This window comes from Mirounga leonina, unplaced genomic scaffold (genome assembly GCF_011800145.1).
Source record: "Mirounga leonina isolate KUSES-001 unplaced genomic scaffold, KU_Mleo_1.0 Mir_115, whole genome shotgun sequence".
NCBI classification, from domain to species: domain Eukaryota; kingdom Metazoa; phylum Chordata; class Mammalia; order Carnivora; family Phocidae; genus Mirounga; species Mirounga leonina.
The window spans coordinates 88,755,436-89,043,793 of record NW_023270268.1 but is presented as its reverse complement, the minus strand read 5'-3'; the positions used below and the strand labels follow the sequence as shown (position 1 = coordinate 89,043,793).

The 288,358-nt window shown below is 43.4% G+C and overlaps 5 protein-coding genes, 1 long non-coding RNA gene and 1 pseudogene across 8 annotated transcripts in view; 3 read left to right on the top strand and 4 right to left on the bottom strand.

Annotated features, from left to right (window-relative positions):
* The first annotated feature begins 910 nt into the window (after nucleotides 1–910).
* Nucleotides 911–41,710, top strand: PARP14 (poly(ADP-ribose) polymerase family member 14). Of its 2 annotated transcripts, XM_035000021.1 has the most exons (17): nucleotides 911–1,153; nucleotides 6,133–6,266; nucleotides 7,015–7,048; nucleotides 11,385–11,627; nucleotides 14,593–14,829; nucleotides 18,972–21,277; nucleotides 22,401–22,637; nucleotides 23,161–23,382; nucleotides 25,643–25,721; nucleotides 28,036–28,185; nucleotides 28,488–28,550; nucleotides 28,886–29,053; nucleotides 32,538–32,744; nucleotides 35,174–35,773; nucleotides 37,049–37,182; nucleotides 40,778–40,952; nucleotides 41,300–41,710. In XM_035000021.1, exons 1-17 carry the CDS (start codon nucleotides 967–969, stop codon nucleotides 41,587–41,589), a joined length of 5,466 nt encoding a protein of 1,821 aa, XP_034855912.1. In that variant the 5' UTR covers nucleotides 911–966; the 3' UTR covers nucleotides 41,590–41,710. The 2 variants fall into 2 exon arrangements, with proteins under 2 accessions (XP_034855912.1, XP_034855913.1); XM_035000022.1 differs by lacking the exons at nucleotides 37,049–37,182; nucleotides 41,300–41,710 and having other exon boundaries at nucleotides 912–1,153.
* A 5,221-nt stretch (nucleotides 41,711–46,931) lies between these two features.
* Nucleotides 46,932–107,668, bottom strand: HSPBAP1 (HSPB1 associated protein 1). 2 transcript variants are annotated; one of them, XM_035000019.1, is made up of 8 exons: nucleotides 105,977–107,668; nucleotides 93,008–93,193; nucleotides 82,617–82,798; nucleotides 64,895–65,031; nucleotides 60,562–60,733; nucleotides 57,552–57,635; nucleotides 47,678–47,788; nucleotides 46,932–47,550 (listed from the first exon to the last, which is right to left on the bottom strand). In XM_035000019.1, the coding sequence occupies exons 2-8, from the start codon at nucleotides 93,144–93,146 to the stop codon at nucleotides 47,011–47,013; spliced, it is 1,365 nt and encodes a 454-aa protein (XP_034855910.1). In that variant the 5' UTR covers nucleotides 93,147–93,193; nucleotides 105,977–107,668; the 3' UTR covers nucleotides 46,932–47,010. The 2 variants fall into 2 exon arrangements, with proteins under 2 accessions (XP_034855910.1, XP_034855909.1); XM_035000018.1 differs by having other exon boundaries at nucleotides 106,268–107,668.
* Nucleotides 83,840–83,910, bottom strand: LOC118007175 (annotated as a pseudogene).
* A 39-nt stretch (nucleotides 107,669–107,707) lies between the features above and the next one.
* SLC49A4 (solute carrier family 49 member 4) lies at nucleotides 107,708–184,405 on the top strand. Its single transcript, XM_035000020.1, has 9 exons — nucleotides 107,708–108,203; nucleotides 115,444–115,537; nucleotides 132,344–132,609; nucleotides 138,759–138,888; nucleotides 143,993–144,101; nucleotides 150,614–150,681; nucleotides 154,221–154,348; nucleotides 170,917–171,099; nucleotides 178,726–184,405. Exons 1-9 carry the CDS (start codon nucleotides 107,861–107,863, stop codon nucleotides 178,839–178,841), a joined length of 1,437 nt encoding a protein of 478 aa, XP_034855911.1. The 5' UTR covers nucleotides 107,708–107,860; the 3' UTR covers nucleotides 178,842–184,405.
* Nucleotides 159,015–161,330, bottom strand: LOC118007023 (HIV Tat-specific factor 1-like). The gene has a single exon (XM_035000017.1). It carries the CDS (start codon nucleotides 161,313–161,315, stop codon nucleotides 159,015–159,017), a length of 2,301 nt encoding a protein of 766 aa, XP_034855908.1. The 5' UTR covers nucleotides 161,316–161,330.
* Nucleotides 184,406–209,893: 25,488 nt separating the features above from the next.
* SEMA5B (semaphorin 5B) overlaps nucleotides 209,894–288,358 on the bottom strand; it is a 118,672-nt gene continuing 40,207 nt past the window's right edge. The window contains exons 2-22 of the mRNA XM_035000016.1: nucleotides 250,071–250,260; nucleotides 244,811–244,910; nucleotides 240,909–240,954; nucleotides 230,516–230,578; nucleotides 230,032–230,130; nucleotides 229,268–229,481; nucleotides 228,325–228,610; nucleotides 225,862–225,997; nucleotides 224,556–224,763; nucleotides 224,250–224,457; nucleotides 215,882–215,999; nucleotides 215,561–215,742; nucleotides 214,214–214,357; nucleotides 213,858–214,005; nucleotides 213,526–213,751; nucleotides 213,103–213,321; nucleotides 212,495–212,665; nucleotides 212,242–212,391; nucleotides 211,869–211,913; nucleotides 211,218–211,423; nucleotides 209,894–210,987 (exon numbers count right to left, since the gene is read on the bottom strand). Coding sequence (XP_034855907.1) covers nucleotides 210,829–210,987; nucleotides 211,218–211,423; nucleotides 211,869–211,913; nucleotides 212,242–212,391; nucleotides 212,495–212,665; nucleotides 213,103–213,321; nucleotides 213,526–213,751; nucleotides 213,858–214,005; nucleotides 214,214–214,357; nucleotides 215,561–215,742; nucleotides 215,882–215,999; nucleotides 224,250–224,457; nucleotides 224,556–224,763; nucleotides 225,862–225,997; nucleotides 228,325–228,610; nucleotides 229,268–229,481; nucleotides 230,032–230,130; nucleotides 230,516–230,578; nucleotides 240,909–240,954; nucleotides 244,811–244,910; nucleotides 250,071–250,212 — 3,270 coding nt within the window. The 5' untranslated portion in view covers nucleotides 250,213–250,260 and the 3' untranslated portion in view covers nucleotides 209,894–210,828. The remainder of the gene's footprint in view (nucleotides 210,988–211,217; nucleotides 211,424–211,868; nucleotides 211,914–212,241; nucleotides 212,392–212,494; nucleotides 212,666–213,102; nucleotides 213,322–213,525; nucleotides 213,752–213,857; nucleotides 214,006–214,213; nucleotides 214,358–215,560; nucleotides 215,743–215,881; nucleotides 216,000–224,249; nucleotides 224,458–224,555; nucleotides 224,764–225,861; nucleotides 225,998–228,324; nucleotides 228,611–229,267; nucleotides 229,482–230,031; nucleotides 230,131–230,515; nucleotides 230,579–240,908; nucleotides 240,955–244,810; nucleotides 244,911–250,070; nucleotides 250,261–288,358) is intronic.
* Nucleotides 286,635–288,358, top strand: part of LOC118007022 — a 16,406-nt gene continuing 14,682 nt past the window's right edge. The window contains exon 1 of the long non-coding RNA XR_004678251.1: nucleotides 286,635–287,071. This is a non-coding gene — a long non-coding RNA (uncharacterized LOC118007022). The remainder of the gene's footprint in view (nucleotides 287,072–288,358) is intronic.

The following is a 288,358-nucleotide window of genomic DNA, read 5'->3' as shown; positions in this document are numbered from 1 at the left end:
ACTGCCATCACCCTGAACTTTTGCCTTTCCCCAATAGACTTTCGTTCAAAACAACCCCTCCTAACTTCCTCCTTCTTGTCCTCAGCTTTGTTGGACTAGCTGATAATTTTTGCAGTAGTTTGCTTGTCCGAAATTGCAATTCTCTGCTATTCCCATTTTGCTGGTAAAATAACTGACTTTTACTTTTAGCGTCAACATCCCCATCATCTTTAGGCCTCAGGTTACGTGTCACCTCCCCATAAATTCTCCCTGAGTTCCCACACCTGGGCTAGGAGGCCCTCCTAATTTGTTCCAGATATTCCCTCCAAGAGCACTTACTCCACCATATCCCCACAGCTTTGTTGAGCTCAATGAGGGCAGGAACTGTGTTTGTTGAATCCATCCCAGGCGCATGGCACATAGTAAATATTCCATAAAGAACTGGGAATGTACCATCCCCCCTTTCTATATTTCTGGACATATAATATTAACAGATCAGGGAACAAAATGCAAAAGAAAAAAAAGCCAGATACAATTCTGATCATTGTTTGGGGCTTATCTGGGGACTTCTCTCTACATTGTAAAGAATCACAGTTTGCCAAGCCATCTTATTTTCTTGTAAAACGGTGCCCTGCAGCAAAAATGAAGTTGTCTTTGTGTTTGTGCGTGGTCAAAGATGTGACTTGAGGGGGCGAGTGGCACACAGTACCCGAGCTTAGGGACCCAAGTTTACAAAGGGCGCAGGACCAGTTGCTTGGAGTGGCGATGACCAATCAGCCTTCGCTGTGGGCCAGAGCTGAAGGTGAAGGACTGCGCGGGTCGACACACGGACTAGTTCGATCCTGGCACAGCTATTTACAGCCACAGGCAGAAACTAATGTCAGGGGAGGAGTTTTCTGGGAAATGAAACCGAAACCTAAAGGGACAAAGTTTGCCACACTCAGTCGGGATGGGTCGAACAGCGGGAACAGATGAGCAGAGCTAAGAATGGCTGCGCTCGGCTCCTTCCCACTGCTGGTCGAAGGGTCCTGGGGCCCCGACCCCCCGGAGAACTTGAGCACCAAGTTGCAGATGTACTTCCAGAGCGCGAGGAGATCCGGAGGCGGGGATTGTGAGGTCCTCCAGGAACCCGGCACCCCGTCCCGCTTCCTGGTGTTCTTCCATCTAAAGGACGGTGAGGGGTGTAAGGGTGGGCGTGAGAGGGGACAACCGGGGTCTTCCCGCAGGGTAACTAGGAACCGGGGCGCACAGCGGGAGACCCCGCCCGGCTCCGGCAGCAGCCTTAAGGGAGGGAGGGCGCGGGGCTGCAGACCCGAAGAAGAGTGCGCGAGGGGCCCTAAGCACTCCCAGCTGCTGCCTGGAGGTGGCGGCAGAACCGCGCAAGTGAGTTCTAAGGCTAAACTTGCAGCGCGATGAAACGGAAAAGAGTAGTGATAGGCTGCTTCACTCACCTCCTTTTACAAGGCGACCTACTGTGTTAGGGGCGGAGTTGCTATTCCATTGCAGTTTTTTTCCTTCCTATTAAAGCAGCTGTTCTAGAACTCCAAAGATTGATGGGAGCACGATTTGAAGGGAAGAGAAAATTTCCAGGGAGAGTCACACATCTAAACTGATTCCTGAGGGCCAATTCCGTTCCTGCAGGCAGGATATTGGGGAGGACTATTCCAATGGGAGCACACTGCATGGACAGGTGCTGGGGGCAGGGAAGCACGGGGCATCCTCAGGCGACATGCAGAGCGCCCTCAGGGAGGTTTGGGTTGAGTGGTGACTCTATTAATCTCCGTGTACAAGCAAGATCTGCAGATGGGGGCTGAGAAATTTCAGAAGGCTAAGCCGGGGCGGGGGTGGGGGGGGTGTACCTATATTTTAAAAATCTTAGGCCTTCTGTCATTAAACCTCCTTCTTGTGAAGTGGTGGAGAGGAAATTAAGGCTAAGAGAAAGTTGGGTTGAGATGGTAGAGGACCTTGAATTACACCATAAAGACTATGAACTTTCCCCTAGGTAGGCAGAGGAGAGACATGTCCAAATATACTTTAACGAGATAAATTTGGTTGAAAATAAGTACCTTGACTTCTGTTGGGAGAGACCCTGGGAATCACTTTTAGGAGATCCATGCAATGTTCTAGGTTGAGGACAACTGAGTCCTTGAAACATGAAAATCAGCGTGCACATGGAAGATATGTATTCGTGTACTATTCTGGATTTGGTAACTGAGGTCAATGCTCTGAGAGAGAGGGACGGAGAGGGAGAGCCCCCCTTTTCTTCAGTTATTTTTTAGGTGGGGAAAAAAAGGTGTTAAAGGAATGTGAGGAGTCAGTGGGATTTTCCTATAGGTCGTGAGATTCCCAGTGTTTCTGGGGTCACTTGGAGGAGGTATGAAAGTGTTGTCTAAAAGCACATTGGGTGTAAATATAGAAAGTTATTGGAGGGCTGCTTGCTGTTGATCTACACACAGAATCTTCATTGAGGGTGCGCTGGTACCTCTTCCCTCAGTTTCAGGGTGGTCCTTGGACTGGGAGCAGGGGTGACATTCTGAGTTTATGTGGGTTGGGAGTTTTGAGATCCCCTCAACCCTCACCCCAGGCAGTTGAGCGGCTGAGTTCTCCCCCCCACCCTTGCTGTTAGCTTTAGGAAAGAGAGGATAAGCACCCACCCAGTTATTATCTGCTGGGTCAAGACCAGGTCTGTAGTGAGAGGCCTGTGAGCTGCTGGTCCCGGAGCGTGCGCTTTTTCCTTTGGAATCTCATAGGGGGAAGTGGACAAGCACTGATTCTACCTTCCCGTCGCTGGATCTGGAGAAGCATTTGAGCCAGAGGAGAGGCAATGAGGCTTACCGGAGAGAAACTGGCATGCTCTAAGCAGAGATCCGGAAAGGAAGAAATGAAACCCAGAGAGTAGAGGGGTTCCCCAGCGAAGTGTGTGTAGGGGGAGGCAGGTGGGGGACAGGAGACCTACTAGGCTCAGAGCCCTTAGGAAAACCAAGTACCGAGTTTTCCAAGGCCTCATTTCACTGAGGAATGCTCGGAAGAGCAGCTGTGCGATGTAAGCCATTTCCCCTGGACTTCATTTTCCTCAAGGAGTTTTACCACTTTGATTGCAACTGTCAACATCATAAGGGCCTGGCCCTTAGGGACACTTACCTCTTTAGAATCCTCTTAACCTCCCGAGTGGTTCTCAATTTGGGGCCACTGGCCTCTGCGTCTGACTCGCAACAGACTAAACAGACCCAGTGCCTGGTGCCTCTTAGAGATTTAGGAACCCCGCGGGTGGGTGAGCGGGACTCTGTGTGCTTGACCAGCACTCCGGGGGGCCCTGGTGTGCTAAACTTTGGGAAGCCCCGTTGTTTGTTGCCAACCCTGAATGAACAAAAAAGGGAGATGATTAGTAGAAAATACCAACAGCATAAAAATACCAACAGCGCAAAATACACTTTTGTGTCAATAACATCATTCTGTTCTAGCCCTGAACGCAGAAATGGTGGCAGTCTCCCCCACAGGCTTCCTTCCTCTCACCACCCAGCCCACCTCCCCTACCTCCGTCCCCAGGCTGCTCCAGCGGCCCCTCTTGTGGTACCCCCAGCACAGACAGCTCCAACTTAGTACAAATCGAAACCTTTTATGGGCAAAGGCCCTGGGGGCGGGGAAGAGGGGTGTGTGTGGCAGGAAGTGCCTATTCAGTTTCAGTTTCCTACCTGAGGAGCTATTGCCCCAGTAACAGGTTTCCAGAAATTTGCTAACCATGGTTGACCGCATGATCCTGGAGTCCCAGGATCGAGTCCCGCATCGGGCTCCCTGCTCGGCGGGGAGTCTGCTTCTCCCTCTGACCCTCCTCCCTCTCATGCTCTCTGTCTCTCATTCTCTCTCTCTCAAATAAATAAATAAAATCTTAAAAAAAAAAATTAAAAATTAAAAAAAAAAAAAACAATGGTTGACCGCGCCCTCCCTCCCAGCGGTCCTGGTCCTCGGGCACTGGTTCTTCTGCAGGGATTCCCCCCCACCCCCCACCCCAGGAAGTGGCCTCATCGGGTGCGAGGCACCGTGTAGCACTACTTTCTTCACATGATTCATATAGCAAGAATGAGCCCAACAGCACAGCTCTGTAGAAATTAGTGTATTGCTGGGACGCCTGGGTGGTTCAGTCGTTAAGCTTCTGCCTTTGGCTCAGGTCATGATCTCAGGGTCCTGGGATCGAGCCCCGCATCAGGCTCCCTGCTCAGTGGGGAGCTTTCTTCTCCCTCTCTCTCTGCCCCTCCCCCTGCTCATGCTTTCTCTCTCTCTTTCTCAAATAAATAAATAAAATCTAAAAAAAAAAAAAAGAAGAAATTCGTGTATAGCAAACAGAAGTATTTGGAAGCTGTATCTTACTTTTAAATAGCTCACTCAATTTCTGAGAAGTCCAGTGTAAATTAACTTATTAAGCCCTGTTTCAGATGTGTGCATTTATCATCCTTTCAGGTCATAATTTGTCTTCTGATAATTTTCAGTCTGTTCGGGGTAGGGGAACCCATTTCCTCTTTAAGTAAAATTAAATGTCAGTGGTCTGAGGTTGGTGCAGAAGGGAGACTGTCCACATGGGGAAGGGTGGCTGGACATCAGGGTTTCAGCTCTTTTTCCTCCCAGATTCCCCTTGTCCTTGTGGCGGGTCACTTACTCCTATTGCTACTGTCTGCTCTCTCGAAATCCTCGTGCCCTGCATATTGTGCACAATCTCAGAACAGCTTTTGCATTTAGATGCCTGGATAAGATTCTCCCAAAGTCTAGGGGATTGTAAAAGGAATGCATCACAGAAGCCCACGACTCTAGACAACTTGGCTTACAAAAATTGACTTGTTCTCAGGCTTCAGGCTTCAGGGGTCATATGGGGTCCTCAGCCCTCCCGCTAGCTTAGGACAGCCCCTCAGGAGTCCACGTGAAAACATCTGCTATCTCATGAAGAGTGAAAGTAGAGTCTGGCGTTCTTTCTCATATTGTTTCTGGGGCCCGTTTCTGAGTTGGCATCCAGTGAAGGCCTCACACCTCCTGCCCTTTCGTGGATGATTGAGGTGGGAAAGCTATTCCAGCTCCTTCTTATGAAAGATTCCCTATATCCTTGGTCTTTCCACCCATCCACACCGGCATGCAAGATAGTGGCCCAACATGCACGTCAGAGCCACGTCTGGGAGGAGTAGGGCACTCTCAGAGGTTCCCCTTCACCCTGACCTCTTTGCACCAGCTGACTATGTTGAGCACGCCTCCTCCTCTAAACTGGCTCCTTGCTGGTTCTCCATGGCCTGAGATGCACTGATTTTCCTTTTCTCTCTCTGGCTGCTCCGGCTTATAATTATAAACTTACACTTGCATAGCTCTTGTGGGTGTTACAAAATTCATTCACAACACTGTTTCAAGGGAGGAAACAGACTCAAGAAGTTAAGATATTTTCTCAATGTCACTCATCTCGTTTTTGGCAGAGTTGGAATTTAAATCCAAGTCTTCGGACTCTTCTGTTCACTGTTCAGTTTTTTCACTACAACCCAGCTGTCTGCTGTGCTAATTCTTTTTTTCTTTTTAATTTCTCCCATCCCTTCTTTTCTACTCCTTTTACTATTGGATGTGAGGCTCTTATCATCACAGGTTAAGGAACTGAATGAAACAGCTTTTTCACTAGGCTCCTGGCCATTGTGCTCTTGGTCACTCAAATTGCCTTCCTAAAACACAGCTTTCATCGGGCCACGTCCCAGCACCCAGTCTTCTCTGGGTTCACCATGAGGCATACTTCGATTATTTCCCTTCACTTGTGGAATAAATATTGTTACCTTTCTTAGTGCCTCCTGAGCATTATGGACTGTACTAAGTCCTTTATAATGTTTTTTAATTTAATACATGTAACACCTATATAAGACAGTCTTCATTAATTACTTATTAATAGACAAGAAGACTGAGGCTTTGCAAGTAAGACTTATTAAGGAACATGCCCAGGGGTTAAAAAAAAATAAGGGTAAAGATGGGATTGAAACCCAGGTGTACTTGCTAAACTTTTCTTCTTTTCACCATACAAGGACTTGCTTGGGAAACTGACCAAGCCATTGATTGCAAATGATGAAGCCCTATGGAAATCATGAAATAATTTGATGAATAAAGATTGCTTGACAGTTTCTTCTTTTTTTTTTTTTTCAGTTCGGCAAAGAGTTCTGGAGACAAAGAACCATGAGTTGCTATGGCCAGGAATAGGAGCATTCCAGTTAACTGTCCAGTTGCCCACAGCCCCAGATGAAGTCCAGGATGTCTTTGAGGGGGAAATTCCAACAAAGGTAAGTCAAGGCGTGAGTAAAGGGAAGTAGGGTGTTCTGCCAAGCTGTGTGGGAAGAAAATCACAATATGGAGAATATAGTGGGATGAGAAGTATAAATCAAATTGGAATAGAAGGCACCTTACAGATGTGGAGGGAGTGAAAGCAGTCATGGGGAAGGTATGGAATAATGAAGGAGGGGGCGCTTTTTGTTTGATTTTAAAACACTTTCTGAAAAGTCAGAATTTGCAGATTATAATAAGGCTGCTTTGAGATGTAAATTTTTGAGTTTGTTTGGGTGCTTTTAACCTGGAACTTGCTCAGTTTGTTTTATTTTTACATCATTTTGAGGGGACAGAGATCCATACTACCTGTGCTATCTCCTTGACTGTAAAATGGGACAGTAATCCATTGGGTTGGTGGGTTGGTGGATCGTTGTGAGGATTAAATGAGACAATCTCTGTAAAGCACAAGGCACGGTGCTTGTTAATAGTAAACACTCAATAAACATTAAATGGGGAAAAGATTTAGGTGTTACCCCACACCGCAAGCACTTGGTGTTAATTGGGTTTTAGTAATTTGTGACTCATTTTTAGCAGTGATTCTTGTGCTAAGTGGATATGAGGTGCATTCAACAGCGTAAGTGCCAGAGCTTTTTATTATTGTTTCTAATGGCCCGATGTCTCCGGTCCAGTCCCAGGGACAGTTTCTCAATGTAAAGAAATTATTAGTCATTTCTTGATGCTACTCTATCGTTTGTTGGATTTCAGGAATTGGAGACCAAAGAACATGTCAAAGAACCAGGTAAGGGCAAAGAACTGAGATGGCTGACCTTCGCCAGTGGGTTTGCTTTCATTAAGGATGGCACTTGCGGGGCTCATCCTTCTCTTCTTGACTTCACAAAGCAGGGTGTGCTTAGCTTAGAGATGCCATCTGCTTACTCGCAGCCAGCTGTGCTGAGGGTGAGCACGGGGGGAGCCCCCTGAGATCTTAGGGCTCAGGTCAGAAGGATGGGAACAGATCTCTCTGTGGGGACTGGGAGACACCTTGCAATTGAAAGGAGGCGAAGAGGTGCCTGGGAGATGGTGATAAACTGACCTGTAGAGCCCGCCTGTGCCCAACTGCCATCGAGAAGCAAGGACACGATGTGTCAGCGTGTGTCCTGTGTGGCTAAGTCAGTTTCCGAGCACTGGGTCTGGAGGGCGCTGTCCTCTGGGGCCACAACAGGACGGTGGACAAAAGCTTCTACGTGCTGGGTGCGGGATGTGGGTGCAGCACCCCCAGAGCTCTTCTTATCCCTTCTGCTGTAGGAAACAGCCGCCACCTCATAACCCTTGTGGACTCTGCAGCTTTCCTAGTGTCTGGGTGTTGGCCTGCCATACCAGCTGCCACTTACTGAAGAGGCAGCTCGTTTTCCTGGCCAAGCATGCTCTTATAAAGGGGAGAGATGTCGACCTGTGCTGAATGGCTGGACAAGAGAGATAAAGTGATACGTTTATCCAGATCTTAGGGAAAAGGAATTCCGAAAAAATGTGTAAATTATTATCCTCTAAAACTGACACTGTTTTGAGAACATGTTTCCATTTTTGCAACTTTCTCTTTTGAAAATGGCAGTAGGCTGAGAGCTGCCTTTACTTGGCAAACCGACTGGAGAGGGATGTATGGATTGTTTTTACCTAACATGGAGGCACTATTCAGCCGTAGAATCTAGGATTCAAGGTTTTCTTAAGAAGCTCATGATTAGGGACGCCTGGGTGTCTCAGTCGGTTAAGCGTCTGCCTTCAGCTCAGGTCATGATCCCAGCATCCTGGGGTCGAGTCCTGTATCTGGCTCCTTGCTCAGAGGGGAGCCTGCTTCTCCCTCTGCCTGCAGCTCCCCTTGCTTGTGCTCTCTCTCTCTCCCTCTCTGACAAATAAATACATCTAGGGAAAAAAAAAAAAAGCTCATGATTGTTATGTGATAGGAATCTTTTGTCTGTTTAGAGTAATTACTGCTTTCTATTCTTCAGATATGAAACAGGCTCAAGTAACTTCCAGTGTTCATTGGGACTCCCTAAATCCTTATCTATTTTTGGAAAACGCCTTATGTGCTGTACCCTCAAACTCAATTTTAGACCGGGAAGTGGTTTTATATTGGTACATTTATATCTGTACCATTTCCTGGGTCTAGACTTTAATCAAGTCTGTGTTTCTTATGATTTCATAGATTTTACCCTACTCTGTCTTAACTGATTTGTCAGCACTGTTTCAGATTTGCTTACAACACCAAGGGTATTCTCAGGAAGAGCCGTCCAGTCCCACTCCACCAATGGACTTTTCATTGTCCTGGAGACTTTAGACTCGTTTGCTGACCTGTTTTTACATGACCCAGACTCTAATGATAGTAAGCAGCCAGGAGTTGGGCCGTCTTTAACGAAGTACTTAATTGACCCCTTTAAGAGACATAAGAGGAGGTCCCTTGTCGAGTGGTTGCTCCACACTGAATCCTGACAGTGACCCCAAGGCTAGTACTTTTGAAATTAATTAGAATGATGTAGACAGTCTTCAGAACCGAGCAAAATCAGGGTGGAGGGTAGTTCCCTAATAGGTTCCACATTTCAGGGATGAGGAGAACAGAGAATACTGCACGCTGAGCGCACTGGGCATGCGCCAAACCCTGGGCATGAAGTTGAAGACGGATAAGCAGTTGACAGAGGAAGAATAGGTCAGTCAAGCCACACACCAACACCAGAGGATGTGGGCACTGAGCTAATGTCCTGTTCCAGGCTAAGCTGAATTGGGCTGGGTCTGCAAGGTGGAAACCAGCAATTGGAAGAACCTGTACAAGAGAGACATGCAAGAGCAGAGAGATACTGGTCACTTGTGCTCAGGAAATTCTGGCTTTTTCAACTCTATACTTCCAGCCTGGACTCTCTTCTAAATTCCAGACCTCGTGTCCGACCTTCCCGTTGGAAAATATGTTAAAGCCACCATGTCAAAGCCACCTGTGTCTTCTTCCTCACACCAGTACCCTTTCTGTCTTCCTTATTTCTCTTGAAGTACTCAACCAGTCTGCCCATCACCTACTGGAAACTTCAGTCATCTCTTTTCTTTAAGCCTTCGTGTATGTTAGTCACAGAGACTTAATACTTTTTTTTTTTTTTTAAGATTTCCTCATCTGTCCCTCCCTCATACCAGGCTGCCATTATTACCTCACAAATCCAGCATGGCAGGAGCACCCTGCTTGGTCTCTCTGTATCTGATGTCCTTTTCCTTAAATCTGACCGGCCCTTTTACTATTGCTAAATGTCCTGTCCTCCTTATCACAGAAACCTTCCACAACTCACCCTTCCTACCGACTGCAGGATAAAGTCCACACCACGTTCCTGATGAAGCCAACTTTTCTGGCCTAATTTCTTACATCTACACCTAAGTGCTCCTTGAGCTTCATCAGTCAGACCACCATTTCCTAAGTAGTTTGGCGCAGTCTTGGCACTCTGCCTGTACTTCTGTGGGCCCCAATCCCCAATATCCCACTTCTCTCTATCTAAACTCTAGAGAGCTTTCAAGATCCACTCAGCTTCCCCTTTTCCTGAAGCCTTTCCGAAGCAGCCCAGTCGCCTCTGTGTCTCTCGGACTCCTGGCTGGATTATTGATGCTCTTTATTTGGCAGTCAACAAAGCCTCTCTTGTGATGAAGCTTCTAATAGTCATACGGTTATAAAACCATGTAGCTGGAAAGGCTCTTACCATTCAGTTCATCCAGGACTCCTTTGTAAAGAGACTTGCCTGAGGTCACATGGCTAAAGAGTGGCAGAGTCAAGGGTTGAACTCAGACAACCTCACCCCCAGCTCAGCGGTCCTTCTGCTTTGTCACACCTCTCTCATTGAATGCTCTGGTATTATTGAATACTTAAGCTATTTTTAATTTGGTGTGAGTGTGTGGTGTTACATTCCACACGTAACAGGAGTATGTGTCAGGATCACCTAACTGCTGTAACAAACAACCCCCCAAATCATAGGTCAGTGTCGTCAGCAGCTGGGGAAGGGGGCAGGCTAGACTGCTTCAGGAATCCCAGGTTCCTTCCACCTTTTGACAAGATTACTTTTGATACGTGGCCTTCAAAGTCACTGCAAAGGAGAATGGAAATTCACATAAAGAAGATTTGTACTTGCCAGGCGTGGAAGTGCAATTCACACTTTCACCCCTATTCCATTAGCCACATGAACTTGGCTGTGGGAAGTCTGGGAAATGTTGCCCAGAAAGAAAACAAAATGGATTTGTTGAGCACGTAGCATTTTACTCTGCCGTGATAAACATTTACAAATGTCAGTTCCTTTTGTCATTTGTCTTGTATACCTCCATTAGAAAACCTGTAAGTTCCTTATCTGATGTTTTCTGTATGCACCCCTCTCCACACCTCCAGTGCCTTGAACATAATAAGGGCCCCAGTTGAACAGTCACTCACAGAATGTCTAAAGATTATATCATATGCATCATGCTGCACTGGGCAAGTATAGAGTGGGACTGACCTGATGCATAGATGGAACTCACGTAGGGCCAAAAATGGAGAGGAACAAGCTGGCTGGGAGGATTGCTGTTCGGTGAGCTTGATGTATACATACAGCTCTCTAGGCCATTTTACTTTCTATGTGTGTTCCTTAGTCATTCAACGAGTATCCTTTTTTATCTTCAGTGATGAAAACGTATTACTTTTCAGAGCATCATATGTTACATGTCATCAGATATTCTTGCTTTCCTCCAGTGGCCCAAACAGTAAATCTCTGATTCAGCACTCTTGAGCCTCAAGTATATACTAGGTACCAGCAATACAAGGATGAATAAACATGTCCCTTGCTTTTGAGAAGCTGAATTCAGTAACTGTATAAGGTGCTTGATGGAAGCATATGTCAAAGGCTATGAAAGACAGGTTCCTCAAAGAGACAAGGCAGAAAAGGGCATACTAAAAATCAAACTTAACAATAATAGTTAAATGTTACATTTTATTTTTAACTAAATTAAGCAAAAAGCCTTCTCAGATCTTTTTTATTTGACTTAGCCAAGAGATTGAAAAGGAAAGAGGACAGTGTCTTATGATAATTTGCTAAGACCATGATAGACAAATGTAACATCTTGTACCTATTTTGTCCTTCTAAAATCAGATGTGTCAGAAGAACTGGATATAAAACTTACTCCCAGTAGAAGATCGGAGAAAATGGAAGATACCTCAGAAGAGTGTGAAAATACAGCCTCTTCGGTTGCATTTGAAAATCTCAAGACAAATGTAACTGATATAATGTTAATCTTGATAGTGGAGAATGTAACTGGCCTGTCCAATGATGCTTTTCAAGTGGAAGTATTACGAGATTTTGACGTTGCTGTAGTTACCTTTCTAACACATGTGGGTAAGATCAAATGATACTGCATTTGCCAATCTTCTTTGCGCCCCACTTTGGGATTTGAGACATCCAGGTAATGGAATGACTCTGAAAGCTTGACTTTTTCTCGTAGCTAGTAAGAAAGGACTTCAGGATAATATAGATGCTTTTTTATTTTGAAAGAGAAGCAAATTTGTTTTAAAACGAAATTCTGGTATGTTCAGTAAATCAGACTTCATTGTATGAGGGTGTGTGTGTGTGTGAGAGAGAGAGAGAGAAACAGAGAGACAGAGAGAGAGAGATAACACACCCAAACAGAAATCTAAAGTCTAAGGTTATAAAAGTGATTCCAAGCAGAAGATTCAGCATCTTTACATGCGTTATCTCACTGGGAGAAGTAAATACTGATCTGTGTTACCAAACTGGACTTATTGGAATGTAGTAATGTTGATAATAGCAGACACTCATATAGAGATACTGTAAGTCAGGTACTATGCTAAGCTCATTACATGTGTTAATTCATTTGTTCCTTTTAACAACCTTTTGAGATCATTGTTTTTCCTCCTCATTTTACAGTTGAGGAGACAAAGAGGTGCAGAGATGCTAATAAATTCTTAGATTTGAACCCCATGGCCCACCTCTACACAGCCTCTTCTCTTATGTCCTTTACCATGTATTTCCTTAGTACTTTCATGGTCATCCCACATGCAGGAGAGGAAGTGCATGGGATGCAGGAAATGAGTGCTCTTCAAGGTCCGTGTGAGGAGTCATGTCCAGAAGGACCAGGCAGTTTTCCAATCCGAGCCCTCACTGTTCCATGGCCATGGCAGGAGGATGGTCATGAAGTCAAAATTCTAGCTCCACCATTTGACTAATTATCAGAGCTTGTCCAGGTTACTCCCCTCTGTACTTGACTTCTCTCCTCCATAGACTAGAGGAAAAAATACCTACCTGATACAGCTTTTAAGAGGATTAAATGAGACAATGTGTGCAAAGCTGCTCTTAATATAGTCCCTGATGCATAGTAAGGACTCAATGAAGGGAGCTATTCTCATGTCAGTTTTATAATTATTTCTTAAAAAAGAAGAACTGAGTGGACTTGCTTTTGTTCATTAATCAAAAATCTTAAATACCTACTATGTGCCAGGCACTTGTTTAGGTGCTGTGGGTACAGAGATGAATAATTCTTGGTTCCTGATCTTGAGGAACTCCTATGGAGTTGGAGACCCATATGTAAATGAAAAATGAAGATGCTAGAGAAGCTGCCTCCCTCCGCTGTGAACGGCAGGCTCTGGGGAATGGGAGGAAAGGGGATCCAAACAAGGTGGCTTGGTTTTGCCTTGCTTACTCCCTTCTATGAAGTTTATACTCCACTGGTCCCAGTCTCCCAGGTCCCCAGTACACTGTTATTTCCTGCCACTGCTCTTCTCTCTGCGGGAAACGTTTCCTCCCCTAATCTATAAGCTAAACTCTGCTCTGTCCTTCAAAACTCAGATCAGCAACCACTTACCCTGACAATCCTTGTGGGATTCCCAGTATTTGTCTTCCTGCGTCATCTGATCCCACAATAGGCCATTTGTGTGCTTTCAAGACCCGCCTCCCCACTCCTGGATGGTGAATTTTCTTTTTTCTATTTTTTTTAAAGATTTTATTTATGTATTTGACAGAGAGAGAGACAGCGAGAGAGGGAACACAAGCAGGGGGAGCGGGAGAGGGAGAAGCCGGCTTCCCGCTGAGCAGGGAGCCCAAAGCAAAGTGGGGCTCCATCCCAGGACCCCGGGATCCAGACCTGAGCCGAAGGCAGGCGCTTAACGACTGAGCGACCCAGGCACCCCGAATATTCGTATTTTCTTTTTTTTTTTTTAAAGATTTTATTTTTATTTATTTGACAGAGAGAGACACAGCGAGAGAGGGGACACAAGCAGGGGGAGTGGGAGAGGGAGAAGCAGGCTTCCCGCAGAGCAGGGAGCCCGATGCGGGGCTCGATCCCAGGACCCTGAGATCATGACCTGAGCCGAAGGCAGACGCTTAACCGACTGAGCCACCCAGGCGCCCCTAGATGGTGAATTTTCAAGGACTTATATTCATCTCTCTATCTCCAGATCCTAGCACAGTGCCTGGCACATCATGAGCCCACCGTCGATATTTATTAATTTGAATGGGATAATCAGGCTGAGTCTTGAAGGAGGAATAGGACAGGATTAAAAAAAAATCGGAGAAGGGCATTTCAGGTACAGGTAACTATATATAGTGAGGCAAAAGAGAATAGGGTTTTCAAAATAATGACTAGTTTTTGTGGCAACAAGGAAAATAAAATGAATGGCAGAGAATAACCAGAGGTGATGTTTGGAAATTAGTTTGGAGTCAAATAGCCAACCAAGGGCATTTTAAGCCTAGCTAAGGAGCGTGAACTGATGTCTGCGGGTAATGGGGAGCCATTGTAGGACTTGAGAAAGGAGGGGAGTGAGGAGATTTGTACTGTAGACAGAGCACTCGGGTAGGACGTCAAGGGGGGTTGGAGAGAGCTGTGCCTGCAATCAGGAACACAGCTCCGTGGCAGTATGCCAGGTAAAACGTTCACATGTATGTTTGTTACTGCTCAGAGACCGGGAGTTGTAAGAACGTAAATTCTCATATAGAAATGAAAATCTTGGGGTGCCTGGGTGGCTCAGTGGGTTAAGTGTCTGCCTTCGGCTTGGGTCGTGGTCCCAGGGTCCTGGGATGGAGCCCCACGTCGGGCTCCCTGCTCGGCGGAGCCTGCTTCTCCCGTTCCTCCCTGCTTATGCTCTCTCTGTCCATATCTGTCTCTCTCTCTCAAATAAATAAAATCTTTAAAAAAAAAAAAAAAGAAATGAAAATCTTGCCTCTAAAAATTGAGTGCTTAGCTATCTCCTTTATCTCAATTAATATCCAGTTTCTTTTGTATAACATAAAGGTATGATCATAATTTTCTAATGGATGGATGGATTAATTGATTGATTTTGATTTGTAGATGCTGTGACATTTGTTAATGATTGTCCCAGGCACCACTTAGTGAAACAACTCCAGCTTTCTCCAAGACTTCTAGAAGTGACGAAAACAATCAGGGTTGAAAACCTGCCACCTGGTGTTGATGACTATAATCTGAAATGCTTATTTGAAAATCCTCAAAATGGAGGAGGAAGAATTGCCAGTATTGAGTGTTTGCCTGAAGAGAATTCGGCTCTGATTGAGTTTTTTGACAAAAAAGGTAATATCTATGAGCCTGATTTTGTGAACCTACCTCACATGATCTAAGCCCTTTTAGCAGATCTTATCAGTTATCAGTTGAGTTCTGATGCATTTTATTTTTTATTCATAAATTTCACTGGAAATCCATTAGTAATCCTGCTCATCTGGGATATGATCATTAATGAGTCCAGTGATTTAAACTTTAGAGAAGCAGGGCCGAGTTTTGAAAGATATAAGGAGATTCTCTCATGAGTCTCTACCTATAGTGAAAAATCCATAATTCTTAGACTCTTTGAAATACTGTATTAAAAAAAAAGATGATCTGTGTTTTAGCTGTCTACTTGGTAGAAATTCTCAAGTTCATCCCAACAAGGCTAGGTAAAGAAATACTCAGAAACACATACACTTCCTGTGAAGTATCACTACTTCCCCCTTTCACGTGTCAGTCTCATCATTCAGAAATTCATAGGGGTGGTTAATGGCATCCAGCGGATGCCTGCTGGATTGTTCTTTGCAGCAACCCCGTGAAAACCATGTTCAGCTGAACCTCAGGGAAACACCTCTAAGGGTTTTGTAGATATTAGATTGCCAGTTCTCGGAGGCATGTACAGTCAGCTTGGAGATTCCACTTGATGTTCAGAGGTGAAGGCAGAGGCGTGGGAATTAGGGGGCCAGCCTTCTTAGGGAGAGAAGGAACAGTGGGTTTGGGACTAACAGGGGGAGCATGAGACACGATCACATGGTATTCCACCCATTGAAGATAAACTGCTCTGTGGGGGATCCGTGGAGGAAACTCCCTTTGGCTTTGAGGAGCTGCGGAAACTGGGGTGAAGATACGCTTTGGATTAAAATGGAATGAAAGTCCTAGTGTTCCTTGAGCAGGGGGACAAAAGAGGAGCTTCTGTCACAATTTCTTTCAATCTCCCCGAGCCTGGGCCTGGGCCCAGGGAGAGAGCTCCATAAAGCTGCCTACTCTAGAAGTGAGCCTCCCGTTTATGGTGGGGCTTCGAACCTCTTGAAGGCCTGGGGCAGTTGGGTGTGTCCTCAGAGTGTCTACATTACATTTGTATGACTATTTAATTAGGGTTGTTTTATGCAGAGCCATGTCTGGGAGCAGTAGGGCACTCTCAAAGCTCCCCTGCATCCTGACCTCTTTGTACCATCTGACTATGTTGACCATGCCTCCTCGTCTAAACTCACGAACTCTCTGTTTTCCGTGGTCTGAGATATACCGATTTTCCCTTTCTTTCTGTGGCCGCTCCTTCTTATAATCATGACTTACATTTGCATAGCTCTGCAGGGTGCTGCAAAGTGCATTCGCAGACACTGCTTTGTGGGCATTGTTATTACTGTAATCCCTGTTTTACAAATGAGAAACAGGCACTGAAAGGTCAAATAACTGGACTAAGTTTACACAGCTAGTGTAGTGACAGAGCCAGGATTTGAACCTGGCTAGTCTGGCCCTTAATCTGTGCTCTTAAGGTCTCCATTCTTTGCCAATCACCTGCTCACCTATAACATTAATTTTTCTTGGGGCACCTGGGTGGCTCAGTCGGTTAGGCGTCTGCCTTCAGCTCAGGTCATGATCTCAGGGTCCTGGGATCGAGCCCCGCATTGGGCTCCCTGCTCGGCAGGGAGTCTGCCGCTCCCTCTCCCTCTGCTACTCTCTCTCTCTGTCAAGTAAATAAATAAAATCTTTTAAAAAAAACCCAAAACATTAATTTTTCTTAGGGGCTATTATTAGTAAGGAGGCCAACTGTAGTTAAAGCTGGATTAAAAACATAATTTATTTAGCAGTCTAAATTTATGTAGATGATTTGAGAGGAATAAGTTAGGCACTTACTCTGGAATTATTTTGTTCAATTTATAAAATCTGATTCACAAAATCTTAAGGAAAAGAACTCTTATCTAATACCTACTCTAGGTAAGATCTTTTGCTGTGTTTTCTGCCACAGTAGCTCACTGAATCCTAGTAATGCTGTGCATATAGTTACTTTTTCTTGAAGAGGAGGAAACAGGAAGGTGACATCTGTGATGGTTCTTCAGTCAGACAGATCAGAGTTCAAATCCTGGCTTTGGTGCTTACTAGCTTTGTGATCTTGGGCAAATTACTTTATTACTTTACTTATTTATTATTATATATATTTTAAGATTGATTTATTTATTTATTTTAGAGAAAGAGAGCACAAGTGGAGGGGCAGAGGGAGCGGGAGAGAGAGAGAGAACCTCAAGCAGATTCCACACTGAGCACAGAGCCTGAGGTGGGGCTTGATCTCACAACCCCAAGGAAATGACCTAAGCCAAAACCAAGAACTGGACGCTTAATGGACTGTGCCACCCAGGCGCCCCTATATATATTTTTACTGAAGTATAGTTGACACACAATGTTACAATAGTCTCAGGTGTACAACATAGCGATTCAACAACTCTGTATGCTCTGCTCCCAAGTGTAGCTACCATCTGTCACCATACAGCGCTATCACAATATCATTGATTCTGTTCCCTCTGCTGTACCTTTCCTCCCTGTAACTTACTCATTCCATAACTGGAAGCTTATATCTCCCAATCCCCTTTATCCATTTATCACAGTGGCTGCACCAGTTTGCATTCTCACCAACAGTGCATGAGGGTTCCTTTTTCTCCATATCCTCACCAGCACTTGTTATTTCTTGTCTTTTTGATACTGGCCATTCTCACTGGTGTGAGGTGGTATCTCATCGTAGTTTTGATCTGTGTTTCCCTAATGATTAGTGATGTTGAGCATCTTTTCATGCGTGTCTATTGGCTATCTGTATGTCTTCTTCGGAGAAATGCTTATTCAGGTCCACTGTTGGGCAAGTTACTTTAACCCACCAAAGCCTGTTTTCTCATCTGTAAAATAGGGTCCACATCACTACTTGCCTCAGAGGAATTTGTCAGGATCAAATGAAATTATACCAGCAACATGCTTGGCACATTGTGTGGCCTCAGTTACACGTTAGTGGTCACTGGTCCTGCCTAGGCTTGGAGCTTGTACAAAGCCATTTTGGGAAATTCAAGCTATGGGTTTTGGCCTCTGAAGGCCATGTTCTTTTCAGGATGTCTGGTTCCAGGGCTAGGAGACAATCATGCACAAGGTGAAGTTATTTTTAACCTCTTTCTACAAGGGTGCTATTTTAATCCAAGTTGTTATTGGAGTTCAGTCTAATTCTCGTCCTTCTTAGACCCTCTGTACCTGTTTAATAACTAATACAAGGGGAAGAAGAGTACCCCCCCCCATATACACACACACACACACACATATTCCACCCTAGGGACCGCCCCAGTAGAAGTGGCAGGAGGGGATTATAGCAGGGACAAGGGGAGGTGCAGGACTTACTGAATCCGAGGCCCCAGGGGCTGGGCTCTCCAATGACCATGAAGTGATCTTGTTTGGAACCCCTGGTAAAGGGGCAAGAGCGGGGCTTTGGGGTTAGACAGACACTGACTCAAATCTTAGCTCGGGTATTTGTCCTTTACATCACCCTACTTGAGTTACCTAACCTTCCCTAGCCTCAGTTTTATCATTTGTAAATAAGGATGATAATAATCATGTCTCTATCTCAAAGGGTTGCTGAGAAGCTTAAATAAATAAATATACGGAAAGCACTTAGAAAGGTGTCTGACACATGGTCAGCTCTGGTAATTACTATGATGCTCCTCCTCTTAGAGGTATTAATGGAATCTAAATCAGCTATGAAGCCTAAAACTGTGAGACTGTACAAGAAGCAGCAAATAGCATGATTCTTACATGAGCTTTGCTTTGAGCACGAGTATTCTTTACACTGGGGCAAACACTACCCCCATATTTGTGAACAAATTCTTATCTATTTGTTAACCTGATGGTGATATATAAATGTTACCAGGAAACAGAAAATAGAATTTACTTAACAGAATTTCAACATAGAGTGATCTTGGTTGGAAAGTATTCCATTAAGCAAGGGATAACTATGTAGGAGTAATAAAAATCAATTTGTATCTGAGCACTTTGAGAGTAGTGCTACTTTTTCATAGCATGTTATAACATCCAAGTTCTACAATCATTAGGATTTTTTTTCCCTAATAGAATAGTGTTTTTGTTTTTGTTTTTCACTTGAAACATACCACACTGGGGTTACTTTATTTTATGTCTTTCCTTTTAAGTGTTACACACCATCATGACCAAGAAACTAGACCTCAATAATATGCCGCTCTCTGTGTTTCCTTATTATACCTCTTTGGGCACGGCCTTGTATGGAAAGGAGAAACCTCTGATCAAACTTCCAGCACCATTCAGAGAATCATTAGATCTTCCCTTATGGAAGTTCTTACAGAAAAAGAAGCATCTGATTGATGAGATAAATGACGAAGCGAGACATTGTCACTGTGATCTAATATGGTCCAAACTCAGTAGTGAAGTTACCATCAGACCTGCGACCACATTAATCTGTCTCGGTAGACTGAGAATCAGGAGATGGAAGGAAGATGTTTCCACAGCATTCTCTAGCATCAGGTCTAAATATAAAGTTACCCCCTTTAAAGTGGATCCCATAGTGTGGGACACCATAAAAAAGAGTGTAGAAGACGACGACAGGATTTTGATTGAATTTGATACACTTACGGGGATTGTAACCTTAGTGGGGAAATCAGAGGATGTACAGAACATTGAGCCACAAATCAAGGAATTAATAGAAAGTACCACGCAAAAAATTAGAAGAGAAGAGCAAAGTCTAAAGCAAAAAGTGGTCATTTCTCCAGGAAGGTATTCTCTTTTGTGTCACAGCGATGTCCTGGAGCGTCTCCGCACTGAGTACCCAGAGATGGAGATTTGTTATGATGAAGCTTCTCAACACATGTGCCTCAAAGGCCTCTACACGGATGTGTATAAAGCAAAGTATGAAATACAGAAAAAGATGCACACCATGGTTCAAAAAAGCATCCAGCTTCCCCCTGAGATTTTCCAGTTTTTGCAAAAAAGAGACTGTATAGAATTCTCTAAGTCTCTTTTGATGGCACAGGAAATTCTTGCAGTTTATGAGCTGGAGGGTAAAACTGTTCTCTTAATCGGCTATTCCTCTGAAGTCCTATTAGATGCTGAAAAGCAAATGGTCAGTGCCTTAAGTTATAAGCGCATCCACATCGAGGACAGGGAAGTTCTCAATGGCAAGAAATGGAAAGGGCTCACTCACGGTTTGCATAAGAGACATAATTCCTCCTCAAAGACTGTAATAATCGATGAGTTAACTTCAAAAACCAAAGCTGAGGTCATCATCGCGGGCTGTGTGAGAGAAGTGAATGAATCCTATAACTTGCTTTTTGACTTTGTGGAAAAACACACAAAAATAGAGAGATTGATTGAAATAGAGCCTCCCGTAATCATTGATTATTTAAGGATAGAAAAAAAGCCATTCTGGCAAAAGATAAAGACGACAAATGTTCAGGTAACTTTCAATCTTGAGAATAAACAAAAAGGCATTTTACTAACTGGGCCAAGGGCCAAAGTCCTGGAGGGCGTGAGCATCGTCAAGCAAGCCTTGGATTCTGTCTGCATTGAAAGCGTCCATATTGATAAGCCATTGGTCAGCCAGTTCTTCCAGGAGAAAGCACAGTATTATAAAAGAGAGGTCAAACGGTTATTTGGATGTTCCATTGACCTCCAGGAGAATGGAGGGGAGAAGGAGGGAGGCAGCACGGATGGGCAGAAGTGCTTGGCTCAGGTAGAGCTGGCCCCTGGAGTCTCGCTTAAGGGGCCGCAGAGCAACTTGTCGCAGGTAGAGCTGGCCCCTGGAGTCTCGCTGATGGTGCAGCAGGGCGACTTGACCCAGTTTCCTGTCGAGGTGGTGGTGAGCAGCGCCAGTGAGGACCTGCAGCTCTGCAGCAGCCTGGCGGCGGCTCTTTCCAAAGCAGCCGGCCCTGAGCTCCAAGAGGACTGTGACCAGATAGTGAAGAAAATGGGCAAGATCCTCCCCGGCAGCGCCATCATCTCGAAAGCAGGAAAGCTCCCATACCGCCACGTGGTCCTTGCAGTGGGGCCCCGGTGGAAGGACGACGAGGACCTGAAGTGCATGCTCCAGTTAAAGAGGGCTGTAGAAGAAAGTCTCCATTTGGCTGAAACACACAGGTGCCGGTCCATAGCCATCCCGGCCATCAGTTCCGGAGCCGGTGGCTTTCCCTTAGCCCAGTGTGTGAAGACGATTGTTTTGGCTATCAAGAAAAACTTCCAGTTTAAGCAGGATGGACACACCTTGAAAGAGATTTACCTTGTGGATACAGATGAGAAGACTGTCCAGGCCTTCGCGGAAACTGTGAAAACTGTATTTGAGGACCCCCGGCCTCCTACGGCTTCCAGGCCCAGTGTACCGCAGACGGTCCAGCCCGGCTTGACCAACGTTCGTGGACACAGACAAATTCTGTTGTCCCAGGGAAGCCTAAGGATCCTGCTGGTGAAAGGAGATGTGCAAAGCGCCACGGTGAGTGTCCCTTCTGTCCCTGCCTGCCGAACACCCGCCGCGGTGCTGCGATTCTCTAGCCAGCCTGTTGCCCAAGGCAGACTAGGACCCAGGGGAAGAATCCCATGCCCTCCCTCCCAGCCTCAGAAGTGGTTTTCTCAGAACACTGGGCGGCTTCACTGAGGCATTTACCCACAGAGATTGGCCACTCAATTGTGGGAACTGCAAGTGTACTCAGATCGCGAGGCTTCCAGTAAATGCAAAAACCCACAATACTATCTTATGTTTATACATGTATACTTTTTCAGTGCCTTTATACCTGTCACATTTTGGCAAATCTAAGGTTAATTTCCTGTCAAATTTGCTGAGGGCAGATAAAGACAAATTAGAGCATTTGATGTGGGCAGAGGATGGGAATCTTGTCAATGGTGCTGAACCAGGGTGAACTACACTCCTTCTCGGTGACCCAGGCAGGGCAGCCTTGAATATCACTTGGTCACATTCCTTCTCCTCTCTTCTCTTGGTGTCTTAATTGAGCCCGATTTAGAAAATCTCTGTCAGATCAAAGCAGTGTGCTCACAGCTCAAACCTACCTGGTTTAGGGGCACCTGGGTGGCTAGGTTGTTAAGCATCTGCCTTTGGCTCAGGTCATGATCCCAGGGTCCTGGGATCGAGCCCCACATCGGGCTTCCTGCTCAGCGGGAGCCTGCTTCTCCCTCTCCCTCTCCCCCTGCTTGTGTTCGCTCTCTCGCTATGTCTCTCTCTCTGTCAAATAAATAAATAAAAAATCTTTAAGAAAAAAACCAAAACCCTACCCGGTGTATGTTCCCACTGGTCCCCTCCCAAATGACTGCCCCGCCTCCCTCTCCCTGCTGCCCTGATTCCTGTTTCCCAGACCCCACAAGCCATGCCTCTGCACTCCTTCAGAGACCCTATACTATCTATATCTCGCTTTATATCTCCATTGTCCTGGAGTGTTATTTAAATAAGTATCTGGTAACCCTTTGCCTCGGGTGGCATTTCAATCTCTGAAATTAATCATCATCGTTTCCCCCCTATAGTGCCAAACCCAGGGGCTCAAATACAGTGATCCTTGATGAATGCTCTTTGTTAGTATCTGAAACAAATTGGTTTTGTCTTCAAGGCTGATGTTCTTGTCAACTCCATTCCCGTGAATCTCCAGCTTAATAAAGGGCTCCTTTCTCAGGCCCTCTTGGCGAAAGCTGGGCCAAAGCTCCAGGAGGAATTGGACAGAGTCGGCCAAGCGAAGGCTGTTGGCATGGGTACAGTTCTCCGAACCAGTGGACACGGTCTACGCTGCCAGCATGTGCTTCACGTAGTGGCTCCAGACTGGAGAGATGGGTGCACATCTTCATACAAGGTGGGGCCAAGTTTTAGGTTCTCTGGGAAATTGGGTCGCCTTTGGGACTCTCCTCTCCGTATAGTGTAGATTGGCCTCTGTCTGTCACATTATCAGCAGGTTCTATCACGATGGCCATTTCTTTCAGTTGTAGCTGACTTTGCCCCAAGACTAGTTAATAATATAAATTGATTACAGCGCTCAATCATTATTGGGGCTCGGGGAAGAGTTATTGAAGACAACACATCTTTAGTGAGGATAGCAAGGTGAGGGCATGAGGAATGGAGGAGAATGAAGGATTAGAACAGTAGTTGCTTTGCTTCTTTCCTTCCTTGCCGAGTGAGTTTGAATCTTTTTAGAGGGTCTCTGATGTTCCCTTTTCCTTGTCTGTTCCTGTTCTTTCCCTTCCTTTTTTGACTGCCCTTAACCTCTTTTGAAAGGAGAGTAGACAGAGATCACAGTCAAAGTTGCTAAATTCTTGTCCTTTTTGTTCTAACTCCCATTTCTAGGAAAGATGCATAAAGATGTGCTTTGTGCTTTTCAGATCATGAGAGACATTATCAGAAAATGTCTGGAAATCACCGAGAACTTGTTTTTAAGATCAATTGCATTTCCAGCAATAGGAACAGGAAATTTGGGGTTTCCTAAAACCATGTTTGCTAAATTAATAACTTCAGAAGTGTTAAACTTCAGTAGCAAGATTCAACTGACAGCTTTACAAGAGGTTCAATTTCTGCTGCACCCGAGTGATCATGAAAATATTCAGGTACAGTCTCACTCATTTCTGGTTATTTTGGCAGCTGAGCCCTAATGTTTTCAGATGTCGTCTTGGTTGGTCTGTTAGATTGTTTTTTCCATGTATTTCCTGTACAGCAAAGTAAAGGAGTGGTATAGACCACTTGTAGCACAGCAAATGTCAAGCAAATTTATGGATATAGAAAAAAATTTAACTTCTTATTAAGGAGAATTCCAAACATAAATAAAAGTACACAAAATGGGGGCACCTGGGTGGCTCAGTTGGTTAAGCGACTGCCTTCGGCTCAGGTCATGATCGTGGAGTCCCGGGATCGAGTCCCGCATCGGGCTCCCTGCTCGGCAGGGAGTCTGCTTCTCCCTCTGACCCTCCCCCCTCTCATGTACTCGCTCTCTCTCATTCTCTCTCTCTCAAATAAATAAATAAAATCTTTTAAAAAATAAATAAATAAAAATACACAAAATGGTATAATGAACTCCCTTGTACCCATCACTCATCTTCACAATTATCAACCCATGGCCAGTATGTTTCATCTCTATCTCCATTTATTTCCCTCCTTCCTATATTATTTCCAAGCAAATCCTAGACATACTTTATCCATAAAAAATTCAGTATTTATTTTAAGCAATAGGATTCTTTTTAAAAAGTAACATTACCACAATACTATTTCACACTTAAAATAAATTGAAAATCATTCCCTTATTTCCTCAATTATCAATGTTCAAATTTCCAGTTGAATCATAAATGCCTTATTTTGTTTTGTCTCTTGGGTTTTTTTTTTTTTTTAGATTTATTTATTTATTTGAGAGAGAGAGAGAGAGAGAGAGAAACAGCATGAGAGGGGAGAGGGTCAGAGGGAAAGGGAGAAAGAGAATCTCAGGTAGACTCCCCAACCCCATGGGCCGGGCCCGATCCCATGACTCTGAGGTCACGACCCAAACGGAAACCAAGAGCCCGACACTCAACTGACCAAGCCACCCAGGTGTCCCTGCCTTATTTTGTGGTTAGAATGAACTCAGCACATCCCCATGGGAGTAGGAGAGTTGGGACTAGAAATACCAGAACCATCTTCGGTTGTAGAGAGTCCATCAACCAGCTGTCCACCTTTACACACGGAGCCTGCCTGCCTGCCTGCCCGCCCCTGGAGTCCTGTGAGCCTGGGATTCTGGCTCTGTAGTCTCCCCATGTCCCCTTCCCATTACTGGATCAATCTTTTAGCACAAAAGTTACTTATTTTTTTCCCCCCAAAAATCTCTCTTGCTTGTTTAAAAGGAGAAAGAAAGTGATGATTTGAGGGTGTCACTACGAGGCAAAGAAAGGGAATTCACAGGTTCATTAACCCTAGAATACATACATCAACCTCTGGCTCCAGAGAGGGCTACTCCCCTAGCGATTCCTCTCCTGGGACAAATAAGAAGTTAAAAAATGTAAGTGGGTTGGGGCGCCTGGGTGGCTCAGTTGTTAAGCGTCTGCCTTCAGCTCAGGTCGTGATCACAGGGTCCTGGGATCGAGCCTCGCATCGGGCTCCTTGCTCCGCGGGAGCCTGCTTCTCCCTCTCCCACTCCCCCTGCTTATGTTCCCTCTCTCACTGTGTCTCTCTCTGTCAAATAAATAAATAAAATTAAAAAAAAAAAGGAAGTGGTTGCTGTCTATGTGATTATCTTTCTCTTACTACTGTGTTTTTTTAACAACCGGCAAGAAACTTGCTCTTACTGATTATGGAAATAATACATATTCATTGTAGAAACTTAGAACCATAAAAAATGCATACATTCTTTTAGTTGTATTTCATTGTAGTCTTCTTTTATACGTGTGTACCTTTAGAAGTGGGATTATATATTGCAATTTAATATCATTATTTTTTCATTTAATAGTATAAAAAAGAGAATTTCCCTATTCCACAAACTATTTTTTGAAAATGAGATTTTTAATGGCTGTTAAATAAGCCAACACATGGATATACCAAAATTTATCTAACCATTTCCCTGTTGGATTTTTAAACTGTTTTATTTCTTCTCTGTTATAAATAGCGTGTAATGAATATGCTTGTACTTATAACTTCCTTCACATATTTAATAGTTTTCCTAGAATGCATTTGCAAAAACGGAATTATATGTATTATTTTCATAATTTAAAAAAATCTATAATGAAAATAACACTTTGAAAGTTGTTCTCTCCTAAGTATGTGTGCATGAAGATCAAAAGCCCTGATGAATCAAATTTATTCATCTATGGAGGATTGTAGTAGTCAAAACTGTCTTTGTATTTCCAGGCATTTTCAGATGAATTTGCCAGAAGGACTAATGGAAGTTTCGTCAGTGACAAAATTCTCAAGGCTGAAGATGCACAAGGTTCAGTAAAGCTATGAGATGAGAAATTATTTCTAGTTGCTAAATAACTATTCAGTGAAAGACGGTAGTGATGATTTTTATGAAAGAATCAGTTAGTGATAAAGAAGATATTAAATTATATCCCATACCCCTGAGCATGTAAGACATTGGCTGTGCTTATGTGGTCTGATGTGAAAGAGTAGGCAGGCTAAATTATATAATCTATACAGTGGGTTTGTGGGTAGTGATTGGCTACTAATTTCTGAGGATGATGTGACATGTGTTTTCAGAAACAGATACATTTAAAGAGACAATATCAACCAAATGCTTCTCCTGTGTCAAATCTGCTGTTGCTATACTTGAGTTTATCCAAACTCCTGTTTATAGAGTTTGCTGAGACTTCTTGAATCTGAATGTGTATGTTTCCCATCAAAGTTGGGGATTTTCCAGTCATTCTTTAATTAGTTTACCTCACTGGTCTCTCTCTAGTGCCCCAATAACATGAATGTGAAGTGTTTTGATAGCATGCCATGGGTCCCTGGGATCTCTTTTTCTTTTTTAAATCTCTTTTCTCTCTGTTCATCACATTGGATAATTTCTATTGACCCACCTCCAAGTTCATGGACTCTTTTCTCTGTCCACTGCCCATCCAGTGAATTTTTTTTACTTCAGATACTATATTTTTAAACTCTAAAATGTCCATTTGTTTTGTTTTGTTTTTTTTTTTAGAGTTTATAAACTATAAACTGCAGGGCCTCCTATTTTTCCATTCACTCCAAATCATTTTCAGGCACTCAGCTGTGTTTACTTTGACCTCAGGGAGCATAGTTATAGCAGATGCTTTAAAGTCTTTGTCAGGTAATTCCAACATCTGGATCATCTTGAGATTAGTATCTGTAATTGATTGTCTTGATCCTTGAGAACTGGTCACATTTTCCTGGTTCTTTACAGGACAAACCATTTGGGATTATAGACTGGGCATTTTAAATACTATGTTGTGAAACTTGGGTCCTATTAAAATCTTCTGGAAAATGGTGATTGTTTTGTTTGTTTTAGCAAGTAGTCAGTCAGTTAAGTTCATTCTAAGCACTCTGTCTCACCTTCTGTGTGGGCAGCAGTTCCAATGTTAATTTAGTTCTCAAGGCCTTTCCTATGCAGCTTGGGTCTGTCCCCACACATGCAGCTCCAGCTCTGTATTCATACACAGAATAGGGGTACCTTCTCCAGCTCTCACCTGTCTGGGACTCCTATACTCTCTGGCTCAAGGGAGCCCATTTTCTAGGTCCTCTGGCCAGGAAGACAGGTTCTCCGGGAGCTTAAGACGCCTGTTCAGCTGCCTCATACTTTTGCATGGTAAGGGTTACCCTTGTGGGCAAAGTGGAGAGACAAAGAGGGAGAGAAAGAGAGAGCCACACGTATTGCCCAGACACACACATACAGCTCTTTTTTTTTAAGATTTTTTTTTTTTTTAACTCTGAGAAAGAGAGAGGGAGAGAGAAAATCTCAAGCAGACTGCCCGCTGAGCGTGAAGCCCCACGTGGGGCTCGATCTGGCCACCCGGAGATCATCACCTGAGCCAAAATCAAGAGTCAGACACCCAACCGACTGAGCCACCCAGGCGCCCCCACATACATGCTTTTCAGACCACAAGGGCCCCTTCTCTTCATTCTTCCGGACAGGAAGGCAGAATGTCTCTCAGGGTTTTGGCTCCCTCTGGGGCCACTGTGGAGCTCTGCAACTGGGCTCATCTTGAGGCAAGGCCTGAATTAGAAAAAGGAAAAATATGGACAGTCGTGAGGATTCCTTCCAATACTCTTCAGTTCACAGGGACCCTTTTTTCTAATCCTCTGGCTGCAAAGATAGGAATTCTCATTACACAGTTCTGCAACGGGGGCCACCTTGGGCCAGTGCTGAGAGAGAAAGAGGGAAAATTTTAAGACAAAATAAAATGGGAAACTCTCCCTCCCCCTTACAGGTGACTTCTTCAAGTTTTGACTCCCTCCCCCAGCCTGCCTGCTGTTTACTTTTCAGGTCTCAGTTAGTTGGCTTTTTGTATTTATCCTGCATTTTTAGTTGTGATTTGTGAGTGAGATAGGTGTGTGGGGGCCTGACATCGCTGTGGCCAGCAGCAGAAGTCCACGCTTGATATATATTATATTTTGTAATCCTTTCTCAGAAACTGACCATCACTGGGGCTCAGAGTCAGGGCTGGTTAAGGGCTGGAGATCACAGGGCTGGGGAAGAAGTATGAGAGGAATGCATCTGGGGAGTGTGAGATCTAAGTCGTTCTTGCTGTGGCCGACTTGGTTAGGGACTCCGTTTCTTTTCTTCTCAGATTTCCATGGGACTGCATCTAGCCCTAATGTAGACGTGCATGAAATGAAGATCGGTCCCATCATCTTCCAGGTGGCCTTTGGAGATATCACCAAAGAAAAGGCTGATGTGATTGTAAATTCAACATCAAAAGCATTTAATCTCAAAGCAGGTACTTTACTTGTAGGATTTGAGTCGTGTAATAGTCAACTGTCCTATAGTTGCTGTAGCCAAACTGGTTTCTACAACTTTGGCTTCTTGATATTACTAATTTTAAAATTATTTTGACATGGTTTCTAATAATTGGTAACAGATAATTTATACATTTTTCTTCTTTCTTATCAGAAATACTCAGGTTCTAGGATTCCTTTGATGATTAGGAAAGCTTTTTAGATAATGAGGCAATCATTCTGATCCAGATGTACTGTTCTGGTTTTTTTCAATTCATGTAACCCTCTTGCTTTTCTCCTGTAGGGGTGTCCAAAGCAATTCTAGAATGTGCTGGACAAAATGTGGAAATGGCATGTTCTCACCTAGGTAAGACACAATACTATTTTTTTGGTTCAAAATTATAAGTAGAAGGCTGAATATGGGAGGTTTTGGAGAGGCTGGGGAGAGTCTTGGGATTGGAGAGACAACATATTAATCTGAAAATCATACATTTGACCAAAGAATTCTAATCAGAGACAATTAGAAGTGAAAAGTAATCTCACTTAAAAAGAGAAGATAAGAAAGATTCCTCAAAAAGCATATTTTAGGAGTCTCTTTTCACATAAAATGCTTTATATGCCAAAGCAAACATTTTGCTTTCTAAACAATCAAAGAATGGGTTCAGTATCTAATTTTGCATCTCTCTGTCTTGTGTTTCCCAGCTCAAAAGGGCAACAGTGATTATATAGTTACTGAAGGTGGATTATTGAGGTGCAAGAATATTGTTCACATCATTGGCGGAAATGATGTTAAGAAATCAGTCTCCCTTGTTTTGCAAGAGTGTGAAAAACGGAATTACTCGTCAATTTGCCTCCCAGCCATTGGGACAGGTTTGTAACCTCTGGCTGTCAAGGCGTCCCCCTTTCCTTCGCTCTGGTGCTGACTGTTAATATAATCAATGCAGAGTCTGAGTCAAGGTGGCTCCTCATCCCAAGGCAGCCCCAAAGGGAGTAAGCAAAGACTGTGGGGTGGTTTAAGTAAGAGGAAAAAATGAAGAAAACTGAAGATAGTGTTGAATATTAGAGTGACATCTGCTCTGTACTATGGGAGGGAAGAGAGAGGAAGGGCAGGAAGAGAAAGAAAGCCCATCATCTCTCCTTCTCTCCTCGTTCCTCTGTTTCTTTTTTTTCCTGTCCCCTGCATTATTTAGTCTTGAACTCCCTCCCCCATCCCTTCTGCATGGAGAACCTCAGAGCATGGGCTTGTACCTCCCAGGAGCTGACTCGGATGGAGAGGAGTATTCCTGGCCTTGTCACACCTCTTGTACAGCTGGCCCTATGAGTTGGCCTTAGGACATGTCTGCACAGAAGGCTCCCAGTCACCAGAGCCTAATGGGTTCTGGTTCTAATGGGTCAGAAATTCAACTCCAACCTTCCTCTTTTCAGCCTACTTGCCTTTTTTGTTTCCCTCAAACTATGTAATAGTTGTGTAAGTCTTCATATATAAGGATGGTGCTTTGGGTTTATCATTAGTAAGGTGATGCTCTTTCAGCTCTTTTCCCAGGAATCTGAGTCTTGGGTGGTGATGAGGAATTTCTGCTTGGTTTCCCTTCAGAGAGCTGGTCAGGGAAGCAAATACTCTCAGACTTGAAGTGGAACGTAGCTGGCTGGTCCCAGAGAGAGAGCCCTCAGCACTGGATTGGTGATTCCATTGCGCAGGAATCTGAGTGTCTCACACTTGCATTCCAGGCCCTCCAAAAGTACACTTAACCGGCCTTGTCACTTCCTGAGCCCTCTTCTAGTCCTCTGTTATTTTAATTTCTGTAATACTCTACCATTCCTCTTAATGTTCCCACATGGAATGCTACCTCTACTTTATTACTTTTCTATTTCTGAAAGATTAATTTATAGTCCCTTTATGTTTTCATTCGCCTTGTGGTATTATCCAATTTGGCAGTTTAGCCAACATGTCTGTCTGCCAGTTTGTCTGTCTGTCTGTCTCTTTCTCTATCTCTATCTTTAATGGACACCCACTAATGACTCACCAGTCTCTGTCTCCATTGATTTTTTTCTGAGCTCTGGTCTTGTGTTTCTACATCAACTTTATCTGGGCCAAGAAATTAGACAACCCAAGGGTGACACAGACCTTCCCAAGAAAAAATAAGGAAATGAGGCAGTTTTTGTTTTGCATGAATATATACACATAATTATTTCTGGGTTACTGCAAACCTGTTGTTTCTTCCACTGACTTGGTTGCATTGCTGGTCTGCACAAATAAATCAGGATTACAGATTCTCCTTGCTTGTCATCTTTACTAATCTGTATCACCACTTGAGCTGGTCCTTGGACTAACGGACAGGGGAGCTTTCTCCTTTAGTGGTGTTTATGAGTTGACTTGGCACTGCAACTGAGACGGCTTCTGGCAGTCAAAGAAGCCCTCTCCCTGGCTCCTTGCAGACACCTGCCTAGGGGGAGAGAGTGGGTGGTCAGCGATACTTGCAAGCACTTCAAGTTCAAAGCAGACTATAAATTCCAATTCATTGTCTTCTCCCCCAGACTTGCCCTTCCTCTTATATCCTTGAGCATGTTAAAAGCATCACTTTCTACCTAGAATCCTTGACTCTACCCCCTTGATCACTCCTATGTTCATTAGCTTATTAACTAATTTGATTAAATATTTCCCACATGCCTGCCATGTGCCAGGCACTGTGCTTAGGCACTGGGGACAGAAAGATGACTGAGAAAAGGGTCTAGTCACCAGGTAGCACCTAGCCTCTAGTGTGAGAGACAGACATGTAAACCACGACTCAGGGTTGCACAGCAAGGTGTGTGGGTGGCAAAAAAGGGGGAACAAAGGGTCAAAGATAAACCCAGTTGGCCACTGACTTCAGGTCCTGCTGACTTCACTTCCCAACTATCTTCTCAGTCCCTGTACCTGACTCTTCATTCTGGCCTCTTCTCTTTGTTCGGCTCTTGTCTTTTGCCTAAACTTTTATTATAGCTTCCTATCTAGGCTCCCTGTCCCAGTGCCTCCTCCACATACCCCACCCCCTGAATTTATCTCAAAAAAAAAAAAATCTCAAAAACAGATCTTTTCCCCAAACACTACCAGGCTGAACATATCACGCCCCTGTTACATAGTTCTGTCTGGCATAGCCTTTTCCACGGTTTCTCATACTTCGCCTGTTGACATACCTCTTCATGCCCATATATCACATCCTTTGTGTTCTAAGTGACTAGATGAGAGCTAGCTCATGATGGGACATAGTAAGTGTTGAGAGTGAATGAATGTATCTGAATTCTCCGATTTAAATTCTTCCAAAAATCATGAGATAATCATAGCTTTGCAAAGGAGACTTTCTCTCTTTTCCTGATCATCTAATTCAGAAAACTGAAGAAACCCTCTTGTTCAGTTTTGTATGGGGTTTGTCTACATTCTCACAAGTGTCTACATAGCCAGGCCAAAGTGGTCTACTCTCATTTCTGCAGTAATGGTGGACACCATCAACAGGGAAAATCCAAGTGGGCTGTTAGTCTATCACACCAGGTTGGCCAGGGGACTTTTACATTGCTTCTCATTGTGATTTGCTAGCTGCCATTTATTTGTATGTGATTGCTTCCATGACTTTTCATGGGACTTTTCAAGGGACTTTTCATGATCTTACCTAGGCAGTAGGCTTGAGAAACAAGATATGGAACATGATGGGAAAAGAAAAAGACTTGCTCTGGTGGCCACCTTGAACCCAGCAAATCAGCTAAAATCTCACTGAGTGTGCTAGAAAAGACTTCCGAGAAGCTTAGGGATAACTGGTGTGCAAAGAATTATAGATTATAATGGATAACTTAAAGCTCCAGGTGTCTTACAAAATCAGCTTAGCTTGAATCAGGTCCCCAAAGACATCTGGAAGAATAAAGATACATGCATCTAGTTGGGTGACTATGAACAAAAAAGAAAAATTATTATTCTTTTTAAAGAGCTTGAGATTTCAACATATATTAGCATCTTTTGCTTTTTATGGACCTTTTGAGGACATGAATGAGCCAAAAAAGGTTAATTGTGCTTTGTAACACAGAGGAACACAGTTAGCTAGGGTCAACTTGACAGAGGAGACACGAACATCAGATATCAAAAGTTAGATTTCTTGGGTCCTTTGTTCATTGTTGGGTTATTGACTTCCTGACATCTTGGAATAGCAGCTCCCTGGTGCATCTAGGACCTCAAAAGTGTTTGCTCGTGCATTGCTAGAAAAGCCCATGATGATGAAAGAGTGGGCAGTGGGCATTTGTTCTGTGAGGACTGGAATCCCCAAATTATTTCTCAGCCTTCCCAGTTGGGTCTCCTCCCACCCCCGGTTTTTATTATCTGCCTTTCCAGGAAATGCCCAAAAAGACCCAGGTACAGTTGCTGATGCCATAATTGAGGCCCTCGAAGACTTTATCCAGAAAGGAATGCTCCAGTCTGTGAAAAAAGTTAAAGTTGTTATCTTTCTGCCTCACCTACTGGAAGTGTTTTGTGACAGCATGAAAAAAAGAGAAGCATCTCTGGCTTCTCCCCAGCTGTCTCTGAAGTCTAAATTGACACGTGAGTTGACCATTTTTATGAAATGCATGTTCCTAATATTGATGTCACGTGAGAAATAGCTAATCTTTAACAAACTGTCAGAAAGAGAAATTAAGAAAACAATCCCATTTACAATTATATCAAAAAGAATGGAATACCTAGGAATAAATTTAATCAAGAAGGTAAAAGACCTGTACTCTGAAAACTATGTACACTCATAAAAGAAATTGAATCCCTATCAAAATTCCGATGGCATTTTTCACAGAAATAGAACAAACAATCTTAAATTTGTATGGACCCACAAAAGACACCTGATAACCAAAGCAATCTTGAGAAAGAAGAACAAAGCTAGAGGCATCACATTCCTGATTTCAAACTACATTACAAAGCTATAGTAATCAAAACAGTATGATATTTGCATAAAAACAATAGATTATTGGGACAGAATAGAGAGCCTAGAAATAAATCCATGAATATACAGATCTTTCTTCACTTACAATGGGGTTACATCCTGGTAAACCTACTGTAAGTTGAAAATTTCACAAGTCAGAAATGCATTTAACATATCTAACCTACTGAACATCCTAGTTTAGCCTAGCCTACCTTAAACATGCTCAAAACACATTAGCCTACAGTTGGATGAACTCATCTAACACAAAGCTATTTTATAATAAAGTGTTGAATATCTCATGTACTTTATTGAATACTGTAATGAAAGTAAAAACAGAATGGCTTTGTGGGTACAGAATAGTCATAAGCATATTGGTTGTTTATCCTCATGATTGCCTGGCTGACTGGGATCTGCAGCTTGCTGCCGCTGTCCAGCATCACGGGAGAGTATGGCAGCATATTTACTAGCTCAGGAAAAGATCTAAATTCAAAATTCAAAGTATTCTACTGAATGTGTATCATTTTCATACTATCATAAAGCCGAAAAATCATAAGTTGAACCATTGTAAGTTAGGGACCATCTGTGTGATCAATTAATTTACAACAAAGGAGCCAAGAATATACAATGGGGAAAGGATAGTCTCTTCAATAAATAGTGTTTGGATGCTTGCTTCAGCAGCACATATACTGAAATAAATAGGGCTGGAAAAACTGGACAGCCACATGCAAAAGAATGAAACAGGATTACTATCCTACACCATACGCAAAAATCCACTCAAAATAGATTAAAGATCTGAAACCATAACACTTCTAGAAGAAAACATGGGGAATAAGCTCCTAGACATCAGTCGTGGCAATGATTTTTGTTTGTTTGTTTTGACACCAAAGCACAAGTAGCAAAAGCAAAAATAAACACGTGGGACTACCTCAAACTAAAAAAGCTCTTGCATGGCAAAGAAAACCATCAACGAAATGAAAAAGCAACCTATGGGATGGGAGAAAATATTTGTAACTAATATATCTGATGGGGGTAATCAACAAAGGGGTTAATATATGAAGATCTCATACAACTCAATAGGAGAAAAGAAATAATCTGATTTAAAAATGGGCAGAGAATCTGAACAGACATTTTTCTAAGGAAGACATTTACAGATGGCCAACAGGCACATAAAAAGGTACTCAACATCACTAATCATCGGGGAAATACAAATCAAAACCATAAAGAGATATCACCTCACCTGACAGAATGGCTATTATCAAAAAGACAAGAAATAACAAGTGTTGGTGAGGATGTGTAGAAAAGGAACCCTTGTGCACTGTTGGTGGGAACATAAACTGGTGCAGCCACTGTTGAAAACAGTATGGAGGCTCCTCAAAAAATTAGAAATAGAACTACCATACGATCCAGAAATTCCATTTCTGGGTATTTATCTTAAGGTAACAATAAAAGAAACTATCTCAAAAAAGATATCTGCACCCCCATATTCATTGCAGTAGTATTTACAAAACCAAGGCATGGAAAAACCTAAGTGTCCACCAACAAATGAATGGATAAAGAAAATATATATATATGTGTGTATATATATGTATGTGTAATATATATACATATTATACATACATATATATACACACACACCACACACAGATATGTAACATGTATGTGTGTATTACACACACACACACACACACATGATGGAGTATCACTCAGCCATAAAAAAGAAGGAAATCCAGCCATTTGTGATAACATGGATGGACCTAAAGGGTATTATGCTAAGTGAAACAAGACAGAGAAAGACAAATACTGTATGATCTCACTTATATGTGGAATCTTAAAAAACAAACTCAGAGACACAGAGAACAGATTGGTGGTTGCCAGAGGCAGCAGAGGGTGGGGTGGGAGATGAGGATGGGTGAAATGTGTCAAGGGGGTCAAAAGGTACAAACTTCCAGTTATAAGATAAATAAGTCCTAGAGATGTAATGTATAGCATGGTGACAAAAAGAGAGAGAGAGGGAGGGAGAGAAAGAAATAGTTAATCTTCCTTTCTTTTCTTTTTTTAGCATTGGTGGGCTCCCCGAGTCAATCTCCAGAAAAGCAGAATCCTTTGGTTTTGAAAAAGAAAACAGAATCAGCAAGTTTTCAGGTGTGTGGTGAAAGTGTAAGATGTATAGAAAACGTTGTCTCCTGGATTCAGGATCTGATTACAAAGGAACTGTGTCCTTACATCAATGAAGATGAGTGTATCAAAGATTTTAATGAAAAAGAATATCAGAAGTTGAATGAGCTGCAGGAGAACTTAAATATTGCCATTTGCTTGGACTGTAAAAGACCTTTGATTGAGGTTTTTGGAATTGGCAAAGATTTGGCACAGGCTAGAAATGCAATTGAGGAAATGATCAAGGGAATGAGATTGGCCAAAGAACAGAAATCCCAGGCAGAGTTTATCAGTGAATTTATAGAATGGCAATATAACAAAAACAGCACTTTTCATAGTTTTGACAAAATAACCAATCTGCAATTGGAGAATGCAAGGAAGGCAAAGAAAAGGGTAACTGTTGTCAAAATTAATCATCAGAGCTACACAGTGGATCTGACCACACGCACTGCTACAGATGCAAAAGGACAGAGTTTACCTGTTCAGCGCCTCATGAAATCTGAAGGTGAGTCAGATTGTGTGCTTTTATCCATTATTTTACACCTCCTGTGGACTTAACACTATTTTGTACATACATCAAAATTGTATTCATGTAGATAAAATTGAAGCAACTCTTAATGGGATGAAATACAACACTTGGTCTCTAAGCTTAAGGAGCTTACGTTATGGCTGGGGAAATGTAGCATGGATGCACTCAGCAGCCTGAGGATGACCTTCTTAATGGCGACCAGACCCAAACCTTGCATTTGTTCCCATCTCTACAGTTTACATGCTTCCCAGAGCCAGTTCTGCTGTGGAGTTAACGGCTGCTTCCGTCAGGAGAGGGAAAGCCATGGGCTTTAAAGAAAAGTGGCCCGAGGTTTTTTAGAACAAAAGAAGACAGCCTGGTCAGAGTAGGCACTCTCTGTGTCCGTGACTGATGAACCCAGGGAGGACTGGGAGCCTGTAGGATCTCCTCCCAGAATTTACTTCCTCTCCTGCCCTGAACATAAGGTTTCCTTAATGCACGCATCAGGAAGCAGCCTTCAAATTCTCTGACTGGATCTATTCCCCACGAAGGGAATGCCTGTGCTGTGTAGATAGCTATTCCTGCCTTTGAACCACACAGGTCCTCCATGGAGACTGGTAAGTTGGCTTCCGGTACAGTATGTTCATCTCTTGTGAGAGCGTGTGAGTGAGCTCTTCAGACTCTGAGCAACCCCAGGGAAATGACAAATCAAGTCTAATACTCTGTTTAGCAGAAGGGAAGACAGAGCTGCCACCACTACCTGCCAAAGAGCCAAACCTGCCGTCCCCCCCACTCTGAAGGATGCGGGGAAGAATAATGAAAGAATAGATGTGGAGGGCCCTGTGATGGTGAGGAGTTCTGGCAAAAATTCACACTGTTGTAACAAGACCATCATAGGGAAATAATCAACTATTAAATTATTGAATTATGACAGCTTAGAGACTGAACAGAATATGCAGCTGAGTTATGCTACACCAACAATTCTCAACTCTGAGCATGATCAAAACTTGTTAAGATGCAGGCACCCAGGTTCCACCCCTCAGAGAGTTTGATTCGTAGATCTTTGGGTTTTTTTCTTCACAAGCATTATGGTTGGTTCTGATGTAGGTTGTCTGTGGGCCACACTTTGAAAAACAAGGAACTTCTTGAACACATTGAGTTAGGAGATTGTAAAGTAAGAACGCAGATGATACTCAGTTCTTCAAAGCATACCAGGAATGTGCAGATGGGCCTTCCCAGGTGTGTGGGAGTCCTCAAATGTCCTCTTTGCAGTTAAGATCCCTGAGCACTGGAGTGATATGAGGCAGCAGAAGGTCTGTGTGGTTGAGCTACAGCCTGGTCATGCAGAATATAACACAGTGGCAAGCAAGTTTAATCAGACCTGCTCACACTTCTGCATAAAGAAGGTAAGCTTTCTGCTGACATGGAGTTTCTTAATGGTGGAAATAAGTGGTATCGTGGTCCTGATAAATACATAATACATTTGCATAATACATAATACATTCATTTTCCATCTGCCCCCCCTTTTTTTTGGCCAGAATTAGAATATTCTACGGTAATCAAATTTTAGATTATAGGTTCTATTCCTGTCACTATCATTACAGACACGTTGAGATTGAGATCGTGTCAGTTATTACAACACAATATTAGATTGCAGTATGATATTAGAATACTAAAACCAGGTATTAACTCAGGGAGGAGCTGGTTAGTAGTAATCTTGAAGAGACAGCTGGTAGAAGTCTTCCCAAGAGGAGGAACTCTTTCCCCAAAGAGGAACCAGTAAGTGGCCCCAAAGAGGAAGGAAAGAGGAACATCCCCAGGATAAAAGGAAGTTCTCTTCCAAGGAGAAGCCACTCAGGAACACACCTGTGGAGGCTGCTGGCAACAAGAGCAACAGCTCCAAGAAAAAGGAAAAGTTCCAAAAGCCAGCCCGGCAGGATTAAAATGGACATTGCCCCACGCAGCCCTAGAAAACTTAACATGAATTCACAAGAATCCCTGAAGCAAAGTCACAAAAATACAAAGATAGAGCCTCAAGGTTCGTTTGACAACTAGCAAACACCACAAGGAAACACGCAGAGGCCCTCAGATCAGGACTGTGTGCTTCTGCCCCGTCATTCACAGATCAACAGTGCTTGCTTCCGGCATAAATCCAATAGTCCTTTCCTTGTTCATCTCCCTTATTTTGGCACCTTCCACCAAAAAAAAAAAAAAAGAGATTTATTTATTTATTTGAGCGAGACAGGGCTCGGTTCCACGACCCTGAGATCACGACCTGACCCGAAATCAAGAGTCGGACGCTCAACCGACTGAGCCACACAGGTGCCCCTGGCACCTTCCACTTTTAAACGTCACTATTGCTCTTTGAAATTATGTTCCCATTTGACCTCTGTGGCAGTATTATATTAATGCTTTCTTCTTTAATTTTCCTCTCATTATCCCAGTTATCTATTTCTCCTCCAAACACCTAATCCTAGCTTTACCCGTAGGATTTATATTTTGGTCTTCTCTCTCTGCACTTCACTGGGAAAAGTTTTTACCCTTCTTGGCTTCAGCTGTTATTTCAATGTTGATAGCTCCCAAATCAACATCACCAACCTGGACCTTTGATCAAGCTTTACAACATATTCCAGTGACCTAAAAAAATCTCTGCTTGGGGACGCCTGGGTGGCTCAGTCGGTTAAGCGGCTGCCTTCGGCCCAGGTCATGATCCCAGGGTCCTGGGATCGAGTCCCACATCAGGCTCCTTGCTCAGCAGGGAACCTGCTTCTCCCTCTCTCTCCCTCTGCTTGTGCTCTCTCTGTCAAATAAATAAAATCTTGAAAAAAAAAAAAATCTCTGCTTGCATATCTAGCTGCTAAATCAATTTCCCTAAACCTAACCCATCATCTCACCATTTCCTTTTCCTTCCCCACTTCTGTCCTTGGTCCACCACTTTCCGAGTAAAGGTAGAGATCTTTGGATGCCTTCCCTTCATCCATAATAACGAATTTGCCAATAAGGCCTGCATTTTCTTTTTTTGCAAACGTTTTTTTATTCCCTATTTCTGCCACCACTCTGCTTATTCATGTAGTTAAGCACATAGTAACTCAAAAAGATTTGAAGTGTCTTACAAAGATATGTATCATACCTTCAGATAAAATAAATAGATGAAGAAAAATGGACAAAAAAAAAGAGGGGAGGAAAAATAAGGTAATAGAGATATTGTCTGTTTACAAAAATATATAACATGAGTTTCTGGATAGTTACTAGAGGACCACAGGTTTGTTTCTGAGCTTCCTAGTAGACAAAGCAAAGAAGTGAACACCCAGCCTCAAGATTCATTGCTTCCGTAAATCAGAAAGAAAACCATGTGATCAGGAGACTCTCAGCTTTTCACAGTGCTGAGACTACTGAGAGGTTTATCCTGTGAATCAAGTGCTGGAAAATATCTTCAAAGTCATCCTCACAATAAATTCAACATCAGATTTTATACCACTGCTTTTATTTTTAATCCCTCAGTGTAAACCATTCGAGCAAACCAATTCTGAGGTACCAAGACAAAGTGATTCAAGTATGCAGCACTCTCGTGGGGGCTGGTTCTGAGATTTCAAATACCAGACACAGTCATCCAGTAGTGACTGACTGGCCCATTTTGATGAGATGCCAAGTCCAGACTGAGCAGGACTGTCCAGTGGACCAGCGATGTCTGCAGGGGGCCCTGGAGGCTTGCCATGTGTTGGCAAATGGCCGGAGAAACGATTTCACTATTTTTTTGTAGTGGACCCCTTTTTCAAATAAAATCCTATGTGAAAGTCCAGTGTGTGAAACAGATAGAAGTAAAGCTACTTACGGCACTTCTGTGGAAATCCCTAACAGTGTGAAAATGCTAACAGGAAAAATAGGCGGTTATTATCCTCCATGACTGGTAGGACCTGTGACTAAGATTTTTAACATCCATAAACTTCCACATAGATTCAATAATTTTGCCACATTTGCCTTTTCTCTCTTACTCTCTGGGTTTTTGCTGAAGCATTTGAAAGTAAGTTGCAGATATCATGACACTCCTGAATATTTTTGTGCGTATCTCCTAAGAATAAAGACAGTCTCCTAAATAATAACACTGCTATCCCATATAAGAAAATTTACAGTAATTCGGTAATAGAATCCATATTTAAATTTCCCCAACTGCTTACTTATAACTCTCCCCTCTCCAATATGCATTTGGTCATTTTGTCTCCTCTGTCTCTTCCAATCTAGAATAGTACTCCTGCATTTTAAAAACTCATTTTTCATGATACTGAATTTTTAAGAGTTTAAGTCAGTTGTGTTATAGAATGTCCTACATTCTGACTCTGTCTTGTCTAGATTTTCTTTTCTTTTCCTTTTTTAAGAACTCAAGCAAGTTTGCTTACAGATTCTATATTTGTCTGATTCCTCCTGGGTCCTGCTATCCAGGACTCAAGGAAATTTCCACCACAGCCCTGGAGGCCACTTCCCAAAGAGGATGGTCAAAGCATGGACACTATGATCTGCAACCAGACCCCACCCCACCAGGATTCATGCCCCACTCTTCCAACTGGACCAGAGATTCATTATCATTAATTAATTCCCTTCTGGACTAGACCCTCTAGTGCTTCTCCCACCAGTAGAACATGGCTAACCAGGTGAACCAGTGCCCCAGAAGGACTTAGGAGGAGAGAGGCAAAGGGACCAAGTGAGGTAGACAGCAACCAGAATAGCCATTGAACTGAAGATAAAAAGCAGGCATTGGGGAGGCTTGGTTAGATCCTAAACACTGTTTGCTCTCATGTGGTGCATTAAAAGATGAAATTAACATTCTTCCCAAGGTCTGTTTTTTGTAAAACACTGGATCTAAAAAGATTTCTGAATCAGACAGGTGCCATCTGGCATTGAATTTGTTGTTTATTTTAATTTTTATTTATGAAAAATAATGGTCATATCTGTATCTTGCTAAAGGCTCTTGGCACCGACAGAATATTCCTCCTTGTTGATTTGCAGATTGAGAGGATCCAGAATCTAAATCTCTGGAATTGCTACCAAACAAAGAAGGAAACCATGGATGCCAAGAACGGGCATAAAGACAATGAGAAGCAGCTCTTCCATGGGACAGATGCTGACTCAGTGCCACATGTCAACCAAAATGGCTTTAACCGCAGTTATGCTGGGAAGAACGGTAAGGAAGCAAGTAATCTGGCTGCTCCGAATGGGGTGTCAGCTGCAAGAACCCAAACTGGTGAGGGACAGTGTGGACTGACTGCTTTGTATTCATTCCTTCATGGTTGGTGGCCATGCTGCGGCCAGAGTTTCGAGGTTGGGCTCATTATGTTTCATCCCAGAAGGACTGACTGGCCCTCTAGGATGGTGAAATGACTTTTAAAAATTAAAAACACATGAAAAAAATTTGAGGCTTTGGAGAGAAGAACTGAACATTATTTTAACATTATTTGACATATTGGGTCAACACATCAGATTATAGACTAAATTGAACTTCTTAAAAATGTTTTGTTTTTCTCTTCACAGCTGTGGCATATGGAAAGGGAACCTATTTTGCTGTCAATGCCTGTTATTCTGCCAATGATACATACTCCAGACCAGACAGATATGGGAGAAAGCATATGTATTATGTGCGTGTACTTACTGGAACCTACACACATGGAAATTCCTCACTAATTGTGCCTCCCCCAAAGAGCCCTGAAAACCCTACAGACCTGTATGACACTGTCACGGATTCTGTGCAGAATCCCCATTTATTTGTGGTATTTTATGACTACCAGGCTTACCCAGAGTACCTCATTACTTTCACCAATTAACATTTTGGTATCCTTCCCAGAAGACATTGCTCGCCTATACATGCCGAGTTGTAAAACAAGTTTTAGGTGTTTTTTCCTCTTAACAGCATTTTCTAAGATTAAAGGATCTTTGTCACTGAAATCAGACTTTCTTCAACTTCTTCATAACTGGAATGAACCTATCTTAAGAGCAATACATTTGAGAATTTACATCAGATAACTTAGTTACAACTGTGTGTCCACAACCGTGGACATCCAATCTGTAGAAGGAAAGAACAGGTTTGTGTTTTCGGAAAGGAGAGAATATGTTCATCTTAAAGGCAGAGGGCACAGCTATGCCATTTCAGCTGCTGCTGAAGGAGACAGCTGGTGTACCACATCAGGACGCCATACTCCCATAAGGAACACAGTATTACTGAGTGGGTAGGACTGCCGATTTCCCTGCAGCCGGGGATGGTGTCTAATTCCTTTTTTTTTTAGTCCCTGGGCTAAGGTCTATGCCTAATGTAAATAGATGCTCCAGAAACATTCTATAAACCAACTAAGAAAGAAAAAGCCTAGTCAGACTCTGACTCAAAGTAGGAGCCATCTCTTTAATATTCTTGACTTGTCACTTTGCCTTAAATTGAACAGATTCCGTCACAGGGAATTCTGTTCTTCATGAACTGAACCGTGACATGTGGGACAGCTCCAGTCAGGGTTCTGTGCCCTGCACAGTTCAGGGGCTGTGGTCTAGCTTGTGGCCCATGGGAATTGCACAGCAGTCCTGGCTCCACTGGTCCTTTTCTATGTTGACCCCGAATCTGCCTTCATCTAACTTCCGTTGGTCTTAGTTCTGCCCAGTGACAACAGTGGGATACTTCCAGGGTGAAACCCTTTACTATGTTAAGTGAATTCTCATGTTATTAAATAGCATTATTTTCCTTGGCAGTCTAGCTTTTGATGATTTTAAAGACTTGTGCATAAATAAACCAAAGGAATTAAGCAGCCATATTGCTAATTTGCTAGCTCAGTGTCTGTTAGATAGGAAAGTGTTGGTTTTTTAAAAAATTTTCCCCAGATAAATTTCAGATTCAGACACAATTTATTGAGTGCCTAGATTGTACCAGGTAATATAATAGGTGCTTTCACATATTTATTTTATTCCTCCAAACAACCCTGTCAGGTAAGAATCATATCCCCATTTTAAAGGTGAGGAAACTTGGGCACCTGGGTGGCTCAGTCTGTTAAGCGTCTGCCTTCAGCTCAGGTCATGATCCCAGGGTCCTGGAATTGAGCCCTGTGTCAGGCTCCCTGCTCAGTGGAGCCTGCTTCTCCTCCCTCTGCTGCTTGTACGCACTCTCTGTCAAATAAATAAAATCTTTTTAAAAAATAAGATAAAGTTGAGGAAACTGACACTCAGAGTGCAAGAAGCTTCCTTGCCTGGGGTCACCTGGGTAGTAGCCCTCAGAGACCGAAACCCAATCCTGATTCCTGTGTCACCAAGTCCTTTGCTCTTCCCACTACAGAGCATGGCCTCTAGATTAATGTTACCATTTCAGGAACATCCCAGGTAGTCTATGAATGACCCTCGTATTTCCTTGGCTTTTTCCTTCTGGCTTTGGTTTCCATTAGAGTGTCTTCATTTGAAGCTCTGTAGGCCGAGGCTGGAGCTGATGCCCAGTGCAGATGGTGCACTTGAACACTAGGGGGTGTCGAGAGGTTAAAGGTGTTCTTCCTTGGCTGCTGTGAACTACTTGCTTCAAGTACAGGAGGTTGAGGGGGCCACAGTTCCGCTTCGTTAATAGACAGACATCTTGAAATTTTTCTTGCTGTTGCTGTTTTTTTTTTAAGATTTATTCTTTTGAGAGAGAGAAGGGGGAGGGGTGGAGGGAGAGAATCTCAAGCTGACTCCCTGCTGAGTGTGGAGCCTGTCGCAGGGCTCCATCCCAAGATCGGAAGATCATGACCTGAGCTGAAATCAAGAGTCGGATGCTTACCTGACTGAGCCACCCAGGCGCCACTGTTGCTGTTTTTTTTAATTTTTTTATTGTTATGTTAATCACCATACATTACATCATTAGTTTTAGATGAAGTGTTCCATGATTCATTGTTTGTGCATAACACCCAGTGCTCCATGCAGAATGTGCCCTCTTTAATACCCATCACCAGGCTACCCCATCCTCCCACCCCCCTCCCCTCTAGAACCCTCAGTTTGTTTTTCAGAGTCCATCGTCTCATGGTTCGTCTCCCCCTCCGATTTCCCGCTGTTTGTTTTTATTTTTTTTATTTATTTATTCATTTGAGACAGAGAGATATATATAGAGAGAGAGCATGAGCAGGGGGAGGTACAGAGGGAGAGGGAGAAACAGGCTCTCCGCTGAGCAGGAAGCCCGATGTGGGACTCGATCCCAGGACCCTGGGATCCTGACCTGAGCCGAAGGCAGACGCTTAACCCTCTGAGCCACCCAGGCACCCTCCCACTGTTTGTTTTTTAAATGGATTGGCAAAGACTCCTTATTGCTTAGGAGTGGCTTCCCAGCCACTGGCCTCAGACTTGACAATGAATGTAAGAAATAAAAGGGAGAGACCTGCTCTCTGATTTGCTCTTGTTCTCCAGTGGTTTGGTTAACTCAGGGCAAAGCTGAATATCAGGGTATATTGCACCAAAGTGTAATGATCCAGTCAGTAAATGTTATAGTTATCCTCAGTCTAAAGAAATAGATGTCATTTACCTCCTTTCTGAATAAAACACTTGGAAAATACATTTGGTGGTAAACCTCTTTATCCTTAAGGGCATCTACATACAGGAGAGCTTGATGATAAAAACAGGCCACTGCTGATAAGACTACCACTAAACATGAGAGCATCAGGGGTCCCCAGAGTGTTAATAGTATTCAGCTGAAAATTACAGTAAGGGCACAGTACAGGTTTAGTTTAGTAAATTTGAAGGGCAAATTGACTCCAACAGGAAGCCCCTGCTAAACCAAGCCCACTTCAAGACTGTGATGGGTCTTGGGGGTTTCCTCTAGGGTCAGAGATTCTTAAACATTTTTGTTATTTGAATCACTTTAGGTGTTTGCTGAGCTAGCAAGTTCTGGCCCATCCTAAAGGAGTCAGGTTCTGTAGCTCTAGAGGGGTGCCTAGAAATGTGCATTTTCAGCAAGCACCTCAAATGATTCTGATATCTTGATACTCAGAACCGCGTAGGACTTTCATGGCTCCAGAGACTTTTGCCTTCACGGGTCCCTTACTCCATAAAAAGTAAAAAAGTATTAACAATTACATTTTGCAACTGCATTGATACAAACATGAATGCAATCAAAGCTGGATTATATGTTTCTTTTTATTATTATTTCAAAAGAAACTAAAACATTTTGGGGCCCCCAAAAAGCTCATGGGCCCCAGCCACTGTGCCAACTGGATAGGTCAGCCTTGCTGATACCTGGATATGTTAGGTGCAATGCTGAGCCATATTCTTAATAGAAATTTTGTTTGTAGTTCTTACATTCTCAGTGTGAGCTGAGCTGGAACCCATTGCCCCACCCAGAAGTGGCCCAGTCCTGGAAGCGGGGGAGAATGAGCCTGTATTCTTTAATGCCTCTGGCTTCTGCAGGGTCAGTGTATTTATCTAATAATTTCACTCACACAGGCACGCTTATCTGAGAAATGCATAATGAAATGGGACCCAGCTCCCTGAGTGCCTGATGGTCTCCCCCTTTTACTATCTTTCCTCACTGCCATAATCCCCTTCACAGATAGCCAAGGTCTCCCTCTTGATAAAATCAGGAAATTATCTCCCATCACCCATTTACACTTAGAAATCCCTTCATACCAATGTCTGAACTCTCTTCCCAGGTCTCTGCATGTCAAAGACCGTTGCCTCCAACTGAATTAAATTCTTTGTTTCAGAATGTCCTTCAAACTTTTGTCACCCCAACCTACATGAGGACATGAAATACATTTTATATCAGGCCCAGTACACACACAAATATAACTGAAAAGTTCTATGAAATATACTTACCCTAAAAAAAATACTTTTCCTGGAAAATTTCATGAAATAATACTTACACTTACTAATAAATTCACTGAAATCACCTATTCTATTTCAGTTTTTAAAAATGCTGGTCTTACCCACTATATTGATTTTATGACTTACTAACGGGTCACAACCTACAATTTGAAAAACATTAGTCAAAGGAGTAGCATATGTAAAAAATATCTGAAGAAAAAGATATGTCTATTTCTGCAATAAAGACCTACCTACTAAGGGGACCAGGCACCTTACCCTTGGCCACAACATCCTCTACCCCAATCTATTTGATGGAGTATTGCGAACAAGTTCTTCCTTTTATAATCCACTCAACCAAATATTTAACAAGCCCCTACCATATGCTGGAACTCTGATCAAGGCTCTGCGAACACAATAAAGATCAAAGCAAAGTCCACACCCCCATGGAGTGACATTCTGGTTGGGGTAGACAAACAATAATCAAATAAATAGGTATACTGTGGTCAACTGGCAGTAAGTGCTACAGACAGATTTCTTCCAGACCCTTCTTTTCCTGAGCATGTTCATATAACATCTCTCTCGCTGCTAGAAGGCATATATTTTCTTTGGATGTACTGATACCCTGAGTCTGAAGACTGACAAGGATTGAGTCAGTAGTCAATTCATCTTAAAAGATTACTTTTCTTACCTTTTGTTATGTATTTGTTTCACAAATGGTTACTCAGAGATCCATATGCTTTTCTAATTTCTAAATTCTTACTTAGACAGTAATGGTAATAATTATCCCCAGATCTTCTTGCAAATGTAATGAGAGTAGGCTCAATTTCACTAGACCAAACCTTTAGTCCGTTGCAAGAGCCTGTAACATCCGGTGCTTTTTCTTCCCAGGACTAGTGTTCCTAGATGTCCCAGTTCCTTCCATAAGGAGACCTTATATTGGACCCCCACCTACTTTTTTCCTGATTGGTATCCCGCTCTGGATGACAGAGAATTCTGCAGGTGTCACAAATGTAATCAGTCACTTCAGCTCAAGGCTAGAATCCACCCAATGGATGCATTAGGCCAAGGGTTGGCAAACTTTCTCTATAAGGGGATAGATAGTATTTCCAGCTTTGCAGGCCACACTGTCAGGCCGACCTCTGCCTGAGACTGCTGAAGAGATTACTTTCTGTTGAGAACACCTGGGGCTTACATTTGAGATAGGCTGAAAGGATCAGATGGGAGAGGAAAGGCAAAGTCACTGAAGAAAGAAGGCCTAACAACTAAGAAAGAGCCAGTTTGGCCAAAGAGTAATGTTCATGAATGAAGGTAGCAAGAAACTGAAACACATTTAGGTAAGAACAAGTGCATTTACAAGCATGTGCAAATTAACTTTTTGCTCTGCCATCTTTTATTTAACAATCATACTACTCAAAAAATATTTTTAAAGTATTATTTTAAAAGTAATTTCCTTAGAACCACAAACTTCTTCCTTGTATCAGAAGTTGTGCCACTATCCTAGTTACTTGTGGATTCACCAAGCAGTCTAGCAAGTCATCTGTAGAAATGAATGTTTGAGAAGGAGCCATACTACTATTTGAAGAGATTTGTTCCACAACTGCATCCTCACTTTTACTCATCATTCGTTGCCTCTTGGTACAATGCAATTTTCCAGAGTGTTCTCCACCTTCGCCAACAAAGTCTTTACCATCACCTTCAAATATGCCTCCTCTCTCTGAGGGTAGTTCTTCAGAACCCAGTATTACAGGAATCAGATCAGGGCCAAAGGGACTTGCTGCCTCCTGTTTTCCCGTTCCCAAGAGTAAGTCCTGGCCACCTGTTTGTCCCACCTCCATGTGATTGTGCACATCTGATCCCTCCTTTTTCATGTCCTCTCTATTTGTTCTCAGTGCTTGGATTTCTACTACCTTAGATGTTCTGTAATGATCAAAAAGGGCAGAAACGGCTCTATTTAAGTAGCGACAATTGACTTCATGGGATGTTTCCTCAACCTAAGGAGAAAGAAAAACTCTTTAGAATGGATATATGCACTTATATAAGTTAGAAAACGAATGTTCCAGCCAGGGTTGATTGATCACAGGAAACTAACTGCCATGATGAACACCAGAAGTGGCCTACCTCGGTTGGGTTTAACCAAGCTCTGGTATTGTGTGGATCCTCTGCAGTCTTCAGGGCACACACAAGCATGCGTGTGATTGCCTCTTCTACCCGGGCTTGGTGGTCCTCTTCCTGAGTCAAGATTAAAAAAGCACATTGTTTTCATTTGTCGCTATGTCTCATGGCTTAAAACAGAGTAGAGTCTCTATTGTGTGTCCTGTTCTCTTATTAATACAAGCTTTGTTAGAGAAGGAATGAATATATTATTGGAAGACCACAACTTTTACATATTCACTATCACCTCTCAACTAGAAGAGATGAATATTTCACCAACCACATTTAAATTTTATCCTGTCTGTAAGACATAGGCCTTAAGTATGAGCTACCTTGTGGTGTTTCTTCCAATCTTTTCCATTTGTTGACATGTTTAAAATTTTTTTTAAAAAGCACAACATACAGAGGAGTAATACCTATAGAATTTGATAAGCTAATTTAGGAATGGAAGAAAAATTATAATAAACATGCTTGGCCAAAAGAATGAAATGGCTAAAAATCCAAACATGTTTTTTTAAAGATACAATAAGTATAAACTAGAGCATTAATAATAAATTACATGAAAATCAACTTCTGTTCATCAAAAGGCAACAAAAGGAAAAAACCAAACCAGATGTTTGTAACACATAAAACTGATACAAGGTTAATGTCCAGGATATATAAAGAATCTACACACATCAATAAGACAAACAACCCAATTTTTAAAAATGGGCAAAAGACATGAAGACATGCATTTCAAAAAAAGAGCAATCACATGACTAATAAATATGAAATTATGCTTAACCTCATGAATAATCAGAGAACTGCAAATCGAGAAACTGATGAAATTGGCAAAAGAGAGTCTGATAATTCCAAGTGGTAGAGAAATGTGCATTGACAGACTCACTGATGGTCGGAGTGCAAACTGGTACAGCCATTTGGAAAACATGTTGGCGTTATCTTGTAAACTTGAGTACTGTACATCCTACAGACCAGCAATTCTACTCCCAGAGAAATACATATTCTTTAGAGAAACTCTTGCACATGTGTATAAGAATATTCTATTTATAAAAGCAAAAAACTGGAAACAACTCAATCATCCATCAACAAAGAACCAATAAATTGGGGTACATTATACATTAATACAAGAGAATATCATACCACAGTGAAAATGAATGAAATCCCCATGATCAGACACCACTTCACACCAGTATGGCTATCATAAAAAAGACAGATAATAAAAGTGTTCGTGAGGATGTGGAGAAGTCAGAATATTCACACATTGCTGGTGAGAATGTAAATGGCTTTGGAAACAGCCTGGCAATTCTTCAAAAGGCTAAACACAGAGTTGCCATATGTGATGGTTAATTTTATTAGTTAACTTGGTTAGGTTAGTTGTTTGGTCAAACCCTAGTCTAAATGTTGCTGTGAAAACACTTTGTAGATGTGATTAACCTTTACAATCAGTTGACTTTAAGTAAAGGAGATTATCCTCCATAATGTAGGTGGACCTCAGGTGAAGGCCTTAAAAGCAAAAATGAAGGTTTCCTACAGAAGAAGGGATTCTACCTAAAGATTCTAATAGAAGTCCTGAGTGAGTGAGTTTCTAGTCTGCCAGCCATCCTACAGATTTCAGACTCCACACTGCAACTTCAACTCTTGTCTGAGTTTCCAGCCTACTGGCCTGTCTTTATGATCCATTATTATACCATAGGATCCAGAAATTCCACTCCTAGATGAACACGTGAGAAAATGAAAACATATGTTCACATAAAAACTTGTACATGAATGTTAATAATAGCATTATTCATAATTGCAAAAAGTAGACACAACCCACATGTCCAGCTGATGAGTAGATAAACAAAATGTGGTATAGCCATTCAATGGAATATTATTCAGCCATAAAAAGGAATCAAGTACTGATATATGCTATAATAGCTGAATCCTGAAAACATATAATGCTGAGTGAAGGATGCTGGCCACATAGTCTATGATTCCAGAACTGGCAAATCTACAGAGACAGAAAATAGGTTGGTGATTGCCTATGGCTACAGAGGAAAATGGGGGAGCAACTACTCATATATAAGGGGTTTTTTTTTTAGGTTGATGAAAGTGTTCTAAAATTGATTATAGTATGATTGCATAATTCCTGGATATACATATAATTTCTGAACTGTACACTTTATTGTTTTTCCACAGAGTATTCAAATGCATTTATTTGGGATCTTAAAATAGTTCTGTTCTAGTCCATTTTCTTCTTAACAGGCTTTTAAAAAGCTGCATCTGTTTAAAGCTAGTAAAATTTTAAAGAAGTAAAATTCCTAGAAGCTCTCAAAACCTCTAAGAAATTTTTTTTAATTGAAGTATAATCAATGCACAATGTCACATTTGTTTCAGGTGTACGACATCAGGATTCAACAGCTCTATACACTATGCTGTGCTCACAAGCTTAGCTCCCATCTGTCACCACACAACATTCCTGCAATACCACTGACTATATTCCCTATGCTGTACCTTTCATCCCTGTGACTTATTCATTCCATAACCGGAAGGCTGTACCTCCCACTCCCCTTCATCCAGAAAGGAGTGGGGGGGGGGGATGAGCAAAATTATACTACTACAAATATGTTACATATACATTATTTTATAGGTATAAATAAAATGAAAGACGTAATAATGGAAAAATTACTAGAGCAAGAGGAAAGCCTTTAAAAATTAACAAAAAAAATTTCTTAAGTTTGGAAAAAATACCAATAAAATAAACATATTTCAGTACTAAAAGAATAAGGAGGAATACTAAAAGAAAAAGATTTAAAAAGGCACAATTGAGAAGAATTGAGAATATACTTTATCCTCTGGAACAGAGAAACAGAGAAGAGATGAATATTGTCACCTGAACAGGAACTAGAATTTCTACTTTTTCCCCAAATCCATGTGACTTGTGACAAGAATACCAGAGTCAGGATTTACATTGAGTTATTGTATTGAATATGGTAGGTTTTATTTTTATTTTTATTTTTTAAGATTTTATTTATCTGACAGAGAGAGACACAGCAAGAGAGGGAACACAAGCAGGGGGAGTGGGAGAGGGAGAAGCAGGCTTCCCGCTGAGCAGGGAGCCTGACACAGGGCTCAATCCCAGGACTCTGGGACCATGACCTGACCCGAAGGCAGACGCTTAATGACTGAGCCATCCAGGTGCCCCAAATATGGTAGGTTTTAAAACCTAAGGGGTTTTGGAGTTAAATTTGGCAACAAGAAAAAATTATGGTTCAGTGCTTGAAGAGACAAGGATAAAAGCAACACATGACAGAGGAAGATATAATTACTCAGCTCCTAGTCCGCATTCCAGTTTTCCAAGGAAGAATGAATGGTCTTTAAACTGTGACGTATGCAGAAGTTAAAGAAGGAACGAGAGTCCTGATTTGGCGATCATCCACTTTAAGTCAGCATCAAGTCCTTAGGTACCAAATTTGTAAGTACTACCTCATAGCTTGTTTTTACTCAATGACACCAATCCTTTGGAAAATTCTGTGAGAGACAGCTGAAAAAAATGGCATAAAACAAGCTTCTAAAAAGACCATAGTGAAGGCTTTCAGACTCTTGAGGCCAGGTAAATTAAAATCTAAATAAAGTATGAACAAGTGGTATTCTATAGTACATTAAGAAATAATACATCACAACCAAGTGGGATTTGTTCCAGAAATTAAGGATGGTTCAATCAATTCTAGGAAATCCATTGATTTAATTTACTCAAATCCCAGATATTTACTAAAGAGGAATATTATATATGATCATCTCCATCAATGCTTAAAAGGTATTCAATAAAATTTAACACCTTTTCTGGATAAAAAACAAAAAAAGTAATGAATTGACAGATACTTAACATGATAAAATATATATACAGTTCACTCACAAATCCAGCATTTCACTTAAAGAAAAATCACTAGAGGGCGCCTGGGTGGCTCAGTCAGTTAAGCGGCTGCCTTTGCCTCAGGTCATGATCCCAGGGTCCTGGGATAGAGCCCCATGTCGGGCTCCCTGCTCAGCGGAGAGCCTGCTTCTCCTTCTCTCCCTCTGCCTGCCACTCTGCCTACTTGTGCTCTCTATCTCTCTGTCAAATAAATAAATAAAATCTTAAAAAAAAAAAGAAAAATCACTAGAGATTTCTCTCTAAAATCAGAAAAAGACAAGGATGCCCACTATCTCCATTATTATTTATTATTGATCTAGACGTATTAGCCAATGTAATTAGACAAAGGAAAATAAGACAGAGGAAAACAAATTGGAAAGGAAGAGGTAAAAGTATCTTAATTTTCAGATAATCTGAGAGAAATCTGAAAACCCAAGAAAAGTCAATAAAAAAATCACAACACTCAAAAAAATAATTCAAATTAACACAAAAATCAATAGCCTTCATATATACAAACAATATCCACTCAGATGATATAATGGAAGAGAAGACCCACCTCACTTAACCACAGCAGCCAAAAAAGATGAAATGCCCAGGAATAAACGTTTAAAAGAAATGTGCAAATCCAATGTGAGGAAAACTTTAAAACACTCCTGAAACAAAGACAACTAGACTTGGATGAAAAGAAAGGTATCTCATTGCTGGATAGGACAATTCAACACCATACAGCTCATATAAAATTTAATATAAATGGAATAAAAAATATCAATCTTTTTTTCCCTGAAGCTAGACGAATTGATTCTAAAGCTCATACAAAAAAAACCCAACAACAACAAAACCAATTCAAGAAGAGCCAGGAAAAGAAAAGGTTTCTGGCCCTACAGATACTAAAAACATTCTATAAGACCTCTCTAAATAAAACAGGGTGGAAGTATTGAAAGAATGTGAAGAAAGGCCAGTGGAAGAAACAGACCCCAAGTACACATAGATATCTAGTATATGATTAAGGTAGTATTTCAAATCACCACAGAAAAGACAGACTTTAAAATAAATGATGTCCCTGACAATTCTATTGTCATTTGGTAAAAATAAAAATAGATCTCAACCTTACACCATACACTAGTAAAAACCTCTAAATGGATGAGAGACCCAAATGTAAAAAAATGAAACAATCCAAACTAAAAGAAAACATTGGTGAATTCCTTTATGACCTGGAAGAGGGAAAGGTTTTTCTAGCTATGATTCAAAAATCAGAAGCTAAAAAGTTCAACAATACATCCTGGTGATGAGGCTATGGAGGAAAGAAGCACACTCATATGCTACTGATGGAAATGCAAAATGGCACAATCACTGTGAAGTGGAATTTGGCAAAGCCTAACAAAATTAAAGCGAACTCACTTTTAAGACCTTCCCCAAAGACACTCTTCCAGCAAATACAGAACAACATATGCACAACATTATTCACTGGCATTATTTCTAATTACAAAAGATTAGAAATAACGCAATATCCATCCACATGGGAACCAGGGAATAAAGGATGGAGTACCCATATAGTGGGATACTACACAGCTGTTGGAAAGAAAGTGAAAATTTCTCTGTACTATTATTTGTCAAATTCAGAATAGTATTGTAATGTGAAGAAAGGGTGCAGAACAGTAGTTTATTACTTTCTGTGTAAGAAAGGAGAGGAAATATGAATGACTATGTATGAATAAGCATATGAAACAAATACATAAAAGTTTATACTTATTCACATATAAGGTCATACACAAATATCTTTATTTATTTACTTAATTATTTACATATATGTTTACAAAGAAGACACACTAGAGTGACAAACTAAATGAATAAAAACAGAGCCCTGTGGTGGGGTGGTAGGGGGTCGGGGGGGGGGGGTTGGGGGGGAGAGGGATGGAGTGGAGGAGACAGAGATGAAAAGGAGACTTCTCTATATAAAGGAGACTTTTAATATCATTTTAACAAGTTAAATGTTTTACATGTTCAAAATATTAAATGAAGTCAAAATAGGAAAAAAAGTAAATCCTAATGCTGAAAACAAACTAAAACAAACAAACCTACCTAAAATTAGTAACATAACCACAAGTGAAAAGAATCCCTTCACAATGATTTCTGAACACAGTACTTTGTAGCCCCTCAGTGGGATATAGTCTAATGATAAAAAGGATCACAAAGAAATCTTAAACTTTATTTGCAAGTTTTATGATTAGTAATAATAATATTGGAATTCTGGAATTGTAAATTTGACATCTTAAAAAATATATGGGTGGGGCACATGGGTGGCTCAGTCAGTTAAGTGTCCAACTCTTGATTTCGGCTCAGGTCATTATCTCAGGGTTGTGAGATTGAGCCCCGTGTCAGGCTCTGCCCTGGGCATGGAGCCTGCTTAAGATTCTCTCTCTCTGCCCTCCCCTCCAAAAAATATATACATATTTATTTATAATATTTAATATTAATTACTAATTAATATTAATAATTAAATAATTAATTTTTACAAATAGATAAATTTTATTTATTTAAAGAAAATGAATTTTTAAAAAAATAATTAATATTAAATATTTAAATATTTATATATTGCTATATTCTCCTATATACATACATATATATATAGGAGAATATAGCAAATAAGTAGATGTTACTGTTAGGATTGATCCTGATTTTCAGTGTAAGAGAAGAGATAAAAATAAAAATAATAAGGGGTGCCTGGGTGGTTCAGTCGTTAAGCATCTGCCTTCGGTTCAGGTCATGATCCCAGGGTCCTGGGATCGAGCCCCGCATTGGGCTCCCTGCTTCTCTCTCTCCCACTCCCCTTGCTTGTGTTCCCTCTCTCACTGTGTCTCTCTCTGTCAAGTAAATAAATAAAATCTTTAAAAATAATAATAATAATAATAAAATAAAAATAAAAATACAGAAACAAATAAGGAAAAAACCTATAATATTAACCTTGAATTAGAATTATAAATATATCCATGTCTATCTATCTATCTATCTATCTATCTATCTATCTATCTATATCACATTCTAGCTTTATCATTTATAGATCTGGAAACAGCAACACGCCAATAGCAATGAACAACAGCCTTAGAGCCCCAATCTCAGTTTCTAAATACCCTTCCCCACTAAAAGGAACCATGACCACCTGCAGAAATTATCAACCTCCAAGTTGGAAGCAGGGAAAGTCCAAGGCAATCCTGGGGTATCATCTTGTATTAGAAAGCAAGGATACATTCCAAGACAAATGAGGACATATCAAAAGGGCACAGGCCCGCTTGAAGGAGTTTACTAAAAACACAGAAGAGAATCAAATTCAAAATGACCTTGGCAAGCTGGAATGCTCACCCCAATGAACATGATGAAAGCCAAGAGAGGGGACTGTGAAGTGTGGGATGTGGGTTTCAAGGACCAGCTTTACAGCTTCACAATGGAGGGCAACCTGACGCGGCAGCTGACCATGTGGAAAAAAGCAGGGATATTCTCAAGCTGAGTATAAACCAAAGCAAGATAAGGTTCCTAAAAAAGCTAATGCAATATTCTAAGCAGCACTGAAGAAATTGAGGACCTAAATCATGTCAGGTAGAAACCTTATATTCCATGAACTGAGGCCTCCTGGTATTTATACATTAAGAGGGCTACTCTTTTTTTTTTTAATTTTTTTTTTTGATGGAGTGTTCCATGATTCATTGTTTGAGTATAACACCCAGTGCTCCATGCAGAACGTGCCCTCTTTAATACCCATCACCAGGCTAACCCATCCCCCCACCCCCCTCCCCTCTAGAACCCTCAGTTTGTTTCTCAGAGTCCACAGTCTTTCATGGTTTGTCTCCCCCTCCGAGCTCCCCCCCTTCATTTTTCCCTGCCTACTATCTTCTTCTTCTTCTTCTTCTTTTTTTTTAACATATAATGTATTATTTGTTTCAGAGGTACAGGTCTGCAATTCATCAGTCTTACACAATTCACTGCGCTCACCATAGCACATACCCTCCCCAATGTCTATCACCCAGACACCCCATCCCTCCCACCCACCACCACTCCAGCAACCCTCAGTTTGTTTCCTGAGATTAAGAATTCCTCATATCGGGCGCCTGGGTGGCTCAGTCGTTGAGCGTCTGCCTTCGGCTCAGGTCATGATCCCAGAGTCCTGGGATCGAGCCCCGCATCGGGCTCCCTGCTCTGTGGGAAGCCTGCTTCTCCCTCTCCCACTCCCCCTGCTTGTGTTCCCTCTCTCGCTGTCTCTCTCTGTCAAATAAAATCTTTAAAAAAAAAAAAAAAAAGAATTCCTCATATCAGTGAGATCATATGATACAAGAGGGCTACTCTTGACATAATAGTTCTTCCTCCTCATTAGCAGTTTCTGCCTTTAAACATTTCTTATGTGCCAGGCACTAGATGATATACCACTGGAGTGGGTGCAGTTATAATCCCTATTCTGCAAGCAAGGAGACTTAGGCTTGATGAGATGAACTGACCATCCAGGTTTGACAGCTAACAAAGGCACAGACCTATAACTTAAACCTACATAGTTCCAAAGTTTATGATCAAGATGGTGAAGAGTCTGAAAAAAAAAGTCATATAAAAAAACATCATTAAAGAAACCAGAGGTGGGGCGCCTGGGTGGCTCAGGCATTAAGCGTCTGCCTTCGGCTCAGGTCATGATCCCAGGGTCCTGGGATCGAGCCCCGCATCGGGCTCCCTGCTCGGCGGGAAGCCTGCTTCTCCCTCTCCCACTCCCCCTGCTTATGTTCCCTCTCTCACTGTGTCTCTCTCTGTCAAATAAATAAAATCTTAAAAAAAAAAAAAAAAGAAAGAAACCAGAAGTTTTGAGCCCGGGAAAGAAAAGTTTAAAGGGACACATGGAAGGTATCGTCAAATATTTAAAAAAAAAAAAAAAATTGGGTATAGTTTCAGAAATAATGGGTACAGTTACAAGCAGGCAGGTGATAGCTCCGCTGTGTAACAATGAGAAGAGCTACCTTGAGAAGCGAAGCACCATCAGGACTACTGTAGAACTGACTTTGGACTGGGACTGGACTGTATCTTGACATTTGCTCCAACTACAATTCAGCATGCTACCAGTAGCTAAGTAACTAACTGAGTAACTGAGTCCACTGATCTCCCGCCATACCGCTCACCTAATCCCCAAGGGCGACACGTCTTCTTGAAGCCCAGATAGTGCAGCTTCCTGTTACAGTCTCCCTGATGGTCCACCCATGCCAAAGCCCTCCCCGTTACCAAAGGGTAAGGAAAGCCCGAGGGGAGGAAGCAGCAGCCAAAGGGAGAGGAGAGATGCAATCAGGCTTTGTGTACAGGACAGCAGAGATGCCATCAAAACCTCTGCCATCAAAGCCTCTGGTTGAAGAGGCACAGGTGCCATGAAAGCCCGGGTTGAACCTCACTGGGCAGCCATGTTAGTTGTCAAGTAGAGCAGGCAACCGGGATTAAACAGCATATTGCAGGGAAAAGGCCTCCTTCATTTCCTGGCAGAAATGAAATGATAAAATTCTAGCAAAGACTCTACTTTGAGAAGAGGTAGAAGGCAGGACTGAGAATTGTGCAATTAGTAATAAGGGCCCTGAACCAAGAAGCAGTTAATCTCCAGCCTATCTGGGCGTGGACAGGACTGGCAACGTGGGACATACACAGCAGATCCAGACAGGCCCGACACCGTTCTCTTAACAATACCAGCTAAGGGAGAAGACCCTGCACACCAACATCAGGGCCCATGGTGTGCCCTTAAAGGAAAGAGAATGGTGCATCACTGAAAATCCTAATTCCAACCTAAACACCCATTAACAGAGTACTGAATACATAAATTATAACATATCAAACCAAAGTAGTACTGGAGTATTGGTTAAAATTAATCACAAGTTTTATAGACAGGCTATATGTATCTTAAAAGCAGGGATTACATTTATTAAAAAAAAAAAAAAGTACCAGCTCAATCCATGAGTTTATACTGACAGTGACAGGATCAATGGATTCTACGTAATGCCACCAGTGTCTGGGAACAAGAAGAACCTGAAAAGCAAACAAGAAGTAAGTTAGCACAAGAATAGCACGTTGGACTCTAATCGAAAATGCTAGGAATACATATGAATTTATAGCAATATTGCCGTTGGAAACAGAAACAAGAAAAAAAAAACAAACAAACTCATAATCCCTTTCTTTTTATCCAACAAGTTCACATGTTCCACAAAGGATATCACCAGCTTCTCCAACTTCTACTCTCCTTAATCCTGGACCTGCTCTGCCTGCATCTAAATCTTAGTAAAGGACTCTGAGATTCTAATTTTTCCTCCTTTCCACTGAAAAACAGTTGTATGCATTCTGAGAAAGGGCACAGGTAAAACCAGAGGAAGTAGTTTGTCTTCTCATGGTGTAAAATCGAGCCAATGAAGAAACAGTACATAGAGAGGGGGCACTGGGTAAGTGGTGACTCAAAGGAGCAGACACTGGTGCTAGGGAACCTCAGAAGTGGGAGACACAGGCATGAACCAGGGAGGGCAGGGGAAGCCTGGTATGGATGAAGTGTGGTCTGACCCAGGGTTAGGAGAGAATGTAGACAGAGCAAAGAATGAGGACATGCCAGGAGGGAGACGTAGTGCCAGCAAGGGCGGTGGGACTGCTGAGGGACAGCAAGTAGGTAGGTCTTACTGTTGCAGATGGGGCAATGGGAGATAAGGTGGGAGAGTTGGTTAGGGCCAGTGGAGGGCCCTGAATTCAGAATAAAGAATCTGCATTTTATTCTGTAAGCATTAAGGAGTTGCTAAGAATTTTTTTTTTTTTTTTGAGAGGGAGTGGGGGGGGGCAGAGGGAGAGGGAGAGAGAGACTCTTAAGCAGGCTCCATGCTCAGCGTGAAGCCTGATGCAGGGCTCAATCTCACAACCCTGAGCTCACGACCTGAGCTGAAATCAAGAGTCAGATGCTTAACTGACTGAATGACCCAGGTGCCCCACTAAGAAATTTTTAGTAAGGGGATGGTTAAAATAGCAACATTATGGGAGAGTCTGGGAAGGATAGGAGATCCTTATAGTGGTCCAACTATTAAATGTTAAGATCTAAACAGGAAGGTATAATAAACAAAAGCCAACAGCCAGAGTCAAGAAGGATTGCAATTGTCCAGACTCAGTATGAGATTAGTACCTATGGAAGTTTGAGCAGAGCAGATGGGATGATCCAAAGCTTTGGGGCCTCAGATTTAGAAAATGGGTGGCACTTGCTATGAGCAAGGGGGAGCTAGGAGTTGGGAATAGAGCACCTTTTAGGAGAACTGAGCCCTAAGAAGGGCTACTGCATTTAGTCATTAGGAGTTCATATATGTTCCATCAGATTATACTTTTAGTACAGTGGTAAGAGAGGGAGCCAGTTGTTGGTAGATTAAAGAACGAGCAGGATGTAAGGAACAGTGATACAACAGACAGAACCACATATTCAAATCTGGCTATTAAAATAGAAGAAAAAATGAATTACCAAGCATGTCACACCCACTAGAATGGCTATGATAATAGTAGGAATAATGGAAAATAACAAGTGTTGGTGAGGAGGTAAAGAAATCAGAACCTTCACACATTCCTTCGTGGGAATGTAAAATGGCATAGCTGCTATGGAAAGCAGCTGGACAATTCCTCAAAAAGTTAAACAGAGAGTTACCACAGGACCCAGCAATTTCACTCCTAGGTATATAACCAAGGGAACTGAAAAACTACCTTCACTCAAAAACTGGTACCCCACCATCTATGGCAACATTCTTCATAATAGCCAAAAAGTGGAAACAACCCAAATGCCTATCAACTGATGAATGGATAAGCAAAATGTATATGCGTAACAATGAAATACATTCAGCCATAAAAAGGAATGGAGTCCTGATAACATTCTGCAGCATTACGGTATGTGAAAGAAGGCAGACACAGAAGGCCACTTGTACGACTGATCGTGAGTGAAATGTTCGAATTAGGTAAATCTATAGAGATATAAAATAGATGAGGGCTTGTCAGAGGCTGGGGGACAGGTGCCTGGGGAGTGACAGCTAACAGGTTGAAGCAAGTTGCTCAAGTTAAATTATTTGAGTTGGAGCACTCACATGTGAAGGAAGCAAGAAAAGGGCCAGTAAAAGGGAAGGAAAACAGGCAGGGGGAGAGGAATGATTGAGGGAATAAAATCTCCTTAAGAGACTAAGAAAAACTTTCATATCGTTAATAAAATATCAGACAGCAAATGCCAATGTTGTAGAGGTGATTTTCTCCACTGGACAGCTGGAAATGTTTCAGAGACAATCCTTTATAAAAGGAACATCCACGCTTGCTTAACGCAAAACATTCTCAGTTCATTCTGCCTTTGTTGTCCCACCACCTAGATGCATTCCCACCTGCATTTACGTGTCTGGGTTCTAGTATAGTTGAAAAGATACTAATTGCAAACAGATGTTCCAGAGGTGCTCAAATACCCATGCCTTGACACTTTCTCTTAACCTTACTAAAAATTGACTGTGTGGGGCACCTGGGTGGCTTAGTCAGTTAAATGTCTGTCTTTGGCTCAGGTCATGATTTCAGGGTCCTGGGATCTGGCCATGTCTGGGCTCCCTGCTCAGTGGGGAGTCTGCTTGTCTCCCTCCCCCTGCCGCTCCCCCACACCGGCTCATGCTCTCTAGCACTCTCTCTCAAATAAATAAGTAAAATCTTTAAAAAAAAAAATGACTGTGAGTTCTTGTTTTCCTCCAAAGTCATTCTCCTCTTCACCAGTAGAAAGAGCTATATTCCCTCTTCCCATAGTTCCATGACCTGTGAAGCTGAGAAGTTTGCGTCTGAAGCCTTCTAATAGCAGAGAGCAGCAGGGAAGAAAATCACTCTCATTTGTATTCGTGGGGAGGCGTGTGGTATAAGGACATGAAAATTTATAGCTGGGGCACGCACTGACAGGTCATCAATGTTTTAAGGCGCCCATTACCTGTCCTGGGTTTAGTGTAACCATATGTCTTCGAGCTTTGCAGAACTGAGGAAAACGTTTTAAATCAGGATTGACAACATTGATTTTACTGAACACACTAGATTCTTCATAAGGGATTCTTGTTGGATAAAGGAAAGGAGTGTCTTCGGGAGGAAAGAGATGCCATCTTTTCCTAATTAAAAAAATAAGATACAAGTTAGTACTCTGAACTTGAGATAAAACATCTAAGAAGGCAGCAGCTAAGTCTTCATTTTCATTCAACCCATAAAGGAATATAGGAGCAATCTCAGTGGTCACCTGGCTCATCTCTCAGTAGTGGAATCTCCTATGCAGACACCTGGTGGAGATAAGGCAGCAGCCAGTGGATATCTCCTGATGCCCTGAAGCTGGGACAGGATCTAGTTTCTAAGATCATTCTTTCTTTTTTTTTTTTTTTAACTTACTTTATTTAAATTCAATTAGTTAACATATAGTGTATCATTAGTTTCTAATGTAGAGTACAGTTCTTCATCTGTTGCATATAACATCCAGTGCTCATTAACATCACATGCCCTCCTTAATGCCCATCACCCAGTTACCCCAACCCCCCACCCACCTCCCCTCCAGAAACCCTGTTTGTTTCCTATGGTTAAGAGTCTCTTACAGTTTGTCTCCCTCTCTAATTTAGTTTTATTTTATTTTTCCCTTCTTCCCCTATGATCCTCTGTTTTGTTTCTTAAATTCCACATATCAGAGAGATCATATGATAACTGTCTTTCTCTGATTGACTTATTTCGCTTACCATAATATCCTCTAGTTTCATCCACATCATTGCAAATGGCAAGATTTCATTTTCTTTGATGGCTAAGTAGTATTCCATTGTATATATATACCACATCTTTATCCATTCAACTGTCGATGGACATCTGGGCTCCTTCCATAGTTTGGCTATTGTAGACACTGCTGCTATAAACACTGGGGTGCAGGTGCCCCTTCAGATCATTCTTTCTTATCTCAAATCAAAGTCTACCTCCTCCTAAGTCGATGCTGTCCCTGATTCTAGAGATACCTGAATAATCCCTCCCTTTCAAATATCTGGATTCTTATCTTCTGCAGAGAAGCCACCCATACTGCTATCCACCAAATAGTTTCCAGACTTCTCCCAGTTTGGGTTGTAAATTCCTTAAGTCAAACCTGTGTTAAGTCAATCCATAAGCAAGAGAAATGCACAAATGATGCCACCCAACTAAAAAGTGGTATAATCGAATTTTCAAAAAGAGAAAACTATAAAATGTTTCAGTCACTTAAAACTTTGAAAAATGGAGATGATAAATCTTAAATCACAAGACACCAGAACACACCCAAACTTCAAGTCAATAGAGGGGGGACATCTGAGGCAAAGAAGGGAGAAGTGTTTGAAAAAGGAAGACACATAGACAAAAATACACAATGGGGAAGCAGAGAGAGAGAGAGAGGGACAGGGGCAGGGGCAGGGAGAGGGAGAGAACTAGTTCTGAGGAAAGCTTAAAGCTCTCTAGTGACCCCTTGCAGTTACAGTGGGACCACTATGTGCCTTTCAGCTGGCTGCTATTTTCAAACTAAGAAGTAGATACTAAAGTCTTATTTTGCCTTAGAGATAGAGCTGCTCCATTCCACCGTAGCTATGACAAGTTTGGGAGAATTCTTGGCATTTACTATGTTTAGAATGTCAGAGCTGGAAGAACTCTTAAGAGATCATCAGTCTAATTTTACTTTCAAAGTAGGGGAAAAGGGACCCAGTGCTGGTTCAGTGTCATTCACTGGACTAGTTAGTGATTAGTGGTAGACCCAGAACTAGGTCACAGAGCGCCTGACCTCTTCAGGTGCCAGCTCCTACCTCTGCCTCATGGCTGCATTCCTACAGGAATAGCCATTAAGATAACAATCCCATACAATTTGTTTTGCTCCACTTAAAATGTAACATACAGTCGACCCTTCAACAACATGGGGTTTGAACGGCACGGGTCCACGTATGTGCAGATGTTTTTTCCAATACGGTACAGTACTGTCAATGTATTTTCTCTTCCTTATGATTTTCTTAATAACATTTTCTTTTCTCTAGCTTACTTTATTTTTTTAGGATTTTATTTATTTATTTGAGAGAGTGAGTGAGTGGGCATGTGAGCAGGGGGAGGGGCAAAAGGAGAGGGAGAGGGAAAGAATCTCAAGCAGACTCCAGGCTGAGCACTGAGTCTGATGCAGGGCTGGATTCCACGACCCTGAGACCATGACCCAAGCCAAAACTAAGAGTCAGACGCTCAACCGACTACGCTACCTAGGAATCTCTTGCTTACTTTACTGTAAGAATATAGTATATAATACATATAACATACAAAATATGTGTTAATCAACTATTTATGTTCTTGGTAAGGCTTCCAGTCAACAGTAGGCTATTAGTGGTTAAGTTTTTACAGAGCCAAACGTTATATGCAGACTTTCAACTGTGCGGGGGTCAGTACCCCTAATCCCCTCATTACTCAAGGGTCAACTGCATATGCATCCTTCTTTTATTAATCAGAAAAGGTGGTCAATCACCATGTCATCCCCTAATCAAAAAACATTTCACTGTCCTGCATGCTGAAAGAGAGTAAGAGGTTATTTGCCTGAAAGTAAACTTCTGGCTCCAACCTCTCTTTCCTGCCTAATGCCTTTGTTTGCAATGCACAACTTACACTGGACCATTCACAGGGTTCCTTCTCTATACACCACATGCTTTCCTAGGGCTCTGCTCATGCTGGTCCCTCTGCTCCTCCCACCCATGTCTTGGGACCCATCCTTCACCCATCCTTCAAAGCCCATCACAAATGGCAGCTCCTCTCTGTAATCTTTCTTAATCTTTCTAGCAGAAATGGTATCTCTCCTACTTTTCAGTTCCACAGCTCTATGAAACCTTCCTCAAGAGCATGCTCATTCTGCCTTCTATCACACTGCCTGTGGGCTTGCCTGGACTCTAACTATAAACTCTCTCAGGGCAGAGACATGTCCTACTCATTCACCTCCATTCCTACTCTAACACATGGTACCTACTCCATGAGTATTTACTGAATAGGTATTTTACTATTCCAGAGCTTTATGAGACCAGAAAATATGCTCTATTACAAAGTTAAAATAAAGCTATATTAATTTTATGTCACAGAAAGAACCCAGGTATTTTTTGGTAATGTTTTCCCAACTGAATTTCTTGCCCAATTCAGAACACATGGAAAACAGCTGCTTACAAGGATACCTCTCTTACCAAGTTTAAGATTCAGACTATTAACTCCCTAAGGGCAAGGACCATGGACACTTGATTCACTGTGGCATCCACAACACGTAATAATGCACCTGAAACGTCCTAGACCCTTTAATAAGGACTTAATGAATCCAGAAGTGGACTGTCTTATACCATTTTATAGTTTTCAAAATACTTCACATGTGAAATCTATTCACATGCTTACTCACTGTTTCTTTTGGATCCACTCATAATCCTTGTCATGTCTAAAGGGTCTGAGAACTAGGAAATGGCCATTTCTGCTTTTCCCTCTGTACTGTCCTATAAATGTTCCAAAAGGCCAGGAAAGGAGACTCAAGCATCACTAACTGGAAGAAAAGAAGGCTATACATATAACATTCTGAGTACATCCTCCAACTAAAAGAAACATGTAAACTCTCATGGAAATCCTGGAACCAGGGACTATCAAAGTATTTCCTGACCTACCCTTATATATCTTAGGGTCCACAGACAGATGGAGAAGAACTTACCTAAAGTAATAAAATACTGCATTGTGTCTACATGTAGACACAGACTGAAATTTAGACTTGAAAGGGGCCATAAATACCATCTCATTCAGTGGTTCCCAAACCAGACCCCTGGCATCTCCTCAGGGGCCTGAAGGTAGCAGCAAAGCCTCTTTCTTCCAACAAACTGCTCCACTCTTGTTTATTTAGATTTGAAGAAAGGGTCTTCCTGCTTTTAAACAGAATTTTGAAAACTACAAATGCAGACTCTTACATAACACAGCTAAGCAGACAACTGTCTAGCTGAACTGGGAGTGGAATCCTGGAGCTCTACGATCAAGTTTCTGAAGGTAATCCTGATCATGAGTGAGAGACACATGTGGAAACCATCATTTGAACTATTCCCCTTACTTCAAAAAGGAGGAAATCGAACCAGAGGTTAACAGATTGGTCTTGGTCATGAGGCAGGCTGACAGGGTAGAGCTGGGACTAAACCTTGGGGGCCACCTGCCTGATCCTCATTGCTCTTCCTGTGCAACACACACACACACACACACACTTTCTCTCTCTCTCTCTCATGCATGCACCTGTGCATTACCTTCCTTGTACCTGGAATACTAAGTTGCAACCATAGGAGTCCAGATGACAGGGCGTATGGGCCCCCATGGAGCCGATCCACAATGTACTTTCCCGTCCATTTCTTCCAGGAAACCCGAAGTCAGACCATATCACATCCTGTTTTGAAAATAAAGTTACAGTCTGTCAAGAACCAACCAAATATGCTGTATGGTAAGGTTACACATTTTCATTTGCACATCTGCTTTTCGGTAGTTGGAATACTCTTTTATAGAAAATGCTATAGATGGAGGAAGTTAGGCTTCCAGAGCAATCCAAGAAATCTTTTAAACCAATAACATACCTGACGTACCTCACTATTAGTAGTTATTCAACAAATATTTACTGACTGGTTCTAGAAGCTTGTGATGAATCAGTGAATAAGAAAGACAAATATGTCCACCCAAGCGAAGCTTACATTTTAGAGGTTGGAGGGAGAAAATAAACAACAGACGTAATTATGCATATATCTAGAGGAAGAGTGTTTCACTCAGGTAGCAGGAACCATAGTGAAATGGAAACAGAAGTTTTTTAAAACGTCTCCAATGAGAGGAGTAGAATGTTATGTCATGTATTCTAAAAGTTAAAATGTAACTCATTAAGGAATGCACTTGCATGAGCATCCATGATATATGGTATTACTGAACCACTATATTGTACACTTGAAACTAATATTATACTGTATGTCAACTAACTAGAATTAAAATAAAAACCTAAAAAGCTATAAGAAAATATAAAAATAAAAATGTCTCTGAAGCTCAACTCAGGAAGCCAGAAAGCCATATTTTCTCTAAGCAGTGCAGATATTTCTAGGTATAACTAGTGCATTAACTTTTTACACTCTAGTGACATTAAAAAAGCCTTCTCCTAAGTTAATGGAGTCATTTAAAACTACAGATGCTGGAGTCTTATTTCACACCTACTAAATCAGAGCCTCCAGGTAGGGACTGCATACATACAGTACTGAAATACATATCCATACGTGACTTTTGCTATGCTCCCCAAAGTCATGAACTCCTTAAGTGAAATGAACTTTAAAACAGAGACAGCACAGCGCTCTTGACTTGGCTCTCCTTATGCCTGGTTCTGTGGACAAATCATGCCCTAGTCAACTACTGACCCATAAATACCATCTAGTCCAGCAGTTCTCAAACCAGGATCCCTGGCATCCCCTTAGGGACCAGGGGGTAGCAGCAAAGCCTCTTGCTTTTTCAACAAACTGTTCTGCTCTTGTTTAGTTTAGAATAAGGGGCTTCCTGTTTTTCTTTTTTAAGATTTTATTTATTCATTTGAGAGAGAGAAAGAAAGTGAGTGAGCATGAGCAGGGGGAGGGGGAGGGGCAGTGGGAGAGGGAGAAGCAGACTCCATGCTGAACAAGGAGCCCAATATAGGGCTCGATCCCAGGACCCTGGGATCATGACCTGAGCTGAAGGCAGATGCTTAACCGACAGAGCCACCCAGGTGCCCAGGCTTCCTGCTTTTAAATAAAAATTGGAAAACTATAAATGTAGTGTGACATAAACTCAAATCCATAAATTATAGTATGTATAAGCTAGAAAAGAAAAAGAACATACTAGTGAACCAGACACAGAGGTTTGCCTCTATTTCTGTTTTTTTTCTTTAAGTTTTCTTTCTTTTTTTTTTTTTTTTTAAGATTTTATTTATTTATTCATGAGAGACACAGAGAGAGAGGCAGAGGGAGAAGCAGGCTCCCAAGGAGCAGAGAGCCCGATGCGGGACTCGATCCCAGGACCCTGGGATCATGACCCGAGCCAAAGGCAGACGCTCAACCATCTGAGCCACCCAGGCGCCCCTTTAAGTTTTATTTCTTTAAGTAATATCTACAACACCCAATGTGGGGCTTGAACTCATGACCCCGAGATCAAGAGTCATTGCTCCTCTGACTAAGCCAGCCACGGGCCCCTCTATTTCTTTTCTTTTTTTTTTTTTTTTAAAGGATTTTATTCATTTGAGAGAGAGAGAACATGAGTGGGGGGGGGTGGGGAGGGGTAGAGGGAGAAGCTGACTCCGTGCTGATGCGGGGCTCCATCCCAGGACCCTGGGATCATGACCTGAGCAGAAGGCAGACACTTAACCAACTGAGCCACCCAGGCACCCCTATTTGTTTTTTTAAATCATGAATTTTTCCTATTGAGTTTTAAGAAATAAAACAAAACAAAAAACACTTCTATGTGCAGAACCTGGGCATAAATGCTGACCCTTCTTTTATCAGTATCTTCCATCTACATTCTCTATTTTTAGAGACAAACCATTCACAGCTGTAGTCAAAGAGAAAGGATTTTGGAGAGACATTTAATGGGTGGTTTTGAGGAAGACTAGAAAAAGCATTTTCATTTTTGTTTTGAGTATTGAAAGTCGTGGACTATGTGCATAAAACTAATGTCTGTTACAAAGGGGGACTTTTTGTAAGGTCAGTGCTATTGTAAATGCATCTGCACATGGCTCACACACAGCTGCTCCAAGGAGCGGCAAAGATCATGTCCCTCTGGGTATGTCCGTAAGCTCCATGGAGGGAGCTTACCTCTGTATTCCCAATGCCTAACATAATACCTGGCTCAGAGTAAGTGCTTCAAACATTTGTTGCTTGGGACAGAAAGAAGAATGTTGGCTTATTATGGGTAAATGGTTCTGGTCTTGGTATGATGCTCCGTGTTCGGAATACAAAAACTAACACAACACAGGGCTACCCTTCAAATCTAATAACAGAAGATGGTCCCATAAATCAACTCACATCATGTGGCAAGTGCTCTGACAGAAGTGAGCAGAAGGTGCTCTACAATCACTAATGAAAGGCTCTTGGTCCAAGCAGGGAACCTAGAAGAGGCTTCCAATTAATTCTGGCCCTTGTTGAACAATCTACCACACCTCAGTTTGGAATTTAACTAAAGGCAGCTGAATGAAATGTAGAAGCAAAAGAGATTTGCCTTACCAAAGAAGAGGCTTGTGTAAGTGATTCTTATACTCCTTTAGGAATCTAATGAGTGCCAACACCCCTCTCCTCAGAGAAATGCACACATATACACAATTTCACATAAACTGAGGGAGTCAATGGACTGACCCCTGTGAGAAACTCTGTTCTAGAGCACTGCTTTTGAAAGAATCACAGAAGGAAGATTTTCCTATGGGGGATAGGGTTATATGAGAAACTGGCAAGAAGCTTTCCTGACAGTAAAGACAAAAAAGGAAAAATTATTTTGGAATGATTAGATCAGGGTGACCTAAACCACCTAAATTCAGCTGCAAATTGGTTAGGAAAACCAAAGGCTGAAAAAAAGGAAATTTGTCAGAAAATAGCATTTAGTGTACATATTTTGTGCCCCTACTCACCCCACGCCCAGACTCTTGAGAGTTGAGGCTTTCTTGCCAATTGTGTTTAGCTACCTATAGACAGTCAAATGTCTGAAATCAAAGTGGGCGCAGAAGGAATCTACCTTGAGTCTTGCTGGGAACAGTGAAATTAATAAAGGTGATTGGTGGGGTGATCTACCCTAGAGTCTATTCCCACACCCACCTCAACAGTTGGAAAAGTCTAGAAATCATCTATATCCATAAAATTCTATTTGACACCATCGCTGAAAAGAACAATCAAGTGTCTGGCTGACTGTGTTAAAAAGAAAACTGCAGAGCAAGGATGGAGTCACTTATGCTAGGCCATGTCACCAAACTAGGGCTTAATATTTAACTTAATTGCAGTTCAACCTCTCCCAGAAACAGTCTTAATTAGTGGGTCAGGAATTTTCTGGTCAGCACCAATGAGGTAATCTGTCACATGGGCCATCTCCTTCTCCATCCCCACCCCCACACCCAAAGGAAGCTGAGGTAATATGCTTGATAAAACCCCATGCCCTTTCCACCAAGGGAAGGTGATCTTACCTGAATCAATCCTTTCTTTACCTTTGCTAATAACTTCTTGCCCCAGCCTTCTCCCTATAAAAACCTTCCATTTTGTAGCTCTCCTCTACTTGCTAGATGGGACGCTGCCTGATTTGTTTAATAAAGCCAATCAGAGGTGCCTCCTTAGCGCAGTAGGCAGCGCGTCAGTCTCATAATAAAGCCAATCAGGTCTTCGAATTTATTTGGTTGAATTTTTTTAACTGCTTACTACAAAATATTTGCTTTCGTGTAACTCACAGAAGAAGGTTGTAGATTTGCTTTCTACAGACAAGTTTACTTTCTCTTCTGCCAAAAATTGCTGTCTTTAAATTATCTGAAAAACTGTCATGCCTTTTCTTTTTTTTACACCTAAACTCAGTAGCATTAACTTTTCCCTCCAGTTGCTGTCTTCTCAACTACCTTTGTCAACAGCTCTCTTAAGCCTGACTCCCCAACCCTAGGCACAGCCTACATGAAACCCTGTCTATGGGACTGCAGCATTCCATGACCCGGACATTATACCATTCATGTACCATCAGACAGTTTAAGCAACTGAATTATACCATGGCTAATCTTGGCTTGCCTGCCTTTTTCTTATGAACTGTGGTCTAGCCATACTAGCCATTATCTCTTCAGCCTTGACTTATTAATAGATTGTAGGAAAAAGCCATGGGATCCTACATTTATCCCTCTTAAACTGAATCTTATTTCGTTTCTGTCTGGCATTTTACAATGTTTAAATCAACTTGTCTACATGACTCCCAAGCCTTATCTTGAGTCCTAACAGAGTCTCTCCCCTTTATGACTAGACCCATATTTTCAATTGCTAACAAGTTACCACCATCTGGTTACTGGATTCTTATAGTAGACCAGACCCCAATACTAACATTTTATGTGTATTATCTCCTTTAATCCTTATGAGATTGACGGTAGATATATCCATTTTACCCATTTTTATATGTGGAAACTAAGGGATATAACTGTCCTTTTGACAGTACTGTTACAAAACACGCACAGATTCCTGTCTGTCATAACAAGTGGAAGGAGGGTGCTACTGGTACTCAGTGGATAGAGGTCAGGGATGAGCTCAACACAACGAAGAAAGGTTCTGTATCTTGCACAGTTTTCATACCACTAAAAAATTTGATTTTAATTCTCTGAGAGTAGGACTCCAACTCCATTTCAAATATCATCAAAGGATCTTTGGCATGTTTTTAATACATACTGAGTTTTCCCGAAACATAATTACTAAATAAGTCAAGGGAGGATTGTACTTGTGTTTTTGCAGCTTTACCAGGAGTTGTTACCCATTTTGAAAACCAGACCACCAACAGCACTGAAACTCACTGCGTTTGGGTCAGCAGTATATACACCAGTATCAGTCTGTGCTTCTATTATCTCATAGTGGTGACTCTACACCTATAGATACAAATATACTCACTTAGCCTCATTTCAAAATGTGAAATATACAATTTTGGAAATATTCTATGGAATTTTATCTTAATTCTTCAAAATTGAACCTTTTCCTTGTAAGTACAAGCATCTGATTAGTTCGTTATGACTTCCAGTATAGTCACGCTTGATTAATTACACATTAAATCACATATTTCTGCTTAACTTCCCCTGTATTTTATAGCAGGGCAGTTTAATTGTTTTTAAAAATTATGTGTGAAGGTAATTACCCACAGAACAGTGAAGGGGACGCAGGGTCTGGAGGGAGACCCCTACCACACCACCTCTACAGCTTTCCTGGTATGGACCACACACACCTCCCCCTGCCTTTACTCCTGCTGTTCCCTCTGCCCGACTGGTCTTCTTGCAGCTCTCCCACACCCCAGTTCATATTTCTCTTTGAAGACCCAATGTAAATGTCACTTCTTTAAATGCTTCTATTCCCCCTTATGCAACTCATCATTCTCTCTTGGTCTCTCCCTCCCAAAGAACTTTGACTCTTTTTGCCTCTGACCCATTCTCCTTACCACAACAAAAGCAATCTTTTTAAAATGTTAAGACCTGTCACTCCCTTGCTTTGAACTTAGAATTAGGTCCAAATGCCCTCAACTGTGGGCCTGTATGACCAGGCCCCTCTCACCTTTCTGACACCTTCTAACCCTCTGCATCTCATCGGCCAGGCTTCAGTCATAATGGCCTTCTTCTTCTCCCCCCCCGCCCCCACCAAAAAGGCACATTTTCCCTTCTTCAAAGGCTTTGCATATGCTATTCACTCTGCTTAGAAAGCTCCTGACCCTCCTTTCACATAGCTAGCTTCTCATTTCTTAGGAATCAGCTTAAATATCATCTCCTTAGAGAAAGCTTCCCAACTTACCCTATGTAAAGTAAGTCCCTCTCCTGTTGTTCTTGATTTGGGCCCATTTTTGTTTACTTCATAACACTTAGGACAACTGGCCATTACTGGTTAGATGCATTTGTCTGTCTTCTCCATTAGAATATGAGCTCCCTGAGGAAAGGGGGCCAGGGCTGTCTGCGACTCTCTAGCCTAGCACAGTACCTGGAAAACAGGCGTTTGTAGAATGAATAACCACTCACATTTTATAGTCATCTTCTGTCTTTTCACTACTTACATACCTCACTAGCTCCAGCAACTGGCTGGGTCCACAGCACATACCAGAGCTTAAATCTAGTTTCCGCTTTTATCTATCCTGACCTTTGGTATTTTTTTGTTTTCTTTCTGGCTGGCACACTTATTACTCTGTTTTACTCTGGAATTTTTTTTTCTTGGGCAAATATAGATCTGGTAGGTATGGTCCTGGGATTCCTTGGTCATCCCAAGCCAGTCCCAAGTCTAAACAATTCTAACACACAGCACTGACAACAGTCATTTGGTACAGCCTCACCTAGAACTTACCAGGCTCCCTCACAGTCTGCAATATCAGAAAAGGAGCATCGCAGACCACAGGGTGCATCAGGGTTGGCCCTGGTTTCTGGAGTAAATGGAATGTGGTATCTGTTCGAAAAGATGGCATATGGTTTTAGAGGTGGTCTACTTAATCACATACCTGATTTGACTACTTCATTATGTCTTCTAGTGTAGTCAATAAGCATTAACACACCAAAATATATGTTGTTTTATTTTAAATTACTTCCTTTAAAATGTTCCTTTATGTCATAGGTAAGGCATTTTTAAGCAATTTTTAAAAATTACATGTGTAGGTAACTATACCATCTACAAGTTGTATTTCAGAATCATAAAGGGAATGCAAGAGCTGAGAGAGTTGAGAATCATGACCACACCACATGTACTTGAATCAACAAATACTGACTGGTAACATGGGATATGCTAATCAAGGATGGAGACTCAAAGAGCTATAAGACATAAACATCTCTATTATCTGTATTGGAAAACTTTACAGTCTAGTTGGAGATATCAACCTGAAACAACAACATAAATAACAACAACAACAAAAACGCCACAGGCAGTTTCTATCACTATCACACGATGGTACAATAAATTAAGAGGTCAAGAATGGTTGAAATTTGGCTTTTACCCTTCTCAGTCTTGACCCCTCAACAAGGAACTAATAATGCATTAGGACTTGAGAGAGAGATCTGAACTTTGCTCCTTTCCCTTCCTCTGCTCCAGTGAGAAGTATGGCAGATTGCTAACCTATGGATTTAACCATGAAATAAAATGACCATCAATCATCTTGCCCCAGGCATCTGGCCATAGGACCTTCCCTTGAAACTGCCAGACCTATGGCTGCCTGAGAACTGCTCTTCCATTAACTTCAAAAGCCTCTTTCCCCTGCTGCACAGGCATTAGCCCTATGCATCTTAAGCAATGCACAAAGGATGATGGTGCAGAGGGCCAGGACTCATTCTTGGAACCCTCCCTTCAATGGTGCAATTTTCCCAGACCCTATACTTGTTCTACACAGACACCCTGTAATAACTATCTTTTTAAAATGTTGCTTTAATTTTTCATGTCTTTTCATGAGCAGGGTGTGGCACAAACTGCCTATCTTTCTTAATATCTCCCAATTGTATTCAGGGAGATGCCCACTAAGAAATACCCATTTTCCAGCCTCCCCTGCAGTTAAGTGGAGCTAAGAGATTAAATTCTAACCATTAAAGAGAAGTTGTTAGGTGGGCCCTCTGGGAAAGTTCCCTAAAAGTGAGACAGAGAGCTGGGAGTAGACTTTTGTCCTTCCCTCTCCCTTTTCAGCGATACAGTTGTAATGGCTATCGTGGAATACAAGATGGCCTTGAGGATGGAAGCCATATGCTTAGAAGGACAAAGCAGAAAGACAGTAAAACTTGGGTTCTTTGTTATGACAAAGCCTCCATTACAGCCCAGGCTAGTGCAGCTCTGAACTCTCCCTATATGAGGGAAAAAAAATCACCCATATGCATTTAGTTAGGCATGGTTATCTGTTAACAAGCAACTAAGTCTGTTAAAAACAACAACAACAACAAGAAAAAAACAAAAACAACCATAGCCTCAAAATGGCCATCACTTAGGTTAAGGCCCTAAATCAGTAAAACAAGACTTACTACCTAACCTAACTGCATTTCACTCCCCTCCCCACAAGTGTAATCTTTAACCAGTCAACATGGAATTTCCTGGTTAATAGTAGGAAATTTACTAATAGACCTCTTGTACTCCCCTTAGGAGGGCAACCTTGCCTAAACAATGCATTCCTTGCTAATAAATTTCTTTCTTCTTCTTCTTTTTTTTTTAATGCCCTCTCTCTGCCTTTAAAAACTTTTCTTTTGTTTAGCTCAGTGGAGTTTTCTTCTGCTCGCGAGATGGGATGCTGCCCAATTCATGAATCGTTTAATAAATCCCAATTAGATCTTCAAATTCACTGGGTTGAATTTCGTTTTTTAACAGGTCTAATTCAAACTGATTCAGGAGGTTAGTCCAGGGAACCTGTCTTTCCCCAATAATCCCATTCTGTTGGGCACTTTTTCCCAGGTTTGCAGTTGGCTAGTCCTAAACCCCATATCGGAGAAATGCATCCCTGAGGACATACTCTTATAGACACTTTGGGGTGGGAGTAGGGAGAGTTCTATGTACTTCTTTGAGTAGTTATATATTTAGTAGGCTTCCCCAGGCTGGCCTGGAGAACAAGATCAGCATTATTTCTCCAGGAAAAAAAAAAAAATGTTCTCAGTCCAAATAATTGATATACAAGTAAAATGTGTAGATCATAAACAATGAAAATGACAAAAGACAATAAAACAGTCAAAAGGTCTAGATCATCAACTCTTTAATTAAAGAGGAAGGCTAGATTTATTATGGAAGTGCTAACATAGGGCTGTTATAATTTGGTAGTTCGTTAAATACCCTAGTGGGAAGGGGAAGTTCTAGAAGAAAATCATATCAGATTTTACCCCAGTACTTAAAGACGTTAACCAGGAATCCAGTCTTGCTTTTTTATCCTCCTCCAACCGCAGGTAATCAGCCCTGATTCCTAGTTGCTTCTCAGAATCTATCTGGGAAGTCTACTGGCAGTTTAAGGATGCCTTAAGAAAAAGAGGTGGAAATAACACATTACAGTGTTTCAGGATAAGAATAAATATAGTACAGCTTCTGTGCAGAATGAGCATTATAAGCAAAATTCATTGTTCACTCACAGTTGAAAACTGGCTGACCAATGAAAATGAACTTTGTTTATAACACAAAAGTAGGGCAGGTACTTTATTCTCCTCTTTCCTTCAGGTGGCCCTGCCCTTGTGATGGTGTTCTGAACATATAACTTATAAATAATGATGGCTTTATTTCTTGTGTACATAGAGTGATCATTCTCCCAAATAAAAAATCAGGGCACAAGAGATGACAATGCATTTTTGTGCCACTTGTGAAGATACAAGTTAGGGAGATACTGCTTGAATATCAACATAATGAAATATTTAGAAACAATATTTTTCCATTGCCTAGTTTTCTTTTTAAGTTAATTTTGGGCGCATGGCTCAGTCCGTTAAGCATCTGACTTCAGGTCATGATCTCTGGGTCCAGGGATTGAGTCCTACATCTGGCTCCCTGCTCAGCGGGGAGTCTGCTTCTCTCTCTCCCTCCCCCACTTGCTCTCTCTCTCTCTCTCAAATAAATAAAATCTTTTAAAAAACAAAATCAATTAATTTATTGAGAGAGCATATTTATTTATTTGAGAGAGAGAGAGAGAGCACACACATGCACACAAGAGCGAGGAAAGGAAAGGGGTAGAGGGAGAGACTCTCAAGCAGACTCTGCACTGAGCGTGGAGCCAGATGCAAGGCTTGATCTCACCACCCTGGGACCATGACCTGAGCCAAAACCAAGAGTCATATGCTTAACCGATTGAGCACCCAAGTGCCCCTAAATTAATTTTATTGAGATAAAATTTAAATACAATAAAATGCAGTCATTTTACAGTATAGTTCAACAAGTTTTGACAAATGTATACACTAGAGTAACCAACACCCATGATCAAGATATAGAATAGTTCCATTACCCCAAATAGTTCCTCTTACTCCTGTGCAGTTAATCTGCCTGCCTTTACCCTTAGCCCCAAACCAACCACCAATCTACTGTTATCACAATAATTAAATACTGGGTTCCTTTAGGTAAACATAACAGTAATGAGGATCAGTTTTGAAAATCGTTTAATTAGGGGGGGCCTGGGTGGCTCAGCCGGTTAAGCAGCTGCCCTCGGCTCAGGTCATGGTCCCTGGGTCCTGGGACCAAGCCCCACGTCGGGCTCCCTGCTCCGCAGAGAGCCTGCTTCTCCCTCTGCCTCAGCCTGCTGCTCTGCCTGTCTGTACTTTCTCTCTGTCAAATAAATAAAATCTTAAAAAAAAAAAAAAAGAAAACTGTTTAAGGAGACTTCAAAACTCGGATTGAATTAAAAAAAAAAAATTCAAGGGACGCCTGGGTGGCTCAGTCGGTTAAGTGGCTGCCTTCGGCTCAGGTCACGATCCCAGCTTCCTGGGATCGAGTCCCGCATCGGGCTCCTTGCTCAGCAGGGAGCCTGCTTCTCCCTCTGCCTGCAGCTCCCCCTGCCTGTACTCTCACTCACTCTCTCTCGCCCACGCTCGCTAACAAATAAATAAAAATAAAATCTTAAAAAAAAAAAAAATTCAAAATGTGTACACTTCAATATTCTAGATTATGCATAATATTCTAAAACTATTACTACTGTTTAAGTGATAAAATAATATCAGGAACAATACTGAACTCTAATAGGACATTTTATACTCTTCTATCTTAAGGTTTCTGCATTCTACTATAAAGTCCTATGGGAAGCCAATCTTTTATTTTATTCAGGTTACCATCTCCAGTGCCTAACACAGTGAGTACAACAAATGCTCAAAAATTGCTGACTTACTGATCTAGGTAACTAGATCTATTTTTATGCTGAACCTGAGTAACTCCTAAATCTGTTTCAATTAACAAGTTAAATAATTATTCCAGGATCAAACACCATCTTAAAAACGTTGTACAAGTAACCAAATCTTCCATAATTTTAGTTTTAACCAAAGAACTAAAGAAAACTGGTAAGATGCTTATAATACAGAATAGTGGCTTTTTTTAGCTTACTATGTAAACCATTCACCAAAAAATAATCCATTCTTAAGTTGTTTTGTTCTAAAAGATGGTATATTTTGAGTTGGGGTATTCTCAGAGCCCAGATTCAGTATGAGTTAGTTGATGTAAGCTCTAGGCTCTGAGAACACCCCAACTCAAAACTATTTGTTCTTTTACCTATACAATGCTGTTTGGGTGACTCATGGCCCTGGTTAATTTGATTCTATTTGTCACATAAAAAGTCTCATTCTATTAATTCTCCATGCCTAGATTAAAAAATATAGAAAAACTGATTACACCTAATTCCATAATGAGTTTTATTCCTGAAAAAAAAAAAAAGAAAGCACAATATTGGTCAAAACAACAAAAATGAAACTTTAAAACAATACAATTAATTATAATTACATATAAAACTTATAAAGGATAAATACTTCAATTTAAGTTTTAAATAGCCCCTTAAATGGACATTATAAATTAGCAAGTGCTTAAGGCTCTTTTTTCCTTAGGAAAACTACCTTAGGTAACATAAACAGAAAAGAGGTATTTAGCTTTCTACCCACAGCTAGGCTTGGATAAACACCCAAATTCTTACACTCCAATCTGCCTCATCAGAAAGCATCACTGGCCACCAAACTCTCTTAATCATTACTAAACCACCTGGCTCAATTTCAAGATACTCTCATCACTACGTTACAAAGTCCAAGACAGGTCAGAACTAATCTTCGATGTATTGCATTTTGTGCAATTCTGTGTCCTGGTGACTTAACATGGCTCCTGGATCACAGCAGCCAATGTGAATCACAACATAAAATGGAATCTACCTGGGACACATTCTTAGGGCAAAATCCTTTTTGCTATATGTTGATTCTAAATAGCTTCAATTATGATGATTCTTACTGATAATTACAAAAGGTAAGACCTGTCATTCTTACCTAATGAGTGAGAGATAAAGAAATTTTATGTGGGACTGTCACAAATACCCTACCTTTCTTGGGAAGTAGAGAACAAAATGTTCTAAATTAAGTTTTATTTAGATTAGTCAATGATATGATGGACAACTAAAAAATAATGAGACTAATTTCACTTGCCATACATGAAAGTCAGTCAAGTGTCAGAATCACAACTGTTGGCCACCTCTAAGGCTATAGATATTTTTCAATCATATCAGTGTATTTACCAGTGTATTTATCAGTATATATAAATATTATATATTTATCGGTGGATAATTTTAATTTGTGGAAGAAAAGGGTTCATAGATGGAAATTTTAGAGCTTATAAGTAAAAACTTAAAAAACTAGTAGAAGCCTGAAGAGAGCTAAGAAATTCTTACCAAGATTGACAAATGCTATGATTAACTAGAAGCCACAGAAAATTTGACAAAGGTGAAACTAAGGGTATAAATTAAAACATTCCTTGAAAGATAGTTCCAAAGAACTATCAAAACAAGAAATGGTAAGAGTAGGACAAAAATTCCCTTCTGTAATCATTCAAGTATCTATTATGTATTCAGCATTATGTTAGCAATTTGGGGGAATAAAAAGTTATAAAACATAGTCCCTGTTCCCAAAGAGCTAATACTGTTAGAGAAACAAGACACAGACATGTCATGCACCATTTAAATAACAATCCAAATAAAACATATAGGAACAAAGGCAAGGGATGGATAGCTGTGGGTACAGTGGTTGAGAAGGCTTCATAGCCAAGACTGAACATGAGCTGGGCCCTAAGAAGTAGAATTTTAACAGACAGAAGTTGAGAAGAGCATGAGCAAAGGTCAGAAGATGAGAGAGGACAGAGTGGTCCAGCATTCATCAAGGAGACAAAAGGGACATACACGTGGGGGACAGGTCATATCAGTCATGTCAGGGAGAGTTTTAAATGCTATTCTTATACAATTTTAAGTCATGAAATTTTAGTGAACATGATTAATATATTTCAATATTTAATCTGTAGCATGACCTGGAATGTATCTTCATGAGAAACTGTTTTAGAATTGATTGGAGGAGGAGTCAGAGCTGGAGGAATAAAGAGTAATATCAGAAGTGATGTTGTAAAACCAGAAGTTCTCAAGGTGGTCCGTGGACCCCTTGGGAGTCACTGGGACCCTTTTAAAGGACCTGTGAGGTTGAAATTATGTTCATAATACTATTAAGATGGTATTTGCCTATTTCACTGTGTTGACGTTTGCACAGATGGCACAAAAAACAATGGTGAATAAAACTGCTGGTGTCAAGACAGTGAACCAAAATATACCAGGCAGCATTGTATTCTTTTGTTTTTTAAAACAGCTTTATTGAGGTATAACTGATGTATAATAAACAGCATATATTTAAAGTGTACTATTTGGTGAATTTTTACATATATGGACATGCAAGAAACCATCGCTATAATTAAGATGGCAAACATTTTTATCATGTCCAAGTTTCCCTGTGATCCTTAGTAACCCATTTCTCTCTAGCCCCTTGTTCTTGATCTTTTTTGGTCACTATAAATTTATTTGCAAGTTCTACAATTTTATATAAATGGAATTATATAGAAAGTATTCCTTTTTCATGCTAACGCTAACCAAAGGCAAACTAAACAAAGACTTCAGAACAAGGAAAAACCCAGGAGAAAGAGGATCATTTCATCATGATATAAGATTAATCGATTAAGAGGACATAATAATCCTAAATGTATATGAACCTAGTAACAGTTTCAAAATACATGACACAAAAATTGACCAACCTAAACTGAAAAAGAAACATATATACAATTATAGTTGGGAAATTTCCATACCTTTCTCTATATAATGGGCAGAACAAGTGTACAGAAAATCAGTAAGGTTACAGGAGACTTAAAACAATTGACTTGAATGACATTTATAAAACACAACAATAGGAGAATACATATTACTTTCAAGTGTACCTGGAACATTAATCAAGAATGACTATATTCTGGGCAGTAAACAATTAATTTCAAAGGACTGAAATCATATAAAATATGTTCTCTGACCACAATGGACTGAAATTAGAAACCAACAACAGAAAGACAGCTGGAAAATCCCCAAATATTTGGAAACTAAACATTATACTTCTAAATAATCCATAAGTCAAACAATACATCACAAGGGGAATTCGAAAATATTTGAACAGAATGAAAATGATTTTGGAAACTGGTATCATGAAACACATGAGCTTGAAAGCTTAATACTTAAAGACTTCTCTGATGAGAACGGTGATATTAACAAATGTCACTTTTTTTTAATGAAGTATATGGAAATGTGTCAACATTTGGAAGATCTATATAACTCAGTAAACCAGTATTTTCCAAATGGCCAATGAAAGGCATTACAAAAGAGCCATTCCATGCAAGATGGACCAATGGATTTTATTGTAAAAGTACAAAGAGTTCATTGACTATGCGTTCAGATTCTGTACTGCAACAAACCAACCTTTCAGAAACTACCTCTTGTCAAGTTTGGTGGAGTATAAAAAAAAAATTCACAATTATCTAAAAAAGTTTCTAAAATAGTCCTATTTTTTTCAGCCGCATATGTGTGTGAGGCAACATATCCTTCATATACTTCAAACAAACCAACAAATTTTAACAGACTGAATAAGGAAGCAGATAGAATACAGCTATCTTCTATGAAGCCAGACATTAACAAGACTTGCAAAAATGTAAAACAATGCCACTCCTCTTATAACATTTAAAAAATTTTTGAATATACTTATTTTCTTTTTTTAATATTACTACCAATCTCATTATAATATAGTTATTTTCATAAAAATGTTATTATGTTCACATACAATGATTTTATTTTAAATGAATTAATAAAAATTTTAAAAATTTATCTTTTTTAATGTTTAACTACCCACCATTTTTAACAGATAGAAGAAAGCTTAAAACAGTTAAGTAGTAAGACTTGGTGAATGAATGAATTATATTGGTAAAAGGAAAACAACTTAGGTACCTATGATGTAAGACTTGGTGCTCAGAAATCTCTGAGATTAAAAAATGATATAATCATAATGAATTTTTTGTTCATAAAAGATTTCCCTGTTCTAATCCAGAGGATAAATCACCATAATTGAGCTGACCAAAAACTCATTCAACTGAAAACATGAGGTTGTATAAGGGCTCAATTAGAATTCCGGCACACTACCAAAAGGCCTTTTATATCCACACTTAATGGACAGGACACGTGTCTGTCCAGTGCTGTCATGCCTGGGCTGAGAAAGAACGACTGATGGAGTCAGATGGGAGATTCATGCAAGGTAGAGCGAGCCCAGACTCAGCAGACATGGAAGTCCTTACCCCAGCTGTGGGGCCCCTAAAGAACTAGATGTATTCGGACCCTGTGTATGCATACCCTGCAGCAGTTAAAGCTCGCAGGACAGACTGCTTGGGTTACTCTTTTCTTAGCTGTAGAATTTCAGAAAAGGTTTACGTCTTTGTGCCTCTTTTTTCTTAAAAGAGGGATTTTTTTTTTTTTTTAAAGATTTTATTTATTTATTTGACAGAGAAAGAGACAGCGAGAGAGGGAACACAAGCAGGGGGAGTGGGACAGGGAGAAGCAGGCTTCTGCCAAGCAGGGAGCCCGATGCTGGGCTCCATCCCAGGACCCTGGGATCATGACCTGAGTCGAAGGCAGATGCTTAACCGACTGAGCCACCCAGGCGCCCCAAAACAGGGATAATTATTATATCATAGGGTTACTTGATGATTATAAATGTAAAGCACTTAGAAGAGCACCAAGTATAAGAAGTACTTGATAAATATTACTATTACACAATGTTTTACCTGAAATATGGAGTACAAAAGTACTAGTCTAATCTACAGGATGGGTGACAGTGCAAGAAATATAATAAAAGACTCTAAAAGTTAACTATGATATCTAAAAGTTCCAGGGTTAAAGATTCATAAAGTGATCACAGATAAAGTTACAAGAAAAAAATTACCTCAAAATTATCATTTGAAAATGAGTAAATAGATTTGGTATAGACTTTCGATTCAGAAAGCATCTACTGAATATTTTCAAAACTGATGCATTCTTTCATGTTATGAGAAAAATATATACTCAACTAACAATTCTGAGACAAGTGATACATTTTTCCTTTTTTTTATAAAAAGCAAAATTTAAGTAAGCATTCAAAAAAATTCTTTAAAGCTACAAAGTATTGATCATTGTGTTACATAACTATGTAAATGTCAGCATCTACACCTTGACTTGAAGTGAAAAAAAGAAAAATATAGGCTGAATGGAAAAGGAAACAGGTGATGTGGATTAAGGAGTGCACTTGTTGTGATGAGCACTGGGTGATCTATGGGATGCTGAATCACTATGTTGTACACCTGAAACTAACATTACACTGTATGTTAACTAACTGGAATTTAAATAAAAACTTAAAAAAAAAAAGTCTAAGGACTATCAGCCTATGTGAAAGGAAAATCCAGAGAGGGGGTAATGGTGACAGGCAGGAGGAGAGCAGTCCAGGGGGCCGGAGAGTAGGAGCATGACAGCCTGCAGTGATGGCCAAATACTTCTCTGGACAAAGGATCAGGGGCAGGATAAAGGACTCTGGAGCCCTGACCTGATTGTGGGTAATGCAGAGTCATCCAAATGGCTTCCTGGAACTACTCCCATTCCTGCCTCATGGCTGAGACACACACAGAAACCAGAACAGGGAGTTTGCGAAATCACCCCACAAATAAGCTGGCAGTTGGAGGCAGAAAACACTTAAAAGAGGATATGGTAGTCTGCAAACTCTTCTGTCAGTTATGTCAACACATGACAAAGAATTTCCACATTCTACCCTTCTGCAAGCACTCCCATACTTCTGCAGGTCTGCAATCAACCAGGAGCCCAGCACTCTCTGCCTCAGGCCATTAACCCGTCTGTACTAATCCCTCAGAGCAGGGAGGGACGGGCAGCAGTAGCCTGGAATGCCTCCAGGCTTTCGTGAACGCTTCTTCAAGTAATAATCAGGAAATAAAGTTCTATACACAATCTATGCTTCCCATACATGCCAAACCAGCCCTGGGACTGTTTAAAGGCGAATGAGAGAGTGTGTAAGAAGTTTGCTGAGTAGGAAGAGTGACAAGCCTGCTCATCTGAGTGAGACGACCATTACACTTCACCTGAGCAAAACTTTTAGCTTGAATGGATAAAATAAGACTCACAGTGACTACTTTTGAGAGAAGATGATAGTGAAGGAATAAGGTACCAGAGAAGTTCTAATTTGTGATCTTTTCTCAAGAATAAATTATTACCAAGATTAAAAGGAATGTATTGACTTACCTGGAAAATATCTGCCTTGTCGTCAAATAGGCTGACAAAATATTTATAGTCAGCATAAGCCCAGAATTTGGAATGATCATAATCTCTAAATGGTCCATATATAGTAGGCTGGTCACAGTTCCAGCTCAGGAACTCTTCAAGTGTAGCTTCTACATAACCACATGTCGTTTCAAACTGAGGAACTGCAATGGAAAAGAACTCAATTTTAAATGTACACTGAACACAATTTCCAAATATTGTTTTTTTAAATGATGAAAATTTCAACCAAAAAAAGTTATCGTTTAACATTAATTAAAAATTAATTTTGTGCTTGCTATATAATTAGAACCATCTACAACACTCACAATACTCATGATTTAACACAAAGGTAAAAAGGTTTTAACCTTAAGATTAAAGACTACGCTTAGGATAGCCTGATTCAGTAGTCCAGTGGTATACTTTATTTTTTTTTTTAAGATTTTATTTATTTGACAGAGAGAGAGAGAGTGCACAAGCAGGGGGGAGGGGCGGAGGGAGAGGGAGAAGCAAACTCCCCACTGAGCAGAGAGCCTGATACCGGATTCAATTCTAGGACCCCGAGATCATGACCTGAGCTGAAGGCAGACGCTTAACTGTCTGAGCCACCCAGGTGCCCCAGTGGTATACTTTAGATTATTAATTTTCCAAGATGATGTTTTCAGGGGTCTATGAGGTCTAAACTATTTTCACAATAATACTCTGATGTTTTTCATTCTCATTCTCTCACGAGTGTACAGTGGAGTTCACCAGAAGCTACATGACATTAGTTGATGTCACTGCTCTCACAACTAGTGGAATACATACTTATGTTCTTGTATTTTAATAATGTCTCAGTTTTAATTTATAATACGGTAAGCATCACTAGATATAATCCTCACTGACAAAAACTCATTGGGGAACTCAATTTTTTTTAAAGGTACAGCATTTATTTATTTTTTTAAAGATTTTTTTTTTTTGTGCTCGCTTCGGCAGCACATATACTAAAGATTTTTTTTTTTTTTTGGACAGACAGAGAGACAGCGAGAGAGGGAACACAAGCAGGGGGAGTGGGAAAGGGAGAAGCAGGCTTCCTGCCGAGCAGGGAGCCCGATGCAGGACTCGATCCCAGGACCCTGGGATCATTACCTGAGCCGGAGGCAGACGCTTAACGACTGAGCCACCCACGCGCCCCAGGTACAGCATTTATTGAGTTTCCAAATATCACAGAAAATATGGAATGCTTCATGAAGTTGCATGTCATCCTTGTGAAGGGGTCATGCTAATCTTCTCTGTACTGGGGAACTCAATAATTTTTAAGTGCAAAGGGATCCTGAGACCAAAAATTTGAGAGCTACTTCTTCAGATTAAAAAGGAAAAAAAGCAATGACATCTTTTGAAAATTTTCTGACTTTATATTGCACATATATCATACATAGCTCCTCAGAATCATTAAGTGGCCAATGGCAACTTAAAGTCTGTTCATTTATTCATTAACTCATTTATTTCAGAATTGTTTATTAAGTACCTAATTTGTAACTAACACTGTACTCAGGCTTGTGGGAACATAAAAGAGAGAAGTAATACTCTTGAATTGAGAACATACTTAGACAAAGACAAAGCTTTAGCCAGAATAATAGGAAATCTGAGGCATTACCTAATTAAATGCAAAATTTTGTGCCACAGACACATAGGAAAAGGCAAAGACCCAGAGAAGAGGGTTGATCAGGAAAGCTTAGAGAGAAGTCTATTGTCTGTCCAGAAGGGTTTGTTATTATGGGGATGACTCATTCATATAAGAACTGTTCTTCCAAATAGTGATAAAATGAAATTTTTCTGGTAACAAGCAGAATATTTTCAATGCACACTGGGAAGTTAATATTCAAGAAATCTGATTATGATCAGCATGAAATCCTTTTAAGTGATACAGATCTCCTGCATGTAAATCAGTTGGCACAATACCTGAAACATAGCAGATGCTCAGTAACAGGCACTAATTCAGATTCTTATATTAACTTCAAAAGTTAGCCAGATTAGTAGTAAGAGGAGAAGTGTATTCAAACTCTTCTTTCAACAGCTTTTATCTTTTCCCTCCATTTCTGCCTGAACTGCCTAGGATTATCTTGACCTTCCTTCCCCCCTCCTCTCTTTTTCCTATAACTTCAGAATGGTGGAGAAGTAACAGAGGGGAGGGTGTATGTCAAAGAGTCATCCTAATTCATCTACTTCATCAACCTGTCATCTGACCTTGAGAAGCAGGAAGACTTATAGGAGTGCATTTATCTAAAAGGTAAAAATCTGCAATATTAAGAACTATTTAAATTCGACAATTTTTGAGAAGCACTCAGAACAGTGCCTGCCACTGTAACCCATCAATATATATATATGTTCCTAATATTAACAACATCATCATTAAGAATTTACCCCAACAACAGGGGCACCTGGGTGGCTCAGTTGGTTCAGCGTCTGCCTTCGGCTCAGGTCATGATCCCAGGGTCCTGGGACCGAGCCCCGAGTCCAGCTCTCTGCCTGGCAGGGAGCCTGCTTCTCCCTCTCCCTCTGCTTGTTCTCTCTCAAATAAATAAAATCTTAAAAAAAAAAAAAAAAAGAATGTACCCCAACAACATAGGAATACACAGAGTTTTTTAACAAACAAAAACCCATGTGGCAAGAAAGCTGCATGGTTGTGGGAAATAGGAGTCATTTTATAGTCATTTCAGTAAGCTCCAATGGAAGCCTGAAGTCATTACACTGTCTTAGGAGTTTTCACTTCATAAAATTCAGTCCAACTGATCGAACTGAATACTAAAGCCATTACTTGAGATACTTGTCCCTGAGGGGTACAATAGTAGGCCGGTTTTCACAGGCATGTCTGCACTGCAGCCTTATCAAGGGACTTTGTTCTCTGTCACAGCAAGTTCTGTACTTTAAAAAAATTAAAATCTAAAAGGGCAAAAATTACACGTGACAACTGTTACTGTCAGGAGAAAATTACAATGAATAGAATGAATGGAAATGACAGACTTTTTTACATTTACATAGTGATTTCAAAATAGAATCTTTTGAATTTTTCCTTCCTGGAAGTAGCAGCACCAAAGGTACTGTTTTCATTCTGTTATCATGACAAGTTCTTTCTGGGTAGTACAGTTGTTTTTCTTAGTTTATTTCCTGCAATGCAATTATTCCTTTCTAACTTTATTATTATTGTTCTTTCATTTAACATTGAAGTAGCCTAGGCAGCTGCAATTTTCATCCCACTTACTGTCAAAGTGTTAGGTAAGAAGAAGCTCAACTGAGCTCAGGATTTGGAAGTAGTGTGTCAGTTGAGTTTGCCTCAACCCTCATAAAAGGGAGTCCTAAAATATGTTTTGCAGAGTAGGGAAACAAATATTTCTCCATTTTGTTAGATTTCCTCATTTCTTTTTAAAGCTTTTATTTATTTATTTAACAGAGAGCGAGAGGGAGAGCGAGCACAAGCAGGGGGAGGGGCAGAGAGAGAGGGAGAAACAGGCTCCCAGCTGAGCAGGGAGCCCAACACTGCGGCTCCATCCCAGGGATCCAGGATCATGACCTGAGCCAAAGACAGCCAGTTAACCGAATGAGCCACCCAAGCACCCCTAGACTTCATCATTTTACAAGCAAAAACACTGCATGGAATGTGGGTACTTTTGACCATCATTGCACCTCCATCTACAAATGCTTAGGGTTATTTCTACAACTGTTTTTCCCAGATTACTGCCAGTTGAGGTATCGTATTGCCACTGGACCCATATGATCCACATGAATTTGATCCAGAATCGTTTCAAAGAGCTATGAGATGTTACTATCTGCTTCCGAAAATAAACTAAGAGATACATATAATTCAGATAGTATAATTACTAATACTGTTGTCTCAAGCATTCTAGAAAAACTCAAACCAAGACCTAAAACAAAAATAAGAAATACATTCAATAGGAAGGAAACAAAGTTATCACTGATTATAAGATCAGGTGCCTGTCTTCCTAGAAAACCCACAAGAATAAACTAAAAAACTACATACACTAATAAATAGCTGGATAAAAAAATAAACATACAAAAATAAATGGCTTTTAAAAATCTACTCATCACAACTAGCTAGAAAAATATAATGGGTAAAAATATTTTCCTTCATACCAGCTATAAAAAGTTTATATTTATAATATTTTTAAAAATTTGTAGACCTGTATGAAAACCCCAATCTTTTCACTGAGAGATGAAATGGACTTGCTAAGTGATAATGACATGTTCTTGCGTAGTAAGATAACAGTATTATCACAAGGTAGATTCTTTCTGAATTAACTTACAACACTTAATGAATTTTCACTTAAAATCCCAACAGGATTTGTTTAATATGAGTACATTATTTAACTCTAAAATTCACTTAGAGGAATAAAATTCAATAACATCTAAGAAAATACTGAGAAAGAAGAGTAATTAGGGAGGATGAATTGTTCTTTCAAATATTATAATATATATCAGTTGCTAAAATAGCATTTAAGAAATGTTTTACTGGCTTCAAAACTGATAGCGCAATACATGGTCCAAAAACAGATGCTGGAATTTATAAGAATACAGTAATATAATAAAGATGATTTTAAAGTCAGTAGGGGTAAAAAGGATTATTCAGTAAATGGTACTGAAATAAAAGGTACTGTTATTTCCAACTTAACTAAAAAAGTCAGCAAACACCATACATCAAAATAAATAAGGAAAGGATGAAGAGTAAAATGTAATAGGGAAATAAGCTATTAGGAGAAAATATTAGAATATTTACCTATTTTTAAGATACAGAAAGAATTTCTAAGTAAATAAAATAAGGATAAAATGTTAATGAGATTGGACTATATAAAAATATCAGTCCAATTTTTTTTTTTTAAGATAAATCTCAGTTTGGGCAAAGGAGTGGCAAAACAGGCACCCTCGCATGTTTTGACAGGAGAGTAAATGGAAACCACCTTTCTGTGAAGCACTTTGCCTTATGTACCAAAGGCCTTTCATTCTTTTACTCCACAAATACCTGAGTGTCCACTTGGTGTTCAGCCCATGGTGAGGCCTGACCCAGGCCCTCGCGAAGGAGGCCTTCTTGAGGGGAGGAGAGACTTTAAAGAGTTAATTACTTACAGACTAACCACGTGATTCTAACTGAGCTAAGTGCTACTGGGAAATACAAGGTGACGAGTAGCTGCCCCTGATTTGGGAGGCAGAGGCGCTGTGATCAGGAAAGACTTCAATGAGAAAATGATATTTGAGCTAAGATCTGAAGGAAGAAGAGGAGTTAACCAGGGAAAGCTGCAGTAAGGGAAAATGGGAAAGGAGAAAAGAAAGGCTGGACTCTGTATGCAAAGGCCTTGAAGAAAGGAGAAGCAAACCTCTGGAAATACAAAAGCTGGAAAAAAAAATGTTTGTTTGGCCCAAGCTCAGGGAGAGGGATTAAGCTGATGAGGCAAACAGGGATTTCTACACCACACAAAAATTTTGGCCTAAGCTTAGCGTAAGGGTTATGGAAGACACTTAAGGGTTTTAAAAATAAAAACAGGATTGAGATTTGTTTTTTTTTAAAAACTGTCTCTGGTTTCAATATGACAAATGGCCTGGATGGGGAGGGCAGGGGGTGCAGAGGGACCAGGGACGAGACTACTACAACTATGTTGGTGAGAGAGAGTAGGGTAACCCCGCCTAGAAGATGGCCATGGGGAATGAGAGAAGCAGGTAGATATGCTACATATTTAGGGTGTAAGTCACAGGGTCACCAGACACCACTTAGAGGGGAAATCAGATGACTCAGGTTTCTGGTGTAAGAAGGTTAATGCACAGTGCTGCAACTCGTGATAACATTCACACCCTTTGACCCAGTCATTCTCCTTCTAGGAATCTATCCTAGGGAAATAATCAGAAACTTGAGCAAGATTTGTTTTCAAAGATGCTCACTATAGTCTTTTTTTTTTTTTTTTTTTTTTTTATTCATGAGAGACAGAGCAAGAGAGAAAGGCAGAGGGAGAAGCAGGCTCCCAAGGAGCAGGGAGCCTGATGCGGGACTCGATCCCAGGACCCTGAGATCATGACCTGAGCCGAAGGCAGACGCTTAACCATCTGAGCCACTCAGGCGCCCCGCACTATAGTCTTATTTATAAATTTGAAGCTTCTAAGCAATCTAAATAATCAAAAGGAAAAAATTTTAAATTCATCATGATACTAGCATACAACACAGTGTTAGCCATTTAAAAGTCACATTTAGCATCAAGAGAAACTGCTCAGGACATGTGATGTGAAAAAAAAAAAGCAGGCCGTGAAAATTAATACAACTTTATTTTTAAAATACAAAAAGTCCTGCATAAACAGTTATCGGAGTGTAACTAGTGGTTCTCTCTTGGACAAAGTGTTTTTAAATTTCTTTGGATCTTCCCCTTTTTTCAATGTCCTCTACAATGAGGAAGTCATACTTTTATTTTTTAATTATTTCTATTTTTAAATAACATTTGTTGAGCATTTACTATGTGCTAGGCACTGCTCTACATGTTTTATGCATACAAACACACTTAATCTTTTTTTTTTTTAAGATTTTATTTATTTATTTGAGAGAGAGAGAGAATGAGAGAGAGCACATGAGAGGGGGGAGGGTCAGAGGGAGAAGCAGACTCCCTGCCAAGCAGGGAGCCCGATGCGGGACTCGATCCAGGGACTCCAGGATCATGACCTGAGCCGAAGGCAGTTGCTTAACCAACTGAGCCACCCAGGCGCCCAAACACACTTAATCTTGAAAACATTTGTAAGATACAGAGAAGTTAAGTAACTTGCCTAAAGTCACATGGTAAACCAGAATCTGAACCCATGCAAGCTGATTCCAGAGTTAGCCCCGCATCAGGCTCCCTCCTCAACGGGAAGCCTGCTTCTCCCTCTCCCACTCCCCCTGCTTGTGTTCCCTCTCTCACTATCTCCCTCTCTGTCAAATAAATAAATAAAATCTTAAAAAAAAAAAAAAAAAAGGCTTTGTGTTAGATGATTTTGCTCATCTGTAAGCTAGTAAGTGTTCTGAGCATATGTAAGGTAAGCTAGGCTAAGCTATGATGTTTGGTAAGTTAGGTGTATTTTTTTTTTTTTTTTTTTTTTAGATTTTATTTATTTATTAGAGAGAGAAAGAGAGACAGCATGAGCAGGAGGAGGGGCAGAAGGAGAAGGAGACTCCCCGCTGCGTAAGGAGCCCAATGCTGGCTCGATCCCAGGACTCTGGGATCATGACCTGAGCCCAAGACAGACACTTAACCAACTGAGCCACCCATGTGTTCAGTTAGGTGTATTAAATGCAGTTTTGACTTGAGATATTTTCAATTTATGATGGGTTTATCAGGACTTAATCTCATCATAAGTTGAGGAAGACCTGTAAAGATCTCTTTTAAACTCAACAACAGAAAGACCAAACCTCCCAGCCCCAAACCAAAAAACACTTCAATTAGAAAATGGGAGGGACGCCTGGGTGGCTCAGTTGGTTAAGCTTCTGCTTTCGGCTCAGGTCATGATCCCAGGGTCCTGGGATGGAGTCCTGCATGGGGCTCTCTGCTCAGTGGGGTGTCTGCTTCTCCCTCTGCTCCTTCCCCACCCCCCCCCAGCCCCCACTTGTGCGTGCGTGCATGCGCTCTCGCTCTCTCTCTCTCTCTCTCTCTCTCGTGCGCAAAAATAAGTAAAATCTTAGAAAATGGGCAAAGGACTTGAATAGACATTTTTCCAAAAAGATATACAAATGGTCAATAAACATGTGAAAAGATGCTCAACATCATTAGTCATTAGGGAAATGCATACCAAAACCATAATGAGATAACACTTCACACCCACTAGGATGGCTGGAATAAAAAATAGGGTAAGTATTGACAAAGATGTAGAGAAATTAAAACCCTCATACAGTGGGGTGGGAACGTAAAATGTTTCAGCTACTTTAGAAAACCTTTTGGCAGTTCTTCAAAAGGTTAAACACAGAGTTACCATGACTCAGCAATTCCCCTTCTAGGTATAAGCCCAAGAGCAATGAAAACATATATCCACATAAAAACCTGTACATAAATGTTCATTGTAGCATTATTCATAATAGCCAAAAAGTGGAAACAACCCAAATGTCCATCAACTGATGAATGGATAAACAAAATGTGGTATATATTACAACCTGGATGAATCTTGAAAACATGCTCATGAAAGAAGCTAGACACAAAAGGCCATGTATTGAATGATTCCATTTATATGAAATGTCCCAAATAGGCAAATCTATAAAAAGAGAAAGCAGACTAGTGGTTGCCAGGGGCTGGGGGTAAAGTGGAATGGAGAGTGATTGCTTAAAGGGTACTGGGCTTCCTTATTGAGTGATGAAATGTTCTGGAATTAGACAGTGATGATGGTTGCACAACATCGTGCATATGCTAAAACCACTTAATTGTATACTTTAAAATGATAAATTTTAGGGCGCCTGGGTGGCTCAGTTGGTTAAGCAACTGCCTTCGGCTCAGGTCATGATCCTGGAGTCCCGGGATCGAGTCCCACATCGGGCTCCCTGCTTGGCAGGGAGTCTGCTTCTCCCTCTGACCCTCCCCCTTCTCATGCTCTCTCTCTCTCATTCTCTCTCTCAAATAAATAAATAAAATCTTTAAAAAAATAAAAAATAAAAAATGAAATAAAATAAAATGATAAATTTTATGTGAATTGTATCTAAATTTTTTAAAAAATTATCTTTAGTAAAAACAGAGCAGTTGCTCACAACTGCAGAGACCTTCTACTTTCTTTTTCATTTATGCTTTCATTAAGAGGGTCCCTCTGACCCTCCCCCCTCTCAGTGTTAATCCTTGACTTCAATTGCATCCATAGCTTGAAAATGTCAAATCACTGTGCCTCATCTACAAAATAGGCTTATAATAGTACCATTCTAAGAGGGTTTGAAGAAGATTAAGAGAATTAAAATGTATAAAGCACTCAGAAGAGTGCCTGACACAATAGCTCTCAATAACTGTTAGCAATTAGTGGTCATATTGTATTTGGAGCCTAATCAGGTATGAGAAAAAAGTTACAGTTCCTATTTATCTCCAAATTACTGTCTAACAGACACCTCAGTGGATGGGAGATTTATTTGACTAAAATCAAGAAAGAAAAAGCACAAGCTAAATTTTTATGTGCCTTTTGCTGGTCTAGCATTTAATTTTAAAATAAAGTAAACATTTTGGTCTGGGATTAGAATGAGATGCCAAAGAGTTTTAGGTATTAATCCTGCTCTACCTGCCATGAGTACAAGGGGGTTCTAGACACCAAAAACCAAGTAATTCTTGAGAGATGTACGAGAAGGTCAACACAAGAAAACGAAGTTTAGAGAAGCTAGAAGGGAAACTGGGTAATTTTCTAGTTCCTTCTGAGTTATTAATAGATATTCATAGAGCCACTTCACAGCAATGCTGCAAACATTAGACTACCAAACTCTAGACACCAAACTACAAAATAGAAGTTATACACATTCTAAAGCCAGACAATCGTTATGGACTCCTTTAGATTAAAAACAGCGCTGTATCTTTCCTTTAAATTAACTATTTTTAGAGTTAACAGTAACTGTGTTATCTGACTATAAGGCAAAATATCAAAATGTTACAAGTCTCCAGGGAAGAAGAAGAAGCTGGCAAAATCTAATTGCTTAAGAGGATGAAAAAAAGACAGCTTTACATACTTTTCATATTTATGCAGTACTGTAGAGGTCAGGCAGCTGAATAGAAGAGAGAGAGAAAATTACAACCAAGAGTAAGCACTATAAATATAGTGCCTGAAGCCACAAATAAAAGGACACATTCTACATGAGTCAAAAGTAAAAGGGACCATAAGCTTAGTAATCATCTTCTCAGTCACAGGGGAACATAAATAATAACACATTAACAAATATTAAGTATCTGTGGTCCATGATACATGAACAAATACAACTTATAAGGTTATCAACTGTATAATGTTATCAACTATAGGTTTACTCTAAAAAAAAAATTTTTTTTTTTTGAAGATTTTTATTTTATTTATTTGACAGAGAGAGACACAGCGAGAGAGGGAACACAAGCAGGGGGAGTGGGAGAGGGAGAAGCGGGCTTCCCACCGAGCAGGGAGCCCGATGCGGGGCTCGATCCCAGGACCCTGGGATCACGACCTGAGCCGAAGGCAGATGCTTAACGACTGAGCCACCCAGGCGCCCCTAAAAAAAAAAAAAAATCTTAACACAAATTGTCCTTCTAAAACTTCCAATAAAACTTTCCTATCTGCAAATGGTCAAAAACAGGATTAGAAATAAAGGATTCTCTAGAGATAAAGAAACCACTGCTAAGAATGTGAGAATGCTACTAAAGAGACATTATTATGATGATTACTTGTAGTCCTACCTGTATCTGTTCTTTTTATTCCCATCCTGAATCGTATCTGCTTGCCATGAAGGACCTCAGAAAGGTGTTTAACAGTCCAGTGTTGTGCTGGCCAATCAAAAGCCATGTTACAGAAGATTGCAGGTTGTTGTAAAGACATTATAATTTCTTTTGCTTTCTCTGGTGTAAAAGGTTTGACGTGTTCACCTAAGAAGAGAAATAGATAACTATAAAGTTATTTCACATAATATGAAAGAAAAATAGCTAACATCATTTCTATTATGATAAATCTTTCTATGCAATTATACTACATTTTACACTTCATTTATTACTATTTACATAAATATTTGACCTCAAAAACTGTAATTCTTAAATGATTTTTTCATATGAAATTTTAAATGTTGGAAAATATTTACAATTTTCATGTCAAAAAATGTTTTTAAAAAAGGCTTTCCAACTATATTTAAATTTTAAAAGACACAATTTTCTGAAAATTGTATTTCCTAAATAGAGGGTTGTATACGAAATGCTGATGGGAACTACTCTAGAACTAGAGTTGCTGGAGTCAGGTGTAATTCTACTTGCTATATCATGTGTTTACCCAAAAAGACTACTGAATTCATACATCAGTCAAAGGGGTGAGGGGGGGATTATTTTCATTCACGATTTAAAAAGGTAAAAGATGTACTAGGATGGATATCAGTGTTAATCCTTGACTTCAATTGCATCCATAAACAGTATAAGGGATATGGGATATTGTACAAACAAATACTGTGACTTACTGAGTACTTCAATAAATTTCACAGAATCATAGACTATAAGTAAATCTTGGATAGGATGTAATGATAAGTATTTGCTAAATAAAAGAACAAGTAAGTTTCCCCTTAAAGACATCTTAAAAGGAAAGTTTTTTGGGAAAGTCAAAAATACTTCATACTCTCACTCCTGATATATAGATACATATATATATCATCAGCATATATTTATGATTCTCTAGATTTGATTCTCTAGAATAGTCAGCTAAACCCTCTAATTCATTATCCATTCTGTAATTACACTTAATTCAAAAAAATTAAGAAAAGCTCATATAATAATCCAAATTCTTCCATCATCCAACTTTCTTCTAAACTTTCTGCTTTGGGGCACCTGGGTGGCTCAGTTGGTTAAGTGGCTGCCTTCTGCTCAGGTCATGATCCCAGGGTCTTGGGATCGAGCCCCATGTCGGGCTCCCTGCTCAGTGTAGAGTCTGCTTCTCTTTCTCCCTCTGCTCCTCCCCACTGCTCGCTCGCTCTCTCTCTCAAATAAATATTTTTAAAAAAATAAAAATAAAATAAACTTTCTGATAAAAGGAAGAGGGATGGGGAAGGAGTCATCAAGGAATTTGAGTAATTTGCACTTGTCTGAATGCAAGGCTTGTTTTTAAAGAAAATGAAAATTTAAGTCAATTTGGCCCCTTTGCTCAGACAAGGGGCAAATACTCAGAATCCTTCCCTAAGCCCTTGATGAAAGGAAGCAAGACATGTGAGGACAGTCTGTCATTGTCTACACAGTCAGGGCTCCCAAGTGAGGAGATAAGGGTGGACACTCAGAGGGAAAAGGCAGTAGAAGAGCTGGGGGCTGGGTGGGGGGAGGAAGAGAGAAGATACCCTTGGGTATCTCGAAGTAAATGAAGCCCCAGGCTTATCTTTAAGTGCTAAGGAGCCTATGAGGGAAACAGGATGTGACCAGGAATAAAATTTTCTATCCTTCCTTGAGGTTCTTGTTTTCCACTTTTGACATGTTTGATAAATTCACATTAGGGGACTTGAACCATATTCGCCTATAAATGTTAAGTACAAGGTTACCTGGATCGCGACCCACCAAACTTTCCTGGACTTGGAGTGCCTGGAATCCGTGTACATGAAAAAGGGACAAGCCGCATTTTTTATTATATATTTTTTAAGTTTTGCTAGGCTGTGAGAAGCTGTAATACATTCATGGTAATACTTTGTTGTTTGTGGCACATAAATTAGTACTATCCTTTGGCAAACAACTGTAAAAATGAAGCAGAAGTCTCAAATAACCACCCATTAACCTAGTAACTCATGTTATAGGAATTTGCTTTTAACAAAGTAATCATCAGCTATATGAATATTTATATATATTATATATGTATACATATACACATAAAATATCTACTACCATAATACAAAAACTGAAAATATAAACAGCCTAATGTCTAAAAGTAGAAAAATATTTACTGAATATTACTAAATGTTATGCAAATTTTTTCCCATGGTACATTATATTCATTAGCAATAAAAATGAGGGCTATGGAGAAATGTGTGGAGATGCAGAGACTGGAATTGACTCAGAGAGCTACTGTACTAGCCAAGTAAAAAGTGTTACAGTAAGGCCCTGAACAACGTGGGGGGGGGCAGTAAGGAGGGTAGAGATGGTAGATATATAGAAATACTAAGATAATAGTATCAAAGACTATTACAACCAAAGATGTGGGGTGGGAGGCAGATGCAGCCATAAGGGATATTGAGGTTTCCAGACTTTGTGACGTGACATAAAAAAAAGTTAGGAGCAGCAGCTCATTCTGGTGGGAAGATGAAGAGTTTGGTTTTGAACATCATCATCATCATAATAATGCATTTCTTCATATGATGCTTTACTATTTGCCATGTACGTTTATATACATTAAAACTGCTCATCTGACCATCTAAGAAGCCTACAAAACAGGCAGAGAAGACATTTTATCTCCATTATCCAAAAGAAGAATAAATAGGAAGCTCAGATGTCAAAGCTCAACACACCAGTGACGAACTGGAACTACAGGTCAAGTTCCCTGATTCCAAGTGCAGTGCTCTTTCCACTGCACCATCCTGCTTCCAGAGAATTCAAACTGTGGGACCTACACGAACACTACAAACTCAGGAGAGACAGTATAATCCGAAAAGAAAGGTAAGTTTTGGAAAGCTGTAGACCAATTAATGGATAATAAATCCAGGTGTGCTGTCGGGGAAAGAGGCATGTTTTGGTTTGTGCCTATGTGGACAGGGGTTGGTGGGATAATACCTGTAGTAGAGACTTCTAGTTGCCTACCTTATCCCATTCCCACTTTCTTCTTCCTTACTAATAGAACTCTGTGCAACGAGTGTGGCTGAAAAATTACAATTCCCAGACTCCTACACAGATACAAGCGGCCAGAGATGTATCTGGAAGTTGCCTAGTCAGTCTTTTTGCCCTTAGCCTTCTCTCCTACATTTTGCCTGGAAAACAGACATAATGGTTAGCCACCTTGAGAGATCAAAGGCCCAGGGGGCGCCTGGCTGGCTCAGGTGGTAGAGCATTTAACTCTTGATCTTGGAGTCATGAGTTCAAGCCCCACATTGGGCTTAAACAAACAAACAAACAAACAAACAAACAAAAGCCCAGGAAATTGCAAACCTCAGCTGAAAGAATGCAAAAACATCCATCTTTGTGCCACTAAATCAATACCAGCAAAATTCTACCTCCTAAATCCCTTTACATATAAAAAGTAATTCTTATAGTCAAGATTGTTACTAGTTCATAACTGGTTTAACACCTTGCCTTCTGAGGCTATTGTTTTCAAGGACAACCATATTCTCTCTATAAAATACTCTGTGACTTACACTGAATGAATCATGGCTGGTCTGACCTGTAGCACTCTTTCAGTTCTATAGTTACAAAATATTCAAGCTTTGAACACTTTTTTTCTAGAACTTTAAAGGGCAGATAAAAAGAGAAGCACCAGTCCTTTTGGGGTAGGGAATCATTTATTCTGCTTATTTTATTTTATTTTATTTAAAGGTTTATTTATTTGTCAGAGAGAATGAGAGAGAGAGAGAGCACACAAGCAGAGGAGTGGCAGGCAGAGGGAGAAGCAGGCTCCTCCCTTAACAAGGAGCCCAATGCGGGCCTCGATCCCTGGACCCTGGGATCATGACCTGAGCCGAAGGCAGACGCTTGACCGACTGAGCCACCCAGGCGTCCCTATTCTGCTTATTTTAATCAGAGCCAATAGATCTGGCTTTGAACATTCCCCAAAGAGTTCTCATATTTGGGTAAGATATATCTTGCCACCCTTCCACAAATAAATACATGGTCATTAGTAACACATGAGTAGTGTTTCGGCACTACTTTTTGAATAGCTTCAAAGAAATACTTTTTCCTCTAACATAATGCCTTTTAAAAAAGTAGTTAATGATCTGATTTAAAAATCCCAGACATCCCAGAAGTTATTTAACAAGAGACCTTAAAAACTAAAATTTGCTGAGAAAGCACCTGGCCCAGTGACTGGGATATATTAAATGCTCAAACGTTTGCTAAATGAATAAAAAGTGCAATAAAGTGTGTACAGAACAGGCAGCAGGATGCTCACCATAACAAGAAATTGGCATATTTACAGAATCTCAGGCCTATCAATGAAATAAAACAATCAGTTGGTTGTGACATAAAAGTAATTTGGTTCTGATAGTTTAATCAACAATGAACTGGGCCATTAAAATAACAAATTAAAGTGTTACAACTTCCTTTAAAGAAGAATGCAATCTACATTGTATTAATTAAATAGCCTAGGGATGCACTCAGTCACTCCAAGCCAGGAATATCTGCAAAGAGCATAAAAATTTTGAAGCAACCCTGACAGCCTTTAAAGGATAAGTGTATTTAGGTCTAAACTTGCAGCAAGCAACAATTTCTAATGAAATGACTTAGAAACTGCTGGAAAAAAGATTAGTGATCTAGGTGTTGCACATAGTTTTTTCTCCCTCTAAATGTAGCATGTTATTCTTACAATTTATTAAAGCTTTGGTTTCAACTAATTCTTTGGAGATAGTGAAACATGATTAAAAAGCAAATTGCCTCTTTCTCAGCAATTTTTTCTTTAATTAATGCAAGCTACATGATAATTTGAAACCTAATTTCTCTGAATTTGTTAGCAATCTGCCTTCCTCCATCAATTAATACCTGGCTTGGATTTGTATCTGAGATTTAGAATTCAAGATGAGAATAAGGAAAACTTACCAAGTTTCCAGAATTCGTTCCTAATATTGATAGAATACAACAAAGACAAAGATCCTGAAACTGAAATTAACTCATCTCTCATGTCAGGTATAATTTTAATAGAAATGTTAATAACTATAAAATTTCAATTAAATTTTATTAGATTTTATTAAAATCTTATTTAAAAGTTTTTAGAATGTGACAGAAGAGCAGGTCACAAAACTGGGTCCTGGCATAGTAATCTAAATTATTTCTAAATATATACATGTAAGCCTATGATGGTTTCATCAATCTAACAACTCTGTATATACAAGAAATTTAAAAATTTCTGGAATGGTAGATATTAGGGTAAAAAATAATGAACATCTAGGCCACATCAGAAAAACACTTATGGAACTATGCAAGTACTACTTAACAAAATGACTATATTCATACCAAAGACCAAATGGTAAAACTTACACCAATGATAATTTTTCATTTTATAGTCACTATTTTAAAAATGTCAATATAAACCAAGAAAATTCTCCTAAAAGTTAATATAAGTTGTTAACTTATATGCTTAAGTAAAATGATGATCAGTCATAAACCCTTTGAATTTCAAGGTCTAGAAGGTGGTGCCACTGACGAAACCATAAACAGAAGTGTTGAGGCTGTTATGACATAATCTTTCCAATACCAATGCTTGGTGCGATAGTGAACACCCAAGCAGGTTCAGGCTGGGAACAGGAGACAGTTATGTGCTGGACACTTCACATCCTCACACACATTTGTAACTCTTGCCCAGTCAAGCCAGAAAATCATCTTCTCCTCCTCACTTTAATCCATTTATGCCAGAACTCATAAATAGTACTTGTAAGTTCAAAACAAATACTGGTCCTACACTTAAAGTAAGGAAAAGTACATCTATATTTTAAATGAAATTAATAGTAGAAAGAATAGGGGTGCTAAGGTGGCTCAGTTGGTTGGGCGTCTGCCTTCAGTTCAGGTCATGATCCCAGAGTCCCAGGATAGAGCCCTGCATCAGGCTTCCTGCTTAGCAGGGAGTCTGCTTCTCCTTTTGCCCCTCAACCCTCTTGTGCTCGCTCTATCTCTCAAATAAATAAACAAAATCTTTACCAAAAAAAATACTGGAAAGAAGACTGTCTCAAAGACTAAAATTCTTTAAAAGGCTCCAAAGTATCTTCAAAATTTCTACCAAAATGTTTCCATCTAGCTCTTCAGAATTCCACTAGGAAAATTTTCTGTATTTCAAAATAAAATGGCTATTTATCTTAACTATTCATCAAAAAAATTCAACAGCAGTCTTAAAAAGATATCTGCACACTCATATTCATAGCCACACATTTATAATAGCCAAAAGATGGAAGCAACCCAAACGTCCATTGACATCATACAATGGAATATCATTCAGCCTTAAAAAGGAAGGAAATCTTGTCATATGCTACAACATTAATGAATCTTGAAGACATTATGCTAAGTGAAAAAAGCCAGTCACAAAAAGACATATACTGTATTATTCCACCTGCATGAGGTATCTAAAATAGTTGAATTCATGGAAACAAAGCAGGATGGCAGTTACCAGGGGCTGAGGGGAGAGAGGAAAGAAGAGTTGTTTACTGAGTACAGAGTTTCAGATTTGCAAGATGAAAAAGTTCTAGAAATCTGTTTCACAAAAATGTGAATATACTTAACACTACTGAGTTGTCCACTTAAAAATGGTTAAGATGATAAATTTTCGTCGTTTGGTTTTTACCACGGTTAAAAAAATTCAACAGTATAGTTTTTCTGTTATTTGTCCTTATCAAATATAAAGTACTTAGCTACACATGAATTATATATATATGCTCTAGCATGGAAAATTGTTTACATAGGCTTTTGCTTTTCTTTAAACTCCCCTGCATCCTCCTGCCATTTTTTTTTTTTTAATGAAAAAAGAAATGACAGAGTATGGCATCTCCAACTGAGGAGGAGTAAATCCAGTCATATAGGAATGTCAGCTCTCTAAGAAACTCAAGTCCCTACAACTCTGGAATGAAATTTTTCCTTGGGAATGTCAACCTTAAAACAGCCAGTTATTTTACCACCAAAACGTGCTTATTTGGGAATAGCAGGGGAATTACAATTCAGGAGAAGCAAATTGACTTTCGGAGGGAATTGGGAAGTTTTGAACAAAAGTTCATTGGCAAAAAACAAGAGTTGGAGGTTGTGGCGGTTTCTCATTGGCTGCAAGGGATGGTTAGTCCGTTGTTGCTGGGGCAGGGAGGGATCTTCCTTCTTTAAAAGCATGAGATAAATTCTTACATTAAGTGTCCTCCCTTATCAAGTTACTTCTTATCTGCCTTCTTCCTGCTGATGATATGTTTACTCATTTCAAGAAAGACTGGAATAAGAGTTAACTAAGAATACATTCTTCTCTTCATCAAGACATAAACCTGGCTACAATTAAAGCTACCAGAGCCCAAGAGAAAAACAACCTCAGTCTGAAAGGTGGAATCAGATTCAAAGAATTGCAACTTTTAATTTCACTGAAAAGCTTCAAACAATGTGTGATCCTCTAACATCTCACACTCAGAATTTAAGTTGATTCTTAACATTAAGTAGTTTCATGTTTGTTGGTTGGTTTTTTAAGAATTTATTTTAGAGTAATTCTAGGTTTATAACAAAATTGAGAAGGTACAGATTTCCCATATATCCCCTTCCCACATATGCATAGGCTCCCCCGTTATCAACATCATTCACCAAAATGGTACATTTTTTTTTTAACCAGGATAACTTTTTTTTTTGACACATCATAATCACTCAAAGTCCATAGTTTATCTTAGCGTTCAGTGTTAGTGTTGTACATTCTACGGATCTGGACTAAAATATAAAGACATATAACCATCATTATATCATATAGGGTATTTTCATTGCTCTAAAAATCCTCTGTGCTCTGGCTATTGATCATAACCTGAGTCAGACACTCAACTGACTGAGTCACCCAGGTGCCAAGGAAACAGATCATCTTTATTAAATAAAATATTATGAACTATAAGCTATAATAGCAGTAACATGGTTATTTTGCATTTTTAAGGTCCCCTTTATTTTCTTTTTTTTTATAAGTACATTTTTTTTAAAGATTTTATTTGAGGGGTGCCTGGGTGGCTCAGTCGTTAAGCATCTGCCTTCGGCTCAGGTCATGATCCTGGGGTCCTGGGATCGAGCCCCGCATTGGGCTCCCTGCTCAGCAGGAAGCCTGCTTCTCCCTCTTCCACTCCCCCTGCTTGTGTTCCCTCTCTCACTGTGTCTCTGTCAAATAAATAAATGAAATCTTAAAAAAAAAAAAAGATTTTATTTGAGAGAGAGAGGGAGTGAGAGAGCAGGGGGAGGAGCAGAGAGAGAGGGAGAAGTAGATTCCCTGCTGAGCAGGAGCCCCAACAAGGGGCTCAATCCCAGGATCCTGGGATCATGACCTGAGCCAAAGGCAGACGTTTAACCCACTGAGCCACCCAGGGGCCCCTAGGTCCACTTTATTTTCAAATTAAGGATTCTAATATATTTGATTATCAATATGATCATGTTTTGCTTTTAATAACTTTCAAGCTGTTACTTCAAGAGAAAATATCACATCCTTGAAGGCAAGACGATTACTTTTCTATCCCTAGAGCTTAGCACAATGTTTGGCATAAACTGATGCTAAATAAATGTTTTCTGAATTCACACCTCATTTTTAGCAATGTATATAAAATATTGAAGTTTTATTAAAACTAACGACTTGTTTTCTCTACTTCTCCAAAATGAGCTCTTGAGCACAATCAAAAACAGTCTCAAAACAAAGGGATCCACAATGTGTGGAACAAAGGTCCACAATTCCATGCTCACCTCCACCAGGTTCCTTGCCTGTTCCCAGCATGGTAGTTATCACTAGCAGATTCCTAATCACCCTCGCCCCTACAGCAACCATTCTAAAGCTTCTTCACTTTCAAATTCCCAATACCTCTCTCCACTTCCTCACTCTTTGAGGTGCCTTGCTCTATTTTTTTTCTTGTAACACTGAAACCCATGATTTCCCTCTTCTTCACATCAACATTTCTGGTTGACCCTGCTCTTGTTTGGTTTTTCAAAGGACACAATCTTCCTTCTTTTCATCTGCATTCTCTGCTACCAATTCTACTCTAGTAGAACCAGTCTGTCTCCTCACCTTCCTCCCTGCCCTCTGGGCCTTATGTGACTCAGGCTTTTCTCCACTCACTCCTATTCCCAGCCTTGACTGCCAGAAATGGCCTCTTCCATTCGTTTCCATATTCAAACTATACCAAACTCAAATTACTCTAGGAAGTACAGACCAATCCAGTTTGCATTAGTTCTTTCTTCTCTCAGCCCCAAAGCACTGAAGATGTGTAATATTTACTTCCCAATTAATTCCTTCCTGCTTGTGGATATGTCTTATACTACAACTCTTTTTATCTGCATCTTTTCCCCCCAAACTATATTTACAAGCTATTTTAAGGCAAGGTCTGTCTTCTACCTCACTGTACGAGTCTTCTGTTTACAATATACATTCCAATATTTTTTGATAATGGACTGGTAGTAAGTTTGCTCAAAAATTAACTTTCTTATGACTCCCACAATATTCATCATTATCCTGAATATACTGACCCTTTCACATTGTGTATTTAATGTATGCACTTTTTTTTTTACCCTTTGTTCACATAAGCCTTATGTAATTTAAAGCAAAGCCTTCTCTTCCGGTAGGATTTTCTCTATTTAACTTACTTTGTAATGGTAATAAGCAGTCATCCCAAACTGGTGATTCTGGGGAGGATGACAGTTTAAAATGTGATTGAAAGTTCCACAGATAGGATACTGAGAATCTAATACAAAAATACGAAGTCACCTGCAAAAATGTGTATTTATGCTGCATTTTTCAGGGGAGCAAATCCGTATTTTCATCAGATTTTTTTCCCTCCTTAGGACTTCAAAATTAAGAATCACCAGTTTCTTCTGGGGCACCTGGGTGGCTCAGTCAAGTTAGATGTCCAAGTGTCTTAATTTCAGATCCGGTCATGATCTCAGGGTCGTGCGCTGGAGCCCTGCATGGGGCTCTGTGCTGGGCATGGAGCCTGCTTAAGATTCTCTCTCTCCCTCTTCCTCTGCCCCCCACCCATGCTTGTGCTCTCTCTCAAAAAAAAAAGATTCACCAGCTTCTTCAAAAAGTTAAACATGGAATTATCTTATAACCTAGCAATTCCAATTTTATATATATGCCCAAGAAAACTGAAAACACATGTTAACACAAAAACATGTACATGAATGCTCACAGCAGCATTACTCATAATAGCCAAAAAGTGCAAACAACTCAAATGCCATCAACTGATAAATGGATAAACAATGTGGTATTACCATACCATGGGATATCACTAGGCCTTAAGAAGGAATGAAGTATTGATAAATGCTAAAACACAGATGAACCTTGAAAATATTATGCAATGTGAAAGAAGCCAGACCCAAAAAGCCCCATATTACATGATTCCATTTGTATGGAACATCCAGAGTAGGCAAATATCCACAGAGACAGAGTAGATTAGTGACTGCCAGAGGCTGGGGAGAGGGTCTAATTGGGAGTGACTACTAATAGATAACAGGTTTCTCAGTGTGATGGAAATGCTCTGGAATTACAGTGGTAATGGCTGCACAACTTTGTGAACATACTAAAAACCAATGAACTGTATACGTTAAAAGGGTGAATTTATGGAAAGTGAATACTAAATCTAAAAAAACCTCTCCTTTTACCCAGCTGCATGCTTGATATCTTTTGCATCATCTTTCCAAATCTAAACTCTATGCATTCACTCATTACTCCCAACCACCTCCTTTTCTTCAGGTTTCTAATTTACATGTAGTTTCTCAGGTTGGAAAATTACAGAGCTCTCTAAGTTCTTTTCTCTCAGTTCAACATCCATCAGTCACCAATGCCAGGCCTTTCTTTAATAATAAAAATGGTTGCCACTAATGAATATGTAATTCCTGCCAAACACTATGCTAGATGATCCCCAATTATCTTTAACTCTTACACTAATCATGCATTTTACAGAAGACAAAATTGAGGCTTAAAGGGTAAGTACCTGTTCTTTAGTCTTTCTCCCTCCCATCTATCCTCCTGATCCTCCTAAAATCAAACCTGATCATGTTACTCCCTTACCTAAAGCTCTTTAAAGGCCTCCTACTGTCATAAAGTCCAGACTCCTTAACTTGGTATAAGGTGCCCTTCACGATCCCACTTCCCTCACCACTTCTAATACCCGCTTCTTTCGGTTCCTGGACCATGCCATGCTCTTTCTCCTCCTGCCTTTGGACTTGGCACAGAGTTCCCTTATTCATTCACTCAACAAATATGTACTAAGTGTCCACTATGTGCCTGGGCTTGGGCCATATGGTGAATAAAACAGATATAGGTCCTGCCCTTAAGGCACTTAAGGTCAAATGGAGGAAACAATAATAAACAAGTAATTTCAGATTGTAATAAGTGAAATGAAGGAAGCAGGAACAATAGATGTTAGGAGTCAGGGGAAAACTAAAACGACTGTTTTAGATAGGTTGCACTTAGAATAAAATTTTTTTGCTGAATGGAGAAGGGATTGGAGGGGCACAAGATAAAAAACAGGATCCCGTGGCCTTAAGATATAGCAGTGGTTTAGGTGAGAAATGTGGATCATCTGGACAAGGGTCTGATAGTGAAGGTGGGGAAAAGTAGACAAATTAGATGCAGAATTAACCTGACTTGCAGTCACCCATTGAAAGTGAGAAAGAGATGAAGAGAGGATATATAGAGTCTGCAGAATTGTCATGGGGGGTAGTAAGCTTACCACAGAAATAGAATCAGAGGATCTCAGGCCCATGCTGAATGAATATTCAAGAGGTTGATCATTTTCATTTTATACTGTCATCAGTTTGCCCAGGACTTTTTCCAGAAAAATTCAGCCATGTAAGTGCAGGTGTAAAGAGAACAAAAGGTTGAGTTCATCAAGAGTATGAGTTCTGCCAGAAGAATAAAAGGAAGGGAAGGACAAGGGAATGGTGCATCTTCAGGGGAGAGATCATGACAAAATAGAGCATGCATTATAAACTGGATAAGGGGGTACAGATGTACAGAAAATGTAAGAATCAATGGATGGGAAGTATAGATGAAGTTCAAGAATTGTATCCTAGAGGTGCCTGGGTGGCTCAGTTGTTAAGTGTCTGCCTTTGGTCCTGGGATGGAGTCCCACATCAGGATCCCTGCTCAGTGGGAAGCCTGCTTCTCCCTCTCCCACTCCCCCTGCTTGTATTCCCTCTCTCGCTGTGTCTCTCTCTGTCAAATAAATAAATAAAATCTTAAAAAAAAAAAAAAAAAGAATTGTATCCTTGGGGTACATAAGGGAGTTTATAAGGACAAGAGACTGGTCAGACAGGACAAAATTATAATTGTTTCCTCTGCTTGGATTGGTCATTTCCTGCTCTAGGTAAACATGAGTATTTGATCTCCAATCACAGCCATCCTGTTTTTCTGCTCCCTGTCTTCCCACAACTCCCCCGCACTACCACCTAAGTCTGTCACGATCTCATTCAATCTTAAAGACCCACCTCCAACTACTCCTTCCTCGAAGCATTTATGTTTTCCCCACAGGGATCTCTCCTCCTGGTGACAGCCTTCACCCAGTGTGTACTGCTAGTATTATTCATGTTATCAGGTATTAATCATTCTTTTCCTTTCTAGGCCCCTTTACTCAACTGGAAAAAAAGCATTATTATAAACAATCAGAAGTCTCTAGATTCTCCAGTAGCAGTACCCAGAACTGTGCCAGGCACGGAGCAATCACTCAATAAAGGCTAACAGAGATCTCTGGCACAAGGGCCCCCCCAACCTCACTGGTTACCTAAGGCAGGGTTCCACCAAAATCTAACAAAAGCTCATAATCTCTGTTCATAGAAGTCCCAGTCCCAGATATTTCCATTTACCTCAAGAGTGGGCTCCACTTTCACAGATTTAATTTTAATCCATTCAAACCACCCTCATGCGTGAATCAGCCCTGGCAGGATGTGGGGATACAGGGCCTGCACGATGACTGGAAATCTGGATGCCTCAATTTGAGAAAAGCCACGTTCACTAAAAAATAATAATTTCTTCACAGTTTAATGCAGTGCCGGAGAGACGTGAAATAAGAGCTAGACCAACAGGCCACAGGAGAAGTGCCAAGAATGAGCTGGCACAGGGTTGTACTCATGATCTGACTTCAGCCTGGCGCCTACCTTCCACCTGTCCAGCTCCAGCTTCGGGGGCCGTTTCAGGGGTCGTCCCCGGGGTTGCTGCCATGGCTAGCTCCGCCCCAACCCAAAAGTGGAGTGGAGTGGGAGTGGGTTCAGAGGACCGCCAAAAACCGGGCTCTGGAGTCGCAGGACAGGAAGGAGCCGCGCTAGCAACTCCAAGGCTCCCCCGGAAGCACCGCTCACGCGGCAGTCACGTGACGGGCGCTGGGCGGGGCCACGCAGGTTTGTTTTGATTCCCAGGTTGTTGAAATGTCAGCACGTGGTCTCGGCTGTAGCGCTTTGTATCTCCCCCAGAGTTTAGCCTTCTTTCTTTGTAGTCTTTTCTTGGATTAGTTTCTGCTCCCCGTCTTTTTTAGTCACGTCCTTCCTATCTGCCTTGCCGCTTTCCTACACCCAACAGTATTGGAGTTTTAGGGGATGGTTTGCAGTTCTGTGGGGCTCGGAGCAGTGGAATGGGGGCTCCGCCTCCGCCTTACTCTGCAGACGCTCTTACCAGGAGAGCTAACGCTTCTCTTCCACCTTTCTTGCCCTTCTGGCAGCAACATGACTCCATCTGTTTTTTGTGGCTTCTGGGGAATACGAACTTCAGGCAAACGTCCTTTAATTGCTCTCTCCGTGACTCATTTCCCGACCCACACAAGCCAAATCGCTTGACTTAGGGTTTCAAGGACACTAATCGACAACTGTCAGGCTTCTGGATTTGTATAATGAAATAAACAACCGGCTGCTTGATCAAGAGATCAACCCCCACCCTTCTCACTTTTCGTCTGGTCAAAATTGTAATAACTGGAGATGAATCTAAGTCATGAGGGGCAGAAATCTCTTAAGTCTTAATCAACATATCTTTATTGCTAGCCTATTAGTGACAGGCAACGAGTAGAAAGATATTTATATCTTTTTAAATTACATATGAATGTAATTGGCTAGTTTATAATCTCATTGGGTATGTAAGACAAAGGGTAACTGAAAAAACTAGGCAGTACTTACTGTCTGTAAAAAAGAAATTATTTTCAAAGGGCAAATCCAACAGCTCAATCTTACCCTATCTCCCCCTTTAATTTCTAAAGTTAGAAATCCAACAAAAATAATAAATCCAATATAGAAGCAAGCAATAGCTTAAGTGACCGGAGGTATCCGAGTTGTTTATCCGACACGTGATGTAAACTTAGGCACTTCCTCCAGCAATCCCAGGTTCCTTGCCCAACCTCCTCTTAACACAGCCTTTCTGGGAGTTTCCTTTTCCCCGGCTCAGCCGCGCTCCTCCCGCCTTTTGGTTTCTCCTTGTCCTCCCTCAGGGACGGGGGTCTTCACGCCCTCTACCGCCTCAGTTTATGCTCCAGTGCCCGCGAGGGGACTGCCCCAGAGCGGTACCCCGGCCTCCTCCCCGCCCGCGGCACCTGCCCCGCCTTCCAGCCCCTGGCCGGCTCGCGCGGCGCAGGCGCACCGGGCGCGGCTCAGAGGCCGAGGGCGAACGCAGCCTCTTCTGCCTCCGCCTCCTGCGGCCGCATCCGCGCGGGGCAGGTCGGCGGCCCCCCGGACCGCGCTGGGCAGAGGCCCCGCGGGCCGCGCGTCGCCATGGGCGCGGGCTGGAGCAGCGAGGAGGAGCGGCAGCCACTGCTGGGGCCCGGGCTCGGGCCTGCGCCGGGGGCTGTCTGGAGAAGCCGGGAAGCGGCGGCGGCGGCGCTGCCCGCGGCGGCCCCGGGTCCCGGGCGGGTGTACGGGCGCCGCTGGCTGGTGCTGCTGCTCTTCTCGCTGCTGGGCTTCGCGCAGGGCCTGGTCTGGAACACCTGGGGCCCCATCCAGAACTCGGCGCGCCAGGCCTATGGCTTCTCCAGCTGGGACATCGCGCTGCTCGTGCTGTGGGGACCCATCGGCTTCCTGCCCTGCTTCGCGTTCATGTGGCTCCTGGACAAGAGAGGTGAGGAGGTCCGGGCAGCGCCGGCCGGCGCGGTCGCTCCGGGGAGAGCCAGAGCCCGCCAGCCGCCGCCCTCGGCTTCGTCTTAAGGGTTATGTGAGGTGACCGAGTGTTGCTGGTATCCCATTCCTGACCAGGAACCCTCCGTCCCTAAAGCGACAAATATGGGGAGGCTTCTTTGCAGATACTGTATTTATGTTTACATCAAGGCCCATTACGCAACAGCAGAGATTAAGTGATCTCTAAATGTTCATGTTTTTGCACAGTGTGGACATCAGAGCATTCCTGTGCACGTGCTATACGTTTTTTCACACCTGACCAAAATGACTGATGCTTTGACTTCAAAGGGATTTGAGAATGTTGAGGGTGAAAGGTCAGAAAATAGACTGATGATGCCCAGATACAAGGAAGTATTTGGCTTTGCATAATAGATGACTCCAGCCCAGGGCTTTTGGGAAACTCCGATCTGAGTGCTTTGATTTCTCTAAAATGGTGCAGGGCAGCTTTAAAGTGTGTGTTTGTGACTAGGTGGTTGTGTCAGTTGAGATTTATGACTCTCAGATAAAGCGTGGCGGATGAATGAAGACTCTCTAAGGGATACTCTGAAGAGACGTCTCACTTTACCACTTGCCAGTGTGATTCTGTGAGGAGAAAAAAGAGGTCATACAACTGAATGAAAAGGCACTGAGTTATACCACATAGGTATGGGTAAATGATTCATGATCACCGTGATGTAGCTGCTGACAAAGGAGGGCCGTTTTAGACATAGAAGTATAGCATCAAACAGAAGGAAGACCATTGACAAACTGGAGCACTTTTTAAAAGTGGCGTGACAAGAATAATGATGTAAAAATCATGTGTAAGATTAAGGGAACTGGGTGTGTCAACATTTACAAAGAAACTTGAGGCAAAATACAAAATATGTGAAGGTCATGTAAAAGAGGAATTAGACTTTGTGTAGTTCTAGAAGGAAGAACTAAATTGAGTGAAGCTACAAAAGGATATAACTCAAAACAGTAAAGGGAGAGAGAACCTTCTAAGAACAAAAAGGTGTCCAGCCCTGGAAGATGTGTCTTGACTGGCATAGAACTTACAGATTGAGTAGGTACTTTTGCAGAGGATGTGTGCTAGATGCTGAGGAAAGGTTTCTCGTACTGAATGGAGGTTTTCTTTCCTTTTTTTTTTTTAATTTTTTAAAAGATTTTTTATTTATTTGCTTGAGACAGAGTGAGACAGAGAACAAGTGAGAGAGCATGAGCAGGGGGAGAGGGAGAGGGAGAAGCAGACTCCATCCCAGAACCCTGGGATCATGACCTGAGCCCAAGGCAGCCGGCTAACTGAGCCACCCAGGCGCCCCCTCAGTGGGGGTTTTCTTTGTTTTTTTTTGTTTGTTTGCTTTTAAACTGAATTATAGATTGGATTTCATCAGTTTTTCCACTAATGTCTTTTTTTTTTTCCATTCCGGGATTTCCATTCCTTGAAGACGGCAAGGATTCAGTCTAGGGTTCCAAATTGCACTTAGTTATGATTTCTCCTTAATTTCCTCCAATCTGTGACAATTCTTCTGTCATTCCTAACAAGGTTGGCTAAATTTAGGGGAAAATGTTATTTTGTTGTTTGTTTTTATTTATATTTTTGTCAGGAGCATTTTTCAATATTATTTTCTAAATTTAACCAACCTTGTTTTTATGGTAGAAGAATGTTAATTTTTACCTTTTTTATTATAATTGTATGAACTATCTGTGGCTAGATAAATTAGGGAATACCTGTTCACTTTATAAAATAAGTTACTTCAGGAATTCTTTCAATAGTTCCTGTAACCACATGGGGAATTCAATTTTATATTCGCCATTGGTTGAAGCAATAAAAAATAAATGTAAAAATTCTCTTTTAGTATGTGGTTTTCCTTTTTAGTAGGAGAAAGCTAATACACTTTCATATGTTGGCTGTCCTGCTGCAGAAGTCCTCTCTACATACATAGAAAGTAAGTACCGGCATTATTGGGTACTAAAATATCTTGCTCCCTAAAGGGTAGATAGTTGTCTGGCCTTGCTGCTGCCTCAGCCGGCTTATCATAGAAGACCGGTTATCTCCCTAAGATGGGTTTTGTACCCTCTTACCCCTTTTCATTTTTCAGAAGAGACAAAAAAGGACTAGCTAGTGAGATAATAGGAGAGCCAAGAGCAAGTGAACCCTAGAAGCCAAGTGAAGAAAGTTTCAAGGAGATAGTACCTAAATGTGTGCTAAGTACTGGGAAGATAGACTTCACAGAGCCTATATTCTAATGAGATCTAGGCAACAAACAAAATTAAATATTTAGTATGTCAGATGGTGATAAATGCTATGGAAGAATATAAAACAAGGCAAGAGAGAAAGAGGAGGTCATGGTTGAAGAATGGAATGCTTGAAATTGAGTTATATTATGGATGCAATCATAGTAAAAGTTAGATCAGAGTATATACAAGAGAAAAGACTACTGAGGTGTAGGGTAGAGGACATGATCATGGAATAAGAAGTTGGGACTGAGAGGCAGGGATATTGAAATGATCATCTAGTGAATCTCGAAATCACCAGATTTATGAAAAAGTATTGTCATAAGGAGGAATAATGAGCCAAGATATTTGTAAACAGTGAGGGTGAATGCCCTGGCGACAGGTGTGTGGTAGTTTCTAGACAACTGCAGCAAGGAGTTTTGAGTATTAGAATTAAATATAATTAGATCAAAAGCTGTTCTGGCCATGATGGAATAGTAGGAACTGGATTTATCCTTCAATTTTCAACCAAAAACAAAAAATTAAAGTATATGAAACAGTTTTCAGACATTGGACAACAGGCAGGGCAGGGTGGTGATCCCTATGAACACCATGAAAGAATTTCCAGGTATCAGTGTAGAGATGGGGAGCCCAGACTGAGTGCTGCAGTTTCCCTAGGTTGAGGAGACAGTTGAGAATTGCAAGAGACCAACTTAGCTAGAATTCTTAGGGTGGAGTACCAGAAAGGAAAAGAGCTTTACAGAAAGTTCTAGATCTACAGGGAGTTTCTACAGATCAGTCTTCAGCTGATAACCAATCAGCAGATACATGTGAGGAAACTACCAAATGCTGGAAAAAGGAGCAGCAAAAAAAGAATAGGCAGAACAATTCCCAAAGTTCACACAAAGCTAGGAATAGTTCACATTCCCAAGGTCAGAAAGGGAAAACCTCAAAATACAGAAGAGATTGGGTTGAAAACTCATAGGGGCATTGCCTCAGTAGTAAAGACAAAAGAACCCTAGGCTGAAGAATGCTCTGGTTTCACCTAATAAAGCTTAAAAGTATGCCTCAGAAAGATCAAAAGTAACTCAGCTGTATCTCACAATATTGTTCACAAACATTTAAAGAAATGCAAAAAAAAAAAAAACCCATCATCCAACAAGGAATTCCTGACATCAAAATAAAAATTTGCTAAGCATGCAAAGAAGCAGGAAAATACAACCGATAAAGAGGAGAAAAACAATGAATAGAAACAGATCCCCAGATGGCGCAAATGATAAATTAGTAGACAGGAACATCAAAACAACTACTTTATATATTCTATATATGTTCAAGAAGATAGAAGAAAGCATGAACATGTTAGGGCGAGACACAGGAAACATAAAAAGACCGATATTAAATTTCTGTAGATGGAAATGCAATCTGACCAAAAAAAAAAAGGTGTATAGGACAGGATTTAATAGCAGAGTAGACATTGCAGAAGAAAAGATTAGTGAACTTGAAGACGGCAATAAATACTATCCAAAATGGAAGAGAGGGGGGCAAAAAAGACTAAAAAGAAACAAGCAAAAACTCCACCAGCATCAGTGAGTTGTGGGACAGTTTTAAGTGACCTAATATACATGTAATTAGGGATCCAGAAGCAGAAGAGAAAAGTAAGGGAAAGGCATAGAGTGAGATGAGAGAGGGCCCCCCAAATTGAAGAAATAATGGCAGAAAAATTCCGTATCTATAAACCCACAACTCTAAGACAAGAATCCTAGCAGAAGAAACATGAAGAAAACTACACTGAAGCACATCATAACCATATTGCTTAAAACCAGAGAGAATCTTAAAAGCATCGAGAAAAGAGACTGAGGAACTTTAGGGAGGAGGAAGTGACAGTGATCTGGAAGTATTGGGGGAGCAGTGTCATGGGGGGAGAGGTTTTGGTGGGATTAGGAAGGTAAAGAGAACATTTGGAGAAGGGCTTCAGAATGTAGGGATTCCACGGATTCCCTGATTGTGAGCCCTCCAGCAGGCACAGTGGAAAGGTTTCAGGAGTTGGGGAAGCTGTAGAGATGAGTTCAGATTAGGGGATATATGAAGCCAGATTTGTATAGGGATGACCTGTGAATCTTGGATCTCCCAAGCCTGATGTAGACAGAAAAAAAAACAGGCACAATATGATTGTTCCTGGTGGTCTCCAAAGCAGTTTGGGGTGGCAAGACTGTGGCTTTTGGGGATAGGGAGACTGGAGGTCTCCTCACCAAGAACAGAGCTCATCTTCTCTCCAGTTGATGGAAGTATGGAGCCTGAGAACAGTCTTACCAGATGAACTTTATGACTATAATTAATTTCCCATGCATCCACTATGAATGTGTGTGTGTGTGTTCCAATTAACTTTGCATCCTGATTTTTTAAGCACACCTGTTGTAGAGATGCCATTCCTGTACCAAATATGTTCCCAGCAAAGGAGTGATTTCATCCATGGGAAGGAAGCTTCCTGCAGTGTCTGTGCCATGTTTGAATAGAATTTATTTTTATTTTCAATCATGTTTGGTTTTCTGAAATTGTTCTAATACGTTTCATCAGATGGTTTTTGCACTCAACATCCTAGTACTGTAATCACTTGGGATCTGTTTATTTACATAAAAGTACTAGATGTCTCATAGGCTTATTTTCCTGGAGTCCTCATACCTTTTCTTCCCGAAGTCAGTTGATGTTATTTTGATTACATGAAATTATAGAGTCCTGCCTTGTTGAGATTCAAATGAGATAAAGAAAACATTTTATTCAGAATTGAGCATCATCTGGGGTGGATTAAGTAATACTTGGCAACAATTAAAAATAAGCAAGAAAGCCACAAGCTGTACCTGTGAGGTTGCTTTAATAATCAGCTTTTCACAACTTCTTTATTATGAAATGTATATATTTAGCTGTTATATTATCATTTATTTGATAAAAGCTATAATTGAGTAGAAAAGCGTGCCAGCCTTTAGCAGTAATAATAGGAAACTGGGTTATTTGGACTATATGGTCATAAACAACGCCTCACTGCTTAGTTGGTGGCTGCTTACCTTAATTACAAACCAAATACTTAGGAAAAAAATAAATATGTAGAAGGTAAAGCCTTATAGTCCCAAATCTGTAACATTTTAATCAGTATCTCATAAGACACCCCATATGTAAACCTTGTAAGAACAACACTTTGCAAGTTTAGCATATTTATGACCGAGTGTAATTTATTAATTACACTCTATTTCCCATGGCTATAATATGGGTTTAAAATTTGCATTCTTTTAGTAGAAGCAGTAAATGAGCAGTATGTATGCATTACTTCTTACTGGGAAGCACAATTTTCTATGATATTCCTTCTGCCAAATTGTATTAATCATATTCAAATCATTTAAGAATATTATAAAGCTAACTCAGTTCATATCACAAATTATCTTCAATGTGGCATGTGTGTGCCTGATCCAGATCTCAAGTTTATTTTCCTTGCTAAGTTTAATCTGCATAATTATAGTTTTGTTGACTTTCAATTTCCTTGGTTAAGAAGCAAAATTCAGCTGAGTAAATTTAAAGATCTTACTGGCTCTATTCAACGATTCATGAATCAGGCAGGATCTCATCTAGCATATAGAAAGGAGTTCCAAGGGCTGTGCAAAATGAAAGACTTTTACAGGCAGAACGGAGTGGGAACAAGGAAGTTTTACTAGCAAAAGTGGATTGCTTGTGGCAAGGTCATTTTCCTTCAGGGGACAGGAGGGGGTCTGTCAGGCAGATTACCTCACTAGCACTGATTGATTAGATTAGTGTTCCATTTCTGGGAGAACCAAAACTGAAATTAAGTCAAGGCAGTTTGGTGACATGAGACTTAGCATGAGCAACTCCATTTTGGGCCTGTTGTCTTGTTTTTAACACCTTCAAGCAGAAAAGCCCTTTGAAAACCAAAATACTTAACTATTCCCTGCTGTCAAAAAAAAGAAAGCCCTGGGAAAAAAAGAAAAACTTAGATTTAAAAATTTGCATTCAGTCTATTCACTATGAAATGGTTTCCATGAGGCTTTGAATTTGGGAGAAATTGGAAGAAATGTTGCCACTTCTGCCACACGCTCAGTATGAGCCACCTGTGTGATGTGGCTGCCACAAACAGGTGGTATTAGTTTAGTAGTAACAGAAGTGCAGCATTCCAGCAGTAGGAATTTATAATCCCATTAAACTACTCTGCCATACCTAGAATATTGTGTCTATTTTTGATTGCCTTATTTTAATATTTTTATATTCTCTTTTACCTTGTTATCCATGTGACTGACTATTGGCACACATTTTTAAAATAATTGATTATATTTGAGATAGAAAGGGAAAAGCTATTTGATCCATATTAGAAAGTCCTAAGCCATGCCTTTTTTTTTAATGGTATCATTCTATAAATTGAAAGCCATCTGATAAGTCAAGAAAAATAAAAAGACCATTGTTGTATTCATAGTCAAAGGGTTCTAAAGGACCACCTCATATAACAAGCATTAGTTTGTCCTGCTAATTATATAAAATACATAATTGGCCAGTTGTCATTTTTCAAGAAAATTTAAAGCCATGATATATCTACATTAAAAAACTTTTTAGGGGCAGTTTAGAGTTTCTGCAGCTTGCATTTGAAAACTGGAAATTTTATAATGGAAGTATAAAACAAAAGTAGCTAGTCCTTTAAAATTATCTTCTATATTTTTTACTGTTATATATGAATAAAACATTGTAGCCATTCATTTTGAAAAACTGGACCTAATGGATCTTCTTTGATGTGATCATTCAAGTTTTCTATTAAAGTTAGAATCCTTTCATTTTTAGCATGGAGAGGTTTTTTTCCCCCATGTATGGAGTTTTAGCAAAAAGCTAAAATACTGGAATATAATATCACTGTGATTGAGTAAAACAATCTTTGCTCTTAACACTGGACTTACATGAAAAGAATGTAAAAAATAACCCAGATTTTTTTTGTTTCCTCCTAGGTCTTCGGGTAACAGTGCTTCTGACATCCTTCCTTATGGTTTTGGGAACTGGTCTAAGATGCATACCTGTATCAGACTTAATGCTTAAAAGAAGGTAAATTCTATAAATAACTTAAAATTTTTTCCCACATTTTTCTTCATTACGAATATATTAAATATGTTTGGTTATAAGCTTTTAGTAAATGGTTCCATTTTTTTAAATAATTTTTTTTAAAGATTTTATTTATTTGAGAGAGAGAGAGAGAGCGCACACAAACAGGGGAGAGGGAGGAGCAGGTAGCCTGATGTGGGGCTCGATCCGAGGACCCTGGGATCATGACCTGAGCTGAAGACAGATGCTCAACTGACTGAGCCACCCAGGCGCCCCTAAACGGTTCCATTTTTAAGAGGATCAATAGAGGGTCATAGTTAAATTAGCATTTATTTTTTTTCCCTACATAATGATTAATTCAGTAGACATTTATTAATTGTCATATGGAAAATGACTATACTAATTTTTGTGTAAATAGAAAAAGAACAAGTTAATCTTCATGCTATCTAGGAGCGATAATAACCACGGGAAAATAATGGTATAACGTAAGGAAGAATAATGTAGCTAATGCAACAGAAGGGGTATAAAACTGTCCTGAGACACTGAGAGAAGTTTCAGCTGAGGGTATCAAAAAGAGTTGATGAAGGAGGTGATAATTAAAGTAGGCATTGAAGGATGAGTAGAACTGGGATTATATAACTGCAGTTACCAAAGAATATTCCAGAGAAGAGGAATAACAGGAACAAAGGCATAGAGGCAGGTAGGCATAGACCTCGTCTGGGATGGTTAGGTAATTTCATTTGTGTACAGCAGCATTTCTGCACCTGGGTCTGTGGATTTATTCTCAGAGGGTACAAGGTATATGAAGATTTTAAAGTTTTGTTTTCCTTTTGGTTAGAATATTACTAAAATTATTTTACCAGTAATAATCTGTAATTAAAAGACATTTTTATTGACTAGAATGTCATTTTCTTAAATTAGTGTTTCTCAAACTGGGGTCCTTGGATGTGATCCTGAAGGTCATTGAAAAATTTTTCCTCTTTAAAAAGGATCCATGGGGGTGCCTAGGTGGCTCAGTCAGTTAAGGGTCTGCCTTCGGCTCAGGTCATGCCTGGCAGGGAGCCTGCTTCTCCCTCTCCCTCTCCTGCTCTACCTGCTTGTTCTCTCTCTGTCTCTCTCTCTGTCAAATAAATAAAATCTTAAAAAAAAAAAAAAGGACCCATAAATTATTCAAATTTGGGAGATACTCGTCTACAGGTTAAGGTATAAAAATGGGATATAAATAGATGAGTTTAGAAAAGGTTATCCAGATTATGGATAGATTTAGAAAAGATTATCCAGAGGGATCTTGATGCCATCCTGTAAAATTGTGTTTTCTTCACTGGGCAGTTGTGAGCCACTTAGTTCTTGTGGCTTAGAGCAGCAATAAGATCTGACCTGTGTTGGGTAAACTACTGATTTGAGGTATATAGGATTGATTACAGAAGGTAGAGATAGGGGCGCCTGGGTGGCTCAGTCGTTAAGCGTCTGCCTTCGGCTCAGGTCATGATCCCAGGGTCCTGGGATCGAGCCCCGCATGGGGCTCCTTGCTCAGCGGGAAGCCTGCTTCTCCTTCTCCCACTCCCCCTGCTTGTGTTCCCTCTCTCACTGTGTCTCTCTCTGTCAAATAAATAAATAAGTAAATCTTTAAAAAAAAAAAAAAAAAAAAAGGTAGAGATAGCTGGGAGGAGACCAGGAAAGAAGTGAGAGCCCAAACTGGAATCATTTTTTATTTGTTTATTCATTTATCAGTTCACTTACTCAGCAAAATTCACTGAGCTCCTACTGAGTGCCAAGCTCTCTTCTGGACATGGGGAACACAGCAGAGAACACCAAAGACAAATCCTTGCCTCTTGGAGTTTACATTCTGGTTGGGGAGACTTGCAATAAACCAGATAAATAAATAAAATATGTAGTATGTGTTATAGAGAAAAAATAAAATAGGAAAGAAAGATCTGAAATGTCAGGGGAAGGATGGTGAAATTTCAGAAAGAATGCCCCAAGAAAACAAAAAACAAACCAAAAAAACCTTACTGGGAAGATAACTTTTTGGGGTAAGAACCCAAAGGAATGGACCATGCATTATCTGGGGGCCAAGCATTCCAGGCAGAACAGCAAATGTAAAGTGCTGGAAGGGAAGAGCTCTCCTGGCAGGGAGGTTAATGTGCCTGGAGCCAAGTGAGACAGGAGAGGCTTCGTGGGAAGAGTGATAGGAAATGAGATCAGTACGGTTATGGGGTGGTGGTGGGAGTGTGAGACAAGATCCTTTAAGACCTTAGCTTTTTCTGAGCTGGGAAACCATTGGTGATTTTGAACTGAGGAGAACCCTGGTCACAAGCTGCTTTGTTGAGAATAGACTGAAGCTGGAGGTCAAGGGCAGGAGTAAGAAGACCAGTTGGGGAGCCAGTGCAATAAACCAAGTGAGAGATGATGGGTCTCTGTGGAAAGCTAGTCTTCATTTCCTATCCTTTTGAGTGAAGTCTTAACAGATGAGTTTCATTATTGTGTTTGAGATGTTCTTAATTTTTCAAACACGGCATCCACAGTTTTTAAATACAAATTTCAGTAAGCTTAACTTTAATAATGCATTCTTTTAAAATGCCCATTAATATTTTTATTAGCTTTTCTTCTGCTTTGAGCCATCCATACTATTCTCTCTAGTCTTATTTCCCTTTATATCTTTTCCAGATATAAAGCTCTAACAGTAATAAAGAATTGACTCTCTGTCTTGGTGAAGAAGGTGATATGGAAAAAAAATAGAGCTCGTAAAGAAATGTAAACAAAGATAGGAGGAGATGAAAGAGAATTACTGAAAGAGTTCAGAGAGATTGAATCTTTGATAAAAAGAGGGCATAAATTGAATTTTCAATCCTCGTGCATTCATCTATAAAGAATGTGGGAATATTATCCCCTTAAAATGAGACTTTGTTTTATGTCCATACAGTATTTCCTTTAAGCAGTATTATTAACAATGCTTATGCAGCTATTAAAATGAAAATGCTACAATTAGAATATGTGTTTTTGACTAGTAAGTTTAATAGATCACCACTTTTAAGCTTCCATCACCATCTGATACTCAGCAGGAAGGGGTAAAGACCTGTAACATCCATTTGGCCAGCGTTGAAACAAGTATTTGGCAATCTGTGTTTTTGTGCCCGTTTTACTTGGAGCTTTTTGAACCTCAGACCCAGCCTTCTGGAATAGTGTCCCTGCACCCTTGGCGTCCTGTATCTTAGCTTCCTTAAGTCTCCAGACATGATAAAAGCAGCTTCTGACAAGCTCTTTCATCAACCAAGACTCTTCTCACCACCTTCCTAATGGTGTTCTATCACTGCATGGTATCAGTATTTCTTTTACCTGCATAGTACCAGTAAAAATCCAGGAAAATTATTTTTCTACTTCTATTTTTCTACATCATAGATAAATGAGGAACTTAGAATAATGAACTTAATTTTTTTTCTTTAATTTTTTTTTTTAAGATTTTATTTATTTATTTGACAGAGAGAGACACAGCGAGAGAGGGAACACAGGCAGGGGGAGTGGGAGAAGGAGAAGCAGGCTTCCCGCCCAGCAGGGAGCCCAACGCAGGGCTCGATCCCAGGACCCTGGGATCATGACCTGAGCCGAAGGCAGACGCTTAACAACTGAGCCACCCAGGCGCCCCAAAATAATGAACTTTAAAGCATTTCTTCTGTGATCGGGAAGCAAATCATACCAAAAAAATTATAAATGTCATTGCTGTATAGCACTGGATGATGTTACTTTGTAGCATGAAATATGATACTGCATGCCCAGTAAACAATTTAAAGATTTCCAGAGGGTGAACTTACAGTAAGATATATGTGCTTTTAACTGTAGGTATATCCAGGGATTCCTGTAACACATGCCATGTTATCTTCTAATTCAGTGTAGTTTCCATTAATATAAATTATAGATAACATTTACTAATGTGTGTTAGTTAAATAGGATGGTTCTAGTAAACATAGATTTTTTTTTTTTTTTTAAGAAATATATTCTATTGTGAAATGCTTGCAGCTGGCAAAATTACATTTAAAATGACCATACCAGGGGCGCCTGGCTGGCGCAGTCAGTGGAGCGTGCAACTCTTCATCTTGGTTGTGGGTTTGAGCCCCACGTTGGGTGTAGAGATTACTAAAATAAAACCTTTTTAATTAATTAAAAAAATAAATAAAATGACCATACCGGAAAAGATTGTTTAATACATGGTTTTATGATAATTGCTTAACTATCTGGGGACAAAAAAATGAAGAAAAACCTTAAATCTCTGTCTTACCATTTAAGTAAATTCCAGTTGGGTCAAAAATTTTAATGTAAAAAATGAACCATAAAAGTGTTAGATAATGAGGCTATTTTTCAATAATCTGACAATGAGGAAGACCTTTCTACTAAAACGCAAGTCCGAGAAGCCATAGAAGAAAGGCTTCATACATTTGACTACATAAAAAATTTAGAATATCGGGTGGCTCAGTCAGTTAAGCATCTGCCTTTGGCTCAGCTCACAATCCCGGGGTCGTGGGATCGAGCCCCGCATCAGGCTCCCTGCTCAGCAAGGAGCCTGCTTCTCTCTCTCCCTCTGCTGCTCCCCCTACTTGTGATCTCTCTCTCTGTCAAATAAATAAATAAAATCTTAAAAAAAAAATTTAGAATATCTGCATGATTAAATGTACTATAAAACAAAGTCAAAAGACAAGTTAAAAGCTGGGAAATACGTGCAGCAATAAAACATGGGTAATTTCCTTTTTTTTTTTTTTTAAAGATTTTATTTATTTATTTGAGACAGAGAGAATGAGAGAGAGCACATGAGGGGGGGAGGGTCAGAGGGAGAAGCAGGCTCCCTGCTGAGCAGGGAGCCCGATGCGGGACTCGATCCAGGGACTCCAGGATCATGACCTGAGCCGAAAGCAGTCGCTTAACCAACTGAGCCACCCAGGCGCCCCCAAATGGGTAATTTCCATAGTTGAAAAGAATTTCTTCAAATCAATAAAAGATAGCAACTTGGTAGGAAAATGAGTGACAGATATGGGCAACTAATTACAGAAATTAAAATACATATGACATAAACTTAAGGAAAGATGCTCAACTTTCTGTCATAATTAAAGAAATGAAAATTTAAACAGCATGTAGATGTGTAGATGTCTGTTTATTGGCAAAGATGAAAAAGTGTGATAACATTATATGTTGGTTGGGGTAGAAAAAAATGGGCCCTGCTGATGTGTGAGTAGTTTGGGGCATTCCTATTTGGAGGGCATTTTGGCAGTATTTATTAGATTCAAAATGCGGTGTCCTTTAACCCAGTATTTGCACTTCCAGAAAATTAGCCCACATATGAAGTTCTACCAGTTTGCAGGGGTAACCATGTTTGTGCAGCTTTGCTTGTAATGGTCGAAGGCTACTGTCAGAAGGCCAGTGTCTTTGGGACGCCTGGGTGGCTCAGTTGGTTGAGCATTTGACTTTTTTTTTTTTAAGATTTTATTTATTTGAGAGAGAGAGAGTGAGCGAGACGGCACACAGCAGGGGGAGCGGCAGGGAGAGGGAGAAGCAGACTCCCCGCTGAGCAGGGAGCCCAACGTGGGGCCCGTTCCCAGGACCCTGGGATCACGACATGAGCCAAAGGCAGACGTTTAACCGACTGAACCACCCAGGCACCCCAAGCATCCGACTCTTGATTTTGGCTCAGGTCATGATCTCAGGGTCATGAGACAGAGCCCTGTGGCAGGCTCTGTGCTCAGCGGGGAATTGGCTTGAATATTCTCTCTCCCTTCCCCCTACTCACATTCTCTCTTTCTCTCTCTCTTTCTTTCTCTCTCAAATAAATAAATAAATCTTAAAAAAAAGAAGGCGGCGGCCAGTATCTTCAACAGAGGACTGGTTATGGTAAAGTATATTGTGAAATAGTATGCAGCTGTGAAAAGGAAGTAAAAGTTCTGTATGTGCTGAATGGAAATATCTCCAAGATATATTGTCCAGTTTTATAAAAAGGCAGTTTACATGTTATGTAACATGTTATATTTAGGAAAAAAGTAGGAGGGATATATGTATGTGTGATTATATGGCAAGGACTGTTTCTGAAAGAAACCATTACCATTAGTTGTTTTAAGGAGGAGGTCTGGGGAACTAGAAGTCTGGGGTGGAAAGGAGATTTACTTTTTATTTTGTACTCTTTCCTACTCTTGGGAATATTTTTACCATGTGCATATATTACCTTCTTGACAAGACACAAGTTAAGTGAAACTAAAATGATCATGTTAGAGTTTCAATGATGAGAACAAGAAAAAGAAAGGCAAGGAAGGGTTATATGCAGATTTCCCCAATATAGAAATATAAAGATTTTGATGTAAAAGTGAACAGTTGGTAGATTTCAACACTAAGACTCTTCTTTGTAAAATACGTTAAGATTCAGATTTTCCTAGATCAGTGTTTTTTAAAAGTATGATCTGCACAGTACCTACTTATTAAAAATATGAAACCCAGGGGCCCCACTGCAGTACCACTCATGTAGTCTCTGGAATGAGTCCCCAGAATCAACAATTTTAACAAGCTCCTTTAGTTAATTTTATGCTCATTTAAGTTGGAGAACTATTGCCCTGAGTACTAGCATCCTCACTTTAAATGGGAACCGATTAAGCAAATTGCATTGTGCTTGCCCATCCTGCAGTATAATCACATGATATATTTAATGTCTTAAAGCAGATTAAGATTTAGCCTTGGGGCGCCTGGGTGGCTCAGTCGGTTGGGCGACTGCCTTCGGCTCAGGTCATGATCCTGGAGTCCCGGGATCGAGTCCCGCATCGGGCTCTCTGCTTGGCAGGGGGTCTGCTTCTCCCTCTGACCCTCCTCCCTCTCGTGCTCTCTGTCTCTCATTCTCTCTCAAATAAATAAATAAAATCTTTAAAAAAAATAAAAAATAAATTAAAAAAAAAAGATTTAGCCTTTATTCAGTCATTTTATTTGGCCTAATTTGACTCTTAAATGTCCAGGGGTCAAGTTTCACAACTGTTTCTACATGGTGGTAATATGGGAAAGAGAAAAATTGGTAAGGGAAGATAACTCATCTTGATTAGTATTTAACAGGGTGAAAAAAGAGAGTAGAAAGGTGTAGAAAATACTTTTTCCCCCTTTTGGTTGTCTTTAGGATATAGTTATTTCTGAGACATTTCTTCCAAGGGCCCATACAGTAGCTTATATGAATGTTTTTATTTACTTTATTTAGATTAAATATAATACACATAAAAGTACATAAAAACATATGTACACTTTAGGGAAATAATCATAAAACAGACAGTCATGTACTCATTACCCAATTTAGAATTCTAGAACTCCCCATGGGCCCCTCCGTGATCATACCTCTCTCCTTCCCTACTGTACATAATCACAATCACACATGTTGATAGGATTTTCGGAACAGGCTGAGTTGAAAGTTATGAAGAGTACATTCAAAGTCCATTGCACATCTCTATTTTTTTCTTCTGAGTAAAGATTTGCTCTAGATGTTTTTTCTCTTAATACTTTCAAAAAGAACAATTAAAACATTTTATGTATAATAATATCATTATAGGAACAAAATAGACTAGAAGTAGACATTGATAATTTAATGTAATTAAAAACCTGTAAATTAGGATTGGATTGGTAAATAAATCGTATTTTATTAAGTTTAGGTTTATCTAATATATGTTTGGGAAAATCAGTTACCTATTTGGTTACTTTACATGCATCAAAATATATTCCAGATGGAGTGATGAGCTATGTATTTAAAACTGAGACTGTGTAAGGGAAAATTAATCTTATCACTAAAGAGATTGCTTTTTTCCAAGCATAAAAACAATGAAAGACATCACAAAGGGAAAGGTCAATAGGTTTGACTACATAAACATTTGAACATTTAGGGGTGCCTGGGTGGCTCAGTCGTTAAGCGTCTGCCTTCAGCTCGGGTCATGATCCCAGGGTCCTGGGATCGAGCCCCACATCGGGCCCCCTGCTCTGTGGGAAGCCTGCTTCTCCCTCCCCCACTCCCCCTACTTGTGTTCCCTCTCTCGCTGTGTCTCTCTCTGTCAAATAAATAAAATCTTTAAAAAAAACAAAAACAAAAAAAAACATTTGAACGTTTAGGCTCAAATCGAAGTTAAAACTCAAACTGGGAAAAATATTTGTTGCAAGTATGATAGATAACAGATAAAATAATATAAAAATATATAAGCAATTTAGGAAAGTGAATGGAAAATTGGGTATAGTAGACATAAGAAATGTTGGCTCCCAGATTTCATCCTTTAAATTCATAATTCAACAGTCCACATTTATTGACAGACCATGTATTAGTAAGGTATAGGCTAAGCTATGTAATAAAGATACCAAAGATACACAGGCTCAATGAGAAAGAAGTTTATTTTTCTCTGAAGAAAGCCTAGGAGATAGTGGGTTGCTTGTAGGCAGCTCTGTTCCACAAGGCCCTCGAAGGACCCACATTTCTTTTCTGTTGTTGCTCTAACATCCCCTAGGGTGGTGCCCTTGTCCGAGTGGTCAAAGCTGGCTCATAATCCTACTCTCATTCTAGCCCCCAAGAAGGGGAAGTAGGACATTCAGGGCAATGACTACATCACTCAGTGATGTCTAAGAGGTTGTATATGTCATCTGTCCTCACATCCACTTGTACAGACTTAGTCCATGGCCATGCCGTCTGTAAGAGAGGCTGGATGTGTAGCTCAGCAGCCATGTGCCCAATTAAAACTCAGGTAGATAGGGCGCCTGGGTGGCTGAGTTGTTAAGCGTCTGCCTTCAGCTCAGGTCATGTCCCAGAGTCCCGGGATCGAGCCCCGCATCGGGCTCCTGCTTGGCGGGAAACCTGCTTCTCCCTCTCCCACTCCCCCTGCTTGTGTTCCCTCTCTCACTGCGTCTCTGTCAAATAAATAAATAAAATCTTAAAAAAAAAAAAAAAACTCAGGTAGATAAATATATAAAGAGAAAAAAGAGAAAAATTGTAGTACACCAATAGGAGAAAAGACCAGTAATCAAAAGAGAAATGCAAATTAAAACAAGGAGATGCCTTTTGGCCTTCTCAAGTGTGGTAGGCAGAAGAATGCTCCCATCCCCAAAGGATAGCCATGTCCTAATCTGTGGAACCTGTGAATATGTTACATTACGTGGTGAGGGAAAGCTTTGGTTGCAGGTGGAATTAAGCTTGCTAATCAGCTGACCTTAGGGAGATTATCCTGGCTTATCCAGATGGTCCCAGTGTAATCACAAAAGTCCTTAAAAGAGAAACAGAAGGGGCGCCTGGGTGGCTCAGTCGTTAAGCATCTGCCTTCGGCTCAGGTCATTATCCTGGAGTCCTGGGATCGAGCCCCATATCGGGCTCTCTGCTCGGCGGGAAGCCTGTTTCTCCCTCTCCCACTCCCCCTGCTGTGTTCCCTCTCTAGCTGTGTCTCTGTCAAATAAATAAATAAAATCTTTAAAAAAAAAAAAAAGAAACAGAAGAGGAAGTCAGAGAGATGCAGCATGCTGGGACTCAAATCTCTCTTGCCAGCTTTGAAGACAGGAAGGGAGCCATGAACCAGGCTTGCAGGTGGCCACTAGAAACCAGGAAAAGGCAAGGACATGGATTCTTCTAGAGCCTCTAAAAAGGAGCACAGCCATGCTGACGCTTTGTGGCTCCATGAGACCCGGGGGCTTCTGATTTACGGAACTGTAAGATAATACATTTGTGTTGTTTTAAAGCCTTTGGTTTTGTGATAATTTTTTATAAGAGCAATAGAAAACTAAACACCAAGGTATATGAGTGCACGTGTGTGTGTGTATTTTTTAAATAATGACAGTGCTGGTGAGACAGGCACTGTCAATCACTACTGATGGGAATATAAATTACTACAAATCCTTCTGAAAACAATGTGGGAGTAGGTTTCATAAGGCCTAAAATATTCATATCCTTTGACCCTAAAGAAGTAATCTGGAAAGTAGCAAATATTTACATACAAGGACTATCAGAGCATTATTAATATTAGCAAATAAGCAGCAAACATTAGGAAATGGTTAAATGAGTTTTTGTGTATCTGTATAGTAGACTTTCACAGAGCCGTAACAATTATGATTATAAAGAATCTTTAATGAGAAAATGCTTATGATAGGCTATGAAGTTAAAATAATTTAGTGGATAAGACTGTATATACAATATGGTATCTACTTACCCATGTTTAGGTATTGAGAGATGCATTGGGAAAAAAACTGAAAGAAAAAAATACATTAGTAGGGGTTGTCTGGGCTGCTTAATTGAGTTATTGAATTTATGGATATTTTCTGTATGTATTTTTCTACTATAAGTATATATACTTTTAAACTAAGAGGACAAAATAAAAGTTACAAGAAAGAAAAAAGTTATGAGACAAAATGGGGGGAGGTAGACATCTATTTTTCCCCCTTCCTTGCCAAGAGATGATTGTGTTTGGCCTTAATAAAAACCCTGTGAGATAAAGTACCTTCGGAGAAATTGAAACGGCAAGAGAATAAGCGATTCACCAAAGATTACACGATTAATAAATTTAGCTCAGACTAGAAACTGAGTTTTCTGATACCTAATCTAGTACTCTTCACTGTGTTTTTCTATGTGCTCTCTGTAACTGGTACTTGATGTTATTATAAGTTTATTTAGGGCCAGGACTATAATAGTCATCTTCAGTGATATCATCTTCCTTGGCCATAGTAGATATTCAACAGATATTTCTAGTCGAATCATAATTAGCCCCAATTATTAAAGGATACAGAAGAAACCGAGTTTCTAAAAACAGACTATAGCAACAGTCCCTAAAAAGCTTCTTCCTTTCTACTATCATCGGTTTCTTCCTTCCTAACTTCCTTTTTCCTCTAATTAGTTCATAACATCCCTTTTTTGCCCTATATTTTCTTGGACTAAATAAAGGAAAACTATTCCTAGCACTCTGCCATTTTAAATATCCAGGAAATGGTGTAACATACCAGTTTATTCTGCTGCAGGATAATTAGGAATTGTGAGAAAGTTTGTGAACCATTGGCATATTGAATCTTAGAGGTGAGTATTTTTGTGGATTCTAAATTACTTCATATTAAAAATACGTAGAATTTAAGTTAAGAATGCTGGACTTACAGTGAGGAAGTATCTGCTAAGTTTCTAAACCAATTTTCTAATGTTATCACCAATGCTAGTCATAATAAACTAAAGGTTTCTAAAGTAGGTCTGTGCACAGAATCAAAATATGCCAGATACTTGCGTGCCTTTGGATCTCAGAGCCTTGAGCTATCTTAACAGTCAATGATTTTTATTTATACTATTAACAGAGAACCTTCAGAATGAGACCATGTTGGAAGAGTAGAGAGATTTGTAGACCAATTAAATCAGCTTTGATTTTGATTTCCAGTCCTGGCTTAGCCATTAGCTAGTTATATGACTTTGGAGCTCCCCCCATCCCCCATATTTTTTGGAGAAAAGAAAGTTATAAAATTATAATTGTGATTTTAAATGTCATATTAGCCTCTCTGGAACTCAGTTTTTATATCTATAAAATGCAGAGGTGGGTTATCTAGGTGAGGTTTGAAGTCTCTTCCAGCTACAAAAATTCTAATTCTAAAACATATATTCCAAGTAGAAAATAGTTGAGGAATCATAGGTATTTGTTCCAGGATGTCAGAAAGCAAAAGGGTAGGATACCGGAATATCATTAAATACAAACTAAAATGTCAAGTACATTAGAAAACCATGAACTGTAGGTCTTCGGTTTGAACTTTAGCTATTGGCATTTGTTTGAAAAGCTATAGTATATTGAATGATATGGAATGGAATGCAGCTGTGCTCAAATGCCAAGCCACGTGCCACTGAGGCCTCAGCCGTGGGGGCAAGGGGGGGCTACCAAGCGAGGGCTGAAGGTGAAGGGGCACAGGGCAAGGGCAGGACTTGGTGCAGTTTCCGTAGGTCCGTCGTGTCCAGTCCCTTCCTCCTCTCCCCTCCTCCTGCCAGGCCTCGGGAAGGCTGCAAACCCCCGGAAGTACTGACGCTAGTGAGCCACACCTGCTCCTCCTGCTCTACCATCTAGTTCTGCCGCTGCTGCTTCAGGAGAAACTCCAGGTCTTTCATATCCTCTCGGCCTGCTCAGGAAATTACCCCCTCGCCCATTTTCCCACCTGGCCTGTGAGGATGGGACAAACACAGATGTAGGCAGCAGCTAGGTAGGAGGAAAAAAGGAAACGGGGAAAAGACCGGAGGGAGACGGGGAGAGGGAGTAAATCAAGGACGCCGCGAGAGGAGACTGGGATGAAGAAAGAGGGCAGCACACCGGCCCCCTGGCAGATCTGTCACAGCTTGGCCTGCCAAGTTCGAGATTTGAAGTCCCCTAACTGTGAATGTGTACTGGCCATCATCAGGTGTGAAGCAGGAGTTAAAGCCCTTGAGTTGGCGAGTCCACTTTCTGCTGCAGGGCTTACTGCCCAGGGGCTGCCTCCATTCCTAACTGCTGCCCACCCTTCCAGGGTCCAGTGCGCCCGACACGGTAATAAAGCGCTGGCCATGCTTGGACCACCCTCAATGTTTGCTTGATTGCTTGTGTTTTTTTTTTTTAAAGCTTTATTTCCAGAATATTTATTAATCACCTTGGTTTTTGTATCACTGAATTTAGACTTTTTAAAATTTATAAATGGGGGCACCTGGGTGGCTCAGTCGGTTAAGCGGCTGCCTTCGGCTCGGGTCATGATCCCAGGGTCCTGGGATCGAGCCCCATGTCGGGCTCCCTGCTCAGCGGGGAGTCTGCTTCTCCCTCTGCCTCTGCTCCTCCCCGCTAGCCACATCTGTTGCATGCCTAAGAACAGTCTTCCAAACCATCCCCTGTTCCATATCCCCACTGTTGCTGTTGCCCGTACTGCCAAGGGGTCCTTGTCCTGGACTCAGGGCTGAGGGTATCCCACTCTGTCTTTCCTTCAGCTTTACTGTTCCGTATGTGCTGAGGAGTCTCTAGGGCCAAGGAGATGTGCCCACCCTGCTCATCATGTTCTAGCTACACAGGACCCCAGATATCCCTGCAACAGGCCTTTTTCTCAGGTTTGTTCTTGTAAGAGTGGACCGCATCCCTGGTGTGTACTCGCCAGGCTCAAGGGGTTGCCAAGGGGCAGATGTTTGGAAAGCAGGAAAGCTTGGAGTCAGACCTTCAGGTCCCCGTGCATACATGTGATGATTTTGTAGACCAGAGCCAGAGGTCAGAAGAGAAGGAGGATATGCAAGGTCTTCCATTCGTACTCTTATCACCAGCCCCACAGGCATTAGGGTGGGACTAATTATTGCCTTATTTTTCTTTATATTCCTGGTACATGCTGATAGGTGATGCTTCAACTACCCCTAAGGACTCTAAGGGCAAGGACTTTAGCTTTTTAATTTTATATTCCCATATACTTATGCCTATCACAATGCCTACCCAATACATGTACTTAGTACATGTTTGTTGAATAAGTTAAACAACACAGCTTGTATTGAACAATTTATAATTATTTCCTCTCCTTTACTGTCATTGTAAAGAGTTTATTGTAATATTAGTATGATTTTAGTTTTATGACTGCCCTTTTTTTCCCCAGAAAAAAACATATCCCTAATTTTGTATTATCATTAAATGGGAAAACTAGATTTTAGATATAAAACTGAATTTTATTTTTAAATATATTTTTACAAATTAATTTCATAAAATAGGATTAGTTAATGGTAGGTAACAGAAAACAGGGTCAGGCAAACATGAAAATCTTGATTTTGCAGGACAGTAGTTCTTATAACAAGTTATATTGGTAACTGCCACACCCTGAGGGATTCTAGAATACAAGTTATGAGAAAGAGTAAGACCATGTTCTGGAAAACGTAAAGATGCTGGTAAGAGCAGGGACTGGGTTTCCCTGCCAGGTTTCCCATGAATTCAGGGGGGAACCCCAAGATCCTGTGGGTCCAGTTCCCCTACTGAGTTCATTTGTGAGGAATGTGTTTGTGCATGATGACTTTTAATGCAAAATGCACATAATCATTAGAATAATTTTAAATACCAAATCAGCATGTTTTATTTTATTTTTTTAAAGATTTTACTTATTTGATAGAGACACAGCGAGAGAGGGAACACAAGCAGGGGGAGTGGGGGAGGGAGAAGCAGGCTTCCCACTGAACAGGGAGCCCAATGTGGGGCTGGATCCCAGGACCCTGGGACCGTGACCTGAGCTGAAGGCAGACACTTAATGACTGAGTCACCCAAGTGCCCCAAATCAGCATGTTTTAATTCACAAACTGATTTTTCACTATGGTAATTCATGTTTTAGGTTGGCCGCCCAAATTCAGTGACCTTGTGGACTTAGAACCTATCTGAAATGTCCTTAGTGCTGATATACCTGCTTTGGATACTATTTTTATCACAAGCTCACACATTCTGTGACTCATGTTTGCTGCTTAAAAAAATAGTCTATTCGGGATGCCTGGGTGGCTCAGTCGGTTGATCGTCTGCCTTCAGCTCAGGTCATGATCCCAGGGTGCTGGGATTGAGTCCCACATGGGGCTCCTTGCTCAGTGGGGAGCCTGCTTCTCCCTCTGCCTGCCTCTCCCCCTGCTTGTGTGCACTCTCTCTGACGAATAAATAAATAAAATCTTTAAAAAAAAATCTATTCATGATTCCACTGAGAGTTAACACATAGTTAAGCCATGGCAATGATTTGAGTTTTGTGCCTTAATTCTCTTAGGATTCATAATGTTTTATCATGTTTTGTTTTGTTGATAGTTTGTTTATTCTGTGTTCGCTTTCTACTCTTAACATTTTTAGGCATAATAAAATTTACTCATTCCAGCCCTTCTCCTCCTAGATGAGATGAGTCTTTCAGGAACACCTCATTAAAGGTATTAAATATCAAAGCAGTTACTCTGTGCGCCATCATGCACTGTCTGTTGTGCCATCATGAATCATGAGTAAAACCACTCAATGATAATTGTTGGAAGAGTATTTCTGTGATGAAATTGCTCTGTTATAGCTTGGGATCCACTGGTGTTTGGAGTAGGAATTTGGTTTCATAAAGAGTTTGAATTGTTTTTGTCATCTAGAAAATAGTTCCCCTTTCACAAGAAGATTTTGAAATGTCTTCAGTCTTAATTTAGTAGTAGTAATGATTCTGGGAGCTCTTTTTGCCTTCACAATAAGTTTTCCAACATTTACAAAGATTTGAGCAGACCTAATTCACATATTTCACTTCCCACACACTTACGCCTCTAAGGTAGGGCCCTACCTCTTTCCCATATGCCTGTTTAAAAAACTTTTTCTAAGTCTCTTAAGTGGCAATTATTTTAAAAAAGGGGGGGGGAGACTTGATATCGTGGTGATTGAATAGCGAAATGGGGGAAAAAGTAGTATCACATATATGTCACACATACTGTTCCTTCCCTTTTGTCTACCTCCAAGGCAGGAGAGGTTGACTTGCCTCTTGGGTATGCTTTTTGGACTTCCGGTTTCTCTTTTCCTTCAAGGCTACTCTTGAATGAGAATATGTATGTTGGGGGTGGAGGGAGCAATGGGAGAAGAGGGTTTGGTTGGCAAGGAACAGGATAGAGCACTAAATAGAATACTGAGAAGAGATGAGCAAGAGAACAAATGGAATAGAAGCAAGAAACTACTCTTTACTAACCCTTGCAATTAAAGCCCCAGAGTACTGGGACTGGAAGGAACACAGTGCTCCTGTAATTACGGTAGTTTAACCTAACAGATACTCAATAGATAGATATTGAATTTAGAGGAATCTCATTTTGCAGGAGAAGAAATGGAATCCCACAAAGATACATTGCCCAGAACCATTCAACTAGTTAGTTGCAGAGCTGGACCAGAACCCAAGCCCTCCAATTCCTCAACCACTTCCTTTTCTATTAGAAGATACTATAATGATGGTTTTCGTTTTTTTTATTCTTTTTTTAATTCCTGTCACCTGACACAGAGTAGGCATGAAATGTTTTATATCATTTTATTATTATTTCTTTCATCATGACAAGTGCACTCCTTAACCCCCATCACATATTTCCCCCACCCCCGACCCCCTACCCACCTCCCCTCTGGTAACCATCAGTTTGTTCTCTATAGCTAAGAGTCTGTTTCTTGGTTTGTCTCCCCTTTTTATTTTTGCCCTTTGCTCATTTGTTTCTTAAATTCCACATATGAGTGAAATCATATGGTATTGTCTTTGACTTACTTCACTTAGCATAATACTCTTTAGCTCCATCCATATCATTGCAAATGGCAAGATTTCATTCTTTTTATGGCTGAATACTATTCCATTGTGCTTTTTAAAATACCACATTATTTTAAGACATGTTGAGCTCAACCATATTATTTGTTTGAATGGCTGGTGGCACTTACTAGGTCTGTTTATGAGTGGCAATCTACTAGAAAGAATAGGAATTTTGGAGTCAACCTGGGTCCAAATCTCTGTTTTGCCCATTAGCACTTGGGCAAGTACCTTAATCTTTCTAAACAGAGGCTTTAACATCTCAACAAATAAAGATAATAGTAGCTACCACATAGGGTTGTTGTAACGAATGAAACAAGGTTATTTGGAGTATTTAGTGTGGCATGTGGCATAAATCAGAGGCTTCAGTAAATATTTGCGAAATGAATAAGGGTAACTATTACTGTGTTTGGTCTCCCTCATGGGGAGTCGCATGCTTTACCTTGCAGACGTGTCCTGTTTTTTACAGACATGTATCCTTAATGCCAGAGTTAAACTGCAGTTTGGCTAACTTCTTCTTACATAGAAATGTCTGCTTCAGCTGCCTCACAGCCTTTTAATTTTTTTTAATTCCAGACTAATCCATGGAGGACAGTTGTTAAATGGATTGGCAGGTCCAACGGTAATGAACGCAGCCCCGTTCCTCTCTACGACGTGGTTTTCTGCAGATGAACGGGCCACCGCCACAGCCATTGCATCAATGCTCAGTTACCTTGGTGGAGCATGCGCATTTTTAGTTGGGCCACTGGTCGTTCCAGCCCCCAATGGGACATCGCCTCTTCTTGCTTCAGAGACGAGCAGGACCCACATTAAAGATCTCATAGAGACTGTATTGTATGCAGGTATTTTGCAGTTTATTTTCTTCCTGCTCTACTTCGTCTTTATCCCAGTCCTCTTTACTCCACCCTGTATACCAGATCACTTCTTATGAAACACTTAAGAGGACCAAAATATACATATGCACATGTGTGCTTTTCTTGTCATGGAATATGGAGATGCCTATGTAAAACTTATCCTTTCTAGGAAGTTATTAAGTTTAAAATGTATTATTGCTGCATAGAAGTTTATTTCTTAATTTTATTCTTCCCATACATTTACAACTAGGCACTGTAGAACACATTGTCTAGTGTCTTTTCTAGATACCTTATCAGAATAGAAAACTAAACATCATGATCCACAATAAATATTTGTTAACCATCTATTGGTAGCTGTTAAGCCCATTTTCTCCCTTGCAGTTTCCCCACTCCTCTCTGACCTGGTAAACCCAGGTCACCCACAGTTTATTCTTCTCTTCGTATCGTATCCTCTCTATGTTTAGTCTATTAAAAAGGGATATTGACCTTTCCAAAACATTTTCTTGGTCCTTTCTCTTTATTTCTAGGGTTAAGCCCTACTCCACACTTACATTACAGTCTCCTACAGACTCCTCCACCCTGTATGCCTGTTTGTTATTTCCTTCTGCGTTCAGAAAACTCTTTGTAAGTTTTTATATGTACTAAGCACTGTGCTAAGTACTGGGAGTTGGTAAGATCACTGAGAAGACCGTTGCTATACAAATAGATATACAGAGCTTGAGAGACCTAACTTGCCTGAGTTTGGAGAGACGTTGAGGAGTTGGGGAAGACTTCACCAAGAATATGATAATTGAAGTTAAGAATTTCATAGGAGTTCTCCAAGTGTTCAAGTGAGGTAGGGCATTCTGTATAGAAGGAATAGCCACTGCAAGGGCAGATATGGTATGAGAGAGCTCCATATGTCCAAAGAACTGCACATAATTTCATATGGCTGAAGTAGTGTAAGTATGTGTGTTTGGGTGTCGGTAACAAGTGGCAGAAGATGAGGCTGGAGAGATACGGGACCATATTATGATGAACTTTGTATTTATTCACTTATTAATTGAACACATCTATTTGGGCCTCCTATGTATCTGTCCTTGTGCTAGACACTGAGGTAGACATGGTTCCTGCTTTCATAGAACTTAGAGTGTCCCAAAGGAACAGACAGGTAAACGGTTGTAAAACAGGGTGGTAAGTGCTATAACCAAAGGCTGACAGTTGCTCTGAGACCTCAGGAGGAGCACCTAACCTAGATTTTGGAGGTCAAGTAAAGCTTCCTGGAGATGCAGCATCTAAGGTGGAGCCTGAGGGATGAGAGGAAGTTAACCAAATACAGTGGGCAGGAGGAAGAACATACTAGAAAGAGAGGGAGCCATGGAGGAGAAGGTTTGTAAGGGATGAGAGCTTGGTATATTCAAGCAACGCAGAGCCCAGAGTGGCTTAAACTTGGTGAGAGTAGTGACAGATAAAGTTAGAGAGCTAAGCCAGGCCATACAAGCCTTCTAAGCAGGGCTAATGGGCTTGAAATTCACTACCTTGTAGGCAAAGGCCACACTCTGAAGCATTTTACACGAGAGAATTATGCAATGAGATTTACATTTCAAAATGTGTTTTAGAGGGAGTAAAGCAAAAGCAGAGGCTGTGGCATAAATAAAGCATTTAAACCCCCCCACCCTTATACAACTCCTTTTAAAGGAAAAAAATTGAGGGGCATCTGGTTGACTCAGTTGGTGGAGCATGTGACTCTTGATCTCGGTGTTGTGAGTTCAAGCCCCATGTTGGATGTAGAGATTACTTAAAAATAAAATCTTGAAAAAATAAAATAAGTTTTTCTTTGTTTAAAAAAAATGAAGTTTAAAAGTAAATAAATAAAACTGAAAGCAGTGTCACATAAATTTTAAACTTTATTTTGGTCATATCATTCTTCTTGCTGAAAACTTACACGATAATTGTGTCTTTTAAATGACTGGATTTTAAGCACTTTGGGGCACGTATTAGTGCTCTACATCCTTCTGGTTCATGGTTCCAGTGAAGCCGAAGCCTCCCAGTTATTGCTTCAGTGCTTTCATATTTGTCAGTCTTCTTTCCTGAAATATTGTCCCATGACCCTTCATTCCTTTAAAAATATTTTGCTAGAATTGCCACATTAAAAGATTAATGACTCTTAAATTATTTAAAAGGTATCAGAAGAAAAGTAAACTACAGACCCAAAAATCCTGAGCAAAATGCTGGCAAACCAATTCTAACAACATATAAAAAAGGATTATATACTGTGGCCAAATGAGATTTATTCCTAGGATGCAAGGTTGGTTTAACATCTAAGACTCAGCTAACGTATATATCAATAGAATAAAGGAGAAAAAACATGTGATCATCTTAATAGGGGGAGGGGCATTTGACAAATCCAACACCCTATCAAGATAAAAACACTCAACATATTAGTCCATAGGAGCTCCCTCGGCCTAACAAAAGGCATCTATGAAAAACCCACAGAAAAGATCATATTTAATGGTCAAAGACTAAAGGCATTCCCACTGAGATCAGGCATAAGACGAGGATGTCTACTCCTGCCCTGTCTAGTTAATATTGTGCCAGAGGTTCTAATCAGGATCACTAAATAAGAAAAAGAAAGAAAAGGCCTGTAGACTGCAAAAGAAAAAATAGAACTATTTCTATTGAAAACAGCTTGATCCTGATAGAAAATCCTCTGAAATCCACTACAGAACTACCAGATCTAACAAGTTCATCCTAAAAACACAGATTTCAGGTGCAAGAAAATGTGTTGTATTTCTATACATTAACAATGAACAATCCAAACATGAAATTAGGAAGATAATTCAATTTACAATAGCCTCAAAAAGAATAAAATATTTAGGAATAAATTTAACAAAATAAATATAAAACTTGCATTCTGAAAATTATAAAACACTGTTGAAAGAAATTAAAGAAGACCTAAAGAAATGGAGACATCCCATATTTGTGAGTTGGAAAGTTTAATATTGTGAATATGGTAATATTCCCCAAATTGATCGACATATTCAGTACAATCCACCTACCTTTGTTGCAGAAATTGAAAAGCTGATCCCCCCCAAATAAAATTAAATAAATAAAAAAGATATTGACAAGCTGATCCCAAAATTTATGTGGAAATGCAGGGGACTCAGAATAGCCAAAACAGTCTTGAAAAAGAACAAAGCTGGAGAACTCACACTTCCCAATTTTAAAACTTACTACAAACTCAGCTTCACTAATTAAGACAGTAGGGTATTGGCATAAGGATTGACATAAATCAATGGAACAGAAGTGAGATTCCAAAAAATGAACCATTACATTTACAGTCAATTGACTCTTCATGAGAGTACCAAGACAGTTTGGGGCACCTGGCTGGCTCAGTTAGAAGAGCATGCAACTCTTGATCTTGGGGTCATGAGTTCGAGCCCCATGTGGGGTGTAGAGATTACTTAAATAAAACTTTAAAAAAAAGGTACCAAGACAATTCAATAGGGAAAGAATAGTATTTTCAACAAATGTTGCTGGAATAACTAGATGTCCATATGCAAAAGAATACATTTGAACCCCTTCCTTACATCATACATAAAAATTAACTCAAAATGGATTATAAACCTAACATAATAGCTAAAAACTCATAGAAGAAAACATAGGAGTAAATCTTTGTGACCTTGGATTAGGTGTGAAATCGTAAAAGCACAAATGACAAAAGAAAAAATAGATAAATTGGATTTCATCAAAATTAAAAACTTGTGTTTCACAGGACACCCATCAACAAAGTAAAAAGACAACCACTTTGAGGATGGGAGAAAATAGTTGTAAATCATATATCTGATAAAGGACTTATATCCAGAATATATAAAGAACTCTTACAACTCAGCAACAAAAAGACAACCAAATTAGAAAATGGGCAAAGGACTCGAATTTCTCCATAGAAGATATACACATGGCCAACAAGCCCGTGAAAGATGCTTGTCATCATTAGTCATTAGGGAAATACAAATTAAAACCATAAGGAGATATACTTCACATCCAGTAGGATGGCTATGATCAATAAAATGGGATGAGGTGCCGGGCTGGCTCAGTTGGTAGAGCATTTGACTCTTGGACTCAGGGTCGTGAGTTCAAGTCCCACATTGGGTGTAGAGATTCCTTAAGAAAATAAAATCTTTCAGGGGGCACCTGGGTGGCTCAGTCAGTTAAGCATCTAACTCTTGGTTTCAGCTCAGGTCACGATCCCAGGGTTGTAAGGTTGAGCCCCACATTGGGCTCCGCACAGGAGCAGAGTCTGCTGGAGATTCTCTCTCCCTTTCCATCTCCCTCTTCCCCTACCCCTAATCGTGCTCTCACACACACTGTCTCTCTCAAATAAATAAATCTTTAAAAAATAAAAATCTTTTTTTAAAAATGGGAGATGTTGGTGAACAAGTGGAGAACTTGGAATCATCATATATTGCTAGTAGGAAAATAAAATGGCATAACCACTTTGGTCCTTCATAGTGTTAAACATATATTATCATATGACCCAGCAATTGCATCTCTAGGTATATACCCAAGTGAAGTAAAAACACATCCATGCAAAAATTTATACACAAATGTCCATAGTAGCATCATTCATAATGGCCAAAAAATGGAAAGACTCCAAATATTTATCAACTTAAGTGGATAAAAAATGTGCTTTATCCATTCAATGGAATATTATTTGACAATAGAAAAGAATGAAAGTACTGATACATGATCCAACATAGTTGAACCTTGAAAACATTATGCTAAATGAAAGCTGCAGGTCACAAAGACCAGATAGGATTCCATTTATATGAGATGTCCATTATACTCAAATCCAGGGAGACTGAAAGATTAGGGAGTGGTTGCCTGGGGCTGGGAGATTTGGGGGTGGGGGGCTGGGTAATGGGTACAGAGTTTCTTTGGGGGATGCTGAAAAAGTCCTAAAATTGATTGTGGTGATGGTTGCACAATTCTGTGAATATACTAAAATCATTGACTTGTGCACTTTAAATGTGTGAATTGTGTATTGTGCAAATTATCTCTCTGAAGCTGTTTACAAAAATGCCCATAGAGAGAATATGAACAAGGCAATCCCAGAAGAAGAAATACAAATGGCCAATAAGTATATGGAAGATGCTCATTCACTGTTGTTAATTAGAAGATCTGTAAATTAAAACAGTTCGTTAACTTCTTATTGCTCCTCAAACTGACAAAGAACAATGACATTATCTGTGGTTAAATGTCTTATAGGAATATTTTACCTTTTGCTAAGAATATAGCCCTAGAATTGTAATTAAAATTATCCAACTGAGTGGACTCTAGAAATCACTTAGTCCAGTCCCTTTATTGACAACAAAAAATAAAGGATTCATTCAAATTAAAAGTTAATTAATGGCACAGGCAGGTCTCTACTCCAAGTTTCCTAACTTTTCTTTTGGGAGTCATGCTTTTCTACTAAATTGGACACAACAAAAGTTGGGACTTACAAGTGCCAGAACTCTGGAGGGAATGATCAGGACTCCTAGGATCTTTTTCTTATTAATGGTTCCAAATTAAAATTGTTTGGATGTTCATTTTACTTCTAATTGTTTAGTATTTTACAGTAGCTAATCTTTTTATTCATTAAATTTTGCTTTCTGTTTCTTGGTTTCTTATTTTTGGATGGTTTCCTGTTTTGTTCAAATTCCCCATACAGCCTATAAATTGAGTCTGTCCTACACTGTGCTTTGGAATATCCAATCTTTGATCAAATAAACCTTCTCCTATCCTGTTAGTATCATATACTTTCTTTCTGAGTACCATACTTATTATACAGTCAGATCTATTTCAAAATCTTACACTATAATACTGTTGGTTTTTAATGTTCTCCATAGAGTAAATTTGTTTCTGCCTCAGTCTTTTCATCTATGTAGTGTACCATAGTATGACCTCTTACCTATGACCTGCTGAAATTTATATCTTTACATACCTATTTTTTTTTCACAAGACTGAACTAATTTTGCTAGGTATTATATTTTGCTTATCTTTTTATGCCTAGAGCTTAGTTAATGATTTGTTAGATAAATAAATACTTGAAACGTTGAACTTTTTATGCTGTCTGATTAACATTTTATTCTTTTTTTTTTCTCCCCTGCCCTCAGAATTTGGAGTTGTCTGCTTACTGTTTTCTGCAACATTAGTTTATTTCCCACCCCGGCCTCCACTTCCTCCCAGTGTTGCTGCAGCTAGCCAGCGGCTGAGTTATCGGCGGAGCTTTTGTAGGTTATTAAGGTAAATACACTTTGAATCACTGAGTGGTTTTGACTAGCACCTTCAAGATAATTTCACATTTATTTAAGGTAATTTAGGATGGTAATTTTTCAGCAACCCATTAATCAGGTTGCAAATAATTGATAAAGTAATTAAATATTTTAGAGCAGTTTCCTATCAGAAATCTGTTTTTAAGATTTACTTGTTAGAGAACACATGCACACGCACGCAGTGCAGAAGGGTGGAGGGAGAGGGAGAGGGAGAGAGAGAATCCCAAGCAGACTCCGCCCAGAGTGTGGAGCCCACTGTGGGGCTAGATCTCCAGACCCATGAGATGATGACCTGAGCCGAAACCAAGAGTCAGACGCTTAACTGACGAACCACTCAGGCGCCCCCATCAGAAATCTATTTTTAAAAATCACCAAAAACAGGGGCATCTGGGTGGCTCAGTCAGTTAAGCATCTGCCTTTGGCTCAGGTTATGATCCCAGAGTCCTAGAATCAAGCCCCACCTTGCTTTGGGCTCCCTGCTCAGTGGGGAATCTGCTTGTCCCTCTCCCTCTGCCCCCCACCCTGCTCATGCTCATGCTCTCTCTCAAATAAATAAATAAAATCTTAAAAAAAATTTAAAAAATAAAAATGGTTTTCTTTTTGTACACAAATCGAAACCATTTTATAGCTGGCCAAAGTGATAGCTCAGATCTGTGAAAAAAAAATTTTTAATGTTTATTGGACATTTAATTCTGATTTTAGGTAACTAATTTTTTTTTTATTCCTTTTTGACTGATGAGAAGAAACCTCCTATAAAATTTACTGTGTATTTGCTGAACATGTCCCTTAATATTATCCACTTAATTGACTTAAATTTTTTTTTACACAACATTCATTTTGCTCTGCTGCAACAAATTGCAGTTGCCATTCATTGTGAAATTTCCAACATATTTTCTTCTACTCTCTTTCTTCATAAAATACTCAGATAAGCAAATTACAAAGTTATATCTGTGTCAAAAAAACAATGAGAACTGAGTCAGTTCACTGACACCAAGATCAGTGACAGAAACAACACATGCTACACCCAGCACATTACAATAATATCTTACCCAATACCGCAGTTAAAGGGAAATATAGTCCTATCAAAAAAATAAAGTTGTGGTTAATGGGAAAGTATTTTTCACTGCTTCTGTTTAGAATTTTCTTTAAATTAATTACAATGAAATAAAATGAAAAATTCATTTCCTCAGCTGGACTAGCCACATTTCAAATATTCAAAAGCCGTACCTGGCTGGTGGCTAGCAAGTTAGCATAGCTGTGTAACATTTTTTTTCAAGCTTTGGTTCACAGCCAACTAATTTAGTAGGTAGACCACCTTTAAGAAAAAAAGTAGAATGAAATAAGCTAGAATGGAAATATTATTTATCGCATGTAGTAAGGGTACGTATTTTTTTGTGAGACTTATTTCAGAATATATGTATGGACGTGTGGGGAGGTCACAAAGTAAAAATATACTTCTTACTTTGGAGTACAACAAAAAGTTTTTAAAAATCACATCTCTGTAGCACGTAGAATATTGCCTTCCACATAATAGGCAAATAAAAATATTCGTCAAATTGAATGGTGACCAGTGGCGCATATGTGTAAGATGATGGTTTAAAATGATATGTTTTTTTAAATGCTGTTTAAGTTTTTCCCTATGCAGCACCAGAGTTTCAACAGCAATCAGGAGAGATAGGTTAGGTCATATTATGCCAGACAAATAATTTGGACTAGTCTGTGGGAAATGAGGAGTCCTCCGAAGGATTTTAAGCTAAGGAGCTGTGTAAAAAATTGTTCTGACAAGGAACAGTGCCTAACATTACTTCATTTCTTCCATTATTTGTTAAGTCTGCAGCATTGCCTCTGCGGGGTGCTCTCTAGGAGAGTTCTTTGGACCTGCCATGCCCCATCCCTCTAGCCTATCAATGTAATTTTCTCTGGTCCTTCAAAGGATGCCTGAACTCATTACTTTATATTTACTTTATATTTACTTTATATTTATGTTAATCAGACAACATAAAATATTGACTAGGGAAGTGGATTAATCAGAATAACTGCTTCTCTGGATTCTAATTCCATTTTCTGGGGAAACAGAAAAATCACTGGTTATGCTCCAAAGTTTTTACCACCATTATTTATTTATTATCTCTCTAAAATAAATAAATCTTTAGGGGCTCCTGGGTGGGTGGTTCAGTGGGTTAAGCGGCTGCCTTGGCTCCTGGGATTGAGCCCAGCATCGGGCTCCCTGCTCAGTGGAGAGTCTGCTTCTCCCTCTCTCTCTGCCACTGCCCCGCTTGTTCTCTCTCTCTCTCAAATAAATCAAAATCTTAAAAATAAAGTTTTAAAAATAAATCTTTAAAAATAATAATAATAAATAAAAAATTTCAAATATCTATCCCATTCTGTCATCTGCCTACAAATTTTGTCTGTGGATTCCTTAATTATTAACTTTCTGGTTTTATCTTTTACATTGAGGTATTCAACCCACCTAGAATCTACCTTAGGTATGTGATATTAACTAATGATGCAGGAGTTTTGTGGGATTTTTTCCGTAAAAGAAACTAGCATATTTACTGAACAGTCGTTAGCAGTTTGTTAGCCCTCTGTTCTCCTCCATTGTGCTTGTTCTTGAGCCATTTGCAAACCATTTTTTATTACAGCCATGCAGTTTGTCTTGATATGTGATAGGATAAGGGCCTCCTTTTTCATATTTGTTTAAAGATAAGTTAGCCCTCCAGGGACTTTTATTCTTCCATATAAGCTTTAGAGCATATTTCTTAAGTTTCTAAAAATTCAACTTGAACTTTAATAGTGATTATATTGAAATTTTTGATTAATTTGGAGCGAATTGACTATATAGACTGTCTCTCCATCTATTTAGATCATTTTCTATGCCCTTAATTAGATTAAAGATTGCTTTTTCTTTCCTCCCATAGAGATCTTGGGCTTTCCTAGCTATTGTTAATGGTATGTAATTTTTATTACATTTTTTAAATTAAACTTATTTGTGAAGTAATTGTAGATTCACATGCAGTTATAGGAAATAATACAGAAGGATAACATGAGCTCTTTCCCAGTTTCCTCCAGTGATAACATCTTACAAAACTGTTGTACAATATCACAACCAGAAAATTAACATTGATAGTCAAGATACAGAACATTTCCATCATCACCAGGATCACGTTTTTTGTCCTTTTGTAGCCACATCTACTTCCCTCCCACTCTACTGGCAAACACTGATCTGTTCTCCATTATATAGTGTCACTTCAAGAATGTTATATATATGGAATCATATAGTACATAAATTTTAGGATTGGCTTAAAAAAGAGAGAGAGAGAGGGAAGGAAACCAGAAAACAGACTCTTAACTATAGAGAAGAAACTGAGGGTTGCTAGAGGGGAGGTGGGTAGGGGATGGGTGAAATGGGTGATGGGTTAAGGAGGGCACTTTTAATGATGAGCACTGGGTGTTGTGTATAAGTGATGAATCACTAAATTCTACACCTAAAACTAATAATACACTGTTAACTAACTGGAATTTAAATAAAAACTTGAAAAAAAGCATAATTCTCTGGAGAATCAACCAGGTTGTTTTGTGTTTCAGTAGTTACTCCTTTTTATTGCTGAATAGTATTCCATGGTGTGGATGTACAGTTTGTTTAACTCTTCACCTGTTGAAGGTAGGGTTTTTTTGGCCATTACAAATAAACATTTATATGCAGGTTTTTGTAGGAACATAAGTTTTCATTTCTCTAGGATAAATGCCCATTTATATGGTAGTTGCCATTATATGGTAGATGCATATTTAGTTTAAAAAAAAAAAAAAAACCTGCCAGGCTATTTTCCAGAATTGCTGTACCATTTTTCATCACCACAAGCAATATACAAGTCATCTGGTTTCTGGGCATCTTCACCAGACTTTGGTGTTATCACTATGTTTTTGTTTTAGCCGTTTTGATAGGTATGTAGAAAAGTACAATCTCTGTAGAGGGCAATTGGCATTGTCTATTGAAGTTACAAATACACATACTCTTTTGACATAGCAGTTGCACTTCTAGAAGTCAGTTCTCCAAATGTACTAGTGTACATATGAAATGACTGTAAGAGCAAAGGAATAAATTTATATATATATTATAATGCCTTTATATATCATATATACAATAAATACAAATCTCTCAGTGAGGGCTGGTTAAATTATGATATAGCAACATAATGGAGTACTACACAGCTCTAAGAAAGAATGAGGAAGCTCTTTATTGACTAGGGAAGAGTTCTAAGACTTAACTGTTAAAAAAAGTAAAATTCAGCAAATGGTTTTAATATACTACCATTTATGTAAAAAAATTGGGGAAAGAATATATATATATACACACACACAGTTGAGAATATATATATTAATATGCACATATCTATAATATATATACAAATATGTAATAAGAATATATATATTCTTATGTGTGTGTGTGTATATATATTTACACACACACATTTGTATATATACATAGGCTTGTATATTTTCAACTGTTTCTGGGAAGTGCCCAAGAAAGCGCTAACACTGGTAATTGTGGGAAGAGGGGAATGGGATAGGGACATGTTTTCTCATATTTTTATATATTTTTTGGTTTTGAGCCATTTGCATTGTATTGCCTATTAAAATCTTTGACTAATACAGACTTTAATAGCAATAAAACAAAAGTTAAAACTGCTCTCTGAAAATAATAAAACTAGCAACATGTATTTCTTTTTAAGCTTTGATTTTTCTTTCCCCTCCACCTCATTCATAAGGAGAAATGGTAATTTATCCTTTCAAATAAGAGCTTTTTTTTAACTGAAACTTCCTGTTCATTCTATGAAATAATGTTGGTAATTCACCTATATAGTAAACATTGACAACTTTAACCAATATGAACAAGAAGGGTTTTCATAAAAACAAAAAATTTAAAGAACTTTGAATTTATTACAAAACTGACAGTTATTTTCTCTTTCTGATTCTGGTGTTCCAGTTTCCAAAGGACTTACATTTTTCATGAGTAAGAATTTAAAATCAAGATTTTGGAATCTGTAGTAATACTTTCTTTTACTTTTCTTTTACAGCAACATGAGATTTTTGATGATTGCTTTAGCATATGCCATACCACTTGGTGTATTTGCTGGTTGGTCTGGAGTTCTGGACTTAATTTTAACACCAGTGCATGTCAGCCAAGTAAGCATTTTATTTCTTTATAAGTTATAGGTATTTTTAGTTCATTTAAATTATAAATATTGTCTTCATGTTCTTGGTTTAAACTTGAAGGCCTGGGTAAAACATTATCCGATATCATTGTTGCAAAAGCAAGATCCTTAGGAAATAAAAATAATATTGATTTTCTTCCTGGATTTTGTTGACAGCCATGAATTTTACATTTATTTGGCTGCTATTAATGATGCTAATAAACAGAAATATAGAGAAGGAAAATCTTCATTTTGTTCACTCCATCCTAGTCTTGCTTTATACTTTATAAAGAAGTTTAAGATCCCATCATCAACTATATGACTACTTTGTCATCTAATTTCTCACTTTCTCTCTGGTCTCAGAATCTCATTTCTTTAAAAATAACCATTTCACCTATATGCTTCAGGCCATGTATTCCTTTTCCGCACTTCCAGGTAGCATGGTAGAAAGGAGTAGAGGGCTTTGAAGGGGCAAATGGAAGAAATCCAGCACACTGGTGTGCCATTCCATTGCATGAGTGAGCAACAATTTGTCCATTCTACTTTTGATGAACATTTGGATTGTTTACAGTTTTTGACTGTCACAAACAATGTGTAGGAATGTTCTCATAAACTCTTGAAGTACCTCTATACACATTTCTGTTTGGATATATGGCTAGGAATAGTATATGCCTGATTTGATAGATGATGCCAAACTCCCCCAAAGCAGTTGTATCACTTTATAGTCCTACCAGCAGGACGTGAAATTTCTCATTGCTTCACATCTTTACCAACACTTGGCAATGTTAGTCTTTTTAAAGTTAGAAATACTAACGGCTGTGCAGTTAAATGCCATTATAGTGATATCTTTTTAAGTGTTTGTTGGATATTTGAATATACTTTCTTGTGACACACCTGTTCAAGTCTTTTGCCCACTATTGGGCTGCCTTTTTCTTACTGATTGTAAAGAAGAGAGCTGTGCAGAAGGGGGCTCCCCAGAAGACTACGTGGGGTACTCAGCAAGTCTTGACTGAGAGATGGACTGTACATGTAAAGGGCAAAGCTACCAGAGGCTTAACAGAAAGACTGCTAGGAGGTATAAAGCAGAACGAATACAGTAGAGGGCAAGCAGTGCTGGGGTCTTAGAGTTCTGGCTCAGCCAGAATGGTAAGACCTCATTAAAACCTTGTTAATACCTTGGGCTTCTTCTGAGACACAAGAATCTAAGCCAAAATTTAGAATCAAGGACCATGCTCTAGGTAAAATAAGGCCTATTCTACTTAGACCCACAGTACACAAGCCCTGACCAAAATCGGCAGAGGAGACAATTTGGAGATTGAGTCCTACCAAGTGAGGGGGGCTTGGGAAACACTTTGGTTTCTACTTACTACCTTAATAAAACACAAAATTAAGCCTATACAAGTTCAAAGTGATCAGTTATTAACTGAACTGCCTACTACACAAAATGCAAAAATCAGCCATTGTAGAGAAAGATAAAGAGGATCCAGAATCTTTATATTGTGTCATCCACAGCATGTACCATACTGTTAAAAAAAAAATTAGACAAACAGGAAAATGTGACCCGTATTTACAAAGAGGAAGTATTGAATAGAAACCAACTCAGAGATAGTCTGGATGTAGCAGAGACCATAATGCAGAAGAGAGAGAGAGAAATCTTTGCTTGCTTGAAGTTTATTAATATGTATATAACAAATATACCATATATACCATATTGGACAGTGCAGATACAGAACATTTCTGTCATCATAGAAAGCACTGTTGGATAATGCTATTCTAGAAGCTTTATCATTATTCCTGTCACATTTAAACCTAGAATTGAATTCTGTGCTTTTTATAAGGTAGGAGTTCAGTTTCTTTTTTCCCATGTAGGTATCCATTAACCTGGTATTAATTTTTGAAAAGATCATGCTTTTCTCATTGCACTCTAGTGTCATCTTCATCAAAATGAAGTGCCCTTATGTGCACAGATGTGTTTCTAAACTACTTTTTTCCCTCTAGTCTATTTGCCTATCTTTTATCACTTTTATCTACCAAAGTGTCTCAAGTATTTTAGTGTTATAATAAATTTTGGTATTTTGTAGAATAAATATGTCCCTTTATTGGGATTTTGGCTAGAATTTTTTGAATCTATAAGATCAGTTTAAGAATTAACTTTTATAATTAACTTCCTTGTAAACCATATATTACATTTATTAATATATTCCCTTATGTTATCCTGTAGAAGTACATTGTCTGGTACAGTAGCTACTAGCCACTTGTGGCTATTTAATTTGAAATTTAAATTAGTTGACGGGCGCCTGGGTGGCTCAGTCCATTAAGCATCTGCCTTCCGCTCAGGTCATGATTGAGTCCCACATCCAGTTCCTTGCTCGGCGGGGAGTCTGCTTCTCCCTCTGCCCTTCCCCCTGCTCGTGCTCTCTCTCTCAAATAAATAAATAAAATCTTCTTTGAGAAAAAGAAATTTAAATTAGTTGAAATGAAATAAAATAAAAATTAGCTTCCTTAGGTTCTATTTTCTCTAATTTCCTTTGGAGACCATATGTTATACTTTCACACTATATTCCCTATGTCTCTTAATCTCATTTCTGAATTTTCTATCCTTTTGCCTTTCCCTGCTTCAGACTGGATGTTTCATCTAGCCTTTCTTTCAACTCACTATTTCAGTTTTCAGCTCTAATATTTTGTTAAACTCATCTCTGAGTTGTTAATTTCAGTTATATTCTTAAGTTATAAAATTTTTATTTCTTTTTCATAGTTTCCAAATTTCTGTAGAAGTGCTCAATCTTTTACTTTTTTGAATTATCAAAAATAGTTGCTTAAAGTCTCATAATTCTTTGATCTAGATCCCCTGTGGGTCTTTTTATGTTTGTGGTATTCATTTTTGTTTTCTTATCTTTGGTGGTTTCTTATCTCCTTATGAGGTGTGCCTTTATTTTTGACTGAGTGCCAGACATAGTATATAAAAAGTTGTAGAGCTCATTTAAGCGTCAAGAAGATGTTATTTAACCCCAGAAAGAACTGTGTTTTTTCTTATAGGAATCTAGGAATCCAGTTTCAGGAATTGAGATTATTTAAAGCTGTGTTTCAGTCCCACAGAATATTATTCTCTTTCCAGTGTACAGTACTCTTAGGTATAGCCCTTCAAAGTCACCATCTAAAGGCTGAGGTTTTGGGGCGCCTGGGTGGCTCAGTCAATTAAGTGTCTGCCTTTGGCTTAGGTCATGATTCCGGGGTCCTGAGATGGAGTCCCACATCCACATCCCACATCTCTCAGCAGGGAGCCTGCTTCCCCCTCTCCCTTTGCTACTCCCCCTGCTTGTGTTCTCATGCTCTCTGTCAAATCAATCAATCAATCTTTTAAAAAAATAAAGGCTGTTTTTTTTTTTTTTTACAAGGCCACACACCCTACAATAGGCCCTGAACTCAAATTTTTTTCTTTCTTAGGGCAGCAAGGCTATTGATAACCCTCAGCACCTTAGCTACCTTTTCTGAAATCAGACACCCCAAAGGGAAAAGTGTCCCCAAATACCAGGCTTATCTTTTTGGATTTCCTTCCCATTCTGCATCACGGTTCCATAATTCTGGAATTACCTTCTTGGCCTTCTGATGCCATCAGATGGATTTTTCACCTGTATTTTCTAGTTCTCAACCAGAATATGAATCCAAATGTCCTAGTGTACCTTCACCATAAGAAGAAAGCCTTCCTTTAGTTTTCTAACTGATTTTTCTGGATGGCAGGTATTCCAAGCATGCTCAATTCCAAGAAAGAAAAGTGTAGCACCCATTTAAATGATTCTGATTTTGCAGATCTTATGCTTCACATTATAAATCCTGAGATGCCCTTTCAAGTATCTCTCTCTGTATAAACTCTGAGAGATAGACCAGAAATCACACCAGATATTAAATAAAGTGAAATTTAAAATTAAATGAGGAAAATGGGGTGCCTGGATAGATCACTTGATTAAGCAACCGACTTTCAATTTCATCTGAGGGTCATGTTCTTGGGGTCATGGGATCAAGCCCTGAGTTGGTCTCTGCACTCAGCAGGAAGGCTGCTTAGATTCTCTCTCTATCCCTCTCCCTCTGCGCCCCCCCCTTCGCATGCACATGCGCTCTCTCTCTCCCTCTCTCTAAAATAAATCTTTTTTTAAAATTAGAGTTTTAATAAATTAGTGGGTAGATATTATTAACTAAAGCAGATGTCATGAACGAAGGAAGCAGAAAAGCACAATGGGCCTGAAAGGACCAGGATCAGTACAGTCAGATGCACAGTGGTTCTTAGCCTGACACAGGGCCCCACTCACCCAGGGGATAGATGGAAATGTTTGGGAGGGCCTGATAGCATTAAGTGAGCCTTAGACAATGGATGCTAAATGCTCTGCAATGAGAGGGGCAGTTCTGCAGAACAGAGAATTCTCTGGCCCCAAATGCCAGTGATATGAAGAAGAAAAAAAAAAAAGAGATAAATTAAACTTCAGGCTGTTCTCTTTCTCCAGAGAGTACTTATCTTTGTTCTGGCACCAAATCCTGTTAAGTAATTGTATTACTTAGAGTAGGCTAAGCTGCTATGAGAAGTAGAATCTCAAAATTCTGAGGCTTAAGGAATTTATTTCTCATTTACATAGCAATCTAGGACAGTTTGCATAACAATCTAGGACATTTGTCCAGAGTTTGGATAGCTCTTTTCCTCACACTGATTTAGAGACCTAGGCTGCTTCCACTTTGCCTCAGTCCTGTCCCCTAGCACCTTGTCATTGTATGTGCGGTTTAGGCTGGTGATTACATCCTAATTCTAGTGGTCAGAAAGGGAAAGGAAGCGTGGAGGAGGCATACAGACGTCTTCCAGGTTCTCGCCTAGAGAGCACCTTCATTCTGCCCGCTTCCATTGAGAACTTAGGCGCATAGTCACATGTGTTTGACTGGCAGCTGGGACATATAATCCAGCTGAGTGCCCAGGTAGAAGATAACATTTCAGTGTATAGGTATAATGAGAAATAGGACTAGGAAAATAATAAACGGTAGAAGTTAGTTTGGCAGCTCTCAAGTGGCAGGTCAGGTTTGGACTTGGCCCTGTAACCACAGGAAAAGCCAGTAACTGTTTCTGAGCAGGAAAGTGGAATGATTGGTATAATTATTCTAGCAATAGTGGGCAGAATAGATTGTGGAGACCATTTAAGAAGCTATTACAGGAATCCAGAAGTAAGAAATAAGGTAATAAGCAAGTATGGCGGCCATGGGAAGGGAAAGAGGAGACAAAATGCACTGATATTGTTAGGGACACATGGAATTCCAATGATAACCACTAACATGTATTGAACATTTTACATGTATTAGCTTATTTAAGTCTGAAAAAAAAACCCTTTGTTATCCTCATCATATTAATGAGGAAACTGAGACTTAAGAGTATGAATTGGGACAGAAACCAAGTCATAGGAGGAGTTAAAGATACATGAGTGATGGGTAAATCTAGGCAGCATTTATAGATTGCTCTGAAAAAGTTTGACCATGGGGCGCCTGGGTGGCTCAGTTGGTTAAGCGACTGCCTTCGGCTCAGGTCATGATCCTGGAGTCCCGGGATCGAGTCCCGCATCGGGCTCCCTGCTCAGCAGGGAGTCTGCTTCTCCCTCTGACCCTCCTCCCTCTCCTGCTCTCTGTCTCTCATTCACTCTCTCTCAAATAAATAAATAAAATCTTTAAAAAAAAAAAAAAAGTTTGACCATGAGGGGAGGAGAGACATAAGACATTAGATAGATGGAGAATTATCAGGTAGTAATAACAGTCTTTATTGAGCATTTTCTGTGTGCTGACCACTGATCCAAGTGCTGTACACAAATTATCTCATTTAGCCATTTTATGGGTGAGAAGACAAAATTTGTCCAGGGTCACAAAGCTGCTAAATGGCAGGGTTGGAAATGTTTTCCCATGCGTGGAATGAGCTATATATTTGAAACCCAGCTCAAATTGTCTTTCAGCAGTCTCCCTAGGTGCTCAACCCGCATTTCTCTTGCTCTCACTTGCTCTCTCTTCTGTGACTCTTGATACATCTTTAATTGTTGCCACATGTTTGAGCGCCTGATTATTTGTTAGTAGTTTTCCTGTATGTTGGTTATATTTAAACTTCTTGAGGTCAGTAACCATCTTCTGTCCTTTTCCTATTTTCTTAAGAGTTCTAGTACAATGTAGTACATACTTGAAAACATTTGTTTGTGAAACTGATTATTTTGTTGATTTAAATATTCCAACAAAAAGTTAATCAAGGATGTACTTACTTAGAGCAGTTGTATTAGTCACACATGAATCCTTTCAATTTTATTCATTTTCTTAAATAATATTTTCTAGATTTGTTGCCATTTAGCTGTTGATTATATATTGAATTATACATGTACATAGAAATTCATACATATATACTGAATAATATACTGATTAGAGAGGATCTTTTTTTCATGCCTTCTTAATTGCAACCTCATAGTCTTATATTAAATGTGTCTGCCACTTTCCCCACAGGTAGATGCTGGCTGGATTGGATTTTGGTCCATAGTTGGAGGCTGTGTTGTTGGAATAGCTATGGCAAGGTGAGACTATTTTATGTCAAACATGTGAGTGGACCAAACCAAAACCAAAAAAACAAAAAAATGGCTGCTTTCAATAAATGCTAAAATTCAGGGAAAAATAAAACAGGCAAAGGTCAGAGAAGGGCACTTGTTCAGACTACAGGAAAATTCACATGCATTAAGAATTTCCTGCTACAAGAAACCTTTCTCAGGAGCAGTCTGCCCTAAAATGTTTTTGGAGGATGGAGATGTATTTCCAGCGTAATTAAGCTGCCTGTCTCCATATTATTGGAGAACAGCATCTACAAATGGAACCCAGAGAAAGATGATACAGTAATAAAGGCAAATTGAATACTTACCGAGAATTGAAAAGAATCGTTTGTAAGAGCATCTCTAGAACTTTCCATGAAAAGGAAGGATCTGATTAGCAGATATTTATTTTCGGTCTTTTTTGGCAGGTACATCCCTGTGTTGTTGTTTTTTTTTTTAAGATTTTATTTATTTATTTGACAGAGAGAGACACAGCGAGAGAGGGAACATGAGCCGGGGGAGTGGGAGAGGGAGAAGCAGGCTACCGCCAAGCAGGGAGCCCAATGTGGGGCTCGATCCCAAGATCCTGGGATCATGACCTGAGCTGAAGGCAGATGCTTAACGACTGAGCCACCCAGGCGCCCCCCATCCCTGTGTTTATCCCATTTTGATGAAAAATGTACATAAAGACTTCCAGTTTCACCAAACTCCCTTTGATCTTAACCCATTATGACAACACATTTTTAGAATGAGTCAGAAGAAGTAAAAAGTCTCATTTTTTTTCTGGGAAAAAAAAAAAAGAATGGAAATACCCCTCATCCAGGTGACTGCCTGTAAAACTATTCTTAGTGTTTCCAAGGAGATAATACTCATTCACTTCTCAAATCATTTACCTTGTTTCATGAAAAACAAAATTAAGCAATCAACTTTACCAGAAAGAGAAGAATCTAATTACATATTTGGAGAGATCAAATAAGATATGTAAATCACCTCAGTATCTGAATACTTAAACATAATTGACAGAGGATAATATTATATCTAGACCTTACAGTTTACATAGCATTTCTGGGATAATGAAAGAATAAATTGACACTGTAATTTCTAAATCACTCTGAGGTTTTTATAAGTTCGGGAAATATAAGAATAAAATCTAAAAGCTAAAGAAGAAGAATAGGCAGAGAGCATTTGTAGGAAATCACTACATGGAAAATGAAATACATTGACCTGTCATATTTGACAGAATCCCTATCTAACTTTTCTAATTAAATCTCCAAGCCTATTATAGTGAGTCATCATTAACCAAATCCTATTCTGAGCACCAGATAGGTCAAAGAGGGAACTATCGTGTATCAGAAATGACATCTCACATGTACCTTTTGCTTTATTTTCTTTCTGTAAACCCTTAATTTTATCTATATAGAAATAGAGCTAGAGGAAAAAATGAGAGTGAGGACATTTCTGTTTTTAATTCATTGAAATGGAAGTTCTAAAAAATACTACCCTTACTTTGGGATCTGAAATCAATTGTAGCTATCTGCTAGGCCTAGAATCCGTTTTAAAGTTATGTTCATAACACCATTTGGGGGATCCCTAGAACAGAATCTCCTTATAGACATTAGTGCTTAGGTGATTTTTTTTTTTTGGTAATTATGTCACTAAAGGCCACTACAAAATGTCCTAACAGTGTAGTTTGATGGTATTAACCCATTTGAAAGGAGTAGGTCTACAAAAATAGCAGATCACATTGGTTAGCTTATTCTTGTGTGATCTTGCCCTGTCAACGTCCTCACTGTTCAACTTTTTTCAGTTTTGATTGTACCAGAAAACTATTTTATTCCCTCATACCTCGCCATCTGCCAGTCAGACAAGTACATTCTTGCAGCATACCAAAACATAAATCAAAAAAGTGTTTGGTGGGCGTGAAATTATAACAGTTTTTGGATTTTCTTGAGGGAAATTTCTATCAAGCTGTGGAACCTTTTTCAGAGTACATAAGAATTTTCTGCTCATGAACTTTCATAGTTGAGAGCAAACTTAAGTCCCTGGACAAAAGATGCATCCATTTTTTTCCACCAAAAGATGGCATCAGCTGTCATAGGAAAGCTATTTTAGTCTCGATAACGCTTACAAACATGATTAACCTTATCACGTCAAATAAGCACAAAAGATAGCATTTGAAAGTATTAAGAAGGACAGTAATCACAGTAGAAATTAAGATCAATTTTCAAGGTAGAAAAAACACGGTAGATGTTATATTTGGGAAGGGATTGGTTTTTCAACGATAGGAACAATTCTCAAGGACAGAGTAAGTTGTAGGCACAACCAGAGAACTGTGCCCTGTACAGCCATCAGTTAGCAGACGAGGAAAAGTGACGGGCAAATAGAAAAGTTGCGGTTCATAACAATAAGCATCTCTGCCATTTGCCTTTCAATTTCTTGTTAATTCAGAAAAAAGCAGGAATTTTGAGAACTTAAAATGCTATGAAACATAAGTCACAACCTTTAGAGGATAGTATTCATTATTCCAGAGCTACACTCTTGCTCTCACGGAGCTTACAGTCTAATGGGGAAGACAAAAAATAAACACCTGCAAGAGCAAGAGAAATGCCAGTAGAGATCAGTGCTGTGAAGAAATGGGGTATGGAGACGGGATAGATGGTGAGGACTTCTTCCGTGAGCACAGAGAGTCTTAGTGAAGACTTACTGAGACCTGAACGACCTATGGGGAAAGCAGGAGAAAGGTCAGGAATGGGAGTAACCAGTGTTCCAGGCAAACGGGACAAATGCAAAAGCAACCATCGCTTGTAGGAGAAACAGAAGCAGGGCTGCCCAACGGGAGACTAGTAAGGCAGAGAGCAGATCATAAAGGAACCCGGGGGCTCCGGGGTAAGCGTTTGTACTCTCCAAGTTTGAATTTTGGGAGAGTCACCTTTGCCAGTTTATGTCAACCAGTTAGCCTGTTTTCTAAAACTAGAATAATATGGGGGTGCCTGGGTGACTCAGTCGTTAAGCATCTGCCTTCGGCTCGGGTCATGATCCCAGGGTCCTGGGACCGAGCCCCGCATCGGGCTCTCTGCTCCGCGGGAAGCCTGCTTCTCCCTCTCCCACTCCCCCTGCTTGTGTTCCCTCTCTCGCTGTGTCTCTCTCTGTCAAATAAATAAATAAATAAAATCTTAAAAAAAAAAAAACTAGAATAATATGTGTTCATTATAGAATGTTTGGAAAGTATAGAAGAATACTTAACAAAAGTAAAAGTAGCGTTTAAAAACACAGAATCCATCCTGTAAGTTACAGATCTTGAATAGAGATCACATTTTGTGTGTTTTGCAAGAGGAAAAAAAAGATTTCCCACAAAGTAACGTTTATCATACACACAAAATGTACCAGTTAAAAAAAGTTTTGTCACTTGCTTTAGAAAGAACTCGTGGAAATGTCTTTAAGAAATTATTGTTTAATGGAAGTGTGTCATTAATTTAAATAGTATCTTAAAAATCCAGGAAGGATTATAATAGAACCTTGTTTCTTTTCAGGTTTGCAGATTTTATCAGGGGTATGCTGAAACTAATTCTTCTCCTCCTGTTTTCTGGGGCTACCCTGTCGTCCACGTGGTTCACCCTGACCTGTTTGAATAGCATCACACACCTGCCTTTAACCACAGGTAAACACAGACAGTTTTGAGCTTTGAATAGATATTTTCAGTTCACAAAAATATATATACCCCAAAAGTAGGAATTTTTCTTGTTTTCCATAACTAATGGAAATAGAATAAGTAATTATACTTATAAAACTATAAAAATTATAAAACTAATAAATGTACAAAAATGTCTCCCACGTCCAGACATCAAACTATCTTCCCATTAAAAAGTTCAAGAAATAATTTAAAATATTTTCATTGGTATTTTACATACGGAAAAGAAGTATAATCTTTAGCCTAAACTTATATAGCATAGAAAAGCCTATATTCTTTTAAAATTCATATCAGAGCATTGATACAAAGATTTTTATCTTCTTCATAGTCATTACATCATTGTTAGCTGTAAGGAAAATGAACAAAGGCATAAAGCTATGTTTGAAGTATACACCAGTAAAATTCTTTCAACCAGCAACTATAGGTTATTCAGTCTTCTTACATCATTAATACAAAACAAAACTTACTGACAAATACCTATTGGAAGTATATCATAGGCAGCTTACTTAGCTCATCTAATTGACCTGAAATATTTATAGTTGCTATTGCATTGTTACTTAATAGTATCATTGGGGGGGGGGTCTTTATTAGTTTTCTATGGCTGCTGTAACAAGTTTCCACAAATATAGTGGCTTAAAATGACTCAAATTTATTGTCTTACATTTTTGCCAGCTAGAAGTCCAACCTGGGTCTCACTAGGCAAGAGTCCAACTCTAGGGAAGAACCCACCTCCTTGCCTTTTCTAACTTCCAGAGGCTGCCCACATTCCTGGGTTCGTGGCTCCCTTCCTCCATCTGTAAAGCCAGCAATGGGTCAAGTCCTTCTCATACAACATCACCTGCACCTTTCTTCCAAGTCACATCTTCCTCTGAGCTCTCATCTTCTGCCCCGCCTTCCACTTGGATCCATGTGATTACATTGAGTCCACCCAGATAATCCAGGATAATCTCCCAATTTTAAGGTCGACTGATTAGCAACCTTAATTCCATCTGCAGCCGTACTTATAGGTAGGCTAAAGGAACCTTTCTCTCATGGAGTCCCCATAAAACATACATTCCACTGGGCAGTAGGACCCTGGAGAGCCACTTTTAGACTCTGGTGTGCTCTTACCCATGCAAGTACTTGTTAAAATAAATAATCCTACATAATCCTCCAGTCTACCTTTATAATAAATAATCCCATAATTAAACACATAATCCAGTAGGTGGCTATTACTTGCAAACGGATTAAAAAATCTGCAACTTTAGCAGTCTTTTGTTAAAGGAAAAGAAGGAGCAATAACAGAGCTCTCTTGGTCTATAAAATGATCTGTCATAGTATCCCAATTTGTACATATGTGCTCTGTAATAAAATGACCAGCAATTTATATATCAGAGGCATCAGATTTTTCAGACAGCCTTTATTTTAGAGTTCCTACCAAGCCAGCTTCTCTGGAGTGCCACGGCAAATTCACAAGGGCATCATGGGTTATTTTAAATTTCTGAAGGAAACACAGAGATATTCCACATCTGTCAGACACTTTGTGAACCTCTAGTTCGAGAGAGTTCCCAGTTTCATCATTAGATCCCTGTGGCTTTCTTTTTTGATAACATCATATCTTTGCAAAGTTTGGTTTCCTGCAGTGGCTGTGATAAAAAGTAAATACTGCACAAAAATCAGGTCTGATTCTCGGATTTGATTCCAAGATTTGAGAAGTCATGCAGTTCCCATCAGATTGCACGTATCTCATTAGTCAGTGGTTGTGGTTATTTGAGACTGAAATAAAAATACATTTCTTTCAATATATGGGTATTATTTTTTAAATGGCCACTAAATTGTTAGGACATATATATTTATTAAATGGTTTGGCCCCGACTATGTAATTAACAGAACTGTTAGTTACTTCTTTTGGCCTTGGGCACCATGAAAAAATTACTAAGGCACTCAGTGTGCTGTGAAGACAGGTTTGGAAATTTCTGCCCTGTACCATCCTGCCAGGAATCCCTTTCTTTAATTTTTATTGCTTTGCCTATAAAGCCCAGTTGTCCAGAGTAATGGTTTTTGGATACTGTGCACTTTTTATATACTAACATTCCTGTATTAGGGTTTTTGAACAATTTTGGCAAGTATTCTGAACCAGAATTTTTTGTTTTATTTTATTTGGGTATAATTTCATAATTTAGCAGTTGCACAACATTCTGATAGAATAGTTCTGGTTTACAACTCTTCTTATTCATGGCATTACACTCAGATTTGTCTGTGTGTGTGTGTGTGTGTGTGTGTGTGTGTGGTACTGTATGTCAAGTATGTATCTGTTAGATTCTATAAGAACAAAGTTGTAAGTATATAATGAACACATTTTTGCCCTTGAATTGAGTGTAGAATATTCATTATAAGATATTCCATTCATTAAATTTTATGTGTTTTCTATTTGATATGATAAAATTAACAGTTTTATCTCTGGGTGGAGGTAATAAGAAAATTTCTTTTTTACCTCCTTTTTTGTCTAGATTTGTAATAATGAGCATGTTTTACTTTCATAATCAGAAAAAAGGTATGTATTGAAAACTATGCATCTTTATAAATCTTAAAGGAAAATTGATATAATTGACCCTGGTCAGGACTATGTTTTTCCAGTCTGTCCTTGAAAATAATTATGTTGGACAGAAAGGAAAGCAGAATTCTAAATTAAATCAAGGCCAGAACTGAAAGGTTAAGTTTGATGTGGCCATCTTCACAACTGAATTTATAAATTCTACTGTTACTTCCAATTGCAAGTCAGTTTTTAAATGTCACTTAGAAACTCCTGAAAGAAAGAAGAAAAAAAGAAACTCCTGGTAGATACTTTTTTAACTTATACTGCATTAAAAACTAGATTTTCGCATTCCTTTCCTGAATGATCATGGTGGGTGTTTTTTTCTCTTTCCTGATACCACCTAATAGTTACTTGAGTGTGTTTCTTATCTCCCTTACCAATCTGAAAATCTGGAGCATGGACTTGTGCCTTAGCAATTCTGACCCCAACTCCCGCCCTACTACCTAGGACAAGCCCTGAGTGATGAATGAATGAGTGAGTGGGTGAGTGGATGGATGAATGAAGTGTATATTATCTCCATTTTGAATCTCAGTGGATATGACTTGTTGCCGGTAATAGCAACCATGGCCACTCTGTTACTCAGCACTAGCTGTAGGCAGGCAAAAGGGCACATTTTAATGGAACAATGGAGAATTTGAATCATCTGTTACAGATACTCTTACTGCCTTTATAAAAATCTGACCTAATTCCTTTTAAGTAGAAGAGGTTTCATGAAAGGGAACTTACTACAAAATCTAATTATAGACAGATCTAGACCTTTAAACTGATATTTAAGGCCGGTAATGGCAAATTCGTATTTCTTTTTTACCAGAGTCATTCTTTTTTTTAATGAGGAAAATATCTAGTCTTCTTCCCATTTCTAGTAAATTTAGTATTCCTGTTGTTACTTTTAAATATCAGAAGAATCTACATGAAAAGTGTGAAAATATATGCATTAATTATAATTGTTGACATAATAAATTAAAAGCTAGTTAATTTTGTTCAACCATGTGTTATAAGTGCTGCTACTACTAAAACCTTCTGGTGCAGTATTTTTTGTGATCTACTGATCTTGATATTATTGTTTCCATCTCTGTGGAAGAAAAACTGGATCATTCCATTCTATCTAGAGGTGCACTGTTTTGATACATGTACTTGCTTATATATATCCCCTTGGAGGCTATCAGCAGTATCCTTTTATTTCCTTAAGGAAATTCAGTATTTAAAATTCTATTATATCTTTATTAATTGAAGTGTCTTCAAAACAGCAAATAAATTAACTCATGACTAGATAATGTGAGTTTCAAAATCTTGCAGCTTATTCTATATACAAAATTATGAAAAGACATTTTTCACCTTATCTGAAAAGTAGGTATTAAACCCTGTTAGCCACAGTTCACACAGTCATTTTTCACTGAACAGATAAATGCTTTGAAAATGGCATTTTGAAAAATGTTAGCACTTTGATGTTGAGTTTGCTGAAACAATATAATTTGAGTTTTAGCAGAAGTTGCCTTGGGAGGTTCTTCATCTAATTCAAGTTACTGGAAGACCACAGTGGCAAGGTCAGAAACAGATAGTGAGTGGGGAGTAAGGGGGGGCAGATAAGCTAGATGTGAGCCCCGTGAGAGTGATAGGTGACTACAAGCTGACTTCAAGAGGCATTTGAAGAAAGAAAACATACTCGGTTTATTGAAAGGCATGTGACATGTGTAGGCTAGAGAGTGATCCTCTTTTTTTTTTTTTTTCCAGTTTCGGCATATTAACAACTTTTTTTATTTTTGAATTATCACAAACTTCAATCAGAATACTTTAAAAAATATTATTCTGCATGCATTTAACAAATCTGACAAAGGACAAGTACGCAGCTGACTTGCATTATACTATGAAGTTTTACCTGAATGGCCCGCCAATTAACACAGATTTAAAATCATTAAGTACAGGTAACAGTGAAAACTTCAATGCGTTATTCTGCTGGCATCCTACCACTAGGCACACATTCATGTAACACTGCTAGCAATTACCCTGGAGCACGGGCAGAATGCGGATGGAGGAAGCTCCCTACCAAGCAAGTTTAAGGGATTAAATGTCGTTGACGTCGTCGTTACTACTGAGGACAAAGCTGCTGCCTGTGGAGGGGGGCCCTTCGTCTTTCACATTCCCCACCCCCCTCACTGTCCCTCTCTCGTCAGAGTCGTCAAACAGCTTCTCACTGGAATCCTCGTCGTCGAACAGCTTCGCGTTGGAATCATCCTCTTCGAACATCTTTTCGTCCACGTCTTCATCTTCCTTTACCTCTACTCCTTCTTCCTCCTCTTTGTCATCCGAGTCTTCGAGCATCTTCTCGTCAGCGTTTTCGAGCCCCTTTTCGTCTGCGTAGTCTTCGTCCTCTTTGTCGTCTGACTCATCATCAAACACCTTGTCGTATGTGTCTTCCCCTTCTTCCTTGTCATCGGACTCTTCGTCAAACTCTCTCTCGGAGACTTCCTCCTCAAATGCTCTTTCGGAGCTGCTATCTCCAAATTCCAATTTGTCAGAGTCATTGTCTTCAAACTCCCTACCAAGAATGTTTTCACCAAACTCCCTGTCGGAGCCGTCTTCGTCAGAATCCTTCTCGAGGCCGTTCTCTTCAAATTCTTTCTCGGAGCCATCTTCAAACTGCTTTTCAGAGCAGTCTTCTTCGGATTCCCTTTCCAAGTCGTCTTCATCAGACTCCTTTTGGGGGCTCTCGTCCTCCTCATATTCCCTGCTGGGGCCATCTTGGTCAGATTCCTTTTCAAGGCCATTCTCTTCATAATCATTTTTGAGCCTCTTCTTTTTGGATTCCCGTTCGGGGCCATTCTCTTTAGACTCTGTTTTAGGACTACCCTCTTTGAACTCTTTCTCAGGACTGCCTTCTCCGGACTCTGTCTCAGGGTAGTCTTCTTCATGCTCTCTTTTGGGGCAGCCTTCCTCAGACTCTGTTTTGAGGCAGCCTTCTTCAGATTCTTTCTGGGGGTAGCCTTCTTCAGGCTCTTTCTCGGGGCCACTCTCTTTGGCATTTTTTTCAGAAGCATCTCCTTCAAATTCTCCCCCATCTTCAGTTTTTTCAAACTTCTTTTCATCGATAGGTTCTTCGAACGCCATTTCATTTGTGGCTTCTTGTGCATTCATTTTAGATGTGCTATGGTGCTCTGAAAAATGCCTTACTCTAGAAGGCCCTGCCCTTTCCAAAGCACAAACGGAATTCGAACACCGGAGGCCTCTGTCGGCCTTGGGAGCATTGAGGAAAGCCTCCCATCCTCTCAGCCTTTCCTCCCTTTCTCTTGTGGTCTCTTCCACCTGATAATCTGTAGTTCCATCCCACGCCTGGGCAGTGATTTGACGGCCACCAAACCACCTTCCATCGAGAGTCTGAATACAATAATCAGCTTCCTCTGGATCCCTGAAGGACACAGAAGCCACACCATCTGGGTGTCTATCAAAGAGAAGGAGCTTCCTAATTTGTCCAAACTTTGAACACTCTACTCGAAGGTCTTCTCTGATTTCATTCAGCACCAATGGGTCATCCTCAAAATCCATCGGATGGAACATATTTTTGATGATGACAACTCGCTCGTGGCGCATTCGGGGTGGGCCGGCTCGTCTCTCAGGTCTCCAGTCCAACTGCTTCTGTTGCAGAGACAGCTTTTTCTTGTAGTCTTTGCACTTCTTCTTCTTCTTTGAGGCATCATATTCCCCCTTAAGTTGAAACTTTGCCACTTCAACGTGTAATTTGTAGCCTCTAATTTCATCTTCATCCAAGAGTTTTAACGCGAGATCCACAGATTCCCTCTTCAAATAACAGCAAAGACCATCTCCTTTAAGATTTCCTTGATTATCTTTGTAAAGTTTGACTTTAAATTCTTCCGTTTGAGGATCTCTCATAATAATGCCAAACTTGGACATGAGCTGTATAAATTCATCCACTGTAATGTCTGGAGGCAAACCAGACACATATACATTTGTATTTCTGTCTTCTTCAACGTGAAACCATCCTGATTCGGCCTTTCTCTTTTCTCCCCTCTTTTTGGGATCACTGGGTTCAGGGGTTTTTCTTTGTGGAGGTTCTTCTGCAGTCCTAGCACTGACTTCTTGTACATTTGCAGTAGAGCTAGATGCCCCATCGTTAGAAAAGCCATAATTGGCCTGATACGTAGCAATGAAATCTTCAGTGATCTTGGGGAACCACGCCTTCTTCTCCAGGTCCCACTCGTACTGTGTGTCAGCCGGCTGCTGCCCGAAAGAATCGGGTTCTCCACTGGGATCCTTCTGGGTGTCGCCGTCCTTGGCGTCGCCGTACAATTCTTGCTTTCGCAACTGCTCATCAAACTCGTCGTTCCCATCCAAGTTGTTGCCGCTCATGTTGCCGACTTAGGCAAGGGACAGGGTCCGCGCGAGCAAGCAGGAGCAAAGAGGCCGAGACGCGGCCGGAAGCTGGCTTGCTCCACCGGGCCTCAGCGCCCGCGCTCTACCCAGGGCGTGGCGGGAGCGCGCACGCGCCGCTGCCGCCGCCGCCGCCGCCGCCGCCGCCGCCGCCACCAACCAGGATTGAGACGCCTGCAGCCCCCGCGGCTCCCGCGCCCCCACGGCCCTCGCGGCAACGTCAGGAGATCGCTGGAAAACGGAGACCCGCTCGGGCTGACGCAGTCGCCATTGTCGGCACGTCGCGACCTAGAGAGTGATCCTCTTAATAGGAATGAGAAAATTCAGAAGGGGATGATGAGCATGATTAAAAATATGCACTTTTTTTTTTTTTTTAAAGTAAGCTCCATGCCCAGCATGGAGCCCAGCGCGGGACTTGAACTCACAACGCTGAGATTAAGACCTGAGCTGAGATCAAGCGTCAGATGCTTAACTGACTGAGCCACCCAGGCGCCCCAAAGATATGCACACTTTTAAGGAAATTAGGGATTTTAAGGAAGGAAAGCTAAGTGACTTAATTATACTTTCCACCTTTATGAACCGGTCATCACTGTTACTCATGTTCATCACTGTCGGATCAAGAAGGAAAAAATAGAACGTGGATTAAAAGAAGAGAATGGATTTGTGAAAAATCTTAAATGTAAGAATCGTAAACTTGTTGATAGGGCCTATTGAGCAAGAGCATATAAAGTTTATCCACGGAGATTTTCAAGAAGAGGAACAAGTCTGTAAGCAGACTCTGTTTCTGGAAGGTAGGGGGCTTGACCAGGTGATTAGTCACTGTTCCATGATGTAACCGTGCATCGCCTTCTGCAGAACCATAAATAATTCCTTGGGAACTTAAAAGTTACTGATAAACCTGTACCTGTGATATCTGATAGCACAACCCATCTCAACTCTGGGCCCACTATTTCAAAGGATTATCAGTTGTGCTTCATTTCTGCAAGATACAACCACTTGGCCTTCCAGCTCTAAGAGACTCTAAACATACCTGTCAGCCTTTATAGGACTAAAGTGAGCCAACAAAGAGGCTAAACAAGGGACACCCACAAAATAACATACAGAAAGAAAATCACCACCATTAATGAATATTGCAGCAAAATACACTCTATCCTCTTTTGGAGCTGCAGTTTCATGAGTACATGAAATATGCAGTAGCATACTTTAACCAGTGGCAGATCATAAAGGCCACAGCAACCATTTTTAGGGAGAAAATGTGAGGCCGAGAGAAGTACAGCTCAGCAGTACAGAAATGTTCTACCAGTGTGTGTGTACATACATATGTATGTATCCCGTATGTTCAACACACCCAAAACCGATGGAAAAAACTGCTGTTAACAAACATTGTGAATGTTTACTGTTTCTCTTTTTACATGTGTCTGTTTCCTGAAGGAGTATTTTCACTTGCAATATCAAGTTTAACTTAGATTATAAAAATATTTTTAATAAAGGTCTAATCTAATAATTCCCAGTTAACTTTCCTAACTTCATCATAAAATAAAATTCAGTCAGCATGCATAATAATAAAATTTATCCAATAAAGTAATGTTAAAAACCAACTCTTTAGGGAAATTTCTTGATTCTAATACTTAAAACTTTTCATGATAAACATCTATCATACTATTTTATAATCCTTCTTATTTCTTATAATACTTCTTAATAAAACTGTAAATAAATTCTCTATTATTCTTATCTACCTAGAGGCCCCTATAAAATTTTTGTTTTTAGTATCTTAGTTAAGTTCTTTACCTAAATGTATTTGTCATTGATTTACTTGAATGAACTTTAGTTATCATCTGATATAACTTATTCAATAAATGAATCTCTTCCATTACAGTCCAGATATATGTCTCTCTGACTGCAACTGGAATACCACCTCAGAGAGGAAGCTGTTCCCTGTCCCATTGTTTGTCAGCTCTGGGTCCTGGGAAATTCTTCCTCCTATTGCGATAACTGATTTGGAGCAAACAGCTTACAGGGCAAGTCAGCTCCCTCCCCCTTCCACTGACACCCTCAAAACATTAGATCTGTCATGTCTGGCCTTCGCCTTAATCTAAGCATCCCTTGGTTCTCACAAGCTGTCCTCACCAGACATGGATTCCCAGCACTGACCAGCACAGTCAGCCTCTTCCTTTTTTTTTTTAAATTTTATTATGTTATGTTAGTCAACATACAATATATCATTAGTTTTTGTTGTGGTGATCCACGATCCATTGTTTTTGTATAACACCCAGTGCTCCATGCAGTACGTGCCCTCCTTAATACCCATCACCGGGCTAACCAATCCCACCCCCCCAACCCCTGTTTGTTTCTCAGAGTCCATAGTCTCTCATGGTTCATCTCTCCCTCCAATTCCCTGCCCCCCATTTTTCCCTTCCTTCTCCTAATGTCCTCCATGCTATTCCTTATGTTCCACAAATAAGTGAAACCATATGATAATTTACTTTCTCTGCTTGACTTATTTCACTTAGCATAATCTCCTCCAGTCCCATCCATGTTGATGTAAAAGTTGGGTATTCGTCCTTTCTGATGGCTGAGTAATATTCCATTGTATATATGGACCACATCTTCTTTATCCATTCATCTGTTGAAGGGCATCTCGGCTCTTTCCAGAGTTTGGCTATTGCGGACATTTCTGCTATGAACACTGGGGTGCATACGGCCCTTCTTTTCACTACATCTGTGTCTTTGGGGTAAATACCCAGGAGTGCAATTGCTGGGTCATAGGGTAGCTCTATTTTTAATTTTTTGAGGCACCTCCACACTGTTTTCCAAAGTGGCTGTACCCACTTGCATTCCCACCAACAGTGTCAGAGGGTTCCCCTTTCTCTACAACCTTTCCAACATTTGTTGTTTCTTTCCCTGTCCATTTTTGCCATTCTAACTGGTGTAAGGTGGTATCTCAATGTGGTTTTGATTTGAATTTCCCTGATGGCTAATGATGATGAACATTTTTTCATGTGTCTGTTAGCCATTTGTATGCCTTCTTCAGAGAAGTGTCTTTTCATATCTTCCGCCCACTTTTTGACTTGATTATTTGTTTTTTGGGTGTTGAGTTTGAGAAGTTCTTTATAGATCTTGGATAGCAGCCCCTTATCTGTAGTGTCATTTGCAAATATTTTCTCCCATTCTGTGGGTTGCCTCTTTGTTTTGTTGACTGTTTCCTTTGCTGTGCAGAAGCTTTTTATCTTCATGAAGTCCCAAAAGTTCATTTTTGCCTTTGTTTCACTAGCTTTTGGAGATGTATCTTGAAAGAAGTTGCTGTGGCCGATGTCAAAGAGGTTACTGCCTATGTTCTCCTCTAGGATTTTGATGGATCCCTGTCTCACATTGAGGTCTTTCATCCACTTTGAGTTTATCTTTGTGAATGGTGTTAGAGAATGGTTGAGTTTCATTCTTCTGCATGTGGCTGTCCAATTTTCCCAGCACCGTTTATTGAAGAGACTGTCTTTTTTCCATTGCATGTTTTTTCCTGCTTTGTCAAAGATTATTTGACCATAGAGTTGAGGGTCCATATCTGGGCTCTCTGTTCTGTTCCATTGGTCTATATGTCTGTTTTTGTGCCAGTACCATGCTGTCTCGGTGATCACAGCTTTGTAATAGAGCTTGAAATCGGGCAACGTGATGCCCCCAGCTTTGTTTTTCTTTTTCAACATTTCCTTGGCGATTCGGGGTCTTTTCTGATTCCATACAAATTTTAGGATTGTTTGTTCCAGCACTTTGAAAAATGTCATTGGAATTTTGACCGGGATGGCATTGAAGGTATAGATTGCTCTGGGTAGCATAGACATTTTAACAATGTTTATTCTTCCGATCCATGAGCATGGAATATTTTTCCGTCTTTTTGTGTCTTCTTCAATTTCTTTCATGAGTGTTCTGTAGTTCCTAGAGTATAGATCCTTTACGTCTTTGGTTAGGTTTATTCTGAGGTATCTTATGGTTTTTGGTGCTATTGTAAATGGGATTGTTTCTCTAATTTCTCTTTCTACAGTTGCGTTGTTAGTGTATAAGAAAGCAACTGATTTCTGTGCATTAATTTTGTATCCTGCCACATTACTGAATTGCTGTATGAGTTCTAATAATTTGGGGGTGGAGTCTTTTGGGTTTTCCACATTAAGTATCATGTCACCTGCGAAAAGAGAGAGTTTGACTTCTTCTTTGCCATTCTTTTTTTTTTTTTAAGCTTTTATTTATTTATTTGTCAGGGGGAGAGAGGAGAGCACGAGCAGGGGGAGCGGCAGGCAGAGGGAGAGGGAGAAGCAGGCTCCCCGCTGAGCAAGGAGCCCGATGCAGGACTCCATCCCAGGACCCTGGGATGATGACCTGAGCTGAAGGCAGATGCTTAACCAACTGAGCCACCCAGGTGCCCCAAGTCAGCCTCTTTTAAACCTACCATAGCTTGTCAGGTTTTCCTGAAAACCTATTGCTATTAGAATTTAGCACACTTTTCCTGCTGTACTCAGCACCTAATGCTGGGGGCTATTGCTGCTTATGATTAGACACAGCTTTTTTTTTTTTCCCCCAAGAATGAAGTATAATTATCTTCTAGCACTGTGCATGTAGATGGCTGCTAAACCATAGATGTGGATCATGTTCCTTTAGATGAGGAGTGATTTGTCCTATTTACGGTTCCAGCATAGCAGCTTACGTATAATAGGTGCCTGATAAATGGTTTTGAAGAAAGGCTTATGTTTTCCCTATTATATACCTAAACACTAATTTCTGAACCCATTTTACATTTATCATGATTGAAGTTCATCGTCTTGTTTGTAACTTTTTGCTCCTCTATTTTTTATTTTGTCATCTGTCTTAATGTGGGATGACTTCTGGCTTTTGTGCTCAAGACAGATTTGGGAAGCATGCCTTTTGTGTCAATACCAATGAATAAAAGAAATACCAAGTCTTGTTATTTTTTTTTTTCAATCTGACACAGTGGCTTGGTGGAAAACATGCTAGATTCTGTAAGCCTTAATTATATTATTTTTAGCAATGCTAATTTACATTGTTTCTATAAATAAGTCATTTTGACTTTCAGAACTTTGGTCACTTCATCTGTAAAATGCCTTACCTGCTTCAGAGAGTCAGTAGGATGATCAAATATGATAATATATTTGAAAGCAGTTTTTAAAATGTTTTAAAAATTATATAAATCCAAGGTTTGAAGTTGTTTTTGTTATTAATGATCTATTGAGAATCTCATTAAATGTTGAATGAAATAGTTCTTTTTTTTTTTAAGATCTTATTTATTTGAGAGAGAGAGAGAGTGCGAGCACAAGCAGGGGAAGGGGCAGAGGGAGAAGCAGACTCCACACTGAGCAAAGAGACCAGTGCAGGGCTTGATCCCAGGACCCAGAGATCATGACCTGAGTGAGCCAAAGGCAGAGGCTTAACCCACTGAGCCACCCAGGTGCCCCTGAATGAGATAGTTCTTATTTGTAATTTTGCGATTTGTTTTATAACACCTAAGGTTTGAGTGTTTGGGTTAATAAAAATGTATTTTATACATAGTTTTATTTCCCTAAAGTTTACTAATTTGGTTTGTCATTGGGAGCAGGAGTGGGGGAAGTAGAACTTTCAGGGTTATGATCCATTTCATGTTCTTGAAATAACATCCATCGTAATTATATTTTGTGCTACACAGGACTTTGTTTTTTGCAATTTGAATTGTGGGCCTGTGAAATTTTATTAACTTGTTTGAAAAGACTCTGCATCAGCATTGTGTTTGTTCTGCTAAATTACCTTGACTTTTTAATTGAAAGGCAGTTTATTATAATTTTAGTATCAGCACTATAGAAAGTCATAGAAATATTTAACAGTCATGTAGTTTGAACCCTCTCTGATGAGGAGGGAAATTATCTTGTCTGCCTGACTTTTAATAGATGACATTCACCCACTGGATCTGCCAAACCAATGTATAAAGATATTGTATCAGCTTCTAAACTGAAAACTCAAATGGAAGTGAAATTCAAATTGGCCTCTACTTGATGTATGCATGTCCCAGAGCACTGGGGAGTATATGAAATCAGTCCTAACACAGCTACTTTTCCCCATTCTGATTATGATGATCCTAATTTAACCCTTTCCTATGTGAACGATTTTGATTCTTTATGCAATAACAAGTGATTTCAGTACCCCCATCCAGTGTAAAACACCCTCTTGGTCATCATTTCTATATAATACAAGAAGCAAACCCCCAGGGTGAGCAAATTGAATGAATTGAATGAAAATACTTGCTTTTTGTTTACTAGCCTCTGAAGTTATTTCATCCATCTCAGCCCATTTATCCTACGTGTAATAGGAATTCTTACAAAATGAAGTGGGAATATTTGTGTCAAGGATCCTGCACAGGGGTGGGTTACGTGGCTCCTGGCTGGGAAGTCTGTAGGTCAGGCCACACGGTGATAACCATTTCTGAATCCGTGAGCTAAAAACCTTGCATGAGGGGGAGTTGGATCAGCTCCTATTTCATTAGCTTACAATAAAACTCTCTTTGTTGTTAAATAGTTAGGATGTGTACTAAGTAAATAATTCAAATTCAATTAGTAGTTAAAAAGTATACGATGAAAAAGATGTGTACAATGCAAATAATTCAAATTCAATTAGTAGTAAAAAGGTATACGATAAAAAATGTCTACCCTCCTATGGCCTCCAGCTTTTCTCTTTAGGGGTAACTCTGAATGTTTCTTGGGTATTTTCCCAGAGAATTCTATAAATTTACAAACGTGTGTGTGTGTGTGTCCCCGTGTGTCCGTCCTTTTTAAAAAGATAACACACTTTTCCACACCTTTTTCACTTACATATCTTAGATGTCATTAATATCACTACATACAGAGTTACTTCCATTTTTAATGGTTGCATAATACACCTTTGGATGTTTGATAAATTTTTAAACAACCAACCCCCCTATTGGTGGACATTTAGCTTATTTTTAATCTTTTCATACTACAAACAATATTGCAGTGAGTGTTCTCTATATTCTTGGACCTTAATAGCTATAGGATAAATACCTAGAAGTGGAATTGCTGGGTCAAAGAGTAAGTGCATTATTTATTTTGATAGGCATTTTCAAATGACCTATCAGAAGATCAACTATTTCCAGTTCCATCAACAATGTTTAATTTACAACAGAAATTTTGTCTTTCTAGTGATAAAGATTTCCTCTTCTCTTCCTAGAATTCAGATACCTAGGAAACCAAAATCAGAAGATTTTTAATAAGCATGAAGCCAAGGGAGTGGAATGGTCTTAAGGGGTTTTCAGACAGGGCCGCCTGCCTCACCAGGCTCTACTTTTCTGAGACATCCTGTGCCCATCTCTCTCCCTCTCTCTCTCTCCCCCGGTAACATGCGTGATTAAAAATCAATAAAACCAAAGCTCTCCTTTCAAGACTTCGTACTGATAGTCCCCTTTCTGTATGTCCTCATCATTATATTATCATTCTTTCTTTTACAACATGCAATTATTCTGTTATATACAGATTGTGGTAATTTTTCAGTTATTTTAACTTGCCTGATTACAAATTACAGGTGAGGGTTTATCTCTTTCAGAAATAAAAATGTCGAAAGGATTCTTTCCAAACGTGTTTCCTAAAAACAGCTCATTCTATTAGTGGTTTGTGAATCCTTAGAAGTAGCATTTCCTGATTCTTAAGAGTTTGATTTTTCCTGTCATTTATTTCAATATTTTCATATTTCAAACTCCTAGACTCATTCGTGTTTGGGTCAATAGCCAACTCTGCTCTGATTACCACTGACTGACTGATAAATTATTATAAAGTGTTTTGTAGGTAGAATATGCTATAAAAGTGACATTCCATCCCTACATTTCCTAATGTGCCACTGAGTCACGTGTAAAGGGGAACGTGTTGATTGATTTACGTGATCTGTGTCTGGCAAATACATAGTGAGCATGAGGGGCTATGTTTTTAAGAATCTTGAAAATTACTTCATATTTTAAGTGGTATTTATTTATTTATTTATTTATTTATTAAAGATTTTATTTATTTATTTGAGAGAGAGAGAATGAGAGACAGAGAGCATGAGAGGGAGGAGGGTCAGAGGGAGAAGCAGACTCCCTGCCGAGCAGGGAGCCGGATGCGGGACTCGATCTTGGGACTCCAGGATCATGACCTGAGCCGAAGGCAGTCGCTTAACCAACTGAGCCACCCAGGCGCCCTTAAGTGGTATTTATTTTAACTATGACATGCTTCCCATTTAATTCTGTGAATAGGTTGGTCACTGCTTTAGCCCTCAGTCTGTTCTTTATTCGCTGTCATCCTTTTGTTCTCTCTCTTCATGTGTATCTTCTAGTCCAAGAAAGTCAGTATAATCACCAGCCATTTGTGTTATAGAATTACTAAATATTTTATAATCCTGAAAGGCTAGTGTTATTGGAGGAAGAAACGGGAGTTGAGGTTACTGTACAGAAACTCTTTTCCTTAACAGATACTTTTATTTAAAATATTTTCCCAGAAAAAATAAAAAATAAATAAAATATTTTCCTGGGAGTTCCCCTCTACTTGCTAGATGAGATGCTGCCCAGTTCATGAATCATTTAATAAAGCCAATTAGACCTTCAGAATTTTTAAAAACAAAAAATAAATACTTTCCCAATAACCTTAGGCTTAGAATAAATTCTACTCATTATTATCTGTGGGTATGATATACTTACTAGTCTATATGGGATGTGTTTTAAGTTTCTGTAGGATATCATTTTTTTCCCTCATTGGTTCTTTTTTCACCTTCAAATTTAAAGTAATGAAGGTTTGTATGCAGAAAGTAGCTGTGAAATAGCTATTTGGAGTGGGGTGCATTTCCCTAAACATTCTTCTAAGAATAAGAATAACGTCCTTATTCAAAGATTCTGCTATGGAATCAGGTTAATGGGTTTCTTATTGCTAAGCTGGGATCCTAACCACTATTTATTATACATCTCTGGGTGAAATTTTTTTGTGTTCTAAGAAAGTTACATATTTTTTAAAAAACTGTTGACATAAAACTCATTCCAAAATTGAAGACTAATTCAAGTGTTTCTCCAGGAATTACATACTGGATATTTTTATTTTGTACTTGAGGGCAATTGCTAACTAGTCCCTTTAAGTATGTAATTTTCAGTAACACTTAATGTTTCTTACATTTATTCTTAGATTTTAAGTTCTGTTTAAAATTGTAGAATGAGTTTAGATTTCAAATTAAGTTGCTATATTTTATCTAAACATCTGTCAGCCAGGAGTGTGACTAAGGGAGAAGAATCCTTTTAATTATTATTATAGTGGTAAAATTGTTTCTGTGCTTTGGAATAATCCATACCAAAAAGACAAAGCAAATAAACTGGTAATCATCCAGCAACAAAACCTTCTATCTATTCCACAAAACCTGAGCAAAGAGCTGACAGATAGTGATACTTTATCAAACTATATCAGCTACCATTGAAAAGATATAAATTCCAGAGTTGATACTTACTGAAAGAGAATACCCAGAAGATCTCTCTGATAGGACTCACTGCTGCTACCATGAAACTAAAATGTTTGTGTTTTTATTTTAGTGACATTGTATGCCTCCTGCATTCTCCTGGGAGTGTTCTTGAATAGCAGTATACCTATATTTTTTGAGCTTTTTGTGGAAACTGTCTACCCAGTTCCAGAAGGAATTACATGTGGAGTTGTCACTTTTTTAAGTAATATGTTCATGGGAGTACTTTTATTTTTTCTCACATTTTATCACACAGGTAAGAAATTTGACTTTTTATTTCCTATCTAAATGTGTTACCAAAGAGGTTTGGGGCACTGGTGTATAGGGAATTTATATGGAGAATTCTCACCAAAGCAAATAACTTTATTTGAGCTTTCATGTGCCAGTAAAAAAAAAAAAAAATCCTCAGTTGTTTTTCTTGAAATGCATCCTAAGCCTGATCTAGTGCACGCTCACTCCCCAGAGTTTCTGATTTCATGAACCTGGACTGGGGCCCTGCATTTGTATTTTTAAAAGCCCCTCAGGTGATTCTAATATGCAGTTTCTTTGAGAACCACTGGTATATTGCTTTTTAAAAGGTACTTAGAATCTACTGTCTTAACATAAGATATAAATTAATGCCTGGGGTATATTTGTAGTCACCCAAGGAGTGTGTAGAATGTATAGAACAGCTCTATCCAATGGAACTTTTTATGATGATAGTGATGCTCTTTGTACCGTCCAATACAGTTCCACTAGCCACATGAAACTAGTGCAGGTAAGGAATTGGATTTCTTTAATTTCATTTTAATTAATTTAAGTTTAAATAGCTGCATGTGGCTAGTGGCTAGTGAATTTGTTAGCACAGGGAAAGAGTGAAAAGAAGGTTGAAGTGAGAACCCAGGAGTACACCTTGGAAGAAAAGGGAGACCCTTACAAGAGAGAGAGGGATGGGGTCCTGAACTCAGCTGGAGGAGTTAGGCTTGGACAAAAGGAGTTAGGAGAGGAGGCAGCGTGCGTGGGCACAGAGGCAGACACGTTTCCTGGGGAGATCATTGAAGGAACTCTTTGATGGCACCAGCTTCTGCTTATAAGCCAATCTGTTAAGAACTGGTGGGAAGATAGTGGAGGAAGGGCTTACAGAGAGAATGAAGCGTTAAAATAACCTTTGAGGGGTGGGAGGAGACACTATGGGAACAGCTGGAAAGGTTGCTAGGCATGTTGAAGGCAGGCCTGTCTGATGCTGGGGTCCATGGGTTTGTAGTGATTCCGTTTTGCATAGTTGTTTGGTTATCTCTGATATCCTTTCTTCTCCTGTCTAAAATCTTTCTTACTGTTTCAGAAAATTTGAGTATAATTTTCTGGTATTCTTTTTTTCATGTTAAAATATAAGGACTTATACTTGTGATTCTTGAATGTAGAACTTTTATTAATTTCTACTAGGCTTAGATCCTATTTTATTTCCTCATCTTAATCTATTACTAACCCTTTTCCCTCATTGCTATTCTCTTAACTGCTCATCAAATACCAGTAAATTTGGATAATTTGTACATGGAAGAATCTAATTTGTAAGATTCAAGTGTAAGAAATGCTCCCAAATGTGGCAATCCAAGAGTCCTAATTGTTTATAGGAAACTTTCCAACAGGTTTAGAATTGAAATAATAGCCATGATAACCGGCTTGACTGGAAAATAAATTTTTGACTTTTCAAAGCTGATGGAACAGTCTGGCCTGGGTTTTGGACAACTTTTGGTATAGCATTTTCACCTAACAGCAGAAAGCATCTGAATGATATATTAACTTAATATATCATCTGTAATTAACAACAGATTATTTCCATCAATCAGTAATGCAGGTAAAGTAGGTTTTAACGTTCCTAAACTTGATCTAAGTTGAGTTTCTCATTTGGAGGAGAGAGATTAATGAAGGCAGCCCACTGTTTACAGTCCCCCTGGAAACGTGTTTCCATCAGAGAAAATGCCATCAGGAGGTGTTGGAATAAGGCCTTTGCTTCCAATGTGTTTTCTAAAACAGAACAAACTATTCTAAATAAAATAAACAATTACTAATTACTACACATCAGCTTTCATCCACTTCAGTATATCACAGTTGAAATTAAGAGGCTCGATGCCTCTCTCTTGCATGATAAAGTGTGAGGGATGGCTGTGTTGCCCCTTCAGGTGATAGAAACAATTTTCCAGCTCATGGGCACAGCTTTGCTAAGTGGTCCCTGCAGCCTGGCTAGAGTGTGGTTTTTTCTGTCTGCTGGAAATAGAGTTTTGTCCTCCCAGTATATAAAAACAGTAGATGCCAAATAATGTTATTCCCTGATAAACCTCTTGCATGTGGTCTCTAAAGTATAGCATATATTTATTAATCTGTTTAAGGCAAAGAATACCCCTCCACTGTGTGAGTATGGAAGAGCCCAGCGTACTCCTTACCATTTTGCTTGGCCGGTAGAGTGTGTCCCTCCGCGAGTCCACCCTCAGCTTTCGATCTGTTCAACAGAGATGAGTCTAGTGCGAGTGAGCATCAGTAGGTGCTCACCACCACCACCCCCATTTTGCAGATCCTAGTGACCAGATACAAGCAGATATTTTTGTTTCTCTGGCATAGGTAGCAGAACAAACACTTAGCAGTATTTCTGCTAATTCCTATCTCACTGATATAATCAAGGATCTATCTAGCTGGGGGAAAAAAGCTTCCTTCTTTTTGGTTGGTTTCTGATCACATGTTTGTATACATATCTGTGTCAATGTTAAAGGCTTATGCCTCATCTCCATGATTATTGTGGAAAATGAGACGTTAATAGTTAATTTTAATCCAGCAAGATGACTTTCAGGGAAAAAAAAAAATCTCAGTACATTTTGACATTGGAGAAAGTTAATCAGAAGGTATGTGTGAAAGAGCCTAGGCCAGGTCAGTCACTGGCACCCACCAGATGTTTGTCATATTTCCTTCTAGATAATTCACTGCTTGCTAGTAGGAATTTAAATATCTAGGCTTCCATTTTAAAGGAATGCTTTTACCTGTTTATGTGTGAGTGTGTGTAATAAATGCACACAGATATGCCCACATCTCCCTAAGGCCAACATCACTAGAACGATGGATGACAACCTTGTTGAGGCTCTTTCACATAGGATTAGCCAATCTTGCCCCAAAAATCCTGCTGCAGAAGCCTACACACCTTGTAACTGAGGTTCGAGGATATATACGCGACAAATCTAAAAATTTTGCGGAGTTATTTCCTAAAAATAACTTTGAGTTCCACAGCCTACTACCCTAAACATTTCTTGGGATGAAGGAATTCCCTTCCATTACAGCCAGCATTCAAACGCCATAATTCCATCATGTTAAAACTTGAAAAACTCACCCAGAAGTTAGTTAGGTATCAGGATTCAGTTCTGTCAGCTACATGATTGGAAGGCCTGGTTTTTAATCATCACGAAGATCTGTGGTTTCGTAAGGTCACTCCTCAAAGAAGTACTAAACTTCCTGACTAGAGTTTATTTCCCCACAATGTGACTGTGTCAGAGATAATTTTTCAGGGCTGTACAGACTAACCCCCAAATGACCCCATCAGAATGGCTTGCCTAGCAAGAAAGCCTCTGCTGGTGGTTGGCTTGCAGATTATGGCTGTTACCGTCGTGGATGGTGGGCATCACACGAGCTTCGATGCCAGGTGCCATTGGCTTTTTGGAGCTCAGGGTCACAGGGTCTCCCACATCCTGTTCTCTCTCTGTTTGGGGTACTTGGAAAGTGTGAGAAGTTTCTTAGAGTTTTTCTGTCTTGGGTTTTTCAAGGTCACTTTAAAACACACACACACACACACACACACTGTTACTTGCTCCCTAATACAGGCATATTTGTAAAACTGAGTTGCTTCCAATAATGTTTGCTTGGAGAATCTCTTGAGTTATTGCAGACAATACAGTGACACTTTATCCTAATAACTTCACATATAAAATCAATGGGAGGGTGCTGTTAATGTTCTTTATATGCTCTGAAATATATTCTAATGTTCTATTTTTTGTTTGGAACTTATTCTGAAGTTTGTATTGTTTGCTGTTTTTTTGTTCTAGAAGCTTTGCAGCAGGTTTTGGCTAAATGCGCTAAAGGTTTTTACCTCAGGCCTTTCATTTTGAAGTAGCTGACCATGAATTTGAGGTTGCGTTGTGGCTCAGAAGATTCAGGGGCTTGGCTGAAGAGTGAGGCATTGACTGTTGGTTACCAGAACAGGTTCACCAGATGTGGACTAGTAAGGAGTAATTTTATATGTAGGGAGTAATTACACATGTTACAGTCAGATCTATTGGGTAGTTAATGCGAGTGAAAGGAGCAGGGCATTACACCATGAAATCATGAGCTCACGTGGCTCCTCTTGAATGAAAATGGAGACAGTTTTGTTAAATCATTATAATTCTGCTTAAATCCCCAAAGAAGGTAGGAGGTTGGTTCTGGAGGGTAGCATCTGGGACCAGACAAGTACTTCAAGGTGGTAAAAACTGAAAGCATGGCATCATTAAAGGGAAAGATGTGAAAAGTATAATAGTGCTTCTGGAAGAAAAAGGTGAGAGGATGAGCGAAATCCTAATTAGTTCAGTCCCAAAAGAGCATCACCATTTGGTGCAGAGTCCACTTCACCAAGTAAAATGTAGGTACCTGTCCAAACTGTAAAATTAGCAAAGACTACTCCAGATGTAGTGTATATATAATAAATGACAGAGAACCAGCAGAAATATAGAAAGAGGCAGATTTAAAGTATGGATTTGTATTTTCTCTAGTGAAAGGAAAAAAAAAAAAAGGAATACTAGAAAACTGTGCTCACTTTAAAAAGGTATAATGGTTGGGGCACCTGGGTGGCTCAGTCGGTTAAGCATATGCTTTCGGCTCAGGTCATGATCTCGGGGTCCTGGGATCAAGCCCTGAGTTGGACTCCCTGCTCAGCAGGGAGCCTGCTTCTCCCTCTCCCTCTGTTCCTCCCCACTGTTCATACTCTCTCTCTCTCTCAAATAAATAAATAAAATATTTTTTTTTTAAAAAAAGGTATAACGGTTAAGAATAAGAAAGTTTCAATGAATCAGGACCTTGTTGGTTCAATTATGTCATATGACAGCAGGCTCAGAAAGGACAGCAGGTGACTTTGCTACTGCAAAGTCATATTAAACGTTTAAGCAAACCATTTCCTGCTTATTAGAGCACCTAAGCTGTGGATGATGTGAATGGTTTGCAGTGGGGAAATGTAGAGATGCATATCTTTTTGCCTTCTGAAAAGCCCAATAATTTCAAAGAACACTTGTAGTTGGTTGAGCCAAGTGAACTTAACTAAAAGGTGGATTTGACTTCTCAGAGGTGAGCACAATAGTAAAAACCAGGCTGTAAACCATAACACTAAAGAACAATTATGAGGCATTTTTATAGATTTCATCTGAACCCAGGGAGAAGGAATAATTTTACAACTCTGATGAAATAAAAGGTCTGCTTTGGCAATGTTTGATAAATTTCTAGGTTTCAGGGGAGCAAGGACAAGTTGGGTGTTGCTACATGAGTGTTACTCTAGCCCCCCCAAAAATACGATCTCTGTAAGATTTGGGAAGTGTCCTTGTTGTAGAGCACTTTGTCAAAACATACTTTTTTTTAGCTATTGCTTAAAATTTGACCTTAAAGTCAAAATACTCACTTTTAATACAAACAGTATGCTGTTCTATTTTACTGCTTTTTCTCTCCTTTTTTTTTTTTTTTTACTGCTTCTTTTTGCCTGTTAAAATTATCATCTGAAATCCAGAAGCTGTATGGTTAATATAAAAGCTGACAATTCTGGTGTGTCATTTCAGGGATTATCGGAATGAAGGCAAGATTCCAGGGGTCACAGCCTTTCTGGGTATTTAGATTATAGTCAGTCCAAGTAAAGCACAGAAAACAGCTTTGCATAGAAATACCACTGAAATATGTCTTTGTTATATGCTATAGAATAGCATGTCTGACTTTTAAAATGTAAAAATTGAGATGCAGGGAGGCTGCTTTTGTAAGCATATTACAAAAAAAAGGTATTTCAGCACCTTTTCTTACCACTTGGTTTTCTGATTTCCATTTCTGAGCATAAATTGCTCTTTTAGCCATATGAATTATGGATTGAACTAAAACAGCAGTGTAGAAATGTTTAGGATGATTTTTGAAGATTAAGCCAGTATTAGTATTCTCTAGAAGTACAAAAGAAAAATATAAACCTATAGCAGTGCCCAAAGGAAAGAAAATGTACCAGGGAGCTTTTCCCCCTCATTTGTTTTTGTTTGTGTTTAAGATTTTATTTGTTCATTTGAGAGAGAGCACAAGTGGGGCCGGGGTGGCAGGGTGGGCAAAGGGAGAAGCAGACTCCCCACTGAGCAGGGAGCCCACCACAGGGTCTCAAACCTAGGACCCTGAGATCATGACCTGAGCCGAAGGCAGACGCTTAACCCTGAGCCAGCCAGGCACCCCTGTTGTTTTGTTTGTTTAATTGAAATTGCTAAATGGATATTAAACTAGGGAATACAACCTCTTCATGCCAAGAAGCTGCTCACTTGTGCACCCAGAGCCTCAGGATTACCTGGCAAGGAGGGCTGGGTAGAAGGAGGCAGAACAGAGGCACAGCTCAAGGACCACTGGAGCTGGAGGAGGCCGCGGCAGGCAGCCACAGTGAGCTGGGATATCTTGGTAGCACGAGGCTGGGATTGGCCTGTGGGCAAGTCGCGAGTTCATGAGCCAGCATTTTTGAATAAGCATGTTCTTGATACCATTAAACCAAGTAACAAGAGAATTGCCTGTTTAGATGATTCCTCTAGGTTTTCGGGTAATTGACGTTGTACGTACCGTTTATGCTAGTAGGAAAAAAAAGACAACTAGAAAGAAAGAAACCAAGATATTCACAGTAGTTTCTCTGATGGTAGAATTAGGATTAATTTGTTATATTTCACTTTATTGGTTTTTTTCATGTATTTTCTTTTTTTTTTTTTAAAGATTTTATTTATTTATTTGAGAGAGAGAGAATGAGAGAGAGCCCATGAGAAGGGGGAGGGTCAGAGGGAGAAGCAGACTCCCTGCCAAGCAGGGAGCCTGATGCGGGACTCGATCCAGGGACTCCAGGATCATGACCTGAGCCGAAGGCAGTCGCTTAACCAACTGAGCCACCCAGGCGCCCTTTTTCATGTATTTTCTAACCTGTTTTACAATGATTACTACTTGCTGAGAACTAGATATTTCTCTCCAAGAAAATCTAAAAGTGTTATCTCCAGATTCAGGTGATTTTCTTATTTGTCTTTCTAAACTGTCAGATTTTTTTTTTTTTAAGATTTTATTTATTTATTTATTTGCCAGAGAGAGAGAGAGCGCAAGCAGGGGGAGAGGCAGGCAGAGGGAGAAGCAGGCTCCCCGCTGAGCAAGGAGCCCGATGTGGGACTCGATCCCAGGACCCTGGGATCATGACCTGAGCCGAAGGCAGACGCTTAACCATCTGAGCCACCCAGGCACCCCTAAACTGTCAGATATTTCTAAACAGAGACAAGAGTGATAGTGATAGAGGGCATTTAAAAACAGCGAACAAATGTTTAAAGGTGATTTTTTTTTTTCCTTTGGAAGAATAGATTTTTTTTTTTTTGCCACCAAAGTCAAAGTGGGTTAAGTTGATGAGAAGTTATTAATAATACTGATTAAAACTATTGCACATGAAAGTGGTATAATACACTGCAGGTCCACACCTAGACTCCAGATCGCCACTGTTTCTTGAAAACCGGTTCTCAGGCCTCCCACAATGCATTTATTGTTGTTACACATGCTTTTGGCTGGGGGAGCACAGTGCTCATGGCATACAGGTGGTATTCCGCTGGTGACATATGAATGCTTACAACTGCGTGTTTTTGTCTTCCAGAGTTGTCTTGGTTCAACTGGTGCCTTCCCGGGTCGTGTTTGCTCAGTCTCCTCCTCATTCTGTGCTTCAGGGAATCGTATGACAGACTGTATCTTGATGTGGTTGTCTCAGTATAATGGCACGAACGTGAAGGAATTTAAAAAGGGACTGGAAATCATACTGCATACTGCACATTTGCTTGGAGTTGCACACCTAACGGGAAAAACAAAAGGAGAAGAGAGAAACTTCACTCAGAGGTTTTGTTAGGTTACAGATGATCACATTCATTTCATGACTACTAGGTAATAATAATGTGGGACTTAGGGATACTAGGGGATTGAAAGACTATACAATGGCACACCTGTGCCTGGTTCCGGGGTCGGAAGTGTGGATATCTTACACGTAAAGCACTACCTAAATAATGTCCTCTATGTTTTGTGCCAGTGCTGAACTACTGATTGATCATTTGTAATTATGGAAAGAAAGAAAGGGTATTTGTCACATACCTTACCTAAGTCACATATCAGAGTAGGAAGAAATGCCACTAACTTCTAAAGAAGTTTAAACCCTCTATCAGATTTTAATTATAAAATAGGCAAGAGGTCTATCGATGATCAAAATTAGCCACGTGTACACTACGTTTTTTCTAATAAAGCCATTTCTTATATGACTCCTTATTTTTAATTAGGTCAGAAACCTTTGCCATCTTTATTACGGTGAACAAGTGCTTCCCACTGATTTCAGAGCACATACTTTGTGTCTCGATCTCAACTTATCCTTGTTTCTGTGAAATACAATTTCATCTACTAGGCTCTTAAATAATTATATTAAAGGTGACTAAATGTTCGGTATAGTCGCATTAAATACTGTATGAAAAATGTAATTCCGTACTGATTTAGCACTTTGTTAAAAGTGAAATGACAAATCACATAGAACATTCTGTGTCTTCATGCTATATATACATATACATGTATATGTATATATATATATGGTGGCATGGGATGTAAAGTCCAGTAAAGTCCAGCACCAGCTATTATTCGCTAGGGTTGCAGTTTATTAAATGACCCTTGTTTGAAAATAACAATTTCTAATGTTGAAACTTCCAAATCTGTTGAGTGGTTTCTGGATTACATTCTTGTATTTCAATTCAGGTTGTAAAATACTCAATTCTGTATGGAGTCCGTACATTTGAGAAGGCGATCTTTTGCCAGTACCTGTTTTCTTTGTATGGATGATAGTTTTTTTAAAAATGACAGTTACTCATTGGACAGCTCTCAGACATATATTTCACTGTGACATAAAATATGCTCCAATGGGATTATGATACTACCACTGTTCACATTTACATCATTCCCCTTACCCAGGAAACCCACACATTTTCCCAGAAAGACAAGAACAATACTTTCTTTGCCTTCATTATTCTCAGCTTCCTTCAACCCCCTCTCTTTTTTTTTCCTCCCTTGAAAGTATATCTTCATTGTCAGCTAAATACATTTTTATTTGTCTTTCTCTGGACAGAGTGCAAGCCAACTCCTCTCTTAGCCTTGGTGGTAGAATGTGGTTAAAGAGAGCTAGTTAGCCCTCCGCTCTGCTCATCTCACCATGTGTGCACACACCCTCACACACAGTCCCAAATGCTCCCCCTTCTCCCCCTTCATAAGGCCAAAGCTGTGTGGGAACTCACCCCGGTCTCAGAGGGGGTCTAAGCCTTCTTCTGAGATCCTAAATTGTGCTCCTTGAAAAGTAAGAAATTCAGCCTCTGTCTTCCATCACCTTTAAATCAGCCCCTTTATAACCATCCTGCTAACTTAGCATCGAGAACTGAAGGAACTAAGGAACCTGCTAAAGAGAAGAAAGCTAAGGAACTTGCTAAGAGAAGAAAGCTAAGTAGTTCCAGTTAACTCTGTCACCCTTCAATAAAAGGAAAGCAGGATTCTTGAAGATGATTGAAAGCCAGCCACTATGGATATTAGCAGTCCATGAGCCGGTGCTAAACTAACCCCCAGCCCTTCCTTTTTGGATAGAAGACAGAAAGGAGAGGGAAGAACTAGGAAGTATTTGGTTTTAGTCAGAACTATTGTGTTTGAGGACACTGTATATGAAATTTTGCTATAATAAGACATGAAGTAGAACATTTTAATTTTAGTTAATTCTACTTTTAAGACAAAGTGAAGAAAAACACTTTAAAAATATTACCTAAATGACTAGTTTAATGACATCCCATGTGGGTAGTGATGAAAAATTCCTACATTGTACCAGACACCAACCATTGTTTTTAGCACACATGAAATGAGATGAGTACTTCCGTCTATTCTATCTGCTTACCCCTCTGGCAGACGCTTGTTCTAATCACAAACTGCAACTGATAGAACTAAAGGGGAGAGAGGACTACACATTATTCATTTCCCTGAATATTTCAAGTCATATGCATTTTTTACTTGTTATTTCTAGCATGCATCACAATAGACCAGCTGTTGTCTTTGTACTTTCTAAACAAACATTACAGAGTCCCAATGAAATTTTATAACGAAAGAAGTCTGAACCCTCTACTAAGCCAAGCCCCTCATTTTAGAATTTATAGAAACAATCCCACAGAGGTTCAGGGTCTTGCTGAAGGTCACAGTCCTAGTTAGTGACAGAAGTAGAACCAACTGAAACCCACACCTTGTGACTCCCAAAGCAGGGTTTTTCCCTACTTCACAAAACCGCAGCTTAATTCAAACATTTCGGGGGGTTTGTGAGTACTCCTCCATGTTCACACATGGTGGGGCTCCAGAGCAAATCATCATTACTCAGTATGGAAAGTACAGGGATCCAATTAAGGTGACTGGTTTTTAAGTAAGATCATTCTGTTTTCTTCATCCTGTTGGTGCTCTAACATCTCTGAGTCTTCGCTTGCAGGGACGTGATATAAAACGATTCTGATGAATAATTCAATCCTCATAAACCAAGTCAACAGCATTAATTGGTAAGGACATGTTGTAGTGTAAGTTCCCCATGGCTTATCAATGAATACTTCGCAGTTTATGGGAAGAAACATTTTTTAATATGGTCCGTGGTCGAGGTATAGGCACAAGATAATTACACACACAAATGCATTTCACTGGAGGATGGAGCTAATAAAATAACAAGAGGGAATCAAGTTCAAGTAGGATTTTGTATGTTTAAGCATATATGGCTTCAGGACCAAGCTTTATCATAGATCATATATTTATGCTTAATTATTGAGAATGTTTACAGCTTGTTTTTATGAAGCCCTTCTAATGAGGGATTCAGCTAAGAGATTTTAAATTGAAGAGATTAAATTCCCATCTACTTCAAATTAGGGGTTTTTTACTCTTATTTTTACTAAAATCTAGGCATTCATCTTGCTGGTTACATAAGTAGTAGCTACATTTTAAACTCAAGATCAAATACGAATGCATAGTAAATGTGCTTTAAATTAATGTTAAAAATCACATTAATTCCACACTGAATTACTGTGATTATACCATTTTATATAGCAAGTGCAAAAGAAAACTATGAGGAAATTTGATGACACCTATTTTGTGGATCTAGGAAAAACAGAATTCCCCTTTAATTTAGAATTATACAGAAAGGGACAAATTAAAGCTTATTTCCATACTATCAAAGAATTCGCTACTCTGTTCGGAAAATATAAGCAATATTCCGGGGGCATGTAGTGTTGGACCATCCCAGAAGAACAAAAGTTGACAGACTTTGGGGTGCTCTTTTAACAGCATCCATTGGGTACTTTGTACTCAGTGGAAGTAGTTGTGTGCTCAGTAAGCGGACGCCTTGGCTGCCCCAAGCGCACGTGTCCTCTCAGGTGTCTGAGACTCTCCTAGGTCTCTGCTTCCTTGAACTGACTTCCCGGCACAGGCTTCACCCTGAGCCCGTCCCTGAGCTCCGAGGCGGAAGCCCAGTCTCATTCTTGACTATGACTAAGGCCATACGCCTGGGCTTCCCTCTCCTGAGCAGGACGCTAGCATGAGTAAATCCAGAGAGATTTAACGGTTCTTCCCACAGCAAGTCTGATAAATTAGAATATTCCCTGAAATGGGAATGACAGAGGTCTCAAACAAGCTTCTCTAGTTATTACCTGTTGCATTTTAGAATATGGACTGTTTCGATAGCCTTATGTAGTCTTTCTGTTGTGCCTTGGAAATCTGGAAGGCCTCAAATGATAGCTTTCCATCTCAACCCACACTCAAAAAGTGAGAGCAAAGGTTACTCCCCCCTAGCTGTTCTGCTCATTCAACAAGGGACACTTACACTTTTTTTTTAAACAACCAAAAAATGAAAGCATGGAATTCATTTCAGCAACTTGATAAAATGTTAGAAACGCATCAAACCATTTTAGCTCTAAAGCACACATCACAGTGCTCTCGGGGCTCCCTCTGGGCACTTCTCGTCTGTAAGGGAGGCTTCCACAGTCTTGACCAGAATGGCAGGAATGACTTGGAGACACTTTTCATTTACCTAAATGTTAAAAATCATACTTCTACTTCATACAACTTAATTTAGGCTTTTTCTAATTCAGATTGATTTTCTTCCCATTGAATCAAAGAGATGATCTAATCCAACTACCTCATTTTACAAATTAACAGAGAACCTTTGAGGTTCAATGCCCCAGCCAAGTTGTAGCAGATAACCTGAGTCCTAGACCAGCATTCTTTCCATAAGTGATCAATGTGGTGACCAGAAATAAATTTTTTAAGTAATTTCTTCATTTCTTTTAAATTTTTGAAAATTAAACAAGAAAATCCATGAATGTATATCCATTATAAAATACCCAGTACAGAAATAGAGTGAAGTCTACCTCCATACAAACACGTGCTGACTATCCATTCCCCTTCTCCAAAGTATTTCCTTATTAATCTTTTCAGAAATTCTTCTGTGCTTTCACATACGTATGTATAGAAACTTAGAGGGGATTTAAAATTAAGTCATCTAGGGAACTGTTTCTTAGACCGTGTTGGCATTAGCTTTTGGGGGGCAGAAGCAGGAGTTTCTGAGATCCTTATTTCTCTCCCAGATGAGTCTGTATCAAATGTAGGAGTAGTTAATAGAGACAGGTCACAAACCTGGTTGTGTACCATCAAACTCTATCATATCCTAAAGTTTAAAAGTGAAATTTAATATGCAATATTCTGTTTTTCTTATTGGAAATTGAGTTTCTGTTTTTATGTGGTCAACTAGGGCCCATGTACTGCGAGAGAAGAAAGTGAATGACCCACACCCGAAACCCAAATTAATTTTCTCGACAGGGCTTCCTTGGCTCTTTGTCTCAGGAGAGACACACAACCGTATAGAAAGCAAAGAATCAAGAGAGTAAACTGTGTGATTCCATTTTTTTAAAAACAATAGCTAATGAAGATTCTGGTGATCCTTCCTATTTTCCTGGTCACTTTCCTTAGCTGTCCTGACTCTCACACTACCCATAAAACGGATGCATTGTAGTAGGACAAGAGTGTAGCTTGGTTTGGTCACCTCTTCCTTCCCTGCCCTCCTTCCCATCCAGCTTTCCCCTTTCCGGTTGCGTCAGATTTTCCGAGTTACCAGCATTAGAGAGGAAAGCTGGCCAGTTTCTTCATGAACTAGACTAGAGACACCCAGGAGCCCCCGGGCCTGGCAGGTGTCCCAGGCCTAGTGTCTTCAGCTGTTTGACCTTGAGCAAGTCACTTCATTTCCCATTTATCACATCTCTGAAATAAGGGAGCCAACAAAGATATTCCCTAAGGTCTGTTCCAGTTCAAAAACTCAGGTCTGTTCTTATTTAAGTAGGAAAAAATGACGAATGACGGAAGCAGTCTCTAAAATTGCAGAGCTTCCCAGCACCGTCATGTTTCCATTTGTGCAGTGGCCCTCCTCCTGTGAATACATGGACTATTCCACTGCACACGCTAGACGAGAAGAATTGGCTTTTTCATTGTATGTGGTAGGAGATAAGCTACAGGTGCTGTTTATTTCCCCCAAAGAACTTTGTATATGAAATGCATCAAACACATCAAAATGTATCAAACACAATAAGAGAGAGATCTGCCATCTGATGTTGAGACAGCGTTCCAGAAGCCAGGTCAGAGCACTGCATTTGCTCGCTGGAATCAGGCCAAACAGGAACCCATCCTTTGGCTTGGTTTGATTCATTGTGAGTCAGGGACGGGTTTGCACCTGTAGAAATCAAACTGTCAGATCAGATGGTAAAGCCCATCCTCAGGCTTATGTATCTAGAGTCATGGCACCAAAGGATTGATTGTAAGTTGCTTTGCCACTATGTCATCCTCGACATGGCCACATTCTGTCAGGAGAGCTGTGCGGATACCTCACAGAGAGCAGAGCCTCAGCTTGTCAAGGCCGGATCTGCGTGCAGGTATTAGTAAACAAGGCTTCACTGAGGCTCTGATGTGAGCACAACAGCTGATGGAGAAAGGAACCAAAAGAAGGGACCAGTCTCTCGCCAGGGCAGCTGCTGAGCACCCTTGGGGCCTTTGGCAAACCACCTGTCCTCTCGGACTTCAGCTTCCGCACCTCTAAATTAAGAGGGTGAGAGTAGATGTTCCTTTGGCTGAAAAGTTTTCTACACCTAGTGGTCACACGTCACCGAAAGTAGAAGACGATAGTAGAGTGCACTACCTATCCCCAATACTTCCAGTTCTGCATTATCATCTCAGATAAAGGCGGAAATTCTACAGGGCCCTGTTAGCTGTTAGTGATGTGCTAACAGGAGCCGGGCAGTGCGAGAAACTCAGGCTGTCAACATACCCGTTTATTCCTTCCCTCGTCCTTCTATTCATTCTGGATACAGAGTAATGATATGTGTGCAGTGTGTGCCTGTGAAGAGAATCAGAAAAACCAAAGATGTTTCTATCCTTCAGGACCCTTTAGACATATTTTAAAAACCATAACACTCTCCTGAACTAACAATTAAAAGAAAGATTGACAGTTTCCCAAATCCTTAATTACACACAGCAGGCACCTAAGTACCTTTCTCATACCATCATTAACCATAACTGATTTCAAGGAAAGGATATTTTGTTCCATTGAAATTTTCATCATAGACAGAAGCTGTATCTATCTGGGAGCATGGAATCAATTTTGGCATTAGGAATCCCAACCTCACCATCACGGCTGGCTTACTAGTCCTTCAGGAAGTTGGGAAGATTGTTGGCGCCTCCATTTTCCTCTGAAGACAAATTTAACAAATGCATGCACACTAAGATACCCATATTCATAAGGCCTTGTGAGTCTCCTTTCTACGGGGAATTTGAATTTTAACAAAGAACAAAGACTAAACACCAAAAGGAAGGATTTCTAATGATAGAACTTGGGATTTCAGCCTGTCAGATAGAGAAGGGCTAGTCTGGGGACTGGAGTCTTTATGGGAGCCCTTCCGGTCTCCCCACCTGCGAGTGAACCCAAGCACACTTGATGCATCACTAGTGAAGTCCCAGCCTCTGAAGACTTTGCAGAAACCCAAAGAATGCTAAAAAAGGGGGGGAGGGGTAGGTTTTAGTTCTGCAGATGATTTTATTTACTACAAATGTCCCCAATTTCAAATTTATCTCCCTCTCCACCAGGAATGTATCCTTTTGGAGGCTTTTGAAAATTAAGTTTTAGGAAAATTCTGCCTCCCTCTTGCTAGATGGCATCTACAAGTCCCAAACAACATCGCTTCCTTTGACCTATGCACATAATGTGCTATTTCTGTTTCGGTCTGTAACTCAGAGAACGTGCCTGGCAGAAGTCAGGAGAGCTGATTGCTCCCACCTCACCTGTCATAGGCAGGACGGGGCCTGCCCAGTGGAATTTAGCTAAGATGAGGGGGTGTGTTGGGGTGGCCTCTTTCTTCTTAGTTCTTTCCTGAACTCACTAATTCACATTGTATTGTTCTTCCTGATCCATAAGTTATTGCTGAGAAATTGTTTTAGTAAGTGACAGAGATGTCTCAGATGCAGCCATCCCTCTCCTCCATAATCCCACTGTCCTTGCAGCTTGTGCCCTAGAATCCTTGCTCCATGTCCCAAGGAAAGTAATTACATTTGTTCTTTTCAGGGAAAAAACATCAATTGATATTTTAGCCCTGACACCTCACTCTCTTTTATCCCAGAATAGAGAAGCCCTTCCATATTTGTTGTCGTTTTCACTCAAGCTTAGTGTCAATCTCCAGGCAGGGCGACTCCATGCTACCCTTCTGATGCCTGTAATCATCCTTCCACCTAACTGGGAGAAAGGTTATTCAAATGAACCAGCTACTGATTTCCTTCCCATCAAGTCTTTTTTTTTTTTTTTTAAAGATTTTATTTATTTATTTGAGAGAGAGAGAATGAGAAAGAGAGCACATGAGAGGGGGGAGGGTCAGAGGGAGAAGCAGACTCCCTGCCGAGCAGGGAGCCCGATGCGGGACTCGATCCCGGGACTCCAGGATCATGACCTGAGCCGAAGGCAGTCGCTTAACCAACTGAGCCACCCAGGCGCCCCACCATTCAGTCTTTTATCAATATTGCTCTACCAGTAAATTCTTTGTTAGCTAGGTCCTGGAATTTATTTCATGTTTTTTTAAACTTTAATTTTTTTCTTACAAAATTGCTTCTTTTATCTTAGAGCAGACTATGATCTTTTTCCTTCTGTGTACTTTATAATACAATTTGTACATAATGGAACATTCTAAAATAAAGTCAGGCAGGGATTTCATCATAGCCAATATTAAATGCCGGGAAAGGCAGATCATATTTAAAAAAGAAAAAAGATCTAGGATGCAAGAGGCTGGATCTCGTAATTCAGCCAGTATGTTTGCAGATCCTGCAGCATGCTGAGCACTGGGCTAGGCGCTGAGGATGTAGAAACAATTAAGACAGTGTCCTGGCCCTCACATTCATTTTCCGATGAGTCCATTCATATAAACCGTGTAGTTCAAAGCTAGCAACACCCCCCAAAAGGCTGCTAGAAGCTTTGTCGCTTATTTCTACAACTGTCTATGGGATCTTACTCTATTTGGAAGAACAGGTTCTAAATCCTGTTTTCTTGGGCCATGACGAATCCATGCGTGTCCCTAACTTCATGGAGTATGACACACTCCTGGACAGCTTTTGAAGGGAAAGGCAGAGAAATCTGTTTTGATGACTTGAGAAGGGGAGAAAGGGTTTAGGAAAGCTAACAAGCTTCCAAAGATTTCCCACCTGTTAGTGCTCTTTCAGACATGGGACTGGGCAGAGGGAAGAGCCTTCTAGTAAGGAGGAGACAAGGCTATGTAAGGAGGCCCAGGAGACCACCGTGGAAGAGTCAGTGAGACGTAAGCCAGGCCTATAGGCATGTGTTAATATATCTGCTGAGCAAAAGTGGAGAAGGAGGTTTGGAGGCAGAGTTGTAGTAGAAGCCAGATTCTGGAAAACAGCCCCGAAACTGGCTTATTCTCACTGAGTCATCTGGCCCAGCCTCCTGCCTCCAAGTACATCCTGCCTGTGGCACGTCTGGCCAACTGCTTTCTCTGCTCAAGAGGGCTGGAGATTCTACAACTTCCCTGTCCCTGTGCCAGAGCCTCTCCCCATTTGCACTGAGAACTTCTTGCTTTCAAGGAATGGAGGCCAGAGGGGGCTGCTCAAGAAACAGTGGCAGAGGGAAGCCGGCAGAACAGATCAAGGCAGAGGGCCCCAGGTAACGAGGGATTGTAGTGGTGAGGGAAGAGTCCCCACGGTTCCCACTTCGCATTGGCGTTTACGCAAGCCGGCGGGAGCGCTGGAAGGCGGCGCCCGCCATCTGGGACTGCCACCCCCCCACCCCCCCCCCGCACAGATGCCCTGTCTGGCATGGTGGGTCTCCAGTTCTGCTCTGAGAAAGCAGTGGGAACAGACATCCATCGCCTCCCAAGAGGAACTGTGTTTTACTCCAAAGGCTGTAACTTTAACAACCCCCCTCCCTTCCATCCTCCAAGGAATGTTCTGTAATTGAAGGCATGCCTTTGAAACCTATTGTGTTTCATGCACTCTGCCAGCATAGTTGCTTTTCATGCCAATTCTTGGATGCAAAGAAATCTTGAGTAGTCCAAGTGGACTTCGATCCAAGTAAAATTCCCGTCTCTTACTCCATTCAGACTTCTCCGTCCACCTCCACCCTCTCAGTCACTCTCCTAGAAGCAAGCCAGAAAGCCTGTCCAGCCAAAATCGCTATCCCAAAGCCCAAACACTTCGTTGTTCGCCTTCTGCTCCTAAGTCACCACGCATTTGGTCTAACTTTATAGTTCTCTGGCTTGAGCGGCCGTGCACTACCTGACAGAGCAGGAAGGCAGGCCGAGGCCAGGGCAGCAGGTGGTAGGTCAGGTGGCTGCAGAAACAGAGCAGGTGCAGCTCCTGGAGCAGGAAACTTCAACAGTCCTATGGCCACCACCACCCATCCGGGGAGTGGGAAGGGGGGGACTAGCATGCCAAAAAGACTCCCCCATTCTCATTCCCCGGGGTTCCTGTAGGTCACCCTGCCTTCAGCCTTGAGGCTCCCTCTTGGCCTTGAGTCACATTCCTGTTCATGCTCCCCACCCCCCACCCCCACCCCCATTCTCTCCGGTTAGTCCAAGGCTGCAGTGAAGTCCCTGATTCCTTTCATTCAGTCTATGGAAAAACAAAGTCCTTTCCTGCCGGGATCCGGGTCCACCCTGGGAACGGTTTTTGGCTGAAACTGCTACAGTTAAACACAAGAAGTTCTGATTACAAGAGCAAAATAGCGTTCCAGCAGGCTGCAGCCGATTCACTGCTTCTGGGGCTCTAAGGAGGAGAATGGGTCAGGGCTGGGCCAGAGGACTGAGCATAGACCAAATGATCTCTTGAGATTCCTCCCAGCTCCAGGACCTGATTTTTCCAATGGCAACACTAAGATCTAGGCAACACAAAGATCTAGACTCTTTGACAGCAGGGGCCCCACCTCTTATGACACCGCATGTGCTCGGGCAAACTTCCTCTTCCCAGCACAAGACATGGTGTAAATATGAACAGGTGCGGGGGGAACTTAGAATCTGCCCCCACGGAGCCTCGGTGCTGGCGGGGGGGGGGGCGGGTTGTGTGCATACCTGCTTGCCCAACTCTGTGACCCAGTGGGTCTATGCAACTGTCAAAGCGTGAGTGTGTGTGATAAATGCCCCTCTGACTCTCACAATTTAGGAGGTGTTCTGTGCGTTTTTAAACAACTCTTACCATGTAAAGATTGTATTACATTTTAATAAAAAAATTTTTTTTGCATTTTACTTTTTTAATATTTGGGGTTTTATAGACTTTGATTTTATGGCCAAGTATACTTTTGTAAGGAAATGTTGAAGTCTTGAATATTTTTATTCTTTTAAAACTATAGTTAATGTCAACTGTAAGCACTGATAAATAGTATTCATGTGCAATTTTCCCTCCTTTTCATCGGGTCTTTTTAAGAAACTATGTTTTGGCAAAGCGTTTTATTTAAAAACTCTGCTTCACTTTACACATTGTGAAGACTGAAGATTCTGAAAAATAAAGATGCATTTAAAATCTCTGTGCTGTTACATTGTGGAAATGGTAATGTGCATTGCTTTGCCAAAGTGGTAATTAAATGTTTAATGGTTTAGAACTCCCAGTTCAGAATGGGGGTTCTAGTCATTACTCACTGTGCAGGAGCTTCCATATAATAAGCCTCCGCTTCTTTGGAGAATGCACATTAGAATGGTGATCGCCTGTTCCGTTAGGAAATACGGTTACATTGATGTCATAGTTACTATGCTGTGGTTTTGCAATAAATGTGGATTGAAAGCACTCGTGATAAAGTGGTCCGCATTTTGTTTTTAATCAAACTCCAAATGGCAGTAGAAGTGCAGCCAAAGCTCCCTGAGCATTTGGGCAGCGAGATACGGTGGGAAGACACGAGCTTGGGAGCAGGATAGGCTGGGCCGAATCCTGCTCCTCTACCAACAAGCCCTGAGCCCTGGGAATTCTTTCATCTCTTTTGGGGATCCTGTGCTCTCCTCCATTAAAAAAGCATAATTAGGGACACCCGGGTGGCTCAGTCAGTTGGGCGTCTGCCTTCAGCTCAGGTCATGATCCCGAGATCCTGGGATCGAGCCCCGCATCAGGCTCCTTGCTCAGCGGGGAGCCTGCTTCTCCCTCTGCCTGCCGTTCTCCCTGCTTGTTTGCTCTCTCTCTCTGACAAATAAATAAAATCTTTAAAAAAAAAAAAAGTATAATTAACATGAAGGAGTGGGATAATTATACTTACCTCACATGGATTTTGTGACAATGGAATGGAGCAGTGAACAGAATGGTCATAAAGCACCGGGCACATCTTGGTGGCCTGCCTGATAAGTGTTGTTTGCCTTCTTCCTTTCCTTCCCTCTTGTATCCCTCCCAAAGTCTTCATTTTAATTTTCATTTAATTTAAAAATATATTTGAGGTAAAATTTGTTGACCCTCTGAGTAAGGCAATAGTTATTAAATCCATACATATTTACTACTACCTCTAATTTATCATAGGTGTTAATTCCCAGAAAAATTGATCACAGCTGGATTGAAAGAGTATTTGGGAAATGTGACAATGTTGTTGATATAAGTATGCCAAACTATTAGTCTACTGGAGATTCAAAGGGATTTGCCTTTGTGGAATTTGAAACAATAGAACAAGCAGCAAAAACTATTGAGGTAGGTCCAGATCCGTTCACGAAAGCATGGAGGATTCTCCTTTTTCACTTCCAAGGCAAGCACATCCACAGTTAAGTGGTGGGGAGCCGAGGCTTAGAAAAACTCGGAATGATGAATGTCCTTAAACCTTTTGGAGGCATGTTTTTCTTAAAACTTTCTGGATTAGGGGCGCCTGGGTGGCTCAGTCGTTAAGCGTCTGCCTTTGGCTAGGGTCATGATCCAGGGGTCCCGGGATCGATCCCCGCATCGGGCTCTCTGCTCCGCGGGAAGCCTGCTTCTCCCTCTCCCACTCCCCCTGCTTGTGTTCCCTCTCTCGCTGTGTCTCTCTCTGTCAAATAAATAAATAAATAAATAAATAAATAAATAAATAAATAAATAAAGTTTCTGGATTAGTTTCCAAACAGTCCTGTTCTCCTCTCGAAGGTTTCAAAGTCTTCATTTTTAAAAATACAGAAAAGCATATTGCTTTCTTTACTTCTTAATATAGAACAAATTGTAACTGTGTTTTTATTTTCTCTCCTTAACATTATATCATGAATGTTTTCCCATGGCCATGGAAAAATTTACAATTTAAAGTATCTAATTTTATTGTTGGACATTAAGACTGTTTCTGGGGAGATTTATTCTGGGGAATACATGTTGTATATTTATCCTCGACCTAGTTTCTGATTCTTTTCTTAGAAAAGATACCTAGAAGGAGAATAACTTGGTTCAGGTATGAGGACTTTTAGCTTCTGACAAGTATCCCCATATTAACTTAATTATTTATCCAGCTTAATGGAAAAAAAGAAGTGCTACTTCTCTACACTCACTTCTGACACCAAATATGCAGGGTTTTTTCACACCAAGCAATTGTCCGATTCTCATCAGATACCAACAGGTTTGGGTTTTTTTTTTTTTTTTTTTAGTTTTTTTAGTTTTTTACTTTTTAACGTAAACCCTACCCCCAACATGGGGATCGAACTCATGACCCAGAGATCAAGAGTCATATGTTCTAGGGCACCTGGGTGGCTCAGATGGTTGGGCGTCTGCCTTCGGCTCGGGTCATGATCCCAGGGTCCTGGGATCGAGTCCCGCATCGGGCTCCCTGCTCCTTGGGAGCCTGCTTCTCCCTCTGCCTCTCTCTCTCTCTCTCTCTCTGTCTCTCATGAATAAATTAAAAAAATCTTAAAAAAAAAAAAGAGTCATATGTTCTCCTGACTGAGCCAGTCAGGCACCCCCAGACACTAACAGTTCAACTCAATCGTGACACTAACTGCCTGGAGTTAAGGTAGACCCCACAGGTTAAAGGCTCAGTCTCATAGGAGTGCCTCCCTATCCCCTACTTCAGACACCAACTGCAAGTCCAAATTGTCTGTCACCTCTGCTTCTGACCAATAAAAAGCTATAAATCAGGCGTTCCCATGACCCCATCCTCAGGTTTGATAATTTGCTAGAAAGGCTCACAAAACTCAGGAAAACGGTTTGTGTACTAGATTACCAATCTATTGCAACAGAATACAACTCAGAACAGCCAGATGCTAGAGATGAATAGGGCAGGGGCTGGGGGAAGGGGCAGGGAGCTTCCGGGCCCTCTCCAGGCTTGGCACCACCTCCCAGCCCTGCCACGGGATCAGCAACCCCGGAGCCCAGCTCCAGAGGCCCTTCAGTTAGGGTTTTTAATGGAGGCTTCGTTAGGTGGGCGCGATTGATTAAATCATTAGCCATTAGTGATCAGCTCAACCTCCCGGTCCCTCTGCCCTCCCAGGAGGTTGGGGGAGGGGCTGAAGTGCCAACCCTCTAATCACGTGGTTGGTTCCCCTGGTAACCATCCCCGGTCAAGAGGCTAGCCAGGAGCCCCCAGCCGCCAGTCATTCATTAGCAGACAAAAGATTTATCACATTAGAGATTCTAAGGGCTTTAGGAGCTGTGTGCCTGGAAGTGGGGACGGAGACCTAAGGTTTAATTCATATTGTGTCACAGTCCCCCTTAGGGTCCACCAGCAAATGAATTTTCAGGGATTCTCCTCAGCTGGGAAAGGTGACAAGGAGGGGTGACAGAAATAAGTCACACTCGCCTCTCCTTCTTCTTCCTGCTCTTTTCTTCACTTCTCATAAACCACACTCCCTGGCGCTGGTGGGCCGAGTCAACCCTTCAGTCCTTTCTTACATTAAAATCCTGGACCTGATGGTTTTTAAGGTTCTGTTCAATTCTGAATTCCAGCAAGTAAGGCAGAAAGGAGGCAGTGTAGGAAGGGATGGAGGGAAGGAGGGAAATTCCCAAGTAGATACATGAAGGTGGGAAGGCCCTATATGGGAGACTAGTTTTTCACTAGCGATGTCTTGCAAAAGCTGTTTCATGCATAATTTACTGGACTAATATCATTTGTTCCCCCAAAGGACGCTAGGTCAAATTTTGGAATTTTGTCAATGAAGCAATTTTTGTGACTCTCAAGACCACATACTCTGACATACCAGGGACTCGGATTGCAGAAATGACTCTTCACCCTCCCATGCAAACGCTCAGTAACAATGGTAATAATTTGGGGTGCATGCTGGATACTGTTCTAAGCATTTTCTGCGCTTCAGCCCTCACAGCAAACCGGGAGTAAGTTCTATTATTAGCTCCGTTTTACATTAGAAGAACAAATTGCCCAAGGTCAAATAGCTGGTGAGCCAAGGGGCTGGGTTTGAGCCCAGGATGGGGGAGGGGGGGCGGAGCTCCAGCCTTCAACTCGGATGAAGTTGGTCCTGGGTGACACCTTCTCCCACCACCCCCATTCTCTCTTTCTGTTTCACGTGCGCGTGCAAAGGAGTTTTTCCAAGAGCAGTGCATTGGCATTGCCAGACATTGTTCGAGGCCCCGTTCTATAACCAAAGTCCTGCAAGGTAGGTGTCACCACGCCCACCTGACACATCACACGGCTGGGCAGTGGTGGCGGGTCTAGAATTCAAAAGTCCAGGGTCAACCCTCCATGTCAGGGGCCTTCAGATCAGGGCACGTGAGGGCAAGAGGTTCCCAGTATGATGGATTTAAGGAAAACCACATACTGCCTTTCCTAAAGCAGATCTGAGATCTGAGACCCTCCCGCTGACTTGAGGTCAGGGCTGGGTTCTGCTTTCCCACTCCCTTTTCAAGTTTGTCTTTCTCCCACTTGCAAATGAAAGGCAGGTCTCTCACACTTGCACTCTTACTGCGGAGGTCCGGGGGGTGGGGTGGGGGGGAAGCTCTCACTGCCCCCTCTCGCCCCCCCCCCCCTCAAAAAAAGTGGGAAAGGAGGAGGAGAACAATTAAAAATACATGTGTCCACAATACCTCTTCTAACCAGTTATCATGAACTCAGGGCGGGGCCTCACCTCTACCCCTCTCTTACACGTATTTCTGTCACAGACAATGTGGCATATTGTAAGACGAGCTTTGACTCATGTTGAGATGCTCAGACCTTGGACATATTATAGAGTGGGGGAGCAGGAAAGATGACAACTGTTATTTAATAACCTTGGTCATGGGGCTCCTGGGTGGCACAGTCTGTTAAGCCTCCGACTTGGTTTCAGCTCAGGTTGTGATCTCAGGGTTGTGAGATGGAGCCCCACAGCTTCACATCACTCTGCGCTCAGCGGGGAGTCTGCTTGAGACTCTCTGTCCCTCTGCCCCTCCCCCTACCCTGCAGGCGCCATACTCCCTCTCTCCCTCCCTCCTGCTCTCTCAAATAAATAAGTAAATCTTTTTTTTTTTTTAAGATTTTATTTATTTGACACAGAGAGAGAAAGCACAAGTAGGCAGAGAGGCAGGCAGAAAGAGAGGGAGAAGCAGGCTCTCCACTGAGCAGGGAGCCCGATGCGGGGCTCGATCCCAGGACCCAGGGATCATGACCTGAGCTGAAGGCAGCCCCTTAACCGACTGAGCCACCCAGGCGCCCCAATAAGTAAATCTTTAAGTAAAAAAGGATACTCAAGATTAGAATAAAGCATGTTGCTTTTAAAGCCCAGCCTCTCTGCCTGCCCCCCATTCTCAATCTGGAGGAACAGCTTTGAGAGTGCTCTCTGCCCCCCACCCCCCATGCCTCATCTCCATCCCTGCGCAGGACTCAGGAAGAGGGCAAGAGGATGTAGGAGGTTTGCCATGTACTTCAGACAGATCAATAGTAAACCTTCAAGTAAGAGACACATGGTTAAGACCAGTTAGTATTGCTTATTTTCTTGGACATCTATTCACACTTTTTAAATGGCTTTCCTGAGGTCTAATTGCCATGCAGTTAGCCTCACATATCCAAAGTGTACACTGTATGTTTTGACACGTGTACCCACCCATGAAACCATCACCACCGTCAAGGTTAGGGAACATATCTCTCACCCCCTTTAATATCCTTCCCTCCCTTCCCCCCAACGGTCAACATACCCTACCCCTAGGCAAACATTGTTCTGCCTTCTGCCACCATAGGTTCCATTTTCTAGAATTGTATATAAATGGAGCAATACCTTATGTGTCTGGCTTCTTGTACTCAGAGTAATCATTCTGATATTCATTGATGTTGCTGTGAGTATCAGTAGTTCATTCCTTTGTATTGCTATTTAGATCCCTTGTATGGATATACCACAGGGTGTTTATCCATTCACCTGATGATGGGTAACTGGGTTGTGTCCAGTTTGGGGCCCTTACAAATAAAACTGCTATGAACATTTGTGTATGAGTCTTTGTGCGGACACATATATTCTTTTCCCTTGGGTAAATAGCTAGGCATGGAATGACCGGATCATATAGTAAATGTATGCTTAACTATTTAAGAAACTGCCGAACTGTTTTCCAAAGTGGTTGTTCCATTCTCAGCAGCAGCGTAGTAGAATTCCAGGTGTCCCCCTACACTTGGTGTGATCAGCCTTTTTCAGTTTAGTCATTTTAATAGTGTGTTGTAATATCTTATGGTGGCTTTATTTTGCATTTTCCTAACAAATAATGATGTCAGTCATCTCTCCACATATTTCTTTGCCATCCATAAATCTCTGGTGAAGGGTCTCTTCATACTTTTTGCCCATTTGTTATTGGGTTGTTTGTTTTCTTGTTACTGAACTTCGGTTCTTTATATATTCTAGATTTGTCAGTAGTTTCTCCTAACCTGTGGTTTATCTTTTAATTGTTTTATAAAAGTTCTTAATTTTCATGAAGTACAATTTATTAATATTTTCTTTTATAGATTGTGCTTTGGATGTCATATCAGATCCCTACCTACCCCGATCTCCTAAAGATTTTCTCCTAAAAGTTTTATCATTTTTATTAAATTACACCCAAAGAGTCTCAAATACTATAAGCCCATATTCATCTTTTTCTTGGGTACAAGTTTTCTCATCATCATTGCCATTTTTTTACAGATTTTTAAAAATTTATTTATTTGGGGCGCCTGGGTGGCTCAGTTGGTTAAGCAACTGCCTTCGGCTCAGGTCATGATCCTGGAGTCCCGGGATCGAGTCCCGCATCGGGCTCCCTGCTCTGCGGGGGGTCTGCTTCTCCCTCTGGCCCTCCCCCCTCTCATGCTCGCTCTATCTCATTCTCTCTCTCAAATAAATAAAATCTTTAAAGAAAATTATTTATTTGTCAGAGAGAGAGAGAAAGCAAGCAGAGGGAGAAACAGACTCCCCACTGAGCAGGGAGCCCGATGCGGGGCTCGATCCCAGGACCCTGGGATCATGACCGGAGCCAAAGGCAGACACTTCACCTACTGAGCCACCCAGGCATCCTGCTCTCTATCATTTTTAATTCCTGTTGTAGATTTCAGTGTGCCCACAGTAGCAGGAGTGCTTTGTGGATTCTTCTGGAAATAATGCACTTGACAACAAGCATCAAAACATGTTTTGCAAGTCCTAAGACTCTCACTCTTCTCTCTCTCTGCTGTTAATCTTTCTCATTCTAGTGATAAGTAACATCTATTCTATACCACTGCTCTCTAAAATTTTACTTGACATTTAATAACTGTCAAAATTCAAGGAACTCTATAATGTTTGATGTTAATAATAATCATAGTATCTCACTCCCAAATCACTTTTAACTTAGATCTCATCTTCACAGGAAATTTTAAAAATTAACATTATAATTCACATACATATTTTAGTTGCAGAAAAGTAGGGTAGTGTGAACAATAAAAGACTTTCAAGCTTAAAAATACATTACATTAGGATAACATTCTGGGGGGGAAGTGGAATGATATACACCTTTAAAGGGTAAAAGGAACAATGTAAATTTTCCAATTGTTCAAGTGGAGCCCTTCCTGTATTTTTAAAAATGCGGTGCCTTTTAGATTCTATTAGTTGCATTTAAAAGAACAGTTTTACTTTTAAATGTCAGTATTTACAGTATGCTAGCAATTACATTCTTTGTGGATCTTTAAACTTGGATGAAAAAATACAATGTAAAAATTGTATGTGTAACTAAATTCTTCAAAATTCTTTCAGAGACCGTGTGGTTAAAAAAAAAAAAAGGAATAATTATTAACCATTGCTCTACCCCACAGCACCTCACATAAAGGAACTAGCAGGTGTATGCATGGTGCTGGCCGAGTGCTCAGCACACTCCTTGGAGGAGGGAGGACGGAGATAAGATGTTCAGGGAACTGGATTTACCTCAATACATAAGACTGTTTCTGCATATGACCCAGTCAGGCAAATGTGAATGTGTCAAATTCCCCTTTTCTCTGAAAGGGAATTTAAAGATAAAGATCAGAAACCAAACCAGTCTTATGCCCTGTGAATGGAGAATCTCCTTGGTGGGGCATTTGGGTGGAGGGAGGAGATGGAAGAGCTCATGGGCCGGGAGAGTGAGTTCTGAGGCACACTGTGGACGTCCGTGAGCTAGTGTGCCCCCGTGATTACAAGACTCATTTACTTGAGCCATCTTAGCAAGGTGGTATGACTGGATATGTGGGCTGGAGCCTAGAGAGGGAGCTGCCAACCCCCTAGCCCCCCAGTTAGCCCAGTCTCTCCATGGAATCCCTGTGTGTCTGCTCCATTCTTGTATTGCTACTGGTCAATCTAATCTTCATTCTTTAGCCCAAATCCCACAGAGACCAATCTTTTGATTGGCTTAGGTGATTTCCCTCTGGGCTTTTGGGCAGAGTCCTTCATGCCAGGCCACCCTGTGGCAGATGGAGCCAATCACTGGTCATCCGTAATGTAAATACTGGCCTAATGTTGCTTGCCTGACGGGAGGAAGACTGGGGTGGGGGTGGCGGTTGTTTCAGAGATTTGGGAATAATAGACTTGACAGTAAGTACCATGACTGGTGCATCCATTTGAGTGTCATTCTCTGGGGTTGAGATGGAAGTCCTGTCTTCTACATGCTTGCTTGTCCCAAGCCCTTCCCATAAATTAAGTTGAAGTAATGGCCTTAATATCATTATTTAGGGAACATGGTCCTATATAGATGTTAAAATAAAGATCAAGAAAACACAGGAACTTGAAGTCCACAAAGATGCCCTAAGCAGCGGAAGGGAAACTGCTTCTTGCTCAGATTAAAGTACTAGAAGTAGAAGGTCAGGAAGGAGCCATGGAGGAATTCCAGGAACCTCAGGTCTTTTCCCAACTCCTGAACTAGGGAAAAGGGTGAAAGAGTCAGGGGTGGGGGGGGGGTCATAGTATCCCAGGGAGTTTCTATGTAGAGGGCTTATCCAAGTGCTGAACCCAGGAAGCCTAGAACATCTGGCAGACAAGCTTTGATGGCTCAAGACTGGGTGTGATGGGGCCCTCAAGGGAGGTTTAACCAGGTGCCCTGGGCGACCAGGGCCATGTAGGCAAGAAGGAAGCTCCTTGGAGATGAAGGGCCACTGAAATCACCTTGACTGCTGTCTTTCCCCCCAGAATGAGCCTTACCATTAAAACTGGAGAATTAGCTCTAAAAGAGACAGAAAAAACTAGAAAGTGTGATGCGATGTTCCAGTAAGTTGGACAACGTATCAAATGTGAATACTCTTTGAGTAATGCCGTTTTTAGGAGTTCACTCCGCCTTTATGGGTCTACACATCCAAGGGTCGTCTTTGCCCCATTGTTGATAACAAAAGACTGAAACCCAGCTGGAAAGTCCCATCACTGGGGTTTGGTTAAATAAATGGGGTGTAGTTGTTAGGAAGAAAGATAGCCATGGAGCACTCTGCAGGAAGAGTGGCAGATGGACAAGCTGACGCTGAGCAGCGCGCAGGCAGGCTTGCATGCTGCCCATCATGCAGACGGGAGTAAATGCTACCGTCAATGTGGGGTTCAAGTTGAGGCCAAAGCCAGTTCTTACCATCTCAGAAGAAGACTTTGGGGATGCAAGAATTAAGCTGAAATTTCATCCCAAAGAATGAGATGATTCTTACGGTTTTGCTATTAAAACTGCTAACCGGTCACATTTTAAGTTCCACATGAAGGTGCTGGGGCTGCAGTAGGCCAGCATGGTCAGCTGCGCTTTTTGTGACACCGAGTCGAGGCTCACATCACTGGGCACAGTAGAGAAGCCAGATATTTTTTGGATATTACATTTTCCTGGATTTTTTTTTCTCTTCTCTATTCCCCTTATGTTCTTTTTTCGGCCTAGGTCAAAGGTGATCCATCATAGATATTGTACATGATTTGGTAATTTTTTCTGCTTATGAGATGTTGAAGTAGAAAAGCTGACGTTCTTTGTTTTTTAAATCCATTTTCTTAGGATGTAAATTCCCAAGTAGAATTTATTCTTGAAAGACTCACAACCTAAATGGAATTAAATACCCAAAATTAAACGTACTGCTTCAGGGATATTTTGTTTAACATAATGAATGCTATAGAGAGATGCCAACCCAGTTGGCAAATATTAGAATTATTATTTAATCAAATCTCTATTATTCTGCCCTGTAGTATTTTAAATTGTTTAACATCTATTGGTTCACAAAGCCCATAATGGTCTTCCTAAAGTTCTCCTGCTCACATTCTCTCGTATTTTTTTTTAAAGATTTAATTTGTTTATTTGAGAGAGAGAGAGAGAGCACATGCTCCAGCGCGGGGAGAGGCAGAGGGAGGGAGGGAAGCAGACTCCCCGCTGAGCAGGGAGCCCGATGGCGGGACTCGATCCCAGGACCCTGGGATCATGACCTGAGCTGAAGGCAGATGCTGAACCCACGGAGCCACCCACGTGCCCCTCTTACAGTATTCTTTTTACCTCTCAGTCTTTTTCCTGTTTATTTGTTAAAGTGCTTAAGTGTGTTTGAACATAAAATTAGCAGCTTTCCCAATCATTAATTATTGTGACATTTTACTTTTACAATACTAAACATACATATATCATGCCACTGACAGGATTTGAACATATGAAACATCGATTTTTCACATCAAGATTTATCTAGATGGGGGCGCCTGGGTGGCTCAGTCGTTAAGTGTCTGCCTTCGGCTCAGGTCATGGTCCCAGAGTCCTGGGATCGAGCCCCGCATCGGGCTCCCTGCTCAACGGGAAGCCTGCTTCTCCCTCTCCCACTCCTCCTGCTTGTGTTCCCTCTCTCACTGTGTCTCTCTCTATCAAATTAAAAAAAAAAAGAGATTTATCTAGACATTTATAGCGAGGATCGCGTATTAACAGTGAATCTGAGGGGCATGCCCTGTGCCTACTGTGGGAGTTGACGTGCGGATTTGATCCAGCGGCAGCCTGTGTAACCGTGACTGTAGACCAGACACAAAGTCAGGGGCACTATAAATGATAGCGAAGTACACAGTCAGCTATTTAGACTTCCAAAAGCTGAGGCTGAAGGCCAAGTTTTGGCTGAATATCAAGGTTAAAGCCAGACTTTGGTGCATTTTATGGGCACACACATAAATGCACGTATTTGTATGTGTCTTGTTGCCCAGCCTCTACCCACCTGCGTGAAGGGGAACTTGGGGCCCAGGAATCAAGAATCAGAGACCCAGTGTTCACTGGATATCTTTTTGTATTGTTTTTTGTTTTGTTTTTACTCCGTGCATGTATTCCTTTTAAATACCTGCTATATTCATTAAAGAAATTAATTAAACATATATACTGAAGGGAAGTTGTGCGCTTACCTTCAAGCAAAGAAACCCTGTGGGTCAAGGCTGCAGAGGGTCAAGTGGGAATTGGCGCTATCTTGGTTATCCCTGGTTACATCTGGGAGAGTTTTGTGACACAAGCTATTTGGGGCCCACTCCTCTGGGAAATCAGGGAGATTTACTGGGGTGGGGGAAGTAGAACCTTGTGTTTGTGAGTGCTCAATGTCCCAAGTGTGTGTGTGGGGGGTGCTGTGTCCCATCTGCCCCTGGACACTGGGTACAGTCCTAGGGAAAACTGTCTCTTCTATTAATGCTTTTTTAAAGATTTTATTTATTTCAGAGAGAGAGAGCACGCACGCACAAAGTGTGAGCGAAGGCAGGGGGAGAGAGAGAAGCAAACTCCCTGCTGAGCAGAGAGCCTGATGTGGGGTTCAATCCCAGGACCCTGGGATCATGACCTGAGCTGAAGGCAGACACTTAATGACTGAGCCCCCCAAGGCGTCCCAAACTGTCTCTTTTAGAGTGTTTGGAAGGACCTCGTGAGTAGGGATGAATTTTCCAATAACTTCAGAGATAGGACTTCAGACCCTGAGGCCTGAGCGCCCCTGCAGTTACCAGCATGGTCAACACAGCCACGGAATTAAAGCCCCAGCTCCTTAAGCACTGGTCATCCTGTTGGCAGCTTGGGATGAGGAGAGAGGCTTTGCCTGAGTCTATGTCGGACTGGTCTGCAAGGGTTGTCCAGTGAATCATCTGGGTGACCTAGAAGTATAACTGGAGGCCCAGGATGGCCTGAGCACAGGGCCAGGCCGGGGCTGGAGCAGCCGGGTCCTGGGGGAGGTGGCCCAGGGCCAGAGACACTACCATGTGAAAGACTCTCTTCAGGGACTGAATCAGGCCTTAGGAACGCATAGGGCTGCAAACCAAGACAAGTACCCATTGCTTGGTATTAACAGCTGGGTGTCTCTTACCTAACAGAAACTCCCCTTTTAGAATGTTGCCATTCCAGGGCGCCTGGGTGGCTCAGTCGGTTGAGGGTCTGATTCTTGGTTTCCGCTCAAGTCATGATCTCAGGGTCGTGGGATCGAGTCCTGCAGTGGGCACCATACTCAGAGGGTAGTCTGCTTGAGATTCTCTCCCTCTCCCTCCCCCTTTGCCCTTCCCCCCACTTGCATGTGTGTGCTTTTTCTCTCATAAATAAATAAATAAATAAAATCTTTAGAATGTTGCCATTCCAGGGAACGACATTCATCCAGTTGACTCTCTGAGAAAGACATTTTCCCCGGTTCCTGTACGAGGACAGTGAGTTCAGGGAGCCTGATTTCTCCAGCAGATGACTCAGCCCTGAGAAGCACAGCAGAGTCTCAGACAAGTTCTGGGGGCAGAAAAAGGCCCCCGCAGGGGCAACACCAGAGCACTTGGCTAGAAAAGAAAAGATGAAAAAATACCATGTACGAGATTTTTTCAAAAGCTCTGGGAATCACAGAATTCGGTGGGGATTCTGGGCCCAACCCTCCCATTTCATAGGCCAGAAAACTGTAACCCAAAATGAGGAAAAGATTTGCTGAGGTCCCACAGCTGGCGAGTGATAAAGCTAGAGACTCTGAGCTCCCCACAGTCTGTCCAACATTGTCCTCCCACACAACAAATGCTCAGAACGGCTCCTGTGAGACCAGGTGCCTGTCCGTTGCCAGGGGCCAGAGCAAGTTTGGGTCAATAGCCTCTGTCCCCAGATGACACATACCAAGTAAGACTACATTTTCTTTTTCTTTTTTTTAAAGATTTTATTTATTTATTTGTTAAAGAGAGAAAGAAAGAGAGAGCGCACAAGCCGGGGGAGTGGCAGGCAGAAGGAGAGGGAGAAGAAGGCTCCCCATTGAGCAGGGAGCCTGACATGGGGCTCAATCCCAGGGCCCCGGGATCATGACCTGAGCCGAAGGCAGATGCTTAACCGACTGAGCCACCCAGGCGCCCTTAAACTTTCATTTTGAATATGGAGGCTTGAATTGTGTTGTATGACTTTGGAATCAGGACTTGGAAGCCAGCACCTCGTCGGAGAAGATCTGACCCTCACCCAGGGGTACCTCCTCTTGCCAAGAGCACCTCCCTGACTATGTGGGGAGATTGTCTCTTTCCATCATCAATGGGCTCCTAACCTTGGATGCTTGAGGGTTAGGACTGACCTGCTTAGACACACAGCTGTGATCCAGGGGGCTCTGTACTCTGGGCTGAACCATCCCCCACAGTGGCCCGTCTCTGCCCTCCAAGAGAAGAGCCCTAGGTTTTGTTTTTCACTGAAACCTCACTTGCCCTGACAGGGAGAAGGGGCCTGGCTGTATTTCCTTCTCCCCGAGAAATGAACCTCTCATCTCATACTCTGTTGTTTTTCTCACTCTTAGGCATTCCCCTTGCTCCATGGAGCGTAGGATGTGAGCTCCCCTAAGTCAAATCCCAGACGGAGAGTTCCCCAGCCTGGAACTATCTTTACTTCTTTAGGGTAACAACTTGTTTAGGGGCTTTACTTGCTTAGGGTCACTGCCACCATGCAAGGTGTGCGGGAAACACATGTGTCCCCTCAAACTCTACTTCCTTGAGATTCATGGTGGTGACAGTGACAAGACTCATTACTTCAGGGTTATTCACGCAAAGTCAGTGCAATTTTCATTTTTAAAAAACCTGTAGTTTTGACTATGTAAAAAAATCCGAACATCTGTGTGTCAAAGCAGGCATATGATCAATTAGAGAAATATTTCAATCTTTCTGACTAGGGATTAATGTATTTATACATGAGAGTTCCTTTGTATACTTTATACACAAAGCAGTAGGGAAAAGATCACCACCTAAGAAAAAAAGTACAGAACACCTCCCTTTTTAAAAAGTAGACATGCCAATGACCAATATGTGTATGGGGGAATTGGCCACTCACTAAATACGTTTAAATGAAAATTTAAGCAATTGCACTTAAAAAAAAAATTTATAGCAAGCACATGGACTGTCTGGGTTGAAATTCTGGGATCATCACTGACTAGCAATGTGACTTTGAGCAAGTTACTTAAAATTATTAAACTTTAGTCTCCTCATCTGAGAGTTGGCCTGCTAACAGTACCTTTGTTTTAGGATTGCTGAGAGAACCGAAGAAGGTATCACTAACCCTAGATGCACTAAGCTATAGTTTTGTTCTGTGTGGTTTCTCTGTACCTGATCAGTGTTTGGAAGGGATAGCACTTATCAGTGTTGGCTATTAGGGTTAGTAGGAAGAAAATGAGAATACACTGCTGGAGGGAGAGTGTTCTCATCAGCAAGAGACCTGGCCAGAGAAGTTAAGAGCCTTCACTCCTGGGAATTTATCCTAAGGATATATAGTCAGAGATATGGATAAGAAGTTCCATAAAAGTATTTTTTGCTAAAGAAAATTTTGAAACGAATGAGTGGTTTCAATAAATTATGATAAATTCATGTAATACAGTGATACATTTGTATAATAGAGTAGAATAAATGTATGTAATAGAATAGGTAAATCTATGTAACAAATATAATTTATGTAACAGAAAGTTTTAGGCCAGTATTTTTCAAATATTATGCAAACTTTTCAAAGTAAACCTTCCCCAGTGGTGGTAAACAAATGAAATATATAAAAATTGTGCTCTCTCTTTCGAGGGGTCGGGGGGGATACATTGCTACCTGTGGAGTTCTGTAAACAAGGCCCTCTCTCCGCTCCCTGACCCATTCCTAGGGCAGCCCCTGAAAGGGGTGTGGAGGCTCACAGAATCTTTAACAACATGGGGAAATAGGGATGTAATGTTACATATCAAAATCAGAATAATACCTCTGAAACCAATAATACATTATATGTTAATTGAATTTAAATAAAAACAAATAAAAAGTATTTAAAAATCTGAATAAAAACCATGTATGTAGTATGTCTTAATTTTATAAAGCACTCTCAAACACACATAGCTATAAAAAAAGGGCTCAAAGAGAACATAATGAAGTACTGATGGCTATTTCTTGGCTGGATTTGGGGGAATTTGTATTTTCTTTTTATAAGATTTTTGTGTTTTTCTCCCCAATTTTCTTTTAATTTTTAAAAAATATTTATTTATTTATTTTATAGGGGAGGGGCAGAGGGAGAGGGAGAGAATCTCCAGCAGACTCTCCACTGAGCTTGGAGCCTGATGCAGGGCTCGATCTCATGATGCTAAGATCATGACCTGAGCTAAAATCAAGGGTCTGATGCTCAACTGACTGAAGCACCCAGGTGCCCCTCCCCAAATTTCTTTAATGAACATGTACCATAGTTATTATCAGGAAAAAAAATCATTTAAAATGTTTCATTCCTTTCTTTCCCAATAGCTACCCAATATTCAGTTGGCAACAAAAGTTAAGGCTTGTCCATTTGGTGATGTCTCCCCATGATAAAAAAAAAAAAAAAAGTACAATAGATCTGTATTACAAGTTATGCTTAAGTCCATGTACAGTGTTTTAATTACTACGATTATATAAATATCATGGTTGCACCAAGTGATAAACAATGATTACATTTCCTCTTCTGTCTGCTCTTTTGTTTTACCTGGTGTTAACAATTATCTCATATTTGGAAGGAGAGGGCTGTGACAAGGATGGAACAGAAGAAGGGGATCTGAAGTGTTTGTGAAAGTTCTATCACTTGACCTGGATGGTCATTACAAAGGTATTAACCCTATATGCACTAAGCTGTACTTTTGTTCTGTGTGGTTTCTCTGTACCTGTGTTTTATTTTAATAAAAAAATGCTTTTTAAATAAATCATGTAAGAACCAAAAAAACGCCTTTTTTTCTTAATTTTCTTTGAACCCAAATTTAAGTCTTTCCATACAGTTTTATAAAATAAGAGTTTTTTAAAGATTTACTTATTTATTTTAGAGAGAGACAGTGTGCACATGCGGGGTAGAGGGGGAAGGGCAGAGGGAGAGGGAGAGAGAATCCTAAGCAGACTCTGCTAAGTGTGGAGCCCAGCAGGGGGCTCAATCCCACAACCCTGAGCTGAAATCAGGAGTTGGACACTTAACTGACTGAGCCCCCCAGATGCCCCTAAAATAACATTTTTGTAAATCTTCATATGATTTTTCATACAAACCTGCCAGATAATCTGCCTGTTCATTTTTCCTGGCTCTCTCTGGGTGCATGCTGTCCTCCTACACTAACCTGGATTGTTGCTCTCTGGGCCTGTCGCATGACATATCTGTCCTCACCCCCTTCTTGTGTTAGGTCCCCTTTCTCTTGGATCCACATTTTCTGTGTTTTCTCTTGTTTTACTGAAGCAAAAGTACATGTGATATATATTTTTTGAGATCTGCATGTCTAAAAATGTTCTACTCATATGACTCATAGTTTGGCTGGGTATAAAATTCACAACCAAGTATTATTTTTACTTCATAATCTTGAGGATAATTTCCACTTCATTCTCACTTTAAATCTTGGTGTTGTTTTTTGTTTGTTTGTTTTGTTTTTTTTAATATTTTATTATTTATTTGACAGAGAGAGAGAGCACAAGGAGGGGAAGTGGCAGGCAGAGGGAGAAGCAGGCTTCCCGCTGAGCAGGGAGCCCGATGCGGGGCTCGATCCCAGGACCCTGGGATCATGACCCGAGCCGAAGGCAGCCTCTCAACTGACTGAGTCATCCAGGCGCCCCTCACTTTAAATCCTGTTAATAAGAGGTTTGTACCATTCATATTCCTAATCTTTTTTGTCTGTTGGAATCTTCTCTTCAAGGCTGTTGTTTTGAAATGTTATGTTTTTGTGCCTCTTGGTGCTAGGTACTGATCTGAAGACCTTGTCTTTTGGTTTTGGCAAAATTTCCCATAGTCTTTCTTTGATAATTTCCAACTGTGAAAATTTCAATGGGCTGTTAGACCTTCTGGATCTATCTCTTTTTTTTTTTTTTAAGATTTTATTTTTTAAGTAATCTTTACACCCAAGATGGGGCTTAAACTTACAACCCTGAGATCAAGAGTCATACTCCACCAACTGAACCAGCCAGGTGCTCTAATCCTCTAATTTTCTTATATTTTATTTCCTATTTTCCATTTCTTTGTCTTTTTGTTCAACTTTTTGGGAAACTCCCTTTATTGTTAAACCCTTTTATTATTTCTGCTGTCATATTTTTTTAACTTCTAAGAGCTTTAATCTGTCCTTTTTATCTTGTTATTTTGTGAATGCAGTATCTTATTCTGAAGAATTATGATGTCTTTGAAATAGTCTCTATATATACCATCTCTGTTTTCATCGAGTTCCTCTTGGACTTTCTTTCATGTTGGCACATTTTTCTCTGATGTCTGTGACACTTATCTGCACATTCCTATTTATGAGTGAGGCGCTGAAGGCTGACTGCAGGTTCTGTGTACTTGGACACTCTTTGTTAATGAGTGTATTTCACTGTAGGATTGTTGCACAGGTGACCAGCTGGCTTATTTTTTCAGATTCTGTAGACCTAGTGTGCTTCTTCAAAGAATCATCTTCCAATCTCCTGCTTAGAGGAGGGGATGGGGGGGGAGAAACTTGGCTGCCAGAATCTTGGAGTTAGCCAAAAAGGCAACTGCTGAATCCCACCGATAATCATAGTCTGTTTCTTAACCCTCTAGTTATCCAAACAGACCCTCACCACACACCCACTTTGTGCCTGGTATCTCCATGTCCAGTCTGGTTCAGTGTCCCAAGGGAACATACTTATTGTCCCCTGTGGAGGCAAAGGAGTAGTGACTTACCTTTAAGTCTAGAGAATGAAGTCATCTTGAGGGTCTAGCTGAAGCTTACACATGGATTTTCAACCACCACCTCCTTTTTAGGCTCCCACCTTAACCTCACCTTCCCTGATACCAGGTCTTCCAATTTCTGATTCTTTCTGAAATTGCTTGGGTGCTTAGGTTTGACCCATACCCATTCTTCCAGATGATTGCTGTTCCTCTGCTTTCTGTGTTCATGTATTATGATTTGGGATTATAGTTGCATCCTAGTTTGATTGAAAATAGTGATAGCTTTTGTTTTTTGTCCTCTTTACTTTTGGAGTGATGTTGAGAGAAGAAATGTCTTCACACCACCATTTAAAATCCCTAAGTCTCTGCCTTGGTTTTTACCTATAACTGTGTTTATATTTTTGGTTTCCTGTATCCTCCAAATTTTCTACAATAAACATGTATCACTTTAATAATAAGAAAACACACACACAGAGTTATCCAAAGACAAAAAGGCCCAACAAGGCCTAGAGAACCCAATCCTGCATTTCCCTTCCTCTTTTTATGAGCCAGTTGGGCCTAAGAAGCCCCCTCTTCTTTCATACCTCATCTTCCTGACACTATGCAGCCATCCATGTGGCCTCAGGCACCTGTTGGAGAGAACACAGCCTCCAGGGAGGACATTCTTGGCTTCCTCATCCGTGGGTGCAGCCTTTGCCAACCATGCAAGCTAATTTGCATGCAGTGTGGATCCCTTAATGCAATCTGATGATCATGCGTCCAAAGGCACAAGTTTTTTTTTATAAAAAGAGAATTCAGTGTGGTGTGTGTGGTGTTTTGCCACTGCAGCCACAGGTTTTCATTCCCACTGATGCCATTCCAGTCAATAGGGGTGAGCATTAGCTAGGTATTCTCCATTACTACTTCCTACAGACCTGTCCAGTCCCTCCACTTGGACATATAAGTGGCCCTTATGAAGTAGGCCCTGGGCCCTTGAACACTCTTAAGCTTCACTGCCTCTACCAGGTCTAAGAGAATCAGAGACCCCAAGATCTAACACCCCACAAATTCCCATAAGCTCTGGACTCATTAACAGGAACCCAGTGAGAAATCCCAAAGCAGAAGTACTCATAGGTCTCTGGAGCTCTCTCTGATCAGGCTCTACCCTGGCCTGAGGACACTGCTACTTCCTTCGTCCCAGTGAGCACAGGGATTCCAGGACTCAGGCGGGGCCAGGAATGCTCCAGTCCTCCTCCTCCCCACTAGGATCACAGACTTTAAAGCCTGACCTACATGTAGGATTCGCTGGGAGTCCTAGGAGAATTGATCCAGCCAATTAAGTTGGGAAATTGCTCTTTGAATTTAACATGTCCATCCACTCATTTGTGACTTGGTGGGCTGAGGCTTCGAGGTTATTTTTACTTAATCCAGCAAAAAACTATATTGGGCTTCTCCCACTTCACCAGTTTATTCATTTTTTTCAGTCAGTTTTGGTTTTTATTAAACTTAGCCTTATAAATACCTCATAAAATAACCCTCATCAATACTCCCCTGTTGGACTCACGCATTTCCATTCTGGAGCTATTGCCTAGAAGAGCTGCTAAGGGACCAGGCAGAAAAATCTCCAGTCGTGTTGCCTTTGGTGTGTACCTTGTGTCCCTACTTGAGAATTTGTCCCTAAAAAGGTTTGGAGCAACATGTGTGTATGCACATATTCTCACAAGTGGGAAGATACCCTCTATGAAAATCCAATTCTATGTGGATCATTCCCTCCACCCTGAGAAGACCATCTATTACCCCAGTGCAATGCTCTGCTTGACTAGCCCACGCCAAGAGGAGCCCACACACATACACACAAAGAATTACATTTGGAGACCAGATATCATCTTTAATTAATAATGCCACAGCCCAACATCCTTTTTGTTGCTGTAGCATGTTGAGGGTGTGTGTGTGTGTGCGTGTGTGCGCGTTCCTGAACAGATGAAGGGCCTGAGACTCCCAAGCAGGTCTCAGCCAACAGCTCTACTGAGCAGCGACTGGAAGACAGTCTCCACAGCGGCACAGAGGGTGGACTCCTGCCTCCCTTTCTCTTGGACCACCTTTCCTGCATTCTGAGGGCAAAGCTGAAGCCTGTCCCAGCCCAGACTAAAGGGCTTCTTAGCAAAGATCAATCTTCAGTCCCCAGCCCTCACTGCCTCTGACCAGAAGGATGTCCCTGGGCAAAGTACAGACTGCTAGGCAAAGGTGGACAAGCTGGGCCAGCCTTGGTCCCCAGGTCACACTGGGGCAGCACCATAGTGGCCCGGCCCTGGGCGGAGAATCCAGAGCTTCTGGGGCCATTTGCTTAGTTCCTCTCACAGATGATCAGGGTAGATCCCAGGCCCTTCCTGGGGCCAGCCAGAGAGGGACAGCCTCGGCCCGTGAGGGCCACAGGAGCATCATTTCCAGCCCGAACCTAAGAGCCTGCTCAGTCATCTCCACTCTCCAGTTCCTCGCATGCCCAGTAGGTCCACAGCCCAGACACGGCAGGGGAGATCAGCACGGTAGTGGGTCGCAAGGAGGCCATGAGAGACCTGGGCTGAGCTGGAACTCCAGCCATGTGCCAGCCTGAAGCCAGCCCTCTCCCCCATGGTCACCGCCAGCCAGAGCTCTTTGAAGTCGGATGGGACCCCCACAGGCAAGGCGGCAAGTTCTTGGCCAGGTGCAGAAGGAGAAAACCAAACTGGCTCCACCGTCCCATTTCCACCTGCTCTGTGCCTTAAGAAGGCAAGGAGCCCAAGTCCCCAGGACAGTGTTATCAGCTGTTGGGGAAGCACCGTTGTCCAGGTGAGGCCTCAGGCCGGAAGCTGTGTTTGTTCAGTGGGCTGGGATAGTAGGTGGTTGTGTATACATTGGTCTGCTGCAATGGGTAGAAACTGGCTCTGTCATCGGGGATCAGGTTATTCTTGTTCAGGGTCTGTGGAGGAAGGAAGGAACCGGAGAGGAAGGGGTAAGGGAGGGGGGCGGGGGAAGGCGACGGGCCAGGGCAAGGCTGTCAGGAACCAGTCAGTGAGCAAACACTCTGGCCGCTGACACAGTTCACAGCACCCTGCGCCCTCCTCAGTGCCCAGCCCCGCTGCGCCCAGCTCCAGGCCAGAACCACGGCACCCTTCACCCTGCACTCAGCCTCTACATGAAGGCTCCCACCTTGAACTCCATGGGTGTGTACTTCTCGTTCTTGGGGGTGCCCCCACCCTTGTAGTGCAGGTGGTTGGGGGTGGCAGGGTGGACGAGTGTGGATTCCTGGGACTGGCGCCGGCAGTGCTGGTAGGACAGGTACACGGCCAAGGTCAGCAGCCCAGAGCCCAGGAAGCAGGAGACGCCTGTGGCTACCAGGTGGATGAGACTGAACCCTGGGAGAGGCGGAAGCAAATGGTAAGGAAAGGGCCACCACGAAGAGCAGAGACTCCACTCCTGACCGCCTCCCAACAGGAGGCTCTGAGACATAAAGGAAAGGGCTTTGAGGCCAGACCCAACGGAAACAGGAAGGCCAGGCAGCCGGCCACCAGGGGCCTCTCTCACAGGACACCTGTGGTTTAGGTCAGAGGAGGCAACCAGAGGGTGTGGACTTGGGTGACTCTTCTTGAATACAGACTCGATGACTGCCTCCTAGCCGGGGGGCAGAGATGGAACCTCCCAGGCCCCCCTATACATGGTCCAGAGCAGCCAGGACCTCCGCAAGGTTTGTCTCTCTGGAGCAGGAAGTGGAGAGACTCCAGATTTCAGAGTTGGGCTGGTCTCCTCTTTGGGGAGGAGAGGTGGAAAGACAGCGTCACGAGGTGGGCAGGGTCCTTTTACCTCCACAGCTGGTGGCCTCCTCCATGCTGGAGGCAGGCAGGATCACTGCAGGAAGACAAGCAGAGAGAGTGTGGGGCAGGGAGGAGAGAAGGGTCCCTCTGGGGCTAGGTATATCTCTAGGAGGGTCCCTGGGTCAGCACTGAGCCGCGTGGGACGTGGTCTGGGGGCCTTCATTCCACTCTGTCCCCACTCAGACCTTGTCTCTAAGAGGGGCCAGCCCATTCACTAGAGAAGAAGGGGCAAAAGCCCAAAGTATGCACACCTCCCACCCTGGTGTTCCATCCTAGACCCACTAAGATTCTTCAGAAGGGGAAGGAAGCTGGGGGCCCAGGGTGCGAAGGGTTGGTGCCAAGGTGCTGGCTTAAGGACCTACCGGGAATCTCGCCGTAGGGGCAGGGGCGGCTCTCGCTGCTGTTTCCGGTGCAGGCGCTGGGCCCTGGGACCAGCTCTTCACAGTGTCGGCTGCGGCTTTGGGCTCCGTCCTCCGTGCATGCACTCCACTCGGACCACGGTGACCAGCCTTCTGTGGGTTGTGGACTCGGATGAGGTTAACTGCCCTGAGACCCCCTGAGGGAGTTCAGAGGGACCCAAGGGGCTCCCCAGCCCCGGCGTGATGTTCGTCATACCTGGGCAAGCCTGAGTAGCACACAGTGCCTCCTCTGTGTGCAGACCAAGACAGATGTCCTCGCCTGGGGAGGGCGCGGGGCTGGTGCAGGAACGTGTGCGTTGATAGTGGCCTCCACCACAGGAGGCTGAGCACGGGGACCAGGAGGTCCAGCAGGACCAGGCACCCCGCACTGCAAGGGGACAGGGTGTGTGAAAGGGGCTGCAGGTGCAGGCAGGGCCTAAGACACTTCTACCCTATCCCCAGCTAGGCCACTCTGCCCTGGACCACCCTGACTCCATCCTCTGCACCCGCCCTCAGCCCACTGTTAGGGACTGCCCCTTCCTCCTGAGGGGTGCAGGGGGAAATGCTGGCTGCAGAGGAGATACCAAAAACCAACTCTACCTCAGATCAAGCCTCTTATCTGGCTAACCCATTAGGGGAGAGAAAAAAGTGACAAGGAAGACGAGGAGAGGCCCTGCTCGGTGGGAGAAGGTGCTGTGTCCATGGTCAGGCCACAGACTTGCTGTAGGGCCCACTGTACAGAGTTGGCAAAAAGAACTGGTCGTCTGGGCATGAGGTGTGGCCTAGGGAGTCTCCTTGATGGGGGTTCCCTAAGCGCGGGGTCACCTGGACAAGCCTGGTGGTTACAGTCCTGGTACTCGGCGGCGTCGCCTATGCATGGCAGGCCTCCGCTGCGGGGCTCCGGGTTCGTGCACGTTCTCTTGCGGACGCGGAAGCCCAGCTCGCAGTCCCGGGAGCAGGACGACCACGGGCCCCACGCAGCCCAGCCCCCGCTCACCGAGTGCGGGGAGGTGCCCCCGCTGCGCAGGAGATCCTCCACCAGGGCTGGGTGGGGCACGGGTGGGGAGACTGGCCTCAGTGATGAGCACACCCAGCGGCCCCACTCCTGCCCCACAGGCCTCCGGCTTCTTCCAAACACGATCCACTGACCCCCCCCCCCCCCTCCCCGTAGCCCCGTCCGACTCCCAGCCTCCCCCAGCCCCGCGCCAGCGCTCGGCGCCTGGGAGGGAGCGGGGCGAGGCGCTGTACCGTCGGTGTCGCAGGCTCCCGAGCCGTCCGCCGGGCAGGTTCTGGTCTCCGTCCTCCTCCGGCCAAGCTGCAGGCCGTGGGGGTCCGGCAGGGGAGCGCGGCACGTGAAGCGGAAGCGCTGCTCCTGCCGCGCCCCGCCCTGAGTCACGTTCACGGGCAGCCACGGCGTCCACGGCGTGTTGCGCCGCACTTCCGGGCAGCCCTCGGGGTTGCACGTCTTGAACTCCTTCGGGATGGGAGCGGGTGCTGTGTGGCGGGCCCGCGCCCCCGGCCCCCGCCTGCCCTCCCGTGGGGGCAGGTCCTCCGGCCCGCGCGCCCTCATCGGGCCTCACCACGCCGCAGCCAGGGCAGGAGTTGCCGTTCTCACAGGACCGCCGCCGCGATTGCACGCCGCCCCCACAGTTGCTGCTGCACTTGCTCCAGGAGCCCCACGACGCCCAGAAGATGGGCACCGGGCAGGGCGTGTTTTCGTTACAGAACCTGCGGGGAAGGGTGTGTGGGGGGAGCGGTCATCGCACTAGGGAGCAGGCACCCCCTTCCTTAACAAGAGGTCCCTGGGAGTGCAAGCCTGGGAAGGACAAGAGTCCACCGGCTCACTCGGAGAATCCAGGCCACTTTCTAGGGGGCCCGGCAAGTCTGGGGCTGCAGGGCTAGCTTGTCTCAGAAACCTGGCCACACGCTCGCTCACCGCTCCTCGCGGCTCTTGCCCACGCAGATGCGGCCCCCGTGGCGGGGAGCGGGGTTGCTGCAACTTCGCTGCCGCACCTGGAATCCGATCCCACAGGACGTGCTGCACAGGGCCCACGAGGACCACGGGGTCCACGCTCCGTTCCTGGTGGGGTCAGAGGGGACAGGGACAGATGATCCTCCGAGTCCTAGCTACTCAGATCTATCTATAGCTAGGCAGGTGGATTTTATATTATTGTCAGTGATACGGGAAATGGCAGCTCCCAACCAGGCCGGCTGTTTATTCGTTCCTGTGTTCATTCATTCCTCAAACATGTGTTGAGAGCCTTTCCCCATATATCAGGCTGTGCTCAGGGCTAAGGGTATAGAGGTAGGACCCGGGGCATGGAGATACTTGTGGGGCAAAAGGACACATTCTCTAGAAAGGGCTCCAGTTGCCTTTGCAATATGCAACCTTTGTTCATCCTTCTTGGTTGTCCAACCCTTGCACTCAATCCCATTCTCTCTTCCCTGTTCTACAACACCCCATGCTTTGCTCCAACCTCAGACACCATTCACTGTTGTCTACTTTGACTCCAATTTTCAAGTTTTGGTTCTATCACTTACTGGCTATATGAGCCTGGACAAGTTACTGAAAATTTCGGTGCCTCATAAAACTCATCTTTAAAGTAAGGATAATGGGGGCGCCTGGGTGGCTCAGTCATTAAGCGTCTGCCTTTGGCTCAGGTCATGATCCCAGGGTCCTGGGATGGAGCCCCACACTGAGCCCCGCATCGGGCTCCCTGCTCCTCAGGAAGCCTGCTTCTCCCTCTCCCACTCCCCCTGCTTGTGTTCCCTCTCTCGCTGTCTCTCTCTCTGTGTCAAATAAATAAATAAAATCTTAAAAAAAAAAAAAGTAAGGATAATGATTGTATTCCTACCCCATGAGGTTGTTTTGACAGTTAAACCAATACACATGTATAGAATGGAGTGATTTTAAGAGAGTCCAAGGTCATACCTCCAGACGATGGTAATCCAGGATTGGCACCAGGTCTGCCTACTTGACCACCGCCCCATGCTGTCCCTCGTGTTTGGAACAGCAAGGCTTATTGAGGCTATGGTCTGTGACTCCCATGCCTGTCCAGCCTACCTGTTTGTATCAAGAGCCCCCACAAGGCAGAGACTTCTCTCCCACTAGAGTGGAGGGCTCATATTTTAGCCACCTCTCCAGTCCCCTGCACAGCTCTGGAGTGGTTTCTGTCCCTTTGCAGGAACACCTGCCTGGGGATGCCCCATTTCCTCTATTCGCGCGCGCCCCCCCCCCCCCAGGTCAAGGCAGCCGCCATCCAAGTCCCGTATCCCCACATACCTGGAACAGTTGGCGATGTGGATGGCTGGCCCCAGGCAGTCTCGGCCCCCACAGCGGGGTCGGGGGGAGTCACAGGCTCGGGCCCGACACAGGCAAGATCCTGAATTGTCCCCATCTAAGTGCTCACATGGTTGCCATGGTGACCACTGGCCGAAGCCCCCATCCTGAGTCACATTTCGCACCTGCAGATACACATCAAACAGGTCACACGAGGCAGGGACAGGGAAGGCACCAAGTCCCAGGGGACATGGGGATACTGATGGAGAGTCACAGCCTGAATCGGGGCGAGGTCCCAGGTGGGGCGCATGAAAGGGTTCTCACAGGACACGCTGTTATGTTCTGGGTCCAGAGGCTCATGTTGGAACTGTCCTCAAGCGTGCTGCAACGTTGCTGCTTCTCGTCCCAGCCGCAGTATGGGTCCCGGGCCCCTAGGCACGCCCTGCCAGACAGAGGTCCTGAGACTCAAGCCTGAGGGCCTCCCAGCCTCACTCGCCCCCTCTGGTGCCCTTATCCATCCAGTTGCCCTCCACAGTAATAACTAAGCTCATTGAACACTTCCTGTGTGCCGGGAATCATTTTAAACACTTTACAAGCATGAATTAATTTAATACAACAACCCAGGGCAGAAGGTACTGTCATCATCCTCATGTTACATGGAGGAAACCCAGAGAGCTGAACAAGGACTCAAACCCTTGCCTTCCAGAGCCCACACTCTTAACCTTGCCTTCCCCAAGCCTGGGTGCCCCATGCTCCTCATCTAGGGCCACAGGAGAAGATGTGGTGAATAGAAATCCAAGGAAGTAGTGCCTCTCTGTCAGACATGATGATAATAGAGCCATAAAACATTAGTGATGGATTAGGGACAGTCTGGCCCAGTGGTTCTCCCCACCCTGGCTGCACATTGGAATCACTAAAGAAGCTTTTAGAAAATACTGATACCTGCCCCCACCCATACAAAAGTCTCTGGGGGGTGGGGAGGTTTTAAAAACTCCTAGGTGATTCTAATGGGAGCCAAGTTGAGAATTACTGGGATCTGCAATACAACCTTTTTGTTGTATAAAGGAAGAAACAGCCACAGAGAGCGAAGAGGAGTTCCCCCCAGATCACACAGATTACACATGGCAGAGCCGGGGCTAGAGCCTAGACTTCATTTTCATTTTTTTTTTTTTAGGAGCTTAGACTTCTTAACCACGATTCTTCCACCATGCTCTTGCCTCCCAGCTGGGAGTCTGACTTCGCCCACTGAGTGAACAGAGGCCCATGCCTCAAAACACAGGGGACACCGAGGCATAGTCCGGGGCCTCTGAGGGCATCCACATGCCTGTGCTGCTCAGGAGCAGGAACCAGAGTCTAGTGCGTCAGCATCATGAGAATGAGCGCAGGCTGCCAAGAGAGGGGTCAACGTCCCGTGTCCCCTTTCCCGGGCCCTCAGGGCTGGTCTATCTGCAGTGACCCAGAGAAGGTAATGGTTCACACTCCAATGAATGCCCCAAATGCCTCCACTTCTCACATTCTAGGGCTCCTCTCTTCCCTTTCTCCTTCAGACTTATTCATTTTATCCTTTACGGTTTTTCTTTTAAAGATTTTATTTATTTGTCAGAGAGAGAGGGAGCGCACAAGCAGGGAGAGAAACAGGCAGAGGGAGAAGCAGGCTACCGCTGAGCAAGGAGCCCAATGTGAGACTCCATCCCAGGACCGTGAGATCATGACCTGAGCTGAAGGCAGACTTTAACCGACTGAGTCACCCAGACGTCCCATCCTTTTACAGTTTTTAACAACAACAACAACAACAACAACAAGTTAAATCCGGGGGCGCCTGGCTGGTTCAGTCAAAAGAGTGTGTGATGCTTGATCTCAGGGTCATGAGTTTGAGCCCCACTTTGGGTGTGGAGATTACTAAAAATAAATAATCAAATAAACAAAACTTTTAAAACAATTAAATCTCTACCAGTAAGACTTGAAGGAGGAGAAAAAGAGTATGGAAATTATGGAATCATGATTTGCTGTTCATTGCTCAGTAAATAGAGTATCAGATTCTGGAGCCTGAAGGAAGTTCCCTCTGCCTGGGGGAACTCACTGCCAACCCCAGGGGATACCCTGGGTCTCTTCTGCCTCCTTTTCCCAACTTCCAACCCTTTTACCAGGCTTGGCTGCTCCACAGCAGTGGGCCTGCAAGAAAGGGTCCAGAGAGAGCACTGGGAATGGAGGAGCAGAAATTGGAGGCCAGGAAGCAGAAAAGGCTTCAGGTAAAGGAGGTGCTAGGCTGCAAGGAGGTGGGGGAGTCCACACCATGACATGACTCTGCAGAGGGATTTTTGATGGGCCAAAGGGGCAAGGATGTCAAGGGTTAAAGGAATACATGAAAGAGTCAAACGTTTTCTCCTTTTGGTGTTTCCAGGATAGAATCCTTCTTTCCTCACGAAGCTTTAAGGAGAGTCTCCTGTCAGGTGAGTTCTTTATTTTCAGTGAGGTTCCAAAGACAAATGAGGTTATATGAGAGAGCTCACAAAGAAGGGGGTGGGGCTTCCCCTTGTTGCCAGAGGAGGCTGAAGAAGATAATGCTGCCCCTTGCTCAGGCAGCCCGTGACCTCATTTAAGGGAGGTGATGCCTGGGGCTTCATGGGCAAGGGCCTTGCTGGACCCCAGCAAGTACCCTCTGGCCCGCCCGGGAATCCAGAATGCTCATCTGTTACTCAAGAATCCGTTTCCATTTTATTCACTCAAGTACAATTGTAAATTGTACAATATAAGTGTGTTCATATTTTCATCTGGGACCAATGGTTTGATTTGGGGGTGTTTCACCAGCAGAATGCATCAAACTAGACACCATGGTACTAGATACAGCGCATATGCAAAGTAGTCCCAGCAACATGTGGTTTTGAGCTTCTGCTCTCTGGCTGACATTTGGACCAAATTTGCTGCCACCAAATCCAGCCAATCAGAACTCAATGAAGCCCGCTCCTGAGGGTATTTCCCTCAGCTCTCAGAAGGCAGTATCAAACTCCAGAAGCAGCTGATATGGCACTTTAGAGACAACAGGAATTAAATGAAAGAGAGCCATGAATAGGGCTATACTACTAATAATACTAATAAATAAAATTCTATTCATCAAAAACAAATGTCTGCCAGTAGAGAAAATGGAAAAGAGCAGAAAATTTGAATCAGTTTGTACAAGATAAAAGCAGAAGATTCTGGAGGAATGCAATTTTGCCTCATGCTACTTCTTTCATCTAGGGTCTAAGGAGTCCATCAAAATCCTAAAGGAGAACACAGGCAGCAACCTCTTCGACCTCAGCCACAGCAACTTCTTCCTAGAAACATCGCCAAAGGCAAGGGAAGCAAGGGCAAAAATGAACTATTGGGACCTCATCAAGATAAAAAACTTTTGCACAGCAAAAGAAACAGTCAACAAAACCAAAAGACAACTGACAGAATGGGAGAAGATATTTGCAAATGACATATCAGATAAAGGGCTAGTATCCAAAATCTATAAAGAACTTCTTAAACTCAACATCCAAAGAACAAATGATCCAATTAAGAAATGGGCAGAAGACATGAACAGACATTTTTCCAAAGAAGACATCCAAATGGCCAACAGACACATGAAAAAGTGCTCAACGTCGCTTGGCATCAGGGAAATCCAAATCAAAACCTCAATGAGATATCACCTCACACCAGTCAGAATGGCTAAAATTAACAAGTCAGGAAACGACAGATGTTGGCAGGGATGTGGAGAAAGGGAACCCTCCTACACTGTTGGTGGGAATGCAAGCTGGTGCAGCCACTCTGGAAAACAGTATGGAGGTTCCTCAAAAAGTTGAAAATAGAGCTACCATATGACCCAGCAATTGCACTACTGGGTATTTACCCCAAAGATACAAATGTAGAGATCTGAAGGGGTACATGCACCCCGATGTTTATAGCAGCAATGTCCACAATAGTCAGACTGTGGAAAGAGCCAAGATGTCCATCGACAGATGAATGGATAAAGAAGATGTGGTATATATATACAATGGAATATTATGCAGCCATCAAAAGGAATGAAATCTTGCCATTTGCAACGATGTGGATGGAACTGGAGAGTGTTTTGCTGAGTGAAATAAGTCAATTAGAGAAAGACATGTATCATATGACCTCACTGATATGAGGAAATCTTAATCTCAGGAAACAAACTGAGGGTTGCTGGAGTGGTGGGGGGGGAGGGATGGGGTGGCTGGGTGATAGACATTGGGGAGGGTATGTACTATGGTGAGCGCTGTGAATTGTGCAAGACTGTTGAATCACAGATCTGTACCTCTGAAACAAATAATACATTATATGTTTAAAAAAAAATAAAGAAGAAGATAGCAGGAGGGGAAGAATGAAGGGGGGGAAATCGGAGGGGGAGATGAAACATGAGAGATGATGGACTCTGAAAAACAAACTGAGGGTTCTAGAGAGGAGGGGGTGGGAGGATTGGTTAGCCTGGTGATGGATATTAAAAAGGGCACGTTCTGCATGGAGCACTGGGTGTTGTGCACAAACAATGAATCATGGTACACTACATCAAAAACTAATGATGTAATGTATGGTGATTAACATAACATAATAATAAAAAAATAAAAAATAAAAAATAAAATAAAATAAAGTTTATCAGAGGGGAGGTGGGTGGGAAGATGAGTGAAACAGGTGAAGGGGATTAAGAGTATACTTATCATGATAAGCACTGAGTAATGATGTATAGAATTGTTGAATCACACTATATTGTACACCTGAAACTAATATAACACTGTTAACTTACTGGAATTAAAATAAAATTTTTTTTAAAAGACTGTAAAGAAAAATAACCAGTCCTAGAAAAATTGTTCCCAGTTTTGACTGCAAATTAGAATCTCCTAGTGATCTTTTAAAAAGCTTTAGCAAACAAAATAAAAAACCCACCTATATCTGGGCTTTACGGACCAAAGTAGGCTGGAATCTTTTAAACGCTCCCTAGGTGATTCTAAAGAATAGCATGGTTGAGCATTGCTGTTCCAGGCCACGTTGGTCAGGGTTCCCAAGCCAAGAGATGAAGTGCCTTGTCTTTCCAATCCGTGACAGAATAGGAAAGGAGGGAAGAAAAGCCGGAGTGGATGCTGGCCCCAGCACCCCCACTCAGGCTCCCTCACCCTCTCACCCTGCTCTCAGTTCCCCCAGACAAGAAAGAGACCAGATTCTCCACAGACACACCTGCCCTGCCCTCCCCTGGCCCTGGCCGCCTGACGGGGCTTACACGACTCCCCTGGAGCCAATGCTTGAGCTCTCCTCCTGCCCACATTCGCGGCTTTGGGCCAAAGACCACTCCAAAGCTTACAGAGCAGGGAATGTTCTTAAAATTAAAGCTCCAAGGAGAGAATTAAAGCGTGTCTGACTGTAAGAATGGGTAGCAGTTGAGAGTTTCTTTCATAAAAGCAGCCTTTAGACCAATAATATATCATCATGTCTTTTTTACTGCAGTGTCTCAAGCAGCCATTACAAAAGGGAACAGGTTCATTCCATGTGCCGGGAGGCAGGACAGAGACGGATGGTGGAAGTTGAAAGCGGGTGGATTCCAGCACCCGGTAGCAACAGTAGCACAATGGGAGCTGTCCAAGGTGGAGCCTGGGAGCAAGTGGCCATCATTTAAGATGAGGGCCAGATTTCCTATCAGGGAGAGAGGTTGGGAGGAGACTCTCCGAGCCACCTTCTTGAGTGAACTGGTGTAGACACCCCCACGCCCCCTCCAGTGCAGCGTGAAAGGCATGATGGAAGGAGGGAGGGAGTGTTCACGCATAAAACACTTGCTTTGTAGAGCCAGGCAGCAGCTTATTCCCTCTGCCCCACCTCTTGTGAGCCCTGATCTCTCTCTGGCCAGGCCAGGGTCCTAATTATGTCCCACGGGGCTGAGATTTGCCTGAGCGAAAGGAGGGGGCTGGAGACAAGCCCCTGGATTCTGGGCAGTGGAGGGGGGCCTGAAAGGACTCTGCCAATCCACCCTCATCCTCCTGCCAGCTTTGGAAGGAATGAGGGGGAAAAGCATGAAATGTCGATCTTAGGACACAGTAAAACCCTATGACAACCCGCCCCCCAACAGCACAAATTCTGATATAGTGTGATAGTTGGCTTCCAGACTCTGGGGTGCACAGATTGGTGGCTACACAGCCTCACTCTGGTCATTTTATTAACTTTGCAATCATGAGACCTCACATTTTCAGACCACCTAGAGCCTTACAGCAGCATCTCACTGTACATGTCAAGCGCTCTTATCCCAAATTCAGGAGTCCAAATAGGGTGAAAGTATCAGACTCCAAACTGACCTCTTTCTACCCTGCTATTCCACCTGGCCACACGACGCAACCTCCCTGTCCCTTCTCTGAAGCATCATGCGAGCGGGGCAATGTCCCGGCATCTTCCTTTCTCTGGTTCCACTGCAGACCCCATTACTTCATATCTGGCCCGGAGCCACACTAGCTCACACTGGCCAACCCTCTGCCCCTTGACAATGTCGCTCACCACTGTCTGATTGATCTTTGTCAAACACCTATTCACGCTGCCTCTCACTCCACTCCCCCGCTCAAAGACCACTTCAGTGCCCACAGGCAAAGGTTCAGATCCAATCCTCCCTTGGCATTCCCAGCTGGCCTCGGTCCCATTCCCCTCCCTTCTCCTGCACCAACCTCCTCTCAGGCCAAATGATCAGTGAGCTTAAGGATCAGTCCTGTGTGGAAGGCCACTTTGTGCCTTAGGCTGGGCATGGCCCCCAGGTGAAGTCTAAAAAGTATTGGGATAGTGGGTTTGCCTTCAAGGATTTACAAGCTCCTAAAGAACAAGACTATGTGCAAAGTTTAAAAACAATACAAGAGGGGTGCCTGGGTGGCTCGGATGGTTGAGCGTCTGCCTTCAGCTCAGGTTATGATCCCAGGGTCCTGGAATCGAGCCCCACATCTGGCTCCTGGCTCAGCGGGGAGCCTGCTTCTCCCTCTGCCTCTCCCCCTGCTCATGCTCTCTCTCTTTGTATCTCTCTGTCTCAAATGAATAAATAAAATCTTAAAAAAAAAACAACACAAGAGTTAAAGAACACAAGATACGGGGGAAACGCCATCAGCAGATAGCCTGCGATTCGTGCCAAGTCGTGCTGCCTGTAGTCCATGTCACAGGTGCTGAGACTGCAGAGAGCCCAGGAGGCTGCAGGGCCCTGACATGCATTTGTGGAAATACGAAGGAACTAAGGACGCTAGTTACCACGCATGAGCACATCATGAATAGAATTCCCAATCCTTATAACAACTCTGCCAGAATGAACTATCATTTGCTCCATCACAATTTCCTCCTATTTTCCCCTGAGGAGAAAGCTCGAAAGGATAAGTAGCTTGCTCAGGATCGTGTAGCTAGCAGATGATGGAGCTGAGGGAGAAGCCCAGGCGCGTCCAATTCAGCCACGGGGGGCCTCACCTACAATGCCCCACTGTCTCTCCCCACACGTCCACTACGGGCCCAGGTTTCTCTCTCCAGCCAGACATCCACAGCGCCAAGGGAAATGAGAGTGTTCTGGGCCCATTTCATCTTGCCCCCCTTCTCTCACCTCCACCGCCCTGCAAAGCGCTCCGAGCACGGTAGGGCTCAGTACACGTTGGTGGTTTGCTGCTAGAGCTATGCGCTGGGGCCGAGGGGACCTGAGTGTCTGCGCACTGCTCTCCCTTTCTTCCTCCCCAGCTGCCACACCGTGACCCTCCCGCCTCCTCCCCGGCCCTCCGGCCCTCTGCCCAGCGCTCGGCACACCCCACAGGGGCCGGAGGACAACCCTTGGCAGCAGGGGTACCATTTGTCTCTCAGTTCTCAAGGACAGATGGGCACGGCCAGGAGGCTTCTGTGTTGCAAAGGCCACAGGAGCCCATGTGGCTGTGACTACGCCAGCTAAGGCGGCTTTTGAGTATCTCAAAAACGAGGGGGCACAGCTTGGGAGAGCTTCACGTAGTAGGAATCGGAGATACATTTCCATTTGGCTTTGGAATAGGCTTTTGTGTTCCCCCTGAGACGCCAAGTGCCATGATTGCCAAACTCGTGAATCCACTTGAAGCTAAGGTCTCAGCAGCAGTTGGGAAGCAAATACAACCAACAGCTCCACCTGGTTCCTCATCTCCACCCGACCCAAGCCAGGCCTCTGCCTCTTCTAAGTCAGGAAGGAAGAAAAGCAAAAATCTGGCGCCAACTCAGAGCATCCTGTCCTAGCTCCCCACACATCTGGGTAGTAAGTCCTGTGGGTTCAAAGATAAAGATCTTTCTCTGAATTAAAGGGACTGAGACGCAATCAAGTAAGCTAGAGATGGCTGACAGGCCCTCGCTTTGGGGCTGACAAAAGGGATAGCAACAGCCCCCTCATTTTGCTAAAGCACACCCTTCCCCCAGGCAATAAGTGGTTTATGCAGACCGTCCCAATTGACCTTTACAAAAACCCTGCAGATATTTTATGAGAAGGAAACCAAGGTTCAGCGTGGTGAAGTGACTCGTCCAAAGGCAAACAACTGGAGACTGCGCCGGTTTGCCACCCCGGGTGGCTTCAGAGCTGTCTCATGAGAGCCACCTCCGAGGTGCGATCAGCGGGCACAAGCCTGGAGGGGGCCAGGGGCCCGCCACCCCCCCACCCCGCACACTGCCGCCCCCCCTCGCCCGGCTCCCGCGGCCCCCCGCTTACCCCTGGCTGCGGTAGGCGGCGCACCTCTCCAGCGGGACCCGCAGCACGCGGTCGCTCAGCCCCACGAAGAGCGCGCGGGCGCTGTGCAGGATGCGCAGGCTGCGAAGGGGCTCGCGGCGGCCGGGGGGCAGGACGTGCAGCTCCTCCAGGTAGCAGCCGCGGAGGCTGCGGCTCGCCGTGGACAGTGCCTTCAGGATGGTGCCCGACTCTGGAGGGGCCGGACGAGGGGGGCCTTGAAGGCCCAGCCCCGCCCCCGCCCCTCAACCTCCTCCCCACCCGGGGCCAGGCTGGGCGGCGAGGGCTCACCCGTGCCGATGTAGAGCACGTGGTAGAGCGTGTCCTTGGCCTGCACCAGGTCCACCACGAGGTGTGAGAAGCGCACGCTGTCCTGGGTGACACAGGGCTCGGGTGTCACCGGCTGCACAGCCTCGCTCATCAGGAACAGGCGCTGAGCGTCCTGCAGGCTGCGCTCCGTCAGGTTCTCGTTGGGGCCCACCTCTGGCAGAGTGCCGCACTACCGCGGGGGGGGGGGGGGGGGGGGGGGCCCGCCCCCCCCCCCGGGGGGGCCCCCCCCCCCCCCCCCCCCCCCCCCCCGGGCGGCGCGGGGGGGGGGGGGGGAAGAGATGCCTCTAAGAACTAAGGGGAAATGAGGCTGGGAAGATGGGGAGGAGGGACCTGCGGGGGATGGTGAAGGGGGGGCGGGAGAGATGAAAAAGGGGCTGGATTATCTAAAAATGAATCATTGGAGTGTGGATAACAAGTGTGGTGTGATTTTATGCTGTTGCTGTAGGTGCTCCTCCCCCATGTTGGGCCACAACTTGCCTTCCTTCTCTCGTGTTCCTACCAGCTCAAAGTTCTTACGCCTTCCAAACCGAAGCTGGAGGGCCACTGCCGTGTATGGAGCACTTACTACATCCCAGGCACTGTGTCAGGCACATATTTAACCCTTACAGTTATCTTTGAGGTCAGGAGTATTATCCCTAGTCCCAGATAAGGGTAAAGAGACTCCAGGAGGTTGGGTGACTTGACCCAGGTCAAGGTCACACAGAGGGAGAGCTATATCTGGGTCAGGATGATCCCACTGCAAAGCCTGAGGTCTTCCCATGCTCCATACTGCCCCGTGGGCAGGAAGTTGATGGATTTGAAGGTTGACCATCATTAGCTTCCTTTGCCTCAGGGCTCTTTCCTCTTCTCCATCATAGCACCAGGGGATGCTCACATCATCCATGGCTGGGCCCTGACCCCTCCTGTCACTCAGACCCTCCAGGAATTAATACCCAGTCTAGGTAGACTGCAAGCAAACTCCAGCTAAAATCCCTCAGTTCTGACCAGACAGCTTGTGAGTGCTCTCCTAGTTTCCTATATTGAGTCTCCCTGGAGGTGTGAAGTCACATTTAGAGATGGCTCAGAGTAGGCTCCCTTGCTCTGCATCCCACCCACTCTCCCGTTCTCACTCCACCGTCTTAGGGAACTATCGCAGGCCTCACAGATGGGTGCAGACCAGCTGGGACAGGTTTGGTGTTTGTGCTAAGCAGCTGGGAATCAACTGGGGGGCTGGTCATCTAGGAAAAGCTGGCCTGTGAGGAGAGGGAAAGGGGAGGAGAAGCTATACCTGAAAGTTGGGGATGGGGTTAGCGATGGGGAGCCAGGCAGCCCTGGGGTTCTCCTGGTAGCGAAATGGGCCATTAAAAGCCTGGGAGATGGCACTGAGGTTGAAGGCGCAGACAGCAGAAGCGGCGATGCTGTTTCTGAAAGACAAGAGGTGGTGGGGTGCTGCCCTCCCTGCGGGCCTGGGTCCCTTAAGCCCCACAGCCGGCCGTCCAGGCACTGTGCGGCACAATTCCAAGGCTTGCTGAGGGCCTAGCACAAGCCCGGTGCTTTCCCCATGGAAGGAGGGTGCGGTCCTCACACTCTGGAAACTCTGGGAAAGGCCCACTGATGAGAAGCCCTGGGGGATCATTCTGTGCTACTTCCTCATCCCTTTCCCTTCTCCAGTGGGAGGGCCAAATAAAGTTAGTGTTTTTCAAACACTTAGTCCAGAGCCCACTGTCAGAAATATACTTCATATTACAACTCCGAATAACACGCCCCCGAGCACACACATTTGTAAAGAATTTTCATGAAACAATACCCTTACTAAATGCATTGTACTCCGCTATTTTTATTCCATTCTATTCTGCTTTCTTCATTTTATTTTACCCTTCAAGCTGGTTATCAAACCCCTGATTCATGCTGCCCAGCCCACAACACCCTGAGCCGGGTGACCTCTAAGACCCGTTCAGTCCCGGGATCAGGGGTTTCTAGGAGTCTGATGTGAACAGGTCACAGAGCCCATACCACTCAGCCAAATGTTTCCAGTTCTGTTCTCGGCATTTAGACCCTCTCCCAAATGTGTCCATCACCCTCCCTGCCCTTTCTGCCTGGCCTCGGCCCCCATCATCTCTGGCTGGATGCTGCGCTGATCTCGTGGCTGGCCTTCCTACAGCCTGTCCAGCCTCCTTGAATCCATTCTCCACAGAGCAGCCACAGGGAACAGTTCAAAATGCGCATCCAAGCTGGTCTCTGGCCAGCTTCACGCCTTCAGTAATTTCTCCTTGCTCTTAGAATAAAGATCAAAACCCTTGAGCAGCAGTCTGTAAGGACGTAATTCTTCCCATCCTAGCCCCTCAGCCTCCTCTCCTGTTTCTCCTCTTCCTCACCCTCCAGGCTCCTGCCACACTGGTCTCCAGTAAGTTCCTCAAACATTTCTGTCTTCCCACTCCGAAGCTCTGTGTGTGTTCTTCCCTCGGGCTGGAATGCTCCTCTCCCCTAGTTAACTCCCATTTATCCAGTAGATGTCACTTCCTACAGGAGCCTTCCCTGATCACTACCCCTCCATACTGGTAGAGGCTTCCCTGCACACTGCCCTTTCCCTTTGTAGCATTTATCACAGTTAAAATTGGGTGTTTAATAACCACTATTTCTAGAAGGTAAGCTCCTTAAGGGCAAAGCCAGGTCTGCTTTTGCTCACTGGCACCCCTGCTTCCCTCCCTCCCCCACCGTGACAAGCACCTGGCGTGGAGAAGGCACACAATACAGAAACTATTTCCAATCCATACCACTCTCATCATTTCCCCCTGGTGCCTCTCTAGCAGCTCCTGCCCCTTGCTCATGACTGCCCACTATCTTGTGCTGACTGCCTGGCTGGTCATAGTTCCTGGCTGTCAGCTCATGGCCTGCGTGGGCTGCGATGGACGGGTATCCCCCCGCCTTGGATGGCCTCTCTGCTCCTGTTTCCCAGTTTTGCTCTCATCCCTGTCCCTCCTCTCAGACTGTGCTTGCTATAGCTAGCATGGCCCTCCTCCAGTCCCTGCTACCTGGGGCCCAGCGTCAGCACACAGCACTCTAGGCTCATATGTTTCCGAGGTCCTCACAAAGAACCTTGCCCAGCATCCTGTACAACAAACGTGTTCCTCGGTCTCTGCTGCCCGTTCAGCACTTTGTACATGAAATCACCTGATTGGGTCAGCCTTTACACAGGAGGAGGTGGGGGGAGGGGGGCCTCGTGATCTCCGTGAGGGCTACCCTTCCTTACATACACCCAGGAAACAAAAGGGGCTCTGATTCCCAGCCTGTGTCTCCCAGTGCCGTCAGGACTGCCAGGAGGCTCTGCTGGTTAGGTTTAGCAGGATCATGGAGTCCTGAGGTTGGAAGGGACTGGAGAGAATTCTCTCTGAGCTTGCCTGTAGGCAGCTGCTCCTGGACCCTCCCGGGGCTGCCATCCACTCATCCAAGGCAGGCTATTTTCCTTTCACCACAGCAATTTCTTCCTGCACAGAGCCATAATCCAGCTCTGTTTACTTTCTTCAGATCTGGCCTTGGCCTGCCCTTCACAGCAATCCAGAACAAGGGCTTACTCCTCCAGAGGCAGCAAGCCACAGCCAAGTAAGGAGTGTGTGATGTGCGAGCAAGTTTACCCTGAAGACCGGCTGCACTCCCCATTTTACAGAAGGAGAAACAGGGGCCCAGAGAGGGACCTGCCCATGCCCTCCAGTCCGCGAGGCAGGGACGGGATAGCAGAGGGCCAGGGACTCACACGTTGGTAGTGAAGACCCCGTAGATGAGGTCCTGCTCAGGCAGGTGGAAGGCACTCTGCAGCTCATTGTAGTAGAAGGGGATCTCGCCTGGGCGGGAGCAGTTGAGCCGGGCCTTCATGAACGTGGTCCATGTGTCCTCCAGTAGGAAGCGGCCCCCCACGTCATTCTTGCACACTCGGGCCACCCGAGAGTACACAGTGCGTCCGCAGTCGTGCTCCACCGCGTTCTCCCGCAGGAAGAAGTATGCAAACAGCCCAATATCGTAAGCTGCCACGAAGTTTGGCTCTGGGGGGCAGGAGAGGAACAAAGGGGTGGGTCGGGCCAGCGGGGAGGAAGGGGACAGAGTTGACTTCCATTTTCCCAGATGCGCATCCTGACACCCTTGGACAGTTTGCTGACCTAACCCTGTTCCCACCTCCACTACGAAGTTATAGTAATAGTTAATCTGTGCTACTGAGCACTCACTGCCTACCAGACATTATTATAAGTACTTTCTGTGATCCTCGTAACAACCTACGAGGTAAGTACTACTACGATTATCCTCTGATTACGGATGAGAACATTATGGCAGAGAGAGGTCAAGTACTTGCTCACAGCCACACAGCCAATCAGTGGAGAAGCAGGAATTCAGCTCCAAGGGAAAGGAAACTCCTACCACCCTCTCCCAACCTCTTCTTTCCTATAACCCTTCCTCCTAATGAATTCCCAACTCTTCCTCTGCCCTCATCGCTTCCCCTCCATTTGTTCTGGGTACATCTGTCATTTCATCTGGAGTCCATCTCCAGTGTACTTCGGTCCTTGGGCAAACATCTCCCCGATTCTGGGCCTCCTGAGGAAGCCAGTGTGATGCCTTTCAGAGGCGGGGCAGGAAGGAGGATTGATAGGGCTCAGGGTAGGCTGGCTCGTAGGAGAACCCCCACCCCCGGGGCCGTGCCCCCTTACCATTGAGCCACTTGGAGTTATACTGGGCGGTGCGAAGTGGTGGCCCGCTGCCTAGGCTGCGGTAGATGGCGGGGTCCCGCCCTGAGAAGTCAATGACGGTGGCCGCGTACAGCTCCCCCTGAGAGGAGATGACAGCTGTGGAGTTGTGGCGTGGGTCGTAGGGGCAGCGGGCCACACCATTGATCTTCTCTATGGTCCGGCTGAGGTTCCCCACCTGGGGACACGGGGAGATAGGGGCACTTTTCCCTGAGACCCAGGGGCTGCCTGTTCTCCCCTGCCCCCCTGAACCCGAGTTTGCTTCCTCCTGGGTCCCTGGTGTCTCTGAGCCTCTCCCTGTCTCCAACCTCCTCCTCACTTGCCCCACCTCACAGTCCCTCTGAGGGAGCCACCATCATGGAGGGAGGAGGTTGTGCCAGGAGCTCCATCAGCCTCTGTTCCCTGCACACTCCCCCCCCAGTCAGGACCCTCCAAGGTGAGGTTGACTGATAAGATACAGCAGACCCAGTTACATTTGAATTTTGATGAACGATGAATAATTGTTTAGCATAAGTATGTCCCAAAGCTTGCGTGGGATATACTTATGCTAAAATATAATTTGCTGTTTATCTGAAATTAAATTTAACTGGGCATTCTTTTCTGTTTGGGGTTTTTTTTTTGTTGTTGTTTTTACTAAATTTGGCTCCCCCACTCAAGGCTGTGTGGTGCCTGGGTGAGAGAACCTCTCCATGCCCTCTTTAGTCTGCCTTACCCTGAGGGGGCCCCACCTGTCTGCTGGAGCACACCGGGGAAAAGGCATTGGTCCCGCACATGAACACTTTCCGGCCAGTGACAATCAGGACTCGCATGTAGTTCTGACACTCCTCCTAAAGCATAGTGATAGAGAAGTAAGAGAGGGACAGGGGCACCACATGTGGGGCTGGGTGTCTTCCTTCACACCACTGCACCACAAACATTTGAGAACACTCCCCTCTGCCCCCAATGTGCCCTGCTCTGAAGTTCAGATTGCCTCTGTAGACATCCCCTCCCCTCACACATCCCCCCGACCCCCAGGCCAACCTGCTGCGTCATTGCCCACCCCGATGCTGAGCGCTGCATCCTTACCTGCACCCAGAGCTCCCCCCGCCACGCACCTGCAGGCTGGGCCTCTCCCGCAGGCGGCCCTGTGCCCCCAAGGTGCCCCTCCATCCCCACAACCACAAGCCTCTTGCCAGCTCTAAGCCAGGCCCCTGGACCACGGGAGCCACATACCTCAGTCTTCCCTTTGCTTTGGCAGGAGCGGCGCGTGTCCTCATTGGAGGCCCACTCCGTGGCCTGTAGGAGGGGCACACAGACATCACACCCTGTGCCACTCACCGCCAGGCGGGCAGCAGTCAGGGCTGGGAGGGGACCGGATGCTGGGAAAGGGTCAATGACAGCCAGCAGGGTAAAGGCTCCCCTCACTACATCCACGTGGACTCAGAGGCCTGCCAGATCTCCTTACTCAGAGACCCTAAGGAGGATGTCCCCTCAATCCAACACCGTCCCCACTGCTTGGGTCAGGGAGGCCGGCAGTAACAATGTCTTCATGCTGAACTATCCCCATGCAGCTCTGTCCTGGGACCTTCCCATCTTTCCTCCCCCAGGTCAGCCAGAGAGCTGGAAGTGGCCAAGGAGGACCTTCAGGACCACCCCAGACCCAGAGTGGGAGATGGAAAACGTGCCTCCCTTATGTGCCAGATGTCCCTCAAATGAGTGGGAGGCAGGGAGGGAGGAAAGGCTAGATTTGCAAACCTTAGAGACAGATCTATTTAATTTTCCCACTATTACCCTGCAAAGTGGTTTTTGTTTGTTTGTTTGTTTTGTTTCCCCCTTAACGGGTGAAGAAACTCTGTGTGGCTCGCTGCTGCCATGTGGTAGAGCAAGGACTGGAACCCACATTCTTGATTCAAAGGCTCTGTGTGTTTTTTCTCTTTATCCCGCTGTCTCAGAACCTTGGGCTTCCCATTTTGTAATTGCTACGCCTCCCTAACGCTGTGCTGTCTGCTTCCCTCGTAGCATGACTCACGCTCTATCGTGGGGTGCACCATGGGGTGCTTGGGGATGCAGCTTTCACTCAGGGACTCGTGTTCCCAAGTGTCCATGACATTAGGAAAGGGCTGGTCCCCACCTAGGAACCCCCCTTCCTCTTCACCTATTCTGTCTCTGCTCTCTCACACCCCTCCCAGCCTCTGAAGAGCAGCTGCAGGGGAGAGCGCTACCCTCCATGTCCAGGCAATGTCAACAGCCCTGGTGTGTGGCTCATTAAGATTTCTGGGTCACACGTATAAACAAGAACTGCCTACCTGTCCTGGGAGAGGGAGCCCTGAGCAAGCAGATCTTCTATCCAAACGGGAAACAACAACAAAAAAAGCCAACCTGCTTTTAATTTCTCACAAAGCTCCTCCTAGCTATGAAGTCCCTGCCTGCAGAGCTCCAGGGCCGGGATGTGGGAGAAGAAGGGTGCTGGGGGAGGAAGCTGCAGGCTGCTGTCCATGCACAGCTCCAAGATGGCTGCTTTGTGGGGCAGAGGGAGGGCTGACTCCGGCAGAGCCTGGATTCAGGAGCGGGGGGAACAAGTTGCTCATGCCTCCATCAGCCCTCTGAGCAGGCTGGGCTCCTCCTGCCACGCCAAGCCTGGAGCTCAGGAAGGCCTCTGCTCCCAGACCTTGGAGGGCAAAGGACCCCTGGCATCTGGCCTCAGAGCCATGGGGTTTATCTGGACAGGAACAATGGAGGCATTGTGATCCTCAGGACCCCATCAGCTCCATGGCTGAGTCTGATGTGAGAGGAAAGAGGGACAGAAACAAGCAACTCTGGGGCCCCTGAGGCCGACAAGAGCAATGGCCCACAGACACTGTACCACAGACACTGGGCCTGAAGCTCCAGACAGTGGGTGGCTGAGGGGGGTTGGGGGCTGGTGGGCAAAGGGATTTTGCTCATAAGGGGGTGGGAGTTCCACTGGCTGGGTCGGTGGGACAGTTGTGCACAATCAAAAGCAGTTCAAGTTCCCCTGAGCTGAACACCCAGACAGGCACTGTGCCACGACTTGACAGCACCTCTCTCTTGGATCCTCACCGCCAGTGAAACATGTAGACTTTTGCTCATTTTACAGGTGAGGAAAATGAAGCTCAGAGAAGTTGAGCAATTCACCCAAGGTCACAAAGCTAATAAGCAACAAGCCTAAGATGCAAACCCAGACAGTTAACACCAGAGCTGAGCTCTCTCTGTTACATCCTGCAGCTTCTCACAGTGAATAGATTTCTCAAGCCCAAAGTTAGAACATATGGCCTGAAAAGGATATGTATATTTAAAATGGTAACAGCACAGAACAGGCTTGTTTGAGGCATTTTTAAAATTTTTATTTTATTTTAAAAATTATTTATATCCAAGTAATGATGTACAGAGTTGAAAAAGTCAATGATATGAAAAAATTATTAAAAAAAAAACCAACCGGCAACCCACTCCTCCTCCACCCATCCCATTTCCTAAGGACAACCACTTTCAATGCTTTTAGCTTTTTCTCTGTGTTTGTTTTAATAGAATTTCTTTTAATTTAATTTAATTTTTTAATCCCATTTCTCAAAAATATGTATCAATCTCAGACTTTCTCTTCTGACTTCCTGATATGGAGGTAAAGATTTTTCCCGATCACCCATCCCATTCTCCCCCACCCCAAAGCACACCTACATTTCCCTTCTCCCCATCCTCCCATTGTAATTATGTAATATTAAGTATTTAAAATGTTAATATAATTATTTTTAAATTAAAATCAACATTGGTATTTACCTTATTATGAATATATAAAAATTGTTTACTACTACCAACGAGTACCCTGTATTTCGCTGAATATAAAACACAGTTGATTGTAATATGAAACACCAAGGAAGAAAATATACTGCCAATCAGATCGTTATTACTTAAATTTTTAATGTAAACTTATCAAAAGTGCTCTTATTTAGACATACAATTTCTATCATCTATCAATCTTGTGTGTACAAAGAAGAAAAATGGAAACAAGCCCAATAAAGTATTCTTAAACCTTCTTGAATTCAGTTTGCCTCTTCTGAGTCACTTTCCAGTTGTTAGTGCTCATTTGTTTTGTTATGTTTGCTTGCTTTAGAGGATCATTTTTTTGAACCACCCAGGGCTTCAGCGATTCAGCAATTCTTAAGGCGTATTCCACTCTGGTCTCCGGAATTTTCTTCTGAGCTATGGATCCCATTCTGCAAGTTTGGATGCTGGTACTTTCTTGGTCTTACCAGAAGGTGTCCACAGAAGGTTTTCCAAAAAATCAGGACTCATATTTCCCCCTCATATGATCCTAAAATGGTTTGTGGCCTGAAATGTTAATGGGTTGCTGTTATCAGGGTAATGACCAAGTTCACACCTGTATAGGCAAGGACAAGTCAATCAGGACGGCAGTCTGGTTGACAGTGACTAAGACGCCATCAACCAAAAGACATGGCCTGATTTCAGACTCATTAAAATGTCAAAATGTGCATCTGAGAATCCATAAAATAATGCCTATTCTGATGCGGTTTCCTCCTTGACCAAGTTTTTGTTTTTCCTGGACTGAATAATGCCTTGATTTTCTTCATTTGCTTGTTTTGCAACATACTTACCACTAATTTTTTCCCAAATGTCCAACAGGTGTTACAAATCCATCTCAGTATTATTTACTGTAAACACAAATGGCTCTGATCATCCATTCGTTCCTGTCCTCTCCCTCCTGCCCCAGCCTCCAGGCTCCTGTCCCAGTGTGGACTGGTTGCTCCTGGGGCCTCCTATTTGGCTGTTATCCTGGGACTTACCTTCTCTCCTTTCCTTTTTGCTAAATCCCATGTTTCCCATTTTTTTGATTTACTTGCTTATTTTGGTGAAACACATCTCCAGTATCCTCCTAAGAAAAGGAACATAGTAGAACAATTTCTTAAAACTTTTTATTTATTCATTTATTTGAGTAATCTCTACACCAAACATGGGGCTCAAACTCACGACCCTGAGATCGAGAGCCACATGCTCTTCTGACTGAGCCTGCCAGGTGCCCCATGGTAGTTCAATTTTTTAAAATTCTTGCATGTTTGATTCATTCTATCTTCATACTTGATTGATAGCTTTGATACAGAGTTCTAGGTTGGAAATAATCTTCACTCAGAATTTTAAAGGCATTTATTCTTCCAATGTCTCCTAGATTCCAGTGTTGCTATGAGAAGTCTGATGTAATTCTTTTCTTTTTTCTTTCTTTTTTTTTTTTTTGAGGGGGTCGGGACGAAGAGGGAGAGAATCTGGCTCCACGCTCAGCATGGAGTCAGATGAAGGGCTGGATCTCATGACCCTGAGATCATGACCTGAGCCAAAATCAAGAGCTAGATGTTTAACTGACTGAACCACCCAGGCACCCCACAGTTTGATGTAACTCTTATTCCCCAACTTTTCTAATGACCATTTTCTTTTTCTTTAGACTCTAGAAGCATTTTGGATCTTCTCTTTCATAACAATATCCTGGATTTCACACTGATGTGCCTTAGTACATGTCCCTTTTGGGAACCCATTCAGCCCTTTCAATGTGAAGACTCATGCTCTGTGTTGGCAGATATTCTTATGTAATTTCATCTTTAATTTCTTCCTCACCTTTTCCTCTGTTCTCTTTTTTGTAGCTCATTAATCCAGTCAACTGTTGGCCCTTGTGTGTTGATCCTCTAATTTTCTGTTATTTCTCCCTGGTTCTTAATTTCTTATTTTTTGTTGTTGTTGTTCTAATTTCTGGGAGATTTTTCTTCAACCTCATCTTTTGATCCTTCAATTCAATTTTTATTTCCCCAATCACATTTTTCATTTCCATAGTTTTAATTTGTTTTATAAAACAATACATTTTTATATCTCAGAAGATTCCATTCATTTTTTTCTAATTAATTTTAAAAAATGTTTTCTTATATTTCTCTTATTGTCCCTGTTTTCTCACAGGTTTCTTCATTCTATTTGCTTGTTTGATTTGATCTTTCTCTTTTACTTTAGAGGCTTTCCTGATAGGTCTGGTGATTTTTGGCTATTTCTTTATATTTAAAAATAAATCAACTAGCCATTTCCCACTGAAAGGAACCGGCATCTTAGAGTAATGGCTGATTCCAGGGCTGGGGTTAGGAAATGTACAACAAGGTGAGTCTGGAACACCTCCTCACACCTCACACCCAACAGCAAGGATGCAACCAAAGGCAACCAGGGTCCTCATGTCAAAGGACCCAGGAACCAACTTGAAGAGGCCCCCTACTGGCAGAGATGGGATAGTCATGGAAGATAACTACAATGGATTGAAACACATTCAACAATGTTTAAAGCCATTTTGAGTTTGTAATAATAATAAAATAATAAAATTAACTGATCATCATTGACAGATTGAGCATTGACAGACACTAGCAAAACTGCTCATTCTTTAAAATGTGGTAAAGAAAGAAAGAGTATCAAACATTTATCCTGCCTTTCCTATATGACTATATGGTTGGGTAACCAAATAGGAGATGAGAAGTTTTTCTTTGTAGAAGTCCAGCTCATACATTGTAACACCTACAGAATTAATGGATCTGGGAAACAATCATCAGTGGCTGCTAACATTGGAAAAAAACCAGAATACTATGTGCATCCTAAAAAAAGTACACAATAATCCCTTGAAGTGAGCAATCTTGTTGGAATCTAAACTGAATAAAGTCTTTAGATCTAGCAATCAATTTACAGATGATGCAGAGAATAGAGGAAAATGGTAAAATGTACCACTTGGATTGCAATCAGCAAAATCCAGACTATAGGATAAATGACCAGGTTTCTTCAATAAATAAATCACACAGAGAGAGAAAGAAGAGAAACACTGTTTTAGCCCCATACCCCATTAGTGTCCTTTAGCTTTCTTGGAGTCTCAAATTTGGAGACTCACCAGTTAGCTCTTTAGAGAAAGGGTCTTAGTCTCCCTTTGTTGGGGGAGGGGTAAAATGGATGAAGGGATTGCTATGTGGGATGGGATAGGAGCCCTGGATTCCAACCTCTCAATTTAGACAATTTCAACGATTTCCCCCTTATCTTTATACCCCATCCTCACATTCCTCAATACCTAACATCCCAATTTCTGAGCCCTTTGGGGGGGTTCAGCTTACTTCTCTGGCATATTTTCCTCTGTAAACTGTTCTGCTCTGCTAAATCAGTTATGACTGTCCATCCACGTTCCATCTCCCTAAAATGTGTTTAATCTCTTCTCCATTGATGTCTCTCTGTCATTGTGGATCTGAACCTTTAAAAATTCCTCACTGTCATTTTAGTGGGTTTTTGTGAAGAAGTGGAGATAGACATGTATGATCAATCAATCTGCCATGCATAAAGCTTTAAACTAGGACTGTTCCAGAAATTCCAGTATGGCAATCTCTAGAAACTGCATGTTTTTCTGCTATGGGAGAGAACAGGTGAGTTGGCCAGGAACTGGAGAAATCTCCTTGCAGACTCAGCACCTCCCCTGGATGCCAGTGACAATGGCTCAACACTAAAACATCTTCTGAGCATTAAGTCCACCATTCAGCAGAGGTTAGATTTCAAATAACTTGAGAGTCGTCAGACTAGCTTGGAGAATGTAGAGATAACTAGAAGAGAGCTCAGAATCAGCTTCATTGTCTGCCAAGGCCCAACAAAGCCCCACACGTGCCCTGACTCGTATGTGCAGAACAGTCTATATTTCTGCACTTTCAGGACATCTGGTAGCCCAAGATCATAAATCCATTGCAATTAGGCCTCTAGTCACCTCATCCCCTGGAAGCTCTCTGGCAAAGGTCAGAAAATTGCCAAATCCAAGTTAGCTCATCACACAGCATCCCCCTGACACTCTTGACCACTGGTCACCTTTTCTTTCCCCAAACCAGTTTAAGTTACACTGATAAATAGCCATCACAGATGAGCTGATTTGACTTCCCTTCCCTGTCTACAAGCATGAGTAAACACACACACACACACACACACACAGCCCTCTGCTGCTTCACACATCTCCCTTCCCTTTAGTGCTTGGAGAATTGGGGAGGAGGCTCAGCATTTCGATTTTCCTGAAGGAATAGTCGTTTATATAAATTGTTTAATAGGGGTTAGGTACTTAAAAGTCCTTTTAATGGACGCTGGTTTGCATAAACTGTATTTAGATTATTCTTTAATTGTTTAAATTGTCAATAAAGCATTGAGCTTTAAGTTTGGTTAAATCCTACCTTGGGGCCAGTGGGAGGATCAGTTGGCTGTAAAGGAGAGTTGGAACCATGCATACCGCGGGCAGTATGGAGAATAGAGGAAGCTGGGGTGGGGGTGGGGGGCTGGGCCTTACCTCCTCCTGTGGTATGGGGCAGTGGTCAGCTCCATTTTAGCACTCGGTTGCCCTGAGCCACTTGTGATAGCAGATGCTGCAGACTGAAAGCTTATAAGCAGAGACCCAAAGTCCCAGAGAGGGCAATGGAAGGGCACTTGCTGAGGTCAGGCTTCTGTGGTCAAAAGTCACGGCTTTTTCACCGGGCCAGATGACAGACCAGGGGACTGGAGGCCGGGGTTCACCCCCAGCCTCTCCAGGGAATGCTAGACAGCCCACTCCAACTTCTCTCCCTCTCTCCGCTTTGTGGCCAGATGGTCCCCACTACAGTGGGGATGTGGGCATGAAAAGTATTTATTCCTCTCCTTAGTTCTGTCGTGGAGAATCCACTCTGGACTCCTGAGCTCAGGCCCCAAAGAGACACCCTGGGAAGGTGGTAAAACCAATTCCTGGTCCACTTGTGGCTGATTTGCAGCGCCCTTCAGAGAAGGTGCTGCAGTTGAGCCCCCGCCCCCAGTGTGAGCCCCCAGTGTGAGTTACGGGGGTGGCATTAAGATATCTTCCTAGGGCTGAGGCCAGATCAACACAGAGAGGGATAAGCCCAATGCCAGGCCTCATCAGCAAGCCAGAGAGTCCTAACATCTGATCAGATGTGGGACCTGGGACCAGCGGGCCAGTTGTCAAGGACACCTGGGATGCCAAACCAGCTGGGCAACACCTACAGAAACGATACTGAGCTCCTAGAGCAGCGGTTCCTAAATCTGGCTGCACACTGGAATCATCTGTGATTTGAAAATCCCAGTGCCCAGCTGTACCCTGACAAGCAAGTCAGAATCTCTGAGGGTGGGACCCAGGCGTCAGTGTTTTTTAAATATCTCCTGGTAATTCTAGTGGGCAACCAAGGGTGAACCACTGCCATGAGCCAGGCTAGCTCCATTCCCAACCTGATTTATGCTATCCAGCTCTGGAAGGCAGAAACCTAGATGGCACCACTGGGGGCCAAGGCTTTGGCTAAGCCCTCCAGGGCTGCTAACTTCCCCAACTCTAGGGGTCACCTTCATGCAGAAGACCATGCCAGGTGTGCCCTGGAGTTGTTTGATGTTGTGACCCTGCGTGTTTCTGTCCCCTGAAGATCTTTCTCCTTCTCTCCATCCCATTCCACTGCCTTAGTTCAATTTTCCCCACCACTCATCTGGGCTATTGCAGTTGCCCCCTAACCGGCTCCTCCACTAATCCATTCCCTGCACCAGGCCAGGTGATCTAAACGCCAAAACTGATCATGCCACTTCTCTGTTTAAAACCCTTTAGTGACCCCCATTGCCTTCAAAATAAAATATAGACTCCCCTGCTCAGCAGTGAAGACTTTCTGCAGTATGGACCCTCTCTTTTCCCAGGCCTCACCTCCCTCTCCTTTCCCACTCACACCCCATGATCCTGCACACTGGGCCCCTCAGCACTCCATGCTCTCTCACACATTTGTGTTCCCCCGTCAGCTGCCTGGCAAACCCCCATCCTTCGAGCTCCAGCCCAAGGATAGCTTTCCGAGAAGTCTTTGCTGACCAAGCGGAGCCTGATGGGTTCCTAGCGCCTCTGGGCCATTGGTGAACCTAGCATTCACCCTGCCTGCATGCTTCCCACCGCATTGCTTTTATTTCTGTGCATCCGTTTCTCCTTCTCTCTTTGACCACTTTACTGCTCCTAGAAGACTTTCATTTGCAGACCTTGGGAACCAAGGAAGCCAACTACCTGAGCTCAGGGCAGGGCCCCTGGATCCACTCCCTCCCAGCCACTTTGAACCAACCACCTCTGCACCAACGTCCCCCAGGCCCTGACCTGCTGTGCTTGGCATCTTGGCTTCATTTTCTGTGGATGTCACATGGTAAGTAAGTTCTGTATGGGCTGCTTGTGACCAAGCTGGCAGTCCACCGGATGCTGCTATAGCCCAGACCCCAGGACCATGCCACAGAAATCCCATCCAGGACAGGGAATCATTTGTAACCTTATCTGCTTATTCCTGAGGCCAGTGACTAAGCCTGATTCACCTTTGGATCTCAAATGCCTAGTACCATGCCTGGGACTAAACCCAGGTTTCCGGGGTACTCAATAAATGTTTATTGGGTGGGTGGTTGGATGAATGGATGGCAGGTTGGCTGCTTAAGGTAAGGACTGGAGGATAGATAGACTCATAAACAGATGAATGGCATTTTCCTTTCAATTTATTCTAGTTCTTCTGGGCCCCTCCCTTCTGATGGTCGGAACTTTTCTGCTCCCTTATACCTCCCCTCTGGCAACCAGCTGCAATGGTCCCTGTGGATATACACCCAGGTGCAGCTAGAAGAAATCAGACCAGAATGTCACAACAGCTCACTAAGGAGGTGTCCCCTTCCCCAAATGCCCTTTGCAGTGAAATCCTATACCAAACAGCCTAGCGCCTGACCACCTCCTTTAACCGTTCTGTACTAAGGTCCGATGCAGCACTCATCGTCTTGTCTTGGCTACACTGTGAGCTCTAGAGGGCAGAGCCTCTGCTTGTCTTATAGCACACCCCCCCGCACTCCCCAGTGCCGATGCAATAAACACAGAAGCCTCCCAGACACAAGAACTGAGTCTTTCCCCTCACTGAGGAAGAGATGGACTTCTTTTCTCTAGAATGTTCTGCCTCTGCAGAGGTGGTTTGGCATCTGTTTCTCAATCTGGGATAAATGTTCTGGATCAAGGAGTCCCATTAAAATGCCTCCCAGAGCACTTAGGGAATTATGCTTGGGGAATCCTTCTTGGCAGCAGATAATAAATCAATCACAGCTCAGTGAAAATGCTGAGTTAGAATGGGATCACTCAGGCCAAGCTAAGAAAGGAACCAAGGATACCCTTTCTCTTGAGGCCAAAACTCAGACCTCCGTGTAGGACTTAGAAGGACCAACCATTCCAGTTTGCCCAGTACTGTCCCAGATTTAGCACCATAATTCCTATACCCTGGGACCCCTCATTCACAGGCAAACAGGGCCAGCTGGTCACCCGCACCCGGGTGCTCCTTCCCTCCTGCATCGTGCAGTTCGTCTGCATGATGCAGTTCGCCCTGTGTGTGCCTCCGTGTTTATGTGACCACGACCCCACTTACAGCTACCTTCCCAGCAGTTACCTGGAAGCCAGCCTGAGTCCATGCCCATGGGGCTCCTGGTTTTGCCCCTAAGGGCTGAATTCTGAATCTTGCTTCCTGTGTTACCCCAGCCCCAGCTCCCAAATACCAGGGAAATCACAGGAAAGGGAAGGAGAGGGGAGGGGAGGGAAGGCAGGCAAATGTACCTGAAGGAGGGAAACATTGGCAAGGCTGAGTCTGAAGAGGTAGTTCCTGTGAAAACAGAGACAAAAATCATAAGTCAAGCTGGCTCTGCAGGCAGGTCCCCAGGAAGCAGCTTCCTGGCTCCTGCTTTGTGGGGGCCTGGGTGCAGACTGTGGAGGGCCTATGGTGGGCCAACCCAGGGAGAGCTTCATCTCCACTGGCTCTTTTAACCTTCCAGCAACCCCGGGAGTAGAGAGAGAAAACTTCATTTACAGATGAGGAAACAGGTGGGATCAATGTCCGAGTCACAGAGACAGTAGGTGAAGGAGTTGGGATTAAGCGGCGGACTTGTCTACTTCCGAAGCCCACACTGTCTCTGCCCCCCCTCCCCCAGCTGTGCTGGCAGGACCAGCCCCACCACCATCTTCCCCGCCAGGGAGCCCACTTCTGGTAAACTTGAAGCCTCACGGAGGCTCCTGCAGGAACCTAAACAAGCCATCTCCTTCCTTCCACCTTGACCCACTCCGGTCCTCAGACAGGCCAGCCATCTCTCCCGACACGGCGCCTCGGGCCCCTCCAAGTCCTGTCTGCCTCCTCATCTCCTGCAGTCCCTCCTGCAGGGACTCTGGATCTGCCCTTCCCACGGCCACTCCCTGGACCACCGTGTCTCCTCTTGCCCAAATCACCGCCTCCGTCCCCTCCCGATTCCTGTCCTGCACCATCCAGCCCACACAGGGCTGCCAGCTTCATCTGCCTCAAACGCTGTTTCCGTCACATCAGCCGGCTGCTCAAAAACCTTAAATAAGGAAAGAGGTCCACACAAAAACCTGCACATATGTTTATAGCAGCTTTATTCACAATTGCCCAAACTTGGAAGCAACCAAGAGGCCTTTCAGCAGGTGAGCGGATAAATAAACTGTATCCAGGTAATAGAATATTCCTCAGAGCAAAAAAGAAGAGAGCTATCAAGCCATGAAGACCTGGAGCAACCTTAGATGCATAATACTAAGTGAAAGAAGCCAATCTGAAAAGGCTACATACTGTATGATTCCAACTATATGATATTCCGGAAAAGGCAAAACTATGGAAAGATCAGTGCTTGTGGTGTGGGAGGATGAGCAGGTGGAGCACGGAGGATTTTTAGGGCAGTAACTACTCTGTATGACACCGTAATGGTGGTACATATCATTATACCTTTGTGCAAACCCACAGAATGTAGACCAAGAGACCATGATGTTGACTACAGACTTTGGGTGATAATGATGTGTCAGCGTGCGTCTTTAATTGCAACAAATGGACCCCTCTGGTGGGGGAGGCTATGCATGCGTGGGAGCGGGAGGTATGTGGGAAACATCTGTGCCTTCCTGTCAAGTTTGTTGTGAACCTAGAACTGCTCTAAAAATAACAGCGTTAATGTTTGAAAGCCCTTAGATAACAGTGGTGATCTGTTAACCAGCCCTCGGGCACTCACAGTGGCAGGTGGGGAGGACACCGCTTTGCCTGGACTCTGGAGCTACAAGGCCACTATGACTAGGCATGGACTTTGAGGGCGACAGGGCCACTGGTCAGCATGCCATGCAGAAGTGACTGTAGGCTCACGGAGTAGACCCTGCAGCAGAGGCAGGGAGAATTCCAGCTCGGCTACCTGCTGGGGACCTTCTGGGAGCTTCAGTGTCTGCATCTGTGAAATGGAGAAACGGAATGCCTGTCTTTCTCATTTCACAGGCCTGTGGAGACAGGGGAATTGTGTGATGCATCTTAAGAGGCTTTATTAATGTCAAGCAGATCCAAATCCAGAGTCTTGGATTTCCCTAAGAATTTTCTTTCTTTCCTTCTAATATCTTCTTTTTTTTTTTTTTTTAAGATTTTATTTATTTATTTGAGAGAGAGAGAATGAGAGAGAGCACATGAGAGGGGGGAGGGTCAGAGGGAGAAGCAGACTCCCCGCCGAGCAGGGAGCCCGATGCGGGACTCGATCCCGGGACTCCAGGATCATGACCTGAGCCGAAGGCAGTCGCTTAACCAACTGAGCCACCCAGGCGCCCCCTTTCTAATATCTTCTTTTGGCCATTTCTCTTTTGGTTCCTGAGGTGTTTAGGAATAAGTGCTTTAGAACTTTCTGGCTCTTCTCTACTGAGAAGAGCACTGAGGAGAAAGGTTGTGGAGTGGGCCAGCAGGAGAAGGGGGGCCCTGCTGAATGAATCCAGGGGCCTGAAGGAGACACCCCAGCCTGAAGGCTTCTCTTCCCCAGCTCTGGTGCCAGGCCCAGCCTCCACTTAGCTTCTTTGCTATCCTGGGGCTGGGCAGGCCTCATGGGGTGACCTTGGCTCTAGGCCTCTGCTGGACCTCCCCAGCCCCTGCCCTGCAGAGCTTCCCCGTCCCCTCCCTCCTGGCCTGAGGACAGATGGGCTCGGGCTCTGCCCCAGCTGCCTGCTCAGGTAATGCAGGCATCTGCTCGCAGCTTTAAAAAATTAGGGGAAACATTGCATCACTTTATTAATTTTTATCCCATCAAAAACCATTCATCACAGCATTGCAGTCTGCTCTTCTGGGAGATGAGAACAGAGAGAAATCTCCCCAGCCTGACCCACCCCTAAATCCCTTATGGAACAAGGCAGGTATACAGGAATGAAAAATATCCCCAGCCTGAATTCCAGAGACCCAGGGGGTCAGAAAGAATGGGGGAAATGTCTGGAAGAAGAAAAGGAGGAAGGAAAGTGACCTAGAGAAAGGGGGAGAAGAAACTGAGGACTCACTTCATTTGCTGTGTGGGCTGCAATGGACCAAGGGCAGGCCTGACTTTTCCTGTCTCTGAGGGCACAGCCAGGCTCAGGGTGGAGCTCCCCATGTGGGGAAGCCCCAGAGTGGATGAGAAAGAGCCCTGTGAACACAGGCGGGTGGCCTGAACCTTCTGAGCCTCAGCTTACTAGTCCATACAATGGGAATAATCACAGACCGCCCTGCCTGGGGCGAATGTGAAGATGAGGTGATTTATTACATGCCTCATTTACTCCATGCTGTAGGTGCTTTACTGCATATATGGTACTCTGTTGTCATCTTGTTAAGTGATCTTGGGAAGCTCCCCTCCCCCTCTCCTGTCCCTTGCCTCTTCATGTTTAAGTCCAGGGCAGTTGGATTAGACTAGTGATTTTCAAACCTGAGAGTCACCACACTCACCTGGAGGGCTGACTAAACCACATTGCTGGCCCCACCGCCAGAGCTTCGGATTCAGCAGGCTTGGGGTGGAACCCAAGAATTTGCATTTCTAACAAGTTCCCAGGTGCTGTTGGTCCTGCTGGTCCAGGGACCACTCTTTGAGACCCACTGGAGTAAACATCTCTAAGCTCCCTTCCCTACTAGAGTTGATGGTCCATGATTTTGTGAGAACTATCTCCTTCTGTTCCACTCCATAACGTCTCCACAAGTCCTCCCTAGATCCAGAACAGTGGGGTTCAACAAGATCAGGCAACACAGAGGGAAGTGAAGGGCTTCACAGGAGAAGTTGGCGGCCTGAGTCCAGCATCCCCGGTGCAGGTGGCCAGCCAGCCAGCAGGGGGCTCCTGGGCACCTTCTCTGCATGGAGCTCCCAGGCAGGCCGTTGACTGGGCAGTCCTGGCAGCAGGGTAGGGACAGGGGGTAGAAGGTGGCCAGCAGGTGTTCTGCTCTCAGTAACTACCAGCCACGAAGGAATATGGCTTGCTGAGATCTGGAGGTCTAGAGCTCACCCCCCCACTCCCCGCCCTTGCTCCAGCTAATGCTTCCTTTTGTGGGAGATAGACATTCAGATACAGAAAGGGTCTGGCAGAGGGGAACCCGGGCCCAAGACAAGGGTCTGCCCATAGTGGGCTCATCCCAAATAATATTCCCTCCAGCCAGTTCTAAGCACACTGCCACCCGTGGCCCGAACCCTCCTACACCTCATTACCTGGCTCCCACGATGAGTTGGTTCCTGGAGGGATCCAGAGCAAGCTGGGAGAAATCTCGGGCTCCAGGGTAGGTGAAGTTAAAGACCCATGGCTTCAGATCTGGTGGAGGGACAGACAAGCGTTCTGGTTACTGCTGCACCAGCATCCAACCCCAGAATGGAAGGGGGAAAGTCAGGATGAAGTCAGGGAGCAATGAGGCAGGGACACCCCCGAGACCTGGGTTCCACCTGCCCCCTCTGTGAGCAGCCAGCTGGGGGACAGGGAGTGGGGGTGTCATCATTGTCCCTGCTATGTTCCCTAGTTCAGAGAAGGGCTCCACCTGACCCCTAGCCATCCAAAGGGAAAACTGTAATCATCCTTGACCCCCCCCAGACCCTCACCAGCACTTAAAAACACTCACAAATCCTGACTGTTCCACCTCCAAGAAATCCATCCCTCTTGCCCTCTGCACCCACTCCCATTCCAAGCTACTATCGTCTCTTGCGTGGACCCGTATCAAGAGTATCTTATCTAGCCCGGCTTCCACTCCTGCCCCTCCAGTCCACTTCCTACAAGGCAACCAGAGTGATCTTTCTAAAATGCAAATCTGGTCATGTCACTCTCCAGCTTAGAACCCTTTAATAGCTCCCAGTTGCCCCAAGGAAAAGTTGCAACTCCTGTGAAGGCCTTTGGGTTCTGGACTCACTGTCTTCCCAGTTCCAATGCCTGGCACATTAACTATTTAGTGATCCACTGAGACTTAGAATGATGCTTCATCTTTTACATTCCCCCTCAAACTACCACTCCAGCCACACTAACCTAGAACACTGCAGATCTCTCCCACCAAAGCCTGCAAACCTTGCCCTTCTATGTTCCCTCAGTGGAACAGTCCTGTTCACCCCCCACCCCCACCCCGCCTCTCCTGACTCCCCCAAGCCAGGGTAAGTTCTCTATTTTACTGCCATCAAAGCCCCCAACTTGTTGGGGGTCTAGCCCCCTTGTTTTCTCTGGGGTGTACGGAAGATCTTGCTTCTTAGATCTATAGGCTCTGCCCAGCACCTGGAAGGAGTTGAGTGAATACATGAGTAATCCTCAACTCCCTTCTATATACAAAGGATCAAGTTTTCAGACAAGGCTCCACGGAGGTGGGAGAAACGGGACATGGGTGGTCAGTGTCTATCATTGTCTCCTAGGAAGGCCAAAGCCTACCATGGGGATTGGGGGGAGGCAGAGACCTCACAGCCCTCTGGATGGATGGGCAGTGGTCTGAGGAGGGTATACCTGGAGCACAGTGCCTAGCTGACCTTCTCTCTTTCCCTCCCACTGGACACCCACTTCTCCCATCCTGGTCCATGGCCTCCTTAACAGCTCCCCTCAGCCGCGGCCTCATGGGCGGGAGAGAACTGATCAATAATGAGGGAGCCGTGGGGCAGAGAACTTTATGTCAATGGGGATAAAGATGAGGAAGAAATGTGAGGCCCTGGGCTGTCTCCCCACAGTGCATTAGTGACTGGCTCACAGAAGGTCCGGAGGAGTGTGTGTGTGTGTGTGTGTGTGTAATCCAAGGGAAATAAATCATTGCTCATTATCCCTCCACTACAGAGTAAAAGCAGCCCTTCATTTCCGCACGATAGGCAAACACTTAATCGCTCCCTGGAGAACTCGAGGTTTTGTGAGCTGGATGTTTTTCAGAAAACTGTGATATGCATGATTGAAAAAAAAGAAGAAAAAAACTCTGCTGCAAAATGTAGCAAACCCCTTGGGTCTGCCTCTGCCCTCAGCAGGTGACTACAGGTTAGTGGCATCTGAGCAATATCGATATAAGGAGTAGATCTGGAGTCGGGTAGGCTGGGTTTTTAGTTGACCTCAGGGCCACCCTCAGAAATCCTGGCAGAATAGTATACTACCTTAGAGACTAAGCCAAGGGTCCTCCTCCTCCAGGAAAATTTCCTGGATTATAATCTCCCACCCTGATTTTATTTTGTTCCATATTCTCTCTACCTTGTCTGTTCCATTCACACTGTATGTTTTTGTCGCTCTGAATGTGCTCAAGTCTGTTTTCTGTGTGTGGGGGGGAGGAATATGAGGGGCTTGCCTGCCCATCAGACTGAGTGCTCCCCAGCAGTAGCAACTGGGTCACACTTCAGTTCTCTTCTTCCCCTCTGAAGGGGATCTTCCAGATATGGACAGCTGAACAGGGGAAGGGGGTGTGATTGGTATGCAGCAAGCCAGGAGAAACTCCGTCTGGGGACTGCTCAGCCCGGTCTTCACTCAGGCCCTTTCCTGGGGCAGGGAGGGGAAGGGAAGACGAAACAGGGCAGGAGGGGGGATGGCTGGCAATGGGAGGGAGGGGCAGGGGTAGGAGTGGAGGGTGGCAGCCACTTCCAGTTTCTGTCCCTCTCCCCTGGCCCCAAAGGGACCACCGACAAGGGCAAGGGGAAAGGGGCGAGGCGGGAGAGATGCAGGCGGGTGCAGCACATTGATCCTGGGGGAGCGGTCTCGGGAAGGGAGCCAGCTTCCTCCTATTAAACAGGCAAACAGGACCAGAGGGAAGGCTGTCTTTAAAACACCAAGCACGTTCTGAGAGCTCCGTGTGCAGTGAAGGCTTTGGACGGCGACTTTGAGAGAAAAATGACGCTCTCCATGACGCGCCTGTGATTTTAATTATAGTCAATTCAATTACCCACTTTGTGGATTAACCACTGTCAGTGTTAACTCCATACTGGCTTCTCCCTGCCTCCTAGAAATTCCATGCTGTGACAGGAGGAAGAACGTGCAGGCCAAAGACAAACACAGGTGGGCCCCCCTTAAAAAAAACCCGTAGGAGAAAATTTAACCTCACGAAATGGAAACATGCCTGTCAGATTTTGCAACCGGCAGTTCCTCTAGGGTATTTAGGGGTTACTCACAGATCAGTCAGGTGTCAGAGGAGAAGGAAGCTCACAGCTACACGGCTGGAAGCCTACTGATCAGTCAGAAATAAAATGTAACATCTGAGGGGATCCTGGAAGCTGGGGGTTGGCACTGGCCTGGGTCATGTGGCAACTTCTCTGGAATGCAGCATCACCCAGAACACAGTCAGTCACCTAACATGAATTGAGTCCCTCGTTGTGTGCTCAGAAGTACTGAAAGATGTGAGGAGACAAGAGATCCAGTCCTGGTCCAGGACCAGCTGCGCTGGGGAACCAAAGGGAGTGACCTCTAAGGAACAAGAGATATTCGAGTACCCAACGTGAACTCTCACTCTCCTCTGAAGTCCCACAGCACCCAGCTCTGTCCCTGGTGTCAAGTAGGGCTCAATAAAAAATTTGGTGAATGGATAGGAAAACTCAAAGCTGTCAGAGTAGAGAACTGGGTGGGTTGAGGTCAGGCCAGGAAAGCTGGGGAGGAAAAGCAGAGATGATGCTTCTCTCCAGGGCTGTCAGTCTAGGATGATGGACCATCTCTGCTTGCTGGGGCGAAGGGGATTCCTTAGTTACTCTATGTCAATCGGAGCCTCATTCCTCCATTCAGAAAGAGGGTGGGTGGGAAGTTAGTTTCATTCAAGTGATACACACCTGCAGATTAAAAATGGTGTCAAGGAAAAAAAAGTGGTGTCAGGAAGCCAGGCACTCAAGGAACACACCTTCCACCTCTCTACTACCCCCCACTCCCTCCCCAGTCCGCTCCAGTACAGACTAGCCTGGCGGGGCGGGGCGGCGGGGGACGGGACAGGATTCCCAGGCTCTCCTTCCATTGTCCCTGCCCCCAGAATCAGCCAGGCCAACTGTGTCCCCTAGCAAGTCCCCTGAGAGGAAATGGTTCATCAGGAGCTGCCACGGGTCGTCCAACAAGAAGACAGTCCTCAGAATCCCACCACTTCCATCCCCTACTTGGTCCTTCCCTTCAGTGACAGCCACCAGAACTCTGGGAGCCATCAGAAGTCTGAGAGTGTACGCGTGTTTTGTAGGCTTAAGGACATTGCTAATTTACTTTAATCCACTTAAGCCTTCAAAGCCTTGGATCCCAGCTCAAACAAGACAGCACTGAACTCAGAAGACAGCTGCAAATTCTCCTCCCCGAGACAGGAGCCAGCCCACAGCTGGGAATCCCACACTTCTAAACCACCCCAGCCTCCCCACCTTGCCACCCCCAACTCCTATCCATACCACCCCTCCCGCCCCCCAAATCCCATGCCAGCCTCAGAGTCTTGCATTTATTTTTCTGCTCTGGTTTCCATCTTGCTCCTCTCGATTAGCTGTGTGGAATCCCAGAGGACGGCTTCTCATCCTCCTGCCCAGGGGACCTGAAGGTGGAGTGCCCATCACTCTGCCAGGGGGACTAGAAAGAGCACTTGGATGCCCGATGTTAAGGCCTGCCCCTGACAAGATTCTCCAAACCTCTATACCTCAGCTCTCGCATTTGTTAAAGGAGATTGACCATCCTTGCCCTACCTCCCTGCCAGGGTTATTGTGATGTGGAAATTCGGCAGGTGTTTATCAGACTTAAGAACCTGGGGACCCCTGAAGCTACATCCATGATTCCAGTGTGACCTGCCGTGCAGGTGATGGATCCAGAAGTGCTGACGTGATCATGGTCCCACCAGGGAGCCCCAAACTGGCCACAAGGTCATGGGAGAACATCCGGGATGCTCCAGTATTTGTGTTTTGTTTTGGATTTAGATTATCATCGAATATATATATTAATTTTAGAAACTCTTACCGAGAATTTACAGGCCCCTCAGAATATGTCCAGTGATTCACAAATCCCAGTTTGGGAAATACTTTAATAGGACATCTCATGCCCTCCCTTGACAGACAAAGGGAGTTATTAGTCATCAAGGCCCCCTTCCCTGTGGGTTCCCAGGGCCCCGAAGACAGGCATCCCTGCAACTGTCTTAGAGCAGCAGGAAGTTTCCAGAGATTGAGTCTTCCAAAGAGTGAGTCATCTCCATTCTGGCTCCCAGGGGAGCTACGAAACAGAGCTCACGCTTCCAGAGGAGCTAGAGCTGAGATGGCCAACAAACCCTTGCCCACTCCACGCAGGGCACCCACACCCCCACTTCTAGCAGGAATCCCAGAGAAAGGTGCCCTCCTCCCCCAGGTGAACACGGATGAAAGCTTAAATAAACTGGAGACTCGAATCAGAGCCCTCCGGCCCATGGCTGCCCATCATCCTGCTTACATCTATCCCCAGGGCAACATCTGGGACTTCCGACAGCCGGAGACCCTGCCGAGTCCAGACCTAAGTCCTCAAGACCCAGGCATGGCGAAACAGGAGCGAGTGGGAAGCGTCTCTCACCTGCAAAGGCCACAGTGGGGTGCTCCCTCAGGGCGCACAGCTTCTGCTCACTGCTGGCATCGGTGGAGCGGGACAGGTGGAACACCAGCAGTGTGAGGCTGGGCGGCAACAGGGTGACAGCCAGGGGTCCCGGGAACACCATGCTGGGCCCCTCTGCAGTCCTAGCTCCTGGAAGCAGGCTGGGGAAGATCTGCAAGGCAAATACTCAACCTCGCCATGCGCTCCTTCAACCGCGCCCACTTCTCCCCCGCTTCCTCCATGGTTGTGAGCAGTCTCCCGGGGCTCGGCTGGTTTGTTGGCGTAAATAAATTTATAGTTTTACTTATGTGACTTACAGTTTACCTTGCTCTCATAACACAAAGTTATAGATCATATCTTGAGAGCTAATTTCCCTTGTAATGGTATTCTGGATAAAAACTGACAAATTATAGAGCTTTTTCTATTATGATCCCAAATGGCTTAAAATTAGTTTTAATGATAAAGGTGGTACCTAGGGGTTTTAATAAGTGGAGCTGGGACAAGCAGGTAGCCATTTGTAAAAAGATAAATTTGGATCCATAACCCGCACCTGGTACTAGGGAATATTCCAACTGGATACAAGATTTAGGTGTTAAGAATAAAACCATATAAATACTTGAAGAAAATGTGGGCAGAATTCTTTATGACCTTGGAATAGAGAGCCATGACTCAAAATCCAGAAGCTGTTAAAGAAAATATTGACAAATGTAACTACATAAAACCCCAAACTTCTGCATGGCTCCTCTCCCCCAGAAATGAACACCAAGCAAAATCAAAAAGGTAAATGACAAACTGGAAAAAATATTTGCAATACATATCACAGACAAAGGGCTAATATTCCTAACATATAAATAATTCCTGGGGATCAAGAGGGAAAAGATCAACAATCCTTTAGAAAAATGGGCAAAGAATATAAATACAAACGGGGCTTAAAAATACGAATGACCCCATTTTCACTCATAATAAGAGCAACACAGGGGTGCCTGGGTGGCTCAGATGGTTAAGCATCTGCCTTCAGCTCAGGTCATGATCCTGGGGTCCTGGGATCGAGGCCTGCATTGGGCTCCCTGCTCAGCGGGGAGTCTGATTCTCCCTCTGCCTCTCCCCTTTGCTTGTGCTCTCTCTGTCCTTTCTCTCTCAAACGAATGGATAAAATCTTTAAAAAATATAATAAGAGCAACGCAAATTAAAACTTAGACGGAGGTAAGCACTGTTCACCTATCACTTTAGCAAAAATCTAAGTTAGATGACCCTCTTGGCGAGGCTCTGGGAAAGGGGGCATGCTCATAGATACCACCGTGCAGAACGGTACAACCACCACGGAGAGGAGTCTGGCCAAATGGCAGAGGCGTGTACTCTTTGACCTAATCTCTGGGAGTCTTAACCTGTGCTACTCAAAGTGTGGTCCACGGATCAGTGACCATCCACAACCTGTGACGACTCTGTGGTAGGATAAACGCAGAGACTTGAGAGGGAGTGTTTAAAAACCTTTATGGTAATGTGACAGAGTAATTTTTATGTCTATTGGATCTAATAAAATTTGGGGGTTTGTAGTTTTCTTAGTTTTTTTGTCAATTCACTTCTCCAGTAATTCACTTTTATTGAATTTTATGTAAGTATCCATCTGCGACAGATTGTAAATTGAAATGTAAAACCTGCTCCTTCACCACAGATCGTGGAGAAGCAAAAATAGACTAAAGAGGCACCTGCACACATGCAAAGTGATTTATGCACAAGATGATCCCTTGGGGCATTCTTTGAAATAACACGAGACAGGGAAACGACCAAATATCTCGCTACTGGACACCGCTTACATAAGCTGTGGCACATATTTGTAATGGAATACTATGCAGCTCTAGAAGAGAAGGGGGATTTTTCTCTAGATTTTGATAGGGAGAAATCTCCAGGTATATTAAGTGAAAAAAAAAAAACCCACAATGCAGAGCAGTATAATAGCATGCAAACTTTTGTGTAAAAAAAAAAGGGTAGATATAAGAATATATATTTATATGTGCTTGTATTAGAATTAACATGCACTGGAAAAATAAACCCAAACTAATTATAAAGCAGGTTACCTACGAGTAGCAAAATCATGATAGAGGCTTCTAGTCAATATATACCTTTTTATATTATTTTCACTTTTGATTATTAAATATATTTAATATTACCCATTCAATAAAAAATTTAAAGACCTTTTATTTTTTTTTTAAGATTTTATTTATTTATTAGAGAGAGAGAGAGCAAGCGCAGAAGTGGGGGAGGGAGGGGCAGAGGGAGACAGAAAAACAGACTCCCCGCTGAGCACGGAGCCCAACATGGGGCTCAATCCCAGGACCCCAGGATCATGAACCGAGCAGAAGGCAGATGCCTAACTGACTGAGCCACCCAGACACCCCTAAAGACCTAGTTTTAGTTTCCTAAAATGTCTAATGTGGGGGAGCACAACCGTTCCTCTGGAGCCTGATTCAGACCTTCTGAATCAGCTCCCACCTCTCTCCTTCCCTGGTCCATCCAATGTGTCACCAAGCCTTGCTGACACCACATCCCTCACAGGTCCCTAACCCACTGAGTGACCTCCTTGGGGTCACTTTCCTCATCTGTGAAATACAAGGTTGAACTAGATCAGGGAGTCCAGGCTGGAGGTGGGAGCAAATCAGAATCTCTTGCACTGGGGGTGGGGTCCTGGGGCTGACAGGTGAGTGATCCCAAAGGTGATTCTGACAAACCTCTGCAGGGACTAGAGGCCCCTGGGGGTCCTTCCTGCTCTAAGACCCTTTGCTCCTAACCCCTCAGCAGGATGATTTTCTTCCTGCCTGTTTCCTCACATGTGTGTGAGATGGGCTAACACCTGTCATTGTGTTGCTTCGAAGCTTCAAGGAAATCCCCCGGTGACTCTGGGGACTGTGGACCCGGCAGAGCACCCCTTGCCCTTAACCTGTCCCATCCCGCATCCCATGGGGCATTGGTCCCTAGAGCACCTCCATGTTCCCCTCAGCCTCGGGGTTCAAACGTGGAACTCTCTGTTCCTCCCCGGGAGAGCTTGGCCATCCCTCTTAGCGGAAACCCACCAGGAGGGAGGTTTGGCCCAGGCATACTCCCTGGAGTGATTTTCACATGGCCGCTCGCATGGTGTTATTCCTGAGAGCTAAACTGGGTCTTTCCTGCTGCATGGGGCTTGGCATTGCTATGGAATTTCCTCTTGCCCTTCAACACTTGTGCTAGATGCTTTCTATTTGTCCCTCTACTCTGTCCCCTCCGCCCTGCTCAGTGCCTGGACTGCAACAGGGGACTCCTTCCCTCTGTTTGGCCAATGGGGGCACTGGCAGAGATGGGAGGAAGGAGGGAGAAAGGAGGCAGCAGGGTGAGCGGCCGCCTCCCCTGTCACAACAGAAGGTCAGAGTTAAGCCCCGGATTTCAACAATTGCCGGCTCCCCCCCTCTTCCCTTTGCCTGGGGCTGGTGCCACCTCCTGATTATCAGCTGCAGGGTAGAGCCCAGTGAGCAGTCCCATATGGTTCCCAAACCCCTTCCCAGACCTTCATAAATAGTTCCTTTATTAAACTGTCCTCCCATTTTCCAATTTGAGTGTGCCATCTGTTTCCTGGGGGGACCCTGACTGATATAACATCTCCCTGGTGATATTCGACACATAGGCAAATATCATCTTTTTAGACCTTAGCTGGGGCTTTGCCTCCATCAGCCCCTCACCTGAGGTGGTATGGCAACTGCCCTCCCCTCATTTTTCCCAACCCTCCCCTGGCCCCATCCTTTCCTCCAGGCCCCAGGCCTTAAAGTACCGAATTTCCACAGCAGAAGTTCCAGTCACATTATGGTTTTTATGTAAATATGTCCTCCAAGTCCCTCCTGAATCAATAATTACTAGATTAATATCACCTGGTCCACCTGGGCCCCAGCACAGCACGGCTGCTGTCTGAGGAGAAGGGCCCAGAGGGCCCGGAATGAAGCACAGGAATGAGGGTGGGGAAGGGCTGGGGGCAGGACCTGGATTCCAGATCAGCTCCACTCAGGTGAGGGAGGAGGAAGAGAGGAAGAGAGAGCCAAGCACACTGCACACAGACCAGACAGCCCCCTAGAGAGAGATAGACTGAACGCTAATCGGGGAGGAGACAGGAAAAGCCTTTATTCCGATGAGCATTCCAAGCCTTAGGAATGCGAGTGTGGGCCAAGGTGCTGACTTCAGGGATCCCACAGGGACGCATGCACAGGCCTCTTTAAGGACCTCCTCTGCCCTTGGTAAGGAAGCCAGGAGACCTTAAGAGGGGTGGCAAAGGAGGGGCAGAAGGAGTAGGGCAGCGAGGAATGGGGCCGGAGTGTGGGGTGCTGATGGTCAGGGCAGAGCCCGATAAGCCGGGCCTTGCAGCTTTGCAAATGTCAGCCAGAGGCAAGGGTGCCATCCTGAATGAAGGAGAGGAGTGGTCAATCCCCACATCACTGAGCACTACAGGACTGGTCTTTGTGAGCAGAGTGCTAGACGCTTGTGTGTGGGGGGGTGACTTTCCGACTCCTGAGAATCCCCCTTCTTTGGAAATTACCTCCCCTCCATCCACAGGTCAAAGGGGTAGGCGCCCCCCACAGCCTTACACGCACCCACCCCCACCCCACCCCACCATAGCCCCTTGCACCGAGGATGGTCCTATGGTCCAAACAGACCGATCAGATGTCCTCCCGTGGCAGTGTGGGTGGGTAACCCCCATCCCTCCCCAGGGTCAAGTCAGTCTTTGTGGAGGAAACGGCGACAAGCCCCGTGGGCCCCATGGGGTGGCTGTCTTCTGTCTGTCATGTGGGCTGAGGAGGGGAGCCGACGAGATGGCCATCCGAAGACAGACAGCCGTGACAGGAGTCAGACAGCGGAGACTCTCTGGAATGCTGACAGACTTCCGGTCCCCAATTCTAGCCCTTCCTTGAGGTCTGACTACTTCCCACGTCCGTGAGCCATGAGCCTACTTCCCCCATCCTTGTCATAAAGTCTTCCATTTTTGCTTAAGCCAGCCAGAGTCCTGCCAGACCCGGAGTCGCCTTGCACTATTGATTCCTGGTGTGCACGCGCGCCCGCTCCCTCCGAAAGGAGCCTCTGCTCTGGTGGGCGCTGGGGGGCAAGATGCCCTGCTCAACGCCCCTCTGCTAGCGGACCAGGCCAGACGGGGTGGCCAGTGCGAGGCGTGAGGAAGCCGTCAGAGGGCCCCTTGGGGAAGCACTCGAGGAGGGTTTCCTTCTCCCCACGTGGTCTACAGCCAGGATGGACGGGGCTACACTGGCCTCCCTGAGCCCATGACACGGATCATGGTGCAGAAGGGTAGGTGGCACCTGGGAGGTCGACAGAATCAGTCGGCTCTGGTCTGCCCACCTCCAGACTTGGTGCTGTGATGTTTGCCCATCCCACTTCTGTGCCTGTTTCCTTATCTGTGAAATGGGGAGACCAGTGACACCTACCTCGGAGAGGTGTTGTGAAGACTGAATGAGGCTTAGAACGGCACCTGCCCTGGGCACCTGAGTGCAGCAGTCGGTTCGGCCTCCGACTCTTGATTTGGGCTTAGGCCCTGATCTCAGGGTCGTGGGATCCAGCCCCGCATGGCGCTTGGCCCTGGGCATGAAGCCTGCTGAAGATTCTCTCGGCCCTTCCCCACCCCCCAAAAGAATCACACCTGCCCTAAAGTACACAGTACAGGGGGTGGCTATTATTATTATTGTTGTTGTTGTTGTTGTTGAAAAACTCACTCCCCATCTGTTTAAGCCCTTGTGCTTCAGGTCTCAGTTATCACCAGCCAGACAGCAGTCCTATCCCATACAGTTCGGTTTTCATTCCTATAACCAAATATGCCTCAGACAAACAAGAATTTCTATTTCTAGTGTATTTGTCTGACCTGACATTAAAATAATCTGGGAATTTCTCCACAGGCAGTGCGTAGCAAAGGCCCCCGATCTCCCTGAGGGCTGTAGCCCTGAGCTCAGGAGGCCACCAGGCCTGTGGAGATCTGTGTTTTGTCACCTGTAAAATAAGGCTTATAGTTCCCTGCCTGAGAACCAAGTCTGGCACAGAGTAGGCCCTTTATGAAATCCACTGGTATAAATATATTCGTATACATAAAATGCTCACTAGTTACTGAAGTGTCTTCCCAGGTTCATCCACTCGTTCGTTTATACCATACTTCCCTGAGCACTAGCTGAACACCTACTATGTGCGGGTGCCTGTATGGGCGGGGGAAGTGAGGGAGGGGGAGCACCCCAGACAAAAGTATGGTCTCTGCCTTCAAGGAGCTTACAGTGTAATAGAGGAGAGGAGAACGTTCTCCAAGGAGCAATATATCACCAGATAGACACAGTGGCCCGGGGCCCGGGGTCAGGCAGGTAAGGGGGCACAGAAAGCCTACACTTCATCCTGTCTCTGAGCCACTTGTCACTGGCCCTGTGGCAGGGTTCTCGAGGAGTGGGGAAAAGGGACCCGTAGCACCAGCCAACTCCAGCTATTTTAGGAAACCATCAGTGATAAGGAAAGCATTTTCCCAAATCATTGCCTTCTCTCCCGCTGCTGCCCCAATTCCCTGCGGTCCTCGATATGGGGTCACTCTAATCATGCTGGAAGGCGTGTGATGCATGTGCTTGTATGTGAGAGAGAGTGCACACCCACACAGGCACCCCCTTGAGGACTCCTCGCCTTCCATGGGACTTCTCTAGGGCTCATTTTCCCAGCACAGACAGTGGGAGGAGGATTAGCTGCAACCAGGGGAGGGGATGAAAGTGCTGAGTGTGAGGGAAGGAAAGCAAGGGAAGGGCAGAGGGCCAAGGCCAGAGCTGTTGGAAGGCCCAGTTACAGAAGGACCTTTGCTCTTCTCTCTGGGGCAAAGGATGAGGGGGGCAGGGGTGCAGTGTGTGTGTGTGTGTGTGTGTGTGTGTGTGTGTGTGTGTGTGTGAAAGAGAGAAAGAGAGAGAGAGAGAGAGAGCACTGAATCCCCCCCATAGAGCCCAAAGTGGCCCCCACTGCTTGCTGGACAGCTAACTGCCCAGACCTTCCTGTGGTGGGGAGAAGCTGAACTCCACACTGGAGACCATCTTCATTCACCGAACTATTCAGTACGGGGATGAACATAGGGGTCCCAGGGTCCTGCAGGTGACAGTCCTACAAAGGAGAGGGAGGCCTGAGTGGAAGATGAGCAGGAAGCAGATTATGAGGGGGGTCTGCAGACAGGAGCAAGGTGCCCTGGGAAAGGGAAGAGAGAGGAATGCCAGGGGCTGGAGGTCTAAGATGCCTCCTGTAGAAGGGAGAACTCCTTGAAGGAAAGAAGAGGGGAGCTTCCCTGGCCATCAGGGGCAAAGAGCATTCCAAAATGATGGAATGGCAAACAACACTTGGCCCTGGACCATCCTCACATAATCTAGCAAGGCTGGAGAACCAGGCAGAGGCAGCTAAGTCTGGAGAGGAAGACCGAGGCCAAAACCTGGTGAGACTTGAATGAAAACCTAAAGCATCAGGAGGGTTCCTTCTGCTGAAAAGGAGGACTAGTTAGTGGTTGGGGCAGCGGAAGGATGTGGTCAGATCTGAGCTTTGGAAAGCAGGTCACTGGTCTGCAGGGCAGCTCAGAGAATGGAAGCGGTTACCTCTTGTTCCAAGAGACCCCTGCCCCACACCTGGAGCACGGTGGATCTCAGCCCTGCTTGCACCCTGCAGAGGACACCCCAGCTCAACTGCAGGCGGTGGCCCTGGACAGAAGCAGGGAGGGACTGGGGGACCACGTGGGAGAGGGTGTGTCCCAGAGCGGAATCCAGGCAGCAGTGGAGACCACTCAAATTTCTCTCAAGAGAGACCGGGGACCCCTTTTCTTTTGGTTGATAAAAAGGGTGTAATCGGAAAGGATAAGACAACCTATGACCCTAAGGATGAGGGCTTACATAAAGAGGGTTGCTGCCAGGTACTGTGCTCAGCTCTTTCCCTGCAAGACCTCATGGCCATTTGGCAAGATCGCTGAGAGATGACCTTGTGATCGTCATTCAAAGATCATCCTTCACAGTTGATAGAAGGAAACGGAAGTTAGCAAGGCTGAGGACCATGGCCAAGGTCCCAGTGCCAGTTAATAAGAGAGCAGGGATTTGAACCCAAGACTGCCTGCTGCAGAAGCCCACGCTGTGGACCACTGCACACACCCCATCCTCCCTCGAGGAGAACTAGTCCTAGCCCTCCTGGCGCCTTCCAGAGCCCTAACTCCACACACTCTCAAGCAGCCTTCGGAGTTCAATTTGGTTTCCTGAATTGGCTTCCCAACCAGGGAGAGCACTTTCTGGCTATAAATTATTAAACTGACTTCCTGCTGCAAATCAGTCTCCTGTGAGTTTGGGCTGTGGGAGCCAGTTTTCCAGGTCCTGAGCGGCTGTGGACACGGAAATTCCAGAGGTTGCCCACAGACAGGGCAGAGTCCAGACCCCAGCCCGAGCGCTGACAGCCACAGCCCACTCCCTAGCACCGGCCGTACAGCCAGGGGCCAGGCTGGGTGGGAAAGAAAGAGATGCTTCTTTTCGTCCCCACCTCATGCTCAGCCCAGGAGCCCTTGAGGATCTTTCAGGAAGGGTGCGCCGCTGATCCTCCTTCCCGGCCCCTCCCTTCTTGCTGCCATTCAAAATCTCCACTTGGCTGCCTGCCTGGGAAAGAGGGAGAGAAAGAGAAGGAAAGAAAAGAAGAGGAAACAGGGGAAACCAAGAGCAGGAAAGAATGCATTCTGTCTGCGGTTTGGTAAGCAGGGTGGGGGGAAGGCCTGGGGGTGCCTCTCACTCCCCCACCGGGGCCACCAATGCCATCTTCCCACCCACCCATCACTCACCACTTGGGGGGCAAAGCTTAGCCAAGCTCAGCACAAAGATAAAATTGAGATGCAGATTCCTTCCCATTGCTCTGAATAGAGCAGATTGGATACGGATTTTCCTCTTTTCTTCCCATTTAGACCATCTGGGCGACTGGGGCCCAGAGGGAAGGTTGAGACCAGGTGGGGGAGGGACAGAGGCTCAGAAAGACTTCCCAGCACTTTTCAGTTCTGGAACCTGGGAGCGAGCACCCCCACCCTCTTTCCCAGGACCAAGTTCATTCCCTGCCCTTGCAAGGTGCTCCCTGCTCTCTGGCCAGGACAGGTCCTGGTTGGGTTCTCCTCTGCCCTGTCTATTCCTAGCAAACTCCAGACCGTGCATTTGCCCCATCCGTGATGGGCATTCCTTCTTGCGGTCCCACCCACATGCCCCCAGCTGCGGTTAAACCCAGGGGGAAGATAAAAGTTAAAAGGCGACCACAGAAAGTTGAACGAGGGCTCTTCAAGATCATTTTAGCTCAACCCCATATTTTACAGATGAGAAAACTGAGGCTTGAGGGAGAGTATCTAGCTCAAGATTGGGCAGGGAGGTGGTGGGAGAACCAAAGCTAAATAAATGGCACAACCATAGCAACAACACAGACCATGTTATCATATATCAGGTGGTATTCTATGCTCGTTATGACATTTAATCCACACAATAATCTTGTGAGGCACATACTATTATCATACCAATTTCGTGGATGGGCAAACTGAGGCACAGACCAGTTAAGTAGCTTGCATAAGGTCAAACTGGCAGCCAGATCCTGGCAGTCGGGCTCCAGAGCCTGCCCACTGCACAGTCTCAGTGCACCGCACAGGAAAATGGCATTATTTGACATAGCCTCGTGAGCTTCCCACCAGGGCTCAGGCTGATCTTTTGCAAATGACAGCCCTCTAATGCACGGTCCACAGTCATTCTGTATTTATAATCATTGAGCCTGGGCTTGCTCCCGTGAACAAAGTACGTACACGAGGTAAGAACTGAAAACAAGGATACAAAGGGAACGTTCACATCACTTGGGAAAGCAAGCAAGCGTGAACCTCATGAGGGCAACTCTGTGGGAGATGACACACGTGTGGAGGAAGATGGACCAAATGCACAAGGAGAGAACCGGCGCAGGAGGGGGATGCGTGGGTTAGACCCAGGACGCCGCCTCATAGCTGCAGAGCAGCTCAAGTGAAGTAAGGTGAATGAAAGTCTGGCTATGCCTTGCACACGTAAGTGTTATGAATGGTGATGGTCATCCCACTAAGGTGGCGTGACAATGAGTAGGGATTTTTTCCCCCAAACATTCTATAATATTTTATTGTTTTTGCAAGGAAAAGGAAAACAAAGGAGACTTGCCTACTTTAATTGCTGGAATTAAATACTAAGGATGTTGCCAAACACAAATCAAGCTTATCTATTCATCAGAGCAGTCTCCTTTTTCTCCTCCCCATGGGCAAGCTCTCTCCTGGAAACATTTTGCGATCAGATATTCAGTTGCTGTATCAAATGAAAACTGCATTTGAAAACATGCCTACAGCTCAAAAATAGAAGGCAAATCCAGCTAAAGGCCCGGACCTCCTTGGGGTTTCAATGACAGATTCATTGGCTCGACATAAACCTTTGCGAAGGAGGGCCCATTTCCACTCACGCTCCTGAGCGCGGTTCCTCAACACCCAGAGAGCCAGTGCTCCCGAAGAGATGGGGGTGCTGACAGCCACAGAGCACCGTGAGTTTGCTTCATGCCACTGGCCTGTACCCTGACAACTGGCTAACGCGGGCTGGTGGGAAGGCAGAACGGTGCAGCCGCCACGGAAAACAGTAGGGTGGCTCCTCAATTAATCAGAAGTAGGATCACCATCTGATCTGGCAATTCCACTCTGGATATACACTCCAAAACACTGAAAGCAGGGACTCGAAAAGGTACTCGTACACCCGTGTTCCCAGCAGCATTATGCACAACAGCCAAAAGGGGGAAGCAACCTAAGTGTCCACTGGCAGACGAATGGTAAACTAAATACAATGGAAGATGATTCAGCCTAAAAAGGAAGGAAATTCGGACACCTGCTGCAGCATGGATAAACTCTGAGGACCCAATGCTGAATTACAATAAGCCAGACACAAAAGGACAAATACCGTATGATTTCACTTACATGAGGCACCTGGGATGACTGAATTCATAGACGTAGAAAGTAGAGTGGCGGTTGCCAGGAGCCAGGGAGAGGTGGCAATGGGGGGCTGTTATTTAAAGGGTACAGAGTTTCAGTCTGCAAAAGGAAAGAGCTCTGGAGACGGAGGCCGGTCGTGGTTGCTCAGCCATGTGAATGTACCAGGACTGCTGAGCCGTCCGCTTCAAAATGGCTAAGACGCTACATTTTATCTTCTGTGTATGTGGCCACAGTTTAAAAAAAAAAAAAAAAAAAAGCTCCTAAAATCCACTGGGCTGAGGAGGACCAGGAGATCTCAGGACGTGTGCTACGGACGCCCCCAAATGATCAGGTCTTCTCTCTGCTCTCCCCTCAGCGTGGGCCCACTGCCAGCCCCACCGTCTTTCTCCCGCAGAGCCCCCTGACCCCAGACTGGAGCCAAGTGAGCCCCCTCCTGTCCACCCACACCTTGGCTGTGTGGCTCAGGGATGGGGTGTGGGCGGCAGGAGAGAGAGGGGAGCCACAGGGCATCCAAGAGAGGCAGACCCCGCAACTAGCTGAAATCACTCCGTGAAAGGGGAGGATTTGGGGCGAGTCCACGAACACGAGGTGAACGAGGCAAAAGAGATGAGATGTAGGCGTGCGGCCAGACTCCCCAACAGACTGTGGGGTTTGCCACCATATTCGCTTCCTGCTGCTGCTGGAACCAATTACCACAGACCGAGTGGCCTCAGACAACACCTTCATTCTCTTACAGGTTAGAAGTCAGACATGGGTTTCCGTGGGCGAAAATCGAGGTGTCGGCAGGGCTGTATTCCTTTCCGGAGGCTCTGGGGGAGAATCCATTTTCTTGCCTTCCCTAGCTTCTAGAGGCTGCCCATATTCCTCCCATCTTCAGAGCCAGCAACACCGCTTCCCTCCAGCCATTCTTACATACTTACCTCCCCCTCTATCACAGCTGGGAAAAAGTCTCTGCGTTTAAGGACCCTTGTGATTACAATGCGCCCACCCGGGTAATCCAGGACCATCTCCCCACCTCAAGGTCCTTAGCTGAATCGCAGCCACACGAACCTTCTGGTAACATACTCACAGGTTCCAGGGATAAGGACGTGCGTATCTTTGGTGGCCATTATTGGGCCTACCACACCCATCACACGTCCTCCCGCCCAACTCTGCCCACATGGTGAACATTTCTGACACCCAGAGACGCATCTGTGCCCGAAATTTGGAAGAAGGAAGAGCAGAAGCCAGTAAAGGGTCACCGGGACAAGTCATGTCCACACAGTCTGGGGGCAAAGGGGTGGGGGGCGAGAGGTTACTGCTTTTGGGGGGTGGTCGGGGAGCGTGGTGGGAGAGCCCGAGGGGGTGGGGAGAGAGGACTAAGGATGGGGGGCAGCACGCACAGGAAGGGGAATGGTGTGTCCCATGGGAAAGAAGACAGTCACAAAATGCAAAGAGGACGTCGTGGGAAAGACCTCCCAGGTGAACTGCACTTCAGACAAAGAAATTCTTGCATATTGGCGCAAAAGCTGTACCAAAGGGTGATTATTATTCACTTCCCAAAAGGATTTTCCAACGCGTTCTTCAAGTAATGAGTTCCACTGTGTTCTTAAAATAGGATTTACACCCAATTTTTCAGTAACACATAAAGGCATGCTTGTAAATCTATTGAAATGAAGTGAGACCAGTAACATCTGCTGCCTTCTGTGCTGGGGGTGTCAGAGGGAGCGGGAAGGAACCTCTGCCGGGGGTGACAGGCCCCCATGAATGCCATCCACTCCATCCCCATGGCAAGCCGCCCTCCTTCCACACATGTACCAACAAACCAGCGGTAGAGAGGTGAGAGGGAGGAAGGCCACAGGCTGGGGACTGGCCCCAGGCCTCTCTGGCTCCACAGCCCTGTGTCTTCTGCCTTTCCTTAGAGAGGAGAGATTTTTCGGGGTTGTGCGTCGGTGTTGGTTACAGAAGCTGCATCCCTCCTTACATGCACACAGCACTCAGGGCCGCTGTTTGCCTACTGGGTCATTTCTGGGATGACACTGAAACTTTCCCTGGGGACAAAGCCTTTCCTTCTAAAGTTATTAGAGAAAAGACTCTGGACGACCTGAAAAGGGTAAAACTGCCACGATGTAAATGGTTGATTTCATGTGCGTTTGGGGAGCCAGCAACCACAGGGCACCAGAAGGAACAAGGGCTTTAGCCCCATTTCCCTCCCTGGGGCCATAGCGCTTGCTGGAAATAGCCCTCGGGCTTCAAAGCAAATAACACAGAGGAAGGTGCCATCAAAATCTTGGACTCTATACCTACTTCTCTGTCATTACACTGTCCAGGTTCCTCCCCAACCTTTATGATGGCCCTAACTTTCATTTCTAGCTCTTTCTCCCAGACATGTGGTTCTCCCAAGTTTCTACTCTCAATTCCCTCTTCTCTCACTCCGACTGCTCCCAGGGTGGTCTCAGCCCCTGCTCCCTCCTCCCAGGGTTCCCACTTGCACCCCAGTTCCATCAGCTCCCCAGATCTCAGCCCCTCTCTTCGAATTCCAGACCACATGGCCATCTCCACGGCAGGTCACACAGACATGTCCACTGCAGCCTGCCCCAAATTAACTTGTCACCTTTCTCCCTTAACCTGCTCCTCCTCGTCCCCCATTTCTGTCAATGGAACTACAGTCCCCCCCAGGTATCCTGACTCGCATCTCAGCATTCCCAGATGCCCCCCTCTCTCATCTCGCACATCCAACCCATTGTCAAGTTCTGGCACTTGTACCTCTGCAGTGGATCCCAAACCCAGAAGTCCGCAGGTGCAGCAGGGACACCCAAGCTAGGTGGATAGGGAAGGGGCAGCGGAGGATGGGAAGGCACGGACCCCATCTGGACAGGACAGCTGCGACTCAGCTCCCTCTTCTCCAGCTGACTGTTGCCTTCTCAGGACACCGGCCCTGATCTGTCCATTTTTAAAGAAAGTCTATACATCTGGATTTATGTGAAATTCCCTTGTTGCTTAAATGCTGGCAATTACTTGCATTTTTTGAAATCCCTATGTGCGTTAAACAGAACATGTCTGTTTGTGACCTCAGAGCTTCAGTCTCTCTCCCACTAGTCCTTCTCTCTGCTCCCAATGCCAGTAGGCCTCCTTCCCTCTGCTGGTCTCAGGCCCCCTGCACCAATATTGGGCTTTCCAAGTTTACAGAGGGTAGTGAGGGTGAAGGAGACAGATAAGAGAAGGCTGATGCCACTCAGGGTAACAGAGCCATTAATTAACAGAGTTAAACATCTGGTGTTTAATTAACACTTTCCCTCCTCTTTCATCCTCCCTCCCATTTTCCTTTCCCAAAGGGGCTTCATGGTGGGTAAAAAGTAAAGCGGAAAGCAGGAGGGCAGAAGGCAGATGTGGGGAATGGGATGGGAGGTCAGGCCTGGCAGTGGGGCGGGGGAGGGGAGGGAAGGGGCAGGGAGGGTCCCCGTGTGCAGAAGAGGAAGAGGACAGGCTAGGAAGAAGCCGGTTTATGATTCAGCAGGAGGGACTCAGATCAGTCCACACATTTCTTTGGCAGGAGCTAGGGGCAGAAGCTCAGTGCCTAGGATTGTACAAGGAAGTCCACAGTTCTTCCTGCAGCAAAATCAGACATTCATTCCCCCACCACCTTCAGTAACACCCCCATGTCGCAGAGTGGCAACGCTCCCAGCCTCAGGTGAGATGCTTTCCCAACTTTCATGCAGTTAGGGGTGGCTCTGTGCATAGTTCCAGCCAATGAGAAATAAGCAGAAGTCAGCTGCAGATTCTGGGAAAGTGCTGCTTTCCTTGTAAGAGAATAGAATCGGCTGGCATCAACCCCTTCTGTCCCGCCACCTTCCTTGGTGATTTCCTTGAATGTGATGTCTTGAGCTATGGCAGCCATTTTGGCACTATGAGAGACAGGCCGACAAGATTACAGCATATCCTGATGCTGCTGAGCCAGTGAGCAAAGGCCAGCCGCTGCAGTCACCTCTAACCACCTTTGAGTGGTTAAATACGTCCTTATGTTTAAAGTTATTCTGGTGTTGTTTTTTGTTACCTCTTCTCTCTAGGGAGGTAACAAACTGATCACTTGCTTATTTAGAGGTGAGTGAAATTAAGAACACCCACTGCTGTTCAGAGCATTTCCCAGCCTGGACTGCTCAGGACCCGGGATTAGGGACTAGGGAAAAGATGACAGCAGTGTGGGCCATGTCTACATTAGATGGTGAGCTTCAGGCAAAGCCCTCTCCTCGCTGCCTCCCCAGAGCCAAGCACAGAGCCTGCCACGTAGTGGGAACTCAGCTGACACGCACATGTTGTATGAATGAATGGATGAACGGATGGATGTACCACTTCTTGGCACAGGTCTCCCAGTGACAACGAGCTGGCAGGAAGGGATTATTTAGCAGCGAGCTGGAATCCATCTCATTCAAGACCCATCCTTCTCCAAGGCCAGCCTGGAACACCTCTCCCCTTCAGAAGGCCCGCCACATCCAGTTGCTATGATGCCCACCTATCCTCTTAGTTGGCATTGGATCCAACCTCCCTGTTTGTTATATATCTGGCTCCCTGGTTAGACTGAAAGCCCCTTAGGCAAATGTCACAATCTTTTTAAAGTCCCCAGACACTACCAGTGTCTTGAACACTGAAGAGAGTTGATAAATATTTTCATTTGAGGTTGATGCTTTGGAGGGGGGCTAAGAGGTTGATGATTTAAAGAGTTTTTAGGAAAGGGCTCTCCTAAAAAGAATAGTCCCCAGATGTCTGTAGTACTACCTGAAATTTTGCTGTTAGAAATGGACTACTTTGGGGGCGCCTGGGTGGCTCAGTCATTAAGCGTCTGCCTTCGGCTCAGGTCATGATCCCAGGGTCCTGGGATCAAGCCCCACATTGGGCTCCTTGCTCGGCGGGAAGCCTGCTTCTCCCTCTCCCACTCCCCCTGCTTGTGTTCCCTCTCTCGCTGTCTCTCTGTCAAATAAATAAATAAAATTTTTGTTTTCTTAAAGATTTTATTTATTTATTTATTTGACAGAGAAAGACACAGCGAGAGAGGGAACACAAACGGGGAGTGGGAGAGGGAGAAGCAGACTCCCTGCCGAGCAGGGAGCCCGATGCGGGACTCGATCCAGGGACTCCAGGATCATGACCTGAGCCGAAGGCAGTCGCTTAACCAACTGAGCCACCCAGGCGCCCCTAAATAAATAAAATCTTAAAAAAAAAAAAAAAGAAATGGACTACTTTGCCTAGCTGAGTCACCTTAAGTAAAACACTTCACCACTCTGAGCAACAGTTTGTGCAATGGGAATAACAACAACAACAACAACAATAAAAGCTGTTTCACAGTGCCCTTTTGAGAATCAAGTCAGCAGGAAATTGCATTGTAAGAATATTTATTAAAATAAGCCTTTACATGTGATTAGTCTTCGAAGGGTTATCCCAATAATTATTCACTTTCGAGTGTAATCTTATCGACTTAAGGATAGAGAAGAACCTTAGACGTCCCCCTTCCCAACCACCCCACAAATGACCTCTAGATGGTCTTCAGAAATACATGAGGAACTTCTTGAGTTTAATTAATGTGGCTTTTCACAGGAGAGAAAGAGGAGAGAACAAATGTGGGGTTGGAATAGCTCTGTAGCAGGTTCTCTTGGCACCCTGCCCAGACCCCCATTCCTGGGCCAGAGTACCCAGCCCCCAGCCCCCAGCAACCTTCTCGAGAGGCTGGCCCTGAGCCCAGGGCAGTCTCCTCCTGGACTTATGTCTGGGAGACTAGTGGGCAATCACAACTGATGCCGAAGTATAAAAGCCCAGCCCCCTGTCTTGGGTGTACCAACTTCTGTTGTGTAATTCATGCCCCAGAGCTCCCAGTGGGATCAGCAGGCTTCCCCGGCTGGCGCATCTTCACCTGGCCTTGTCCTCTGCCCTGTCCTGCTTCCTTCACACCCTCGAAGGTGCTTCAAAAGGGCTCGTCCCATTCGTTAGCCACCTGCACGGGAATCCCACCCAGCTCAGGCTCTGCTTCTCGGGAATCTGCCCGAAAACAAGCTCTTCAGAGGCTTTGCAGAGGAGGGCTGACAAAGAGCCAGGGGAAGGAGTGCGCTGGGGTCAAGACCAAACTGCACAAACCAAACCGTTTGGTCTGGGGCTCTTCCCCTCACCCTGTTTGCAAGACAAAGCGTGGGCCAGGCGCAGCCCTCAACCCCCTCCAGGGCTAGAACCTCGACCAGATCCGGTGTCTGTACTTTCATCCTCCAAGCTGTCCCACTCTCCTTCACACCTCCTTCCCTTCAAGGAAATGTGTGAATCCTCTCCAAGGCCCCACGACGTTTCCCTGGAAAGCTATAAATCCAAACATCAATTGGTCTCCATGTCACCCGATTATCAGGATGGGCCCCCAGGAATGTTTAGGCTCACAGACTCACAGAGTAGTCGGGCAGAAAGAGCCTTGGGGGATAGTGTAACTTCCCTTTGCAGTTTAATTTGGATTATACTTCTGCATCCGTGCTCTCCCCGCTCATTATAATTGTGATAATTATGGGTTGCTTTAGTCTTCGCTAAGCCATTTACACAGCTGGACAGAATCAGAAATGCATGGATGCTAATCCCCCACTCCAGGCCCTTTTTTCAGGGTCCGTCTCCCCAGAAGCAATGAACCTGAGTCAGAAGGAATAGTGATCCTGGGGGGTGATCTAGCGGTGGGGTGGGGTGGGGGCTGAAAGGGCTGGAGGGGTCCAGCCCTCCCAGTACTGTCCCTTTTATTTATTTATTTTAGAGATAGAGTTGTGAGAGCGAGCGGGAAGGGGGGGGAGGGGGGAGGAGAAGAGGGAGAAGGACAAGCAGACTCTGACGCGGGGCCGGATCCCAGGACTCGGACGGAGATTGTGACCTGAGCCGAAATCAAGAGTCAGATGCTTAACTGACTGAGCCACCCAGGGGTCCCAGTACTGTCCCTTTTAGATTGGAAGAGAGGGGAGCTGTTTGCATCCCAAACCCCACATCAAAACACAATGGGAAATACCATTTCTTTGTGAGAAAGGGCAGGGGGTAATCAGGCAAATTTGGATCTTCCTGAGGTTAATAATGTTTGTGTGGACCTCTGAGGTAATTCTGCCCATTGCTGCCCACCCCCCCCCTCCCCGCGCCGGCTCTAGGCAAAACGGATCCTCCCCACTCCACAGCAGCTGGATGTGAGGAGGGAGGGGTCATTTCACGTGAACGTCTCTTAGTGGCCTCATCAGCGTCTGGTGCCCATCACTAACAGGACATCCTTGCTTCTCTTCTGCTACACGAACCAACACTTATCAAGGGCCCTAAAAAACGCCACGGGCCCAACTATTCGGGAAGGACACTGTCTCTTTCTTTGCAGAACCCCTCTTTTGAGAATTACATGATCTGCTCATTTATTAAGGCTTACATCTGAATCCATTTTCCTCACCAATGACGCCAACTTGCCAAATTCAATACCTGGTGTTCCGGTGAAAATACATGGTTTCTGCTGTCTGATAATTATAATTATACCTAAGCTTATTGTGTTCTTTATTCTATGACAGTGCGGCTAATTGTTTCACAAATGTTATCTCATTTCATCCTCAGCGTATGCCTATAAAACAGGCTTTAGGGACCTTTGATAGATGAGAAAACGGAGAGGTTGTGTCGCTTGTCCAGAGTCACATAGGAAGTGGCTGAGCTGGGATCTGACCTCATATCTGTTTGATGTCAAAGCCTGTGCTCTTAGCCAGCCTGCTTCCTGTCTCCAGACGGGGCTGCTGTCGAGATGTATTCGCTCCAGAAGGGAGGCAGGCATTGGTATGGCCCCGGGCCGGGGGTGGGGGCGTGCAGAGCAGAGAAGCTTCTCGAGTCTCCTCCATACCTCTGTGTCCAAGGTTGAGTCCAGCTCAGTCCCTCTCCCGCAGCCCAGAGCTTTTCATTTTTGGTCATGATTATCTGTTCCAGCGTCAGCAATGAGAGCTCCCAGCTCCACCTCTACCTGCTCCATCCCCCCAGACACCACAGCCCCTGGTCCTCCCAGCCTCCCTGGAACCCACCTGGATTTAGACTTCCAGGCCGGCCAAGTCCCCGCCCTCGGCTAAGCTGCTCACTGCTGGCCCTTCTGCTGCTCCACGGTAGCCATTCCTTTCCAGTCACTGCTCATCAGCTGGGCCAATGGCAGGGGTGGCCCAGAGCAGCCAGGCAGATAATCCAAGGTAGTAGGGAATGTAAAAATCATGTCAGTTTGGCTGTGGAAGGTATTTTAGGAGCTGCAGTTGAAGGTGGGTGTGTGTGATGTGCTGGGAATTCACAACACTTCAAGTGAAACCAGCAGGACCTGACAGCTGGCTTTGGGAGTTAGAGAATAGGCCACCCTGTTCCTGTCGCCCGCTGGGCCGGGTGGCTCAGCATCCCAGGACATTCTCCCGACCTCCTGACGTTCAGGAGCAGCTGAAGCAGAGCGGCTGCCTCGCTGTGAGTCAGACCCTGACCAAGAGCCCTGGCCGCAAACTCAGATGCCTGCTGCCAGGGGCTGGGCAGCCGAAGAAGGGAGGCCAGCTGGTGTGACACAGGAAGGAGCGGCAGAGTGAAGACTGTAACCCCTTCAGAAGGGCACAGCCACTCCTCAGGGGCAGCTGCAGCTCAGCTCCAGCTGATGACAGAAGCCAAACAAAACACATCTGTGAAAGAATTTGGCCCCCTGACAGCCGGTTTGCAATCTCCAGCCCAGAGGTTCCTCACATTTCAGCATGCATCACAATCGCCTGGAGGGCTTGTTAAAATAGATTGCTGGGCCCCTTCCCCAGAATTTCTGGTTTAGTGGTTCTGAGGTGCGGCCCAAGACTTCGCATTTCTAGCAAGTTCCCAGGTGCTGCTGAGTCCAGGGCCACATTCCGGGAACCACTATTCTAGCCTCGTGGTCCTACAATAGGGGGCTTGATACTTCCTTACTTTCTAGTATTTGCTAGCCTTTTCTCAGGAAGTGTCAACTCCAGAGGCAAGCATGTCCTTAAGAAGCTGAAAGTCATTTGGACACTGAAGGAAGGGTGGCCACCCCTCTAATAAATGGCAAACATTCCGGAAGCTTTCACGAATAGTATCGCATTTAATCACCGCAGCGGTCCTACAAGGTGAGGATTACTGTCCCACTTAGTGCTGAGGAGCTGAGGTGCACAGACGTTCACAACTCGCTCAATCCCACAGCTAGTAAGTGAGTTCTGGGCCTGGAATCCACACCCGCCTAACTGCCGTGTCCCCTTTCCCAAGCCACCGAACTCCTTAGAGAAACAAGGCCCCTCTTTTGCCCTCTTTCTGGGAGTTGAGCAGAATGGCCTCCTCTTTTCAGAGGCTCCGCTAAGGCTGTCCATTGGGGCAACTCTCACAAGAAGGGCTAATCAAGAGCCGCGAGGCCAAGAGAGTTAACACGTGTCCTCTGCCTCCTTCCAAAGGGAAGGATCCACCAACACCGGGTCCTTGGGCACTGCCCAGTGGCTCATCATCCCCAGCAGACAGGATGGGCTGAGTCTGGGACAGTCTAGGACCCGAGGAAAGCCATGTCTGAGGGAGCCACTCCTGAACAAAGCACCTTAGTCCTTGGGAATACATCAGAGCAGGATGGGGAAATTGTCTGGTTAATGTCTGTAAACTCCTACAGGCAGGAATCCTGTCTTTTTAGCTCAGCACTGTATCCCCAGCTCCTAACACAATACCTGACATGTAGACCCTGAATTATTTGTTGAGTGAGAGAATGACTGAATGGTGGAACAAAAGGTAGAGAATCTTTGCTCTTAGCCAAGGTGACGTTAGATAATGTGCCCACTCATGGTTGAAAATTTAGATACTCATAAAGCAGCCAGCTTGCAGAAGGAAAATGTGGCAGGTGATAATTCTGTTCAAGGTAATGGATTGGAAATGTTTTCTGGATCTAGTGTGGGCTGAGAAGCAAAGATATTAACAGGTCTACTAAGAGCTGACAAGAATAATGTCATACTCCTCTCTGGATCCCCGGCCCTGATGTCTGTTGAATGAATGAATGCGAGGCTCCCATCCTGAATGCCCAGTGAGGAAGGTGTTCACACACGGCTGCATGGGTGGTGCCATGCCTCTGCAGAGGGAAGCCTTCCCCGAGGCTTTCGGGAAGCCAGGTGGGGCGTGGTGACAAGAGCGTGGGCTGTGCGTGCCCTGCCTCTCTCCCTGAGCTAGTCAACGGGCACAGTCCCAGGCTGGGCCCAGCCGGACGCTGCACTCCGAATCACTGGGACCCGCTGCCTTCCTTCTCTTTAAAAGAAGGATCATGACAACACCGGCTGTAGTGACAGTCACTTCAGAGACCAGGCACGAAGATGAAATGCCGGGAAGGTGGTGGCACCACGAGTCCAGTAAGTGCTCAACAAATGCCTCTTGACCGGGTGAACTCATTGACTGACCCACGGTGGTTGACTCGCGTCTCCGGTCTAGACAGGCGGGAGAAAAGGCCCTCACCTCTCCAGACAGAAAGTTCTTCCAGTGTCTATTTTGTCTTCCTCCTGCAGCCACGTAAAGCTTCTAACTCTGCTGTCCGTGGTGACAGGGACTAGGGTGGCAGTTGGTGAGACCTTTCTACAAGACTAGTTCTTCAGTATTTCCAGGGAACCAGCAGCAACTGACTTTTTTGGAGTCGTGCATTGATGTTGTGAGGCGTGTGCTTTGGCTGAATATATCGACACAACTCCAAACCACACAGTAACAGGTAGGGTTCTGCCGCCCCGTGTGAAGTGTGTCAGCTGTTGCACGCCGGATCTCTCCCCTCACCCAGTGTGTATGTGCAAAACTCAGCCTAGACCCATCATCCTCAGAACCTGAGTGCAATAAAAGTTGGTCATGGCTTGCACGCTGTTTTGTACTGTCTGTGCTTTGGGCTATGGTTTGACTTTATTCAGCTCTTCGTTTAACCCACTAGCTCCACTCCTTCTCCTAGGCTAAGAGGTCCAGTACTGGGGAGAGACGCCCCGGGAGTTGGTGAGAGTGCTTAGGATGCTGGCTTGGGTGCAGGTGAAATGGCTCAGTGGAAAGGCTGGGGTCAGGGAGCACACATACCCCGGCCCTTTGATGACCCTCTCAGATCCCCTGTGAAGTCTGCAGGCCGTAAGAGGGGCCACAGATCCGAATGTTCAGAGTGGGAAGTTAACCCACCCCACCCTCCTCTGCTGCACCCTCTCCAGATCTTGGATACGATCTTCTCCCCATGTCAAGCCTTGATGGCTCACACTGGATAAGGCTCTGAGCAACTTGGGCCTGGGAGCCTGAGAGCCCCCTCCTCATTGATGAGTGTCCACATACCTTGATTCAGAAATCTGGGAGCTAGAAATGACTGAATCCCAGCATCTCCAGAAAAATCACTCTTAATACCATCTTTAGGGAGTGAGCAGTATGGAGACTAGGGCAAGAGAGAGACACAATAGCTAGTCATCCAGCCTGGATCCCTGGCCTCCCTGACTCTCGCCTATGTTCAGGTTACATTTCTGTCCTCTCTCTCTGCCCACCCCCCACCCTGCTTCCCAGTCAGAGCTGCCAAGTGGGCCTGGGTGCTTTCAGACCCCTGAAGGGAGCCAGCCAATGAGCTGCCAAGCCCAGGGTGCACAAGCTGGTCTAGCTCAGCTTCTGAGATGCCGCCAGTCAAGACCCCTATCCTGCAGGTGTGTCTTCTCCCCTACCCCAGGTGAGGGGGGTGGAGCCTGGCAGGCTGCAGAAGGTGCTAGAATCTGCCCCCTTTCCTCTTATAGAAAGGAAGGAAGGAAAGGAGTTGGGGTGGGGTGGAGGAGGAAGGAGGGAGGGATGTAATATGGACAGGAACTAGAAGGGAACAAAGAAAATTGAACAGCTCGTCTGTTAAGGTCATGAAATGGAGAGAGACTTTTTCTATGTTATTGCTGTTATGGTGGTGTTTGTGCAATAAATAAAACAGCAAAGCGATAAGAGGCTGGAGTCCGTGCTCAGTCAGAGTGGGTGGGCTGAAGATTCCCAGGGAGGGCAGCCAGCCGTGGAGCCCAGGCTGCGGGAGGGGGAGGCAGGGAGGGACTCCAGCAGGGTTTCCTCCTGGAGGGCTGAGATTTTTCTTTACCAGGCTCAGTTCCTGTTGGTCTGTGTCTTGCCAGCTCAGATCCCTGAACTTCCAGAATATAATTGTGTCCCAACTCATCGGGCAAGGCCATGGGCTGGCTGGGAGCTGGCTGCCATTCCCTGTGCACACCTCATCAGCACCCAGATCCATCTGGCAGCAAACAGTTGGCTGAGGGAAGCTGGGAGAAAAAGCCCAGGGACACCATCCCCCATCTGCTCCCCGCACATGCTACACACTTCAGCCCAGGGAGGAAGAAGGCTCACAGGTGGTTGGCTGATGGGGAGGGGAGGCTGGGACAGAGAAAGGGCACACACAGCCCCACTGTCTAGCCCTAGCAAGAAGCCTTTCCAGGAAATGCTTCCATCACCCTCCCCTGCCAGGTGAGCCCCATTTCTCCTGCACAAACAGGTGAAAAATGGGTCTGAATGAAGACTGCACCACCACTGCCCCAAGCACATACCCTCAATACAGGAATATGCACAGGGTGCAAACTCAACTGTGTGTACGCGTGTATGTGCGTGCGTGTGCGCACGTGTGCGCGCACACACACACACACAGATGCCTACAAGACTTCTGCAGTTACAATAAGAGCCTCACTGCTGCCCCAGCCCTAGGTATCTATGAGACAGGTCCTTCTGGTCTGGTGGTGGGGGCAGGGCAGGGCACGTGCTCAAAGACCTCCCAGGTGGACAGTGTCCAGGAGGTGAGCAAGCCTTGGGGCTTGGTGGAGGGCAGAACAAAGAGCTTCAGCCCTGGGCCAGGGGATGGGAAGAGAGGAGGGGCGTCTTTAAGAGAAGTACAGTGAGCTCTTTCTGACCTGGTATAAAAGCAGCCCTTCTTAGAGACAGAAAGATGGTCAAGATCAGACAAAGCCCTTCCAGTGCTTAATGAATGTCTCTCTTTAAACCTGGTCATTGGTGCCAAAGTCCCCAAGCTCTGCATTCATGGAGCCCAGTTATAATAAGAATAACAGCTACCAGGCTTGCTATCTGCAGGCATGTTTCTATAAGGACTTTATCTATTACTCACCCTACAGGTCCTGCCCCCACACCCATCTCCTTTTCAGTAATGGAACTGCTTGGGTATACAGTGGCCATGGTAGGGGCTGGTTAGAGGAACACCTGAATTGCAAGAATTCTGGGGAGGTGCCTAGGAGTGTCCTCTGCTCAGGCCCAAGGACAGCAGGGACCTAGAAGGGAGTAGGAAGCAAGGTCGTTTTTCTCCCAGAAGCTTTAGTTAAGTGCCTACAGGTGTGGTCTGCAGGCAGCTGTGGGGAGCACTGGACAAGGAGGGACAGAGAGTGGGCGCTGGGCCCGGGGGCAGGGTGGAGGGAGCACAGCTGAGTCTCTGCTTGCCAGGAAAGCCTCGTTGCCGGCTGGTGGGGAGGGACGGGGATGCCTGCCCCCCTGGCCAGCTGCGCCCCTCCGGGCTCGGGGCTCAGCCTCGGCAGGGAAGTGCATGAGACCCTGAGCCAGGGCACGCTGATGACTCCCTGGGGGGATGAGGATCCAGGCAGGGACCTGCTGGCCTCCTCCTCCTCCCCACCACCCTCCTTGCTTTTGTGTGAGCACGGCCCTGGGTTCCAGTCCCAACCTGGGCATTCCTTAGCCTCTCCGAGTCGGTTTCCTCACCTGTAAGACCAAGCAGGGCAGTTGTGAAGACTAAAAAGGGATGTTTGCAAAAGCACACAGCACTGGCTGGCACCTAGAAAGCACTCGATAAATGTCAGCCATTATTTTATCATCATTATCAGTGTTGTGATTATGCGGACCCTCCACGTCACTCACCGCAGCCGCTCACACTAGCCTCCTAAGAACGCTGCCTATCTTTCATCTCTCCTCTCCAATCTGTCCTACACAGAGCTGCCAGAACAACAGTCCACGGCGATGATTTGGTCACATCATTTTGCTGCTAATAAACCTTCCCCAGCTTCCCACTGCCCACATGATCAAATCCAAATGCTCTTTCCATTTGGCACAAGCTCCCCTTTCTGCCTCCTCTCCGGCCATTCCTTCTCCATCTCCACCTCCCTCAGTTCATCCCCAATCCAGCTACCCCTCGTGCACTTGCCCACCTCCGTGTCTGTGTCTTTGCTTCTACTGTTCCCGCCGTGCAGAATGCACTCTCCTCCCGTGAAGACCTCCCCATCTTCTGAGGCTCACACAAATGCCGGCTCTTCTGCAAAAGCCTCTTCTGACCCTCCCGCAGCTAATGGCTTCCTCTGCCGACAGATGCAGCACGTGGCTTATACTACTCTTAGCACATATCCACCCCGTGTTCCTCTGTGTTTGTGTGGGCAGTGCTTCTCAAAGTGTGGTCCCGGCACCAGCAACATCTGCATCCCCTCCCCAGGGGGCATTAGCCGAAATGCGAATTTGCAGCCCCGCCCCAGTCCTATAGATTAGAAAGTCTGGGGATGAGGCCCAGTCATTTGTTTTAACCAGCCCTCCACCCTCGGATGCACTGAGCCGGGGAACCACTGATGTGGGGTACCCGTACCCTGCAGGTGGTGCCTGGTACACGGGGAGCAGTGATGGGTTAGCTCAGATCACTTGGGTGGCGTTGAAATGATACTGCTGCCTGGGCCCCACCTGCATAGATTCTGATTTAATTGCTCTGGGGTGGGACCCATGCAACCAGGTTTTTTTTCCCTCCCAGCCTTTTATGAATGCTTTCAAACATACAAAGCAGTTAAAAGATTGTACAGTAAACACCTGGATACCCACCACCTCGATTCTATCATCCATGTTTTGCTATAGTTGCTTTCTCACATATTTATCCATCATCCCCATGCATTCATCCATTTTATTTTTTTGATGCATTTCAAAGCAAGTTGCAGACATCATACACATCACCCAAACACATGGGAGTGATTTAAAATCCCCCCAGGTGGTTGCACTGTGCAGCCAGGACTGCTCTGATCTCAGCTGGGAAGCTCTGACAGCCTCCCACCCTCAGTGCCCACTGTGAAATGGGGATGATGGCAATGATGTTTGCGCTGCCTCCCCATCGTTGCAGGGATGGAGTGAGATCACATCAGAGAAAGCCCTTCGTAAAGGGAATACAATGAACAAGAACCAATCGCTGACTCCAGGCTCAAGAGAAAAGTGTGCAGAGCTGTCACGGGGTTGCCAGATGAAATACAGGATGCTCAGTGAGATCTGAATTGCAGATAAATTCTTTTAGTATAAGTATGTCCCAAATATTGCATGAGACACACTTCTACTAAAATAGGTTTCATTGCTTATCTGAAGTTCAAATTTCATTGGGCATCCTGTATTTTTATTTGCTGAATCTGGCAATAAAATCTAAGCCCTGTCCTGTGGAGGACAGCAGCGTCAGGGCACTCCACGCAGAGAAGAGTCAGGGCTGGGCCACATCGGCTACTGCTCTGCCCAGCCAGTCTGGGGACTTTAGAGCCCATGCCTGCAAAGCCAGGACTGGTGGGCAGAGCCAGGCCAGGGTCTGCTTTAAGCTGACATCTGCCCAGGTGTGACTGTGATGTGAGGGCCAGGGTCTTGCACACAGCAAGCCAGTGTATTAGTCGAGGTTCTTTGAGCAAACAGAACCATAAGGATGTGTGTGTTTGTGTGTGCGTGTGCGTGTGCATGTGTGTGTGTGTGTGTGTGTGTAGGAGAGAGGGAGAGGTTTATTTTAAGGAATTGGCTCCTGTGACCATAGAGGCTGGCAAGCCCAAAATCTGCAGGGTGGGCTGGCAGAATTCCCTTTCACTGAGAGGAGATCAGTCTTTGTTTTATTCACGCCTTCAACTGATTGGACGAGGCCCACCCACATTATAGTGAGCAATCTGCTTTATTGAAAGTCCACCAATTCAAATGTTAATCTCATCCAAAAATATCCTCACAGAAACATCCAGAATAACTTTTGAACAAATATCTGGGCACTGTGGCCCAGCCATGTTGATACAAAATTAACCATCACAGCCAGCAAGTCTCCAACATTAGGGCACAAAAGTATCACTTGGGGGAACTGATTAAAATGCAGATCCCCAGGCTCCACCCAGAGATTCTGGTGCATTAGGTCTGGCATAGTGCCCAGGAGCCAGCATTTTAACCATCATTCCAGATGGTTCCAATCCAAAAGCTCCACGGGCCCACTTTGGGAAGTGCTACAGTTGGAGCTCAATAAATATTTGCCAACTAAAGGAATGCTGAAGTCAACAGTGTGGGCAGGAAGATGTCCAAGCCAGGGCCAGACCACCCCTGCAAGACTGTGTCCTGGGGGCTCTGGTGTGGAGGCAGCCATGGCAGATGGGGAGCCTGCCAGCCAGTCCTGACCCCGGTGGGGATCCACAGCAGCATGTGCAGACAGACATGGCAGACTGACAGACAGACATGGCAGACTGACGGGAAGCCAGCTCTGGCGCTAACATAAGGGGTGAACCCCTGAACCTCCCCTAACCCCGCTCGGACCCTAGAATGCCCCGCTCTCTTTCCAGTGTGAGTCGGTGTACGTGCTCGGCTTCTCATGAGCCGATGAGATCATGGCTCAGGAATCCGTGTGCAGTTGGTTGGCCCTGAAAAGAACCACTCACTCAGCTGGGGAAGTGAGCAGCTGAATGCTCACAGGCCAGTGTGGGAGGCAGGGTGCTGGGCTGCAGGATCACAGCATCCCAAACACCAGCCAGCCAGCATTCTTCTTCTCCCGCAGAAAGGAGGGAAATTGATCCAGGACAGTAGAAGCCCATTATAACACAGCTTGTTTTTTAATGGACTCCCATAAACCATGGGTCAAAGTTCTGTCCCTGAAAACCTAACAGCTAAATAGCAAACAGCCTGGGAGTGGAGGGAGTTAGGCAGACAGACACTTGGTGGCTGATTAGCCTGTCTCCCCGTACCAGCTTCACCGAGTAACATGAGTTAGGGGAATGGAGGCCTCGGCCACGCAGCCCAGAGTGAAGCTCTGCAGGGGTACAGAGGAAGGACAGGGGCTCCTTTCTGGAAGACTCATTCGCCCTCAGCACTCCATGGAGTGTATAGGTCCTCCATAAATGCATGATCAGCTCAACTGGGCAAAGGGGGAGGGAAAGAACAGGGCAGGAGGGGAGGCTGAGGATGGTTCCTCCTTCCAGGCCCCTTTGGCACCTGTTACTGTGCCCCGGGGCTCCCGGTTGCTCTGTCTGCCCCTTTCCCATGATCTCAAAGCCACCATGCTCCCTCACCCCTAGTCATCCTGCCCCCGTGCTTTTAACTTCTTCAGCTCGCCCTGCCATTGCATAGTGCCTAGGAGTGGGGGTTCAGAGGGACACCTCGAAAAGAAAAGATAATGGGCTGGGACTCTACAGATCGGAACAGGAATGAAATATCAATGGAGTAGGAGGTGGGGGCGTGGCCAGTCAAAATCTTCAAGGCTCTGAAAGGCTATCACCTAGAGCGGATGACCAGAGACAGCCATCGCTCTGAGGACAAAACAAGGCAAAGAGAGTGTAAGAAAAATCAGAACTGGGGCCACGGGGCAGATCCAGCTGTCTGAGGGCACTCAGGGTGTCTCCAGGGGGAAATGCCACTCCACCTGACACAGACCTCAGGAGCCGGCCCCTCAGCCCAGCATCTCCTGACCACCCATTATGGCTTGTCATCCACGAACATTTCCGTGCTCTCCCTGAGTCTATTCCTGCATTTGGTTTATGCCACCTCTGGGGTTTGTAAGTTCCATAGATGCTTACTACTTGCCATGTAAATAACAATTGCTCACGTTTGTGCCAAAGCTGCCTTTTGCCAGATCCTCGTTCTGATTGTGGGGACTTGCAGATCAAGTTCATATGTCACCTCAGCCACAGCGTTAATAAGGAGAGGACATTCACAATGGGGATGGCCCCCACCTCATGATCTCCTTCCCCTCCTGGAGTCCTGGTAGACTTAGTCTCGCCTCGGAAAGACAATCCCTTCAAGAAGGAGCAACAGGCTACATGTCCAAGTTTTGCCGAGGTCAGACCCAAATGCCGTGCTGTTTCCAGCACCCTCACTATCACGCCTGGCTGTTTGGCTGGTCTTTTTGTCCAAAGCAGCACATCAGTCCAAAGCCTTTAGGAGAATGTTTCCAATAGCTTCTTAGATTGGCTGGGCTATGTCAGGCCACTGGCAACTTCCGGTCATGGACATGACTTTACTTATTTTTCCCTAAATGTATAGCCTTACACTTCTGGGCTAAAGTGAAGCTGACACTGTTTGGGGCCATACACACCAGCTGACCCAACACTTCATCACTTGGAAGCTTCTGATGTCATCCACATTTTCTCAGAGACTCTGCCTTTGGCTGCCCCCATGTGAAAAAGTATCATTTCCTTCGGTTTCATTAGCCAGTCTCTGACTCATGCAGGACACAAAGGGCTCCTGTCCCAGGATGACTTACTACGGTGTGGATCTGAAGGACCCAAGGAAGGTCTCCCTGTCTCCAGGGGTGTGGGATGCTGGGCGGGGCCGTGGTGAATGCAGTCCCACTTTCTCTGGAGAGTTTCAAGGCCAGGGCAGGGCTGAACATTCTAGCTGGCAGGGCTCTTCCCAGGGGCAGGGCAATGGCTCAAAGTATCAGAATTTTTTTTATTGTGGTGAAATACACATAACACAAATTTACCATTCTAACCATTTTTAAGTCTGTAGTGGTATTAAGTACATTCACATTGCTACCACCACCACCATCCATCTCCAGAATTTTCTTCAACTTCTCTAACTGAAACTCTGTACTCACAAACTTTGACTCCTCATTTCCTCCTCTGTCAGAGCCCCTAGTCACTATCATTCTACTTTCTGTCTCCATGAATGTAACTACTCTAGGAACTTCAGATTAGTGGAATCATACAGTATCTGTGCTTTGGTTACTGGCTTGTTTCACTCAGCATCATGTCCTCAAGATTCATCCATGCTGTGGCATGTCTCACCAATTTTTTTTCTTAAGTAAGCTCTATGCCCAACATGGGGCTTGAACTCATGACCCAAGATCAAGAGTCACATGCTCTACCGACTGAGCCAGCCAGGTGCCCCCTCACCAAAATATTTTTTTTTTTAAGATTCTATTTATTTATTTGACACAGAAAGAGATAGCGAGAGAGGGAACACAAGCAGGGGGAGTGGGAGAGGGAGAAGCAGGCTCCCCACAGAGCAGAGAGCCCGAAGTGGGGCTTGATCCCAGGACCCTGGGATCATGACCTGAGCGGAAGGCAGACGCTTAATGACTGAGCCACCCAGGTGCCCCTCACCAAAATATTTTTAAGGCATGCCAGCAGGTGGCACTTTGGGGGCATGGTGACATAAGAAGGGGCCCAATTACCAGAGTGGCACCCATAAATATGCATATTAGCACACACTTGGTTCTTGTGGGTCCATGTGTGCAAATGCACGTGTGCTTGCACACTCTCTGCCACGTGACCTCCACGAATCCCAGAGGGCTGTCCTCCTGCCCTTTGGGAGCTGTACTCAGACCTCCTTGTGCATTAGAGATGCGTGACGATCTGGTCAAAATGCCGGTCCCAGGCCCCACAGGGATTCCTACCAGGCCGGGAACAGCAGGTGATGCTGAGGCAGGGGACCGGGCACCAAACTTTGGGAGACATACAGTCATGGGAACTGCTCCATGTGCGACAAAAGGAGGCCTTCACCTCAGCCCGAGCTCATGTGTAGACAATTGGTATTGGTTGGCTTCTTGTGAAAACCGACAGGCGAGGGCTCTGATCAGAAAATCATGGCACCATGTTTTGGAGAGCAGGCCTGCCCTATGACAGTCAGCTCTAACTTTCTACACCCATTCCAGGGGAGGTTCCCATTCTCTCTACTCAAGTAACCCCTGGACAGCACATGCCGATGGCAAGGCAGGGTTCCGCGGGTTCCACAGGGAGGGCAGACTAAGCAAGAAATTCCAGGGTGTCTGGGTGGAATGAGACAAGAACACCAAGGCTGTCACATAGGTAAAGCTTGACCTGAGCCATAAGACACAGGCACATCAGCCACTGGTTTTCTGAGCAGAGGGAGAGAGAGAGAGCACTTTTGGAGCAGGGACAGCTCCTCAGAAGAGGTGGCACTGGAGATCAACAGAATCCTGACAGCAGATAGAGGAGAAGAGGCAGGAACTGAGGTGCGGCTTTGGGAGTCAGCCAGGATGCAGTGTGATGTGGATGGATGGAAAGACTCTGAGTCAGAGTTCTGGGTACAATTCCAAGTGCTTTGTATTTAGCCACGTGACTGTGGCAAGTCACCAGGCCCTGCAGGCTGTTTTTCCTAACGTCAGGGGCATGGCTGGAATGATGGGAGAGGAGGTTGGGACCATGCTATGGAAAGCCTTAGGTGCATTTAATTCAGGGAGAAGCTGGGAGCCATTCCATGTTCTAGAGCAGAGACTCACACTTCTCTTTTTGTAGCCATGGGCTTGGCAGGGGCGGGGGGAGTAGGGGTGGGGTGGAAAAGGTATCCCTCTTGACCAGTGCCCTCCTGTGAGATTGGCCTGGTTAGCCTAGCACCTCCCATCTCTTCTTCATTTCCCACTTTGGGGATTCCCTCCAATGAGTGCATAATCCCTGGAAGAGGGTTTTCTCTGGCTTCTGGGAGGACTTACAGCCCCCTCCCTGCACCCGTTCACAAAATCATGAAATGTGAACTCTAAATAATTTATAAACATGTTAAGTAAGACTGCTTCTAGCCTTGATCCCTGGGGAGCTCGCTGTTAATACTTCTCTCATTTAACATCAGCCTGAGCCAGACATCATTAGGAAGGGAAATCTCCTCTCTCTCTGTTAAAAATCATGTAGCTTAAATGGTTTGGGATTATTTGCTGCTTTGAATCATTCTTACCACTGCTCCCTCCCATTACAGGGATAATTAAGAATTGACTATGGTTGGCAAAAAGCATTCGACAGCCAACTTTTCATTTGGTTTTTCAAGTGCCCCCACCATCTCTGCCCGCCCCCCTAGTTCTCCTTTTCTTGTCCCTGCAGGCTTGCAGCCCCAATCCCCTGTGCTCCCCCCACTCAGGTCTGCTGCCTGTAAACACACTTGGGGCCCCATGGAAACCACACACTGAATGGAGGGAAAGCAGGGAGGCCATTCACTTTCCTCTTATTCCACTGCCCCATTTCCTCCAGGCACCTTGCCTGGTGTCCCTTGGGCCTGGAGCCAGAGTGTGTTTGTTCGGCTGCCCTGGTCACCCAGGAATGGGGTGGGCTCAGATCCCAGGCCTGTCCCGCAGCTGGTCATTCCTTCTTTCAAGAGTCACTCTCTCTGATGGGCTATGGCAGGATTAGAGGCTTCAGGAGGAAGAGCAGGCCTCTGGTCACAGAAGACACCAGGTGACCTCTGAGACCAGCCAGTCAGGGTGCTGTGGGCTGAAGTGCCACCTGTCTCCATCTCCCCCACCACAGAGCCTCCCAATGTCCTGCTGATCAGCCCACCTAACCCTTTGACGGCAGCCCCAGGACTGGGGTGATCTCTATTTCCCCATCCCCGACCAGAACCACCACATCTCAGTCACCGCATGGATTTTCTTTCTCTTTCTAGATCATTGTCACTGATTTCTAGTATTCTAAATTCTTTATGCAGTCTCACTTTAATCTTTCCTGCTGTAGGTTCAATGAATTATGGGTTGTTCTGGGTTCAGGAAGCTGAGGCCCTACCTCTTTCGTATAATAAATCATCATGGAAACAAAAACAAACCATAAAGACATACAGGGAGTCAAGCTGCCTTGTCGGGGAGATTGAGATTGGAATGCAGAGAAGTTTCTGGAGTGGTTGCCAGTGTTCTTTTTCTGCACCTGAGCAGTGGTGTGAGGCACAAGCCCATTACTAAGACACCTATGTTGTGGTTTTCTGTATTTATTTTATTATATCTCAAAGTTAAAAAGAAAAGATAAATCATCCTAGTGTTAAAAATAGTCATTTGAGTCATTCTTCAGGCCCCCCTCCCTATGAGCTTTTCTTTGGGGTGAAAAACCCCAACTTGGTTAGCATGCCCCCCAAGGTTCAGACCCCCCCCCACACCAGATGGTTAGCCAAATCCTGTGACATGTGTCTCAAGGGAACCTTTCAGGCGAGGTGCTGCTGGCCCACTGAAAAGAGCAGAGAGCGGGCACTTCCTCAAACTTCCAGAACAGGTTGTACGACTGTTTTGTGCTGGTTCACTAATCAACATGGAGAGATAGAATGTGGCCTGACACTGCCTTTTCTGGCAACCTGGTAGTGAGGTGTGAAGGGGGCCCATAGCCCTCACTTACCCTTAAATGTTGGAAGTACTCAAGCTGACCAAAAAGAACCTAAGACTCAGGCAGTTCATCTCAGCCCAGCATCTAGTAACTGCTCAATAATTGGTGGCTATTATGATTCCGAATCCCATTACCGCCCTGTGAAGAAGGGGAGAAGGTGGCGGGAACGTGGTACATGAAGGGAAAAGAGAAAGGAGGACAAAGAAGCAAGGGCAGGTCACCCTCAGGGTTTGGCCCTACAAAGACATTAACTCAGCAGCCTCCTAAGCGGTCCTGCTATGAAGAGGGGTAAATCAATAAATGGCTGGCAAGGCAGATAGAAGCCACCCTTACCATCCTGCAGTGCTCTGCTTCAGACGGTTTGCCTGTAATTCTCCAACTAACCTTCCCCCCTCCCTTCTCATTGGCTGCCTCCCTCTAAGTGGCCCCCATAGATTCATTCACATAGGGTCATCCTCCAGGTATCGGAAGCTGCAAATGTTGGTCCAAGGGCTCAGAGGGCGCGCTCCTCTCTGGTCTGCCTGCCCAACCTCCCCACACCCACAGCGAAGGAAGATGCCCAGCAAAGTGCTTGGAGAGCCTCCCCCACCCGTCATGGCCAGGGGACAGGCTCATTGTTCGGAGGGTGTCTGGGTTTGCCACTAAAGTCCTCTTTATCACTTGTCAGGTGGGACTGCCAATCTGTCCATGTCTCTTTATTATTTTTTAAGATCTTATTTATTTGTTTGAGAGAGAGAGAAAGAGAGAGCACGAGTTGGGGGAGGGGCAGAGGCAGTGGGAGAGGGAGAAGCAGGCTCCCCGCTGAGCAGGGAGCCCGGATGTGGGGCTCAATCCCAGGACCCTGAGCTCATGACCTGAGCTGAAGGCAGACACTTAACCGATTGAGCCACCCAGGCGCCCCTTGTCCATGTCTCTTTATGTCCATCTGTGGTCTTCGGTTTGGGCCCCTGTCTTCATCTCTTTGCTCTTTCCCTCTCTGACACTCTTGGGTTCCCTCGCTCCAACCAAATACACTTGGGGCCAAAAAGCCATGGTAGAATTCTGAAGGCATCCCAAATGTTTTTCTTTAAAAATAATGACAAAGGAAGCTACAGAGGAGGAACAAGGAGGGGAGACTTCATTCTAAATTTGCTCAACACAAGAGATTCCCCAGGGACAAGACTGAAAATGTGAAGGCCTAGAAGAAACACGTAAGGGGAAAAAAATAACCCCCCCCCCCCCGTTTGGTCCCAAGGACTTCTTTGAAATAGATAATTTCAAATATATTTCTGGATTCTAAAACTTTTTCAGAATGAATAAAGTGTTGAGGATGGAGTATTTTTATGTTTCCAAACCGTTTCTAAAAATTATGCAGTAAGATTTTATGTTAAATGAACTACACCAATCTTTTCATCTGGATATAATGATGCACCTTGTTTGACATTCCTTTCTAAATGACCTCCAGAAAAATCAATTGTTCCCGGGAATCCAAATGCATTTCCACTTATAAGTACAGAGGAAAGTAAAATAAATTGCTTGAATCAAGTATGGGGAAAATTTTGTCCTCAGCAGCTCAAACTGTTGTGAAAGCCCTGGGTCCAGGATTCAGAGGCAGATCCGTGGGCAGGTGGGAAGAGAATGACCACAGCACCCGACTGAGCCACGAAAACATGCCTCAGCTGCCCAGTGCTGCAGACAGTGGGCATCACTGGGAGGCCTAGGTCTAGGGAAAGCTGGGGGGGTCCCAAGCAAATCCCCCCAACATGCTCCAATCTGCCCCCAACTCTCTTACTGCATGTGACAGACATGGAGCAATACTTGAAAAAACATGGTGCAGATCAAGAGATAAATAAACAGGTGAAAAAGGAGAGCTGCTTATCTCAATCTAGGCGAATCTTCAGTTTTCAGGACTCTGGGAAGACCATAAAAATGCAGTGCTGGAAAAATCAAGAATGACTCAAGGTGAGGGCTCAGAGAATCAGGCTGCTTAGAGAAAGTTCTGTGGAGCAAATTGTGTCCAGTGAGATTGGAAGGTCTCCCTCTTCTTTCTTTCCACAATTCCCTTCCTGAAAATAAGTGCTTTTCTGTTTCTCCCAGCAGCAAGTCCAGAAAACATAATACTGTCCTTTGTCTTGTTCTAAGTGTATTGTGGATGGAGTCTTCTGTTCAAGGTTTTACTACTTCTTAAAAAAACGATCATAAGAGAAGAGATGCCAGGCTTCTGAAAGGGCGGGTGCTTTTACCACAGGAAACTTAGAATTATTAGCAAGGACGGACTGTAGGAATTTGACATACCCAGCAAGCTAATTTTAATTTTTTTAAAAAATCAATTATCTACAACCATTTTGATGTTCAAAACAAAGGAGCATCCGATTTTGTGAAAATCAGCAAAAGAAAGTTTATATGGATGTTCATTTTCTATTCTTTGAAAAAACATACCATCTCTTTTGCCCGTGCCTCCCAAATTTCTGAGAATATTTACATCCAAAATAAGACTCTCCTGGTGCTCCCCAGAAAGCAGAAGGAGAGGCCGGATGGGGCACTGGGAGGTGAGGCTGGCTCCGGACAAAAGTGGGTGTCTGTGTGTGTCGGTCCTCTCCCCCACTCCCCGCCCCACCCCTCCCCTGCAAACGGTGGACAGAAGGGACACAAGGGGGACACACACACAAACACACACACACACACACAGGGGCATCCACTCAGCCAGGAAAGCACTCTCAGCGGAGGTTAACCCCCATAACCCTGCATTCGCTCTGCCCTCTTCAAAAGAGATTTGGAATTCCTTCCCCAACTTTGCTGCACTTTCCATGAGAATGGGGATGTTTCTGCATAAAACATGAGTGTGAGAGGGCAGGAGCTGCAGGCCTGGGGGAGCCTGGGGGAGCTGGGGGAGTGGGCAGGGAGAACAGAGCAGTGGGGGGAGGGAAGGGAGGCTGTTTTCTCAGGCTGCATTTCTTGCAGGCTCCTTGGAGACCAGAGAAAGGCCGGGAAAGGTCTCAGCTGGGGCCCGGCCGCTCACAGAACCACCGCGAAGTGGGATGCTGAGCGTGACCCGATGGAGCCCCACCAGCGGGGGTTTGAGGACCTCCAGGAAACTGATGCCATCTGTCTGCACCAAGGAAGGAGAGAGGCTTTGGGCCAGGGGAAAGGCCTGCAGGGGGAGGGAGGAAGCCCGTGTTAAACGCTGTGGACGGCGGCATGGCCCCCCTGCTAGACCGATGGTTCACAGAGGGCGGGGACAAAGGTTCTATTTCTTTTGGTTTCATCACAGAATCCAGTGTAGCGCCAGACCTTTCCCGTGCTGTTTTGTGAATGACTGCAGGTGGCCAGACAGGATTCCTAGGCTGTTATCAGCACCCCGGCGAGGAGAATTTAGGGGTCTGCAAGAGGTCTTCTCACCAGCAAACTGGTTATTAGCATTGCTTGAATTAATTTGGCAACGGGCTAAATGCCAGCAGCAGGAGAGAGATGTTAGGGCATTCTGCTCCTCCGGGGAGAGAGGAATTATTGAAGTCACTGGGGCAGGTCTGTGTGCCCCGCCGCGCGGGGGAGCGCATGGAAAGGATCCGAGTGGGGCATCCTGCAAGGGGGGCAGCCCGCGGTGGCTGTTCTCAGGGCGGTGGCCCACACTGCAGACGCCCTGTTATTGTTCACTAGACTACGGCTCACCTCTGCGGGCTCCTCCCTAAAGACACTGGGATGGAAACCACCTTAAGCTCTTTCTGGAAAAAAAGGTAGGGTATGAATAGTGGGCTTTGTTTCGATTTGATTTGGGGTTGTTTTTTTTTTTTTTTTCCGTAATTTTGAGAATTTAAGGACACCCTCAGGATGACTGGCCGTGCTCCAGAATGTGGCTACGGGATTTTTGCAAGTCACTATTTATTGCAAGGTGGGAAATGATGAGCTCAGCGATAGAACTGCAGTTGGAGAGGGGCCCAGTGCTACGGAACTGTTGGGTCCTCAAACGTGAGCTGCCTCAGCATCACCTGGAGGGCATGTCGAACACAGGTTCCTGGTCCCCAACCCCGCCTTTCTGACTCAGTGGTCTGGGGGGAGGCCTGAGCATCTGCATTCCTACCAAGCACTCAGGTGCTGCTGATGCTGCTGGTCTGAGGACCAAACGATGAGGACCCCTGCTCTATCTAGAACACCCCTTTATTTTATATGTAAGGGACAAGCCTCGGGGCTTTAATGGTAGAACCAGGTACTAACAGCCCCTTTCTCAGAGCCCTTCCCCCCCCCCCGTGGAACAGGAGAACGTGAAGGTGAGCTGAAGGAGAGGAAAAACACCAGACACAGTCAAAATCTAACACGCCCCCTCTCTATCCTCCGTGTGTTCAGGTAGGCCCTACAGAAACACCAGCCATGTGGGTCCCACAGGAGGGTCCGAATGGGCAAGTGGGGTGGAAGGGACGGTCCCAAAGCTGGACAGGCAGACCACAGCAGGGGGAAGAAAGGCAGGCAGGGAGCAAACAGATTGTGAAGAGCAATTAACTGAGAGCAGAGAATCAAGGGGCACCGAGGAAACTTCTGCCAGCCCTGGGGGGCAGAGATTAACAAGCCCCTTGGCAGTTTGGGAACAGCTCCACCGCATCCAGCTGGGACTTGACCCCGCATCTCAGTTATCTCCCTAAAAGCCTTGGGGTGTGGCCTGGAAAGCTCTGCTGGGAGAAGAGCCAAAAACCCAATTAATCTGGACCTCAAGTGGGCTCCCACAGCTGTGTGCGGGCCACCACGTCTCAGTCAGCCTCCAGCCTGCCCTTGGCCGTGAGCTCTGGGAAGCCAGAGATGGGGTCACCTGGTGCAGGGCTGGCAAACGCTGCATAAAAGTTGGATAAAGAAATGGACGCCCTGATGAATGTAGCCTCCTGCTCCCAGAGAGGTGGGCTCTGCCCTCAGTCTCGTTCCTCAGGAGGAATCACATCTGCTTAAGCTTTCAGCGTCACTCCCAGGCTGGGGCTGGCCAGCAGCGTTCCTGTTGCTCACTGGCACGGATGGCATGGGCAGAAGCCCCTTCCGCA

What these genes read in the sequence shown, in the direction of transcription:
- HSPBAP1 (XM_035000018.1), bottom strand. Translation starts at nt 106,331, where the DNA reads ATGGCAGCAACCCCGGGGACGACCCCTGAAACGGCCCCCGAAGCTGGA. An exon ending in TAAACTCATGGATTGAGCTG is followed by an intron (nt 47,789 to 57,551) that starts GTACTTTTTTTT and finishes ATCTTGACTCAG; the next exon opens with GAAGAGGACCACCAAGCCCG. An exon ending in CTTGGTTAAACCCAACCGAG is followed by an intron (nt 47,551 to 47,677) that starts GTAGGCCACTTC and finishes CTTTCTCCTTAG; the next exon opens with GTTGAGGAAACATCCCATGA.
- LOC118007023 (XM_035000017.1), bottom strand. Translation starts at nt 161,315, where the DNA reads ATGAGCGGCAACAACTTGGATGGGAACGACGAGTTTGATGAGCAGTTG.
- SLC49A4 (XM_035000020.1), top strand. Translation starts at nt 107,861, where the DNA reads ATGGGCGCGGGCTGGAGCAGCGAGGAGGAGCGGCAGCCACTGCTGGGG. An exon ending in GACTTAATGCTTAAAAGAAG is followed by an intron (nt 115,538 to 132,343) that starts GTAAATTCTATA and finishes TTTTAATTCCAG; the next exon opens with ACTAATCCATGGAGGACAGT. An exon ending in AGAGACTGTATTGTATGCAG is followed by an intron (nt 132,610 to 138,758) that starts GTATTTTGCAGT and finishes CCCTGCCCTCAG; the next exon opens with AATTTGGAGTTGTCTGCTTA.
- PARP14 (XM_035000021.1), top strand. Translation starts at nt 967, where the DNA reads ATGGCTGCGCTCGGCTCCTTCCCACTGCTGGTCGAAGGGTCCTGGGGC. An exon ending in AATGGCATGTTCTCACCTAG is followed by an intron (nt 28,551 to 28,885) that starts GTAAGACACAAT and finishes TGTGTTTCCCAG; the next exon opens with CTCAAAAGGGCAACAGTGAT. An exon ending in CCTCCCAGCCATTGGGACAG is followed by an intron (nt 29,054 to 32,537) that starts GTTTGTAACCTC and finishes CTGCCTTTCCAG; the next exon opens with GAAATGCCCAAAAAGACCCA.